Source organism: Tamandua tetradactyla, chromosome 6, assembly GCF_023851605.1.
Source record: "Tamandua tetradactyla isolate mTamTet1 chromosome 6, mTamTet1.pri, whole genome shotgun sequence".
NCBI classification, from domain to species: domain Eukaryota; kingdom Metazoa; phylum Chordata; class Mammalia; order Pilosa; family Myrmecophagidae; genus Tamandua; species Tamandua tetradactyla.
Genome location: NC_135332.1, coordinates 168,990,512 through 169,243,655, shown reverse-complemented (window position 1 = coordinate 169,243,655; position 253,144 = coordinate 168,990,512). Strand labels below are relative to the sequence as shown.

Below are 253,144 nucleotides of genomic sequence, written 5' to 3'. Positions count from 1 at the left end.
AAGGAGTTGCCAAACAGTTTTTTTAAAGAGGCTGCCCCATTTTACATTCCTACCAGTAATGTGTAGGAGTTTTAATTTCTGTACATCTTTGCCAGCACTTGTTATTGTTCATCTTTTTTATTCTAGCCATCTTTGTAGGTATTAAGCAAAGGTAAAAAAAAAAAAATTTTTTTTTGCTTTCTCAGCTATCCCAAGTGCCTAAAAATGTGCCTGGCACATAATAAACAATATGTCATTTTTATATAAACAAATAAGTAATTTTATCATCTCGATGTGACTATTTCCATTTTGCCTTCTTCTCATCTAATGTGTCTCCATTATACGTATTTCACACAATCATAATAATATCAGTATACCATTTTTATTCTAATTAACCACTTAACACTATATTTTAAACACCAATTTCCCCCAGCCTTCAAAATTAACATTATTGCTTGCCGCAAAACCCTCAGTGGTAGAAGAAATGACTTAACCACTGGATAATTAGCTTGATCTCAATTGTTCAAACCCAAACTCTGTCAGTTATTTGGAAAAATAAAACAAAATAACATTTATTTGGCAATTTATTTCAGAATTCCAGATGACAACATGACAGTTGAATAGGGGAGACAGGAAAATACCTGACTGGATTCCAGGGTCTTGTTTTGGTGTCTTATGTAATTGCATCTGGACAGATTACCTGAGATTCTGACCTGAGATTACATCGAGAACCACGCCTCTGAAGCTTCATTGCTTAAACAAGTGCAAAACCGAGCTCCAAGGAGTCAAAGTGACTGCCAAGGGAAGGAAGTCTGCTTCCTGCTTGGGTTCCACTAGGGCCATGAGTTCCAAGTAAGCCAGATTTCAGTGAGCATTTTCCCCTTCTTCATTTGGCTGTTATTTCTTTTTCTCAAGTTTTCCATCCCCTATCTGTAAGCCCCTTGGAAGCAACAACCCGGCTTGGATCCCCACTGTAGTTCTTGGGCCACTCGTTAAGTACCCAACACATTTTGACCCTTATTTTATTTACAAATAAATATTCATACTGTGCCTACTTGGTGTCTGCCCCGTGCTGAGCGCTTTACCTGCAGGACCTTTGTTATATCTCGCTACAAAATGTATGAGGCAGGTACTATTTAAATGGAATTTAAAAAAAATTTTTTTTAGGATGTCTTTTGAGTCCTGGATGCTTCTGTGTGTCAGTGCAAATCTTCTAGAAGCATCCTTTCTTTATTTTGGGACTAATCCCTTGGGTAGTACCTCTTAGTAGATACATGTAAGGAAGTAGTACCCATTGCTACAGGATGATCACCTGCCCCCAGCTTCCTCTTGTGTGAAGATAGGCAGAGATTGCATCCGAGTGGGCATTGCCGGCTGCTTGGGGGAAAGGGGGCTGCAGAGATAAGAGAAGGAAAGTTCTTCACAACTAAAAATAGATCTTGCTGGGAGCCTCGCTCCCTGGCGTGATGGCTTCTGGGCTGCCTCTCCTGCTTCTCTACCAACCTGGACCCCGGCCAACTCCCCCAGGTCTCTCCTTTCTCTCCTTTTCTATTTCTTGTCTGCTTCACACACACACCATGCTTAGCCTTTTGGTTCTCAATGCCTGCGGTGCACAACATAACACCTTATTCGTGTCTTTCTTTTAACACGAGAATACCTTTTGTCATTAAAATTTTTATCTTATTAAGAAACTAATGGGCCACCGTGGCTCAGCAGGCAGAGTTCTTGCCTGCTGTGTTGGAGACCTGGGTTCGTTTCCCAGTGCCTGCCCATGCAAAAGAAAAGAAAAGGAAAAAATGACTTAAAAACCTAATGCACTCTTATAAAAGTATTCAAATAATACAGAATATAATGTAAATCGTGAAACCCCTTATTACGCCACCTAACCTGGATTACCACCACTGATGACTGTTTTTGTGCATTCTTCTAGGTTTTCTATACATATGATAATAATGATAGAGTTTAGAGCTAGTATTACTACGAGCAAAGCACTGTGCTATGCACCTTACATTTTACCTACATTATCTAGTTTAATCCTTGCAACAACTCTTATGTAGGATTGTTGAATTCCATTTCACAGGTGAGAAAACTGAGGCATACAGAGCAGTCAAAAAACTTGCCCAAGGTCAAACAGTCAGCAAGTGGGAAGCTGGGTTCATACCCCAGGAATCCGACTCAGAGATGGTTTCCTTTTGCCACCACGATATCTATTATCATGTCTGTAAATTGGGATCATACTATACGTACTGTTCTGCAACTTGCTTTTATACTTGGTATTTTTTCAACCCAGTACTTATAGGTCCACTTCATTCTTTTTAATGCAGAGCGTATTCCATTATATAGCCTGCAGCCTCCTTTAAAAGTAAGGCAATTTCATAGACTTTTGTATCAATCAGGGTTCTCCCAGAGAAAACCGAACACATAGGATACGTCTATGTGTGTGTGAGTGTGTGTGCGGTTTATTATAAGGAATTGGCTCACGCTATGGTGGGGGCTGGCAAGTCTGAATATCACAGGGCAGGCTAGAGCCTGGAAATTCTGGTAAGAGGGATGTTGAAGTCTTGTGTCTAAATTCCCAGGAACTCAGGAAGGAGTGGACGTGTGGGCTTGAGGCAGAACTCCTTTCTTATTCCAGAGCCCTCAGTTCTTTGCATTTAAGGTCTCCGACTGTTTGGATGAGTCCCACCACTTAATCGAGAGCAGCCTGCTTGACCGAGATTCAACAGAAAGTTAACTTCCTCGCAGTTCTGGAGGTTAGAAGTCTGAAACCCTGGTGTCAGAGGGGCCAGGCTCCCTCTGAAGTCTGTGGGGTTTGGGCGGTGGCTCAGCAGCCGTGTGAGGCGTGACTCAATCTCTGCCTCTGTCACCTGGCTGTCTTCTCCCTGTCCATCTGGGTCCAGTTTCCTCTTCTAATGAGGACACCAGTCATGTTGGATCAGGGCCCACCCTAATCCAGTTTGGACTCATTTTAACTCATAACATCTTCAAAGATCCTGCTTCCAAACAGGCTCGCATTCATGAGAATGAGATGAGGACTTGAATATATATATATTTTTTGGGTGGGAAGGGGAAACACAATTTCAACCCATACAGGTCTGCATAATAGGCATGGAACATTCTAAGTGGATCTGTGCTTTGCACATCACAATAGCAGGTTCAAATATATATGTGTATGAATGAGCCATATTATTTTTCTGATATATACATGACTCGGTGGTTCATAAAGATGTATGGCTCTTTTGCAATAATTCTCTGGAAGTCCCTCTCTTCATGGCCCACAGAAAGGAATTCGGTGCTTTAAAATACAAGGAAATAGCATTGGTATGTATCTTGGGATTTAACCAGGCTTTGATGCCAGTAATCTGGCTTGAACTTCTGTGTCCCATAATTTCAGAAATTTCAATGGGCGGGGAGGAAAATGCTGAGTTGCTATGTACTTCTCCCCTGGGTAAAATGGAGTCACAAGGTGGTTTTAGCTGGGATCCGCTGGGAAGATACAGCAGTGTATTGTTAAAAGAGATCTGGAACTAGAAGTTCTGGGTTCAGGCACCATGGCCGCCACTCCCAGCCACGTGCCTCTGGAGGAGTCTGCAGGTGCAATCCCACTGCTGTAGCAGGAATCCAGTCCAGCTTTCTCCCAGCCGTCCCCCTGGGCCAGGTGAGATCTGGGGCAGTATTTGTGAAAACACTTCATAAACTGTGTTGAGCTATGCAAATGTGAATATTATCAGGGTTATAGAATTCTTATCGCCTGGAATCACGCTTCCAGCATTTTAAAGGATCCAATAATGGAATTCTGGTATTTTTTTTCACCTGGCACTGTTCTCCTCAGCCAGGCTAGGACTTAGAGTCTAACTTGGTCAGCAGTTAGGTTTTAAAGTGGCAAACAATTTTCAAGTGAGTTATTCAGTTAATCATTTCCGTCATAACCGCAATGTGCCTTTTCATTGTCTGCTTCTGGAAGAGTGGTCTCAACTCGCTGCGCTTCCTGTAAAATGATCAAATGGCCTCCAGGGGATGGCTTGATGAATGGCGAAAAGAAGTAGTAGCAAGTTGGGAAAAGAAGAGAGAGCCACATGGTTACCCAACTCGGAGTCTGCCTTGTTGTACACAATGAGGTGGTCTAGTCATGCATCTAAATGGGATTTCTAGAAATCGAGTCAAAATCGGGGAGATTGCTGTTTAAAAGAACCAAGGGGAATGATTTGGTGGAAGATCTTTCCATTTTCCTAAATAAGTCCCTTGACAAAACTGCTTTTCCTAAATCTGAATTGTTGTTTTTCAAATTACTATTGTTTATAACAGTTCCAATAATAATAATAATAGTTCTAGAGACTCAATGACTAAAATGTACATGAATTGTGTGACTATTTACATTTCTCTCCTAAGAGATAATGTTTAAATAAAGGCTGTGTCTTGATCATAGGCCCTTGCAATTCACTTCAACAAGGGAAAAAGGTCTCAACTGAGGCTAAGGAAAATATTTCAAATAAATAATTTAGAGCAACAAGGGATCAGGCTACCATTTGAAGTATTAAGTTCCCTGGTACAAAAATTCAGATTATGGGGAACAGCTTTGTGAACATTTGCTTCATTTTTTAACTTGAATTTTTTCTGGAAAATTGGTAGGCCTCTTCTCCTTCAATCTGTTTAGGTTAAAATAACTTTAGGGTAAAATAAGTATAAACAACAGGCTTGAGAGGAACAGGACATGTCCCAGTTGCAGTGGGGACCAGCCAAGGGGTGGAGCTCACTCTGCCGTGTCTAGAGAGAGGGAGAGGACTCCAGCAGTTTGTATTTATAGGCACAACAAAGTCATTTTGAGGGAGAGGAGGGATTAAGCATCATCTGAGAAGCCAGGATTTTCTTTCCCAGTAAATGCCTCCTGCATAGCTACCTGCATAACTACCTGGAGCACCCCTTTCCTAATTTTTTTCCAGCTGTTCCCAAAATACATACATATACACATACATACATACATAGACAGACATAAAAAGATCCGCAGCAGTCAGAGACTCAAGCAAGAGCCTCAAATCAGGTCTGGAGGTCGGCCATACTCATATGGAATGCACCTTGACATTCTCTGGGGGCGACCAGTCCTCTCAGTTTACAAATGAGGAAAGTGAGGCCCAGAGAAGTTATGCGATTCACTTGAGATCACACAGCAAGGTAAGTCATTTCTTCTCTCTCCCCGTCCTGATGTGCATCATTTGGGGTGATTACTGTTTATCATCATTCCTGCCTTGGGGCCCGGGAACCAGGGGGTGTGGTGTGGTGCTCACTAGTAGAGAAACAGTTGCCACCACCTTTGAAACTGCGGGAGAGGATCACAGTTAAATCTCATTACCCTCCGCAAATGAAATGTTTCCCTGCACACACCTGTTTTCACTTGTTTCCCTGGCTGCTGGCCACTTGTGGCTGCAATGATTGCTACTGAACTCCAGCTCACAAGCATCCATTTGCAATCAAGGTTCAGAAAACTGGAGGGCCAGGACTGGTTTTTCTTATTAAAAGCAAACAAACCCATTATTAAAAGTAAACAGGGAGAGCTATGTTGAAACAATTGATTAAAAGCCTCCTGGCTCAGAGACCTAAATTCTCCACTGTTCCCCCAAACAAAACCTCCCTTACTAAAAATTTAAAGCAGCAACACAGCAGGATCTTAGGAAGGATAGTGACCCCCTCCCGAGTGCCTGTTATAGGCTAGGCACAGTAAACATATTATCTCTATTCCTCAAAATTTAGAAGTGGGCATTATATTTAGTATTTTACCAATGATGACATGGACAGTTTAAGTAATTTGCCCACATACACGGCAAAAACTTGGGGAAAACAGGATTTGAACTCAGGTCCCATGACTCCAAAACTCATGCCCATTTCATCTTAGTACATTGTCCCCAATAAAGATAGTTCTCCCATCCCACTATTTCAATGCTGTTGATTTTAAAAATATCTCAAGACATAAGAGAAGGAAGCCTTCCATTTATCCTCTTGAAATTGTAGGCTTCCTGGTGGTTTGTTTAGAATAAGAAGCCCTGGGCCACCAGCTCCCTTAACTTTGTGAAGTAGCAAAGCAAAGACCATATGAGGCTGAGCTGCCTGTGCTGAGCATTTTGCCCTAATGCCTGCTTTATTCCAGAGCTGTTCCATATACTCTGTTTTAAGGGCTGAAGTGCATGCCCCCAAAAGTTATGTTGAAGTCCTAACCCCCAATACCTCAGAATGTGACACATTTCAAAATAGGGAATTAGGGTAGGCCTTAATCTAATATGACTGGTATCCTTATAAGAAAAGGAAAATTTGGACACAGAGACACACAAAAAAGAAGACAGCCATGTGATGATGTAGGTAGAGATTAAAGTACTGTTGCTGCAAGCCAAGGAACCCCAGGCTTGCCTTTTAAACCACCAGAAGTTAGGAAAAGGCAAAGAAGGATTCTCCCCCACAGGTTTCAGAGGGAGAATGACCCTTCCTGCTTGATTTTGGACTTCTAGCCTATAGAATTGTAAAACAATAAATTTCTGCGTGTGTGTTTGTTTTAGGCCACCCAGTTTGTGGTACTTTGTTACAGCAGCCCTAGGAAACTCATACCCTCTGCTCTCCAGACCAACCAGAATGCAGCTTTGCAGGAACTTGTTAGTGATCTAGAGTTCGTCTGACTCTCAGAGACAGACTCATGCTAAGCAAACCTAAAAGAGACTGATGTACAGACAGAATGTTAATCGTCTACAGTAGAATTTTGTTTACTTGAGATTCTTAATACTTTAAGCATCCAAACACTGGGCTTGTTCTAAAATGAACTTTAAAATCTCTAAAATCATGCCACTGGAAGAATTGATTAACAGTTTGCTATGGTGCAATGCAAGGTAGTGGGGAGATTTGCCATGCTTCCAATGACTGGCTGGGCCAACACAGCAGCCAAATCTCTCAAAGTGGATGAATAATGTCAACCGGTATGAATTGTTTGATAATGACTCCATCAGAGCTATTTCTAATGTAACAAATCTAATGCATCATATGGAATAACAATAATTACTGGGAATGTTCATGGCAGCATTCTTCACAATTGCCAAAAAATAGCAACAACCCAGATGTTCATCAGCTGATACATGGATAAACAAAAGGTGGTACATTCAAACAATGGAGTATTATTCAGCCCCGAAAAGGAGCAAAGTACTAATACATGCTACAACATAGGTGAACATGAAAACATGCTTAGTGAAAGAAATCAGTTACAAAAAACTACATGTTTTATGATTCCATTCATAGGAAATGTCCAGAAAAGACAATTAGACTAGGCAGTTTCTGGAGCTGCAGCCAGGGAGGTTGGAAGAAATGGGGAATGTCTGCTAGTGGGTAGGTGGCTTCTTTTGAGGATGATGAAAATGTTCTAAAATAGACTGTGGAAATTCATAGTTCCGTGAATATACTAAAAATCACTGAATTGTACACTTCATAAAGGTTGAATTGCATATGTGAATTATATCTCAATTAAAGCTGTTTTGAAAAAAACACAAACATTTACTACTGAGCAGAAGATGCACATGCTAAATAGCTTCCGTTTCTCCCTCTGTGTCCTGCCCCTAATGTACCCTCCATCCTTTTCTGCTTTGCTTTGTTCCCCAGGAAGCTGACCCACATGGACCGTACGTACCAGCTCCCTTGCGCAAGTGAGTAAATAATGTATTGTCCAAACTGGGACACTCTGGGGAGAGCACAACGGGAGTAAATGGGGTGCTCCCATCAGGTTGGGCCATGTGGGCTGGCCACGCCCATTCAGGAGGGCACCCCTCTGTCAGGGAGCCCTCTCCAAGCAACTGTCCTCCCAGGGGCTCGGAGTTCCCTCGCTGTGCGTCAGCCCCAGGGATGCTGATGCCTTCCTGCTCGGTTGCTCCTGGAACTGCACTGTCCCTCTGGTTTCCTTAACCCTTGCCCTTGTCCTTGTAAATAGTCTCATTCTTAAACTTCCTCCATTACTCTGTTTGAGTGGACCATCTGTTTCCTGCCAGCACCCTACCGACACAAAACTCCAGATAAACACCCTGAAAGAGAAATTTGTAAAGACAAGGCATGGTCTGAACCATGATGCTGCTAGATCTCTTCCAGAGAGTTCTTACGCTGGGCTCTCTCCTTCAGCATCTGCAGAGGTCTCTTACGCCAAAGCCTGAAAATAAGAAACAAACCTCTAGCAATATGGATGTCCCAGTAAATACAATTTTTATTTATTCTCATTGGAAAGGAATTTTTTGGGCCACTTTTAAGGAAATGAATATGTAGAGCAAATTACAATTTTCAGAATGAGAAGTTATAATAAAATGTATTCATTGGGTTTATCTTGTTCAGAATTTGCTGTGTTCCCTAAATCCGAGGATTTATGCATTGCATCAACTCTGGAAAATTCTCAGTCAATATCTCTTGGGATTTTCTTCCTACCCATTTCCATTCTCTCTTTTCGGAGCTGGCAATTTGCTGCATTCTCATTATTTCATCCTAGTCTCCTAACCTCTTTTTTCTAACTTATACTTCTTTATTTCTGTATGCGGATTTCTTCTGATCTCTCTGATCAAAATTCTCTTTTCAGCTCTGTGCCTACTCTGCTCCCTGGCCTGTATAAAGTTTGAATATATATGGTAATTTCATTGAGTATATTTTTCACTTCTAGACATTCTATTGGATTCTTTTTCATAATGTTTATTCTCTTTTTTAAAGGCCTTGTGCTTTTGTTTTCTTTTTGTATATTTTATTCATTTAAAATACAGCCTGTTCAGAGTATCTTAAGTTCCTATGGGTGAATCCTGCTGTTACTCGTGTCTGCTGACTATTGAGCTTGATGGGCGGACTCTTTCCTTGTATAATTTGTCATTTTGAATTGTGAGCTCATTTCAAGGGCTTTACCTGTGGGAATCCTATGATGACTTGACTGAGGGTGGGTCAGGGTGGGTCAGAGCCATTTCTCATTTCTCAGTTGCTTCTTCTAGGTTTTTCAGGGTTATTTTAGGCCAGGAACAATTTTTCCCATTAATTCTCAGTAAGGGCATTTCAGACCTATTCAAACCTAATCCCAGCTTGGTGCAATCTCTGGTTACAAATTGTCAGTGTATGCTTCTTATCACCAGCCAAAGCAAGACTAAGCAGCTTCTACATCAGTGCCCTGTCCTGGTGGGCAAATTGTTTCCTGGTCCACCTGTCATGGGAAGTTGTGCTGTGCTGGAAGCTGGCTCTGCAGGGAGGCTGTACAGCTCTGGGATGCTGGGTCTGCAGGGAGGCTGTGCAGCTCTGGAAGCTGACTCTGCAGGGAGGCTGTGCAGCTCTGGAAGCTGGCTCTGCAGGGAGGCTGTGCAGTTCTGGGATGCTGGCTCTGCAGGGAGGCTGTGCAGTTCTGGGATGCTGGCTCTGCAGGGAGGTTGTGCAGCTCTGGAAGCTGGCTCTGCAGGGAGTCCGTGCAGTTCTGGGATGCTGGCTCTGCAGGGAGGCTGTGCAGCTCTGGAAGTTGGCTCTGCAGGGAGGCTGTGCAGTTCTGGGATGCTGGCTCTGCAGGGAGTCTGTGCAGCTCTGGAAGCTGGCTCTGCAGGGAGGCTGTGCAGTTCTGGGATGATGGCTCTGCAGGGAGGCTGTGCAGCTCTGGAAGCTGGCTCTGCAGGGAGTCCGTGCAGTTCTGGGATGCTGGCTCTGCAGGGAGGCTGTGCAGTTCTGGGATGCTGGCTCTGCAGGGAGGTTGTGCAGCTCTGGAAGCTGGCTCTGCAGGGAGTCCGTGCAGTTCTGGGATGCTGGCTCTGCAGGGAGGCTGTGCAGCTCTGGAAGTTGGCTCTGCAGGGAGGCTGTGCAGTTCTGGGATGCTGGCTCTGCAGGGAGTCTGTGCAGCTCTGGAAGCTGGCTCTGCAGGGAGGCTGTGCAGTTCTGGGATGATGGCTCTGCAGGGAGGCTGTGCAGCTCTGGAAGCTGGCTCTGCAGGGAGGCTGTGCAGTTCTGGGATGCTGGCTCTGCAGGGAGTCTGTGCAGCTCTGGAAGCTGGCTCTGCAGGGAGTCCGTGCAGTTCTGGGATGCTGGCTCTGCAGGGAGGCTGTGCAGCTCTGGAAGCTGGCTCTGCAGGGAGGCTGTGCAGTTCTGGGATGCTGGCTCTGCAGGGAGGCTGTGCAGCTCTGGAAGCTGGCTCTGCAGGGAGTCTGTGCAGTTCTGAGATGATGGCTCTGCAGGGAGGTTATGCATCTCTGGAAGCTGGCTCTGCAAGGAGGTTGTACAGCTCTGGATGCTGGCTCTGCAGGGTCTAGGGACTCAGAGGGGCCAAGGGCCTCTTCTGATCTCACTTGGGAGGGAACACTAAAGGCCCTGATGACTGAAGCCACGGACCCCTCCCAGGACAATCAATTTTTTGCATTCTTTTCTGGTTTGGAGTTTCCTGTTTGTTTCTGGCCCCGGAGGATTTCCCTTCTTTCTTGCTCACTCTGACATGCATTTAAAAGGATTCTGACTACATTTTACCTAGCTTGTCTACATGGTCTGTAGCAGGAGCAGTTTTAGTTTATATAATCTGCTGCTTTGTGAAAACTGGAAGGCCCCCTTTAGTTCACTAACTGTTGGGTTTTGTGTAATGTGTAATAATTTCCACTTTTAGTTAAACTGAGATGTCTCTTAGTGATTAGAAACAACTAGATATATTTTTCAATTGCTTCACATGGCATGTTAAACATAAGATTTTCTAAAATAATATGCTTTTTCTGCTCTGCTATTGTCTCTCTAACCATATCTTGCAAAACATCCCTTTTTCTCATCATGCTCTTATAGAATGGAAAGAGGTAAACTCCAGAAATATGGTCAATGAGGAAGAGATTGGGTCTTGGACAATCTTCATCTGTAATCTGTAACAGGGATATCTGCTCCCCTGAGAGCCCCATTCTCAATATCAAGGGAATTCAGAAGTCCAATTAGTAGACAGTAGGCAATTGGGAGAATATAAACAAAGCAGAGGAAGTCGGATGCTCCTGGGAAGTCAGCGTGGCTTGACACATAGTAGGTGCTCAAGAAAAGTTGGAGGAACTGAACTGAACAATCTTTGATTCAAAGTGTGTTTGGACACACCTTCCTGGCAATCTAGAACCATCAGATATGGCCACAGTCCCAGTGAAACACAAATTCTTACAAACCCTTTCATATTTTCCCTATTCACTAACCCTCCCATGATCAGAAGATGCAAATTGGTCTGCAGGAGAGTTTTTCAAAATTGGGAAACGTCACATAAAGATCCAAATTTTCAGCTTCTCCAGAAGGAATGGAATAGGTAGCAAGGATAAGCCACATTCTCACATGATCTTGAACTGCGTAGCAGCTGGGCCTTGAAGGGAGAACTAGCCCTCTGGCTCTCCACAGCCCCCCACTGCCTACAAACTTACACCTGGCCTGCTTCACACAGGGACGTGGCTTCACCTTCGCAGGCATGGGACTGTGAGCGGCCGCTTCTGAGTTAGTACAGCCTAGCTACCCATAAACTCATATGGGCACATTTTCTTTCATTAGTTTCCAGTAGCAGTGACACATTCTGGTATGTGACGTTATATTTGGGAGTTTCCTAGGCCACAGTCTACAAAGCATATACAAAAGATTTCTGAGGGTGGATTGTTGTGGCAGATATTATTTGTTGTCTCTTGCTAGTTTCAGTTTCAAAAGGGGCCTCTCTATATATATTGAGATTCTTTTATATACTGACACCCTTTCTTCCTCCTCCCCCCACCCCCTGCATTTCTCTAAGGGAGTGAATGGCCCTAGGCTCATAAAGAATTCTGCTTGTAGGTCATCAAGGCAAACCTAAACCTCAATTTTATTTCATAGATGATGAGCTGTCATAATGTCCAATACATATCAACAGCTAACATTTATTGAGTACTTACTGAGTGCCAAGTACTAGTCTAAATAATCTCATTCAGTCACTACACAGCCTAATGAGCTAACCCTTCCAGTATCCCCATCTTACAGATGAATAAACTGAGGCACAAACAGCTGGGAAGTGATGGAGCCGGAACTGAAACCCAGGCAGCCTGACTCCTGGGCATACCATCTAAACCTTCTCATACAGCAGCCTCTACTGCAAAGATCACTCACTAGGGCCAGGCAGTTCACACACAGGCCTTAAATCCCACAGGAACTGCAGAGGGCACGTACGGTAGCTTAACCACGTATTAGACTCAACTAAGGCACTTTTTGAAAATACTGAAGTATGAAGCAAATGCCATTATAGGTTAACATTTGTGGGAACTAATCAAGGGTCAATGGGAAACCATTTCTGTAAGCCTGAAATGATGTCAAGATAAAAAGTTAAAAAAGAACGTATTAGAACAATATTAACTAATCTGGAGGGATTCCTACACCAATTGCTGGGTGTTAGTAACAAGACCCCAAAAAAGTGTGTATGATATGATCCCATTTTGTAAAACAAATGAGAACACACACACATGCATGCATGCACACATGCACCCATATAGCCTTACATGAGTACAGAATCAAATATATATGATACATTAGACAACCCCCAGAGAGCCTGGGTTAATTGTTTTGGGGTAGGGTCTAGACGTAAGAATCTTTTTAAAAAGTTCCCTAGGTCAGGGTTCTTAAATTTTGCTGCACGTTAAAATCACCTGGGGAGCTTTAAAAAATCCCGATGCCCACACCACAGGCCAGACCAATTAAATTAGATTCTCTGGGAGTGGAGCCCAGGCACTGGTAGTTAAAAAATCTTCCCCAGGGGATTCTAATGTGCAGCCAAATTTGAGGATCCGTGCAGCTAGGGTCGAGAAACACTACTGGAGGGAAAGGGAGGGGAAGGAAATGCTGTGGAGGAACACTACCAAGGGATGGGCATTTTACATCTGTTTTTTGTTTTTTTTCCCACATGGGCAGGCACAGGGAATTGAACCTGGGTCTCCAGCATGGCAGGCGAGAACTCTGCCACTAAGCCACCCCATTGCACTGCTCTACATCTGTTTTAATCCTCAGAAGAACCCAGGAGTTCGGTTGCCCCAAGGAAATAAAGACTGCTGTCTCCAGAGATCAAATAACCTATCAGAGGTCTCCCACAGCTAGGACACCGTGGCCTGTGCCCTGACCCTACTGCCTGCAGGCCAGTCCCGTAGGGAAGGAGGGTAGTACGACTTGCTTTGGGAGGACTTCGCTGTCTCCCAGTCTTTCCTCCCCAAGATCACAGCGGGTAAAATTCCTCTAACAGTCATTCCTTTGGGCTCCTCCTCCTAGGAGCTATTAAAAAAGCACATACCCCTGGGAGGAGGTGCTCGCTAATCAGATCCTGCTGTCTGCCCAGCAAGCGCCTGTTGTTGGCTACAGGGATATGCAGATGGGGAAAGAACATGAGAGAGGGTGCACCTCTGATCTGGTCATTCTCCAGCTCCAATCCCTCCATTAGCAGCCTCATCTGAGACCTTTTTAAAAATGCCCTGTGCCTCCCCACCTGAACACTTTCTCACACTGCCTTTGGAGGAGTTTCTGGATACTCCACCTTCTCATGAGAAAGGAAGGCCTGGTTCTCAGTCCCCAGGTCAGTATAGCTCCAAGGAAAAAGGAGGCCACAAGAGTCAGTGTACCTTGGCAAACACTTCCTAAGGTTAGGGATACTCTGGGCATTTAAATGCAGGCGTGTTGCAGGAGCCTAACTCAGTGCCCTGCAGGCTCAGGCAATTGCCCCTTATCCAAAAGGCCTGGAGGCTAGGTGGAGGGGAGACCTGGGGCGTGGGAGTCCAAACACCAGGGTTGGGGTCCTCCCCGCAGCTTTCAGCTATGAAATGTGGGCTAGTAGTCTGCCTGCGACCCAGGCTGCAGCGAGGATTAGGTATAGCAGGCATCAAGGTCCAGACTGGCACCCAGGAGCCCTCCATAATGGCCACTGGGACAATGTGCCAACATCACAGGCTGGCAACGTGCACTCTGGCTCCAGGGCTGGTCAGGACCCTTGACCTGGTCTCTGCTTCTCTTATTGATAAAATTTATTGAGCACTTAGTATGTAACAGACACTGCTTTCAATGCTTTATATAAATTAACTGTAATACTCGGAACAGTCCTCTAAAGGAAGTACCTCACTGTCCTCATTTTACAGAGGGTTCAAGGCCACACGGTTTGTAGGTTGTAAACCTGGAATTTGAACCCAGGCAATCAGGCTCACAAGCAGTGATTGTGATCATTATATCAGTACTATTAAAATCGTAATAATGGTAATGATTGAGAGCCAACTATGTGTCAAGGCACTGTTTCTGGCAAGGTGAATTGCAGGTCTATGCACCCGAGGGTCCTTGGGGGAAGAATCCAGCATGGTTGTCCAAGAGACCAGTTACTGCTGTAAGGTAACAGCCCTCTTTGTAATTTGGGGTGGAGAAGGGGGTTTGTGGTTAAGAGTCGAGCAGAGTGGCCCAGGAGAAAACAGGCACCGCTTCCATTCGTGGGTTTCCAAAGCCAGACCTTTCTCTCCTATTGCAGAGTGGATCTGACCTGAGTTACCAGGGCTTTGCACGTAGTTTTTGTGCCCACACATCCCCTCTCTCCACACCCCCTCTCCCCAGCATTGTCCTTCTAGTGTTTGTGTTTCTGCTTCCAATAGTCAGCTCAGGATCAAGGAAACAAGCCCAGAGTTGGGTGCTTATGTTTTAACGTCTTTCTGAAGGTTGCTCATTTGCTGTCCCTTTCCCTCCCCCGTCCGATACTAATGTGGCCGTGCATGCAGTTGGCTGCGGAGCTGAAAAAACAAACCACCAGTCCGCAAGTCAACCTAGGCCATTTGCGCTCTTTCCAAGGCGGGCCTCCCAACTGGGCTCCGGCAGTCATCCCGACACCGATGCCCTCCCCCAGGGGGCCTCAAACACATCAACCCTACAAGCCACGGGCAGTCACCAGTCGCCATCGGCTGAAGAAACAGTGCCGCTCCGCTAAGTGCCGTTTCCATTAATAAACAGCAAATGCATCCACTTCCCCAACATCCAGCAACTTTATCAAACTCAGCATTACACTGCAGGCTACCCCGTCTGCCCGCGCCCCCTCCAAACCACACCCCCCCACACACACACACCCTCCAAACTGTCCTCAATGACATTTTTGGCTATTTGCAATCGTGACTTGGCGTTGCAGTCCTGACATCACAGGACGGGCCTCTTCTCAGAAAGCTGCAAGGAGCAGCTTTCCCGCCCTACTGAGCGCGCTCCCTACAAGCCGGGCACTGCGCTAAGCGTGCCACTGCAAGTCCCCGGGGAGCAGCGGGAGCACCCTCCGTGCCAGGCGCTCGCAGCCATTGTGGGGTGGGTGCTCGCCACGTCGGGCTGACACGCCCTCTGCGCGCAACCACGGACGGCCAGGGGAGTGGGGGGTTGCGCTCGGTGCGCGCTGGGCTGGGGGAGGTTCCCGGGCGGAGGGTGGGGTGGGTGGGAATTCTCCCCACGCCGCTCGCCCGCTCTCCTGCGCAGCGGGCGACCCACGCACCTCTCGGGCGCGCGCTCCGGGGCCCCGCCCGCGGCCCGCGAGCGCGCGCCCTCCCCGCGCCCCCGCGACGGCCGCACGGCCGCGAGCGCGCGTGCGCCCCTCGGAACGTTCCCGGGAGCCGAGCCAGAGCGAGCGCCCGAGCCCCGCGCGCAGGAGTGAAAAGGAGGCGGCGGCCGGGGCTGCGAGCAACAGATCCGAGCGCAGCTAGCAGACCTGCTCTGCTATTTGGCGATTTTTTTTTTTTATTTCAAAAAATTTTATTGATTTTAAAAACCTTGCATTTTTCAATGGCGCTGGCCCCGGGTCAGCGGGTGGTTTTCTCTGCATCAAGATGGGCTTTGCCGTTCCCGTCGTGGGCACTGGTGGTGGCCTGATTGTCAGTTTTCTCCGGGCGTTTTTAAGGCCAGGAGCCGGGAGCTGTATGTAGGCGAATAACCCTACCGAGAGGTTTGGTTTCTTAAATTATTGTTATTATTATTTTTGGCATAGAACAGCCAACCTCGTGAACTCTGTCCTCTGCAGAGGAGGCTGCGAGCCGAAGGTGGGTCGCTCGGAGGCGAGTCGCTCGGAGGGTGAAATTCCTCCCGGGGTGAGCCAGCCCCGGCCCCGCGCGCAGTGCAGGCGGCCCCGATTGTGTGTCCTCTCCCTGCCGGCGCCGGGAAAATGGAGGCTGTGATTGAGAAGGAATGCAGCGCGCTCGGAGGCCTCTTCCAGACCATCATCAGCGACATGAAGGTAGGACGGCGGGGGCGCGGCGGCGGCGGCGGCGGCCACTGACCTCGCGGCGTGGCTTCGCCCCCATCCGGGGCAGCCGCGCGGCCCCTGCCTGAGCGGTGGCCGCCCGCCACCTGCGGGAGCATTCCGGCCCGGTGTCACCTGCTCACCAGGGGCGCTGCTCCGGGCTCTGCTGGATCACCGGGCGGGCGGCTTCTCTGGGGGTTTCCATGCCCCCTGCCATCTCCCTGCTCATTGTCCCAGGGGACGGCACCATTTTATTCTCCCGGGGTCTCAGGGCCCCGGCGTCAAGTTTTCTTTTGTCTGTCGCCGGACTGAGGCTTAATGCCCCGGACACCTGATTCCTCCCGGGACGGCGTGGGGCCCTCCGGGGCGGTGGGGGGAAAGGGGGATACTGCTCGGCCGCGGGAGGTAGCCCCTAGGCCTGGGAGATTGGGAGGGAGGCCTCTCTCTGTATATATACGGCCTTCAGGTCTACCTGTACGGCTTCTGAGCAAATTAGGCTGCTCCGAAGCTAGTGAGGCTGGGCATGCCTTCCCTCTGTCTTCCCAGGGGGCGCGCAGAAGTTCCCTGGGCAGCCTGGCAGGAACTCCCCCCCCATCTCCCCGTCCCCTCCCCCAGCCAAGGCTCCCAGCCTGAAGGCAGGATTGGGGACCCCCAGACCAATTATATCCCTCACCAAGAACACACACTCAAGCACACACTTTAGGTTTTCTCTTAGAAGGATTGTGAATTTTGTGTGTGTGTGTGCATGCGCGCGTGTGTGTATTGGGGGCGGAGGACAACACCCTGGCTTTTTCCTGCAAAGGGTGGGACTCAGGATAACCTGATCCTTAGATGTGGATTTTCTGGTGCATAGAGATAGACCAGAGCCCGTGTTACTCATCCAGAGGAATTATAACCAGCAGCAGGCTGGCTGGAGGAGGGAATTGGGGGCGGTGGGGGGTGGGGGGGGATTTTTTCATGTGTATTTAGGGAGCTTTCCTTGGCTCTAGCCCAGCCCCAGTTTGCCTCAGCAGATCCGGGGAGGTGGTGTTTAATTAAAAGCTGGGCTTCCAAAAGAGTGGGCAGGTTTGGAAAGCTCTGCCTCGTGTGGGTGTGGACAGCCCCTCTTCAGCCGCTGCCTGGGCGCCTGGAAGAGCTTTTGTCTGGTAGAGCGTAAGGTTTGGAGGGGGTCTGTGCCTCCAAGATGTCTTTGGAAAGGAATGCTCAGCTGTCACGGCCTGCTTCCCCCTTTTAGAACCAACTGTCACCTCCCCCAGGCTGAACTTTTTTGCCCTGGTCTTGTCCGTTTTGAAAACCTTCTACGAAGCTCATGCCTTTTGTCCAAAATTGACATTTGTATAGCATAATCTACAACGAGACTCTGCTTGCCCAGGAATGCCTCTAATCCTGCCATTTGGGATTAGGTGGATTATTCCCTGTTCACAGACAACCCTTTCATTCCTTTGCCCCCCAATCCATGTTGAATTATTGAAGTGCTCTTTTAAGACAAAGATTGCTGCCTCTCCTTAAAGCCTAGGGCCTTCTTTATTGTTAACTTAAACTCTACATGCCTTCTAATCAAACAAGATTTGATTTGAGGCACACACCGGGTATTATTCTAATTACCAGGAGAGGAATTTGAGATGTGTTGGGAAAGCTGCTTGTGTTTTTTGGGGAGATCAGTGGGTGATTTCATTGGCTGTGTAGTAACAAGGAGCCCAGTGACTCTAAACCATCTGCCCATTGCAGACCGGGAATGTTCACATCTGGAGTTTCTTCTCTCTCTTTGTTATTTCTATCCAGAATCCAGACTCACTTCTTCCCGTTTCACCAGTTTGAATGCAAAACCCTTCAGAGGGTACCCCTGGCCCAAAGGCAGGGCTGTTCTGCTTTCCACCTGCCACCCCATGGCCTCCCTGCATGATGCTGGGGCTGGAAACCCGTTGGTGATAAGATGGAGTTCATTTCCCTCTGAAACATTCCGATTAAAAATAACTCAGTGCCCCTGAGCTTTTTCCCCTGGAGTTTTCCTAGGGTTTTCCCTTCCTTGAGGGAAGGTGGCACTTATTTAAAAGAGATTTGGGGGGTTGTTTATTTTGGCAATAAAAGATTATAACAGCAATGTGAGGTGGAAGAGTCAAACAGCCTTGGGTTCTGCTGAACTGCAGACTTTTGAAGAGTAGAGATATAAGGAGAAGGTGGAAGGGGGTGTCTGGTTTCCAGGATTGTGTATGCATAAGACAGTTGCTGAATATGTTCATGGAGGTTTTTTTCCTTAAAGACTTCTTCATGGGTTGGATGATGGTGATATTTTAAAAGGAACTTCATAGATCTCAAGTACAGTACAGAGGATAAGAGCATATAGTATGCATATGTATGAAGTCACCAGTAATAAAAGTCAGTTTTTGAATATCTGAAATCAGCTAACTGTCCAAGGACCTGCTTGTCCTCTTTTTCTCTTCTCTGAACTCCTGTGATGATTCCCTTTCTCTTTGCTTCAATGGACAAGCGTCAATGTTGGAAATCCATTTGAAATGCCATCTTGATAAAATTTTTAGGCTATTTTCTTAGAAGTGATATTGAATTGGGGTGGGAAAAAGATAAGGAAAAATGTTTCATCAGTAGCATTTGTTTCTCCAAAAAGTAAGGCAGTGCTATTAACAGCACAGGAAGGGAGTAAATTTCCTCTCTGGAGGGGGAAATAAAAAAGGAGTAATTTCAAGGTCTAGCCCTATGTGTCTTCTAAAACCATAGACTCTCAGAGACACCTAAAAACTAGAGCAGATTGTTCCTACTTTCTTCTAATGAAACTTCATCTGTCCAATCCTCGGCTGTTATGGTGTATGTTTTACCCTTGAGGGGGGAGGTGGGCTGTGGTAGAAATCCTCACTTTTGTATCTCAGGACCTAGGCAACAGCTATTCAAATAACTTACTGATTCCTTGAGGAGGAAGGCTCGCGGTTTTTTCCCTCCACCGTGCTGAGGTGTGGGTCTCTAATGAATGGTGGTATGCAGAATCACTTACTAGCTTGCTTTCATCCCACTGGCGTCAATAACTGGTGCCCGGTGCCCTCGTTCTGCAAGCTGTCTAGTGAGTTGGTCGCGAAAGAAAGGGGCCACAGATGGTTAGTGTGGCTGAATAGAGGGCCCATAGCTGGTTCCTCTGGGGAACACTGGCCGGTAGCCTGCGAGTGAGTTTGCAAGGCCAGTTGTCTGACTTCTGATGTTTGGGTGGTGCTGACTGTGTTGAGGAGGTTCTGGAATCTCTTTGGAGCTTCCATCTAAGTCCTGGGAAAGATGGGAAATGCTGGAAACAGCAAATTTGGGCCTCAGCATTTAAGTCACTGAGCCAGCATGGAATGTGGTGATTGTTTGGGGAGCTTTTAAGACAGGGAGACTCTGCTTGCCACGCTCGGGGCAGCTCACCTTGTGAATGTCTTTCTTCTTTTAATAATTCACTTGGTTAAAAAAAGAGTTGGATGCTAAAATCAAATATTTTCCTCACTCTTGTTGCTCAAGAATCAGCATGTCAGGGGCTGAGTTGGGCCTGATGCAAGGACTTTGCACTGGCTTAGGAGAGTGTGTTTGGGGTTATACAATGTGACTGGGGGTGAAGAAAACACCAAACCACACCTTGAATCCTCCACCCCACGTCTCAGCTTAGAGACGGGTATCCTGTTACCAGCACCTGTGGCCGGCAGAATAGGGGCCTTGATCTCTCCCTCTCCACCACCCCTCACCTGTTAGCCACTGGTATCCTTTCTCCTGAGTTCCTGCTAAAATTAGAACCACTGAAGGGAATTCTTGAATTCCGTGGAAATCTTTTGTGGTTCCAAGACACGTCATGTTATTTTCCCTCACTTATCATAAGATTAAGAATGTGGGGCGTGGGCACATAATGATAATGATTTCAGAGTGGATTTTTTTTTTTCTCCCACTGCCTTGGTTTTGGATTTCCTTTCAGGTGAGAGATCCATTTCCTTGATACTTACTGAAGACCTACTATGTGGATGCCTTTGGTTGGGTTGGGAAGATCTAAAGTTACACAGTTCCTGCCCTTGGGGTGCTCCTTGGCTGGTGGCACAGGGAGTACAGTATGGCAGCCGCAAAGGAAGGAACTTGTGCTCCAACCCGGGAAAGGGCGTCTGTCCCTGCAGGACTTCCCTTTGACTCTTATAAAAAAGTTTTCTCTAAGAACATATGGGAGACCCAGCCAAGGCCTTAGCCCGTGGTGAGATGCTCTGAAGGAGGAAGGCTACTCTGTGTCAATAGGGGCAATCACACAAAGGCAGGACAGACAGAGTCCTTGTAAAAGTACAGCTGGACCCATGTTGGCTTTTCTCTTCACAAATGGCTATGTTTGTCCAGTGTTTTATAGCTTTCTAGGTTTGAGCCCTTGGGAGAAGGCACAGTAAAGATGTCATAAAATCCACAGTGGGAAACCATCTGTGGGGGGTGCCTGCTCACAGATTTAGGGCATCTTTTATTGTAGATCAATCTTTTTGGTTTTTTAAGTGCAGATCTTGTTTTCCTGGTTTAGAAAGAAGTTGTCTTTGGTCTTGGCTTGGCTTCCGTGTTTCTGTGGGCATACCCCTTACACATCCTGTATAACCAAATGGTTTAGAACCTGTGGCTTGAGTCTTTGAACCTTTAGGTTCTGAAATTTCAGTTAGTAATGCCCCAGCTGGAGAGAGAAAGTCATTCTTAGGTCATGGTTTGCATGGAAGGCAAGCTGAGTTTGAATTTAGCATGGTTCACCCGTTACCCAGCTCTTAAATTAGAGTAACACATACTCATTCAATAGTATTTATTGAGCATTAGCTATGTTGTAGGCATCAGGCAGGTGCTACCATTTCAGCAAGTAAAAATATAGGTTGCCCATCTGGGTTTGACTTACAGATAAACAATGAACAGTTTTTAGTATAAGTATATTCTATGCAGGCTGTGTCTTCACAGCTGCTCCCCTCTTGGTCTTTGAACTCTCCTTTGCATCTTGGCTGGAAGGAAAGGGAAAAAACCTAAAATGATATCTGTCGATTTGGCTCGCTCATTTGAGGTTGTTAAAATGCTTGGGGGAGAAAAGGTTGAAACTATTGATCCATTAGATGCTTTATCTATAATTTCCATCTAGATTTCTTCTGTCTTCCCGGGATGGGTGAGAGCTAGCAAAATTCCTTCTGTAGTGAGACCATTTAGATGTTTGAATTGTGTATGGAAAAATGAGATCATTTTGAGTTCCCTGCTACTTCTCGGAACTGCCTTCAGGTTACTTTTCTCCCCCAGATCTACACCTCTGCAAAAACAAAGAAATACCTCTCCCCCAAACCAAGCAAAAGCCAGAGGACACAGCAGCCTAGGACATCAGACAAGAGGTATATGAGGCCTCTTTGAGGGAACTGACTATTGCCTTAAGGAGTTTAACTCAGATTTGCAGATTGCACTGTTGATATGGCCTTATTAAGTAGCAAATCAGAGAGACACAGGGATAAATTAATTGGCCGAGCATTAAGGAAGCTTGTATTTGATTGCTGAGGTCCTCGAATTAGAGACTGCAGAAGGTTCCATCTGAGTGTGTGCCACTAAAACACACACACATACACTGTGCACACACACTCGCACACATACTGCAAAACAAACAGAAACCTGCTCAGTGCAGAATCTGTCCCAGAGCAGCCCATCCAGCTGGCCTGGGAAGGCTCGACCCAGGGGCTCTCTCACCTCTCCTGCTCCTGATTTGGGAGATGGCCATGGTTTTTACCTGCTGAGCTAATCTCAGGGTTTTGATTATTTAAAATGTTTGGCACATAGAAGGTGCTCAGTATTCACTGCATCCCGTGACAGGGACCAGGAAGGACCTTAGTGAGGAAATGCTGGTGTGAGTGATTCCTGTCTTCCTTGCATCAGCCCCCATTTTGCAGATGGGAAAACTGGGCCTTAGAGATTCAGTAACTTGTCTGATTCCACGGTGAGGTGGAACAGGTATTCCGACCATGGCGTGCTTGCCCCCAAAACGGAAGCCCTTTAGAACATGCCTAAGGTGGGGGCTGATGCGGGGGTCGTATTTCTAGAAGATGGCATTTCACCTGCCTGGGTCCTCCGAGAGCTACAGGATGGCCTAAGGGATGGCGTCAGGGCCTCTCACTCTGAGCTGGCATGGAGGCATGAGGTTGAACTGAGAAGCTGTAAGGACTGTTGTGGGCTAGGTGGGTCCAGCTCTCACTTTTGTGGAAGTAATTTAAATGACGCTCTGCTGGCATATTGGGACTACCGTTCTTCTTTGCACTCACCAGGCTTCTCCAGCAGACAACTCAGCATTCCCCTTTCCTTTTGTTGCGCTGGAGATCACACAGGGGAGAGAAGCCATGGCCCTGGGCCTTGGGTGCCCTTCCCCGTCCCCACACAAATACACCGAGTCTTCTCCGAGACAGGTCGGCCGGGGTGTTTATAGGTCCGGGGGTTCCATCGGTCCCTGAGACTGGGCTGCCGCGTGGGCCGGGCTTCCCCCATCCTCCCTCTCCAATTATATGAATTAAATAAGTTCACCCAAAGTTCAGATGACTCCTCAAAGAGAACTGCCTTACCTTGAACTCGTTTTGTGTCCAGACCTGGAATCTTCCTGTGAAAAAGCTTTCTGTCTTTAATTATGTTCTGGTGCCCCTCTGGTAGGGGTTGAGTCAGGAGACCCATTACAAGTCTGTGTTTTGAGAAGTTGATGGGATTGCCGAAAAAGCGCCTTCCTGGGCCAATTCTTGGCATAGCCAGCTTTGGTCATAGTTTCTAAGTGGTTTTTCTTTTCCTGTCTAGTTTAAGTGGTGAAAAAAAAAATCAATTGAGTGCCTTTGGAGCAGTGTGTCTCTTTCTATTTGCTTTCTTTCCCTCAAAGAATTTGGACAGCAGTAAAAGTTTTAGCTTGCACAGCATCAGCAGCCTCCTGCGTGCTGGAGGGGGTGGCAGGTTTTGTCTGGGGCCCCCCACCCCGCCCCCTCCACACGGCAGGAAGAGGGGATCTGGCCAGAGAACGAGGTTCTGGGCGGGTGTGCCTTTTTGGGCAGGTGGGGACCCCTCCCCAGAGGTTTTGATCCAGTGCTTCTTGGATGTTTCCTGGGTACTGGGATTTTTAAGAACCCCCCCAGGTGATTTTAGTGTGTGGCCAGGGTTGAGAACTACTGAGCTAGAAGGCTTCCCATCACATGATTTCAGCCCTTCTCAAAGTGTTTTCTCAGTCTTACCTAAGACTTGGCTGTTTTCATTGATCTGTACTAGAGTTGCCCAATAAGGTTTTCGGCAGTGATGCAAATTGCCTAATATGTTAGCCATTAGCCATTTTTGTGACTCTTAAGCCAAATTGTGGGTAGTGTGACTGATGAACTGAATTTTTAATTAAAATTTTTTTTTAATTTATTTAAATTTAAATAGCCACACATGGCTAATGGTTACCCTATCGCAGAGGGCAGATCTGTAGCATACTTTCCAAGTAAAAACAATGTACTTGCTTTGCAGCACAGCTTCCTGACCACCTCCCACTGCCCCTGAACTCTTCCTGTAGGAATTCTGGAGCCACTGCTGACCCTTGGGGTCAAACGGATCTGCTCTCAAAGCCTGTGGACAAAAGTTACTTAGCCTTTCCGAGCCTCAGTTCCCTTTTCTGTAAAATGGATCTAATGACATACCTCTCCTGTAAAATGGGTCTAAATAAAATAATAGGGTTTGTCATGAGGCTTCTGAAAAGAGGTAATGCTTGTGAAGGATTTCACGCAGAGCCTGGCGAACTTGCACCCAGATGTTAGCTGCTGTTATTATTGTGCTTTGTGGATTTGGAAATGAAATGTTTTGAAGTCTTAAAATCAGTGTAGCAATTATCTCCACCACTTCTTAGGGCGGACGCTGCCCCACCCCTTGCATAGCTGTATTTAGAGTTTGCCATGAAGTTGCAGAAAGTGGAGGAACTGAGTTTATAACCTCAGCTGGCCCGGCAGGGTCTATTTGCATTCACTTTCTCTATTTGCAAACCCACTTTCTGGATATAATGATGGGGGCAGGGGTGGGGTGGGGTAGGGTGGCGGGGGTGGGGTGGGGAGGTGAAGCCTGGGTGCATAGCCACGGTCAGCAGGGAATTTTTTTTTTTAATGCTAAGGGGGAAAAAGCCTTTTAGAGGTGTTGAGCCCAGAGAGAGGGATGAGGATTTGCTTTATCAGGGCCGTCTTTTCCAGCCTACATCATTGACTCTTCCTCTTTTTCTGGGGTGACCGCCAGGGAAGGTGAACCTCATTTGCCTCTAGTCTAGATGGCAGCAGCAGCTTTGTGCTGACTCTCTCTTCCTTCCCCACATGGCTGGGTTTGTGTTCTTGCTCCGGGCCTCCCTGCGTGTCCCCTGTGCTGTGGCCTCAGCCGGGTGGCCCACACCCTCCTCGCTGGATCCTGGCTTCCTCCGTGCAGCTCACGCTCTCTCTCTGCCAGGGCTGGTGAAATCGCCTTCCGGGCCCTTCCAGAAGGATTACTCCTTCTCAGGCGCCTCCTCCCTCCACCAGGGGAGATACCCTTAAGGCATTTTTCACATTCTATCTCAATTCTCCCTGGAATTTGTTAGCTTCGGTCCTACAAAATAGTTGCTTTGGGGCTTTAAAACCTGGCTCTGCTACTTCCTAACTCTGTTACCCTCTGAGCCTCGATTTTCTAATCTTTAAAGTGGGGGGAGTCATACTTGCCTCGTAAAGTTGTCCAGGATTAAATGAGAAAGTATATGTAAAGGGCAGAGTGTGAGTGCTAAGGAAGCTAAGTGCTACCAGCAAGTAGTTAAGGAAATGTATTTCTGTTGGCGCCATCCGAGTAATTCTTAGCACAGGCCCAGTTTCTGTGCTGGCCGATGTGCTAGGCAGTGGAGCTGCGCCTGTGAAGGAGGTGGGCACGGGCCTTGCCTTGAAGACGTTAGTGGAGAAGAGGGGCAGGTCATTAGAACTGGGTGTCGCTGATGCTGTGATGGAGGTCAGCACAAGACTTTGTGGGAGCCCTTGGGAGGCTCAGCTGTGGGAGGAACAGATCCAGGGAGGACCTTTGGTATAGCTGACACTGCGGCTGGGAGCTGAGTTTTATTTCCCTTACTAAACAAGCATTTCTATGGCCTACCTATGCACCAGGCACTATTCTAAGCACTTTATACATATTGACTCATTCACTATCATCACACCCATTTTACAATTAGGGAAACCGAGGTGCAGAGAAGTTAAGTCATTTCCCCATGGTATACAGCTCACAAGTAATTGGTAAAGTTGGGATTTGAACCCAGGCATTTGGCTCCCAAGCCTGTGCTCTTAGCCACTGTGCGGGGCCGACCTTCACAGCAATGCATCCTGGGGCTTCCTTCTTACATTCTGCAATGGGTGTATTTTATTGAGAGCTTTTCTGATTGTTCTAGGGCTACCTCTAGGACTCAGGATGAGCCGGATAAAATAGATAAAAATTCAAGGCTTGTTTCTGAACTCCTTGGAGAAGCTCAAGGGGTCTCACTGGGTACAAAGAGGAATATGATCCAGCCGAGGATGTGAAGCCATCGGGCACTGGACCCAGCCCCGGGTTCCTCTTACCTGTCAGCAGAGGGAAGCGGGGAGCAGGTGGGGTGCAAAGCCCTAGGGCCTCACGTGGTCAAGGGGGCAACCACATGACATGTCTCTTTTGCTGGAAGAGCCCCCCTGCATCAGGGGTTACCCCGGCAATAGTGGGTGCTCCATCACACACGACTGAGTGCAAAACAGAGAGCTGGAGGGGTGTCTGTGCAGTCAGGGGCTGGAAATGCTTTGGGACCAGTTCCCAGGGAGACCTCGCTCTGGCTCTGGAGGCCTGGCTTGCCTGAGCCGGGTCTCCTGCAGCTGAGCACGCAGCCATTCAGGAAGTCTTTGAGTCTGGTTTAATGGTCCCTCTTTGTTTTGAAGTGACTGTTTACTAACCTTCAAAGTGAACTCTCCTGCAGGTTGTGATCGGGGCCTGAGTAATTGGACGGGCACCCCGATAGGAAGCAGGGAGCAGAGCCAGGGGGCACTGAAGGCCAGGCCCGACAGCGTCTGAGCTCAGAGGCCCCGGCAACATTGGCAGAAGAAGGGAAGTTGTCTTGAAACCAGAAGTTGACCTGGAGCGAGGGTCCCCTGGAACCAGGCCTCTTTGATGTTGTGCTGGCCTTAATTAGGGACACCCCAATTAAGTTGCTGAGTAGGCAACTTCTTCCAAAAGAAAAAAGAAAAAGAAATATATATATATAGCAAATGTTTTGAGAGCATTTCACGAGGGATTACTTCTGAAAGATTATGCAAGTCATCGTATAAAGTTAATGAAAGAAAATGAGAAACTTCAGTGAAGGAAGAATCTGACCCATAACCAGTTGATCACAAAATAGGTTATGTACACTCATGGGAGCCTCACACATTTTTCCATAAAGGGTCAGGTGGCTTTGTGTGTCTGAAATTTGCTTTTTCACTTAGCAGTATAGTGTCCTTACTTCCCGTGTGTGTAATTGTAAGCACTGCGATTTTAATGGCTGGGCAGTGTTCTGTTTTTGGTTGTCTGTCGTTAATTCATTTGATAGACACATATTTGGGTGTCTACGATGTGCCAGGTTCTGTTTAAGTGCTGGGGAAATAGCAGTGAACAAAATGGACACAAATCCCTGCCCTCCTGGGACAGATTAACCAAAGAAATCAATTTTCTAGTATATTAGAAGGAATATGTACAATGGAGAAAAAGTGGGAGTGGTGTTACTGTTTTTAGGTAGGGTGGTTAGGCAATGTCTCATAGAGAAGATGGTATTTGAGCACAATTCATGAACCATGTGGGTACTGGGAAAGGGATATTCCAAGCAAGGGAAGAGCAAGTACAAAGGCCCTGAGGTAGGAGCCTGTTCCTTATGGTTGGCATTTAGGCTGCTTCCAATTTTTCACTAATTTTAAGCAATACTGCAATGACTTTATACTTTGTATAGCTATTGATATACGCCAGTGGTTTCCCAGAAAGGTTTATTCTGGGTCAAAGGTATGTGTTTTTTAAAGGCTTCTGAAACTCACTGCAGAATAGCTTCCAGAAAGTGTGCGTCAGTTCACATCCCCACCTGTGAGCGCCTGTCACCGGAGATTACTTCTGGAGGAGCCAGACATGGACGTCAGGCCTGAGAAGTTGCTGAGGTCACAGCCTCCAAGGCTCAGAGGGACCCGGATTCCAATCTAGTGCAGGGATTCTCAAATCTCATTGTGTGTGCTTTTTAGTGGGCATGTATGTCCTCTGGGGAGTGTGCTAAAATGCGAATTCCTGGGCTCCTTTTCCAGAGACTAGTGTAGGTCTCAGGTGGGGCCCAGGAATTGGCCGTTTTAAACAAACATCCCAGATGACTGTCTTGTAGGTCATGCTGGGATTGCAGCATGGCCAAGTGGAAGTGGGGGCTGTTCTTGGGCCACCCTGAGCTCCCACAACCTCCCTCTGCAGTTCATAAAACAAATAAGAAGGGCCACCTTGCTTTCTCGGCACCCACACTTCACAAATATGCCTGATATATGTTATGTATAAACAAAAGACTCCTATGCCTAGAATGCAGCCTGCTCCCCTGCACTTTTTTTCCCCTTTGCTAATTCTGTTTCTGTTGCAGGGAATGCTTCTTCCCTTGCTCCTTCCTTTCCTTCTTTTCCAGGAAAATTCCCACTTATCCTTTAAGAACTAAGGGAGACCATCCCCCTACTTTGGGATGCTTCCAGAACTTTGTAGGTAAATTTAGGGTATGCTGCTCTCCAGGGCTTTGAGAGCATCAGCTTTCCTTCTAGACCAAGTTCCCTGACACTTTGACCTCGGCTTATGTCTGTCTGGCCACCGCCTAGCTCAGTGCCTGCACATAGTAGGTGCTCATTAAATGACGGAATCGGCCTGACTGCTTTGAACACTGACTCGTTAAAGCAGTGGCTGCCAGCAATTACTGAGTTCTGTGTTTCACTTCATCTCTTAGCCACCCGCTGCGGTAGGGACTGTTATTAGCGTCATTTACCTTTGAAGACAGGGAGGCACCGGCTGATTAAGTAACTGGCCCAGAGTCACCCGGTGAGTAAGTCTGGCTGAACCTAGAGGTGCTCATTGAGGATCAAAACCTCAACTCACACACAGGGTCCACTCCAGGGTCGTGGGTGTTTGCCTTTCTGTTCAGGGTGTTGGAGAGATTGACCCCAAAAGGAACGGATCTCTGAGATGCAAAAGTGGCTTTGGAGTTGGGTGGAGCGGGGGAGAGAAGGCGCTTCCAGGGAGGTGCTGTGGGTGAGTACAGGCATACAGACGTGAAAGAATGGTTGTAATATTAATATTTTTATGGTCTGTGCAGTCCACCAAGCATTTTACTTCCATTCATTGTCTCACGTGGATGCAGTTATATAACCGGGATAAATAAATGGAGCAATAGCTTTGGAATCTACAGTGGGAGAAAGGTTAGAGGGGAAAATGTTTCCTATTCCGGAGGAACTTAAATCCACACAGACATTCTTACCAGCACTTAGATAAAAGCAGTTTACTGCCAGTTCTATGCGCTAGGTGGTTCACTTTTGAATATCCAGGTTTCCAGGTGTGGGGAATCAGTCAGGCTTAGGTGAAACCCTGGGACTGAGATTTTGTTTTAAACAAAGCCAAGCAGCTAATGAAATAAACTGGATGTGAGGGCAAACCCTTCCATGACCTTGGGCAAATTACTTCACCTTTCTGTGCCTTATTTTCTCCTTGGTAATAAGGGAAGTGTTGACGCCTTTTCTACCGGCTGCCTTCCCAGGGATATGGTGAAAGCTCTTTATATGCTGTTAAGGACCATGTAAATATGAGACGTGCTATTAATGGTGATAATGAAACAAATTTAGACTCCTAAAGGGGGGATTTACCTTCAAAAACTAGGTCATGCAAATGTAAGACAATTGGCAAATGAAGGCCGTGATTTTTCCATATCTCTCCCTATTCTTTTTCTTTAGGTGGGAGGGTCTATCTGAAATAATAATGGAAATGGGGCAGCAAAAATTGAGGAGGGGAATGACATGAGTTTGGAGAAAGGAGAAGGAGAGGGATTCTGTTTTCAGAGAAATGTAGAGCATGGTCCACACACAAATTTCCAGAAGTCGAGGGATAGAAGTAGAAGCGCAGTTGCGGTTGTAGTACACCCTGGCGATGCCCAGAGGAACCTTCAGCCAGTGCTGGGTGCTAGAAGTTTCTGTGATGAAGGAGATGTTTGGTATCTGCATTGTCTAAAGCCATAGCCTTTAGCCACATGTGGCAGTTGAGCACCTGAAATGTGGCCAGTGCCACTGAAGAAATGAATTTTCACTTTACTTTTAATTCATTTCCATCTAAAGAGCCACATGTGGCCAGTGGCCACCATATTGTATGGCTCGGGCTAGCCAAAAGCACGCTTCCCGGTAGAAAACTGAAAAAAATAAAAAACTACTTGAAAGAGATTGGTTGGCATATTTGTTTGGTTCTTCTTAATTTCAAGCGGAGACCTCCCCATATGGCAGAAAACAGACAGTCTGGGCATCGAACCTAGTGGTGCTGGAAGAAGAGAAATCTTGATGTCCTTGACTTAATTAGCATGCTATGGTTACAAATGGAGCAGTGTGTGTGTGTGTGTGTGTGTGTGTGTGTGTGTGTGTGTGTGTGAGTGAGCGTGTGGGGGGAGGTGGAGGGAGGGAGCACAGTTTGTGGTTAAATCATCCTTTTCACAGGCATATTTATTGCTGGTGAGCTTGAGCTAGTAGGTGGGGGTGGGCATGCAAGGAAGCAACCCCTGATTATCCCCAAGGCTGTCATCCACTTGATGGACAGGCATAATTAGTGGATTAGGCAAGCCCCGATCAGCGAATAAAAGCCCGGGAATGGTGTTTCTGATGGATGATGGGCCTATGCAGCGCCTTTCATCTGAGGATCTTAGGGGCCCTTCATCTTGCAGGATGGGGTGGGGATGGGTGGTTTGGGGACAGAGCTGTGACAGGCATTCATGAGCCTGCCCGTTACCCCCCACCCCCACTTCTCGAAGATGGGCAGATTCCTGCCTCGTGCACATAGAAGCCAAAAGTCCAGGAGATCTCGGGCTTAGGTCGGAAGGGGTCCAGACTCCTCCAGAAGCTTCTCTGCAGTTCATTTCCCTGACATCTGTGCTCGCTTCTAGAAGAAGAAGGCGAGGATGCTGTCGGTTGTGTTCTTCTTACTCACCCTGCTGAAGTTCCCGTAAACCTGGGTACCACAGGGAGGGGGCTTAGTGGCATCCCCAGCCTCGTTGCTCCAGGGAGGTTCTCCCATCTCCTGGTTAGAGCAGATGGGCTCCAGAGCCCCAGAAAACCTGAGGATAAGGTAACATGCCCACAGTCATACCACTGAATAACAGCAATTGTGACCATTTCTCCTGTTTCTCAGGCTTTTGTCTACATGAGGAGTTGTCCTTTGTTTTGATTTTCATTTCTTCTTTTCCACATGGGCAAGGATCCTGAAGAGGATCTAGGATCCCAGTTTCTAGGGTCACATTTACAGTTGTTACGTGTTTGGGGGAGCTCTGGCCCCCTTCTCAGCATTGTCTGAGCTCCTGCAGGACCCACGTAGCAAACAGGATCCAGCCTGCTTTCTGCTGCCCTGTGGCTGGGCTAGGATGGCCGGTGGGATCTGTCCATCTTGCTGCTTTCGCTTCCCAGAGTCAGGGTATCACTTGGAGTATAAACTCAGATGGATACAGGATCCCATTTCAGCCTTGATCACTTCAATATAAACCCTGGGCCTCAGTTTCCACAGCTGTAAAACAGCTGCACCTAACTCTTAGGGAGTCTGTGAGTGTGAAATAAGAATGTACCTGGAGCTGTGCTGCTCAGGGTGTGGCCCAGGCACCAGCAGGGTCACCAGCTCCCAGAAGCAGACTAGCTGTGCAGAATCTTAGGACCTCCTCCAGACTGACTGAACCAGAATATGCATTCCTACAATACCCCCAGGGGATGGATGTGTGAGTTAAAGTCCCAGAAGCATTGGTACATGTACTTGGCACACAGCGACCTATTTAGGAAGTAGCAGTACTAAATGATGCTGATGGTGATGCTTGTTCAGGTGAGAGGAGGGACTTGGGAAGTTATTCTTCCATTCTTATATCCAAGCTTGGGAATCCTCATTAGCCACAACCCACTGGTGAGCCAGCCTCTGTCTGGAGCCTTTGGCCTTTGAACTGGAACCCAATCCCCTGCAGCCTGCCCCCATGCAGCCCCACTGTATCCTCCAGTAAGTGGAATTTCTCCTCCTCACCGGAGTCCTCCCGAGCTCTCTGTCTGTTCTCAGGCTGCTCCTGCAGCCACAGCCCCTGGCCTCCTCCACGCCCTGCCCTTGCTGCCTCTGTGGCAGGGAGGTGTCGAATTCCTTCAGCTGTCCCTGGAGGTGGCACTGCCACAGTGGGGCCTAGGTGGAGAGAGGCAGTTGCTGCATTATTTATGGAGCACCGTTAACCAGCGAGCGACATAGAGTTTAGCCATCTGCCCCGTGTGTGGGATGCCATCCGGCGCCTCTGTTACTACAGAACAAAACAGAGACGAATCCAAGCCAGCACTGCTGCCAGCTCACTTCTGTACCTTGGGTTAGCAAATGGCCTGCCCTGGCCTCCGCTGGGGAAGGTGGAGGAAGTGGAGGCAGAAGAGGAGAGGGCAGTGGGTATTTCAGGCTAGGGATGAGGAAGCCAACTTACATCCACCAAATTCTTGAGAAGTTGAAATGCAGTGGCTTTTTTCCTAAGAAGGAAGAAAGTGACGACCTTCTCTCCCCTTCACCCAAAGGGAGCAGGACATCTCCAGGTAGGGGATGGACTCATTAGCCAAGTTTTCCCATCACGTGGCTGGCTTGGGCCTTATGTCAATGCCCTCTGAATGAAGGCCACCCTGGTCTCCCCACACTGTCCCTTTTGCGCTTGAACTCTGGATCTTGTCTCTGAATGCTGTCCACGGTCCCTTTGTCCTCCCTTCCCATTTCCTGCTTCTCCTCCACGTACGTGCATCATTCCACTGTCCCTGGGACACAGCTGTCTGCTTCCTCTCTTTTTCCGTCTCTTGCCAGAAATGCTTTTCCTTCCTCCCTGCATTTCTCCATCCTTGAGCCCACAGTTTAGTTGTGGGGTGGAGGGGACCTCAGGGTCATAGGCTGTGAATTACGTGATATGATAAACAGAGAGTGGCGCTCAGCTAATCCGGCGGGGGGTGGGGGAAGTGGGAAGGAGATGTGTCAGAGAAGAGATGACCTTTGAGCTGGGTTGTGATGGCTGAGTAGGAGTTTTTTGAGGTTGTTGAATCCCCCTGGAGATTTTAAGAGAATACAGCAAGCAGGGACTGTAGGCATGTTGTGTGCTGGGGGGTATGCTGGGAGCCCCATTTGGTGACTGCAAAGGTATAAATCAGAGCATATCTTTAGAGAAGCCCCAGCGCTCACAGACTTTCCCTTTCTCTCAGAACGGGGTGTGATGTTTGCATTCTGTTTACACCGCATCACTGAGGGTTCCCTAAACTGCCTGCCTTGCTCTCCAAAGAAATTCAAGTGATTCTGAAGGAGGATAATCTTCCTTCCGCCTTATGACTTTGGATGTGGCAGACCCAGGGCACTTAGGAGAGGTTTATTTTCTTTGATTTTGGTCTGTTTGGAAAATTGTGAAACCTTTATGTTTTCTCTGGTCACTCCACAGTGGGGTCTGTGTTGAAACTTTTTCACTGCTTTGGGAATGCATTCATAGGGATTTCCTCAAAAGTGAGTAGAGGGCCACGGTGGCTCAGCAGGCAAGAATGCTTGCCAGCCATCCAGCCATGCCAGAGGACCCAGGTTTGATTCCCGATGCCTGCCCATGTAAAATTAAAAAAAAAAAAAAAAAAAAAAGTGAGTGGAGAACGATCAGAAATAATCATTTTTTTGCAAAAGTGCCTGGTACTCTAAAAGATTGGTGGACACGTGCAGGTTAGAAAATTACAGACCATACTGGGCTTGCTCTCCAAAAGGGATCTAAGTGCATAAAATGTCTTAGTTTGCATGTTTCTTTTGAAATTTGAGTATGGCTTGCTGTACTAAAAGTGCCTTATTCCGGAAAATTCCAGGACTTTTTTTCTGTTACTTTTTAATCTTTCTACCATTACCTTCTCCCTCCTCTCACTTCCTCAGAACTTTTCACTGTTCATAGTAAAACTGCTTTTAGGTGGATTGAAACTTTTTTTTTCCCTTTGAAAGAAACTTTAAAAAAATCTGGAACAACCCAACATCACCTTAACTTCAAATTTTAATAACATCTACACGAAGTTTTTTTTTTTCACTTCTCAACACAAGGAGGTTTTTGTCTTTTGTTCTTAGAAGTTGATTTTTTTTTTAAGAATCCATTATATTATATATTGTCTAAAACAGGTGGGCCTGACATTCTTTGATAACTTGTCAAGTATGGTTAAGTCAGGAGTGTGCGGCTTTTGGCAGCCTTCTGGCTGAGTGGGCGTTCATGGGTGGAGAGCTGGGTACCCCCTGAGTAGAGGGGGGACCCTCCTTCCCTTGCTCATTTGGTAAAGACTGAAATGCAGCTCCTGGCGGGGGCAGATAAGTAGTTTTTAAAGTGGTTTGAGGAGCCGTTATTTTCAGGCACGTTTATCTCAGGGTTGGATACTCCACACCACCTTTTCCGTGGGAGTGGCAGACAGCTCGCCTGGTGCCGTACACCAGCTGCCACAGCCTGATTCTGCTTTAACTGTGATTAACTCATCCTGCATAGAAAGAAAAAGCTTCCCACCTAGTCTGGTTCTGTACTCAGGAGAAGAATGAGGAGTTCCAGGCTGGATGGATGCTTCCGAGTTAAAGGGTTTTTAAGATTTCTCCCAACATCCTGGGTGAGTCTTATTTGGAGTCTGTTAACAGACTTTGACTTATGACTCTGCTTAAGTCCTGTCAAGTGTTTATTGAGCACTTACTGTGTGCCAGGCCCTGCGCTGAGTGCTCTCCAGGTGTGTTCTCATTTATTCCCCATGCCAGCCCTGCAAAGGAGAGACTGACTCCCAATACAGGGACTGCTGTGGAGCTCAGATTCAACCCAGGCAACTGAATTTGTGCTCCTCGCCCCTTCCCTACAGTCTTCTGACGTTGGACAATCCTATCGCTGATGGAGTGGTTTATTATTCTTATAAGAAGGAAACAGGGCCTGAGAGGGTAAAATGATTTGCCCCAACACCCCCCAGTAAATTGCTGGGGCAGGGCTGTGACTAGAAATCAGGATGCAGCATTTCCTGCCCAGGCCTTTGCCTTTCCAGCATGTTCTTGTCTCTTTAGAGATATGGTTGATCCTCTCAGTGGCCTTCTTCCTGGATGGCAGGGCTGGGCTTGGGAGAAGGATGCCTAGCCGTCAGGTCCTTCTCCCTTCTGTAGGTGAGCAGTGATGGTACCTTAGGCTAGAGGTACATTATCATCTCTGAACAGCCATACACTTGTTCGAAAACTTGTCTCTGTCTTTGGAGCAGAAAGAGAAGGAATGTTTAAACGAAGCCCTGTTTCCTTGGGCGCCCCAAAGGATGGATGCCCACTGCTGTCCATGTGGACAGAGCTCTCTGCGGCCAGCCAGAGCACTCCATCGCTTTAAGAACCTGGAGGCAGATGTGGAAGGGTGCTCATAGCTGGACCTAACTAGAAAATGGTAAATAGATGGGGATTATAATAGGGATCCCCACAGTATCTTGGTGGGGCTGGAATGGCAGCCTGAGCTCTTGCAAGGTTGAAGAACCCCGGAGGGCACACACTCGGGGATGGAAGCCTGATGGCTTAGCGGTAGAGGTGACTAGGCCTGTGACAGGTATTGGTGGAAAGTAGCTCAGGTGCTGCTGCACAAGATATGCTGTGCCAGGATCCATTCGGACAGGATCCCTGCCCTGGTGCAAATTGCCGCCACAGGAGTAAATCCAGAGACCTTCCCTTGGGGCCAGCAGACCTCAAATGCAGAAATGCAGAGCCTGCAGGTGTGGTCCAGCAGCAGGTGTGAAACAGACTTTAGGATTCCAGTGTTATGTAAAGTACTTCTAATTTGATCCTACGTTTATTAAGGTAATGGCTTTATTGTTTTCATAAAAATGGTACATGATCCTCATAAAAATTCTAGCCATAGAGGAAAGTGCAAAGGAGAAAGCAACAGAAAAAGGTCCAAATCTTAGTTCCCAGAAATGACCCATTTTAATATTTGGTAGACAGTGTTCTAGAAAGCTCTGTGCACATTTTCCAATAGAATTGACAGTGAGAGAAATATATGAACAGGCAATTTTATGACATGTTCCTACCATGCATGCTATTTTCAAAATGCAAGCCTATTTAGTTTTACCTTAGTTTAACAGCAGGAAAGGAAACTGAGGTAAATACTGAAGAAATGGCTGAACTTCAGATAACTGTTTTCCAAAAGAAATTAAATTCTTCAACATCCCTCTAAGGCGGGGGTTCTCAGCAGGGTGATTTGGCCCCAGGGGACAATTGGTGATGTCTGGAGGAATTTTGGGTTGTCACAGCTGGTGTCTGGTGAATAGTAGCCAGGGCTGCTCCTAAACATCCACCTGTGCACAGGACAGACCCCACAACAGAGAATTACCCGGCACAAAACGTGAATAGTTTGAGGTTGAGCAACTAAGCTCTAAGGAAGAAAGATTGATTGTACACCAGTGTTCACAGCAGCATTATTCACAATAGCCAAAAGCAACCCAAGTGTCCGTCAGCAGATGACTGGGGAAAGAAGATGTGCTGCATGCGTGCAGGGGAAGGTTACTGAGCCGTAAAAAAGGGGTGCTACCTTGAAATCGTGATGTTGAGTGAAATAAACCAGACACAAAAGGACAAATGTCATATGATTCCACTAGTGAAATATCTGGAATGAGCGCATTCCTAGAGACAGAAAGTAGATTAGAAGCTATGGGGCCAGGAGAACGGGGTTATTGCTTAATGGGTACAGACCTTCGTTTGGGGGGATGAAAATGTTTTTGGTAATGGATGGACGCAATGGTAGCGCAACCGTATAAGTGCCATTACTACCCCTGAGTTTACATGTAAAAATGGTTAAAGTGGTACATTTTGTGTTTATGTATATGTTAACATAATGAAAATTTAAAAACAAAGAAAAGAAATTACTAAAATGATTAAGAGGGTAGAATCGTGTTTTAGCCCCATTATAGTTTTGACGACTGGACTTCTGTAATGACAGATAATATGATTAACCTCATTGTAATTTCTTCCTCCTCTCTTGAAAAACAAAATCAAGAGGAGGCATGTATTATTTTTTTACCTTGTTAAAGTTTGTAACATTTACATGCTATTCTAGAGCCAGAGTACCCCACGTGTGTAGTCTTAGTTCTGTATTTAAATGACTCCATGCCAAGCACCATTTCTCTAACCAGGGCTTCCCCTTTTCTGGGTTTATTTAGAGTCCCTTGATCTTAATATAAATTGGTTATATTGGTTGGCTGGGTCCTCGATCATCATATAAATTTAATATGTATGGGAGAAGGGAGAGGCCAGTTTTGAGTTTGGGTCTGGCACCGAGCTGAGAAGAGTAGAGCAGTGGACGGGGGGATGTAAAGCAGCGGCCTGAGTGAAAACGGAGCTGTGGTTGGGTAGCTGAAGGACGGAAGGCTGTGGACTATTGTGGTCGCTATCCTCAGTTCTCGGAGAAGAGCTCATGTGGAGCAGGGTTAGTTGTACTCTAACTATTATAATCCCCTATTATATTATAATCCCCATCTATTTACCGTTTTCTAGTTAGGTCCAGGTATGAACCCCCTTCCCAATCTGCCCCAGGTTCTTAAAGCGGTCCCTGAGAAGGTCGGGCCTGGGATCACGAGGCCTCACAGGACAGGCTGGCTGCTGCAGAGGCTGATGAGCTTCCAGCTGGCTTAAGTGTGCGGAGAGCCCGGGAGCCACCTGCTGCCATATTGTGGATGGATGGTGGGTTCCAGCCATCAGCCGAGGCGGCTATTTTTAGATAACTTTCCAACCTTGAGCTTCTGATGTTCTAATACTGCTTCGTGGTGGCCACCTGTCCTGGGGAGGAGCCCCCGTCACTCGGGTTCCCTGCTTGCTGCTGTTTGGAATAAGAAAAGAACAGCAGGACCATGTGGCGTGAGCAGGTGGATCAAGACAGAGCCTGAAATGTTCTGCACCCCCAAAATGTGGACTCACCTTTATTGAATCAAAAGGCGATGCCGCAATGCGTTATATGTTAGATTGTGCCGTGCAGTCCCAGTTGGTAATATTCGCAACATGGCAGAGGCTGAGCATATTCCAATCACATCCCTGAGCCAATAAACATATATGTAATGTGGATGACTTGTCATAGACGCTGCGAAGGAAGATGGTCACGCACAGATCAATCACTCTGTATACAGCTTGAATTGGGCAAGCTCATGCCTTAATCAGACGTCTATTACAGCGTAACTCATTGGTGACTTTGTTTTGTTGTAGGGGAGCTATCCGGTTTGGGAAGATTTCATAAACAAAGCAGGAAAGCTGCAGTCCCAGCTTCGGTAAGTAGAAGCCTGTCGTCTCCCAGAATGGGTACCATCCTTAGATGATGGATGAAGAGGGACGGACCCAAAAGGCAGGGTTGGGGTTAGGTTTGGAAGAGGTAGGAGGATAAATTGGGTTCTCATTTGAGCAGTACCACTCATTAGCCATAGGTCCTGTTCCTTGTCCCATTCGTCACATCAGGCTCACTCTGCCTGTCTCCTTATTTGGGGATTTTGAGTGAAATGATGTCCATATGGAAGGTAATAATATGGACACCATTTATGTCATACCCGCTATGTCCCTTTAACTTATTTAAATCTCCCAGCACTGCAGAGTGAGGATAGCTTTTATCCTCATTTCACTCATGAGGACACGGAGGCATGGATAAGCTAAGAAACTTACCCAAAGTCACACTGCTAGTAAAAGGCAGAGCGGGGATTTGAACACAGGCAGCCTGGCTCCAGAGTCCGTGTTCTTTTCCATTACTGTGTCCCTGTCTGAAGAGTTTAAAACCTAGCCCTGAATATTGTACAATTCCACTTATGTGAAATGTCTGGAAAAGGTATATCTGTAGAGACAGGTGTGGATTAGCAGTTACCGGGGCTAGGGGTGGAAAGAGGTAGAAATGGGCACAGGGAATCTTTTTGGGGTGATGGAAATGTTGTAAAATTGGATTGTGATGAGGATCATACAACTCTATAAATGTACTTTAAAAATCACTGAATTAGGCACTTACAATGGGTGAATTTTGTGGTATGAAAAGTATACCTCAATAAAGCTGTTTTGAACAAACAGATTTAGTGCTGATCTACTCCAAGGGGCTGTTATTATTGCTGAGTCTTGTGCTTCTTCATATATTATTTCATGTGAAATAGGCAATATTCAAGATCTTTGTGTTAAAACCATAGCTTTTTTTAAAAAAATATTTTATTGATAAATCTTGACACACCTACAGTCTATGCATACAGTGTATAATCAGTGCCTCACAATGTCATCACATAGTGTGTATTCGTCACCATGATCATTTTTATAACACTCGCATCACTCCAGAAAAAGAAATAAAAAGAAAAGAGAAAAACCTCTTACAACTCATACCCCTTACCTCTCCCTCTCGTTGACCAGTAGTATTTCAATCTACCCAGTTTATTTGACCCCTTATCCCTCCTATTATTTTTTATCCATATTTTTTTGCTCATCTGTCCATACTGTGGATAAAAGGAGCACCACACACAAAGTTTTCACAATCCCACAGTCACATTGCGAAAGCTTTATCATTATACAGTTGTTTTCAAGAATCAAGGCTACTGGAACACAGCTCAACAGTTTCAGGTACTTCCCTCCAGCCATTCCAATACACCATAAACTAAAGAGATATCTATATAATGCATAAGAATAACCTCCAGGATAACCTCTCGACTCTGAAATCTCTCAGCCACTGAACCTTTATCTTGACTCATTTCTCTGTTCCCCCTTTTGTTCAACAAGGCTTTCTCAATCCCATGATGCCAGGTCCCAGCTCATCCGGCATTTCTGTCCCACATTGCCAGGGAGATTTACACCTGGGAGTCATGCCCCATGTAGGGGGAGGGAGTGAGTTCATCTACCAAGTTGGCTTAGCGAGAGAAAAACCATAGCCTTCTAAATCCTTAGGGAGAAGGGATACCATTGTACTTAGTGGGTTGTCCACGAGGGATGGAACATTTAAAAAAGTGATTACCCTCATGACGTCTGTTCATAACACTGGGGAGTGGCATTGTTTGGTTTGGAAGGATGGAAAATGGTTTTTCTGAAGGCAGAAGCAGGTAGTGGTTTCCTGGATGAAAACCACGTGAATGACATAGAAGACACGGGAGCAATGGCCTGATGCTGTTCGCCTTTGCCCATGAACGCCTGGGGTTACTGCTCAGAGCGTTAGACGTAGGACTGGGGGCTCCTCACTCCCTTAGAGATGGGGAGAGAAGAACTCGGGAGGGTCAGTCTTCTCCCTTCCATTTCTCCAGCTTCTATCCATGAACCTGGGATTTCCAGAGCAGCGAGCGGGCCTCCAGATGGACAGTGGGCTCTGGAATACCGCTGCCTCTTCCACAGGTGGAGTCCTGTACCGTTTTCTTGCTTAAGAACTTGCAGTTACTTTCTGCTGGATCAGATCTAACCCCCTCTGCTCAGAATTCAAGACCCTTCATCTGAGGCCTCCCCAGCCTCCCCCAACCCACCTCTACCACCATTATCACCTATCCAAAGGAGGCTGGTCTCCAAAGTAGGAGAACCATCAAACATTTAAGTTTCTTCCCTCTACTGTATCTTATTCATCCTTATTTAATCGTCGTGGGGGCCTTTGGGGGTTGACTGAGAAAATAGTTCTTTCCCCCTTTTACGAACAGGGAAGCTAAAGCTCAGAGTTATTAACTGATGCACTCCCTTAATAAACATGCAAAATAAAACTCGAAGCAATCTTATCTTATTCCCACTGGTAACAGGTCCATTTTATCGTTTTTAACAACATTTCGGCCTCCTGAGGGTAGGAACCATTGCTTTATTATTTTGTCAAACTGCTAGTACATGGCTCACAATGTTGTAGGGGTTTGAGACATATGGTTTAATTTTTCATTTTCGAGAAAGAATAAAGATGAGACTATAGAGGAGGTAAACAAGTCTGGGCACATTTTACCCCTTTCTGCTGCCAGTGTCTTCTCTACCCCATCCAAGAGGATCAGGATATCTTGCGACTACACCAGACAGTGAAACAGGACTGGGATTGAAAGGCAGTGTTTAAAGGCTCTTCATTCCTCAAACTTGACTGCCCTCCTAAGTTTCTGTGGGTTTCTGATGACTGAGTGATCCACAAGGTACCTCTGCAGCTGGGTCCTTGTATTTGGATGATTGGCATTGGCATGAATGAAAATAAATCCAGCCATTGTGCCAGGAACTAATTAATCAAAATGAGCTCTTCATAAATCCTAGGATATATGATAAAGTTGACTTTTCATGGGCTTGCATTTGCTATCAACTCTTTCAAAAATATCCTTTTAAAAGTAATTATTGGGGGTTGCAAGGGTAGAATTCTCACCTGCCATGCAGGAGACCCTGGCTCAATTCTTCCCCAAGGCACTCCACCCCCCCGCACCCCCCCACCCCCAAGAAAAGAAAATTCAGCAAATGGTGCTGCAATAATGGGATAGTCATATCGAAAAAGAATGAAATGTGACTCCTACCATACAGCATACAAAAAAAAGTAATTATTGGTTGGTGATGCTTTTTGCTGTTGTTGATTTTTGTCTTTTAGCCTATGTGTATGCCATTAATTTTTTGTTTTTTAATTTGAGCAGAATGTTTTGTTGCCTGGCTGGAAAATATTAGGCCTCATTTTGAAGTTTGGCTCTAGGGGACTTTTGCCCGGGTTCCCATAGGGACCTCTCCCAGCACCTTTTTGGAACCTTCTATACGTTTGGGGGGGATTTCTTTTTCTCTTGTTTCATAGCCAGTGTTGGTTATGTTTAAACGGCATTTCTTTCCTCTGTCTTCATTTTGAACTCCTTCCTTTCTGGTCCTTATTTTCATCTTCTTCCTTCAGCAACTTCACATTCTTGGGACTGTTCAGTAAAGACTGGATTCGTATGGGACCTACTTGAAAATTAACATCACGCTGTAAGCGTGCTTGTGAGGTCTTTGCGTGCATGTTTTGGGGTTGGTTTGCTTGCATCTGTGGTCCTGGCACGGAGCCTGATCACTCTTCTCGGGATTTTAGCCATCCAAACTGGACCACAGAGTATTCAAGCCTCTTACAGTGCTCAAGGAGATGTGAAGAATTCAAAATAATTTATAGGACCTAAAACCAGGATGGTAACTTCTCCCCATTTTTAGTTTTTAGAGATTTGGGAAGTATAGTTGAAATGGCCTTCTAAAGTTGAAAAAGAAATAGTATCTCAGTTTCATTATAATTAGATTTGTGAGCGAGTGCTCCTTAGCTAGATCTTGTAGTGGGATGAGCACAGGAGGTGAGTCACGATGCTGGAATCCATTTGCAGCTCATGTGGACTGGTGATCTTGAAGGCCTCTGCATTTTGTGGTCTCAGTTTTCCCCTCTCTACAATGAATTGTTTGGACTAGATATCTTGATTCCCTTGCCCCAGTCTCTCTCTCTGTGTGTGTGTGTGTGTGTGTGTGTGTGTGTGTGTGTGTGTATAAATGCATATACATGTATATTATTCTCCTACTCTAGAATTGATTTCACCTGTACCACTTCTGATTTTCAGTGATGCTGTTCTTTTAGGTAGAAACAACTATCCTCTCTTCCTTTGCCAAAGTTTGTCCGGTAATAATTTTTAAGCCATGAGCTGAAATGGATTGGGGAGAACATCGCTGGACTAGCACTGAATAAGCTGGCCATTGTTGGGTAGAGAGTTAATAGGAGAGGGAGTAAAAATGCTTGCTGAGAAAATAGTGGGGCCGCAAAGCCACTGGTTGTTCATATCCAATTGAGCGGTATCTCCTGGGAGTTTACATTTCCTCCTTCACAGAGGTTTTAGCCCTTGAACTGTAATGAATTTGCTAGTATGAGACATTCCTCATGCTTTTGTTATCTGTTTGCATTTTAGGACAACAGTAGTAGCAGCAGCTGCCTTCTTGGACGCCTTTCAGAAAGTGGCTGACATGGCTACCAACACACGTGGTAAGCAGATGGGAGGAAGACTTCCAGCATTAAATGAATTCAGCATGTGTGCTCTTACCCTTGGGTGGCTTCAGAAGAAGATACAGCTTAAGTTATCACAGCTTAGCTGACTCATTTTAATTTTAATTTTTTTTTTTACTCTGTGGGATTCCACGTACTAGATGTTGCAGAGAGTTCTCTAGGTAATAAAAGCACATGTGAAGAATGACAAATAAAGAAAAGGAGCCATTGTTTTTCGTGGCTCGATGGGCTTTTTGACCACTTCTGATGACTTTTATGTTGGTTGAAGAGCCTTGCCATGTGCATTTGGTCACAATTTGTTTTTTCCTCCTCCCCTGGATTGGCCTGAGGTCTTCCTTTTTCCCTTGTGGAATGGGAAGTAGTGGGAATGATTGCAAAGACCATTTTTGCCAGGTTCTCATAAAATGAGGAGCCCTTTTATAGTAAGCCCAGTGTCCTATTGTGTTGCATCTGTTTATGTACTTAACTGCAGAGCCTTTGACGGGGAGACTGACTTATTCATGCCTAAACTCCCTAACAGGGTGCCTGGCACATGGTAGATGTCTAAAGTGTGTTTAGTAAATCAATAAATGAATGAAAATCTTCGGGATTTTTAAGAATGGTTTCAGCAAATATTGAATCGTAGATGAGAAGGTTCACAACTGTGAAAAGTTTAAAGAAGGTGATAGATACCCCGTTCTCACCGCCTCCGTCGCTGACATTACACCGGCTCCTTGCTCAGAGGGGATGCTTCCTTTCAGTCTGTGGTGGAAAGTGTCCCCTGCCTCTTACTTTGCCTTGTTTTCCTGAGTCTCCTCATTGCATTGACAGCTCATGCCTGTTCTCTTCATTGTCGTGATGACATTGGAACTTGTTAGGAAGTGTTAGGGGGTGTTGCTCCCGGTCCCATGAGAGTTTAGTTTCTTTGAAATAAGAATTTAGATATTACTCGGTTTTAGTTGGTGCTCATTTACCATAGCTACTCAATTAAATATCTGAGTGACTTTGCAGCCAGGCCACTTCTCATTCACTCAGGAAACTCAGTAACTGCTATTATTTCCGTCACTGTGATAGGACCACAAAAATGAATACATTACTTTCCTTGTTCTGGAGGGACTTGTAATTGAGTTGGGAAAGTGAGACGTGTAAATAGAGAATTTCAGTATATGTTTTATGCATAATAGTGGTAAAACAGAGTGCTGGGGGAATATAGCGAAGTGGGCAATTAACTTGGCTCTGGGAGTCGGGGAGGCCGTCCCAGGGGAAGTCCTCTTTCTCCACATTTCCAAGATGCCTGTGGTATTCCAGAAGGTTCTCTAGGAGAAAGTGATGGAAGCATTGAAGCAGTGTTTTTTCTTCATCTAGCCTGTCATGTTTATCTCTTTTTTTAGTCCCTTTTTTAAAATATCTTTTTTTAAAGTCCCTTTTTTTCTGATTATTACACAGCATGGATATGTTCGTTATAGAAATCCCAGAAAAATGCTAGGAGAAAGAAGAATTTGACATGTAAACCAGTGATCACCACTGTTAATTGTATTGGTCTCTTTTATAATATTTTCTTCTACTTTGGCCATATCTAGAAGTTATGTCTTTCTATAATAGCATCACAATATAGCTTTTAATAAATTTGTTTTACTATTTTAGGGAACTTAGATATCTGGTATTGCATTTTTGATGCTCTGAAATTCACAATTGATGTTTTTTTCTTTTTCAATGACCTTTGATTTTGGAATAATTATAGACTTACAGGAAAGTTACAAAAATAGGAAAAAAGAACTCCTGTATAACCATCCATATCTATTTCTATTTTAATCCCATTTGCTTTGTCATTTTCATTTTATCTATTATTTTTCTGAACTATTAAAAGTAAATTGCAGTCATGATGTCTCTTTATCCCTAAAATACTTCAATGTGTAGTTCTTAAGAACAAGGAAGTTAATTTATATAACAAGAAAATTGTTAAAATCAATATATGACATTATAATCTAACTTACGGACATTCACATTTCACAGATTTTCCCAATATTGTCCTTTATAACAAAATTCTTTTTCCTGTTCCAGGGATTCAATCCAGAATCCTACATTTCATTTAGTTCTCATGTCACTTTAGTCTTCTTTAATCTGGAACCGTTCCTCAGCTCTTCCTTTGTTTTTATATTTTAATGTTTGATTGTTGGATAGAGTAGAAAGGCATCCCCCGATTTCCGGCAGTCGGAACCTGGATTTTTGAAGTGGCTCCTTCCCACATGGTTCTCAGTGGGAAACTTGAGGGCCTGGAAGTTCTCATGGTTTGAAGGGAGGAAAAGCAGAGCAATTATTTGTGGGAGAAGAAACCAGAATTGCCCCTCTGCGGTGGAATGGAGAAAGGATAGGACTTGGAGGTGTTGTATTTGAGAAAAGACAAATAATGTCACAGTGAACTGATCCCTGCTCTGATATATTTTTAAACTATTTGGTGTTAGGTCATTTTTAGCAATGCCAGAATACTTCCTGTTAAGAATCCGGACGCACTTGGAGGAAATAACTTTCTTTTGATTCCATTGGTGTGAACACTCTCATGTGACCTAAAAACTGTGTAATAAATAGAAAGCAGGTTTATTTGATCATGATGATAAGATAGAGAAACTTGAATGCACTTTATGCTCAATATGTGTCAGGAGTGATTTTTCTTAAGTTAATTTTTACTTAACAACTGGAAAATTTAGAACATACTCCTTATTTTAAAAAATTCAAATAAAAAGTATATGAAGTAAAATCCACCCTTCCCCTTCCCAGTATCTCTTCCAGGAATTAGATTTAGTGTCGCTTTTAGATTTTTTTTGTGTTCACATACACGCACATCTGGAAGGAACAAATCTAGGCACAGAACAATATGTGGGATGATAGAATAAAATATATCCATGTGATCTCTTTTTAAAGGTAGGCCCATAAGGAACATTGTTTTTGTGCGTTTACTCCACAGTGTATTATAGTTATCTTCCCTTCTCAGAATCCATAGATCTTCCTCATTCTTTCTAGTGACCAAACTGAATCTCACTGTCTGGATACTGCATGATTTAATCATTCTCCTGTTGATGGATATTTAGATCATCTCCATTTATTCGCCATTACAAGTTACGCTACAATGAATTTTAGAGATCTCCAAGTAACCTATTTTTTTTGTATGCTATATGGTGGGGGTCACATTTCATTCTTTTTCCATGTGACTGTCCCGTTATTGCAGCACCATTTGTTGAATTTCTTTTGGGGGTGGGTGGGTGGGGAGTGCATGGACCAGGAATTGAACCCGGATTTCCCGCATGGCAGGTGAGAATTCTACCACTGAATTGCCCTTGCACCCCGCCCCCCCCGCCCAAGTAACCTATTTTTAATGGTGTTAAGTATTACCAAGGAAATGATGAATCCATAGAAAGTGCTTCAAGTTCTTTTGCTCATCAGCAAATATGTTTGAGCCTAAAGTAATCACAAGTCATAACTGTAATACAGTTTGAAATCTACCCTGTACAGAAAAAGGAACCTTAGCCCAGTCTTTTGCTTGAGCCCTTTGGGTATATTTTTCGAGTCCTTCTTGCTGCAAGTGATAGAAGGGAATTGCACTTATTCCTAAGTGCATCTCTTTTTGGGTAAGCATACTGATTTTCAAGCTAGCAGGTCTTTGACCTCCTAATATTAGCATTTGTTTCTGAAAGGAGACAGCTCTGAAAAGTCTTTATTTTTTTTAGCAAATATTTTGCACTAACTTTTAATAAAATCTAATTATTAAGAAAAAATTTTAATTAGTCACTTTAAGATCAAAATTACAATCATAATACACCTATTACATAGAATGTGAAAATATGTTAGAACTATATTTTTTCATTAAAAGTATTTTCTTTGAGATTAATGGAAAAAAGGTTTATTTCATCTGGAACTGAAATTTTCTGTAGTACATAATCTAATTCAACCTATCTATATAGCTCATTTGAACAATTGAAGCACAGGGAGCACAGAATAAGAAAGAGGTCCTTTAATCCTTAGAGATTATTGTAATGCCTGGATACACCCTAGAGTATATTAAATATACTTTATTTTACTGAGTATATTAAATATACTCAGATAATAAAAAAGTATTGGCAAAGTCCCTTGAGAGACGGGAGAAAAAATAGGTAAGTATTAAACCTTACGATCAGGGAATCCCCTGATACTATGTCATACTTTAGAGAAACCCAAATCAATAGGCCATGCCCTCAATCATGAGACTCATTCTTGTAAAGCTTATGTAGGTAGTGGAGAAGCTTAGGCTACCTATAGGCAGGCCTAAGAGTTACTTCTGGAGGACCTCTTTTGTTGCTCAGATGTGGCCTCACTCTCTCTAAGCCCAACTCTGCAAATGAAATCATTGCTCTCCCTACTACGTGAGACATGACATCCAGGGATGAAAGTCTTCCTGGCAACATGGGAGATGACTCCCAGGGATGAATCCAGACCTGGCACCGTGGGATCAACAATTCCATCCTGACCAAAAGGGGGAGGAGAATTGTAATTAATAAAGTATCAGTGGCAGAGAGAGTTCAAATAGAGTCGAGAGGTTGCTACTCTGAAGGTTGGTCTTAGGCAAGCTTCGGTTAGACATTGCTACCCATCATAACCTGCCAATTCCCAACCAGGACCATTCCAGCCAATCCTAAAGAACACCTAGGGCAATACATAGGATTCCACAAGGGTTTCGTGCACTAGAGTAAGTTTCCAGAAACCTACAACCTCCAGATGGGCCCTGGTCCAGATTAGTCCTGAAACCTAACCTAGCTTCTCCAGAACATCAGATAGTTCCATATCCCTGCCCTATATAAGTGACAGACCCTTCCAATATGAAAAATTTAGAATGGCCATAACCCAAACACCCCTAACGTGAGGGATGGAAAGATCAAAGGTGATGGTGGAGTTATACAGAGAAGACAGGATTTAACAAATGAATATGAATACTGAATTATTAAATTGATAGTGCTTTTAGTCGCCGGTATTTTAGCACAGCTAGAAGTAAAAACCTAAAATTGTGAAATTGAAACCCATGTTAAACTCTGAAATATGCTCTACAACTAATTGTGGTGCTGTGCTTTGAAATTTATAGCTTTTTTATATATATGTAATTTTTCACAAAAAAAAGAAGGAAAAGGAAAAATATGAGAGGATCGTATGGTAGCCCATGACAAACTCTGGGATCTGTCCTGTAACTACTTGTTGAAGAGTGCTTTGAAAACTATTGCTGTTTTTATTTCTTTGCTTTGTGTATATGTTATACTATACAATAAAAAAAAGTTTAAAAAGAAAAAAATATTTTGACATGTAAACAAAAGAATGTAAGTGGCTATAATATTGTATGTATTTGGATTAAGAATTAAACTCTAATGGAATTTAAAAGTTTACCAGCAGTAGGCACTGTTCCAGATTTGGGTGACTTTGCACTCTGGGTGAGTATAAAATGTGTTTTTCACATGAGAGCACACATTTTTCTCTATTATTGGCCATGGAAATCAGTGTGTATGCATTTGGTATACAAATAATCCAAGCCAAGGTGAACCAGGAACTTCTTGAGAGCAGGGTCTCCATTTTCTTCATATCCATTACAGATTGGCACGAGCTGTCGTGGGAGTTGACAAATATTTGAAGTGACTGCCATGCACCTGTCTCGGTGACTTAAAAAAAAAAGTGAAAAGAAAATGCGGCTTTCCCACCTTCCCCAGCAGGGGTGGCACCCACCTGTAATGGGGAATGCATCCTTAGACCTTTTAAGCTCCAGCTCTTACATACCAGGGATTTATTTGCTCCTCGCAAGGAGCAGGCTGATGAAATGCTCTCTCTCCGTCTGCGCTGACCCTGTGTGGCCACTGCCTTGCTTGCGTCAGCACGGGCCTTTGAAGAACAGAAGACTGTGGGACGTTCATTTTTGTCTGCCTCTGTGTGGCTCTGTAATTATTTTTATGGCTTTGTAAAGCCATCTTAGAGGAGATGATGATACACCAAACACACAGTGAGGAATGTAGAATTCTAAGAAGAAAGGAAATGGTTCCCAGGCAGACTCGATTTACTTTAATGTCCCCAGACCTTTATATGGCACTTTTTAAAAATGTGCATGGTTTTAATATTAAAATAATGATAGCTTACCTTTATTGAGTGCTGACCAGGGGCTCTGAGTGCTAGACAAACAGTATTTTTACTCTCATAACAGCCCTATGTGGTAGGTGCCCGTGGGCTCCATTTCAAGTGATGAAACCAGGGCAAAGCAAGGCTGCAGCCTCACCGGTTCCGTGGCTAGAGGATGGTGACACAGGAGTCTGGCCCTAGAGCCTGTAAGGAGTTACTAGATTTAGTATAACATATTTGCTTTTTGAAGTTCCTTCATTTTGAATGCATTAAAAAGAAAAAAGAAACAGTCTCTGTCATGCCTCTGAATAACAAGTACACTGGAAACTGGGATGCCTGGGTTTGAATTCTGGCTTTCCCAGCCATGTGACCTTGAGTAAGCCATATTTACCTTCTCTGGGCATCAGTTTCCCCACCTGTCAAAGGGGTTTTTTAGGCTGTAGGATGATCCTAGATGATTGCAAGTAACCCTTTTTAGCTCTGATATCTATGATTTTTAATGTTGCTTTGGCCCTATTAAATACCTAAAATATGAATGAAGTTGGGCAGTTTAAATTTTCTTTTCTGAATTCAGAGCTTTCCATGTTTTGCTCTGGGAATACAAAGAGAGTAGAGGCAACAAAGTTAAATTGAGAATGTGGAGGGAGAGGATTAGAAGAGAAAAAATGGAAATCACAGATGGACATTTGGGTTGGTTTGAATTATAAAAAATGGTCCCCCATTTTATGTGTGCATGAGGAGGGTGGAGTGGAAGCTGGAACTGTTAAGACAGCTGCCTGGGACCAGGTGATCAGGTGTGTAGTTGAATCAGCCAGCCTGGGTCTTCAGGGCTCTGTGTTGATGAAAAAAATCACTGCAGCTTATATTGGGTAAACAATCTTGGTTCATAAAAATGTCTTATGTTTCTGTCACATCTTACATGTTTTTAGTAGTGGTTCTGTTACGTCTGCAGATCTGTGTGTGTACATTATAGTCAGTCAGGGAGTTTGTTTAAAAGTACCCATTTCATTCCTGGACCATGCACCCAAAACAAAACAAACAAAAGTACCCATTACTAGGCCTTGCTTATAACATGGAATCAGAATAATTATGTGGCACTAGGGAACTTCTGGTTTTTAAATGCCTACGAGGAGGTTTTACTCTCTAGGAGGTTTGTGCTGCTACATAAAGCCTCTTGCCATCTTGCAGTGACCCACTTGTCCAGTAGCACCTCCGCATGTGACCAGCAGCTCCACCCACAAAGTACAGCTGTCTGCTTCCTGAACTCCAAAAACCTGCAATCACTCTCTGCTTGCACACATGCATTCCAGGCCTGCACTGTGCTCCTGAATGCACCCCCTTGGCCCCCCTTTATATACTTGAGGATATGCTGTAGTCTTTCACTACCTAGTTTAAAAGTCACATCACCTGTGAAACCCTTGACTCCCCAGGAGGGTCAAGCTGGTCCTTCCTCGGGACCTCCAAGGCATGTGCTGCTGTTGGAGCATTTGCCTCCCTGTGCCATCTAGGCTGCAGGTACCTCCAGGACAGGGCTCGTGCAGTACTTGTCTCTCAGGAAGCCAGGTCCCCAAATAACAGTAATCACCTGACTCTTGGCTGAACAAATGTATGCAGCAGCACCCCCCCACCCAGCCCCCCTCACACAGCCCTACCTGGCTGTGGAAAGAAGGTGCCATGTCTGGGGGCAGGACGCTATGCTGGGGTCTAGGCCAGATTCCACTCTGGAGTTCAGAATTCAAAACTTGGTGACCTCTCCCCAAGCTCGTGCCCCTGGTGCAGTGGGTGACTTCATACTTCATTTTGGCTAAAAGAGGGCTCTGCTCTTCTATGATGAAGTCCTGGGGATGGGGACAGCTGGGTGAAAGGCAGTGGTCCTGCTCCTAGCTGAGGTGGGGGAGAAAAAAGGAATCTTCTCCTTTAGGGGTAGAGGTTCCGGCAAGGAGAAAGTTTTATCTTAAGCAGAGTGTTTAATTGAGACTTCACTGGCCCTTCACTTCTGGGTTGACTTCAAGACCTGAACTCTCGTTAATGTAATTGCAGCCTCATCATTTCTACCTGGAAAGCTATTTAGCCTCAAAGTACAGGGGAAAAAATAAAAAAAAAAAAAAAAGAGTTCTACGAAAGGCCCTTTTTCTCATTTCTCCAACTCAGTGTTCTTTAAATGTTACCTTAAAGGAGTATGGCCACATTCATTCACTTGAGTCAAAATAAAAAGGCATAAACCTGCAATTCGCTAACCTGTGGCTATAGATCATAAGCTGGTTTTGTTCTGTATAGGCCAGTTCTGCTTCTTTAGTTATTTTTGGTTCTCATCCTTAGGATTCTCTTAGGAGAAGAGAGAACTTCTGAGTGTTGGGAGCAACACACTCAGCTGTAATTTTTGTCCAAGAGCTGAGCTTATCAGTTTAAAAGATTTGAGGCTAGTGTACTAATGTTCCAGATGATCTTATTACAGTTGGGACTCTGTGGCCAAAAGAGAAGAAGAAACTTAACATAAAGCATCTCCTGGACCTTGAGGAAGGAATTTTTATGTCATGTCATCGAAGCACCTCAGCTAGCTCTGATTTCCTGGAACCTGACACCTTGGGTACACAGGAAGCGATTGTATATTAGTTAAAAATGTCTAAAGTGAAGCGTTCACAGCTTGCTCACAGAGTGCCCGGGCGAGTCGCAGTTTTGTCTAATATTTTTAACGTGGCTCTGGACATGCTGGATTGAAGAGGACACAGAAACCCTATTGTCTTTCATTCCCAGGGCTTTGAACTTGACCTCTTGATTTTGATCGACATGAACTATGTTGAAGAAGCCTTCAGCAAACTTTGCCTTTGAAAAGTCCCACTGCTGTATCGTAGTGGGGTGTGGGGGTCTGCGGGCGGGGAAGTAAGGACGAAGCCCTAACGAATAAGAATGTTTGTAGTTGGGCTTGGGCATGTGGTCAGGATGGTCTGGGTGGAGAAGTACAGCTACACAGTAATTATAGGTCCAAGCAATAAATCCTGTCCCCCCCCCACAAGCCTTCTGGCACACTTATTTTGTGATTGTGCATTCTCACCAAAGGAGTTAGTGCATTCCAATGGGTCAAAAATGGGTTCTTGCCATCGCGTGGGGGTGGGGAAAGTTTTGCTCTTTTTATGCATAAGGCACAGATGTGCATGCAGTACAGGACATCTCTGGAATTAAAATTTCATGGGGTGAGAGGGCGAATAGGGGGAAAAATTACCCAGAGTAGTTTCTTATGGGAGCAATAATGAGGAAAACACCTGAGAAAGCTGTTTTGTGATGGGGGTCTATCTTTTAAGACAGGTGAGCCTTTTACCTGTTCTCTCCCTCAGTGGGCATTCAAGGAACCTCAAGGAGATGATTGCCGTTAGATATTATATTTGAAATGGTAAGGAGTTAGCAAGATGAATCCTTATTACCAAGCTCCGTAAACTTGCCCAAAAAGCCAGCTAGTGTTTTGCAATAACTGGGTTCAGAGGCATTCAGGATCGGCTTTCCTCCTCATTGTTTCCTTACTCCTTCTCCATTTATAAATATTTGCTCCCCCGCCCCGGCTGTGAAGAGAGACTTAGTGCTGGATCAACTTCAGTGTAGGCATGCCAAACAGTCCTTTATTGATTGGAGTTTATAGCTATAGTCTTTTTAATGCGATTTTTTTCCTATTTTTAGTTGTTAGGTGAAAGACCTAAAACATTGCACTTGGAGTTAGCAGATTCTTGCCTAAAATGACCAAGAAACAAATCCTGACTTCCAGGATGAATAGTTTCTGTGCAGAGCTGATCTTTTATATGTTTGCAACTTTGTGGTACCAAAACTTGGATAGCTGTAGTGTGCCCTTGTGCACTTCCAGCAGACCCTCAAACCACCCCAAATACATATATATGTGTGTGTGGATATACATATGTGCATGTAAATTTACCGTGGATAACTGTCATAACCTCAATCTTATGTGAGGTACTAATAATTGAAATTGTTGCTATTTATAATAACATGCCATCTAGGTAAAAACTGCAGGCCAATTGTGTGAACAGAGCTTCCAGATAAATTCCCCAGCTCCTAATCCCTCCTATACAGAAATTTTGGAGCTATCATTGGCCTTTACCAGGCTGACATAAAAGATATAATGCCTTTTTAAATGGGTTCATAGATGCAAATTCTTTGCATTTGGGTTTCATGATTTGGGTGCTTTTCCACTCTGGTATACTTAGGTCACTTTAGCTTGTCAGTACAATATATTTCGTCATACACATCCTGCTTAGGTTAAACCAATTTTCTTTTCTTTTTGATTCCATGCATGTGAACTTTATTTTAAAGGTTTCCATTTTTTAAAAAAAGTGTCTGTTTTCTGTTTTACTTTATGGGAAACTCAGACATGGTGTTGAGACCAGGACAATGGGGTAGCACATGTATTTTAAACATTTTCACAAATTTCAGTGTCAGCACAAGAAATAACAAGGGAATTCATATATTTATTGAATTGCTTTACACATTTAAATATCTTTTTGTCCCCTTTTTTCAGTTGATGGAGTTGGTAGACAGTTGCTAATATGTTTGCTTACATTGATGAGCCAATATGTGTATTTTCTGGGAAATTTGGGGTCACACTGAGCATTACAGGTGGTTAAATGAAATCCTTCCTTCACAGCACTCCTCCCTGCTCCACAAGTGGACTTTTTATTATTGATTTTTGGTTGGGCAGCAACAGTTGCCAGGGACAAACTGTTCCAGACTGTTCTTTTGTGGTTAACCACTGTTTCTGCCTGTGCCATCTTTCATTTTTAATGCCTTTTTCCTGAAATGACACTCGAAGGAGTGGTCACTGTGTGTTAGCCTGAGAGGACCTGCCCTGACACTTTTGTGAAAGCATACCCTGGGTGTCTGGAGTAGGATGACCCTAGAATTCCATAATCCTCAACCAGGGAGAGCCGGGGATTTCAGGACTCCACATCCAGGCAGCTGCAGCCTTTGAAGCCTTATCTTACCACCCCGGTGCCCACAGCCAAGGCAGGCATTTGCTCTTGCACAGTTCAGTGGTGTTTTCCCGTTTTACTTTTGGGTTTTTCCCCAGATGATGCTTGAAGTGTGTGTGCTGTTTTCTGTCCAACCTTGGCAGTCTTAATAAATGCTGGTAAATTATGCGGTGGTAGTAGCAGCAGCAGCGGGGAGGAAGGTCCAAGCAACGAGAGGATGTGTGTTTTTACGGGTGACTGAGCAGAGCTGTGTGCGGCGTGGTTATTTGTGTCATTAGGCAGTTTACATAATAAAGTGATTTACTCAGCAGTTCCATCCTTCCAGCTTAAAGGGCTGTCACGCATTCTGTACACAAGCAATGAGGAGTTCCATCCCCTCCCCCCCCAACTTCTCCCTCCTTCCTTTCATGTTGCTTCCCATATATTGGCTCTTTGTTTTGGCTTAATGACCACTACTCCCCCTCCTTACCTGCCATCTCTGTTGCAATATACACACATGTGACATAATCACTTTTGGTAATATATTGATCAGTTTTCATGAAAGAACACCGTTATACAGATGAGGGAAGATGATTTGGTTTTTGTAATGCTTTCTTGTAAAGGCTCATTTGCCATAGTACCGGGAACTTGGTTTGGCCTGCCAAGCTCAGATAAAAATAAACGTTTGGAATGTAAATATGAACTTGAAGACACTTGGAGTTGTCAAACTAGTATTTTCCTAGGATGGGCCAGACCACATAGCCGCCTCCTTTTTCTGCTCCCTCTGATTAAGTCCCAGTCTGAAAAATGTGTGAAACGTGAAAACCTCTTTGTACTAAAATCTTCATTTTGTGCACGGGTACTCTGCTGTAGGAAAAACATGACATTGGGAAATAATTCACAGAATGAAGGAAAGAATATTCAACCACATTTCATAAGCTCTCCATCACCAAAAAACCTGGCAATGAATTCTTCTAATACATTCAAGGAAATTGATTTCCGTATGTATTTTTAGAAGTCGATCTGTAGCCTAAACTAATGAGAATTATGTGGAGGGTATTTTGTTTGCTTGCTTGTTTTAACATATCTCTCTGGTCTTTCAGAGAAAGCAAGGATTTTTTCTTACAGGCCTTTTAATGCAGTTCATTTTTCGGAGGAAAAATGAAGTCACTTACCCCAGGCTACCAGCTAATCAGGGACTCTGTGTCCCATGTTTTCCCCTTAAAGTCCCAATGCTGAGCACAGTTCATTTTGCCTGTTGGTCTCATGGTGAGCAGTGAAGATGTTCAAGTAGGAAATGACATGGGCTGGGAAAAAAAAAATCTCTGATCTGTACTCTCAGTTGATAACTGTTTCTAAAGAGTGTGTTTGTTTGTTTATAAGAAGTCCTTGGTCATCTTGTTTTCCAGAGCAGTTTCCTGCTTCCATTCCAGTCCTTCCATTTTCTGTGGGAGATGTTTTGTTTCTTTTTTGCTCTGCAAAGGGGGAAAGGCTGTTTTGTTGTGTTTTAATCATTTGTTATATTTGATGTAAGTATATTTATTTGTAAGGATAATGAGGCTTCCATTCACCTATACTATCTTATTTATATATAATAAATATATTTTTTGATTTCCAAATGTTTATAATTGCCATGGAACTCTTATTTCTAGTTAAAAGATACTGCTATGGAAATCTGCAGCACTTCCTGCTGTGTGCCAGGGCCCAGGGACCCTGGTTGCCATGGAAACTAATATCCAGCCGCTGGGTGGTACTTTCTTTTTGAGCTACATTTGAGCGCAGTTCACAATTCAATACAATGCTGCTTCTTCCCCCTTTTTAAAATAAGGAAATGGGGGTAAAACTGATTGATTACAAATAAAATTGTAAAAATACTGTTTCTGCAAAGGTATCAAAGAGATCTTTAATACGCGCCCTTTAAATGTGATTGTCAGAAGTAGAGCAATACACAGTGTCCCAAAGATGGCAAAGGTCTCTGCTAACATACAGCCTTGTGGCGGAGCCAGTGGAGATGGGACCCCAACATCTTCTTCCTGTGTGCTTTTGGAATGACCAGAGCGGGGCTGACACAGACCCTTAGCCTGTTGACTCAGGTTGAATCCATTGGATTTGCCAGCAGGGCTTATGGGCAGACAAAAGACCTTCAGCCCCGCATGTGCCAGCCGTCATGTGTTTTTCTGACCCTTGTCTCTCAGAACCAAAGAAGCCCACCAGATCTGAGAGCCTGGGTAGCTTGCCCAAATTTCAGCCCTTGATTTGCCTTTTAAGTGCCATCTGGGCTTGTTTGAAATCTGATGCTGATTAGGACAGCCATACTTCATTTGTATAATGTGATGGAAACCCAAGTGCAAGAGCTGTTGCTTGTGCTGGAATTGGAAGGAAATAATGAGTCATGCAAACACACCACCTGACCTCCCAGTTGGCGGTGGTGCTCGTCTTGTTGGTCCCTGGGCACAGGTGGGCTTAAAATACATTTATGCAGAAGATGGCGGTGATGGAGCCCTCGGTTCCCCTACAGATGCACAAATTCCTGTTTGGTGAGATCGAAGGATAGTAAATCTGCCTTCAGCCTTGTTTAGATGGACACCTGTTGCTCTCATGTTTATTTTCCCAAATGCATTTGTGTAAAGCAAATGCTGGGAGCATATGTTGTCAGCAGTAAGGTCCCCTGGAGCCTCTACCTGACCCAGGCGGGGATCTTCTGCCAGCCCTGGTCTTGAGGTGCTGACCGAGGGCCCTCCACCTGTTGGGGTGCTCAGCTGGCCCTCGAGCTGCTTTATCTCACATTGGGGAAGGCGACAGGAACCCCACTTTACAAACAAGGCATCCAGCTTGGTGACCTGAAATGACTTTTAGGCCATCTAGTGCAATTCTCTTCATTTTCAGGGGAAACTGAGTCTCAGCAAGGTGAAGTCACTTACCCCGGGTCACCAGCTAATCAGGGACTCTGTCTCATGGTTTCCCCTTGTCCTGTTGCTGACCACAGTTCATTTTTACCTCTTGGTATGATGGTGAGGGGTGAGGGAGGGAATGCTGCAGATTTCCATAGCTATCTTTTACTAGAAAGGTACTGCTTGGTTAAAATACCACACAGCTTTGTAGCAGCAGAGCCTGGAGTGTGTGCCTCTGGACCCCTCAATCCTACATTTCTTCTGCCTCAGAGATCAGTTGTGTAAGATCACTTAGGAGTTTAGACAATTGTTGACCCTTTGGGCCACGTGGTTGTCCTCTTTGTTTTAGGGGACAGTCCTGAGCGTTGTAAGATATTTAGCAGCATCCCTGGCCTCTACCCACTAGATGCCAGTAACATTTTTGGTGATAACCAAAATAAGCCTAGACAGTACCCAGTTGGCTCCTGGGGGATGCAGAATCAGCCCTGGTTGAGAACCACTGAGCTAAACCTTTAGGGCGTTTTTTTTTGGTGATGTAATAGGACTGTGGCTCTGCCTCATTGGAGGCAGTATTGAACAACTTGATTAAGCTATGTTTTAAATTATTTATAACTGAATTATGATTTTAACAGCATGACAGAGATGACCACTGTGGTAAGTTGTGTGTATAAAATCCTGTAGAAGCCATGACTTGGCAGAGGGTCGCCTCCCCGTGTAAAAGTGTGCACAGCTTTCTGGGAAGTTGGTCCAGTGGGACCCGAGTGCCAGAGTCCCCTCGAGCTGGCTTCCTTCAGGTTGGGGCAGCTCAGCTGAGGTGGGGGTGATCTGTGGCTGGGTCAAGAGGTGGCCCCACACCTGGTCCTAGTCGCATGGCCATGGCGGGTCAGTGTGACCCGACGCAGCTCAGTTTCAAAGTCTGAAGTGACAGAGAGGCAGGTCTGCCAGCCCTGCCTGCCAGGGTGACGATGGGGCCCAAGCGCGGCCTTGGCCCTGAGCGTGCTCTGTAAATGTGAAGTCCTAATCTTGGTTAGGCGAGCTCATGGCCTGCGATGTCACATGGCTTCAGGAGGGGCTCCCTGCCCACAGTCAGATCATGTGGCCCTGTGGTCCCTTAGAGGTGCCAGCACTCACTTCTGCTTCCCTCTCCTCCTGCTGGCATTGCCTCCTCTACTTGTGTCTCCTGCTTCTTTCCCCAGCTCCAGATGCATCCAGGTCCCTCGTTTTTCCCTGAAGAATTTTGCTCGACAATTTCAAATCCCCCCTGATTCTGGGGCTCTGTTACTATTTTGCTTATTAGTGTTACAGTTTCTTTTATTGTAAATGAACATTACAAATTACAAATATTGTATATGATTAGCATTATTTTACCTTATTTATTATTTTACTTATTATGAGACCTGGAGTATTGTAGTGGCAGGCTGAATGAATTTTCAGTTTTTTAGCTGTCTCCCTGTGCCCCAGCTGTATTGAAAATGTCATCTTCCCCTGCCTCTGTGCATACTCGGAATGTTCTTTTCCTTTCTCTGTCCTGTAAACTTGGACTTATCCTTCAAGGTTTCCCTCAGTCTCTCCTCTAGAAACCTTCTTCTCATCCTTCTCATTCCTTTTCTCAGGGGAGTTGGGAGCCCCTGCTTTACTCCAAATCCAGAGCCTGCTACATCACCGTTCCATACGTCGTCCGTTCCCTCCCCACCCCGCGAGCTTCTTGCAGGCGAGGACTCGTTCATTTTTTTAACATGGGCAGGCACTGGGAATCGAACCCGGGTCCTCTGGCATGGCAGGCAAGCGTCCTTGCCTGCTGAGCCACCGTGGCCCGCCCTACTGTGTGCTTTTAACTGAGGTGAAATTCACGTTATATATTTAACCACTTTAGAGCAGACAGTTCAGTGGCATTTAGAATACATTCACAATGTTTTGCAACAATTGCCTCTCTCTAGCTCCAAAAAGGCATTTTTATTACCCCAAAATAACCCCCCGTACCCCAAACATAGTTATTTCCTGGGAAGCACCTGGCAGTGTTTTGTGGTGTCTTCATTAACACTCCTAGCAATGACGTGATGCCCAGTGTGCTCAGGAGTTACAAAATTCTATTATTTATCATTTAGTTTATCTAAATTTTGTTTAATAATTTAGCAGTTACCTTCATTTAGTTGAATGAATGAAACAAGCTTTTATTCTAATGCTGATTTGTCTTTGTCTAGCTAAGAGCTCTATAATGGGAAAACTTTCCCTTACGGAAGTTTCTTGGTGTCATTTCATTGTATTTATAAAAGGGTTTTCTGCATCTCCACTGATGTCTTCATAGGAAAGCACTTTAAATCAAAGCTCATCCTGTAGTTTACGCACCCACCTCTTGGTCATCCTTTCGGGCCAGCTGAAGGTTGTCCTGGTTGTGTAGCGGTGGGGTACACCTAGTACAGTCAGAAACAAAGAGCATATTGAATTTTTCGGATATACCTAGTAGTAATAGGCAAATAAACACCTTTTCTTAGTGTGTTAAAGTTTTTTATGGCAGTTCCTTTTTTGGGGAGCAGGAAAATCTGTCTGTCCTTTCAGAAATTAATGTTTCTAACCTGATTCTTCCTTGAAATATGGCCGCCTTGTTATCCTTTCCTTTATGCTTACAACTCACAAAATCCTGTTTTCTTCTGTTGCTCTGTAAATTATAAAATCATATTGCGGTTGGCTTGGGTAGAATTTACTGAAGCATAGTTGAGCCTTTAGATTTTCCTTTTGGCATGGACAAATGCATCATTAATTATGAATATGAATTCCTCTTTCAAAATGACAAGATTGAACATCTCCTCATGCCAATAGCCCAGCTGTCTCTTTCTTATGCTCAAAAAGGCTTTTTAGAGATTGTTTTTAATGCCCAGTGTATCAGACACTAAAAAATAAGAAGCTAAACAGAATACAAAGTAACTTACAATTCATTTGTTTAGAAAAGAAATCATGAAAGGTTTTTGCTTTGCTGTGGCCACGTCTACCCTTGTTATGGACTTGTGGTCTCAAAGTTTTGGCCCTGGCGGTAAACCAGATGACCTTTCCTTCTCTCTCAAGTGTTCTGCTGTTGCCAAATATGAAATCCCCCTTATGAGATATTCAAAACTTGTAAGGTCCAGGTCACTTTGTGCTCCCCAAGGAGCCCAAAGCTCACTCTAGGGCTGGTGACGGTGGTGGCTGTGATGTCAGTTCCCCTGTGGGCTGAGCCTCACGACAACCCAAGGGTCACTTTTGTCGTTACCCCTGGAGCATGATGAACCAGGGTCTGGTACCAGAGCCCCAAGGTTTTCCTTTGCACAGCATCGCACCTGGGCCCTGAGCATGGCTGCCTGCCCTCCGCTGACCAGCTCAGTGAGTGTCTATCTCCTGTTCTCACTGCCCTGCATCTTGTGGTATTTGCTGCCAGAGACGTTGGCGCAGCTGTGGCAACCAGTTCCTTCCTCTGGGAAAGGCTGTGTCCTTCATCCCTGTGGTGGCTCTTCCAAGGCTTTGTCCTGCCTCTTGCCTCCAGCTGGGTTTTCCAGTCTAGAGGTGGCCTGTGCAGCTGCATTCCTTCCTGGGCGTCGCAGAAGCCAGCGCTGTGGGGAATTCCCCACTAAGCTTCGTGCTCCAGGCTCACAGTGTGTGAGTGTATGTGTGTGTGTGTGTATGTGTGTGTTGCAGTAGTAGGAGTAGTAACAGCATTTAATGTGCTGCAGGCTGTTGTAAGGCTTTGTTTTTTTCTCACAATTCCTTGAGTGAGGATGTTTGGGGTCACTGTTTGCCTTCCAGTTATTTCGTGTTATTCCATTTGGATTTTGGACCACTTCCTTATTAAATCAAATGCATTCTTGCGTGAAAAACTTTTATTTTATTTTTGCCTGCCTTAAACAGGGATGCTGAAACATTAAACACCAACGTGTTAGGCTTAGATCACATGGAAATACGATGAGGCCAGATGGTTTAATGTGCTGTGAATACACTGCTTTAGAAAGCGTCAGGAGAGGGACCCATATGGCCTAAAAAGGCCACAGGTGGGGGGAGGGGGAGGTAAGGGGCCAGGATGGCTGTCAGAGTTCAGAAAACAAGACCGAATGGCTTTATTGATATTTCGGAGCCCATCTAATTCTTTCTCCCTCAGGAATATGATGTAGGGATATGATTTGTCTTTAGAAATCCCCTCGTTGTTTGCTTTGGTTATGGTGAGTCTAAATTCAGCTTGAAATGCTATATCAAATTACTATATCCAGTTATGTGTTCTGTTTTGTTGGTCATAAGGAAAATGTCTACCTTGCACTGAAGTGAACTATGCTCTTGGGGCACCGTGGCCCTTAGCCGGCCTTGTGGGTAGCCACTGGCCTGGCTGTGGCCCCGCCCCTGTGGCCCCACCCCCCGTGGCCTCGCCCCTCCCGGCTGTGGCCCCGCCTCCTCCCGGCTGTGACCCCGCCCCCACTGCCCGTGGCCCCGCCCGCCTCCCACCTGAGGCTTCCCTCGGTGCCCGGCCGATGCCTGCTGTCGTCTCACCGTGTGGGGACAGTGGCTGCTGCCAGGGCCTTCCCGTCGCAAACCAAAATGCTGGCCGTCCTGCGAGGGGCCTCCCCGCCCCCTGGGCTGCTCCGCAGAGGGTTTCTTTGCCCTGAGGGCAGACGAGGCGTGGGAGGGGACCCCTGTTAGTTCTGGGGAGCTCAGCAAGCAGGGCTGCGCGCGGGGAGGGAGGGAGGCCGCCGAAGAGGGTGGTGGGCAGCCGCCGCCTCAAAACCGTCTCTCCGCGCAGAAAAATGACCGCGAAAAAGACGGCCTCGCACCCTGAGTCACAGCCTTTGCGGTGGTTGGATCCCGACTCGGCAGACTTTTGGCCATGCGCCTTAGCCGCTCGGTGCCCCACTTTCACCTCAGCTGTGAACTGGCCGTGATCACCGGCGCCTCCGCAGGACTGAGGGCAGGAGCCCGCTGTGCCGGCCCCGCGCCGCGGCATGGTCGCCTCCGGGTGTCCCCACGCTCGCGGGGACGCGGCCCGTCGCCTACATCGCAGTGGCCCGGGCACCGACCTCAGCCCCCGGCACAGAGCTTCCGGTTATCCTCGCCATCATGAGCCAGGCGGCCAGGCTGTCCTTCTGTGCAAATAACTGGAGATATATTTAGGCTGGGTATATATTTTCATTGTGGACATTTAACAGATCCTATCTAAAATAACAGAAGCAAACAAGAAGCAATGAGAGTGGTGTCAGAGCAGGACCTTTCCTGCTTGAAGCAGCTCCTCCAGTATAAACCAAATGTGGGCATCCTGGGGTTGGTGTTTCTCCCTGCCATGAGTGGAAGATTTGTTACTTGAGGTCGGTTACATATATATTTTTTATTTTTATTTTTTTAGTAAAGAAGGCTGCAGCTTCCCTATGTTATTTTGGAGTTGGTAGCCATATCAGTATAGGGTTTCAAAAGTCCCAACTTTTCACTTGAAATGGAAGCTGAGCTCAGTAATCCCATTTTTTCCTCCTGGCACTGTAGCCATGGAGTCTGCTCCCTGGGAGAAGACCTTTGCTCTCTGTGCTGCCCTTTTAGCCCCCAGGGGTTGCCAGCAGAGCATGAACTCGCCAAAGTGATGCACTTCCTCAGGCCACCTGCAGAGACCACCTCCCTGGCTGCGAGGGTGCCTGTGGCCTCGCTTCGCCTCCCCTCCCCCAGACAGGAGGAGGTGACTGCCCAGTGGGGGCTAAGGGCAGTGAGGCCATGAGCACCCAGGAGCTGTGCCTGTCCCGCCGAGGGAGGGGGTCCTCCGCTCAGACCTGTGGCCGCGCTGAACTGGTGCCAGCGACCTCAGACACACCTGCTGGGCTGTTGAGTTTCTCTGTTAAGCATACATTGGTGGTCAGAGCCTGAGTGTTCATTCAAAGAGAGGAATAATATAATAGAAGGGTTATAATAATGTGCCGTGAGTGCCGTAGACAGGTTATATACCGTTAGTACAAGAGAAAGGCGTACAGTGGCTCCTGGGAGCTTCATACCCTAGCATGGCCCTAAATGGCCTTTGTTCTTTCCTTGAATCCTCCTCCTTACCTTTACCCGAGTGACACCCCCCTTCCCAGCATGCTCTCCCTTGTGGCCCAGCTGCCAGATGGCACCCTTCTTAGCCACTTGCAGTGGCCCTCCCAGAGCTTCGCTGTCTAGAGGGCCCTTTTCAGCTTGCTCATCCCTCTTCGTCCCTGGTTCCCGCGTCTTGTCCTTGCCTGGTAGTCTCTCCCCACACCCAAGCCCTGAACCCGTGCTCAGGGGAGGCCCTGCGTCCCTGATGTGGTTGTCTGATCTCATGATGGAGAAGTTGCCATTTAAAGTCTCTTCCTAGGAGGCCATTCAGTCTTTCAAACATGACGTATTGAAAATGAAACTCTGATAGGAGTCTCAGTTTCCAGCATGCTTCCCAGAGCTTCATGTATAAATAATGATTGCGAGAGCCTGATTTACTGTTTTGGTAACCCTCGATATTATAAAACAATAACAGTGTGTTCTAGAGAGGACAGGAAAAATTGAGTTTAAAGACTATCTTGGCGGTTGTTAGAGGAGATTTTAATTAAATCTCAAACTAGTGGGTACATGACGTTAATTCCTTTTTTGAGAGTGAGTGTTGGGTTTTAGTCCTGGTTAAATTCTGTAAAATGTATTATATGAATTTTCTCCCTTTGAAGACTTTGGCGGCTTTCCAAGCTGTTTCTCTTAGACCTTAAGGCAACTGTGTGGGGAAATTTGAGATTCCCATAAACTGTAAATCTTCTATTGTCATTCTCCACAGTTCATTTTCAAAGCACAAGACAGTCTCGAGCCTGGGTATGGAGGGGTTATGAGCAGAATGACGTTTTGTAGGTTTTGGCTCAGCATCCCGGTTTCCCCTTGTGGCCAAATGGCCGTTAGTTCCTTGGTTCAGCCAACACATAGAAGGCTTTGACAGGAGAGGAAAGGGCTCCCGAAGCAGATTAGGCCAGGTTTCTTGCCCCATAGGGCTAACTGTTCAGAAGGGAAGAGAACATGGTGCCCTAATACCTATGATGCCAAGGAGAAGGTAATCCCTTCTGTGGAAACTGAGACATTCTCGACTCTTCATTGGTGGGCTAGGCGTTGGATCTTTCAAAGCACAGGGAACCATTTAGTACAAGTATGCACTCACCATGCAGAGATTGATGCTGGAAGCTAGAGGTCATTTGCCAGGTAGAAGCTTGTCAGTCACTGGCTAATCCTGTCCTTCTGGCAAACGAGAGAAAGAGGGAGGCAGGGAAGGAAGGAACAAGGGAGAATGTGTGTACACACACAAACCATGCAATTAGCCTTTAAAGGTAAGGAATTTCAATCTACCTCTCCTCTGTCCGTTGGACAAGTTTTATTTACTGGATGTAGTGACTAGGCAGAGTTTGGCTATGGCACCTAAGGGGCTGGGCAGGTCATGTAAATGAATGGATGGAGCTAGGCTGCCAGTGGGAAAGTACTTGCCCTGTCTAAAGCACACAGATGATACCATGGCTCACTTTGCCTTGTGGGAATGTGGGTCTCATGTTGCCAAATCCTTGGATTTTTTAGAACAGCACTATACAGTGGAACTCGCTGTGGTGACGGGAATGTTCTCTATCTGCCTTGTTCGGTAAGGGAGCCACATGTGGCTATTGAGCACTAGAAATGTGGCTTGTGTGACTGAGGATCTGAATTTGTAGTTTTATTTCAACTTAATTTTAAATTTAATAGCCACATGTAGCCAGTGGCTACTGTATTGAGCAGCACAGTTTTAGAAGAATCCAGAAATCTGGCTATTATGTGGCCAGAAACCATTTTTAAATGAATTTCAGGCTAAATTTGGCTCTTGGACTTTGCAACCTTTGCCTAGACTAAGGCTCTGAGGATCCTTTAAAAGGTCCTGAAAGCTGGGCCTCACTCCCAGATATCCTGATGTAACTAATCCGAAGGAGGCCTTTTTGTAAAACTTCTAGATGGATTGTGAGGGCAGCCATGGCCTGGACCCTCATCTAGCCCCTGAAGGTTGGAGAAGCACAGATCCTTGTGAATTTTCAAATGCTAAAAAGCCCCACAGTGTGCAATTGCTTTCAGATTCTCTGCTTGTTAATGAGGGTAGTTATCCTAACCTCTTAGAGTAGCTATGATAATTAAACAAAACCTCTTGTTTTGTTTAAAAGAATAAATGTGAGTTGAGATGTAGGCACTAGAGTTGGCTTACTCACTGGTTGAAGGACCTGCCCTCACAAACTAACCTTGGCTTGTATGAAATTCAAACCTTGGCAAAACTATAAACTAGCACTTGCCACAGACTACAGAGTTTCTTAGAATCATCTCAATCAGAAGTTAAACTCTTCAAATGCGGGTCTCCTCCAGTCACATTCTGGAGCAGAAATGACAAGTAAGTAGCAGACTCAGGCCTTGAGCTGGGTCTGTGTGATCTTCCAAAGCCAGTGCCACCCCCAGACTTACAGGTGGAAGTAGAATTGATGTCAAGAAGCCCAAGGGGAACAGGCCTGTGATAGCTTCAGCAGTGCTGTAGGCATGCATGTGTGTTTTTAATGAAAAAAACCATAAGTGGCCTTTGGCCCATGAACTCCATGATGCTGGAGACTGGGTCTGTCCTTCCTTGTGCCCTGGCACCCAGTGCAGAGTCAGACTTTATGGGAGGGAAGATGAACTGAAGGCTGCCAGACCTTTCACTGGAGTGTCAGGGCTATTGGAGAAGGATGTTTTATGTTTGTTCTTATGTGATAAAGGATTTGGAGAGGTTAGGGATGTTAAAGCCTGAATTATTTCCTCAAGACTGTGTTAACTTCCTTGCAGTAGAAACGTGAACAAATCCCAAAGTCATCTCTAAAATGCATGCCTTGGATCAAAGGGGAATCAACTGGGATCACATTTTAGAAGGATCTCTCCCATATCTATCACCTACATACTGTGGCTATAATACCAAAAGCTCTTGGGGATCAAAGTAATAATAATAGTAATAACAACAGGATGTATTGGGATGTCCTTTATATCCAGCAGGTTGACCAAGTGTGAACACGCAGGAGGCATCTAGTGAGTACCTATTCCTTTATTCCTCTTTCTAAGGGAAGGGAGTTAAATATCTAAACTTCACAAGTAAGCAGACACATTGTAAAATTCGTAGCATTCAGCTAAGAGGTGATTAAAGGATTCTTCAAACTTGCTTGGGATTCATGTAACAGAGATAGGTGCTTTCTTTCTGAAATAAGCTGTTGTAATTTTTCCCTTGCCAGCTTGTGTTTTGGTTTAAGCAGACCACTAGCCTCCTTCCCCACTCTCCCCAAATAAAGAAAAAAAAAAACACACTTGTAATGCATCCCTAAAAGTTAGCATCAATAATTTAAAGTGGGGGCTGGCAAACTATAGCCTCAGATCCAGGCCAGGGCCTGTTTTTGTACACCCTGTGAGCTAAGGACGGTTTTTACATTTTTCAATAGTCAAAAAAGCGCAGAAGTAATGATTTGTGACATATAAAAAATTACATGAAGAAAATTAAAAAGAAAAAGATTACATGATATTCAAATTTAAGTGTCCATACATAAAGTTCTGTTGTCATACAGCCAGCCCATTTGTGTATAGGTTTTGTCTGTGAGGGGTTTTTTTGCTGCCACGGCAAGCTTGTATAGTTATGACAGAGATTGAATGGCCCACAAAGCCTAAAATATTTGCTAAAAGTTCCTTTACTGAAAAAAATGTGCTGATCCCTGATTAAAAGCAAAGCACCTTGAGCAGAGAGCGTGTGGATGGAACTGGGAGTGGCAAATAGGTTTTTCCCTTACCTTTTCCCTGAGTTTGATAAAATGTAAACGTTCTAAAAGAATCTTTCTTTTAAAACATTTGTTATTTCTTCCTGATTTGTATATCCCTGAATCGAGTCTTGATTGGGGAAGACAAAAGAAAAAAAATTAACAATTGACAATAATGGAGTCAACAAGAAGGCAGGTTTTGATAATGTTCAGCGCATGAATTCCTTATGCTCATCTGTCCTTCCCCTTCTTGTTCAACCCCGAATCACTTTAAAATTTTGAATGCTCTGTTTTTTTTTCCCTTGCATCCCATGGAGAACACAGTACGAGAATGTTCAGCTGGTTGACATTATTATGCATGCAGTAAAGCGTCCTTGACGTGACACCATGAGCGGGTCTGGGTTCGTGTAATCGGTGTGCATTATGTGCCTGGGTTGCAGTCGCTGTGAGTAGGTCAGTTGCAGGGTCCAAGTCTGGCAGGGGCATGTCCTAAGGTGAGATTGAATTCTGCCCTTCCAGTGAACCTGTTGTGATTGGGGTCACTTCACACTGAATCTGAAGCCCAAAACCTCAGATTAGAAAAGAGTTCGAGGTCGGTGCGATGGTGGCTCAGTGGCAGAGTTCTCACCTGCTGTGCCAGAGACCCAGGTTTGATTTTGCCCGGTGCCTGCGCATGCACCTGCCCGTGCAGAAAAAAAAAAAAAGAGAGTTCAAGAGAGCTGGGACATTTTTCTTAAGAGTCTTAAGACCCTTAACACCTAGAGGAAGTTAGGTCTCTTTATTTAGCTTTAAAATTATATTATAGTTTTATATAAAAAAAACCATTCAGGTATACAATTCAGTGGCATTAAGGACATTTACAATGTTGTGCTACCATCGCCACTATCCATTACCAAAACTTTTTTATCACTCCTATAGAAACTTTGTACCCATTAAGCAATAGCCCCCTTTTCCCCCTCACACAAGCCCCTGGTAACCTGCATTCTACTTTCTGTCTCCGTGAATCTGCCTGTTCTAGATATGTAAGTGGAATCATAAAGTATATTTCGTTTTGTGCCTGCTTCCTTTCACTTAGCATAATGTTTTCAAGGTTCATCCATGTTGTAGCATGTGTCAGAATGTCATTTCCTTTTTTAGCTAAATTATAGTCCATTGTCTGATGTGCCCATTTTGTTTATCCATTCATCTGTTAATGAACACTTGGATGAGTCTCTTTATGTTGATGAGAAATGGCCTCAAAAGCCAAAGGATGATGGTTTGCATGATGACATTAACCTTTCCATTGATGAATTTTAGATCTGAGCATATTGTTCTCCATTTGACCAGCACTGTAAAAGTGCCGTGTAAGACATGTGGGATTGCCTCTTGTTCCCATTTGCCCACTGAGGCTTCGTTGCTTACAGTTTTGAGCTGAACGTTTCTGGACAGAAGTTAATGTGTCAGCTTAATGAACTGATTCTATACAATGAAGGGTTTGGGTGTTCTGAAGTCACTGAATTAAATGGGGAAGAAGGAATGGACCAGAGATAGGAGCTTTTCTTTTCTTCTCCCCTGTAGCTCATTTTCCTCTCCATGCTCCTACAGTATCTTCTCTTTTTAATGAAATTAATCTTTAACATGGCCTTCAAGTATTCCAGGCATATTAGGAAAATGTCCAGTTTTCTGAAAATTCTGTTTCACATTCACAGCTATGATTAATTTTTAAAGCTTAAGTCATTAATAAATATCTGAATAGTTTCCATTTCTTTTTTCAAGTCTTCCTATGTCTAACTTAGTTTTGGGCATTCTTTGCCATTCTTTTTTTCATTAAAAAAAAATAGGGATTGAGTGGTACAATGGTGGTTCAGTGGCAGAATTCTTGCCTGCCATGCCGTAGATCTGGGTTCAATTCCTAGAGCCTGCCCATGCCAAAAAAATAAAAAATAAGGATTAAAGCATGATGAATTAATCCAGAAGGCAGCTCACCTCAAATATCATTCATGACACTGGAGTACATGGCATGTACTTATGAGAATAAAATGTAAAAAGACTTTCAAAGATCTCACCTGCATGAGTGCCACCACAAACAGTGAGCCAGCTGTGAGGCCGGTGGCTATCAGTCTTTGCTGTGCTTATTTATCCCCAATCCTGCAGAATGGAGACATCTAAACACATTTTACACCTGGGAACCCGAGGCTCATTGGGAATAGAACTTGCCCAAGGTCAAGTCTTTAAAAAGTGGCAGTTGTTGGATTATTCCTGCCTTTTCTTCTTTTCCATACATCTTTGTTATTTCCAAATGATGTTTGCTGGCAATGAGAAGGGGAAACTGATAACTTAGATAGACAAGTGAAGGATCTTTTTTCCTCGTGAAGCTTCACGTCTTCCTCTCTAAAGGAAAGAGCAGAGCTTCTTTTTGGCGATCACTTAGCAGAAGGGCACTTCTTGCCCTGATTCTTACTAGCTGTGTATTTTGGCCTGACTATTTACCCACCTCTCTGAGCTAGTTTCCTGTCTTTTTAAAGTATAAGTAATACGAATTATAAGGGTACTTCTTACCTCGTAGGATTGCTGGGAGTATTTAGTAAGATTGTGACGCACCTAGGAGAGGTTCAATAAATGGAATCTATTATATGTCTGCCCCTCACATAATCTGGTTCACTGAGTTTCTGGGAAAGATTCAAGGAAAAGCTTTATGTCCCCAGAGGTGTGCTTGCCTAATGAGATGTTGTGTGGAACCCTTGTCCTACTGTAACCATTTTCCAGCTTGACTCATTGGCAGTTTTCCTCTTCTGCTCTCCAACAGGGATGAGCTTTCCTGTATCTAGAGTGACTGGAACTGCTTTCGCAGTTGGGTTACACTGACAAAATCCACAAGGCTCAATTGCTTTACCAGAAATCTACCTTTTGCCAGTTTTCAGGTGGATCCAACATTTGGTTCCATGAAACGTGGCAGTGTCTGTGAAATGCTCTTAGACTTAAAAGAAAACAATAAAGGAATAGCACATTCAACTACCACGGTTCCAGATTTGTGATGTCCTAACACACGGCATGAGAAATGTGCTGCTTCGAAACCGGGTCTCCTTATCGTCCTGTAGTAATATAAATTGATGCAGCCCATCCGTACTGCTTCAGAACAAACAAGGATGAAGTCATGTTGCTGAAAATAGCACAGGATAGAGTAGCCAAAAAAACCTCTCACTTTAATCTCCCATGGGGACTTTCACACAAGATTGTGGAAACTCAGGCTGGCATTTGGTCACTTGGAGTGCCCACATCTGGTTCACCCATGTCCTTGTGACCCGCGCTCACGTGGAGCACTCTTCCACAGGTCTTTCTTCTAGATGAACATTTACCACGAAAATACGTGTGGTCTCCTTCTCTTTGGCTTATTATTTAATTCTATGTGGTTTCCTATTTTCATCTCTACTCTGCTAACTTTTTGTATTTCAGTACTACTTTAAAACACAGCTCTCCTTATTAACACAATACACCAGTCCAGTGTAGAACATATGGTAACTAACGTGCATTTTCCACTTGAGTGAATCCGAAGGAAACCCTCCTTAGTTCAGAATCAAGTGTTATGGCTTAGGTTCTTGAAGTTTAAAGAGGAAAGAAAGTAGAAGTCAGCTTGGCTCTCTTCCCTAGTCAGTAAATGTAAGGCCATATTTCTCCATGATGCCCTTCTTCCTTCTCCATATTTTTAAATGGAAGAAAATAATACTAAATTGTTAATACTTTGTGGGTGTAATTTATGAGTTCATGTATGCTGGAAAAAAATGCATCTTTTATTAGTGTTCCTTGAGATGATTATTAAACATGTATTCCGGTTGGCATTCCCAAAGATGTCATATGAATGTGGCTGCCCAACTTCCCATAAAACTTCTACAGAGTAGTGCTTACCATGCATGGAGACACGTACCACCGTTAGCGTGTGTTGCATTGGTTGGGAGTTTTCTTGTTCAGACATGGGAATTATAGCCAAAATAGAACTTTTGTTTGTCTTGTTGTCCTATACAAATAATATTTATTGTGATGTTTGATGAATGCACGGTCTCAGTCTCTTCTTCCTAAATTATGTTTACAAAGGAAATGGACATTGGTCATGGCAGGTTTTTCTTGGGACAAGATGCTGTGTTCTCAGTTAAGGTTGTGATTATATAAGAGATGTCTGCTTCTTGTCCTCCAAAAGCTGCTATGTGGAAGAAGCCTGGTGTCCACACCATTAAATCTGAAACATGTACCTGGGACATCACTAAGTAATTTGCCACTGAATCCTTCTCCAAAGTTTGCACTACCCAGTGGGAATGGGAATGTTTCGGAACCCTCTGCCTTCACTTTAGTCATCTTCTTAGAGACTTTGGGGAGGCCTGTGTTAGGCACGGTGGAGTTTTAGAAAGGAAGGCAGCCAGTGAGGCCAAGAGTAGTGATGGAAAGCTTCATGTTAAAAAGAAAAAAGTGACTTTTCTGATCCCTGAGGGCTGGGTGAGTTTAGAACATCAGTTTCTGAGGTGTGCTGTCCACCTTGGAACAGGTGAGGAGCTGTGTGGAGATGATTTGATCTTGAGAGTGGAGAACAGATGGGTTGGAAGTGATGAAGGGAAGGAGGTTGCTGCAGATCACAGAGGTGAGATGAGGATGTGAATCTGGAGGAGGGCTCTATGCAGGGTTTTGAATTCACAAGTGACGTTGGGAAGGAAGTGTTTAAAGATTGGCCTGATATGATGGACTAGGAGGGGAGTGAGTTTAGAAAGCTGGTGGCTGGAGCAATTTAGGCCTCATAAGCTTATTGATAGCAGGATGCCATGCACTTCAGAAAAATCCTGAAAAGACAAGTGTTCAGGAAGACCTCAGTCATGTCTCTTGATGGCTTCATCTGAACTGATCAAAGTAGAAAATTAGGGATGCCTGTGTCTTTTACTAGGGCAGCAGTGTTTTTTTGTTTTGGTGACCAGCCTTTTGGAACTCATGCATATGTATCTCAAGTCACTTTAAAGAGATGATTTGAAGTCTTCAGGGAAAGGAAAGCTCTGAAGCCACTTTCTTTCATTTATAGTCTCTGGATTTTTCTTCATTAGCTTCCTAGAGGTGGGATAAATTGGTTTCTTAATAATTAAGACCTAGGAGTTCTGTTTATTGCCTGTCCATAACCTCAGATGTTCACTGCCCCCAGTGCAGGCATCTGAAGAGATGATACAGTGAAAGAGCTCTTTGGAAGCCCTGTGGTCCTTTACAAATAGTGTTTATCATAAGCCAGGCTCCTTCCTTTTATCTTCTCACATGATCAGTTTTAAGTGTATTGTTCTTATTGAGCTTATACACACATTTGTATTTAAATTTGTAGCTTCTTGTTGACTTCTGAGACTGTTTTGCAGGTCAAGTAAAATCAAGAGTTCCATAGTATGGCATGCCCCCTGCCCAACTCTAACCAACTCTGCCACCACTCGTCACCTCCCTCTTTTGCTGTGCTCAACTGGACTGGCCAAATCTCTCTGTGCTTACTGTTTCTCCTGCCTGGAATGCTCTTCCTCATTTCTTCGCATGGTTTCAGCTCAAATATAACCTCAAAAGGGTCTTCTCTGGTCATCCCAGCTAAGAGTACCTGCTTCCTCCTCCTTCCACATCTCTCATCACTCCATATGCCATGACGCAGTCTTATCTTGTTCATGACACCTAGAATTAGTTGAAATTCTTATTTGTTTCCATGAGTTCTTTTGTCTCTTTACTTCCCATTAGAATGCAAGCTCTATGGAGGACAGAGTTTATTTTATATACCTCTGTATCCATAGAACCTGGAACTCAGTAAATATTTACAGAATTACTGAATGAATACAATTCAAAAAAATATTCTGTGCTTGCAAAACACATCCTTGTCTAGAGATGATATTTGAATACTATTAGTAGAGCCAGAGTGAGACACTGGTACCATCTGCCTTATGTCGCATAGAGAGAGTCTATTGTTATATACATGCATTTTCTTTTACCCGTACTAAACTAAAAAGAGTCAAAATGACTTCAAAATTGCTTCCTCACCAACAAGTTTTAGCACAGGAGCTATTACGGTCACTACTGTGCCTTGTGTCCCTGAGTGTGTGTGGACTGAGACATTGCAGGTTAGTAAAAACCAACCGAGTGGCTCGCTACCTTCGTGACTCTTCTGATTGGGTCCTTTTGCCGCACTTTAGCATCCTATAGAACAAACAAAAAACCCAGAACTACCTTGCATGTACTCCCTCACCGGCTCTCATTTCCCAGTCCAAGAAACCTGGCCTTCATCCAAAGGAACTATTCTTCTTTTAGAATAGCTATCATTCAAAGCATACACTTCATGTTTGGAGCTTGCTATCCTGTAAAAACTGGTGGCTATGTGGTCATCTCAGTGTGTATAAACACTGGAGCAAAATACGATTTATTCATCCCTTGGATAGCGTCACTTGTCACTGTATCTCCATGCAGTGAGATGGTAACACCTACGCAGTTTCTCAAGCTGTGCTTTCTACTAATTATTTGTTTAATTAGAAAATGAGTAAGTATTTATAGAGAAAATAGACTCCACAACTGTTGGGTTAAAACCCTCTCTAATTGTACCATGTTAGCACGCTCTCCTAAGTATTGTACTTTTTGGTGTGTGTAGGTGGTGGGGGTCTTATTTTGCTGCTGGTGTTTACTGAGAGTTTCATTTTTTGCTCAGCATTTCAAGTGGAGCAAAATGAAATCCAGTGGCAGTAAGCCCACTTTGGAATAAGGGTTTAAAAGCCAGACAGAATCAGGTCTGTCTAAACAATGAGGTTTGTGTTTATTCAGCAGCTCTGGTCGGGACCCTCCTACATGACAGACCTCATTGGAAGTGCATGGTTATATGGGAAAGGACCCCGAGTCTATCCACAGGAACAAAGTGAGGGAAACCTTGATAAGCTTTTTGGAATTTTCTATGTAAAAGCTTATATCAGGTGAGATGCTGTAGATATAACCAAGAATGGGGTTTGGGTTCTAGGTGTAGGGGTTATTTTTAAAATCATGATTGGCTTTGATAACCAAACAAACTGAGGTCTTAATGTCAATGTAACTGCTTTAAGCATCTTACACCTTCACGTTTCTGTTTTCTGGTCATATTCAGGGGTATAGATTTTTTTTACCCTCATAATTGAATTTGGCTTGCTGTTGAACAGCATCAAGTTAGGTGTTAAATTGACCTTGTGGGTCTGTTTGCCAACCTGAAAGAAAAATGGCTCCTGGAAACTTTTAGCTGGCCAGATTGTACAGAGTGAGGAATCAGCTTGCAGACATACTGGGGGTATGAAAGAGAAAGGAGAGTTGAAAAATGGAGAAGAAACAGGATGAATTCCTATTGTAGTTGTAAGCTGAGGTGTAGAGACCACAGCTTTGTGTCTTTTGGATCAAACAGATCTGGCAACACCTCCTGTCTACAGCGTCATTCTCCATGAAGACATTTGTAGGTTTAGGGCTAGAATAAAACATGCCCAATAAGATGCTGTGTGTGGAAACATCACCTTCCTCCAAGCCTGCTCAACAGCTTTGTGGGAACATGTGAAATGTTGCAGTGTGGCTGTCTCAGATGCTGTTCCACCCTGCCGCCATCTTGTTTGAGTAGGCAGCCAGTGGAGGGGAGAACTTTGGAGGCTCAGAATCTTGGCTCTGCAGCTTAGCAGTTGCATGACCTTGTACAAATTACTGGATCCTTGCAAGCCTCAGTTTCCTTAAAGTCTAAATATGATAATAATACCTCTTTTGCTGTGTTGTTTTGAGAATTGGAGACAATTATGAAAAGTCTGTGGCACATCATAAATGCTTGACAAATGGCATTTGTTGTTGTCCTGGGCCACATGACTTCCTGTCATGTAAGAAGGATCCCTTATTCCAAAGAAGAAGAAACTGATGCAGATGATCTTGTTTCTTTCCTAAAGCCTCTCAGTTTGTCAGTCAATGAGAGGTGAGAACTGTTTACACAGACAGCTCAAGTGGATTTTATTTTGTTTAATAAGATTATTTATGAGTATTATATGATGCATAAATAGCAGCAGAACATCTGTCAACTGGCTCCTTTTGGTTGGTTGTAAATTTTGGTAGCTTTTTATTTTGTTGAAAAAAGAGGGAGATCTTTCCTATAAGAAAACAAGCTAGGGGAATTTATTGAAAAAACAGATTTGTCTTTCCCTCCCTTCTTCTGGCTTGCTCCTGGCTTGCGGAACCTGACTTGCTGTCCATGCATAAGGAAAACAAGTACTCTAAAGGAATATGCCTCTGACAGTCTTCAGAATTTTTTACCAAAGAAAGATTAAATTGTGTTCACTTTACTGTAGGGATCTGTTTTCTTGCATTAGATTTTGGCCAAATTTTAATATGAGCCTAAAAACTCAGCCAGAACTTCTTGTCCCTAAAAGACTCTGGTTAGTAGAGGTTTTACTTTTTCTATATTTTTAATGGTATTAAAACATCTTCATATTATGACCAAATTCCAGAACTTTTAAGCATATGAACGTAGATTTCAAAATAAATGCTTATTTCCCTCCCAGGTTCTTTAAATGTTCATTTGGGTACGCTTAGTTACTTGTACAGAAAGTCTGTGGGAGTTTGAATTATCTGATGGGAAGTCTTGTCAGTGACTTCTGAATTACGAAATGAATTTTGAAATGAAATGTGACATTTCATTTCTTTTAAAAGCAAAATAACTTGGAACTGGGCTAAGTGTTGCCTAATTAAAGTATTTAGGAAATTTGTTGTTAGTAACTAGATAAAGAGCATTTATAGCTAACATGTCAACTGCTTTTATATTATCAGAGAGTTCTGGAATACTTAAATGGTTTTTAAACAAAAAGCATGGTGTTTACTGAGGGGGTGGTTTGTATGCTGAGCACAGAAATAAGGACTTACATAGATGCCGCTTGATTTAACTTGCCCCATTTTACCTAGAAATGTTAAACACGCTCCCTAAGGCTCAAACATGAAAGAAGCGGTGGAACTGAGATTGGAACCCAGGTTTTTAGGCTCCAGTTATCTACTGTTCTTTCTTCACTGTTGCATCTCCAGACGGTTTGTGGTCTTAAGTGTTTAGGACATCTCGTAAGGATCTGTTAAGTTCATTTGTACCAGCTCCAAAACTGGATTTTCTAAATAAACTTAGACCCTAGCCTGACCTATCACTAAGGCTGACTTAAGACTGAACGATGAGGTTTGCCCTTGGTTCTGCTATCATCCTCGCTGATGAGACTGCAGAGTCTGGTTGCCTCTTCTCATTCCTCACCTGGCTTGCGTGCTCTCTCCGCAGTGGGCAGTTGTGGACCACCCTTCCATCCCGGCCTTTTTCTCCCCTTTAGCCTCAAGGGAAGCACTTGTTCCTGGTTTCCCATCTATGTCTCTGACTGCTCCTTCTCAGTCTCCTCCACTGGGTCTTGCATTCTCTCCCCATTCTTGGCATTCTGGGCGTTCTGGTTTTGGCCTCCTTTCACACTTGTGTAACCCTTCAGCAGTTGCCCCAGAAGATGCTCAGGTGCGTGCACTTCTTCACTCCTCAGCTCAGTCCAAGGCTCGGTTCCCTTTGGAAAGCACCCCCTGATGTCATGTCCACACTGCAGCCTCACCGCTTAAAATCGGGCTTCAATTTCCCTTCCCCTCTCTTCCACCTGAATCCCAACCTGCTCCTTAAATCTGTTCTTTACTTTGTATTGTGCTGCAGGACAAACTTCTCTCTGGGGTTTGTCTGAACTTTTCCTTGGGAACCTTCATTTCTGTTTTTATTGTCACCATCTCCTTGACTCTCTCCCTCCTGTCCTCCAGCAGCAGCTCCTAACCACTCTGCTTCCTCCTTCCCCCCTAGCTGTCATCCTGTACAGATTTTCTTCCTGTACTTCAAACTGATCACCTCCTTCCCCATTTGAAAACCTTCACTGCCTCCCCATTGCCACATACTAAAGCCGAAGCTCTACTGACGGGCGTTCTGGCCCTCTGCCGGCTGGGTCCGCTCAGCACTTAGGACGCCTCTCCATTCTCCCTCTACTCTCCTTGTCCCTGACCAGACCCACGTTTCCGGTGCCCTTCACCGTTCTGGACCTCAGACCTCTTTGAAGAACTCGGGATATCAGCAGACCTTCTCTCTGAAAGGTGTGCATTCACCCATGAGGTTTTAGTCTGGACCTTGTACGAGCACCAACTGATGCCCATTCTAGACCATTCTTAGATGCATCAGAAACTTTAAGTTTCTTTACCTTTGCTTGTGCCATTTACTTGTATTGACATGTCTTTGCTCCTTCTGCTTCCATCAGTATTTTTCTTCTGCAAACCTTCCTGCCAGAATTAACCTTCCCTTCTTTTGTACTAGCACAGCCCATTACCAGACCACCTGTTGAGCATTTCTATTAGAGTTTATCATCTGCTTGGCTGCCTCACCCTTGTGTTCCAGGGTAGAATGCCTTGCATATATTATATGTGAAGGAAGGCCTGTGCCCAGTTTTGTATTCTTTTAACAGATGTTTTCTTGAGCTCTTTTGAGTGAGCCACAGTGCTAGGCCCTGGGGATATGCCAGGGAATAAGATCCATCGGCTCCAGTGAGATTGCTTTAGGGGAATATGATGCAGATAAACAGGTCATTATAATGTAGGGACCATCATACTAGCCTTTACAGTGTGCTGGGTGCTATTGAGCTCCTTCTATGTGCCAGCTTTCTAATTCTCATAACAACTCTGTGTGGCAGGTGCTGATATTTTCTGCATTTTCCAGATGAAGTAACTTGCACACGGACAGGCTAAGTAACTTGCCCTAAGTCTCAAAGTTCCTCAGTGGTGGGGTGAGGATATGTCTCCAGAGGCTAGGATTTTTTATTATTATTCCTAGGCTTTCTCTAATCATCCTTGCTAAGCCAGGATCCTGCAGAGCCTGGGAGAAAGGAGAGAAGGGAGAGAGTAAATAGGAGGAAATCAGTGGGGACTTCCTGGAGGAAGGTGAAGAATGGGCACAGAGACAGCTATTAAACACAGAGTAAGCAAAGACCTGAAGGAGATTGAGTGAGTGCTGGAAATGTGCATGAAATTTTATGAACTGAGGTTTGAAGAAATAGGAAAAGAGAAGAAGGTCATGTTCATTGACCAAATTGAAGGGGAAATTGATTTAGCCACTGAATAGATTACTGAACTGAACAGAGAACTATTTAAAGAATTCCAGAGATAAATGTTTCAGATGTTGCAGGTTTAATATATGTATTTTTTATGTTGGAAGGCAGTATTGCCTCTTGAATATATATGTGTTCCAAGAATTTAAGTGCCGAAAGATACCTAACAGCATACTGGTTCAAACATTTGCATAAGGGTAAGTTATTTACCCTCTCTGTGTTCAATTTCCTTATCAGTAAGATGGGAATCAAGACGTGTATGTCCTCAAGGCTAACATATTGTCAGTTAAGCTGCACCTTTATTTATGCACCAAACACCAAGAAAAATCCTACTGATTAAGTTATGTCATGCCACTTCAGAGATGTACAAATGCGCATGGGTGGGTTGATTCTAGAATTAATTCCAAGATTTTTCCTAAACAAAAATTTGTAGTCTTACATAATAGGGGTTATTATGAGGACTAAATGAAATAATATATATATCTGGTGCTGAGAACGGTGCCTGGTGCAAAGGAAATATATGCTGCTGCTACTGCTGTTGGTGCTAGTGATGATGCTGGTGGTGCTGGTGGTGCTGCTGATAGTGCTGGTGGTGGTGGTGCTGATGCTGATGGTGGTGCTGATGATGCTGATGGTGGTGCTAGATGCTGGTGTTGGTGTTGGTGGTGCTGGTGCTGGTGGTACTGGTGATGATGCTGGTGATGGTGTTGATGGTTCTGGTGGTGCTGGTGCTGGTGTTGGTGTTGGTAGTGCTGATGGTGCTGGTGGTGGTGCTACTGGTGGTGGTGTTGGATGCTAGTGTTGGTGTTAGTGGTGCTAGTGGTGCTGGTGCAGGTGGTGGTGGTGCTGGATGGTGATGGTGGTGATGGTGGTGATTGTGGTGCTGGGAGTGCTGGGAGTGGTGGTGCTAGTGGTGCTGGTGGTGCTGGTGGTGCTAGTAGTGCTGGTTATTTAGAGAAGGAAACAGGCCTGGAGGTGACTGATGACTGGATGAAGGCAAAAGCTACCAGTCGAGTATTCTAGCTGCAAATTTTGCAGATTTCAGACTGGATGGGTCTCCTGACCTTTAGTTCCCTTTTCTTTTACAAGTGAGAATTCTTGTCGCCTGTAATTCCATTTTACTATGCGCCATGAGCATGATGGCTTTTAGGTACAATACAGCCCTGGGTATATGCCTTTTCAGAACTGCAGGGGAAATGAAGGGCTCCATTTTTGAGTGTGGCCTCTAATCTTGTATGGCCCTAGACTCTGATCTGCATCCTCCTAACAATTAGGTAGATGTTTTGTAACCTTAAATGATTGGGTTCAGATGAGAATGCCTGGGTGCTACAAATGACAGGCCGGAGGAAGCTGCCTGACAGTCCCAGCCTCTGGTGCTTGTAGTAATGGAACATTTATCTAAAGACAGCCTTGCTGGGAGGAGATGCCACACCCGGGTCACAGGCGACTTTAATTAGGGCCATCGAATCGGCACCCTCTGATGACAGGGTGAACTTAGGTCTGAGGTTCAAGTCATGAAACCATTCCTGGGAAAGCCTTGCTGGACCATGGCTGGCATCCCATGGGCCTAAGAAGGGCACTCTACTGCTGCTGGCCTCGCCCAGCCTTCCCTAACTGTACTTTACCTGCTGGTCCCAGGGACATGTGTCCGCCACAGGCAGGGGGTTACTCCTGTGTTTTGCTCAGGTGGGCTCAAACGCCTTGGCCCACATCTGCTCGTCCTTGGTTTTAAAGGACTCAGGCCGTGTCCTGAGAAGTCCTCTTGTGGTCTTTACTCATTCCCTTGTGCTCCCATGATGCCCCAGGTTGAGTTGATCTCTTTCATTGCGTTTTCTGGCATCGTTCTCTGTGTACATCCTTGCTCTCCTCGAAGACTGGCAGTGTGTCTTATTCATCTTTGTATCTGCAGTGCTTTTGCACAGAGGCCACTTATGAGAGGGCATGCGGATGGATGAAGGGGTAAGATATCAAAGTATCTGAGGGCCCTTTGAGGAACAGGGATGGCCAAATCATGCTCGGTTTGAGATGGAGGAAGAGGAGGGAAAAGTATGTCGATGAGGAAGGGTCACTTATGCAGGACAGCTAAGAAAGGGCCCAATGGTGGGAGTTGCCTGTAGGTACAGGGAAGGGGGGCGCTTCGGTCCCCGCAGTAAGCTCGGGCCTGACGTTTGGGGTACAGTGGGAAGCGCTCCTACCAGGTGAGGGAGGGTCAGAGCTCCCACCTGAGTGCCTCCTTTTCTGTCAGAGGACTGGGTTGCTGGTCTCTCTGTCCTGTTGGAGGCCTTGCTGATTCCTTAGCTCCGTTTTACCTTCCCCCTGGTTTGAGGATGTGTGTGTACTTCTTTCTAAATACAAAGGATACCTTCTAATTATAACCTGTGTCCCCGGCCCCTTGCCCCCCGCCCCCTCACTTGCTGCCTTGCTCTCAGCCGAAATGCTGCTCTTTTCTGGAGCTGGCATTGCCAGAGCACAGCCTGTTTCCACATCGCTCCAATGATGGTTTGTGCTGGTTTGGAAACCTAACTGTAGGCTGTGGAGTGTTGGGTTGTCTCCTACAAGTGAGCCCGGAGCCGTGCAAGTGCTTGTCTCAGCTGTACACGTGTGCACTCTGTCGAAGCCCGAGGCCGTTCTGGGGACAGCTGTGTGGGTTTTTAGATTTTTCTGGGTAGAGGACCCACCCCACCCACCGGATTTTGGGGGGTGGCACCTCTGAGTATGTGAAAATAAGGCAGTTTCTCATGCCTGGTGGCTTCTGTTATTCAAATTCCACAGGAGCCAGGGGAATGAATCACAGGGTCTGGCTTTAACAGGGACACCCAGAAGAGAGACATGGAGGCAGCAGAGAGGTTATTCCTTGTGTGTGTGTGTGTGTGTGTGTGTGTGTGTGTGTGTGTGTTTGTGCACTGATTTCTCTTTGTTTTAACTGGACTCTGGTTTAATTCCATGCTTAGAACGCTCTCTGCCTGAAGCCAGTTTCATTGTTCTTCATAAAAGTGTCCTCTCCTTTCTTGAATGTGATCTTGCTATTTTAGTGCATTCTGTTTCTTTTGCATGTTTCATTATTTCCCCACAATTATGAGTTCTCCATCCACCCATGATTATGAGTTCTTCACCCAGCAGGCTTTTTTTTTCTTAAATTAGAGAAGTTGTAGGTTTATAGAAAAACTCCTGCAGAAAATAGAGTCCCTGTGTACCCCTCCCCCCATTATTAGCACCATGCATTAGTGGGGTACCTTCATTACGATTGATGAAAGAATATGATTATAATTGTACTATTAACTATAGTCCATGTTTTACATTCAGGTTCACCGTTTGTGTTGTATAGTCCTATGGTGTTGCTTTTTAAATATTTTTTCCTAATAATGTATACAACCTAAAATTTCCCCCTTTAACCATATTCAAATATATAATTCAGTGCTGTAAATTATGTTTGCAATGTTGCGCCACCATCGCTACCATCTGTTACCCAAACTTTCCATCATACCAAATAGAAACTCTATAATTTAACCCTCCATTCTCTACTCCTCCCTGGCCCCTGCTAACTTATATTCTAGTTTCTGACTTTATGAATTTGCTTATCCTATTTACTATTGGTGAGATCATACAGTATTTGTTCTTTTGCGTCTGGTTTATCTCACTCAAGAGGAGGTCTTCAAGGTTCGTCCACGTTGGTGCGTGTATCTGAACTTCCTGCCTTTTTACAGCTGAGTAATATTCTGCTGTGTGTCCCTACCACAGTTTGTTTAGCCATCCACCCTCTGGTGTGCATGCCAGCGCTGGGCCAGGCACTGTGTGTGACGCTGCTGATATGAAGATATGTCAGTCATAGTCCTTTCCTTGGGGAATTTAGTCTAGGCTCTCATGGACACAGTCCCTGGAAGGTATAGTCCAGGGCCTAGGAGAGGAATCTGTGTGGGGGTGGTGAGGGCACACAGGTGGGACGGCCCAGGTGCCGTCCCAGTACTGGGCCTAGGGAGAGAATCCAGGATGAGGGCACTTTTGCGTGGTCTCATTTGATACTGTGACAGTCATATGTACCTAGTCTGTTTCTTCCCAAGTATTTATATGAACTTTCAGTTTTAACCATTGGGACACCAGTGTGGCTTAAATATTTTGGCTCTTTGCTTCTGGAGTCAGTTCACAGTTTTCAGCCTTTAATCTCCTGAGAAATGAGCAGAGCAGCTCCATGTGATTTTTAGGTAGCTTTTCTGGAATACTGCGAGCCAAGTGCTTCACTGTATGTAAAGCGCAGCGCTCCTGACACTGGCTGGAGAAGGCCCGCTGTAGACTAGCTTGCTCCTGAGATGCAAGTCACTGAAATGGGTTGGGAGTCATAGGAGGAAATTAAAAAAACAACAACAATGTAACTTTCAGCTGCACAGAATTTGAGCTCTAATTTAAGTAGTGTGATAATCAAAACCCTTTCGCTATTATTATTTATTTAAAGCACCCAAAATGTCAGAGATATCTGTTCTTAATGCCGCAGAAAGGTAATGTTCATAGCAAATTGCTCATTTTGTCTCTGACCATCCATATAAGGCTCTGCACAGATTTTACTGATTCTAGTTATACCTCAGGTTCTTAACCAGTCTTAAGTTCTTGTGAAGGAATTGCTTATCAGAGTTAAGTTAATAGGTTATTAGAATCAGCTATCACACAAAATTAAAAATTTCAGGGGTTTGTTCAGATCCATTTGAATCTGAGAGAGACATGGACTCAGGGAGAGGCTCCGTTTCATAGTGTGTGCAGTCATCTGACACCTGAACTTGGGTCCATAGTGAGGTGCTTGGTGGGTTTCACCCCTCCTGACTGGTGGGCATGTTCTTATGCCAAGAACACCAGCAGCCAAGAAACCCTGATCCTAACCCAGCTCCCTCACCGCTACGAGGGCAACTGAGGCATCTGGGTAACTCTCTTAGCAAGGGGAGCAAGGGCAGCACTCTATGCATCACTACTGCACACGCCTATTCCCTGACCCGTGTAACTGTGATGTCCCTCTTAGCAAAGCAACTCTGAACAGCCCTTATCAACCCTACCTGGTTTCTTCTGCCTATTTTAGAAAAGAACATCCTGAGGCTCAGACAACTTTAGTAGTTTGTTCAAGGCCACCGATTCAGAAATGAAGAGAAGAGGGAGCTGGACTCTGGTTTTCCGATGCCAAAACCTCAAACAATGTAGTAATAATGCTTAAAGATCAACTAGGCACTCTAGTCATCTTCATAAGCCACTGCCCAAGTGAAGTGGTCCTTCACCCTCTCTCTTCTACTCTCTAGCCCCATAAACAACGGAGCAGGAGGAGGCCTGGACGTGCCTCAGCTGTGAGTGAAGTGTGAGCACCACAACTACCCAGGGACTGTGACTGGTGACAGGGCATAGCCCAGGCTTAGGAGCCTGCTGGGAGGGTCTGCTGAGCCCTGGCTGGGGAGCAAGCCAAGTCCACTGACCCTTCCCAGGAAGCTTTCGCTCCCAAAGTCACTGCAAATGGTTCTGAATGGCCACACGTCAGATGCCAGCTCTGCTGCGACAGCCAGCTGGGAAGGGGAATGGCACCTCTGGGAGCCCTGGGCTTTAGACTTTCCCTAGCTGGACCTGGTGGACCACAGAATTATCAAGCATTCAGAAGGAAACTCCAGCCTTCCTCACCTCAGAAGAACAGGGGTAAAAAGGTTAAAAATGAAGTGATCAACTTGAGAACAGAAAAATGTTCTTCCTTCTCAAAACACATGTCATAAAAAAAAAGAGAGCACAAGAGAGAGCTCTTGTTACTGAGACCCATACGGACTGGGTGTGAATAGAAGCGTTGAGCAAAATCAGAGGGCAGTGACTGAAGATTCAGCACCGATCCTGTGCCAGAGAGGGTTCCGCTGGTCAGCTCTGAGTCCACTGCATGTCCACCATGGACAAGGGCAGGGACACACAGCTCTTCCCCCAGTCCAGATTTAACCAGCAGACGAGGGTCTTCCGAGGGACCACAGGCCCTCTGGGACCTGCCTCCCTGCAGGAAGTGTGAGCCCCCCAGCTCACATGCCCTTTAAATATTTATGCTTTATGAAACTTCTTTTTCTTAAAATTCTCTAGAATTTTTATTTATTCTTTCTTTTCTTCTGTGGGAAGGGAAGAAGAATTTTTCAGCTCTGTAATTCATTAATGTACTTTATATTTTCAGGAAGTTTTTTTATAACTGATACGTATTTTATATTCATATACCATGTAATCATCCAAAGTATCAATCAGTGCTTCACAATATCATCATAATAGCTGTGCATTTATCATCAAATTTGACTTTTTCTCTCTTTTTGCGAAAAATGACATTAATACAAAAAAAGAAACAATAAATCGCAAAGCCCAGCACAACAGTTAGTTGTAGAACAGATTTCAGAGTTTGACATGGGCTACAATTCCACAATTTTAGGTTTCTATTTCTAGCTGCTCTAAGATACTGGAGACTAAAAGAAATATCAATATAATGATTCAGCAGTCATACTCGTTTGTTAAACCCGACCTTCTCTGTATAACTCCACCATCATCTTGATCTTTCTCCTACTCTTTAGTGGTTTTTTGGGCTATGCCCAGTCTAACTCTTTCATACGGAAGGGGCTGTCACTGATATGGAATAGGGGGATGGAACTATCTGATGCCCTGGAGAGGCTGGGCACTCTGTGTTTTAGGACTTACCTGGTCCAGGGACCCATCTGGAGGTTGTAGGTCTCTGGAAAGTTACCCTAGTGCATGGAACCTTTGTAGAATCTTACGTAACGCCCTCGGTGTCCTCTAGGATTGGCAGGAATGGTATTGGTTGGGGTTTGGCGAGCTATGATAGGAGCCATTTACAGGACGTCTTATCATCATGAAAAGTGGTGAGACTTGGAAGGCGCAGATGGGAACATTCCCTCTGTTTTCTTTCCAGAAGAGTGACTATTTTCTTTGCTAAGGGAGTGTTTCTTTAAAAGGAAAACTGGATAGGAGAAGAGGGCCAAACATTTAAAAGTAGGTTAATAATTCACTTGGCAAAGAGTCTCGTCCTCAAGATTTTGTTGGCAGCAGTGCCAGCTGTGCTTTGGGTCTGTCCCTCCTTCCTTCAGAGCTGGGACTTGAGGAACTTGCTCCTCTAGCAGCTGGCAGCTCAGTGACAGTGATGCACCCCAGTACCCTCCCATGGGGCAGCGGCAAGATATTTCCAGAAGCATCTGCCCAGCAGTAGGAGCTCTGGAATGTGAATAACCCAAGAAGCTGTTCCTCTGTCCAAGAATCTGTGATAAGAAAGAGCAGGCCACTGCCTGCTAATGGGAATTGAGGGGACGGTAAGTTAACGTCCTCTAAGTTTTCAGCATTCTTTAGTGCAAGCTGCTTCTAGTGGTTCTGTTGACTTATATACCTCCACCAACATAATCACAGAAAGTCACACATGTATATCTTAGGAGGAAAGCGGATCTTATGAATATCTGCTTTTTCCGATTTTAAAACAGCACATGTAACCTTTTCCCTGATAATCTACCAATTTCGTTGTAATGAATAAACACTTCTAGAAGACAGAGTGTATAAAAAGCAATGTCAAGATGGCAGACAAGATTTTTTTTTCAAGATTTTGTTTCCTGGTAGTGGAACAAGCCACACATTGCCTCGGGCATCACTTTAGCTGCTGCCTCTCTGCACTGTCCCTCACCATCTGCCATCCCACGGGAGCTGCTGGGGCTGCCGTCCTGTTGGCACAGGAATCTGTCCAGCCTCTCCTATGAGGTCCAGTTTTCTGAATCCTTACCTAGCCCAATGCCTCTCCCATCTGTCAGTCTCTGTGCCCCACTCAGGCTTTAGTAGGATCAAGGCCAGTTCCCACATGTCTGGGAACAGAATTGGATATGTTTGGGGTATAAATCAGTCAATTCCTTTCGAAAGTTATTACAAAATGCACAGAGAACTCAGAATGCCCTTGGTCAAGGTGAAGCCGAGAACTCACTGCCTTCAAGCCACGGTGTGAAATCAAGTCATGGGTAACCTGCCACAGGTGCCATACGTGCGGGAAGAACTTTAGGCCGTTTTAGGGACATAGTAATTAAAGCAGGCTCAATGGGATCACTCTTTAGAAGCACTGTTGATGGCTCTTATTACAAGTTACTAGCTTGAAAGGTACAGATTCACTGTCTTCAAGTGTGTCCATTGGGGATGGAAGGAGGGAGTCGTAGGTATGTCATAAAGGCCTCTGGAGCAGAGAAATATTGTGAATCTCATACTTTACTACTAAGAAGTATACTTTGGTATGTCCATGATTGTCTTTTTTCTTTTTGTGTTCTTGTGCAGTTCTTCATATCCCAGTTGGGAATGGGTAAAAGAACACTAGATTGAACTGGTGAGACTTCTCTGAATTTCTTAAATACCAGAAATGGGTCTTATTTGAAGGAAGCAGAGCTGTGCTATTGTCTAAAACAGTCTTTTCTGTCTTAGATTAGGCATTGGCTGCGGACAGTGGTGACCAAGCAGATGCGTATGTATGTGTCAGATGTGTAATATTTGAAATAGGTCCTAGACTGGACTTCTAGACTTAAGGCCTACCTCTGCTACTTCTTATTTCTGTGACCCCAGATAATTTGTATGAGGCTCAGTCTCAACTCTCAAGTTCTACCATGAAATCTATGACCTTCCTTCCTGGTCTCGTAAGTTAACAAGGACGTGCTGGGACTGCTGCATACCTCCATTGATTCCTAGCTGTGCCAGCCTTTGCTAACTGATGAACTTGAGCACTGTCCTTGTAGGCAGGAACTGGGTTTTTCCTATACATTACTTGAGGAACACTCTCCCTGCACTGTGGGAATTCCAGCAGTCAGTGACACATGACTGCCTTGTTCTTGGGTCACCACTGGCCATAGGTGGCTGTGAAAGCACTGAAAATGTGACTGGTCCGAATCGAAATGTGCCATTAAGTATCAGTTATACTCTGGATTTCAAAGACTTAGTATGGAAAAAAGAAACGTAAAATATTTCCAAAAATTTTTATGTTGCTTTCATGTTGAAATGATAATATCTTGGATATATCAGGTGTCTGAGTTTTCTGGGGGCTACCTTAAAAAAGTGCCACAACTAGGTGGTTTAAAACAACAGAAATTTATTGTCTCACAGCCTGGAGGCTACAAGTCTGAAATGAACTGTCAGTATGCCCACGCTTCCTCTGAAACCCATAGGGAGAAATCTTCCTTGCCTCTTCCTAACTTCTGGCAGTTTACTGACAATCCTTGGGTTTCCTTGGCTTGTAGCTGCAGCATTTGCAGCTTTTGCTGTTTTGCAAAACAATGCAGGTTTTGGCCTCTGTCACCAGTTGGTCATCTTCTGTCTTGTCTGTCTGTGTCCAGATTCCCCTCTTCTTATAAGGACACCAGTCATATTGGACCAGAGCCCACCCTACTGCAGTTTGGCCTCATCTTCACTCACCACATCTGCAAAGACCCTATTTCCAAATAAGGCCCCATTTCCGAGACCAGGGGTTAGGGCTTGAACATCTATCTTTCTGGGGGACGCAATTCAACTCATAACAGAGTTGAATAAAATAAACTACTGAAATCAGTTTCACCGGTTTCTTTTTTTACTTTAATGTGGTTAGTAGGAAATTTAAAATTATCATGGCTTGTGTTTGTGGCTTGCATAATATTTTTACTGGCAATCGCTGCTACAGTGTAGAAGAAACCCCAGTATCGGGTAGGAAGTTGGAATAAATGTTCCCTAGGTCCCAACCAATTATTAAAGCGTTTATGATTCTGAGCAGACAAGGAGGGAGTGATTAGGAGAAGGGGCGAGTGAAGTGGGGGAGGCTGGCCAGGAAATGGCTCCGAGGAAGGTGGCCCTGGAGCTGCATTTTGAAACTGGGGAGTGTCTGTCTTTTGAGGAAAAGAAAATAGCTAGCATCCGGGCCAGGGGCCAGGTGGCAGGCACGGCGGCGCGGGGCTTCCCTGCAGATGAAGAGCGCACACCTCTGCCCGGGAAGGCGGGGGGCCGGGAGAGAGTGGAGCTTTCCCACTCAGAGGCGAGGTGGCGGCTCCAGGGAGGAAGTGGAGCACCAGGAAGCTGCTGGGTGCCTCGGTCAGGGGCCCAGGCTCAGCCTCCTCCTGCGCCCCTCCAGGGTTTAGCAAGGCCTCCGGGAGGAAGGGGTTTCCTGTTGGAGCTGGAGGAGGCGCGCTTTCCAGAGCAGCTGAAATGGCTGCTCTCCATGCAGAGCCTTTCACATTTGTTCTTTATCTGGTCTCTGCTTTGGGGGAAGGGCCTTCTGCAGCCAGGAATGGTCAACAGGCTCTCGTTAGAGGGCAGATCTCTAGGGCAGTGTTTTTAGTGTAACATGTTCCTAACTGTGGTCATTTATGGCAAAAAAAAAATAAAATAAAATAGGTCACGTTGATTGTTTGGGGCAGGTAGAGGAGGTTCAGCAGTTCAGGGCCGTCCGAGTTACAGGAACGCTCTTTGAGCCGCGGCCATGGCAGGCTCAAGTTCTCACTGTGGGCTCCCACGTGTGACTGGCCGTGCTATCAGTTTACTTTGTGGCATGTTATCAGCCTAAGCCAGATGCCTTTTTGAAAAAAAGCTCTTGTTGCCTGGTTCTTTCATACTGACATCCTAGGAGGTGGCTATTCTTTGGTCATAACTTTAAAAATTGTTGTATGCGTGTTAGAGGCTGACTGAACAAATGAGAAGGCATGAGTGGGCCAAAGGTTGGGGTTTAAGTCAGGTACATTTGCTTCAGCAAATCTCAGTGGCCAGCGTTTAATGAATGCTTACGTTGTGCCAAGCACGATTCTAAGCGCTTTACATAAATTCATTCATGCAGGCCTCACAACAGCCCTTTGAAGCAGGTGACTGTTATTTCTCTTTATGGAAGAGTGAACTGGAGCACACAGGGTAAACTGATGCCTCCAAAGACAGCACCTAACTAAAGGAGTTGAACCAAGACAAATGCTAGCTGAGTGCCTCTATTAAGTACTAAGTACTTGCCGGGCCCTGGAGTCGGATAGGGCTGATGAATAATCAGATAGCGCCCACCCTTGCTGCCAGGCTGCCCTGAGCCTCATTTCCCCAGCAGTAAAACTGACACCCAAACTTTGTCCTGCCTACCTCATGAGATTTATTTTTCAGTAATGGTTGCCTTAGTGCAGGGGAATGTAATGTATGGGGAAGGCTCAGGGTAACTGAAGGGTCCTCATTGCTTTGGTTTGCCAATGTCAAAGAAGATGGAGTGAAAATGGGAGGAGAGGAGAGAGGGGGCGTGAAACCTGGCTGCCCCTGGCTTAGGACAGTTTGGTCATGTTGGGCCCCTGCCCTGTACCATGTCCGGGTAATTGGTTCCTTGTTATTGCCATGTGCTCTGTTGGAGTCACACCTACAGTGCCCTGGGTGCTGGATGGGCACAAATAACAGGTGTGTGGTTTCACAGCCCTTTCAGACGTCATCACCTCAAATCTTTGGCTGGTGTGTGGTGCAGTTGGGCCACTGTCTGGGGATACCCCATCCCAATTTCTGTCTGCTAATAGGGTTAAGCACGAAGCATTCGAAGGCAGACTTGGGGTGACTAAGCTGTGGACCTTTTCCCTACGCAGGAGGCCATCTTGAATTTGATACTGCAAGACTCCATCTTTAAACAGTTCCCGGTGTTTCCCTCCAGGCACGAGAACATAAAACCTTGACTACTTAACTTTTTGCAACTCTCACAGAGAAGGTGGCCTCCTGTCTTTCCACCATAGCACTCTGTCGGGGTTCCTGTCGATGCTGGGGAGATGGTGACTGAAGGGGAACACTGCAGTAATTCATACTGAGTTCTCCATTCTCCAGGACCTGGCATGTAAAGGGCGAATGGAAGGGCCATTAGCAATGCCAGACCTGACTCTAGGGACCTTTCGTATATGCCATCTTGCTTGGCCTCATGGCAACCTTGTGAGGTAGCAATGAATGCCCTAATTTTATAACACTGGGAGCTGAGGCTTAACAGGGTCCTGTGATTTGTCACGAAAGCTGGTAAGGAAGCCCAGCTCTGGTCTCAGAGTCCCCAAGTGTCTTCTGTCCACTGCACCCCACCAGGAGATTGCTTAGATAAGGGCAGGTTCCTGGTGATAATGTCAGATACTTCTTAGAGGTTCAAATGTCTTATATAGGCAGGGTCGGTAAACTTTGTAAAAGGCCAGAAAGTAAGTATTTTAGGCTGGGCCAGCCTTTGCATCTCTGTAAATAAGCAGCTGCTCTACTCCCCTTCTGTAGAACAGAAGCAATTATTACAACACACACATGGCCAGGCATGGTAGTGCTTCCGTACCACTTTATTTATAGAAATTGGTGGTGGGTGGGATTTGGCTGGTGGGCCATAGCTTGCTGACCTCTGATTTAGGGTTTGGTCTAAGTGGAAATGGCTATTATTATTACTTGAAACTTGATGAAGAAGGATCACACACAATAAGAAAGGATAACTTTTGTGGTGAAGATTAAACCGTCCTTGCCTGAGGGGCTTCTCACAGAGGCTGGCCATCGTAGCAGCTCCTTGAGGGCAGTGCTGCATGCCCTGCAGTTTGGGGTGCATGCAGTCTGGGCCCCATGGGTATTTGACAAATTTGGCACTTTCATCATGGCGTAAGCCTTGTGGCGCCACGTCTGGGTGGCTCCAGCTCTTCGTGGCCATCCTGGAGTCCCACTTTTCTCGCTTATCCCCAGAGGCGAGGGGGCTTTAGCTGCCTGTAGCCCACATTGAGGTGAGGGATGAGTTGCTGCTGGGGAGCCAGCTCTGATGCAGTGGCTGCAAGCCTTTCTGAAGTAATGCATCTCCTGGAAACGGGGCTCCCTCCTGCAGAAGCAGGTTCCCTCGCCCTGGCTGGGATCTACCAGGAGCTTCTGTGTGGACCTGAGAAGGAAGCCAAGGAAGGTTGGGGGTGGGAGGGGCTTCTTCCCTAGTATCTGATCATTTATTCCATTTATTTACAAAGAAATGCTGACTAGGTGTTAGTATTTCATTATTTCCTGTTCTCCAGATCATAAACTGTTTAATATGGAATTGACTAAAGATGAGATGACAGTGACCACTGAAATAAGGGCGGAATCTGTGAGCCCAGCCTTAACAATATGTCATTGAGAAGGGAAGAAAATTAAAAAGAAGTTGGTTTCCCCAAGGTGCCTAAACAAGTTGAGGTTTCAGCCAGCCCAGGACTGCCTTTAAAAAATAAGTTAAATACAATTCCTTAAAGCCCACAGCCCATTAAGTGTATTTTAAGTTTATTATCCCATTTTTTTCTAAATAGACATATTTATAGTAACCAGAAGGGGAGAAATTTGGCAGAAACTATTGGGAACTCATATGCATGAGTAGCTTCTGATGCCACCCAGTCTCTGAAGGTGTGTGTCATTGATCTTTGTGCCCCAGGAGTGTGAAGGTCATTGCTAGTAAGCACTTAGGCTGAGGACAGGCTGGGCAGGGCCTTTGGGAAACATGAACAGTGGTCTTCATTGAAAGCTTAGTAGAGTGTTCAAAACAGCAAGATGCTTATGGTCAATTTTGGTTCCTGGGTACTCAGGATAAAGACTTGAAGTCAAAAGTTTGGACTTAAGACTGAAGATGTCCTGCTGAGTTTCAACTGAGAAAATGAGATCTGGGGATAAAACTACTTAATTTTAAAAAGAACAACTTGATAAATGGGTGTGCTTTAAGCTTGTGAGATCATGCTTATCACACATTGGAGGACATACATTGCTGGATCAGTTCTCAGAGCAGTGTCATTTTCCTTCTCCAGGAGAACAGTTTCACTTCATCCCAAGATTTTTGCTATTTATAGCAGGCTTGTGTGTGTTGGAGCCCCCCTTCTGGAAAATTTGTGACCGATTGACCTCAGAGGGTCGCTGGGTCAGGTGTGTCCTCTTCACCTTTGGATCCCCAAGACCTATCACAATGCCAGGTTCCCAGGAAGCCCTCAATAAATACTCAGGTTTGGGTGGATCTGTGCATGACTCGCCTCATTTTATCCAGTTTATCTATCCAGGCATTCTCTTAGAAAAATGACTGAGGGAGTGAATGCAAACCCATGAACTGTTTTAAGACCACTTATAGTTCCTAAATAATAAATTGGTGACTTAGATCTCCCCTTCCTCCTTTGAAATTTATTCTGGCCTCTTCATAATAGTCTGCCTGTAGTATTACAGTGTCAGCGCCTTGCTCGGAGCCCCTGAAGTGTTGTTTTTCCAACTTGACATTCACCTGTTAGAATTAGATCTGGAAAATTCCCCATGTGCTGCTCAGGGAACCCAAAGTGGAAACAGCAAGTAAATATGTAGATATGGCACTGTTTAGCAAAATTAGAGACTTAAATGTAATTTCCTTTTTGCTTTTGCTTAGTGAGTGAACAGGTTAATTATGTTTATATGATTCTAAAATTAAACTTTTGGTAACCTGAAAATCAGATCGTTCAGGACTCAGATGATAAATGTATCAAAAGCCTGTTCTATCTTGGAATGAGGCTTGGTGTGGGCAAATTTGTGAGTTAAAACTGCCTTCTTGGCCAATGAGCATCTTACTGTGGTCTGCTTCTCCATACCCGGCACCTGATCTCATGGATGCTGGAGGAACAAGATTATTTCATCCGTTGGCTGAGGTCACAGAAGTCAGAGATAAGGTTGCCAAGGAAACCAAAATGCCACAAAGCATGCCCTGCTCACGCATTTAAATGTGGTTTGGGGTTTGGGAGGCCCAAGTCTTAAAGGAAATGGCCCCAGTTTGTTGTAGCTCAAACTGTGGCCCTAAAGGGCTGCTCGGCCCCTTGTTCCTGGGTGTTTGGTCATCGACTCATGTGTACTTCCAAGTTGGTTTTCATAGGAATGGGCTTGTGGGGGATCTGTTTTGTGGGCACACACTCGCTCTCTCACTCACTTTACAAACTGTTAATAGCTTTTTTCTAATTTTAAAGGTGAACCACTTCATTGTAGAAAATTTTGAAAACAGAACAATTATACCCTTGCAATATATAAAAATCACCTGGGATTGCCTCATCCAGAAATGCCTAATATTGTAATTTGCTGCACTTCAGCTGGCTATTTTTCCACTTATCTGTATGATTTAGTATGTGTGAATATATAATATTTAAAACATATTTCTGTACTATGTATTTGGCCCCCCAAGTTGCACTAAATACAGTTTTGGCTGTGGATTTTAAATCTTAAATGATCATATTGTAATCATTTTTCCATGGCTGCAGAAATAGCTCATATGAACATAAAACTGTTTAGTTAGCCATTTCCCCTACTGTTTGTCATTTACTTATTTCCTGTGTTCCAGTATTATAAATGATGATTCAGCAAGCATTTCTGTACATCTCTGTGCATATCTTATTTCCCTAGGATAAAGTCCTAACATGAATTTGCTAAGTCAGACATAAGCAATTTTAAGGCTCTGTGCCATATTACCAAATACTTCTTTGGAAAGACTTTGCTGCTTACCCTTTCATCAGCTAGTGAGGGTATCTCGGTAACATTAGATGTTACTTTTGTTTTCTTCTTCATTTTGCCAATTTTATTGATGAAATATACTTGTGGGGTTTTTGTGCAGTTTGGCTTATATAGAGAGAGCAAACTAATAATAATAGCAGCTGCCATGGATTGAGAAGTTGTACGTAGGGTGTACTAAATCTGTATGTTTAATCTCGCAGTAGCTGTCTGAAATAGTTTCTGCTGTCCCCATTTCACAGATGAGAAAGCTGAAGCCTAGAGAAGTGGAGGCCATTGGTTGTTACATTGTCTTTGAGAACATGGAAGAAAAGTAAAGCTGTCTTAAGAGACTAGTATTTCCAAATCAGGCAGGTCAATGCTTATGCAACTAGCTGAGGAAATGTCTGGGGACTTGATTGTTTTAAAACCCTGGTTGGACTCATCCAGGGTGGGTTGCTTGAAGAAAGATGGGGAGTAGCTGAAACTGTTTGAGAAGTAGGAGTTGACTTTGTGCTCCTTCTGTTTAAAATGGAGGTTTGTTTCATTTCAGAAAATGTCTCCTGAGGTTTTGGGTGTGCCGTTTTCACACTCTGAGTTTTTGTAAACAAAATAATCCACTTTGAGTGAAAGCTTTATCTGCTGGTTGATTCATAAAAAAAAAAAAAAGAAAACATTCTTTAAATGTGCTGAGCTCAGGAACTGCCTTTTCTGCCTGCTTTTCCATTCATCCCACACCCACTACTAAAAGCAGCTAATCTTCACCTGCTTCATTTCAAAGTTTAAATGTCTTTAGTTAACTGTGCTTTTTATGAAATGCTAAGCACTTGGAACAAAAACCACAAGACTCTCATTCTGGAACTGTTCCCTTTTTAAGTTTTGAAGACTTGCTGTTTATTAAAAACTAAAAGCAAATAATTTAACTGTTGGTCAGATTTTGTTGGTTTATAAATTTTTCTGTGTTTTGAAAAAAAAATCAGAGTCATTCTAATTTACCCTCTTTCCTCAATGACTTCTGTAAGGAAGAGGGAAAACATTTATCCATCGGTTTTCCAGTTCTTTTGTTTAACATCTGGGATAGACACTTAAAACTCTTCTGCTCACCTCTCTTCCTTTTATCCCTCCTCTGCTTTCCAGGTGTATTGGTAAAATTAGAATGCATTCATCTTTGGGTGTTGTTGGTTGAATCATACCCCCACAAAAGGCGTGTCCAGATCACAACCCCTGGTCCTGTGGCTGTGAACCCATTTGTTCATAGGACCTTTGAAGATATTATTAGTTAAGGGGTGTCCAAACTGCATGAGGCTGGCCTTTGTTCTATATGGCTGACGTCCTTATAAGCAAAGGGAATTGGACACACAAGAAAAACCACAGGGAGCTGCCAGAGTTGGGTGTCAACAGGATCCAGAAGAGAAAGAAGCTGGTACCCTGTGACAGAAAAGCCAGAGAACTCCCAAGAATGCGTGCCGGTCAGAAGACATGGGCCCTGGGAAGAAGCAGGCTTTCCAGCCTCTGAAGCTACGAGCCAGGGAATTCCTGCTGTTAAGTCAACCCAATGTGTGGAATTCGCTGTAGCAGCCAAGAAACTAAAACAGGTGTCGAAAACTGTGACTCAGATTACAGCTCCTTGATTCATTTATTTGGGCCATTTCAGCCAAGCAAGTAACTAAACTGAAGGATTTTTCAAGTTCTACCCCCACACCAGTTGTCCCTTCATCTGTCCGTACATCCATCCATCCATCCATCCATCCATCCATCCACCCACCCTTGCTTCCTTTGGAACTTTTCTGTTTTAAAGCGTGTTGCTATATGCTGTGAGAGAGAGGTATAATGATGAATAAATAAATCAGAGAAGGAACTTGTATTTATTGAACACTTTTTGTGTTCCAAGGCTTGGGCTGAGTGCTTTCTGTTCTTTCTTATTTAATTCTTGCAGTGATTCCTTGAGGAACACTCTTCTAACCGTGCTTTACAGATGAAGGAATTGAGGGTCAGGGTGGTCCTGTGACTAGCCAAGGTCACAGGTATTTGAACTGCAGCTGCTAGTCCTTGGTCCTTTTCCCTGCTCTAACACTGCTGTGTTCCCAGTGTCCAGCATGCTCGCCCAGGCACCGGGTGGCTGTGACCACTCTCGCCCCCTCCCCACCCCTTCTGCTTCTTCCAGTTGAATTGTGTGCTTACTCACTGGTTGTGTTTTCCCCCCCATAGTTGTTTTTACCACTTGTATTTGCTTTTGTAATTATGTAATTAAGTGAAGTATTATGTAAACTGATAAAAGAGAAATTGTTTTCTCTCAAAATGGAAGTATGTGTTTTGGAAAGACATGAAAATCAGCTTGTTTTAAGAATCCTTTTGTTTTAGGTGTGGATGAGACACAGCAATATAATAAAAAAGGCTGGTTTGGTTAAAATCTAGATGGAGTGTGCATTTTGATTATCATGTAAGTAGTGAAACTGTTTTGGAAGGAACCTGAAATTGAACATGGCTGGGAATGCAGTTGGGGTGTGGTTTTCTTCCAAGAAAGGCCACAGAGCTTTAATCAGCAGATCCGTACTCAAAAGAAAATGCCTTGGCCTTTCATCAAAAGATGGGCGAATGGATGTTTTAAGTTTAAGTAAATTGTTTAAGGTGTGTATATGTCATTTTGCAGTCCTTTCCTGCTCTAACTTCTTAAAATAATCGAATAACATCGCATTGGACAAACAACCACCACACCTACCGCATTTGAGTGCATTTCTCAGCATTGCCTCTGGTTGGTTTGGCAGAAAAAAAAAGGCAAGAGGGTGAAAGAACAGTGGGCAGGAGTCCGAAGAGCTGGGGTCTCACCCCAGCCTGGCCCACCTACCAGCTGTGAGCCTGAACGAAAGCCACTCAGTTTTCTCATCTGTAAAATGGACGCACAGCTTCTGTACAGCTCTGTGGCTGGGGAGGGTCCAGTGAGTAAATGGTGTGTATGAAAGTATCTCCCGCATGGTAAATACTCACTAAATGTCAGCGGAGCATGATAAGCTCTTTATATTGGCCTGTACTTACAATGTTTATCTTGTTTACTATATTATTATCATTATTAGTGTTATTATTTATTGGGACAAGAAGTTCAACAAAAATCACTTTGGGTTAGACTTCCCAGATTGCAGGTTTGTGAATGTTTAGACAATAATTATCCTAAAACTACACAGAAAAGAAACCTATGCCAATTAATACTATCGAAGAGATTGTATACTATTAGAACGTGTCCTGACAGTGCTGTAGAGAAGCCTGTTTACCGTCTTCCATTGTGATAATTTTACATCTTCATTAAAGCAGTTTTTCTAGGACTTCTAACACCTTCTTAATGTAGCATTCATTACTACATTTGAAAACTAGAAGTACTTGTGTACTTGTTGTGTTGTTGTTAAAATGCATACTTAATATTTGCCAGTTCAGCCTTCTGATGCATTCACACCAGCCTTCCTAGTTAATTAAAATTCTTTACTTTGTGGGAACTATTTCTTTATTTCTAAAATGATATTTATAGTTTGTTTGCTTTTAACATTACTGAAGTAACAATCACTAGAGATGAAGAAAAGCGTCCTCCCCTGCTGCCCATTCTGTGTGGCCTCAGGGTCTTGTTCCCTCCTGGGTCCTGGCTGGAGGGGTGGGGGCTAAGCTCAAAGCTCTTGGGTGCTTCACGGTGGGACACTAGGGTGTTTCAGCTTCATGCTGGATTGGCGGTGATGAGCTCTGTGGCCCTTTGCTGTTCTCTTGGCGCTCTGGGGAGACGGGAGCGGCTCTAAGAAGGCGAGGAGCAGGTGTCTGCTTATCCCAGCCCAGACCCTGCAGTTTCCTGACAGCTTACCAAAGGGCACAGATCTCCGCTGGGGAAGGACATTTAGAAATGGAATGTCCTAGTGTGAGCTCCTTCCTGTTTCAGTGGAGACTCTTGTCATTCCAAGCTTATTTTTAGCTGATTTGGGTTTCCTTTGAAGCCCCACTCTGGTGGGGCCAAGTTTGGGTGGTGAATTTGATTTAAAACAACCACAGCTACAATTATCTGTACTTTTTAAAAAGATATCTTCTCTGTTAGTTGAAGAGAGGCCCCTTACGACTGGGCAACTGCGCTCAGATGTCTTTTATAGTCAGGAAGTTTGAAATGTCCTTGGGTCTCTTTAAGGTGAAAGAGCTTTATTAAAATCTGTTTTAGAATTATTGCCAAAGGCTACATTCCTTGTCTTATTGGAAAACCCCATAAGCAAAGTCAGTGTCTTCTGCCCTAAAAAGACGCATGAATCATAGAATTTTCTGAGGAGGAAGAGACCTCATAGGGAATTTCTCAGGCGACTCTTTATGTTTAGGAAGCACTGCTGGACTCCAAACTGGAAGTAACCTACCTCCCCTGAACTCCCAAACCTTGTAACCTCCTTAATCTAATTTGTGTGTATCTCTTAACTCAGTTCTGAGATCCTGTCTTCTTTGAGGGCAAGTTCAGCTTGACTTATTTTCATGTCCCCACAGCAACTTTCACACCTAGACCGTTTTAATAAAATGAAGGATGAGCCAGTGCATGAGGCCAAAATGTAGCATAAACACCAGTCCTTCAGAACTTAGGGGCTGACCGCCCCCTCCCTTAAGGACCCATCAGAACAATGCTGTTCTGGGTGAAGAATCTGAGGCCCGAAGGTGACAGGGAAATTCCCTTCCTTCCAGGATGTGACTGATGATGACCACCTGTTTCCTACAGGCCCAGCGTTTGCAAACGACCTACCCCACACCCCCTGCTTTTCTGCAAGAGCTCAAGGTTTTCCCAGATCAGGCCCCTGAACATGGGAACTGCTCCGCTTCCCCTTTCCTGTGACAAAAGGGTGCCCCACCCTCCACTCTCCACCCAGATTGCTAGCCCTGTACCTATTCCTCAGTCCGGGTTGGCTGTGGGTGTTCATAGGCTGAATGCCACATCCTAAACCTGCCTTTATCTCCCTCTCCAGTCACCACCCCGTTCCTGGCTTCCGTTCATGGAATATGCCCTTGGGAGGGATGGAATGAATACCTGAATTCATTTAAAAATCCGGGGATCTTTAGTCTGAACTCTTTGTTTAGAGGGTCGAGGATGGCTCTTCCAAATAGAAAAACATGAACATATACACTTGCTCCGGAGACTGATAGGCCTGCAGTCTGGCTGATTTCTCTGGCCTCAGGCAGGACTGCAGTTTCCTGATCTTTGGGGATGAGTGTGTCTCTCATTAGGTAGTTGTGCTGTTAAGTGAGGGAGCCAGGAAGGTACAGGGCACATGGCAGGAGGTTAAAAATTATTCCCTCCTTAGCAGTTTCCATGGATGCCAGAGGAAAATCCCATCTTAGTTCAGAGTTTTACACTTCTGCATTTTAAACGATTTCAGTGATGCCTGTTAGGTGATGAAATCCTGAGAGTCCTTTCCATTCGGCTCCCCACACAGGGCCCATGCTGATGGATGGGGCCCCCAAGAGGATCTGAGGCCACCATGCAAGGTCACAGTTGGGCAGGGTCCCATGCGCCAAAATGTAAAGCAGGGACCATCCAAGGCTGCCCTCTCTGATGGAGATGGACTCCCTGGCCCTTTCCGTGAGCTGCAAAGGAGCCCCTTCAGCCTTTCTGGTCTGCAGCAGGCTTGGTTTACTGGTGTGAGGTCCCAAGCCCACAGCTGGGTGCGTTTCCTCAGCGGGGTTCACGAGGCCTGGGTGATCACAGCTAAACGAACAGGACACCTCTCAGGCAAATAAGGCCTCACTTGTCATAGCTGTCAGAAGGCTCACATCACCTCCTCCGCCCTTGGGAAAACTGAGGCAGTCCCCTTGGTTACTAACCTCTATTACTTTATCCTGCCTCCTAGTATTTGGATTCTCAAAACGACCATTTACAAAGAGGGAGGAAGGGAGGAAAGGAGGGAGGAAGGAAATAGAGAGCTCTGGCCTGAGCTGGGGTTAAGCCCCAGAAGCCTGTGGCCGCGGCTGGGGCGTGTGCCCTTTGGGCTATTGCTTAGGGCTGAGGCAGCACGACAAACAGCCCCTCCAACACAGACATGGCCTCACAGGGTTTGAACAAGACAAAAAGTTCCTTAGGACTTAGAACAAACCAACATTTCTCTCTGCTTTAGTTTTAGCATGGAACAGCGCTTCCCAAATTCTAATATGTGTGAACATCGCCTGGGATCTTGTTAAAATATAGGTTCTGAGTCATTGGGTCTGAGTGCAGCCTGGTCTGGTTCTAATCGGCCCCCAGGTGAAACTGATGCTGCAATTCCAGGGGCCCCCCCTTTGCCTAGCAAGGACACATAGACTGTCCCTTTGTGGTTTTTCACTATTAGAACAACAGGGGAAAAAATTTTAGATCAAGGAAATGTGGAGGTTTGCTGCTCTAATCAGCTGATGATGAACAGCACACTGGTAACTTTTATTGTTGTTGTTTTTATTTTGTTAGTGGTAACTGTTTCCCCCCAGTTGTCATAACTCCCCTTGTTGAAGGATGTGTCCTTGGTGACAGATCAAGATCTGTTTGCATTTGCAAATGCTTATACAGTGTGGTTTTAGAGGACAAAGATGTAAAACATGAAGAAACGTAGGGGGAATTGGGACTTTTCATGGTTCTCATTTTAAATAAGGACTGGTCTCTGTTTTATCCTTCTTATTGGTCTCAAAGAATCTACATAGAGAAGGCCATTGCTCTTTTGCCATTTAATTAATTTATAGTTTCATATATAAATTTGGATCTGGATCACAGCTTGAGACTGAGAGAAGTAATTGCATTGTCTTTGGAAGCTAATTCCACTTACTCCATTCTTGCAGCCATCGCTCAGTCTTTGAGGTAAATTCTGCTAGAACCACCAGCAGAACAAGCACATGTGATTCAAATTGGCAAAACATTGTTTTAAATGATACTTATTGTGGTAAATCTTTACCGGCTGAGACCTAATTTTTCCTTTTAGAAATAGGAGTTGGTTCAAGCCAAGTCCTGGGACTAAGGTGGGAGACAAAGTAGCCTTTTCAGTACTATCTGTGGCCAGAAAGGGTTTTGTCTGAAGTAGCAAGACTGGTTTTCTTGAGTAGCTTACCAGCCAGATTGTGAATGCTGTTCTTAATTAGGAGTCTCCAAAAGGTTTTGACTGACAGTAGCCTTTTGGGGTATGGACTTCTAAGGTGACAATAGCCATTTGGTAAAAGTGTCCAGTTTGCAGCAAAATCCATTTTATTTTTACTGACCTTTGTGTGTAGCTGTGTGTGTGCTAATAAAAGGCTGTGGAGCGAGGCCTGCCCCTTCCTTACCTTTTCCCCTTGGTCTCTGTGCCTCCCGCTAAAACCAGAGGAAGCTGAAACCACCACCAAGAGACCCCAGATCTGAGATCTGTCCTCCTGGGGCCTCCCGCAGAGGAGGGCGAGTGCGGGGCGGCAGTGGTGGGTGTCTGAGCTCTGCTGCCATCTGCTTTTGGAGGGCCATGGACTTGTTCTGTAAGCGGTACGGAGTCATCCGAGAGCACGATGGGGTCTGAGCTGTCCTAGGAGGCTGGCCAAGGGAGTGGCGCTCAGAACGGTCTGCGCTGTAGAGGAGCCGCGGGCCCAGAGGCCCTGCCCGCTGGCATTGGCAATGGAGAGCATGGTAAGGAGGCAGAGACGTTTTAGCCCTAGAGATGTTGAGCCTTGGGGTACAGCCAGAGGGAGGGAGGGAGGAAGGGGTGGGCTGAGCCTCGAGGCGGGTGCTGGGGAAACCAGTAGCCAAGCCTGGGAACACAAAGCAAAAGCAGGGTAAGGAGGAGAAGCGTATAGACGTGTTGGCCAGGACAGGATCTGACCTGCTGGGAAGAGTTGGAACCCTGTCTTTTTTGCCCCCTGTTGTGAAATCAGTTTGCTGTGTTTGCTGGCTTTGGAAATGAAGGACATTTTGTGCCACCAGGGAGATTCGTGGGTCAAGGGAATGAGTGACCTTTTGTTTGTGTTGTCTGTGGGACAGCTTGCCTGGAGTCCAGAGTCCAGAAGAGCTGCTCTCTCCTGTCCTCTTGCTTCCCAAAGCAGCTTATCCTTGGCTTTTCATCTCAGTGCTTAATGTGTGAGAAAATCTTTAAGCTCAAGGGAAGCCAAGGGATGCTGAATGACTAATTGAGTCACCATTAGTCATTATTTCTGTTTCTTATACAGGTATCTCTGGCTTCAAGTGTGGTCGGTAGCCTTATGTACATAAGAACCCATTGGCTGGTGGCCGAGTGTTGCAGCATGCAAACAGGTTCTGGAACACGGTGGTCACAGGTCCCCAGAATGACGAGAAGTGACTAGAGGTGGAATCTGGTGACCTGTGTTCTTAATTTCAACATTGATAGCAGAGTCAGCTGCTTTTAGCTCATTTCCTTCTTTGCCTTCCTTGCCCCATAGACTCCCTTAGTGAATAAAACTTCCCTATAGAGGGTCTAGGATTCCCTAAAATCTGTGCCTCTTGGTTTCAGAGTGTGCCGTGGTGGAAAGGGAGAAGCACAGACTTGGAGCCAGCCACCACCTGGGTTTCAATCCAGGGTCTACCCACATACTGGAAAAAAATCTCTCTTAGCCTCAGTTTCCCCACCTTTAAAAAAGATGATAGAGCTTGCCTAAGAGGGTTGCTGTGAGGATTAAATTAAATCCAAGAGCTCCTTGCGGTTTCTGGCTCCTTGAGGCATCCAGTCAGTGGATGCTTTTGGTCAGCTAATAAAATACCTAAAATTTGACTGTTTCCTAATTAATTCTCATTGGTGGGTTAAACAAACAAACAAATAAATAAAAACACCTTTTCTAGTCTCATGCGGTTGATTCCCAGAGCCTCATTGTACAGGGCAGTGGATTTGATGCTGAGCAAGCCCTGGCCCTGTGACTCCTGCCTTGACTGTCTTTTCACCCTGGAGGGGGTGGGGAGGGTCCTGCTAGGCTCCCTGAGGTGCCACGGAGAGCAGGAGACAGGACGATGCCTTCCTGCTAATAAGGCCCAGAAATGCCAGCCTTGGGCTGAGTAAACATCCTGCTGCTGGGTGCCATCTTTGGATTTAGTACCCTGTGGCGGTGGCTTAATTGGAAGAGATAATTGGTGCCCTGTTCTGGAAAATGATCTGTGGGTGAGAAGACCAGGTGAAGCTCGACTCCTGAGGTCTTAGTGTTCTGGTTTGCAGACCCCTCTTCCCCCACCAGGCTTTTAGCTGTAATTCCTTTGTCGACCTGCTCCGAACCTTGCGTCATAGCTAATTTTCTCTCGATGGCAGTTTTCTGGTACGAGATAGCTGTGTCATAGTTTTCTTTGTAAAGCATAGCTCATGCCACTTCCCTGGCCTCAACGACCTGGGGAAGCTCAAACACCTGAGGCTGCGTCCGGACCCTTCCCCTCCCCCACTACGGAACCCTCTGCTTTGCATCACCCCCTACTGGACGCATCTGGGGCACACACCCAATCCCACAGTCTCCAGTTGCACTTGTGAATTCTTCCTGGGGCCCTCCTTTATTATTGTCCTGGTACCATGTCCGCTCTCTCACTTCGTTGGGGTTCTTTGGTGTGGAGTGAGAGTTCAGAATAAGGGCTTTGGAATCTGATAACCTGGTTCAAATCGTGGTTCTCATGGGTCCTAGCTTTATGACTTTGGCTAAGTGACTGAGGCTCTGTGAACCTCAGAGTCCTCCTTCATGAGGAAGTGACACTGTCCTCCCGGCTTGTCGGGCAGCTGAAATGACCAGTGCCAAAGCATGCCATGGGGCTCGTGAGCCTTCGCGGTGACAGTGCTTCTGTTCAGCCTTCTCGCTGCTGCTGGGCTCTCTTCTACACTGTGACATGGCTCCAGGACGTCATGCAGCCAAAAGTCCCCATGAGAAAAAAACACAGGGGTGAGCAGTCAGAAGGCACTGGCAGGCCTGGGAGGATAGGCCCAGCCTCACCATTCTCTATGGGCACTCGGACTCAGGCCCTGGGCTGCTGCCTGTCCACGGGAGCGTGGGAAGGACTCAGGTGGCCTTTTGGGCTCTGTGGAGGCATGTGCAGGGTGAAGCAATACCGAGTGGTGGGTGGGGAAGGGCCCAGGAGCCAACTGCTGACTCCTCGGCCGCAGAGCCGGGGAGATACCTTGGGAGGCTTTCTCGGCACCAGGGTGGGCCGGCCCCGGGCACCGTGGGGATGCAAGTCCTCGCCGCCTGTCCCTCCTGTCTACTGCAGCAGAGGCTTTGGGGAGGTCCAGAGGAGAAATCTGCAGCCAGGGGTCAGAGACAGAACTTGCATGGGGCCCTCTGATCTGTCCCCACTGGGGCTGAATGTAAATGCCCCCCACCCCCATCCCCACAACTAGGGACCCTTTCAGCAAACGTCCTGTTGGATGGAGTATCACTAGATCTCTGCCTCCCCACCCCTGCCTGCTCCAAGGAATGAGCTAGTTCATTTCTGGGCTTAATGCTTCTCAAGCTCTTTTTGGCTGGGGCGGTGGGATCCTTTATGAGCTCAAGCATCCTGCATCCCCCCCCCCCTGCAAAAGGCAGCTGCAAAGCTCTCATCGATTCAGAAGATTGCCTGGAAAAGGTGTGGTGGAGCATTAGAACGGTTCAGTGTAGTGAGAAATAGTTCTACTTTTGGGGGACCCATGGACCTTCCTCTGCCCCAGCCCTTCAGATCCATGTCGTCTTGCTTTCGCCTTGGTCCTTCCTTCATTGCCATCGTCGTTGTTGTCCGTCGGGTGCTGTGGCTGAGCGACCTGGCTCTAGAGCCGTATTTGGGTTTGAATTGTAGCCCCTTCCTTCCTTTGCTCATGACACACTGCCCAGTATCCTATGGCTTATAATGGGTGCTCATTATATTTAAACTGAAATTACAGATGATGGAAAATTCCCCCCCGACACCAAATGGGAGCTGAGGCAGGGGAGCCCAGCTGGGTCGGTTACATGGCCAGAGTCCTGATGTCTGGGTTTCTTAAATGGAAAAGTTGCTGTGCATGAGGGTTTGCTCATGAAAATGGATGTGTAGCCTTCCTGTTTTGCAGCAGTGCCTGGGCGTCTGTTCATCAAGAAATAAAAGGAACTAGATGTGTTTAAAGAAGGCCCTTGCAGCTGGGACATTCAAGCCCCTTTCACAGCAGTTCTCAAAGCTGCAGATACTATATGTGTGTGTGTGTGGGGGGGGGGGAGGGGGGTGCCTTAACTGGCCTTCTCTCTCAGAGTCAGGGCTGGGAAAATGATTCTGGGGCTAGGGGAGCCTCACAAGCACATGGTCTGTCCCAGCTGAACTTGCCCATGAAAGCTAGCTGTGTTGGAGAACTGAAAGTCCATGCCCAAAAGTGCTGGTCGGCCCAAATTTTCAGCTTTTTTTATCCTGAAGTTCTCAATTGTGCCCTCACTCTTTTTTAATTGCAATTCTGCCTTCAAGGATGAGATAGTATTATTTTGGTAGGTTCAACCCCAAAATTATAAGGGTTTGACTGTTTACCCCGCAAAGGCTCCCTCTTGTGTAGGACTTTACATTTTCTAGTTTATTTTCCCTGAGATTTATGTCGTCTGTGTGTTGGTGGAATCTTATGAAGTGGATAGGGAGTCCCCCTTTGCAGCTGAACAGACTGAGTCTCAGACAGACAGGGCGTTCTCTCCAGGATCAGGTAATGAGCGAGAGGCAGAGTCTGAGTCCAGCACTGGCTCACGGCCTTCCCACTCACTCTGTCTTCTGGCTCCCAAGCCCGGAGCCCTGCCCAGGCAACCATTTCCCTGAACAGGGAAGATTTGCATTTTTGGGCCTGAAATCCAAAAGTGACAGATTTGGGACCATGTGCTAGTACAGCCTGCCAAGGTCTGTAGCTGGGGAAATGCGGGCATGTCGTTCAAAGCATTTATCTATTGAAAAAGTGCAGTGAGTGTCAGGAAATTTCCAGGCATTTGTCAGACATCTGCCATTTATAATGGAGAGGGCAGGAAGCGCGGTATGCCTTGCCCACATCTCCCTTCTCTGGGTCAGCCTCCAGACTCCTCTCAACTGGCTGCTGGTTCATTTCCGAGCTGTCAACCTGCCTGGCCCGGGGTCCCACTGGCTCCTCTGTCTCAGCCAAGCCAAACAGCCTCCTCTCAATGTTCATATCTACTAGAGGAACTCCCAACTGAAGTTCGCCTGGGCATAAAGTGTCGTACTTATCTCTGATTCCCCTTCCTGCCTCTTTCATCATTCTCGTGCTATCAAGCTGAATAGATACTGCTCGCTGCTGTTCCTTACACCCATCCCTGCTTTTCCTTTTTCTCCATCACATCACCGTGTAAGTCCAGACTGCACTAAGGCGCCAGCTCTCTGAGCCTCTGGCCCATGCTGCCCTTCAGTTCTCCTTTCCCAACCTGGGCAGAGTCTTCTCATAACACCTCTGTCCTGCTCAGAAAGTCTCCGGCCCTCTTTTGCCACCTGAACACCAGGCCATGTGGTTTAGGTCTCTTTCATGGTGCATAGTGAGTAGAAAGCGTATGACAGCTGCTGTGCACCTCTTCCCTCCCTCTGGTCCAATCACCTGTCTGGCTCTTTGCAGGTGGTGAACCTTCTTGAATGTGCACATGAGCGCTCGCTTGCCCATTGCATTGGGCATAGCAAGTACACACCTTTGTGTCCAGCTGCTCTAACCAGCACTTATCAATTCACTCACAGGAAGCAATCATCAATAGGTCTGAAGATCAGACAAGAATAGAGAAGGCAGTTTCCCTGTTTTCTGTGGGAAAGGGTGAGAACGCAAAACATCTTAGAAGATACTTCAGTGTTTTAGGTGCTCTTTGGTTCTTTTAAGCCAAGTAGGACTATTAATTTTAAAAATTAATCTCTCTTGGGCCAGTGTGTTAATCCAGTAAATGTTCGTTGTGCATATGAGCTGTTTCAGGGGAAACAAAAAACGGCGGTAGGACAACAAAACGGTGGACTGGATGTATTTATGTTTGGTAAAAGTCAAGTGATATGTGGCGGTCACTGTTTTGAGTCACATCAAGTTCCCCAATAGTTCTAGCTCCTGAGCGCTGCCACTTACGAGGGTGACCGGCCAGTACTTTAGTGGCAAATGCCAGGGAGGTACGACGAGTTCGATGTGCGCCCGCAAAGACGGACGCATGCAGTACAGTTGTTCCTGGTCTTTGCAGGAAGGCCGGCATTTGTGTCCATTCAGATGACAACCGAGTAGAAAGTAAACGTCTTCAAAGGGTCTCCACCTCTGAAACTGCCAAATCCAGGAGTTTGTGGAATCTTCTCTTATTGAATCCTTGAGAGGAAACACTTCTCTGAAGTAGATGTACTTGAATGTTTTACCCAAACTGATGATTTCACCTCTTGTAAGGACTGGCTAAGGCCAGTAGGTTGAATTGTTCCTCATTTCTATAGGACCATTGTTGTCTGGACTCCTTATTTTCTTGACCCTAGTCCTGGAGGGGCTTCTTAACTGAGAGGCTGACGCCAGCTCAGGTGGCACATCACCTGAGAGAAACAAAGCCAAGTTGAGCCCGGAAATGTTGAAATGTCGAGTTCAAATGCTGAGAACCCACTTGAGAAGTTTCCTGACTCCCTAAGGCTGAATGAGGGGCCCTCTGATGGAAGAAAAGGCCAGAGTCCATGAGAGTTGAAAGGTCAGGACCTCTGCTTCTCTCTGACCCCAAACCCCGCCTGGCCTGTTCCTGCCCCTGGGCCAGTTCTTCTGGCTCTGCTCCAGGAAGCCTGCCCTCCTCCAGGCTACCCTCCCTCCCAGGCTGACTCCTAGGTCCCTCCCAAGGTCACAGGTTCACCATAGACAACACTGCAACCAAGACCTGAGGCCATTAAACACTCAATCGAACTATTGCACTGTGGGATGTGCTGACTCACGTTGAAAACTAATCTGCCTTTTTATCTGGCCCTTAAAATATAGATCCCTGGTTAAACATTGAAGGGTCAGAGTTAGGGGAAGTGCAGGTGCGTCACTGTCTTTTGTGGATTTGGGTGGGGGACGGGCGAGAAAGGGGTGGGTGGGAAGGAAGAGGCTTATTAGAAGTTGCCTTCATGGCTGAAAGGATTCCAGGTGATCAGGGTGTTTGTGTGTGTGTGTGTGTGTGTGTGTGTGTGTGTGTGTGTGTGTGTGTGAAGGAAGAGGCTTATTAGAAGTTGCCTTCATGGCTGAAAGGATTCCAGGTGATCAGGGTGTTTGTGTGTGTGTGTGTGCGCGCGCGCACGTGTGTGTGTGTGTGTGTGTGTGTGTGTGTTTCCCCTTCTCCCTTCCCTCGTCTAGGTTCTCCAGAGCTGCTGAGATGGAGCTGAAAGAGTGGGAGAGGCTGGCCTTTGACTGCTCAGTAGGAGAAACTACTTTCAAGATACCTTCATTTGGGGTGGGCCCCGGTGGCTCAGCAGGCAAGAATGCTTGCCTGCCATGCCAGAGGACCCGGGTTTGATTCCCAGTGCCTGCCCATGTAAAAAAAAAAAGAAGATACCTTCATTTGTGCGGTCAGAGCTCAGTAAGGCCTTGAAGTCCCGTGGTTCTGTGTCTTCATTTGATTTTTTCATGCAGGAAGGAGGAAAAGTTGTTTTTACAGTCTCATGGTTTTTTCCTTCCTAGGAGTCTCAGAGCTGTGTTAACAAGACAGCCGCTTCCAAAACCCTGTGCTCACACAATGTGTGTGGGTGTGGGGGCAGGGGTCCTAACTTTTAGAGTAGTAAAAGTGTTTAACATAATCATAAGTTTTTAGGTGGCTTGAGTGCTGCCCTGCCCCATCTGGTAGGAATTTCAGGGGGAAGGAATTGAGGCCCTGGAAAGTGGAGGCGTGCGGCTGACACAGGGTTTATGTTAGCAGAAGACCAACGCTGAAATATTTCAAGCGTCCAGTGCAGGCCGTACTTTGCTAGACACTCTTGGGAGTTACCAAGTTAGCCCAGTGCCCTCCAAGAAATGCCTTATCTAGAGGGAGGAGCGCGTGCTCTCCATTTGGGAATCCTAGCATGTCCCATTTTCCCAAGGACAAAAATGCCCAACTTTGGCTATGAGGCCCTAACTCCTAAGTTCTTTTGTGTCTGTTGGAGATAACGAATGGGAGAAAGTTGAAGAGTAGAAAGAAAAATTCTGCTGTAATTTATGTCCTATTAGGTTCCGGCCAAAAATACAGGCCTGCAGCTTGTGACTCTGAAGGGACTAGCGTGTGCCAGGGTGACGGAGCCTCAGCGTGTGCTCGGCAAACGCAGACCTGTGTCCTGAGTTGTGTATAGGGCCAGCCACATGACCCTCCAGCTCCTGTGTCTGAATTCCGTGGCACTTCTGTCTAGCCAGCTGGAGATTTCACAGACCCCTTTCTGACAAGTCTGAAAAGATAAACCAACTCTATTTTTGTGAGCATTCATTTATATTCCCATTTTTTTTTAATTGGGGATGTTGTGGGATTACAGAAAATACAGAGTTCCCGTCTACCCCCAGTTCCCTCACACACAGTTTTCCCCATTATTAACACTTTGCATTAGCAGGGTGCCTTTGTCCATTATTATACTTTTAGCTAGTCTATAGTTTACATTAGGGTTCACTGCTTGTGTTACATAGTCAAATGTGCTTTTAAAATTTTATTTTTGTGGCATATACAACCCAAAATTTCCCCTTTTAACCACATCCAAATATATATCAGTGGCAATAATTGCATTCACGTTGTTATGCTTCCGTCAGTGCCATTCATTACTTTTCCGTCTCTTCAAACAGAAACTCAGTACTAACGAAGCAGTAATTCCCATTTCCTAACCCCACTCCAACCCCTGGTAACCTGTATTCAAGTTTCTGTGAATCTACTGATCTATTTCATATTAGTGAGATCATACAATATTTGTCCTTATGTCTGGTTTATTTCACTCTTCAAGGTTCTTACTTGTTACATGAATCACAACTTTGTTCCTTTTTATGGCTGAATAATGTTCCATTGTATGTGTATTCCACATTTTGTTTATCCATTCATCTGCTGAAGGACACTTGAGTTGCTTCCATATTTTGGCAATTGTGAAAATGCCATTATGAACATCGGTGTGAATATATCTGTTTGAGTCCCTGCTTATGATTCTTTTGGGTATATACCTACAAGTGGGGATTTCTGGGTCGTACAGTAGTTCTATATTTAACTTTTCAAGGAACTGCCAAACTGTTTCCTACAGCTGCTGCACCATTTGACATCCTCACCAACAGTGAGCCCGTGTTACTGTTTCTTCACATCCTCTCCAACACTTCTTCTCCCCTTTATTTTATATAGTAGCCATCCTACTGGGGGTGAAATGGTATCTCATTATGGTTTTGATTTGCATTTCCCTAATGGCTAATTATGTTGAGTAGCTTTTCATGTGCTTATAGACCATTTATTTATCTTCTTTGGAGAACTCTCTATTCAAGCCTTCACCCATTTTTCAGTTGGGTTGGTTTGTCTTTTTGTTGTTGAGGTCTAGCATTTCTTTATATATTTTAGACATTAAACTCTTGTCAGAAATGTGGTTTCCAAAGCCATTCTTTAGGCTTTCCATTGGGTTCAATGTCACCCCCTTCCACATCTCCCAGGGGTTTGTTCCTTCTCTTCTCCCATCATGAGCAGACAGTGTTTGGGTGACACTCTGTGCCACGTACTGGGCAAAGATAGGAACCCCACCCACACGAATCCTAGTCTTGGTGGAAGAGACAGAAAGGAAAGCAGCATGGCAGCCGAGTGTGGCAGGTGCCGTGATGGGGAGAAGAGGTCTTAGGTGAGCAAGGAGGGGCCCCTCTGTCATGCTCAGTGTGGGCGATGGCAAGGCATGGCCTTGAGGGGGGCATTGATGCCAGCGGAAAGGGCAGCATCCCAGGGCAGTGGAGGGAGCAGCCTTTGCAGAAGCCAAGAGGTCAGCTAAGCGGACAGCAGCACATCCTGGAGCTGCCAGGACTGCTGCTGTCTATAGTGTAGGTGTTGGCACCTCGGCAGCTTTGTTTTCCGGGAGGACTCTCAGGTGCCAGTTTTAAAGTCCACTCAGACCTCTGCCTTTTTGTCTGTTACCTCTTATAGTTGCCAATTACATGAAATCCTCTTTCCTGAATATTCATGACCTCCCATTAAACACGTACAAGAAAATCTGAGAAAACAAACTTAGTAAACATCTGCCCAGATCAGGTAGAGCAAAGCACTAATTCCTTACATTTTCCAGCCATCATGAGCTAAAATGTTATGACTGTTCATACTGACTGTGCAAAGTCATTGTGGAGTCTGAGATTGTGTCACATCTAAGCCCCTTTCTTTCCTTCTGTAGAACTGTATTTCAAGCATTAACTGATGCTTTTCGTATTTGCTGCTTTCTCCCTTCTTTTTCTCTGTGTCTGGGCAAGGTCCCTTTTCTTGCTCATGCTGTCACTGAGTGGGGCAGTTGCGTCCTGGGGAACTGAACTGTGGGGCCCACCATCCTTGCAGGGTGGGTCGAATGGAGACACATAAAGGAAACCTGGTGTCCTGGTGGCCTGTTGGAAGAAGCCTTGGGCTCCTGCTCCTTTTTGCCATCCTTTGACCTGGTCACAGTATGTAATTTGGCAACTGTGGTTTTCACAACAGGTTGACTAAGTCTGCCCTGGCAGCTACCTAACTGTTAGTTTGTCACTGCAGATTAAGTACTTTGAAACTGTCACAGAGACCCTGCCCTGGTGACAACATTTTTGGAAATCTGCCTTGTGAAAATGTGGAAAGATGCAACAATTGCTTGCTCTTTACCCGAATAAAGGTCAGAGATGTTGTGAAATAGCAGAGTGTGTGTCTTGGGGACTTTTCTATTCGCTTATGAAAAGTTGGTCCGTGGAGGGTGGTAGCTTGCTCTCCTCGGTTTCCACCAAGGCTCGGGTGAATGGATAGGACTGGGCAGTGGCCTAAAGAGATTTAGGTTAGAGAAGCAGTGGACTCTGATGGAAGGTGCCCAGGCTTTGGAGGCACACAGCCTGGTCTAAAGTTCAGCTCCCTCGCGTGCTAGCTGTGTGACTCAGGGCAGGTTACTTACCCTCTCTGTGCAGAGGCAGCTTGGGAATATTGTTGTAGGGAGTGTTTAGGTAGCAGTCTATCTGGAAAAAGTGCTTTTATATAATGCTTTATATATCACTGTAAAACTTGCATTGCCCGCACATAAAGAATCTCCTTCCCCAAAATCAAGCTGGGCGGGTTGAATGCTAAGCTACCCCTTGGAATTATTACAGTCCCTGGGTCCGGGTTTCCTCCTCCGTGATGGGATTATCTGTGTCCATCACATAGGGTTGTCGTGAATATTAAAAATATTTTACACTCCAAGGAAGGACTGTAAAACATTGTGGTAAGTGTTGCGGAGTGGCTCCCTTGCATCTCCAAGGTCACTCAGTTCGGTGCATGCTGCCTTTGAGTGGCTGGCTCAGGTGGGCAAGCTCTGGGGTAGCCTGGAGATGCTCCCTAGGGTGAGAGCCCAGCATGGGAGAAGGAAAGGCCCCGTCTCCCACCCCCGCCAGCCAGAGCTGGACCTCACCTCAGATCCAACAGGATTTGCTGTTTCTTTGGAAAAATCTCCAGTTTAAATGAAATCCCTTTTGAAGTACCAGATGATTTTTCAAGGGCTTTCCCAGCTCCCACGGTCCTCTCATAAGAATGTATGAGGTCTTTGAAAATTGATTTGCCTGGAAAATGAGGGTAAGTGGATTAAGGACTTAATGACCCTTGGGCCTAAACTCCTGGCGGGATCAGGGACCCCTGGGCCCAGCGGGCTCTTTGATCCGAACTTGATCTCCTGGAAGTGGAAGACAGAGGCAGAGGCCTGCTCCTTGGAGATGACGCCTGGCTCCCTGGTGGCCCAGGGCCGTCTGGTGGCCTCGTCTACTGCAGGAAGGAAGCCCTCATGGACAGCGAGGGACGACACGTCCTGCTTGCCTGGGAAGATCATTTGCTTGCTGCCAGGGTTCTGGGAAGGAATCCTAGGAAGGGCATCAGACTTGGATTTGGTTTGACACACTCGTAACCAGAGAACATTCCCAGCTGTGGGTTTAATGTTTACCCAGTCCTGATTGGAAAAGCATGAGGATCTGTTGCTGGCTGGACATCAGATGAAATGTTGTGCCTCAGATTTGGATGTCAGCTAGTTAATCTGATTGTTTACTGGTCAGTCTCTTTGTTGCTAAAAGAACCCAAATCTTGAAATGAAAAAGCAATCAAGATTTCAACAGCCAAGTGCCTCCTTGCTCAAGAGGCTAATTGAGAAGGGCTTAATTCTATCCTCGATGCCATCAGGGTTCTAGGTTGTAGCAGCAGAAATCACTTCAGCCTCAGAAAGGGAATTTGTAAAAGCCTATTAGGGAGGCCACAGGTCTCCAGGTGGGCCCAAGACCCGGGTTCAGAAGCTAAGCTGGAAAACTCCTGAGATGGCCTCAGGGCCTGCGCTGCCACCCGGCCCCCTCCAGAATGGCGTGTGGGCAGCCAGCTCCCTCTCAAGTCCCCTTCCAGAGCCCGGGCTCTGTGCTCATCTAGAAAGGGGCTGGGTCCCCGCTGCAAGGCAGGCTGGGAAAAGAAGTCTCTGCCATTTTCACCTCCCCTGGGGGTTCTGAGCTCTCCCTCTCATAAGCAGGGACGTTGTCTAATCATAGAATGGGGTTCAGATGGTGGTGGCAAGAGTGACAAGCACTGTCCCTTATGCAAAATATACCCAGAACTGCAGATCCGAGAGTCTCTCTGCGTGCTTTAAGTTCAGTGGTGTGGTTCCTTGTGAGTGATCCTTCTGTGTGCGACTGCTGACAAAATGATCACGGTCCGTGACCATTTTCCCATAGTGTGCCTCTTTTGAATAATGCGCCTGGTTTAGAATCCTCTTCACTTTACGTTTCCTTCTTATTGAGCATATAGCTTTCCCGCTGGAAAGTGAGCTCCTGCACGGTGCGTGCCAAGTCCTGCTCAGCCCTTGGTCGGTCCCCGAAACGCTTACCCATCTGTGAACTGGCACAGGCAGGCCGCGGCATTGGCAGTCAGTCCCTCCTTCGCTGCTCAACCCTGGTCCTGCAGCCAGTGGTGTGGCCATCACCTGGGAGCTTGTCCCGATACAGCCTCTCAGGCCTGCCCCAGACCTGCGGGGTCCCAGGGCCTGCATTCCACAGGAGTGATTCAGATGCCTCCTAAGGTGTGAGGAGCTTTATCCAGCCAGCCTCCCGTTTGATTCTTTACATGGTATATGCGTATGAACTTCAACCACGTGAACCCGGGAGCTGAAGCAAAGTCAGTTTTAGAATGAGCGTGGGTTTCTTTTTCTTTCCTTGTCTTTGTGTACTTCTCAGTTCTGCTTAGATCCATTCATTCAGTCATTTCAGAGCTACGAATCCCTGTTCTGGGCCAGGGGTGGTTGTTGCAAAAAAAAAAAAATCCCTTTGAGATTGTCCTAAGTGGCTGCCACCTCCTCTTGGATATCGGCCACTGGCCACCATACTTGGAGCCCTTCTGTATGACCCACAGCACCTGGGCCAAGCCCACAGTTGCTCTTGACAGATGCTCACTCGCCAATCTAGAGGACACCGCAGTCTTCATTATTTCCAGGAGCTGGCCCAGCCAGCGTGTGGAGTCCTGAAGCTGTGGTCCCCGGGCATTGCGGGTGTCCTCAGGCGAGGGGGTTCTCTTCAAGGTGGAGGACCCCTGGTGGCTTACCTAGAAATCAGGAGAGGGGGCTTGGATTAAGTTAGTAACCATTAGGATGCTGTCCTCACCCCACCCAAGATTAAACCAGCCCCTTGAAAGACTTCCTGTTCCTCTCCCTTCCTCCGTGTGTGTTCCCCTACTCTGTAGTGATACCTGTGACACTGGCTGGTGCCCATTTGCTTTGTCTGAGTCTCCCGGGAAACCGGAACCCTGCGAGCAGGAATGGTCTTACTTGTTTTTGTGCCTCCCGGGCCCAGCACTGGCAGGTGGGGTTGTGTCACATCACTGAGCCGTGGGCAGGAGTTCAGAACATACCCAGACATAGTGAGCCACAGTCCCTTAATAAAGGAACTCAGGTGCAGTGTTTGTACTTCCAGGCCTGGAGCGAGCAGGCTTCCCAACAACAAAAGTGGCAGCAACACAAAGGGAATGAGAACAGAACCAAGGGCCTTGCTTCTGGCAACTTCCCAGCTAATGGGGATGCAAATGGCCCTAGGCTCTCTTTTGCAATTCATTCCAGTAGAATATGCTTAGGTTTCCTGGAGCATTCTGACATCCTGGCAGGTCGTTTGCATGTCCTTGCCTGTGTTTGTATTTGGTCTGGTGTGTGTGTCGTGGGTTGGGAAACATGGTTGCGCTCCTGATTCGTCGAGGCAGAGGTGGCTCAGAGCCACGAGGAACTGTGGTGCTGTTGTCTCTGATGGGGGGGTGCAAGGAGAGCCGGGATGGGAGAGGGCCCTAAGCTTGACTGTGGTAGCTCCCAGGTGCTGGCTGGGAGAGGGTGCTCAATTCGGCAGTTTGTCCCATGATTCATTCTAAGGACTCCAGTCCGATCTGGTCTAGAGAAGTCACACTGTTATTCTGGCCTCAACATCTCCTCCATAACCAGCCCCAGAGTAGACACAGCAGCTGAGCTGAGATCTTTGCCATCACTTGAGTTTTATTTGTACTGCCCAGGACTTCCGCAGTCCTGGCTCCCACAATACCAAAAAGAGGTGTTAGGATTCATATAAACCAAGTACAGTGGTTGAATTTTCTTTGAAAGGACTTGGCAGTAGCTTGCTTTGGTCTGGAGGGCACAGATGCCAGTTTGCCAACTAGTTTTGAGGGAGCATCACTGCCAGAAAGAGCTCCTCACTGCGTGGTGGATAGTGTTGGGGATTCTGCAAATGGTGGCTTGGTGTTGGTGCTTTCTGTGGGCCTCGGTTAAGAGACACTGTCTTGCTGGATCCTCTCCACAGCCTTTTACTGCGCCCCTGGTGTTAGGGATGAAGGTACAGAGAGAGGGAGGTGAGGAATTTGCCCCGTTCACGCAGCTAGGTCCTGGGTGTGGAAGGGGGGTGCTTTGGTCCCATGTCTGCCTGCAGTGCCCGTGCGCTTACCTGGTAGGTTCTTGTGTGTGTCCTCTGAGGACAGGGCTTTCCTTCCGGAACCAGGAGTGGACAGTTGCTGGGTTTCACGGGCACAGACAGGAGGTGAGACAGTTCACTAAACTGCTGCATAGAGGGGTTGGGGTGTATTTATAGTAGGAACAAAGCAGGGGTGGGTCTGCTTCAGACATTGGGGGCAAGCATGAAGCAGGCAGTTCCAGGACGAGCACCTCATTCGCTCACCTCTCCCATCTCTGGGAAACTATCTCTGCTTGCAGACAGCTTACGAGGTATCTATAAGTGACCGTTATATTTGAGAAAAAAAGAACGAAAGAAAAAGCCTATAGCCAGAGACTGCCAGTTTCCCCTGGTACCTCTGCCACACATCCCCTACTTTTGACTTTTCCCAGGCTCCCCGTTTGCCTTGGGGTAAAGTCATGCTCCCCCCACCCTCGGGCTCAGCTCAGCCTTGTTGCCGAGGCCCTTTCAGGGTTGGCCTCAGCCTTTCTCCCGGCCTCATCCCACAGCCCCCACCCTCACATCCAAGATGCTCCGGCCACATCGGGCACCTTAGGGGTCCCCAGCGTGCTTTGTTCCCTCTCACCACCTGGCCTTTGTACGTGCTCTTCTCTCCACCTGTGGTGCTGCCCCTTCCTACTTCCACAGTGCAGGCTCTAAGCCTGGCCGGGCCTTTCCGTTGTCATCAGACAAGCCCTCCTTGAATTCATGGGCTCTTCCTTGATTCTCAATGTGGAATCTGATCATATTGAATTGTCTGTACCTATTTACCTGTTATTTTGTTCCACAGGCCTGTGGGCATTTTTAGGGTAAGGACTATCTTGCTGACCAACTCTAGTGTGTACGTATGGTAGAAATGGGATAAATATTTATTAAGCACATGAAGGATGCTGTCCTTTTGGATACAGGAGGCTCCTCCTTTTCTCCCTCTGCCCTTTTCTCTTTCCCACTAAAATTGATGTCCCAAGTTAAACTTGGGTACTTTTTTTGCCTACAGGCAAGCACACCTAAGTGATGTGGCCAGGTTCAGTGGTACCTGCTCGGTTGTATCTGTGGGCTAGCCTGGGGTCTTAGCTCACATTTCATGACATTGTTTCTTTGGGGGGGGAGTGGGGGAGGGGAGAAAACCATACCCATGTCTAAAGCAGCTGAAGTGCAAATAGTCTTCTGAAATGTGCATGTCCTTGCCAAATTAAGGATTGCTAGTCACCCTGCCGTTGTTTGGGAAATCGGAGATGCTTGTTTTCCATACTCATAATGAGGACAAAGGTAAGTGGCTCCCTCTCTCCACATCACAAAAAGAAATGTAAGCATTCACCAAGAAAGGAGAAGAAAATGGAGTCTTGCGCTCGTCCTCAGATGCGTAAAACCTCCTTAGAATTCCATGTGTGATTTTTTTTGGTAAATGTGGCAAGTTCTATGTGTGATTTTTTTGGTAAATGTGGTAAGCCAGCAACATTAGCACCTGGCCTCAAGTTAAACAAGGTTTCATTAGCAGGGCAGGGGCACATTCCTTCCTCCCGGGGTGGAGGGTGGGAGCCATCCTTTTGCTGAGTGAATTGGTCTATTTTAAAGTTTGCCAGCAGACAAAAAGGAGAGGAAAGAAAGGGCATGGAGACAGGGGAACTAGCAGTACCTGACTTAGTTACGCTCAGATCTCATTCTGGATGTGATTGGGGTAGAAACCAGACTTTAGAATGGCTGAGACGCAGCATCTATGGGAATGGTGCCCCCTGGAGTTGTGCAGTACGCAACCTGGGAATCTGTGCACAGCAGCCCTAAGAGGCTTGACAGATCTTTCTGTGACTGTCTTTGGAGGCAGTGACCCCTCCACCACATTAAGCATCACACACATTTCTGCTGTAGTGGAAGTATTAAAAACAAATCAAATGCACATTGGAATGAGGGGGGGTATAAATCCAGTACCAGATTTAGTTGAGTCTTTTGTTGCATGAAGCTGTGCATACAAAGACAGTGAAGAGGTCAGAAATCAGAAGACAGCAGAGGGTTTGAATGCTGATGGCAAGATAACAGCAAGTATCATTTGAGGGCTTAGTCTGTGTGCAGAGGGCCTGGTGCTGAGCGCCCTACTTGGATTATCTCCTCTCTGGAGGAGCTACTGTTGGTTGAGGAAACTGAGGCTCAGCGTGGATCCTGCTGAGATTGCATCTGTGGTTAGAGGGAGAGCTGGAGCGGTAGGCTAGGAGGACCAACTCAAAACCTCTGTGGTATACTGCTGCTTGGGTGGGCCACCAGGAGCAAGTTGTCCTGCTCTGTGAGTCATAGCTCCTTGTAAGACGGACCTCGTGGAATGAACAGGGAGATGGTGTAGGCATGGGTCTGCCTGCAGCTGCGTAAACCTTCAGAGTCTGTGACTGTGGCTCTCACACTCCAAAGACTCAGGCGCGAGGAACACCCCACCCCCCCCGCCCCGGGGCTCTGTTCTCCAGGTAATAACACAGCGCCCTGCTTCTGAGAAACCACATAGAGAAGACTGCTTCCTGGGGTTTGCTTGCTGGTTGGGGTGGGACGTCCATAGCCGAATGGTGGTTGGTCCCATGTTTACTTACTCCACTAGATGATTCTCAGTTTTTTGAACTTTAAAAATAAGAGAAGTGGGTTTCTTCAGCCTCCTTTTTGAACACAAGTTATTAATCTGCTTTGAATGCTTGATTGTGTGCTGGATAGAATTTGGTATTAATCCGGCAGCATAGTGTTGCCAGGTAGCTAAATCTGCCCCTACCCTTGGGATCACTTCTGTCTGTCTGTCTGTCTCTCTCTCATGCGTGCTCACAGACACCTTAAACTTGAGTTCATTCCATTAATATTGCTCTTTCTGTTTTCTTCCTTGGGACAAGAAGACCCCTGATGCCAAGATTTCTACCTGAATGGTTAGTTTCAGCTTTGTAATAACTGGGTAATCATCTCCTAAAATAAACCAGAATCTCAAGGACTGTAAATTGCCTTTTCAGCTATGTGAATGCAAAACATCTCTGCCTAATGACCGCTCTGCTCGTGCCATTTCCTGTGGGCACACGCAGTCACCTGGAAGCACAGCTAACAACCCCACGGCTGGGATCAGCCCCGGTTTCTTTTGCTATAACGAGAACTTGGCTCCTCCGCCCCTGCTTGTATTTGGGAGCTGTTTTTGTGCGTCCTTCCCCTCCCCAGTTATCACTGCTGGTCTGGGTAATGTAATGTCACCTCTGTGAACATGCTCACCAATAGAGAGCTGTTTCCTTGCAGGAGCTATTTCCTGCCTCAGACTTCAGTTTGCTTTATTTAGTTTTCTGGGTTCATCCCCAAATGAATGTGGGGAACCTTGGTAGGAAGCCACAGGGGCTGCCTTGCAGTGCCCTGCAAACCCCGTGGGCCACTGAGCCCTCCCTCCTGGGGTGAGCGTGTCGTCCAGGGAGACTCTTGCTCATTGGTGTTGCACTAACATCAGATCCGTGTCCTTGAAACTAAGCCCACTTGGCCTCTGATGTCAAGGAGAGGACCTTGGGTCCATGCAGCAGGGCCTTTCCATCGAAGCCATTGGTCTTCATCGGGGGTGGTAGAGATTGCAAAGCATCGAGTAAACTGGAGACTAAAAAGAACCAGATCATTTCTTTTAAATTTTTCTGACTCTTTCTCATGTGAAATCAGCCATAATGCTTCTCTGAGGGTGGTGGTAGCACATACCAGCGTGTCAGCCCGGAGTGACTACTGAAAGATGCAGATGGGATCCAGAGGACGTTTGAGAAATGGCAAGATGGGTGCAGATGAGGGTTGTAACATTGTTAAGGCAACTGAGGGTTGTAGATACAGTGGCGGGTCACAGATAAGTGGAAGTAGGTCCCAGTTCCCATTACCTTGGAATCCCACCATGTTTGGGTGGTGTCAAGAGACGATTGGGGGTTGAGGAATCTGGAAGATTCCTCTGCAAGCTGCCCTTCTTCCTAGCAGCACACAGGGGTAAGATGTGGCGTGCGCTTCAGGATGGCTTGCACCCACTTTTGTGGCACAAATTACTCACCCAACAATCCCCCAGCCCTTGTCTCCTCCTCATCCTCATCTACGCAAGTGTGTTTGTTCCCTTCTGGGTTACCTGGAATCCACGTGCGCTTGTCTCAGGGCTCTGCAAGGACCTGTTTTGGAGATGTGCTGCAGAGGAGACTGTTAGAGTCCTGTGCTGGCAGGGGCCTCTCCTGCAGGTTTGCATGCACATGCACGCACGCGTGTGCCTTCTTTATATAGCATGTGGACGCAAAGCTGGCAGTTGTGTATTGGCCATCTGTGGCCTTCCAGGTGGTCCACTGACTACCACCAGGGGCCTTGGTGCCGTTCAGTTGGAAGAAGTGACCACCGTGGCTTTCAGGAGACATTGAATGGGATTGGAAACCTGCTCTGCTCAGACCTGGAAGAAGCCACCTTACCATCTCTTTGTGTTTTGTTCTGCCTCATCAAACTAATGGCAGCTATTGCCAAAGGGCCAGCAGCTGAATCTCAAGTTTCTGCTTGGAAAGAGAAAGCTCTTCAAATAAGAATCCCCCCCTTTCCTCAGACCTACCCTCACTTCCCTCGAAGGATTACTCAGTCTCTTTGTCCAAGCATGGAGTAAGTTCTCTGACCCTGGGGATGTTTCGGCTGAGTCTAGATGAACATTTTGTAGGGAGGAAATTCTGATATCATGGAAAACTAGGTTATCCCTAAGGTCTCATTCGGCGTGTAGATTCTATAACTCCTAGATGCTGAAGGTTCTTTAGAAAGTGGTTTTAAGAAATCTCAGCGCTTACTGTTGAGAATACCATTTGGTAGGTCCCTTGTCCCTCTTTATATTCAGCCAGGCAGTTGTTGTCATGGCAACAGATCTGCTCCCAAAAAGGCTTTTCTAATAGCATATAAGGGGACCAGAGCTTCCTGAGATTGTCAGTAATTATCTTCTAAAAAAATATGTTCTGAATATTGCGAACATTTTAATGCTCCCTGTTCCATCCATATGGGGACTTTGAGGTCTGTATCAGCCCCATGTCTTAAAATAAAAGGACTTTATTCCTTGATTTGCTTCTCCTTTTTTCCTTTTATGCATATCCTTGCATGGAAGAAGAGTCACTATTCTCTAATGCCTCGCACTAATAGGTGCTCATTTAATGTTATTTGAAAGGCAGGCTGAATCACCAGGCATTGATCTAAACTTTACTAGATTAGCGTTTAGATATCTTCTTTCCCTAAATGATTCTGGAGTCTCAAACCAGGCAGGCTTCCCAGAGCACAGAGCCTTTGGGTCTAGAACCCCTTTGCTTTCATGCCACAAGGCAGAGACAATCCATTGGTGACCCTGATTCTTAAAAAGAACTTCTCGTGACCTTCTCCTAGGAGCTCAGATTTAGCTCAGCTACCCAAATATTATGAGTATCCGTTCTTCAAAATAGGACATTGTCTAATTTCTTAGTGGGGTTTTTGTTTTGCATTTGTGTGGTCTTGTTTTACTTTGGGTTTCTTAATCTGCAGCTGTCTATTGAACCTTTTTCTGGGTCACATATCTTGCCAGCACTGGGAATTCAGGGATGGCTCGGACACTGTCACTGTCCATAGGAGTCCACAGCTTAATAGAGGACACAAGCCCATGAAAAAGTAACCCCGGGACAAAACGATAAGAGCCGCAGTGCATGCACGCGATGTGGAAAGCTGAGTGAATGGTGAGGGTAGGAGAATGATGGTGACCATCAGTTTCTCCCTTGGTCTCATCTCTCTTCCCTCCATTCTCTCCTCCTTCTTTTCAAGTGCTGGCGGCCTCTGAGCTGCTTCTAAATCCTCTGCAAGACAGTAGAGAAAAGCTTACTCCAACCCCACTTTTTTACCCCAGGCTACTTGATCATCCCAGGTTCAGGAGCGATGGGGCCTCTTTGTGACCCACACTTGGTTTCCATTGCCCTCAAACATTGTCGCATACTTCCAGTGTCCTTTTTCTCTAGACTCAGTTGCAGTTTCGCTTGTTGGCAGGAACACATCTGGTTAGAGGGAGTGCCTGACCTTGGACAGGAGGCAAATGTGATGGATGGGGAAGCTTCACCAGCAGGAGTCTGTCCCAGCAGCAGACCCCAATATCTTATGGGGGTGCAGTGTGGTGAACAGTCACATTTCCCTAGTCTCTCCTCCAAGTCCAGGACATCTAGTCCTCCTTGAGTTTACCTGGCAAAGTCTCTGTACAGCGGTGGTGCTCCAGGGATTTGGGGAAAGGTGTACGGGATGATGAAATAGCCTGGCCCCTCCACTCGAAGTGTGGTTGGCATTCTAACAGCAAGTCAGCATCACCTGGTAGCCTGTTAGCAACGCAAACTCTCTAGGTCCTTACAGAACTTCTGAATCAGAAGTTTTAACATTACCCCCTGGTGATTCTTATGAACTGAAGTTTGAGAAGTTGCTGCTCTAGTTTTCTTCTGAGCCCTTAGGGCAAGGGTAGCAAGTACTGGGCTTATATACCTCCACTCATCCTGCATCCATAGCAGCATCGTGAGTTGACCTAGGCATCCTTTATTTTCTGCCTGGTCCAGATCCAGCTTCAGAATCCTTCTTAACACAGTGTTCCAGGCATCTGTTGCCATTTGATAGGAATTGGCCCAGGAGATGAAACCCATTTGTCGTCCCTGCCTTTATCTGCCCAGAATTCATCCTAAAACACAAGGACCGTTTTTTGCCTAGACCTTAGTGTTGACCACCTAAGCTCTGGGGCTCTTGGGGTAAGTGGCTTGTCCCCCCCTTGCTCCTGTGCCCACCTTTAGGACACAGGGCTGGAAGGTCATTCCCTCCACCCCACAATCCCATTGCTTCCTGACTGAGCAACTGTCGGGTGTGAGCCATTTTCCCTCAGAGAAAGTATTTGAGTGCTCTTGGAAGGATAGGTTAGTAAGGTGGATGTGGGGTGGGGGAAAGATGCATGAGAGGAGAACAGGGAAAGGAAAAAGAGTTGTTCTGGTGATCTAATAAAGCATTTTCATTGTGTTACGTGGCCGCTCTCTGGGCCAGTGAGTATAAGCCAGTTTAGTTGAAACTTGAAGGGTCATCAGGATGCTAGAGTTGTAGAAATTGAGCAGGACTGGGAAAATATTTTGGGGGCCATATGCCTATTTTACCTTCCACTTGGAGCAGTGGTTTCCAGCCACCGAGGGCTGCTCGTATTTCTCCCAAACTCAGTGGACCTTCCTTAAGCTTTGTAAGATTTTATTTACTGACTAAATTGCCTGTTTAAATAATTACCCTTCCCTCCCACTTTCCTTTAGAGATGTATAATAACTGCTAATATGGGATCATTTTGATGACATATGATAGAGTTCCAGCCCAAAGCAGAGGATGTGATGCTTTAGTTAGCCTGAGCAATAAAGAGACATACTGAGCATAGTTTTACATGCATGTCACCGCTGTGATCTGGAGACTCGATTTGAGCTCTGGAAACTAAGATCAGTTTATGCTCTTCTGTTAAACAGATGGAGGCTGGGAGGACAGGGCTCGCCTGGCTGATGGGGTTCCATGGACCTGGTCGCATTACTGTGTTGCTTTCTCACCTGCCTGCACCTAATACCTGCTTTCTCTGTTTGGTTATAAGAGCCAGCTTCTTGTTTGCTGTTCCAGGATTAGAGTCTCCATGGCTTTTTACCTCTGCTCAGATCAGATATCTGTCAAATTCATTCAGAAACCATTCAGGGAAGGTATGACTTGAGATAGAGATTGAAGAGGCGAAGAAGAGCAAAAGATAATATGTGGATGGGATGACATGATCTTAGATGAATTGGGCCAGGAAGTCAGCTGCAAGGTGGCACCTGTGTCCCTCTGATGGCAAACAGTAGAGTCTCGGCCTCACTGTGGCTACTTTTCCTTTAGAACCTCTCAGCTTCTATCTCTTGATCGGCTCCTGTTGCAGCGGTAGGGGGTGGGGGGTACAGCAGGGGTAGAAAAGAGCAATGGGCAGGAGGAAGAGGGGCTCAGCGAGTTGGAGAATGACAAGTATTACCAGCCTGGAAGACGAAGTTTGGCATGTGTGCCTGTTTTCCTGCACTAATGTTTGTGGGCACCTGCTATGTCCAGGAATGAGTGCGCATTCCACTTTGTGCTGCTGTTTCGATTTGCTAATGCTGCTGGAATGCAATATTCCAGAAATGGATTGGCTTTTACAAAGGAATTTATTAAGTTATAAGTTTACGGTTCTAAGGCCATGAATGTGTCCAAATTAAGGCATTAACAAGAGGATTCTTCACTCAGGAAAGGCTAGTCGTGCCCAGGGTTTCTGTGTCGCGAGGGAAGGCACATGGCCAAGTCTTCTGTCCTTCTCTCCTGGCTCTGGTTTCACACGGTGCTCCCGGCTCCTGTGGGCCTGCTGACATCTCCAAACGTCCATGTCTGGGTACCTGCTCTCTGTATCGGCTTTTATAAGGATTCCAGTAAACTAATTAATATTCACCTTGAATGGGCAGGTCACAACTCCATGGAAATAATCTAATCAAAATGTCCCACCCGCAATTAACATGCTTCATCTCCATGGAAAAATTAATCAAAGACCCACCTACAGTGAGTCTATATCCACAAGATTAGATTAAAAGAGCATGGCTTTACTGGGGTTTGGGAGTACATAATAGTTTCAAAGCAGCACAGCTGTTTTATAAGGCACGTGTGTTTCTAGAAAACAAAAGCATCTTGCATTCAGCTAAGCGTGAGCAGCCATTCCTGGGAAGCTGGAAAGCAGATACCCACTTCCGGAATGGGTGGCAGAGATGAGGCAGGAATGGAAATGGTGATTTCGAGAAAGATTCTCCTAGCGAGTAGGAAAGGGCCCTCTGTATGAAGATGGCAGGAGATGACTGGTGCCCAGGCCTGGTGGGACCTGTCCACCCTGAGCCCAGGTGGAGCCCCCACACCTCATCCAGGAAATGGTGACAGTGTGATTTGAATCTGGCAGATAAAACAGAAGTTTGGGTACCAGAGGTTTGTTTTTTCCTTCACAGTTATGAAATTGGGGGGTGGGGGAAAAACACCTAAATTCCTATCCAGCCAATGTTTCTTTCTCTAGGTGGTACATATTGGCCAACAGTGAGATGTCCCCAAGGATGGGGTGGTTAAGAGTTCTAGCTGTGGAGTGAGCCCTAAATACAAATTCTAAATTCAGCTGTGTGACCTGGGAAAAGTTACTTAACATCTCTGAACCCCCTTCTCATTATCTGTAAAACAAAGATAATGACACTCACCTTGTAGAGGCGTAGGAATAGAATGAGATTTTTGTTTTTTAATGAATGCAGTGTGCTTGGAAGTGCCCGTCACATTGTAAGCATTCAGTAAATGTTAGCTATTTCTAATAATTTGGAAAACAGCCAGATTGCTTCCTGAGAGATGATAAAGTCAACACATTCTGGCATAGTTCAGGGATGAGCAGAAACCGCTTATGAGTGTTCCTAGGCCAGTAGCAGGCGAGGGCAGCCTGGAGCTAGAGATTTTAAGGGTCAGCTGTGCATGGCAGGGAGGTCTGGTCACTGACAGAAGCTGAGCAAGAGGGGAGCCGGGGGGGCTTGCTCTCTGGGGTCCCCAAACAGGGTCAGACCCCTATGCTGATGCCCCAAAACGCATGGTGCTTTTTAGTAAACTCCCCTGTTCTGACTCCATACCCACCAAACTGCCTTCTAGATTCGGCGATCCTGCCACTGTGATTGTCTCACCTGTCCAATAGCTAAACCTTGTGAACTGAAATGGCAGCCTGGTGAGACAGCAGCCTGGTGTTCACATAGGCCAGCTTGAGCTGGTGTCCTCCAGTCGCTCCCGTCTGGCCAGCAGCCTGTCCTGCACCCCTGGGCCCCAGGCAGGCCCCGGCAGTGGGCGGTCCCGGCGGCAGATGTCGGGGAGCCAGTGGCATTTCCAGGTGACACCGCCCAAGGCTCTTTTCAGCCTCGAGCCGTTGGGCTGGAAATGAAGGCAGTGCAAGGCCCATCGGGGTGTGTCCGCTTGTGACGTGGGTTTGCCTGGCTCGCCACGTTTTGTGTCCCCGTGTCAGCGTTCTCGCTGTGCTTTTAAAACAGCCACAAAGGAAAGAGGGATATTGGTGTTGGTGGCCGCCAGTACCCCGTGTGCCAGAATCCCACGTATGCTGGTCTGAAGCTGCCAGATGGTGGTGGGACTGTGTGTGTTTTTGTTTCCTCTGCGTTTTGAAAAGTCGCGAAGTGGGAGAGGCTGAGAAGTGCGGTTGGCTGAGACATTGCCTCTGAGAGCAGTTTGCAGAATCCCCTGGCCCAGTGTGGGCCCGCTGGTGTTTCCCAAACTCTGCCGCCACCCCTACCTGGCATTTGCTGAACGCGTGTCCCGTAAACACCAGCTGGGCCGCCCGGATCTCCGCCCCCACGTACAGTAGCTTAGTAAAACAGTTTTGAACAGGAGGCTCCGCCGGTTTTTCTCTTCCTTGAAGACTAAAGCTGCTTGTCAGGATTACCATTGTCACCAAAGGGAAGCCACTCTTCCTTTGTTGGTAGCTTGATGGGTTCATTTTTTAACATCTTTGAAGTTTTTAAACTTTGTCCTAAGGATCCCTAGGAGGACAAAGGGACAGATCTTTCCTTCTGCTAAAAGTACTACTGGTGTTTCTGATCTGTGAGTTTCCTCAGCATTGTGGCAAGACTCTGTATGTGATCTAAATAACGCATAGGAAAATGTTTGGGCAGTTTTGAGACCATTTTCAACACTAACGTGAGGGGTCTGGACTCTGGGTGGGGTCTCTACTGAGTGGGGTGGGGATACGCAGCAGCTGTGAAAGGTCTGTGGGGTAGCGTCATGCGTGGGCGCGTCTTTGGCTCTCTCCCCCCACTTTCTCTTCTGCCCCTCCCCCACCCTGTAGTTATACAAATGTGGTGCACCCACCCTGCCACCTTCCCAAAAATGAAAATAAGATGCCGATGAGGCCAGAAGAAACACGGTTTGTTCATTTGGTGGCCTTCGTATCCTGAGAGCCTTCTTTGACCTTTAATGAAAACGACAGAGGCCTGAGGGAGCCCTGGCCTCAGGGATGGACACACGGACAGACACACAGCTGGGGAGTGTGGATGAGTTTAGTTTCCCTACGAGAGAAACGACAGCAGGAGTGGGCGGGGCTCACCCACTAGTGAAAGGTGAGGGTGCGATGCCAGAAAGCCAAGGACAGCTGGGTCTTCCTTCGTGAGTCCCCTAAGGCTCCTTCTGGCCTGAGACCATCACTGAAATCCTCCATTCCCAGTTTCAGGAGATGACATGATTTGTCTGGAAGCTCCGTGAGGGCAGGAGGCTGTCCCCTCACTTTGTGACACGGTAACAAGACCAGGTAGTGCTTCCTAAATGTTTGCTGATGCAGGAGTGGTGTCTTCTCTCTTCTCCAACATCCGGGATGGGATAAGCTCATTTCTCTTAGCGGGAAGAGGGATCATCTGGTCCACCTTGGAGGTCACCTTTATAGAGCCTCGGGGAGCCCTGCCCACTTCCCCCTCCCCCAGCTTCTACCTGAGGCCCACCTGGTCCCCTGGCCTGGGCTACCCACTTAACCATTAATTTATTAGTCTGGCCATTGTCCAGCTAACAGCCTTTTAGATTTTTGCCCATCAGGCTGACCATTTGGGTAAAGTGTCATCTTTGCTAGTGAGGGCTTCGAGGTTGAATATTTCTAAACCTAAGAATTGAGTTCCTCCTTTATTTTTAGAATTCAGGCTCATACTCAGATGCCACGTTGAAACGTTTAAACATTCCTTTTCAAAGAGCAGACCCCATTACTTAGTGTTATGAAAGAAAGGAAGAATGCTAGAGCTTGCTGGTGGGAGTGCAGAAGGAAGACACAGCTTCCCTGTCTCATCAGAGGCTCGTGCCTGTGCATTGGGTTGTGTGTGCTGAGCTGTGTGTGCCTGGCTGTATGTACTGAGTTGTGTACTGAGCTATATGTACCTGGCTGCGTGCACTGAGCTGTATGCGCTGGGCTGTGTGTGCCAGGCTGCTTGTGCACTGGGCCTCATGCACTGGGCTGTGTGCACAGGGCTTTGCGCTCCAGGCTGTGTGTACTGGGCTGTGTGCCCTTGGATGTGTGCACTGGGTCGTGCGTGCACTGGGCTGTATGCACCGGGCTGCATGTGCCTGGCTGCCGCTGACCTGCAGCGTCCCCCCGGGCGGCAGATGGTGCCCAGCCAGCGTGCAGCTGACGCCTGCTGAGGCAGCTTCTGGGACGCAGCGCCCTGGCAGTCCTCCAGCCTCCCGCCAAGGTGAAAAGACACCTGACATTGCAGGGTTTCTGGGCTCTCCGGGCTGGCGAGGAAGAACAGGAGAGACTGTTTCCTCCTTTAATGACGTGACAAGAGTACCACTCGCTGAGGGCCGTGCCATAAGTGGCCCCCAGTGTCCCAGGCCATCTCTGAGTGCTGAATTCAGTAGGAGCTTCATTTTTCATTCTTTGCTGAAAGAAGCTGGTGATACAACTGTTTGGCGATGTGAAAATAAACAACAAAGGGAGATGGAGGGCCAGGGACAGCTTGAGGAGCCCCTGCGCCCAGGGCGCCTGCTGGCTGGCTGTGAGGGGGAGCGGCGCCTGTTACCTACGTCTCAGCCTTGAGCACTGGGTCCCGTCCGGTAGCCACTCTGCGGATAAACGGCTGCTAACCTGTGGGAAAGGAGCCTTCCCAGGCAGGCCCCCTGCACTGCTCCTCCTCGGCCTTAGTCTTCTGAGCTGTTTGGGAAGAACGAACAACCCCAACTTCCGCAGAAGCCGCCTTGTTTGTGGTTGACTTAGCCTGCTCCGCAGAGACAGGTGATACCAGGCTCAGGCCGGCCGCGGGTTGTTGTATGGTGGCTGGTGCATGGTTACGGGCAGGTCCTCCCGCCCGGCCGAGCTCTGCCGTCCCGGGGACCTGGCCGTTTACGGCTACATGAGAGCTCTGTGTCATCCACCCGCCAGTTCAGCCAGTGCTCCTTGGTTTCTCCAGTAAGTGTCCAGCCGGGGCCTCCGGTAAGCTCGCCGCGTGCACCTTATCCCAGGTTGCCCACTCACCAGCAGCCGGGCGGGTGTGTGCCCAAACCTCCGCGTGCCCTGTGTATGTAATTTAACATACATAATTTAACGTGACATAAGTCTTTGAGATATGAGTGTGAAAATCAGGATGTGTAGCTTCTACAGAATACCTGGAAGGTTTAGAAAGATGTGATAAAAGCAAATTGCCTTTCCAAAAAAAAAAACCATCCACTTAAAGGTAGATGAAGCAGATGTAAAAGTTGGGGACAAAAATTGTTAAGGCTAGGAGACTCAGAATGTTTGGTGAGAACCTATGCTGGGCATGACAGATGATGCATTTGGGGTGTGCCTTATGCACCCGAGAGGAACAGAGCACCAGCCGAGTGCCCATCCTTGGCGGACCACCGGCGACGTCTGACCCGAAGCAGCTAAGAACCTTGCCAGGGCCCCATGGCCGGTGAACTTCAGGATTGGGCTTTGAATCACGTTATCTGCTTTCCGAGCTGAGCTCTGCCCTCTGATTCTGCTGCTTCTCCTCCTCATCCTCACTCTCTTCCGGGAGGCGGCGTGGAGTTGTGCCGAGATTCCCGATCAGCCACGGGGAGGATGTGGCTTCAAGGCCTTTGGGGACACAGACGCGAGTGTGGAGCTCCAGCTGCTACGGCCAACAAGGTGGGGGTAGGGACCGAACCTCAGCAGGTTTTGGGTACGGATAAAATGGACACGTTTTGGAAAAAGGTTCCTGATAAAACTTGTCACAGGGAAGACAGAGGTATAGTTTTAAAGCCTCGAGGGATGGACTCATTTGGTTGTCACATGCCCAGGAATCATATACCTTCCTCCGATCTTTTCAACTCAGAGCCAAGTGGGTGCAGTCACCAGTTTCTCCTGCGGCCAGAGTAGGCCACCCTTAGCCCACACCTGCCCTCTTGCACCACACGTGGCTGAGTGGGCTGAGGAGTGAGTGTAGGGGACCCAGATGGGCCGGGCACCTGTTTGGTGGCCAGATGCAGACCTCAGGAGGTTCTTTGGGGCTGACGGGTCACTGCTGGCCTGTGCCCGGATGGCTGACCCTGCCACTGAGTGGTTCAAGCCCGCGTGCTCATTGCCTGTCCCTTCCTCCTCCCAACCCAGGCTGGCCCTTGCCACGGGAGCCCCCACTCACCCCAGGATGGGGGCGCTCCAGCCGCCTCGGCACCCTCCTGGCCTGGGCCTCATGGCCCCACCTGCACGGTTGCTTGGTTAGTCCTGCTGCCTTGTACTTGGCTGTCAGCTGCCTGGAGCTGAATTTAATGCATCCCAAAGGCTGTGGGGCAGGAGTTACGACCTTGTGGGGATGCTGGTTGTGTGCTTTTGCATTAATGTGTCTTTAATGGCAGGTGGAATCTTGTCTCCATTAGGAGACTGTGCGTTGCACATAGGCTCTGGGCCTTTGCAGCTGGAGGGGTGGGGGTGGCAGCGAGCGGCGGGGCCTTCCTTGGCTGCTGGCTGTGGCTCGGCGAGCTCAGCCCAGTGCCAGGACGGGTGCCCCTCCTTAGGCAGAGGTGCCTAGGCCCCCAGACCGATGGATCTCAGCAGAGCAGCTACCTCCCACCCCCCAGGGGACATTTGGCAATATCTGGGACATCTTTGATTGTAACAAGAGTCCAGGATGCTACTGATATCCCGAGTATGAAGGGCAGCCCACCCCCCTGCCACAAAGGATTGCCCAGCCCCCCGTGTCCACAACGTTGGGGTTCACACAGCCACCTGGGAACCCTACACCTGCAGGGATTTCAGAGGGACTTTTCTCTACCATGGTTCAGGATCCTCTTAGCCTCCCAGCATCATAGACCCTCGGAGGGAAACTGAGGTACCCACTGGCTTACTGTGGCCATGCACTTCAGCCCAAGCTGCCTCGCCCCTACCCCCAAGCCTCGCGGTGGGGCTTTGCAGTCCTTATTGGCCACCTGCCAGGCCCTCAGGCCCCTGCTGTGCGGGAAGCAGGGGCGGCACAGGGAGCTGGGGAACGTGTGGGGAGAGGGGGGTGGGGGCCGGCAAACTCAGTGCTTAGAGGGAGTGGATGATGCCCCTTGGTGGGTTCCCGGCAAAGCCACCCTGGCAAGTGGCCGTCCGAAGGGTTTAGCCATGTCTGACTCTTTTTTTTGGCAGGGGGTGGGGGAGTGTGTAGGCAGTGAAGGGAGCAGTGGTTCTGTGGCTCTGCTTTCCTTATGCACCCCCCCAAAATTCCATTGAACACTTGGTAATCTGCTCCTGGCTGGTGTTCCACTCTGTCCCCAGGCAGGAGTTTTCCAGTTGGGCCCAGTGGGAAAGAGCTTTTGGTTCCGACAAGAGCAAAGTTTGGATGTTGGTCCTACCACTTCTGGCGGCGTGGCCCTCAGCCGGGGCGCTGAGCCGCGTGTCTTCATATACCACATGGGAACCATGCACCCACCTCGCAGGGCTGCTGGAGAGATTGTGTTCCCTGCACCCTGTTATGGGGAGCACTCTCCCACACCCCAACTAGTCTCAGCCCCCTTAAACTAGCCTGAGCCCCCCAAAACTAATCTAAAGCCCCCCAAACTAGTCTAAGCCCCCCTAAACTAATCTAAGCCCCCCCAAACTAATTTAATGCACCTCCCCCAACTAGTCTAAGCCCCTCGAGGGTCAGGGGCTTGTCTTCTTCATCTGTGGGATCGCTGAGTCCCTTGCTGCCTGGTAGATACATAATAAGCATTAGTGGAATTTAAATGTATATTCTTATGCAGAAGGCACAGTATTGTACCCCCATTGGTTCACAGTTTGATACTTCTGCCTCTGGGCCTTTTACTCCTTGCTTTCCACTGATTGACTCCTCCGTGGAGCATCCAGTTTAGTTCACCGGCTAGATGCTATGTTGTTACCTTTGCTTGTTTGTGGTAGGAAGTGCTTATGTGCCCGCATCGAAAATAAGCTTTCGGCCCAGAGGTGCTGTTTGCGCTTCCCAGAGCGAGATGGGTGGCGGCCTTACAGCTCTTTTAGCATCAGGCTGATTCCTGGCAGGAGGAGAGCCCACCATCCTTTCCCTTTCCTCCTTTCAATCACCACGTCCCAGGGGGTGGAGAGAAGGGAGCATAGGACAGCATCAGGGACACCCAGGGCCAGGGGAGGGCAGGCTCAGGGTATGTGGATTGACAGCTCAGTGAGGCCATCAGGAACTCAGGCTCTGTCTCTGCCCGCAGGAGGGGCCTCGCCTGAAGACTAGTGTCCCCGTGGTCATAAAGGTGCCAATCCACCTCCCTGCTGATGCCCTGAGGGCCCCTTTGGTGTGGTTCTCTTGAAATCAGAGAAACTTTGCCCAGAGGTGCTCCCTGCCTATGCACCGCCAGCCCCCAGCAGCCTTGTCTTTGGGTCTTTGTAGTACCAGCCATCGTCAAAGGGCCTGGAATTAGCTTTGTTTCCCAGATGAAACATATAAGGACGAGTGGATGCTGGAGAGTCACCTTCAGTGCCTCCTGCACTCTCCCAAAATTCATAACCCTGACCTGTCTGGGTCCCAGGGGGCTGTGAACATGTCACTTGCATATGGCAGAAGGGACTTTGTAGGTGTGATTAAGTGAAGGCTCTTGGATGGGGAGGTTGTCCTGGGATCTTCACGTGGACCCAGTGCCATCACGTGTGTCCTTATAAGAGGAGGCAGGAAGGACAGAGTCAGGGAAAGAAGAGAGAAGGATGGGAGGAGAGGTCAGAGAGAAGAGAAGGTTCTGCTCTGCTGGCTTTGAAGATGGAGGGAGGGGCCATGAGCCAAGGAATGCAGACAGCCCCTAGACGCTCAAAGAGATGAGAAACAGATTCTCCTCCAGAGCCTCCAAAAATGAACGCAGCCTGCCGGCGCATTGATCTTAGCCCAGTGAAACCCGCTCCAGACTTCCAACCGCCAGAACTGTGAGATAATAAATTCACATTGTTTTAAGCTGCTAAATAAGTGTGTCATATTTTATTTCAGCAGCGAGAGGAGACAAATACACCACTGTTTCTCTAGGCTGACCTTGAGTGAGTAGAGACCTTTTCTGAGATTATAAGCATCTGTATTTATTTTGAATCTTTCATAGTGAGCACAAAAAAGATGCACAGATATTTATGAATTAAACAAAAGAAAAACCCAGTACCAGATCCAGCATGGTGATTTACTCTCAAATTGTTAAATGATCCTTCGGCACCAGTGCTGGGTGCCAGGAATACAGAAGTAAGCATAATCTTGTCCTCACTCCCAAGCTGCTGCTGAGTATGCCTCAAACAGCCATTTGATTCCATAAATATTCTTATTGTCAAACCAGAGTTACTCCAGATGTCTGCTCTTTGTAGCTAAAACCCAGTTTCCTCTCAAGTTTATTCAAATCTGCTGAGTTTTGAGGGTTTTGTTTTGTTTTAAGTTTTGGCAAGGGTCAGGGAGAGCATAAGCACATTTACAGATAGGTGTGCCTGGTTCTCTGGGTCCATGCTGCTGAGATCAGCAGCAGTACTGATGGATGTGTCCTGTCCAGGTGCCACCGGGCACATCGTCTGCCTGTCTCCTGCATCAGTGGACAGACACTGCTGTTCGGAGCTTTCCTTGCGGTTCTTTGTTTCCTCTCATGTATAAGAAGTGGCAAAGCCCAGGGTGTATGATTAGAAACTGCTGGTTATCGTGCCCAGAGCTCAGCTGTTTCTGGGAAGCCTCGGGATGAGACATGCCCCTGGTCATCTATGGGGACACTCTGGGAAGGTAACAGAAATGCTGGAGCAGAGAAGGGAGGTGGGAGAACCAGACCTTCCTGGTGACCTTTCCAACTTTGCCTCATGAGGGAACTGAGGCAGAGTGTTCTAGGTTCTCCTGCCTGCCCCCTTCCCATCTCCCTTCATGTGTAAGTGCCGAATGCAGAGCGGTTAATTGAATGGACCCTGGAGCCTGACAACTTCGGGTTGAATCCGCTTACTAGCAGGATAACCTTGGACAAATTATTTGACATACTTTGCTGTCCATGAAACAGGGTTGATGATAGCACCAACCTCACAGAGGTGGTGTGAGGCTGAAATGGGTTGATTTGTGGCAAGTACCTAGACCAGTGCCTGGTACATCCCAAGAGCTATAAAAGTAGCGCATCCGCCCGTGCCCTTAGGCATGCTTACTTTATATGACTGCGTGCTATTTTCCATTGTGTGGCTGTGCTGTAGGATCTAGTTACACATCTCCCTCTAATGGGATTTTATTTCCAGATTTTATTATTGTAAACAACATTTTGATGGCAATCCTTGTGGGTAAGGATTTGTTCTCATCCTTAATGATTTCCTCGAGTTACATTTCTGGGAGTAAAATTTGCTGGGGTAAAAAGGGTGCATGTTGCTAGCTCTTCCTTGATAGATGTCACCAGATTTTCCCCCAGAAAAGAAATACCGGTTTGTGCTCCCACTCACAGTGAATGAGTGTGCCAGTTGCTTTGTGTGACCAGGTTATTAACTTTTAATCAAGTGAAGACCCAGGAGGAAAAAAATAGGAAATGTTTCCCCTGGAGAGAAGGCGTTCTTCATCCTTGCTCCTAAGTAGTAAAAGCTCAAGAGGACCCAGAGAGGGGCCCCAGGCCAGAAGCGCGTGTGAGAACAGCACCCTCTGCTGGCTTTCCGAGGTGGTGCCGAGACGGTCGCTGCCTCCTGGCAGCCGGTGCAGGTGCCGGGGGGCTCACGGGCCACACTTTTAAGAGGCTTCTGGGCATTTTAAGAGTCAGCCTCAAACAAAGTACAAAAAAAAAGCCAGCCTCAGGTGTCATTTAGTTCTCGCTCAGGTTCTTTGGAAGCAGTGGCTCTCCCTTGGGGGTGTGGAGGGAAGTGCAGGGAATTGGCTCCCCAGGGAAAACCTGGCACTGCTGGGAAGCATTCGGGGGTTATCACAAAAGAAGGGGGTGCTGCTGACTTCTAGTGGGTGGAGTCCAGGGGTGCTGCTGAGCATCCTGCGCTGCGCAGGGCAGCCCCCCACCTCCATAGAGAAGCACCCAACCCCAAATGCCAGTAGTGCCAAGGTTGGGAAGCTTTGATCTAGAGAAATAGATGAATGGCCTGAGAAGGCCTTTCCTTTTAGACTAAACAAAGAAATATATAAACGTTAATATATTTGTTGCTACTGCTTGGTTTGTTCATTTGATTCCTGAAGTCTTTTCGTTTTCCAGAATAAAGTGGGAAATAAGTGGAACCGAAACCGCAAATTGGCATATCTAGCAGAGAGGGCAGACGGGAAAACACACCATATGACATTGTCACGAGTTCTTAAAAGGAAGGAGCTTCTTTTTCTGTTAAACCTGCCATTGATTCCTGAGGGCTTTCCCCTTAAAGAGGCCTTGCCTGTTAAAAATAGTGCTTTCTTTGACACTTTTCCCCCTGATTTCACAAATTCCTGTGTTTTCATAACATGTATAATTGTGCCTGGCGTCCTCTTGTTCGGTGCAGAATTACCATCTGTGGTTGCAATTTACTCCCCCCTCGCCCCCCAGGCCCAAGCGAGTGCTGACTCAAGCATTGTTCAAGAGAGGGGAAGGAAGAGAAGAACTTTCAAAATAATCTCAGAAGAGGGTGAGAGGGTGCGCCTGGAGGGAAAAGTATGAGAAGCATTTCAGGAAAAGCAAACTATTGCAGCTTACTTTGAGCATTTGCTGAGCCTTGAGCACCTTTTTCAATGGTTTGGCCAAAGCCATTTAAAAAATAACCCTAGTATTTCATTTGCCTTAGTCTTCATTTTCTCTGAATTGTATGTATTCTAGGACATGTGTCTTGAAATAATTAGCTGAAGTGGCCTTATTAGCTGTGCTAAATAACATAAAAAGGATCATTGGGCCAGAAGTGAGGAAAAAATCTCTATCTTTTCCCTAAACATCAGATACTATTTTGATCGTCTTCCATGAGAAATATTTTTCAAACTACACGTCATGACCCAATAGTGGGCTTAAAAATTGTTTTCTGGATCACAATCAGCGTTAAAAAAAAATAAGAATTATACATAACAGCAGATAGACTAGGAACTATCAGAGTGTGGCCTATTCGTAAGAGTAATTTAATATATACTTGCTCGCGGAGTGTGAATTAGACATGTGTACTGAGTCCTGATGTGAAATATTTGTTTTTACTGATGACCATGGTCTCAAGGTTTGAAAGCCACCGGCTTAAGTTACACGACATGGTGAGATCTGGTTTGTTCTTAATTTCTTTCATTTTCTGTTTAAAGACCTCCGTGAATCCTGCTTGTTCCCACCCCTCAGTTTTTCCTCTGTTGCTTTTCCAGGCGGCACCAGGGAGATCGGCTCAGCTCTTACCAGGATGTGCATGCGGCACAGAAGCATAGAAGCCAAGCTGCGGCAGTTTTCAAGGTGAGGGGCATGCCGAGCTCAGAGCTGAAACCCCTCGCTGACTTCAGGTTAGGGAGGCGATGGCCCTCAGCACAGCTCCCCTGAAGCAGCACTAGCTTCCAACGGTATTTGAAACCCCAACTTTCCCTTTGACTCTGCTCATTCATGGGACAAATATTTATCAGGCCTGTCCATGCGCCAGGCACCAGTCTCAGCACTGGGGACAACGGCATAGACCAGACGGCTGGGCTCCCTCCCGTCATGTAACCTGCATCCCCCTCCAGGACCTCTCCTGTGGTGCCTCCTGCTGAGACCCACCAGGCCCCAGCACCCTGCAGGAGCCGCTTAAGAAAAGGAGCTTGAGGTTGGAAAGTGAGATGTGCAATGCTTTCCTGTCACCCCAGGACATCCCTGCTTCCTCCAGAGCTGCAGGGAGGGGATTGGCAGTGAACAGAGCCCTCCAGGCTTGCCAGGCTCTTGCTAACTGACAAGGGTCCAGAGTGGGTAGAAACGCCAGTGCTAGCACAGGGAGTTGGGGTCACCAACGTTCAAATGAAAATGAACTGAGTTCCCAAGCACAATCAGCAGAATTCAGCCGTTTTGTACAGTTCTGCTTTGTGGATAGCAGTTTGTGTAAGTGACTGCCAAAGGGAAATCACTGTGACCCTTTCAGCAGGGTCACCATGGGACACAGCCATTGGGCAGGCAGCTCTCTCTCCTGAGACAGCCAGGCCTTGCCACTTACATGCTTAGTGAGCTTGGCTTAAGATCTCAGCCCTTGTAAAATGGGGCTGATAATCGCTGAAGGGTTCTTATGAAAATTAATAAAATGTTCACCAACTGGAAAACACCTGGTATCACGGGTGATGAGATGTCAGCGTCTTCCCCTCGAGCTCACCTCTGTGTAATGCTGCAGAGCCTGTGAGGTGCTGCTTTACATGTCTCAGAGATGAGGTGACCCACCAGCTCAGCAGCCACTGTAAGCTGAGGGCCCGCTCTGTGCCGGCCACGGGTTTGGGTGTACAGCCGCAGCACTGAAAAGGACCAGCCCCTGCTCTCGGGAGCTGACCCTAAAGACACAGAAGAGTACTGATGACAACGTCAGACAAAGATAAATGACGTGAGGAGAGAGATAAGCAGTGGGGTGGGTGGCAGCTGTCTGACCCAGGGCGGTCAGGGGATGGCTCTGAAGAAGTGACATTCAAACGGAGCCCTGGAAAAGTGAGAGAGTGGACGTCTGTCCACAGATGAGTGGATAACCGAAATGGGGTATCTCCATTCAAGGGGATCTTATTGGGCCATAAAAAGCAGTGACGTTCTGACACATGCTACAACATGGATGGACCTTGAAAATGTTATGCTGAAGGAAGGAAGCCAGACACAGAAGGGCAGACATCGTATGATTCTTCTTAAATAGAATAAGCAAATCTATAGTGATTGCTTTGTGGGTACAAAGTTTCTGTTGGGGTGATGAAAAGGTTTTGGTTGGATGGTGGCGATGGGGGTATGATGCTATAAATGTTCTTAATGCCACTGAATTGTACACTGTAAAAATGGGAAATTTTATGTTGTCTATTTGTAACTACAATTAAAAGGGAAAAGTGAGAGAGCGAGCATGTTGCTGGCTGGAGGGAGAGGGTGCACGGGGATGAAAGGCCCTGCCAGAAAAGGGGGGAAGTCGTGCTAAGAACTTGAAGATTTTCAGGAGACTCAGGATCAAGAAAGCATCTGAGAACACTTTTAAAATAGTTCTTGCCAATGAAATCCAAGCAATTTATGGACGCTTTCTAATTTGTTTTTTCCCCGCAACATCTCTATAAGGTAGGAGAGGGCCAATTTTTCTTCCGTTGTGCAGCTGAAACACCATGGGTTTTTCACTTGCATGATTCCTGCGTGTGGGGGCCTCTTTCAGCGGGACTCCATGCGGTCTGTTGGGAGAGGGCACAGAATAAAGGCTTCCACCCGGAGGTACCTTTGCCCCTTGGAGATTCAGACGCTGACAGTCTGGCTTGAGAGTGACTTGGCCTCTTAATGCTTCTCTTTCCCAGGCTAGTCTGCAATTAGTGAATGCACATCAAATCCATCAAAATTGTGGGGGGTGGGGTCTTTAAAAAAATAGTAATGCTGGGGCCCCACCCTCAAAGTTTGTGTTAGTTATGGGGAGAGGCCCAAGCATTGTCACCATACTCTCCGGGTATAACTTTGCTTGCTGATCTGAGCGCTGGAATAAAAGCAGGGTAAAGGAGAAGAGGGGCTCCTCCAGCCAGTCCTGTCCACAGCTCCTTCATAGTCATTGCCAGTCATCCTGAGCATGAGGCTATTTGGAAGCTGAGGGGGTGGGAAGTTCCAGCCTATCCTGCCTTTTCCTGCTTCAGGCCATTTTGATTTAGGTATGTTTTGACAACCAAGTACAAACCTTGACAACAAGATGTGTCTATGTGCTCTTATTTCTCCTTTTCCTTCTGTTTTGGCTAAAGCGCACTGATTGACTGCCTGATAAATCCACTCCAAGAGCAGATGGAAGAGTGGAAGAAAGTGGCCAACCAGCTGGATAAAGACCATGCAAAAGGTACCGGGGCAAGACGCTAGTGCCCGAAGGAGGGGTGCTGCCCGCGGGTGTCTCTTCGGGGGTTACCGATGTCACCCACAACAGCCAAGGGCCTGCTCGGTCCCTGCATCTTCTGTAGGAATGTCAGTGCTGGAGGCGGAGGAGTCAGAGTGATCCCTTTGCCCAGGTCAGCACTGGGATTTTAGGCACAGAGCAGCTCTCGGCAGCCAGTAGCCCGCTGTCCCAGTGGCCGGCTGTCCCAGTGGCGTCGGTTGACATCAGCAGCAGGCTCTGTGTCCAGCTTGTGGTTGAGGTCCTCAGTGGCCTGAGAAGGAACGAGCTCTGACACTCTTTCAAGTGAAGGTGTTTTGGGGTTTTGGGGGTTCTCTTCTCACAGGCCGAAAGGACAATAAGTTGTCCTCCCCTGTCCAGATCATTCTGAAGCTTTTCCTTGCTGGGTGCTCTGGGGGCCCAGAAAGATGAATGGGGTATCTACTAATGCAGAAACTGGTTAATAGAAGGCAAAGTGAAGTAAAGGCTACAACAGAGACCTGGCCAGGTGTTCTAGGAATAAATTCTCTATCTTCATTGCTTTCAAGGCTCTAATATCGAAAATTATTCCACTTCTCTACAAGCTGCCAGCAGCCAATGGAAAATTGTGCATTCATTCAAATCATTCACTTCCTCCCGCATTCATTCATCCGCTGCAGTTGGCCTTACTATACTCTTTGCCCTTTGCACTCTCTGGAGCCACTAAAATGAAAAAGTTGGCCGTGCTTTTTGTGCTTGCCTTCTAAAATGTGTTACAGTCTTAAGCGGAACTTCAGAGCACTGCTTTGATGAAAGAATGAGGAATGGTGATGGCACATTTATTTTGAGATTCAGAAGTAGAGGCACAATATATCAGACATTTAGCCAATTATATAAAAAACTTTACTCTAAAAGCTTTTCCCCCATACTAAAAATTTTAAAAAGATATAATGTGCCCTTAACAAGAAAAAGTGTCACCCCAAATCACTTGTTTCTTTTAGCGATTATTTTTAAAAAGAATTTCTTTCTCTAACCTACCCCAGTCACATTTCCCATCTGGGGACTACCTTTTATATTTGAGACAATCCTGGAAAGTCTTTCTCTTTTCCCCCTGGGTTAGAGAGTGGGGCAAATTTCAAGGATTTGCCGTCCATTGTTTACTTCTTGGTCAAGACGCCTTCTCTAGATTCACTAGGTTTTGTCCATCTGTACTTTCCAGAAGGTAAAAGAAAATAGAGTGAAGCATTTGAAGCATTCCCCAATGGGGGAAGTGTTGATATTTTTTTCTTGGCCTGACTAACTTTATTCATGTTATTTCTTTATTGGACCCACCCATTTGATGATGCAACAAAGCCAATTTTATAACAAAGTTATCCGAAAATTTTCTTAAGAGCTGTAGTGCTAAGCCTGGAAGAAGAAGACAGCAGGTCTAGCACAGACCTTTGCCTGATCTCTGCTCATCCAATAGGTCCTCAGTTTTACCTGCACATCCCTGTCCCATCCCCACCTCAAGTGCACACAGAGAAGCACTCCTGGGTTTTTCTTAGGGGTTCCGAGACTGACACGCATTTAGGACCATTGTCAGGCCCTGTGCACCAGCTCGCTGGCTGCTCTGTAGACAGAGGCCAAGCTCATGGGGTGGTGGAGCCCCCACTGCCCAGCCTTTGTGACAGAGCACTTCTTTCATCGTTAAAATTCACCACAAACTCAATGAGCCTTTACCAAATGGCAGCACACAGGCCCCCCCTGCCAGCACCGCAAGATGTGCAGACAGGGCCAGGGCACTGCTCCTTCCTGCTGGGAACTTCTAACAGGCCCGCAGGTGGAACGGAGGAGAGTTCTACAAGGCAAGACGCAGTGTGGGGCAGAGACACAGGATGCTCCAGAAACCGGAGTGTTTGGGGTCGAGGAGCTAGGAAACGAGCTGGTATTGAGGGGGCTCCGGATGGATGGAAGTAGCTTTATCCCACTGAACATGGGGCAGTGGGGAGGGTCCCAGCCAGAGAGAAAGCCATGCGGAGCAGCAGGGGAAATGGGGAGCGACCAGGAGAGAGCGAAAGCCGCCAGTGCCAGGTCGGGTTTACCCTCTGAGGAAGGCGCGGGGCTGGCGGCCGGGACACTGGCGCATGGTGTGGAGCGGGGTCGGCGGCATCGTGCTTCTGGAAAACCCTTATAGCCAGGGTCGGTTTACACAGCCAACAGGCAGGCTCTGGGGAGAGCGTGGTCCAGACCCCCCTCTCCAGGGAGCCAGGGGCACGGGAGGGACGGGAGACGTGGACCCAGGGGTCACACAACCCGCAGCGGGGCGCTGAGAGGAGCAGGGGATAGATCTGAGGGGGGCAACTGGAGAGGAAGACTTGGCTCAGAGGCGATTCCAAGAGCATCAAAAGGAGAGCTCTAGTAGGCTTGGGTCAGTAGGAGGGAAAAGTCAGGGGCGGCTGGGAGGGAGCTGGACGAGGTGAAGGTCCCCAAGAGTTGGCAATTGATTGATTGAATATGCAGCAGGGCAGAGGAGAGAAGGGCGCCTGACAGTTCCAGTATCGTGTCTGGGTGATGCCAGCCTGGGGATGGGGCGTCCTACAGTGCGGGCGGGCTGTGGGGGTGGGTGGGGGGTCGGCCCTTGCCTCTGCCGTGGGCAGGCAGCTGGGCTTGCCCTGGGTGTCCCCACATGCTCTAGGGTCTCCTGCTCCATGTGCTCTTTTCTGGATTGTCACACTGCTCCAGCTTCTTTCTCCCATGACCTTCTGTTTGGAGCAGAGTGCCATGAGGTGGCCTGGGGAGAACCTGCGATTCTGACGTCTTTCCTAATACTTGAGCTGAGAATTGTGACTTTTTCATCTTTAAATATCCCCAAACGATGCCCTTCCTCTGAGCTGGTATTGGTGAATTTTATAAGGAAAGAACATTTTATGGGGTTTTATTTCCTTTTCTTTTCTTTGTATTAACAGCCCCTCTCCTGTAAAATGTCATCGTGAGATTTTTATCCTATCATGGCTGTGTCATGGCTTATGCTTTCCGGGGTGAAGTTAATGCCCGCTCTTAAAATGTTTTCGGTGGAGCAAAGTGGTAAAATTATTCAATACTCTCCTTTCTCTTAGAATATAAAAAAGCTCGCCAAGAGATAAAAAAGAAGTCCTCGGATACATTGAAACTGCAGAAGAAAGCAAAAAAAGGTAACTCTTAAAGTTCTGTTGGTATTGTAACTTTGAGAACAGGAATGTGCTCGACCTGCCTGTGACACTGAAGGTGTCCAGCTCGTCGCCTTCTTATTTGCGGCCCAGACAGCAGATGGGAGAGTGTAGAATCTATCTGAATTAAAGTTCTCAAAGTGCAGAATATGTATTAATTTGAGGCCCTTGCAAAACTGTGTTTGACTTGTCCCCTCCCCTCCCCTTTGTCTCCAAAATTTGACAGTTTCCGTGCCTATTGTGAGCGTGATTAAACCTATAAATTTCTTGGAAGCCTTGTAATAATGCTCAAAAGCCTCTATGCAGATGTTCTCTAGTAATTATTACAGAAATTATGTCATTTTCTCCTCCATCTTTCACAGCCTCTAATCTCCAAAACCCTTTATTAAGTCTTGTAAGACACTTAGAAATGGTTGCTGAGGGAGCGGGAGTCATTGCTGAGGGGATTTTTTAGGGCCCTTCCTGAGCGGGGCTCAGTATTGACAAGGGGGACAAACAGACCGGGGACACGCCCTTCCTCCAGCCAACCCCCACCCCATCATCATTCACAAGCCATTTAATTGTCCAAGCTGTGACCCACCTTGGCTTTGCTGGCAGGGGCTGAGTTTGAAGAGAAAAATTTGGCTGCATTCATTGTGCAAACATTCATAAGGTTTTACTAAAACCTAAAATGCGGGGAACGCCTGTTAAGCATGGGAAGATGACGTCAACTTCCAGATTATTATTCTTGATACCAAGTTTCCGATTCCGTGGCATCCCACCTAGTAAAATGGAGTTTTCCAGAGTGGTGGAAGGAGCTCGGCACTCTTCTATCCTCCAAGATTTGAAACAGTGGCCCCTTAGGTATAAATCCTCAAAATCACATTTCCCTTTTCTTCTTACCTAGACAAGCAGTTCTCATGTGGAACTGAAGAGCCATTAGGAGAGAGGCGGGGGCTAGGGGTAGAGAGGAGGGCAGGGCAAAGTGTGTTACGTTTTGACATTTCCCAAAAAGCGTTCCCCTAGCACTTATAGAAACTATAGAATGACTTCAAGATAAAAGTAGCAGAATTTTCACCCACTATCAGATTTCCTGTCAGTGTTAGTCCTGATAGTTTCTTTTGGATATGTTTTTTTTTTCGTCTGGGGCTCCTCCAGTTTACATTCTCTCTAACTCGGGCACCTGGGAGCTAGTTTGAGGCCAGTACCATTTTAGTGGATCCAGAAGTAAATGCTTATAAATGAAATGACTATCGTATTCTATCAGCACTGAAGCCCAGTGGAAGAGCAGCCTGGCAGAAACACTCCGGCTGATTGAGGGGCTTGGCAGCTCCGGGGTAGGAGGAGAAAGGGGCTTGGAGAGGTGGTCGAGGGAGGATGCTTACAGCTTGGAAAAGGTTTGGGAGTTAGGCGAAGAAGACGCCATGAGAAAAAATGATTTTCCCTTAGCTTTGCCATGGTTCTCTTTGCAGAGGTCTTAAGTTCTTGGCTGCAGTGATAATCCTTTTATCTGAATTCTGCAAGGAGGCTGAAACGGTCCTCATCAGTCACTCAGGTCCCTGGCATTGCCCAATTAGCAGCATTTGGGCCAACGGGTGGCGTCTGGGAGGTTGGTTACAGTGCGACTTTAAAGGAAGTTTCTGACAATTAGGCTCACCCAGCACTGGCTTGGCTGCTTACAGAGGAGAACGAGCTCCCCACTGAGGCACCAGACAGAAGAACTCAGGACCCACACGCTGTAGCATGAATAGATGCTTCGGCAGTAATTGGTGTTTCGTTGTGAGATTTCTTGGGGCGCCTGGGCCTGAAGGCTGAGAGAGTGCAGGCTGTGGTCCCTGCCTCCAGGAGCGTCCGTTCCCCCCACCCACAGCTGGTGATCCCCCACACCAGGCCCTCGGGAGGCGTGGTAGCCCAGTTGGCGTCCTTAGTTCTGCAAGCCAAGTCACATCAGTAGCTTGGGGTGTTCTGGATGATTTTCGCAGTTACTCCGAGGCACAACCAGAAAACGGTTTTTATTTCTTTCTTTTGTGAAAGAATTGCTCTAAAATATATGAGTACACTTTTTGATCATTTATATATTTCTAGGGTTAACTATAGCCTTCTAGAAAGTCCCAGAATCATCACTCTGAGTGGATTCTTGTTATGGAGTACTCTCTTACAAGGCACTCAGTCTGTGGGTGGACTGAAAACACTTCAAGTTAAGGGCTGGAGGAAATGTGATTATTTGAGGCCTCCAGTTACTTTGGTGAGCTGAGGTTTTCCTTTCTGCTAGAACATCTGGTTAAAGCATCTTTCATCTCCTGCAAGTGGGAGGTTCCTGGGCCCTTGGTCTGTAAAAATGTTACTACGTCCCTTCAAAATGTATGGCCGTACGTTAGGATGGACGAATGCCTTGGATCCCTTGTGTGTGTGTCTTGATAAGGTTACATCTGATTTATACAACCAGCCAGCCGTTTCCTTTTTAATATGTTTTCAGGAGATTATCAAGTGACCTGCCACGCCTTCATCAAAAACTCTAATCTTTGACCTAAAAGTGCTTCTGATTCCCCTTTGCAAAATTTCAGAAGCCTTTGTGCATCCAAGCTTGGGTTGGCAGTACCCTGACCTGGTCCAGCAAGCTGGGTTGGCACCACTGTATGCAGCTTATCTCCCTTGCTTCTTATTCCACAAATATCAACTTTTCACATCCTGCTTGTTTGATTCTACTATAAAATGTAGACCTGTCATTTGTTATCCAAAGGTATTTCTATATTTCCATTCAAACTAACTTTAATGGTTTGGGTTTTTTTGTTACGTTTTTATCCCAAAATCATTTTAAAACAGCATGGACTGTGTTGCAGTTAGGAATGAGTGAGGCTGTTTTTGTGGGGCGGCTACCAGAGTGGACAGAGCTGGGGCCAGGGAGGTGGCCCCTGTCTCAGGGAAGCTCTGGTCCAGGACAAGGCAGAGGGGAAGAAGGCAGCAGGAAGCCAGGGCTTTCTGTGGGGCCGACCCGAGGGACCTAAGCTCTGAGTGGCCTCTTTCAAGCCCCATCCTGATGTCAGATCATTTGCCTTTGGGGGTCCTGGAGGTGACCCTGTGGTCACAGAAGGAAGGACTGGAAGTAGGATAAACCTTGTCACAGTGTTTACCTGTCATGCCACCTTCCTTGCTAAGTCAGCAGCCTTATTTCTACATTATTATTAATCTTACCCGAATTTACTACTGCAAGTTTATCAGGGATTTTTTTTTTCCTTTTTGAGATAGAGAATTGGAATATTTTAATGTGTTAACCCATGAGCTGACAACTAAATAGTCGAGTCAATCATTTTTCCCTAGAGGCTGCAAAACTAATGTTACAAACTTAATAAGCAGACTCGTACAGTTCCATACTAGTAGTTTATTTGCTATTATACTAAACTTTTTGTTAACTTACTTTTTTTTTTTTTTTCATTTTTACCCAACCCTAATTTTTCTTACTAGGTTTCCCTAGATTCTTTTTAAGACATAAATAAATGTATACTTAAAAGGCTTTGCTGTCAAAGCATCTTAATTGGCGTCTTCTGGTTATATATATGTTCTTCACCTCTCTGCTGTATTCTCTAGAGGGGGCGGCTCCTAACTCAGAAGATTTCTGTTTAGATGAGAAGTGAAGAATATTATCAGCAAGGCAGGAAATGGGACCCTGGATGTGCAGCTCTAGTGAATCCTCCTTTGCCATAATATGAAATTCCTTAGACTATTTAAGACATGAAAGAAAGGTAAGCCTGCTGCTCGAATACTAGTTTGACTTTACTGTTTTCCTTTTTGTGTCGATTGTGTCTCCTGCACTTTCGCACCGTGCGCCCTGCCCCAGTAGACGCCCTGGGTAAGTCTGCCACCCCACACGCCTCGTGGCCGGTCCCGTGGGGTCCTTGCGTGGGTTTCCGTGGTTGTGCAGACCTGTGCTGGTCGCCTGACTTCTCCTCCCAGCTTAGAACAATCAGCTGTGCCTACTTCCTTTTCTATAACTTTAAGAAAATTGTGTGTGTGTGTTATAATCATTTTTTTTCTTGGGTGTTTCGCTGTGTGTAGTGTCAGCACAACTTTCTAAGAGCTTTTGCATCTTCATAATTCAGCATCATTAGACTCATGGAAAGAAGAAATACAGTGATTTAACCCTCCTTTCTACAGGAAAAAAAATGTATCTAAACATACATATGTGTGGGCATATATGTATGTGTATATTTATATCACAAATAAAACCTGTAGAGCTACACTAAATATCATCACAATAATTCCCAAATCAGATTTGTTTGTATTAAGCTTGCAAAATGCCCTTAATTTTGCCCCCAGACCTCCCCTTCCCCAAGGAGACAGTATTGTTCTTTTCAAAGCCAAATAATTCATTTAAAAAAAAAAAAAGTATTTCTTATTTCAGTGGAGTTTGTGAAATGTTTCATTTCAAATGTATCAGATCTTTAAATTCAATCCTGAGAATTACTTTCCTTGACTGAACGTGGGCTCTGATTCTACGGGTGATTCTGCTCCTGCAATTCAAAAGTCGCTTTCAGCGTCTCGTGGCTGTCCCTCTGTCTTGCGAAGGTCTGTCTGGGTGTCCTTGCCTGAGCATGCCCCGAGTGTCTCCTGGCCTTTGGCCTGTGGAGCTCCAAAGAGCGCTTTGAATTGGAATCTTGACCTACGAGAAAACCCACACCCACAGGTCTCCTTGGCCAGGCGGCTGGGTGGCGGGGGACACAGCTCTGTCTCTCCTTCTCCTCAGGGTGACGTTGGGCTCGTCACTCCCAACTCTAAAAGTGATGACACTTCCCCGTTCCCAAAGCTGTGCTTATGAAACAGCTGGAACAATTTTCCGTAGACCTTTGAAAGGAAGGTAAGATGCCCTCGCTCTCTCTTTTTATTGAGCCAAAACTCACCATTTTATGTATTTCGAAGTATGCGTTTCATTGGCTTATAGTGCATTCACAGTGCTGTGCAGCCATCACGACTGTGTAATTCCAGAACCTTCTCATCAACCCCAGCAGAAACCCCATAGCCATTCTCAGTCACTTCCCATGCTCTCCTGCCAGCTCCTGGCACCACGAATCGGCTTTCTGTCTGTTTGCCTCTCCTAGGTGGAATATAATGAGGTCACAGCACCCATGGGCTTTTGAGGACTCATTCCCTTGACTTGGACTTTAGAGTTCCCTTAGAATCTTCCCCGAGAGCCTGGCCTGAGTCGGTGGGTTAACAGGACGTGTTATTTGTTTGGACGTAGAGGTGGAGGGCGTGAGGACACCAAGTATCTGCTCATCTTGGTAAGGGAGGAGGCAGCCCTGCGAGAACAGAAAGACACAAGACACGAGAACAGCTGCATGGTTTGAAGTGCTGATAACTTTTTGTAAAAGTTTAAAATCATTTTTGAACCTAGAAATCTGTATTTTACGAAAGTTTCATGGAAGTTGAAATGTTCTGGTTTAACAAGAGAGAAATTTATATGTGTGCACACACACCCACACATGTACACACACACACACACACACACAGTCTTGAAACTAGTCCATCCTTTGGTCCAGTTAGAAATATTTGCCTTGAACTCCAGGTCCTGAATAAGCAATAACTAGAGCCTTCCATGGTGGCAGAAGTTTACAACTCAACAAAAATATTAAGAGCCAGGGACATAACTGCTTCCTTGAGGATCTTAGATTCTCTAGTGGAAGCAAATCCATTAATTTAAGCTAATGTGCCCAGTGCTGTGATGGATAGAAGCAGAGGTGCAGAGGGCAAAGAGCAAGGAACGTCCCTAAGCTTGGGGTCTGGGGGTGGTGATAATTAGGGTGCCGGTGCCCACGTGGACCCGAGAAAGAGGCCCAGGGCTCAGCCAGTGGGGATTGGCGAGAGAGCTGCTCCTGGCAGAGGGGACGGCATGAGTGAGGATGCGGCTGCCACCGTTTAGATGGAAGCACCGGGAGGGCAGCCGTGAAGGTGGACGATGTCACAAAGGGACCCCCGGGGGAGGGGTGTGTGCTGCCCCAGCGGGAGCCTTGAGGCTGGCCGCCCCCCTCCAGGGCCACCTCAGCAGCGCCCCTACCCCCACCTGCTTCCACTGTCCTCGCCCGGGTCTTCTCTCCCTGGGCCTCTTCTCCGATGAGAGCCCAAACTGGAGTCAGCTTCCGCCCACGCCCTCCTTTCTTGATTCCACGCCAAGGAAGGGAAAAGCCCAGGCAGCCAGAGCTCGCTGGTCCCAGGCCGCATCTGCTGCACCCAGCCACGCCAGCCTTCCTTCCACGCCCACCAAACCAACGGGAACCACCCAGAATGTCTCTCCAAACCTGTCATCTGTGGCTGCCCCTGCCTCAGCGGTCAAAACCACATGGGTGTGACCCCTCCAGCCAGTCCCCTTCGAATTTCGAAGAGGGAAAGTTCCAGGAGCCCTTCCCAGGAGAGAATTCCCACCTAGAAAATCCCACCGACTTTCTTACCCGGCACTGGATGGTGACCTCTGCCCGTGTGTGTTGTGCCCACAGCTGAGTAGAGAAGGCCCAGCAAGGCCGGGCGCCAGGAGACCTCACCCTGCAGCTGACCTCGTTGCTCACGGACCTGCCCCTCCGAACACCGGGTGCCTCCAGAAGGCCTCGGAATTGCCGCCCCCACAGGACAGGCAGCGCCTGGAGCTCAGACAGGCTGAGGCGTGTCCACCTTGCATTGCTTCTGGCGATCCAGGTTTTAAGACCCAGCCGGGGAAACAATGCAGCATGGCATCGAAATCCCATGTGAATCCTTTCTACAACCACCGCCCCACTCTCCAGTGCATGTCGGCTATCTAGAAAGTGAGAACTATTGTAACAGTCCATCCTAAAGTCCGGTTTAAGGGAGTGAAATGGGGCAGTCCATTGTTCCATGCCCTCTTCCCCGCGTGTGCAGGTAACTCCTGTGGGAAGGGAGTTCCTTGTGGGAGCTTGGTGGCCACACCTGTGCAAATGGGGACGTGCACTTTTGACCTCACCAATTGACTGTGTTCTGTGCAAATGTACGCTGGAAAAGTTCCTTCTCTATCAGGCCTGGCTCTAAATCCAGACCAATGATTGAATCAGCCTTGAGAAGTTGTTTGATTGCGTACGACCTGTCTGTCTTTCTGGGGATTTAGATGCAGCTGGGGATTTTAATGCGTCGGGGAAGGTGGTTGAGTCACTGTTCGTTGCAGGATTGCAAAGAGCATTGTAGGAGAGCACACAATTTAATGACGCAGGAAACAACTGAGTAATTACATGGAGTGCAAGTTACTTAATGGGGAAACTTGTGTGAGATAGATGGGATTTCTTCTTAGAAATTACGTGGTGTGAGAGAGCCGTAGCCTGACTCGTGTTCTGCCCTCTGGCGTTGGAAAATACCAGATTAAAGCAGTAGAGTAAGGAGGAAGAAGGAGGAGCAGACGGTGGGAGGATGCCCGCCAGTCCTGCAAGGTTGCGCTGCTGCTGGCAGGGGGCCGAGTCCCCGAGAGCAAGTCGGCAGCCAGCGTCGTTCCACCTGGGTGGAAGCCAGGGGTGGTAGAAGTTTGCCCTTTAGCTCAGTGTGGCATGCAGGAAGCTGCCCCTGATCTAAATCAGTAGAGACATTTGAATGTAATCCAATAAGCTCCTGCAAAGGATTGTTGCATTTCAGGTAAAAACAGGTAGTCCTCAGAGGCTGGGGCATTCCTGAGCTGTTATTTCACAAGTAAGGATTCTAGGTAAAAACAAACCAAAATGAGCCACCGGAGGCCCGGAGCTTCAAGCTCTCTCCCTTTGCAGCGCTGGCCTCCAGCATCACCTCATCCTGCCTGGCACAGCTCGGGGGTGAGTTGGCCTTGACCCTGGTTGGGAATGGCTGGCCGTGAGAGCTAAACAATTGCCCCAAGGTATCCTCATGCACAAGGAGACTGTTGTCAAGGTGCGGTGCACCTGGCTTCCCTGGGGCTGCCTTCAGATGCCAAGGGAGAGTTATCTGCAGCATGGAGACAGAGGCGGAGCTGAGGGCTTTTTTCAACGTTAGTTTTGACCAAATACAAAATAGCATAAAATTAAAAGGGCAACCCATTTGTAATATGGAATCCATGCACAATATGGGTTTTTTATCTCCCTAGAGCAGCATGCTAAAGGAAGCATGCAGGGCAAAGTGGAGTGGTAGGGGCAGGTGGTAGTTGCAGCCCCTTTTGAGTTGCAACCCATAACTGGTTCACGTTTTTCAGGGGGTTCATTGATTGACATCTGGCACCATCTCCTTCATCCGTAAACATTCCCCTTTGATGACCACAGGCGAGCCCAGCAAAGCAAGCAAGCCCTCATTCATTCATTCATTCATTCATTGGTTTATCCATTCAAGGACTAGGTGAACAGTGCCTCCTCTGTCAGACTCTATAGCCTACCAGGGATAGAGAACTCATCTCCACCAAGCTGGCCACAGGAGGGCAGAGGCATGCAGACCTCTCAGAAACAGCCACAATGCGAGGGAAATGCTGTGGGTGTACTAAGGAGGAGGAGCCCGGGGTTTCCTTGGGGGAGTCGGGGGTTTTCAAGAGAAGATAATGCTCACGCAGACTCTCGAAGACTGGAGAGTTTGTAGAGAAGGGGTTAGGGTGGGGAGAAGGGTGGTGTGAATTCCAGGAGGAGGAACAGCGTTGCAGAGGCTGGAAGCTGGAATTGTGGTTCATTTGTTTTATTCATTTAATGACTGGTGCCTGCTCAATGTCCAATCATGTGTTAGATGCTGGAGATACGGCAACGGATGATCCTGACAGGGCTCTCCCCTGTGCATTTGAGGATGACTGCAGACCATAGGCAGTTACTGCAACAGTCTGATGATTTCTTTCATCAGGAAGGTGTTGGATGCTCTGGAAGGATGCCCGCCCTAACCAGAAGCAGGGGTCACTAGGGAGAAGCATGTCCTTCCTGTGCGGAGGGAAGATGGCAGAGCATGGCGTAGTGCAAGCCCTTGCCTGGGTGCCAAGGGCTTTCCCGGCTGTCCTCGGGCGCAGGGTCGGGGAGCGGCCAGCTTGGAGAAGTGAGGAGGGGGCGTGTGTTAGTTAGATTGAGTTGTCAACTTGGCCAGGTGAGCATACCTAGTCTTGTTGCTGCAGACATAAGCCAATGGTGCGTGAACCTCATCTGTTGCCAATTACATCTGCAGTCAGCTAGGAGGCGTGTCTGCTGCAATGAGTGACGTTTGACTTAATTGGCTGGTGCTTAAATGGGAGATTGCAATGTAGCACTGCTAAGCAGCTCAGCACACCTCATCTCAGCACTAGCAGCTCAGCCCAGGCCTTTGGAGATGCAGAAGGAAGTCACCCCGGGGAAAGTTGTTGGAACCCAGGGGCCTGGAGAGAAGACCAGCAGAGACCATCTTGTGCCTTCCACGTAAGAAAGAACCTCAGTGGAAAGTTAGCTGCCTTTCCTCTGAAGAACCAACAAAATAAATCCCCTTTTATTAAAAGCCAATCCGTCTCTGGTGTGTTGCATGCCGGCAGCTAGCAAACTAGAACAGGGCGGATCCGGGCATCCTTGACCACGTTAATGACTAGACCCTCAGGACCATGCTGCAGCCCATGGAGGCTTCTTGTCTTCTAGAAATCCTGCTGTGGCATTATGAAAGGGTGGAGTAGAGGGCCCGGCTGGAGATCCTGTTAGCAGGTGGCTGTGGTTTCCGTGGCCGGGCTCAGGGAAGTGGCCGTGGGGATGGAGATGGGGAAATGGAGAACGTACGTGCACAGAAGAGGAGCCGAAGGTGGCTCAGGGTTCTGATTAGGCAAAGGGGTGGTAGACGGCAGAGCGTGCCTTAGCCGCAGAGGGGGACATGCCTTGTTAGTTGCTAAAGAATCTGAGGTGCTGCCTGCTGCCCGTGACGAGCCACAGGTCGGCCCCGGGTGTTCTCTGAGCTGTCTTTTCTTACCCTTAATCAGATGTACAGCTGATGGCTCAAGGAAGGACCAAATGACCCTTGATAAGGAAATCCCACCTTTCCTAAGAGGATTATGTGAGTTCGTGCATTTCCTTGCATCAAAGAGGATCTCAAACTGAAAACTCCCTTTGTAAACAACCCTCCCTAACCTGTGTAGGACCCCAGCTGAAGTGCTCAGTGTTGGGACAGCCGAGAGCCATGGCTGCTGCTGGAGCCCTGGGACACAGCGCGCGTGGTCGCTGTGTACAGAGCTAGGCTTTAGTTACCTCTTTCTGGTGAGGGGAAACTGAGGTACGGCTTGTTGAGAGAATATCAGAAGTTGAATGCATTTGAAAATTTTTAAGCGTATTGTCCTTCTTTTGATTTTGGTGTTTTTTTCTAGAAAGATCCATCATTATTCTTATGTTAGTGCTAAAAACGGAGACCTCATAGGACTACAAATTCTGACAGGCTCTTCTACTCTTTCTTCACAAATCTTCTTCCTTCACAAAAAGGATCAGAATCAAGTGTTCTTATTTGAGTCAGACACTGTATAGATATATATATACCCATCAATTTGGGAATCAATCAAACAGCTTTAGGGTATTAAAAGTAGAAGATTTATATAAGGATAATAAACGTAGCATCCTCTACTCTTTTGGTGGCAAAAGGGAATTTTTGATCTCCAGCAGTGCATGACCATTGTGTGTTTATAGCTCATGTTTCAATCACTCTGGGAAGCCCTCAGTTATAAGATGTGCCATTGTTTTACCGACACTAAAAAAGAGGGGGGAAAACAAGGGCCTGTTAACTATGACACAGCGTTGATTTGTAGGGCTCATCCTGCTTTGTGAGGTGAGAAAATGGCCTCTCAGAATGAAATACGGCATTTTGGTGTGTGTCAAGAGCAGATGGAAGTCATCTTGCGGGACCCTGATGGCTTCCCCATATGTCCATCTCACAGAGAGAAATGACTTTGGGTGTCTTGCTAACTCCCGACCGCCGGCCTGGCGCGGTGTGTCCTGGGTTTGTTTTGCCGGTTGGAAAGCCCTGACAGTGAGACCAGCCAGCAGGCTCAGCATGTGGGCTGCAGAGCGAGTAAAAAGAGGCTGGGAGGTTTCAGATAATGCCAGTCTCACTCTCTGTCTTTTTAATTGGGCTGTTAAGACTTAGAATCTTTAGTTCTGGTGCCCAGGATTTGTGCTTCGCGTGAGCGTGATGTACCAGGAACACAGGCTGCCGAGTGCAAAAGACCGGGGGTAGGCCTCCAGCAGTGCCTCTCTGCTAGCTCAGTGATCTCCTCCAAGCGATTTTATCTCCCTGAGACTCAGTTTCCCCATTTGTAGAAACATTAATTCCTTGCCTTGAGCAATTATGTGAAGCTTCAGGAAAATAAAGTGTAAATGCTAGGAAATTGATACAGATCTTTATTTCATTCCTACTTAATTAAAAAAAGAAAGAAACCAAGAAAGAAAGGACTCCTTCCTCCTCTGGGACTGCTGCTTTGACCCAGGACAGGGGGCTGCTGTTAGTGCTTTGCTCCAGGAGCATTTTCTTTAGAGAATGATCATATGGTTTCCCCTGGGGGAGCAAGGGGGTTGCTGGCTGGTTTTTATCACAACTCCCCAGCATGAATAGAAGCAAGACTTGCAAACTGGCAGTGGAAAAAAAAATCTCTAGACTGGGGATGACGAAGAGTTTACAGAGGAGGCCAGAAAGTCTCTTTGTTGAGGAATTTTGTCTGGAAAGCCCATCTAGATTCTCCCTCCCTTCTTTTGGCTGCGTGGCAGTCCTGGGATTTGCCAGTTCTGCAGCGTTAGGCCATTTAAGGGCATGCTGGTGGAGACTAGTGAACAAACTGGGAGTCAAGGTATTCTATCAAGGCTTCATTCGTTCCCCAAATATTTGAGTACCTTTATCTTCCAGGCAGAGGCACTGGGTGAGATGATTCAGCACTGAGCAAAAACCTTCCTGTTTTCTGCCCTTGCAGGGTTTACCCCCCTCCCCCCATAGGAAAGACCGGTGTCTATCAAGCAACTAGAAAAATAAAAATGAAATTCAAGCCAAGATGCATGCTGTGAAGGATAAATATAAGGAACTTCTTAGATCAAGTGAGAGTCTCCTGGTCTGGTCAAAGAGAATTTAAGAAGGAACCGGAATCAACCGAGACCTGCAGGATGGACAGGCGTTAGGCAGTAGGGAGAAGGGGGCATCTGTGAAGGTGGGATGGACCATGGAGGAGTGGCAGGAGCCTGGGCGGTAGAGGGAGGGAGGAGGAGCGCTTGGCCCCAGGACACTGAGACTTCGAGGTGACAGGTGACCCATGACCCATGCGTGCCTCCCAGAGGCCTTTCTTGCAAGCGGTGGGAGCTATTGAAAGGGCCGACAAGATAACATTTGCATTCCGAAGGTAACTCAGGGCTGTTCTGTGAGTGCCAGTTCGAGTGGAATCAGGGTGACACGTTAGGGGGCACTTGCGGCTGTCTGGGCGACAGATTGCAAGGCTGGCCAAGGGCAGGGGTGACTGATGTGAGACACAGCACGGAGTCAGGTCCCGGAGGGAGGAAGGATGGTTCACCTTGAGCTTGGGGCTCAGCGAGGCCTCACGGTGACACTCCCAGTGGGGGTGAAATGGACGAGCTTTTGTATATTAAATCCGCGCCAGGAAACTCTGAATTCGTGGACCTAAAAACCTGACTGTATTTTAGTGTAAGAGAGGCCTAATCTGGCGCGAGAGAATTTAAGGAGAGCTTCCCTCCCAGGGACAGGGAATAATTTCTACCACAGTTGTTTTTTTTAATAAATATAATTATATGCTGTGCTAGTGAATTTAAGGAATAAATATTCTGGTTTTTAGGTTATGATATATCCTGAATGGAAATGTACTCACTATCACTATAATTATAGCAATTTTAACAGATTCTGTTTATTTTAGAATACAATTTGCAAGCCCTCTAATTATAACATAATACATATTTAAATAACTTTGCTATGCCCATGGAATAATTAACACTTGTATTTACCCAATTAGGTAACACGTGGTTCTATACTCTGTTTTTCCATGGAGATAACATTTTGAAAAGTCGATGTTATTAATTACAGATAGACATGCACCTTACAACTTGTGAAAGAAAGTGAAAATGCCCTTTTTTCCAATTTCTTATAATACAGGCTTTAATAAAAGATAATTGCTGCTGTAGTCAAAGCCCATCCAGGCAGGGTTTGTCAAGCATTATGTGTTTTAATCGACTGTCCCCACTCCCCCAAAGTTAGGAGCACTAAAGTTGGTTAGCAGACTGCCATGTTTTGTGAACGAAGACAGCATGGAGGAGGTGGCCGCTGGCCAGCTGGGAGCCCCGTGTTCCCACCCAGCAAGGCCCACGATTAGCCAGGCAGGTTTGCAAGTTGAGTAGACAGAGGGGGCAGTTAGAGCATTCCAGAGCTTCACTACCACTGAGCTTGCATCATGTGTCCCCACAGCACATGTGGGTTCAGCTGCATGAAACTGCATTTTAAAACAGAGCCCAAGGGGAACTCCCGGTTTTAATAGCCCTGGCGATGCCCGCGTGAGCTGCAGGCTGGGGTGTCCTCCAGAGTGCAGAGGGTGGGAGAACAAATGTACAAGCTTCATGTAAAAAAACAAGTGTGCTACCTGTGGTTCAGATGTGCAGGTTAATGTATGGGCAAGCCTCTGCCTGTATCCTTGAGAAGACATTGAAGAAATGATGGAGAAACGAGAGGAAACAATGGAATGATCCCAAGGGGTAGATGATGACTAAATGGAGGAACCAGTGAGTGGGAAACCTTAAAAATATGCAGCAAATTTCTTAAATTATGTAATTGTTGAATAAAATCTCTCCACAGAATTAAATAGTGTATACTGTTGAACTCATTTGGCTATTGAGAATTATACATACACATACACACAATTTTATATACTGTGCTTTTCTGGGCATCTAAGGGATTTTCACGGTTGATCTTTGACCACCCATAATTTTCCCTTTATGTGCTAATTTAGAACCTAATCCCTGCCCAAGCAGTGACTTTTCCTTACTAAACTCCAACAACCTTTTCTCTTGGATGTTTTTGAAGTTTGAACACCTCTTGTTCCCCATTAAGCTTTCTCAGCTGCTTCTGAGAGAACATGTGGTCTAAATTCCTACGTTCAAATCCATTTTCCCTGAACCTTTCCTTCTTTGGACCAAATAGTGCCCTGCATTTAATGTCCTTGATATCATTCTTAGAGAGGCAGGTGGTAACTGGCCAGGCCCACGAGGTGTGGTGACACCCATTCATTGGCTTGAGGCGGTGTGGCAGAGGAGAATGAGTTCAGTACTGGAGGGAAATCAGACCCTGTGGGGTCTCTCCTGCTTCCATACCTTTTCCTATGTGACTGGGCAAGTCCCTCAACTTCTTGAGACCTCATCTGCCTCTGAGACACAAGTGGCTTGGTCTGGATAATCCCTGAGGCCACTTCCAGCTTGAACATTCTCTATTTAAAACTATCAGACAGACATCCTTTGAGCACATGCTACATACACACAGCATTGTACGGGGGCCTGGGCTGAGAAAGACCAAATCCCTACCCTCAGGGAGTTTAGAAATCCTCTCTTTGGTTCTGGTGTCCAGTGACGAGCCTGCAGTGGGAGGGCCAGTGTGGGCCGGTCTCCATGTGGTCACCTGTTATTCCCATCCACAGATGAGGCTTGGGCTGGCCGCTCCCTCTGATGACACAGGCCTTTGGTCTGTTTGCCCATATTTATCTTGTGGTGCAGCAGCAAGCCTTTTTATGCAGGGCCCAACTGAAAACACACTCAGTTTTGAGGCCTTTCTGTCTCTGTCACAGCTACTCAGCTCAGTTGCAGGAAAAACAGAGACCATACATAAATGGATGGGCGTGCTGTGTTCTAGTAAAACTTTATTTGCAAGCACAGTTTGCCAACCATGTTCTGGAATCGATTAAAGATGAACGCTGCATTTTAAACTGCAGTAGTGGTTGCTTCTTCTTAACCAGGCTCTGTGGACAGGGTGGGCAGTTACTGAATACGGGCCGGGCCAGGCCAGCACAGGCTCCATCTTGTTCTTCACCAGCCCAGACCTGACTGTTAGGTCTTTTTATTGCTGGGTTTGTGTTACAGGAAGAGCATTCAGGAAACTCCTCTGGGATACCCAGAGGTCCCAGAGCCAGGAGAGCTGACGCTTGCCACTTTTGTCTTCAGGGACAGCAACTTCTGCTCAAACAGAGACTCTTTGATTGAGGCTGACCCAACAAAGCCAGCTTGTACCTACTTTTGGAAACATCCACAGGCCCTTACCTTGTCTACCCATCCCTTGGCCTCTTTAGGATGTTCTAAAAGGAAAGAATATACTGTCTGGCTGCCATGCCCCCCGGGGTTTTGTTGGCAGGAGGCTCTGTGGGGTTGATATCAAGAGGTAGCAAGTCATGAGGAGGCACCCCAGGAAGTGTTCCTTGTCATAAATAAACCAGGATAAATGTGCCCTTTGGTGTTGGAAATTGGAAATAGCTGGTTCTAGAAAAACAGCCACCTTAAATCCTTTTTGGGTATAAGTAAACTTTTTCTTCTTTTTTAAGACCTGGAAAACTGTAGTTTCGACTCCACAAGGACCCCAGGGAGGGGCACTAGTTCCAAAAGCTGGTGTTTCAGCAAGCCACACATGGGGCTTTGTTTCACTTGCAGGGAGAGGGGATATCCAGCCTCAGTTGGACAGCGCCCTCCAAGATGTCAACGATAAGTATCTCTTGTTGGAAGAGACAGAGAAGCAGGCGGTGCGCAAGGCTTTGATTGAAGAGCGCGGACGGTTCTGCACCTTCGTTTCCATGCTGCGGCCAGTGATCGTAAGTTGGTGGAAAGCTCCAGAAGTCTTCAGCTGACAGTCCAGAGGAGGCTTTCCTTTGTCACTTATCCATCCACCATTTAGACGCTGCTGTGTGTCTGAGTCATAATACGGACTCATTTCTGTAGACCAGTGATCCCGCACTGGTGAGGAGAGCATGGCCTACCCTTGCTCACAGTTCTTAACATTGGCTATTCACTCACTTTTTCTCCCCAAGTCTAGAAGGCCTGGCAGGGTGATTCCCAAGGTCTGGTCCCCAGGCCAGCTGCCTCAGCCTCACCTGAGAGCTGGCCAGGCATGCGCATATTGGCCCTGCCCTAGACCACCTGAATCTGAATCTCTGATGCAGGGATCCAGCCATCTGGGCTTTCACAAGCCGGCCAGGCAACCCTGCGACCCTCAGGCCAAGCACAGCCCCAGGGAGGGACCACGCGATTCATATGGCAAGAGCCTCACCAACTCAATTCAGACTTATGTGGAAGTCAGTCATTTGCATGCCGTAACTGAGAACTATGCTATAGGCCTTCTTTAAGCTGATCAGAAGGCACAACAATACTTCCCACAGTAGCACAATGCCCAAATGTGGAGTTGTTCCCCTGAGAATAGAGGCCACCTGCAGATTGTCCTTGCTGGGCCTGTAGTCCCTGCAGGGCACCTTGGTACAATCGATTGAATATTTCTCCCATTGTCCCTTACTCCCTTCTCACCTACCATGTATTAGGTTGGTGCAGAAAATAAAAAAGAAGGGAACGGTTAACTACTATGGAACACATTTTTGTGCTGTCACAAAAATCTGCCGTTAGATCTGCACCAAAAACTCTCCAAAGTGCAGCATCCACTGAAGCCAAGTGGAAGGGTGCTGTGCTGCAGAAACTCTAAGAATACACAGTGAGACGCTGAGAGCAGGCCCAACACCCCCCACCCCCTGCCCCCAGGAGGAGAGGAAGGCACACATGTTTGCTTTGATGGGCTCACAACTGTCCCAGGAACCCAGGTCACTCCAGGATATGGCAAATTTCTCTTCCTTATGGTTCCCCAAAAGAGGAGTTTGCAGTACCTTCGGCAACGATACACCAGACCCAGTGCCTTTACTGAAAAGTTACGTGTTCTCCAATAACCTGAGTGCTAGTGAAAATAGAAGGTCTAAGATGATGGAACGAATCACTAATGGGGCCACCTTGTTATGAATTCCTTTCCCTCAGGAAGAAGAAATCTCAATGCTTGGGGAAATCACACACCTTCAGACCATATCAGAAGATCTGAAAAGCCTGACCATGGACCCCCACAAACTGCCCTCATCAAGTGAGCAGGTAGGAGCCGGGTGGGGAGCAAGTCAAGGGGATTGAGTTTCAAGGCCCTGAGGGTTCCTTGTGGCATTCTCACACTTAAATGATATCTTATCTTACCACATCCTTCAAACCTCCATACACAGCAACCACAATAGCTAATGTTACGTGGTATCTACCATGTGCTGGGTACTGTTCTAAGTTCTCAGTTCATCCTCATTCATCCCCATTTTATAAACGAGGACACTGAGATGCTGACAAGTTTGGTTACTCAACCAGGCTTACCCAGCCTAGTAAGTGGTAGAACTGGGATTTGAACCAAGTGGTCGAATTCCAGAGTCCATGCTCTTAACTATTCTCTGGGAATAAGCTGTCATAGGAACTGAACAGCAGGTGTGTTTTCATTGTCACTTTCAAACACTTCCCCTGAATTTTTCCATTCCAATTAAGTAATGCATGGGGAGCTCTCTAGATTTTTGAGAAAGATGACTTTTTTATGCCTTGTTCATTTGGTTCATGTGGCATTATCACTATGTCAAGTGGAAAGAGATGTGTTTGGGGAGCATCTAATGACAGGTTGCTGGCTCTGCCCTGCGTCTAAGTTGTTATTGCCTCCTTGGAGAGCTTACTCAGAAGACCAGTCTGGGAGCTCACATTTTCCATTCTGTGAAATTTCTTTCATTCGACCACAGCATCATGCACCCATTATCAAGCACATGTTTGGGGAATAAAAGGTGGACCTTATACTCACATAGCTCTTTGTCAAGCAAAAGAGACAGACATAGAATATTCCGTGAATAATTGTGAAAAAAATTGGTTAGCCCTTGATTCTGTCAGACTTTCAAGTTTTCTAGTCCTCAAGACTAGATGGCTACAAGTGGCCATTTACTACTGAGTGGTTAAAATGCAAGATCAACAAATCCTGAAACCATTATTGCCTTTGCAATCAGACAAAAATCCTATAAATTCTAGCATTGAGCATAAAGCTAATTTTTGACTCTTCTAAATTATACTGTAAATCTCTCTCACTCTCTCTCTCTCTTTTTGACTATTTCATGGTTTTCCTTTTCCTTCTCCCCATTGATGATATGTTTGCTTGTCTCAGACAAAGGATTATGACATTGATGGGTTGGTTGTGCAGTTCTTTAATTAAAAAAAAGAAAACTAACAACGTTTTTTTTCTTTAGCTCTCACCCCCAATACTGTAGCAGAATGTTGATTTTTTGGTAGGTGTTACGATTTGACAGATAATGTTTTCCTGAAGCAGGTGAAAAATATATTCTCTACCTCGGTGGCACTCAGTTGACCAGTTGACTCTCTGTCTCCCTAGGTAATTTTGGACTTGAAAGGTTCTGATTATAGTTGGTCTTATCAGACGCCACCATCTTCCCCCAGCACCACCATGTCCAGAAAGTCAAGTGTCTGCAGGTAAGCGGAGCAGTGACTCCACCCCTGCTTTCAGGACACCTTGTTTTTCTTTATGCTAATGTGAGCAATAGATCTTGTCCTGTATCTTTTTGAATGGCTACTTTTAACAGGAAACAGTGATATGTTCAGCCAAAAGAATTACATGATTTTGATCTTACTCTTTTGTCTCTAGGGTCATTTGCATCAGATAGAAAACCACATAAGCCTGTTACAGAGTGGCTGTAGCTTGTTCTCTCCCATTTGCTCATCATAGGGATTCTTCTACTTTATGAACTTGCATTTGATTTTCTTATATAGGGGCATAAAAACCACAAGGACTTAAAAAAGGATGAACCCAAGTTGATTGTATATGGGTGATCTCACCGTTGCCAGAGCAAAGGGAGAAAGTAATGGCCTGTACCTTCCTTTCACTTCCAATGTTCATCTCTGGCTTTCCCAAAGTAAAAGGCACTCACTGCTCTGTCCACCGCCATCTTCCCATAACTACTGCTGTTCCCTGGTGAGGATTGGCTGGAAGAGTCCTGCCACCTACAAAAGAGCTTTCTAGCACTTTTTCGTTAGGCCATTCTTTCTTACAGATTGAAAAATATACTCTCTTTTTGAAGGATGAAAACATTGTCATGTATCCCTTATCATTTTGGTACACTCAGCCTGCTCATCTTTTTATTTGAATTTTCAAAGCCAAATGAATTTCCACTTCCTGTGAATTCACATGGAGAGTAAAGAGCAGGGTGGATTTGCCAGATCCCGGAATGGCAGGTCCCCACATCTGTACGGGTATGTTTCATCTCCTACCTGTCCTTGTGGTGTAGACACTTGGCAGGAAGCTTAGACTTAAAAGGCTATATCCTGACATTCTGCTCCCTGAAAATGTTGGTTGTTTTCTTGCCTTCTTTCGGGAGCTTTGGGTATGTGAGACAAATCATCTCTCTCTCTCTCTCTTTTTTTTTTTTGGTAATCTAAAAAAAAGAAAAAATTCATTAGTGTAAAACAAAGCTGCATGGGTATCTTTTCTTTCTTACAGTCTAAGTTAAATAGAAAATTAGGTTGCACTGGCAACATCAGCTGTCAGCTCGCGGGAGTGGCATCTCAGTAAGCCTGCCTCCCAGTCCCCAAATGCCCTCTTCCGGCTCTTTGAGAAGAAAAGCAAAAATCATAATTATCCCCTCCAGCAGTGATTGCCTGCAGCTCCCTCCCCCACATCTGTCTGAAGATTAGCACCGAGTAACTCCAGTGTCGCCGTCACCTGGCTACCTTCTTAGGCGCAGAAACCACAAACTCTCTCCTACTGGGCTGGGTTGCTTTTTCATCCCTTCAGATGCTGCCACGACCATGGGGCTCTGTTCAGTTTTTTTCTTTTTCATAACCTGAGTTATGAGACACAGTGTAGGGCATACTTTTTATGACTGGAAATGGAGCACAGGGAGGACACCCAGGGGCTGCGGGTAATCTTGCCACATCCTTGTTGACTATTCCATCTTGGAGGCAAACGGTTCAGCCATGATTGCTTCAGTCAGTGTAAGGCAGTGTAAGGCACCTGCGTCTTGCCAGGTGTGTTGTTAGGCTAACTGTGGGACACCCTAACAGAGAAACACCTGTGATCACGGCAAAGCTGTTAATTAAATCATTAACTTTGTGAACGGTAAAACACAAACACAAACAGAGTTGCTTTGCTGATGTTCTTAGCCAGAATTTTTTTTTAACTAGACCCTCAGCCTCATTTTTAAAAAAATTTTTTTATATTTGTTGACAAAACAAAACGGCATACAAACACCAGCATTCTTAACATATGAATATTCCATACTTGGTGTACAATCAATGGCTCACAATATCATCACATAGTTGTGTATTCATCACCATGATCATTTCTTAGAGCATTTACATCACTCCAGAAAAAGAAAGAAAAAGAAAAAAGAACAAACTTATACATACCATACCCCTAACCCCTCCCTCTCATTGACCACTAGTGTTTCCATCTACCTAATTTATTTTAACCTTTACCCCCATTTTTTCCTATACCCCTTACCACTACCTTTCATTGATCACTAGTATTTTAATCTATTCAATTTTATTTTAACATTTGTTCTCCCTAGTATTTATTTTTAATCCATATTTTTTACTCACCTGTCCATACTGTAGATAAAAGGAACATCAGACACAAGGTTTAGCCAGAGTCTTGAACCACTCTCACCTAGGGTGTAATCGCCTTGAGATACCCACTGGAGTCCACTCCCCCAAAGCCATGCTTGGTTGCTTTGACCTTGATCTGTCCATCTAAGGGAGCCACTTGCACACACTCATCCAGTCACACTGAGCTTTAGTGGTTTTTCCTACTGAGTCATGGTTTCAGCAGGCAGATGAGGAAATACGATTACCCTGTCTCGTTTCATGCTGTGGACATCAGCTCCCTGAACTTGGGTGCTAGACAGCAGGGCAGAATGGGGCAGCCCTTGCCTCTTTAGAATTAGGGGCCTTGAACCTGAGAACATCTCACTGCGCCGTCAGAGAACTGAGTCCCTAGGGCTGTTTTTCTCCCCTTAGGCGCACATGAAATTGACTTTTGTTTCGTAGCTTCATTTGTTCATTTGTTTCCTAGCTTCATTATTTGGCGTGTTGAAAGCATGCCTTCATGTTGCTTCACCTATACCTGGGCAGAGAGTTGATTGCGTTGTGTTGTTCTCGTCCCTCCCCTGTCCCCTATGTCACTGCCCCCTCCTTTTCCCTCCCGCCCTCACTTTCCCCTCCACACCCACCCCTGTGCTTGCCCCTGGCAGTAGCCTCAACAGTGTCAACAGCAGTGACTCGCGCTCGAGCGGCTCTCACTCGCACTCGCCCAGCTCGCATTACCGTTACCGCAGCTCCAACCTGCCGCAGCAGGCGCCCGTCAGGCTGTCCAGCGTGTCCTCCCACGACTCAGGCTTCATATCGCAGGACGCCTTCCAGTCCAAGTCCCCGTCCCCCATGCCGCCGGAGACCCCCAACCAGGTAAGGGACCCTGCGCTCCAGGAGCAGCTGGCCACACCTGGGGCCCTGACCACTGCCGAGGGCTGGAACCCGAGAGGAGGACCTTGGCTCGGACACAGCTCTGCCTTCTCACCCAAGAAACCACTGGTTAATTTTGCACCCCTAACTACGGTGTTCCTCAAAAGGGAGAGAGACGGAAGTTGGGTTTGAAGCCTGCCTGCGTGGTGATGGTTGAGAACACCTTCATTTGGGGAGCTCACCGACTTAAGTAGACAGAACTCATTGGTTTGACCAATCTCTGGGATCACTGTAAGTGCCTGGTTTGGCTTTATGCCATAATGAATAGGCATTCGTCAGTGGGGACACCTCCTCCGCCCCCATCTTGGGTTCTTCTCCAGGTGGCTGTGATTCCGTGATTGAATATTGCCCTGACACCCTTTGTTGGCACTCTCAGGCTCCCTTCGTCTAGCTGAGAACTAGAATGGATCATCATTCTCTGCAGGTTATTCTGCTGGCACTTTGACTCTGGGAGAAGGAACCTCCTCCCCCAAAGTTGGGTTTATAGATGGCGCTAGGCCCAGCCTAGCCTAGTGTTCCTACTGGAGCAGAAAGGCGGGGGCAGAACATCAGAGCACCCTCCCATGCAGGATTGGTGCGTCCACCCCCCCTCTCATCCTCCCTCCCCTAGTGCCAGTGGGCTGGCACCTGGCTCAGTGCTTAGTAAGCAGCCCAGCATAGAGAATGCCGGGAAAGACAGCGCCATCCGCGGGCAGGAGCCGTGGCCTTGAGCCGTGGCCTTGAGCCTGTCACCCAGGTGGATATTTTAGGTTGACTGCCACCTTCAGTCCAAGAGCCTTTGGACTTGGGAGACCACGTGCTTGTCTAGTTTATCCAGGTTTGCAGTTTGCTAACCTGCGCTGTCTACCATGTGGCAGGCTCGTCCTAGGGGCTCCTGCATAAATTACCCATGGAGTCCCCCCTCCCGGCAGCCACCTGGCACATCATTTTTTCAGGAAGCAGAGGTTCCAAGATGTAACATGCCCAAGTTGCAGGATGGGACCCAGAGTAGGGATTTCTAGGTGCAGATCCAGAGCCCTCTCCACTCCACCTCAGCCAGGGAGCACATCCTCTGGGAGGAAGCTGTGGAGGTGTTTTAGGAACCTAGGCCATCGGGTTACTCATCTAACAGGTGAACCCAGAGCCTTCACAACTTGGTGCTCCCTTTTGTGTTTCAGCCATCCCGGGGGTGGCTGCCTCCCTATCATCCCCGCATAGAGACTCAATTTCGAACCGAAGCACCTGGAGCCTGGAGCCACAGCTCTAGGTTTAATATGCTCGTCCCAGGAGACTTGGTTTCTGAGGTGCTCCCCCGGGCCCCCCCTATGCAGCACTGAAGCAAAGCTGTGGGTCCCGCAAGCAGAGTGCGTGTGAATGATCGGAATGAGAGCAGACGTTTGCGTTTCCGCAGAGGCTGTTCTGACGTGCACCGTCATTCTGTGTTTGCGTTTGATCGACTGGCAGCTTAACATGATATTGTGCACTAACACTCCTTTCTGAAAAAAAGGGATTGTGTGCTTCAGCTTCGCTGGCAAAAAGCAGAGTATATGTGTGTCAGCCTGCAGCAGAGGGTTTCTGTCTCCAGTAATGTTGAGGGAAACAGAAGGCGGGCTGCCAGGATTTACTTAAATCTGAAAGCCTAAGACAGATATACTTGGCTAGCAACTCTAGGGTACTTTTAATAAGCTCAAAATTGCTGCAAAATTGAATAGAGAGGGCAGGCCACGGTGGCTCAGCAGGCAGAGTTCTCACCTGCTTTGCCGGAGACCCGGGTTCGATCCCTGGTACCTGTCCATGCAAAAAAAAAAAAAAAAAAAGCCTATTAAAAATTGTATAGAGAGTTCTATTTTTTTAAAAAGAAGAAAGATATTATGACTGCTTAAAAGGTAGAGGGGAAATTTAAGGAGATTGTACAAATGATGTGGGCTGGAGCGGACCATGTTCTGAAATCAGTAAGATTACCTTTATTTAGGGGTGGGAAGAAGGGAGCATAGCTGTATAAGGAGAAGGATCCCTTCATTTCCCCACTTGGTGATAAATGATGGCCAAGTGACCATTTTGGTTTAGAATTCTCCCATTTTCGTCCCCTCTGTGGAGCTGGGTCCCAGTGAGGGTCTGCTCTAGATCTGTTGATACCATCTGATGCAAGAGTTTCTTAAGAAAAAATGGTCAGGAGTCAAAAGAAATCTGAACATACATTCTTTGGGTGGGTGCCTGATTCTTTTTTTCCAAGCCAAGCATCCTTGAATTAGGTGAACCCAGGTAAGCAGTCCTGGTAAATTATGCTGATAACAATAGACTTCATTTACTGTCTAACCACTATCTGGGTATTTATCAGTTAATCTTCCTCTGTTAGTTAGACAGATATTAGCGGTCCCCAGTCTAAAGATGATAAAAAGGGAGGTGTAAGGAGTTTAAGGCCCCAGCCCCCCTACTGGAAGGTGGCAGAAGCAGGACCTACATTCGCACCCTCGACTTCGGGTCCTTGGCTGGGAACCAGGCTCTGACCTTGGAGGCAGCCGGAGCCCACTGAGAAGCCTCCCCTGGCTTCAGCTCCGCGGAGCACCGTGCTTTGCTGAGCGTCCTCTTGTTCCCTGGCCCTGGTTGGATGGGAAAGCTAAAACTGTCCCTTTGCAGAAATCTTTCTTTCTTCTGCCATGAAAGAAGCATGAATCTGGAACTCCTTGACAGGAATCATAGGGACACTTCCTGGGAAATACAGTCAAGCATTCAGTGGAGATGGCTTGGCTTTCTTAAACAAACTGGGGATGAGCCAGAGGTTGCAGTTAACTGAGAAAAACTTACAGCAAGTACTTGGGTGGGTCTTAGGCAATACCTAGGGGGACCCAGTTTACATGGAGGAGATGGCCACCACACTCCCCCATTCCTTATTTCTTGAGGCCCTGCCGTGTGCCAGCTCCAGGACTGGAGACTTGGAATGAACAAACAGACACAACCCCTGCCTTTGGCCAGGCCAGAGCTCAGGGGAATGTGAGGGAAGCCGGGCCAGAGCACTAGGCAGACATTAGGGGAGAGGTGGGTTTGATGAAGATCAGCATGAAAAGGTTTTTCCCCACTTCAGACACTCCCTCTGTGTCCCAGGGCTCTTAAGATTTTCATCCCACCCCGCGGCGGCCAGGGCACCTACGCCACTGCCCACAAGGCAGCTCTGCCCTGAACCCAGAGCGTGTCTGTGAAAATGAGGCTTCCTATCTGGCCCCTTCCCCCCCGTTAATCCAGCGGCCACATCGGGCAAAGGGAGTCCAAGCATTGGAGCAGCCTCAGGCAGCCGTGCAGCCAGCGCCCCACCTGGGGCCCGGGCTCGGGCAGTCAAAAGGCCTGTCCATGAGGGCAGCGGGAGACGTGGGGCCTGGGCTTGTGGCGGGCAAGGACACCCTGAGAGGACACAGGGACGCAGCCCTGCCAGGTTCTCCACTGCCTGGGCCAGGCGCTGGGGCGACAGCCGTGACTAAGACACAGCCAGACCCACCTGCCGTCAGGGGGAGCTGAGGGCCTAGTGTTCAGCGCTTTTCTAGCGTGCAGGGATTGAGTGCCTCTGTGCGGGTGCAGCTTTGGGGGAAAAAGTTGAGACCCTAACCCTCTGCTTCTCTCATCCTTCCCTGTCCCGTGTATCTGTCTGTGTCCCTCTCTCTGTGCGTGCCCTTCCCCACGCCTATCCCCGCTCCTTTATCTTTATTTATGCTGACTTGGTGGCGGCCGGCTGGTGGCTCGGTTTCTGCCGGGGCCTCCTGTGGTCCACCCCTCCCGCTGCAGAACTCGTCCAGCTCAGCCTCCTCGGAAGCCTCCGAAACCTGCCAGTCAGTGAGCGAGTGCAGCTCCCCCGCCTCCGTCAGCTCGGGCTCCACCATGGGGGCCTGGGTGCCCACGGAGAAGGTGACGCCCACCTCCGCACCCCACCCCCACCCCCACCCCCTGGCCCCTGACTTCTCACCATCCCGCTGCAGGGCCCGGGAAACGGGAAATGCACACCAAGAGCAGGTCTCTGGGGGGGGGCCAGGGGGGCCAGAGGGTGCAAAGAGACTGAGGGCTTTTTCGCCAACGGGTATGTGGCCGGTGAGCAAGCACTGGGCAGAGAGCAAGGGGTCTGGGGAATTCAGAGGTGTGAAGGCTTCTTTGCAGAGCGGGTGTTGCGTGGTCCCCCACCCCACTCCTTCCCCTCCTAAGCCTCCCACCCGCCTGGCCACCCCGTCACCACATCTTGGGCACGCCATCTTGCTGCGTCAGTGGCTCTGTGCTTTCCCGCCTTTCGGTTTGCATTCCTCCCCCACCTCCCCCGTTTTGGAATCTGATCCCGAATAGCATGCTGAATTTGGAAACCTAGAATGAACACATTTGTTTGAAAGCACTGCAAAACTTTTAAATTCAATTTGCATAATGAAACGCGCAAGTCCCAATCATCATGAAATTATGTCTCATTAGTTAAAAAAAAGAAAAAAAAACATGGAGAACACCAGAAGTTAAGCACATTGGTTCAATTCCAAAGTATTCTAAGATGTCGGTAAAGTATTGCCTTGAGTGAACACTCAACTCGGTGTCAAATAAGCGTGCAGCCTCTGCAGCCTGGCTCTTTTCTCTAGTCTCCTTGGTTGTGCACGAGCCACTGAGTCCCCAGGTTTGTTTTATCTCTAAATATTCAGGTTTCCCACCCCACCTCCCTCGAATGTCAATGCCATCTTGTACCTCCGTACTCATCCTGTTATATTAATTTTTTTTTCCTTTTTTTCCCCCTTTTTGTTTTGTTTCCAGTTGTCTAACGGGTTTTATCACTGTAGTTTATCGAGCGAGTCCCATGCGGGACCCGTGGGGGCAGGTCTTTCCCCTCATTGCCTGCCTGCCTCCCGCCTGCTCCCTCGGGCCACCTCTGCCCACCTTCCAGACTACGCTCATTATTACACCATTGGGCCCGGCATGTTCCCGTCATCTCAGATCCCTAGCTGGAAGGTTTGTGTCTCTCCTCCCTCCTCGGCCTCCCCTCTCATTGCTGCTGTGCTCCCCCTCTTCTGTCCCACCATCAGCCTCACCCTGATCCTCCCTCCCCCTCCCTTTCTCATTCTCCCCTCTCCATATAACACCTCTCCCTGAGGAAATTCCCATTGGGGGTGGGGTGCAGAGAGCCAGAAAGCAGCCAGCGAGGAGCTCAGAGGGAGCACTCTCCACACGGAGCCGGCTAGGCAAGCCTCCCTTCAGAGACCTTCTGTTAGCCCCTGTTGGACAGGAGACCCTGTGGGGCACTGCAGGGACCATCCACTCCAAGTTGAAAGGCCCCTGCCCTCCAAAATGGTCTCTCCTGGGCTCACCGGAAGGGCTGGAGGGCCTGTCCCCTCTGCCGTGCTCCTCAGCCTCTGCCCCCAACAAATCCTGGACTGGGCTGTGGGGACAGAACCACAACCCCAAACACGTCCTGGATTATCGTGTTTTATTCTTAAAAATACATGCAGATTTTAACATTAGTCTTGACTGTTTTATATTAAAACGTGGGTGTTTTAATATAAAAGCAAACATTGGTAGCCATTTCCTAGCAAGATCAGCTGGGGCATCAGGAAGCCACTGTCTGCGTTGTCCGATGAGGACCTGATGTGAGAAGCAGGCCCCTAGGCTGCAGCTGACTTCGTCCCTCACGAGTCGTGTGGACCCCTCAGCCTCCCCAAAGCCTTTCTAGTGCTCCCCTGAGCCTTGCCTTCCTATCTGAGGACTGTAGAGGTCGCAGACCCTGCAGAGCCCTTCGGGGCCATTTTCCCAGAAGGGAAGTTGGGGTTCAACCTGAGGGAGGAGGGCCAGGGTTCCTTTACTGGCCCCTGGTGGCCACTCCACTAACATGCTGTCATTTGGGCCACTAAAGGGGAGGTGGTCCCTCCAGACCACAGTGGGGAGGACCTGGCCCCTGGGGCCCTGCTCTCTACGGGTAGGGCCCTTAGGGTATGTTGGGGGCTTTTAAGGGACTGTGAACCTACAGTCAGGCTGCCTGCCTGGTTGCTGAGGGAAAAGACATGCCTAGGGGGTCCCAAAGGGTTTTCTAGCCCCTTGTCTCTTAGAGCTGGGTAAGGGCTTAGAAGAGGGGCTGTTGGCCCTTCCCAGCGTGAGCGTTCCCCTAAGGGACCAGCCATGCCTCTGCGGGCAGCTGTCCAGAGGGCAGCTGTGCCCCCTGCCATCACCCCTCCCCCCACCAGACGGGAGGGGAGGCCCGGGCTCCCCCTGCCTCCTTGACCACACTCTTTCTGCTTAGGACTGGGCTAAGCCGGGGCCCTACGACCAGCCTCTTGTGAACACCCTGCAGCGCCGCAAGGAGAAGCGCGAGCCGGACGCCAGCGGAGGGGGACCCACCACCACAGGCGGCACCCCTGCAGCCACCGAGGAGGCGCAGAGGCCCCGGAGCATGACCGTGTCAGCTGCCACCAGGGTGACGCTCTTGTTTTCTGTCTCTGGTTGAGCTGCTGGGTGGTGTAGGCGAGGGGCCGTGTGCTGGTCGGCAGCCGGGCGCTGGGCTAGCCCTGTGGCTGGTGGACCCAGGGCCCTGTCTCCCGCACTCCCTGCCGGACGGCATTTGGAAGGTGCCTGGGGGGAAATCAGACGCATAGGGCTTTCCAGAGCCTGCTGGAACCCAAGCAAATCATTAGCCGCCCCCCACTGGGTCTTCAGACATGGAAACAGAATGGTGCTGTTGAGGTCCCACCAGAGGAGGTGTGTGCAAACCCTCAGGGGACACCGGACGGGGGTCTCACGGCCCTGATGGCTTGTCTGTGTCTCTCTCTTCCCCCACCCTGCAGCCTGGCGAGGAGCTGGAGGCCTGTGAGGAACTGGCCCTGGCCCTGACGCGGGGCCTCCAGCTGGACACGCAGCGGAGCAGCCGGGACTCACTTCAGTGCTCCAGTGGCTACAGCACCCAGACAGCCACCCCGTGCTGTTCCGAGGACACCATTCCCTCTCAAGGTATGGGACAGCCCGGCGCCCACAGTTGGGCTTTTGGAGAAGCACCGTGCGAGGAGGAGGCAGTGAGATGGATCACAGTTAACCCCAGGCTACAGACAGGCCTCGGAATTGGTTCCTTCCTCTCGGAATGCTTCGGAGCATTGATCTGTAGTTGTCAGGCAGGGCAGCCTAAGAGAGTGACCTGCACTTGCACAACTTTTCTCACTTCCCACTGTCAGGGTAACAGTGATTTCAGATTTGAGCTGAGACAGATACTGTTAATAATAGTAGTTTTGTGTGTTTTTAGCACTTTGTGCTAAGCACGTTGTATTTATTATCCCATTTAATGTCTATAACCACTTAGGGAATGAGCATTTTTATCCCCATTTTACAGATGTGGAAACTGAGGCTCAGTAACTTTCCCAAATGCAGACAGCTAGTAGTCGCCGAGCTGGAGTTCAAACTTAAGGTCAATTAGGATCCAAAGTCCAAGTTCTTACCTGTTCCTTTGTTAAACCTGCCCGGCCTCCAGCACACACACATCAGGTAGTTGGAAATCAAGCCTCACGATTGATTTGACAGTTGACTAAAAGCTTCTGTGGTCCATTAGCCAAAGCCTCTAAGACTTCAGAGTGGTTCCCAACTGGGCAGTGGGGTGTAGGACATGGTGATTCTATGTCCCAGGGGATATCTGATAACATCTGAAAACAGTTTTGGTTGTTACAACTGGAGGGGGTGCTATAGGCATCTAGTGAGTTTAGAAGCAGCTAAACATCCTGTCATTCCTGGGACAGCCCCTGCACCCCCAAAGACGTAGCTGTCCTCAAAATGCCAGTGGTGCTGCTGTTGAGAAACTCTGCCCTAGGGGGTGTAAGGGGTATGCTTCCCCATTGTTTGAGAGCAAGTGGACTTGGACCACTGAAGGAACCTATATTTGTAGCTGGTTTTTAAGGAGCTACATTGCCAGTAGTAGCTCCATTTCTCTTTTTTCTGCCCTCGCCTAACCACTTAATTATTAGGGAGGTGTTAAGGCCTGGGATAGTCTGTGTTGGCTTCCCATGTCAAATTCTGGACTGGAGGTTTTATGGTCTCTTGCATCCCCCTCACTGTCACCTGCCAGAGATGCTCAGAGCTAGGTGTGCGGCCACCTGGCAGATTTAGGTCTTCATCACACAACAGTCTTGCGTGCCTGCTGTGCCCAGCCTCCTTCTAGGAGCGAGGGGCATGGCAGTGATCAAAGCAGAGCTCCCTGCAGGGAGTTCTTGGTGGGTGAGGGCTTACTGGGGTTCAGCAGTAGGTTTGAAATAAGGATGGACAAGTGAAGGTGCTGCTTGGGCTATTTCTGATCAAAGCCTGTTAACAGTTTCAGATTATGATTACTTCTCAGTAAGCGGTGATCAGGAGGCCGAGCAGCAGGAGTTTGACAAATCCTCCACCATTCCGAGGAACAGCGACATCAGCCAATCCTACCGCCGCATGTTCCAGGCCAAGCGCCCGGCCTCGACCGCGGGGCTGCCCACCACGCTCGGCCCTGTGGCCGCCACCCCAGGGGTGGCCACCATCCGGCGGACCCCTTCCACCAAGCCTTCCGGGCGCCGGGGGACCCTCGGAGCGGGGCCCATCCCCATCAAGACTCCCGTGATCCCCGTCAAGACCCCGACCGTCCCAGAGCTCCCTGGGGGCTTGCCGGCGCCCCCAGATGGGCTGGAGGAGCGGGGCGAGTCCGGCCCCGAGGCGCCGGCGGCAGGGGAGGGTGCCCCGGGGCTCACCAGCACGCCCCCCTCCCTGTGGAGCGGCCAAGCCTCGGTGAACCCCCCGTTTCCAGGCCCGAAGGCGAACCTCCCGGAGGAGCACAGACAGGCGATTCCGGAGAGTGAGGCCGAAGAGCAGGAAGGGGAGGCCCCGGGCGCCACCACGTCCCCCGGCCCGGCCCCTGTGCGCGCGCCCGCGGGCCTGAGCGCCGCCGCGGCTCCGCAGGGAGAAGACATGCTGAACGCCATCCGCAGGGGCGTGAAGCTGAAGCGGACCACCACCAACGACCGCTCGGCCCCGCGCCTCTGCTAGGCGCCCGCAGCGCCGGCCGCCCAGCGAAGCCCGCTGCGTCGCCGTCCATTCCCGCCGCCGTGAGCGAACGGGAGACCCGTGGGCAACTCAAAGCCCGACTCTTTTGAAAGGCCTCCACACCTTGAGATGAGAATTAAAGGCAACAAGTATAACTGATAAGAATCTTGATCTTTTCATTTGTAAATATTGAGTTTTCTTTCTGCACATTTTAATCTTAGTTTTCCTTTTGATTTTTCTGAAGGTGCCAAATTCCATTTAACTTTTTTATAAGTCTTTGTAAAATTTTAAATGCGTAAGGGGAGGGGGGTCGGGGCCGGGGAAACCACAAAGTAGTTTACTTCAGCAAAAGGATTACTATACCTTTTTTTTTTTTCTCTTTCTCTCCCTTTCCTCCCCGCCCCCCATTTCTCCTGCCCCTCTCCTCTTTCCGCCCTCTATTTCTCTTTCCTTCTCTCTCCTCTTCCTCCCTCCTTTTTTCTGCAAGCTTTTGTAGATGCATTGTAGTAGTCTGGCTTAGAAGCAAATTCAAGCTATTTTAATGTACAAACAAGATGGATAAGGGGTAATATCCTTATTTAAATATACTATGTTCTGGAAGAAAAAAGGCAGGAGTACGAATTGATGAGCAATATTTAGAATGAAGTATATCTGGAGATGGTGAAGTGCATTGGGATGGGGGGAGGGCCTTGGGAGGGGCACACTGTCAGCATAGCCGATCCTGTTACATTTAAGAGTAGCCTTGTAGGTTGAATTTCTAGTAACTTCATGGTAAATGCATCCGAATAAGCCATACTGGATTGCAGTGTTTTGTTTCTGTAGGATGTTTAAGGACTTCCTTTCTCCCACGATTCCTCTTGACTGCACAGCACCCACCTCCAGGCCCGAGCATGCTGCTGCCACTGGGTAGACCTAGAATTCCCCCACTTTAGTTTGTCTATTGTACTCACTTTCATTGAATCCAAATACATCCAGAAGGGTAAGGCAGTTTTAAAAATGTGAAAACATTTTAATTGATAGCAGGGAATTCTTAGATATAGCAAATGCCTTTTACTTAACTGTGCCCAGCAGGCTGGGCACGTTGAAAAGCCCAAATATTTTAAAGAAAACTCGAGCGGATTTAACAAGGGTAACCAGCTTGGAGTCTAGCAACTTGCCAATGTGTTTAACAATCTGGGGGCTTGTTTTTCTTTTCTTTTAAATAAATGGCAGTTAATTGGCATCATACTAAACATTGAAGAGAGGAGGATTTATTTATTGTCACTGGGAATCTGACCACTATACTATACTCTTCCTTTTTTTCCCCTCACATTCTAGGTAATAAGGTTTTTTTGGAATGGATTTATATCTTTTCTTTTTTTAAGTGAAAGTTAAATTTGTTATAATACCCATCCCCTAAAGCCAACAGAGATTTGTAGACTTAAAGGGATCACAATTTGGAGACAACAATTCTTTTAAAAAGAAACCCACTTGGCATAGTAGGGTCAGGTCGAAGTACATGTTTGTGTCTGTACCACTCCAGATGGGTCCCTCACACCCTGCAGATTTCCTGTTGGCTTGAATCTTCAATGACAGTCTTATGCTTTAACACATAACTGTTGGATGTGAGTAATGTCCCTGTATAGTCATTGTTCTGTATATTAACCTTTAACACTGCTGTGATTGCTCAAGGACATTTTATGTTATGGCTCTAAAGCAAAGGCATGATTATTAGAAATAAGCTTTTTTTTTTCTTTGAAAAACAAGCTCCTCTTACAGAATATAAGCAACAGTAGTGCCTGTGGTTTAGCCCACCAATCTTGATGACTAAAAGTAGCTGATGCATTGTGCATATGATGCTTGAGATGGTTTGTGCAGAAGCAGAAACCACTGCAAGGTAATTACAATAGATTAAAGTGGTATTTTAAATGTTTGAAATAAATGGATGTAACTGTACCTTGGTACAGCTTTTCACTTGTTTAGTTTTTAAACATTAGTATAATCTGAATAAATTTAATATAAAATGTTGCCAAATTCAATGTAGAAAGAATGTGACAAAATATCTTGGGTAGTTCTGTTTGTGTTTTGCATATTGTAAAAGCGTGTCACAGCTAAAAATAATCATTTCTAAAGGTAAATTATTGTGGTTTAGTTGCTAGTTTGTACCGAGAGTTGACCTCTCCCTGTGCAGTTTTTTGTTCTAAACTTGTATAAAATAACAATTGTGTAATGTGTCTCCCTTCTACATTGTAACAGTTGCTTCAGCCTACATTATAAATAAAGAACCACTAGAAAAAGCCTGTATTTCAAGTCTTATTCTCCCTTAGAGGTCTTATCCAAATGTTACAAGATGACTGAGACCTAAATTGAGCTTAAAATTCCATACTGGAAAACCCACGGAACACTATTTTTTGATGGTTATGAGCACTAAGGCCTGCAGTTGCCTGAAATGGTTCTTTAACAATTCCAATGAATTATCAAGAACTAAAAGCAGTAGCTTTACCTTTTAAAGATGCTTCTTTAAACTCTAAATTTAGAGTTCTGCTATGCCCTTACCTTTGAGTCTGCAACAATCCAAGCTACAGTAGAGAAAACAGAGCTGGAAAACCACCTCCAAAACATATGCCACCAAACTCCATCCCATCCCGGACTGGATCTTTTAACCTGATTACCATATACTCAGTTCCTGAAAAAACTTCATAAGTACCAGGCTTATTTATTGCATTTGTGCACTGAGGGAAAGTTGTCCTTTTAGTAAAAACTAAAATTTCCTAAAAGGAATCTTTAGAAAATCAAAAAGCTATTTTAAGTCCTCAGTATTAACAAATTATCCTCTCAACTATCCCCACCAGTCACCAGAGCTAATTCAGGATTCAACTTCAACTCAATCTTCAGAGCAAATCAGTCTGCTTCCCTTATTGCTAACGTGCTAAAGATATGATTTAGTGAGGAAGAAAAGCATACATTATTTGACATTTCACAATTTTCTTTGCAAGTAGAATGGATAAGAAAACAATGACAAGTAACACAGGAACTTGGCTACATTATGTTAATCCCCAGACAAAAGAAACCAGTCAGAGCAGACCATGTTTAGTTATTTTTATTTGGGCAAGTGTGTATACTCTGTGACTTATCTCACTTGCAAATGTGAAGAGTGAGGTGTCTTCCTCTCTCTACATGGGCCGCTCCCGAGGCCTGGTCACAATGTGCCACCACAATGGGGGCAAATCACCTGCCTTCCGGGCAGGGGGCAAAGCTTCAGTCTTGGGACCACCAGGCGGGGTTTCCTCCTGCAGCTGCTTAACCTGGAAGCAGGCAAAGAAACAATTAAAAAGGACCCTTTGTGAAATCTGTCTACAGCAGGAAAAGGTATCAGTTCTGTTTCTAATGTGGTATATCATCTTACGTATTATCTGACCCTCACTATCAAAAAGTTTTTTTTATATACAGAACACCTGTTTTTATATGCCTGCATTTTTATCATAAAAGCTTTTCTCCTTAAAGACTTCTCCCAAACTTATGACAGCAAAGCTAAGAAACCTACCCATCCCTCCTTTCATTCATTATGTACAACCATGGCAATTACCATCCAGTTCCCCTTGTTATGGCTCTGACCTATCCCCCTACCAGAAAAACATTTATTTTTGTGTCTCAGCCAAGTGCTTTCCTTAAGCACCATTAACTTCAGTTCATATATATTAGGGATAATCATTTTAAAGCCCCCTCTCCCCCCATAAGTAGCAACCAGGATAAGAAATCACATGATAACCTGTAAACTATGTGCTTAGTTCCTTAGTGTTGCCCAGGCCAGTTAACCCCAGTCCTAGAAATTTCCAAGATCAGTGTGAAGCTATTAGAAGAACAGCCCTAAGAGACCTGTTTCCAAGATCAATCATTTCTGAAATTATCTCCAGAAAAATCAATTCTCTATTGGGGCTGACCTGGACTCCAAACACATGTGCTGTATTATCATGAGTGATCAGTTACAGAATGAACCAACCTCTCAATGAAAAAATACCTCAAAGCTTCTAACTGCTGAGACATTTCTTACAGGACATTGCCGTACTTGAGTGTAGTGTAGCCACTCCACCTTGGCCAAGGACTTCCAAAAGTCAACACCATGGACCTTATCACCAGAACAAGCACAACACTCAAAATTATGAATTCAGATGCCTCACTGTCCAACTGCTGTGCATCTTTTTCTGGTTCACTTGCTTAAATGTTCCCTTGAAAATAATTCTTGAGACTCATAGAGATTGCCAATCCACTCAACTGACCATGAACCTCTAACCTCTACTTCCCTTCTTTATCCAGTTTACATCCCATCATGGCAATCACTTCCTTTGGAATAAACTCAAATCCTTTGCCACCTCTACAATGGCCAAACCACACTATCCACCTTCAGGCCTGCACCCATGCAGCTTAGTACTGCTTAAAAACAGAATTCCAGAACAGACTGGTTTCATATTTCAGTAATTATTCCCAACTTCAAATGGGCCTTGACTACCACTTGGCAATCCTACTACTTTTCTCCAGCAAGTTCATCTTCTCCCCACTGATCACATCTCATCCAAGTTCACCAAACACGCCACACCACTTCTTCTTGGCTTTTCTAACTTGACTAAGAAAACAGAAGAAACAAAACTTCACACAGAAGTCTGACTTTCCCAACACAACTTCTAATCCAAATGGACTTACATACAGCTCTTGTCTGATCACAATGGAGAAAGAACCCCTTTTTCCAAAGGCCCATACCTCCACACGTGATCAGGATCCCATCCCCTCTTCTTCTCATAAACCTTCCTCCTTGACTAAGTCCATCTCTCTTCAACTATCAATTTCTCCCTCTGCTCAAAATTTCTAATCAGCTTACATATACTAGCGTATCTCATCTTAAAAGTAAATACACCCTTAGCCTCCATCTACTGCCCCATTTCTCTGTTCTTCACAAATCTTCTCGGAAGGAGTCATCGGCTCTCCTGTCTCCCCCTCTCCCTCCCAGTCACTCTTCAACTTGGTGTGACAAACACTGCAGGAAAGGGTCTAGTCAAGGCCACTAATGCCCTCTTTGTTACAAAGTCTGTGGATATTATTTCCAGTCCTCATCCTACTCCACCTCTTAACGACTTTCAGTAAAGATATATTTTACTCCCGACGTTCTTGAAACACATTGTTGGCTCTCTGACACACTGTTCTGATTTTCCCTCTACCTCCCTGGACACGCCTCAATCTTTTCTTCCTGACCTCTATGAGCAGGAGTTCCTCAAGAGTTGGTCCTTTACCTCTTCTTTCCCTACATACTCTCCCTAAGGGTCTCATACATTTCCATGGTTTTAAAAACCACAACTCACAAATTTCTATTTCTAACCAAACCTCTTCCCTGAGTTCCAGATTCCAATAGCCAATGTTGCCCTCTTAAAGCTATATTTGATGTCTCACAGGATTCTCAAGCTTGACACTTCCAAAATGGAACTCTTGACTGTCATCCTGACAACTGATCTTTCCCCAGTCTTCCCCATTTCAATGAACACCACCATCAAACTCCTAATGTTAAAACTTAAATCTGGGAATCATTCTTGATTCCTCCCACTCTCTCACCCATTCCCCATTCCAATCAATCTTCATATCCCTCCAAAAGATATCCTGAATCTGTTTCAGTTTCCTAAGGTTTCACTGAAGAAAAGCCGATTATGCCCAAGTTCCTGTCACATAGGAAAGCACATTATGACATCTGCTGGCCCTTCTCCCCTGAATTGGTTTCAAAAATGGCTCTCTCAGCTCCTGTGGGTCTTTCTGGCTTCTGCTAGAGCGTTTATTTCTTCAAGCAACTGTGCTTTTCTCCAAAATATCTCTCTAAGGACTCCAGTAAGTGGATTAAGACCCACCTTGAATGGGCGGAGTCACATCTCAATGGAAACAACCTAATCAAAATGTCCCACCCAACAATGGGTCTGTGCTCAGGAGATTGGATTAAAAGAATGTGGCTTTTCTGGAGGACATAATGGTTTCAAACCAGCACATTGTCCATTTCCGTATCCAAAATCCACCCTAATGCTGTTCAGCATAATCTTTTGACTGAATTACTGCAATAGCCCTAAACTAATCTCTCCACTTCTCTTTTTGCCCTCTCTAATATATTCTTTATACTGCAAGATTGTGTTTTTAAAAGTGTAAATTAGACCATCATAAGATTATTGAAAGATGCCTAAAGTTCTGGTGAAGAGGAAAGTTAAGGGAGCTTAGGGGATAGCAAGAAAGTAAGGCTAAAGATGGAGTAGGAGAAGCAAAATTAGAGAACAGAAAAGCCTAAGAGACCAGGGTATACATTTACCTATTTGAAAGATGGTTGTGAATGTGAAAATTACCACACTTAGAAACTACAGTGTATGTGAGAAGCAAAGGGCCAGGACAATAGTTGAGGCTGGAATCTGGCCCTCTGCACATGGGGAACAAAAGCCGAGCGCCTTTCCTGAACTGACTCTGGGCCAAGCTACATGACGAAATGCAAGTAAGCCTTACCTCTCGCTCCCAGCTTTCCATCCGCAGTTTTTTCCACTGCTCTCTCTTGGCAAAGTAATCAGGGTACATCGCTTTCTCAGAAGGATGCCAGTCATCTAAGCACCATTCAGGAACCTGTTATGAGAGGAAACCATAGATAGGCTCTGCTTAGGAAAAAGAAGACAAAACTCAAGGTGCAATTTTATAATTATTAAGTATCAGACTGTTTCTAATTAATCAATTAACAACAGAAGACAAGCATGGAACAAAGTTATAGAATGCCTTACCTCAGAGCGAAACAGCCTATGGTTGAAAAATAGCATCAATCAAAACTGGCATCATTCCTTCCCTATCTGCATTCTCTAAATATCCAAAGAGGCTTTATTTTATTTGGAAGTGTTACTGAGAATTTCTCAGAAATACTATGCAGTAATCCAAATTGGTTAACTTCAAGGTCCAAAAATGAGTTATTTACCAAGTAACTTATCACTCTTAGCACTTTCAAGATTCTGGAGCTAAATTTGGTGGTGGGTTTAATGACATATGGGAGAGAAGTAAACTGTAAAACAGATATCTACAGCTGTCAGGAAAGAAATTGCCTAGCTGCCCCAAAAAGGGCAAGTAATTTATTAGGCTGAGTTTTAGGAATGGAGAAACAAAGGCTGCCTCTCAGAAGGCATCACACTGTAATTCTCACCTACCTTGTAACACTCATACCTCTCATAAGAGGTACCCCCAGGAGACTCTGGGAATATATACGGCTGTGGATGCTGATTGTGCCAGAATTCCTCCTCTGCCTCCTTCAACAGCTGGGTGGCTTTCACCATATCCTTTTCATTCTTATGTTCTTCAAACCGGGCTCTCATCAAACAAGCAAAGTATCGGTATTTATCCCTTAAACCAAAATGATTTTGGAAATCATTTATCTATTCAATTGCCATTTATCTATTCAGTTGTATGACAGAGGCTGTACTCCCACCAATGCCATCTGGATGAGTAGCGTAACTTCCCAGCACTTTCCCCAGCTCTGCCAATGGAGGTTAGACATCATTATAACTGCTTCCTCTCTGGCGCCCGAAAGTCACCAGAGGCACCTGACCAAAAATCACTGTATTAAACCTAAACTTTCTTCTCCAACAAAGGAATGATGATCTAAACTAAAAGGGGAAAAGAGAATTAGCAAGAGAAAAGTTACAGCCTCTGAAGGACCATTCAATGTTCATTAAATAACAAGTTATTGAATTTTCTCCTACCTTGTACAAAGTACTGTGCTAACTTCTGGAGCTACAAAGGCAAGTAAGGAGGTAGGTCTTACATGATGGAAACAGTATTGCTCAAATCAGACAGACCTGGGTTGGAATCCTTACTCTGACACTAGCTGCATGACCTTAAGCAAATTATGGTCAGGTTCAGGAAGAAACTGCAGACATAAGTTAGAGGGGAGGGTGTGAAGTGGGCAGCCATGATGGTGATGGATGGGCAATGGGAGAGACATTCAGATTACCACAATTTGAGAAGGGGCTCTTGAGTTAGAATACCTGGGCCTGTACCTCAGCTCTGCTGCTTACTGGCCACAAAATCTGGGGCAAGTTCCTGAATGTCTTTAGGCCATGGGTTTCTCCTCTGAAACAGTGTTAATAATAGTACGTATTATCTTAAGGTTGTTATGAAGAGTTGATGAGTTAAAAACACATGAACACACTTCAGACAGTGCCTGGCACATCACATGCAATAAACGTCAGCTACTAATGTTACTCTGAAGAGAGAATTTGCAAAAAATCAGTATCTAAACATACTTGGTGTAAAAGTATGTGTGTTATTGGCAGACAGGTAAATAGCGAGTACCTGAGAACAATTCTGAGGCTTTAGTTTAGTGACTGACTTGTTTAGTAATGCAGTAAGCAGAGACAGGGAATTTGAGAAGAGAAACAGAACAGAGGTGATGGAAATAAAATGAGTTTAGTTTTAAAGAATTTACAAAGTTGAGTTTCAGAGATCTATAGACGGTCTAAAAAACATTTGGAAAGAGCTCTAGAAACAGACAAATGAGCATAGGTGTACTCAAATCCCGAGATCACTAAAGCTGCTCAAAGTACATACAGCAACAACAGAGAACTGGAATCATAGAGAACAAATACCAATGTGAGGACAAACAGAGGAAGAAAATCAGGTGAGAGCTGAGAAAAGATGTCAGTGAGATTAAAAAGCCACGAGTCCTTGTTGTCATAGTAGCTACCATTTCTACCATGATTCTAATACTATAATTCTATGTATTCTAATACAGTTCTCTAATATTCCCAGCAGTTCAGCATTGCCAGAATTCTTGATGACTCGACTTCCTTCATTTTTGTAAGACTGATAATTCTCTGTTATCTATTTGTGTATATGTCCATCTTCTCCATGAAAGATGAGCTGCTGCACCTTCAAAACTTATTAACCTTTCCAGCTTAGAACCTGAATAGCAAATTCTTTAAAAGAACGAATGAGGGAAAACTCAGGGAAGAAACTAACAATCCTACAGCACTGCACCTGGCAATCTTTCTGCTTAACAAAAAAGAATTATGTAGATTATTTCCAATAATCACAAATATGCAGTTTGAGCTTCGTGGAAAGATATCGTCTGCATTTTTTTCCAGGTCTCCCCAGTTTTCCATCTTTTAGAGATTTTTCCAGAAGCCCCTCTTCAGGGGCTAGGTTTTAGGATTCTGACAAAGGACTGGAAGCCTAGCATTCACATATCTTGGGATGTCACGCCACCTTGCACTGTACTTAACAACGAAAACTTCTGTTCTAAGACTAGTCTCAGATGAAGAGAAAAACGGAAGAAAAGATATGTGGGAGGTCAAGTCGTCCAAGGTCTCGCAACTACGGACGGCGAAGCCTCGATTCCAACTCGGGGGCCCCTTCCTATACCACCCCAATGTCCTTGGACTGCCCGTTCACCCGGGACCTCTCAGTCTCCGCGGGGCCCCCGGAGCCACCTCTCTTACCTGTGGACGCACCAGGATTCGAGGTGGCGCAGCGCCCGCTTATAAAGCCGTAAGACCTTCTGCTGATGAGTCAGGTAGGCCGCCGGCGCCGAGAACGCCATGACAGACCCCTAACCTTCAGCGGCCGCGGGCACTCCCGGGAAACGGAAGGCAGCTGACGTAGGGAGCGGGCGACCGGAAGGGCGGGCCGACGCACGGCCACTTCCGCTTCCGCCGGGAAAGAGTGGGGTTTACTGTCATGAGTCGCTTCAAGTTCATCGGTAAGAGGTCGTTTTTTCTGGCCTTTGTCTTTCTGACCCCCTGTGGACATGGCTCACCGCGGCCAGAAGGGCCAGGGTTTGAGCTCCCGGTCATTTTGAGGGTCGAAAGGACCATTCAGTGATAGGGGGTGCGGGGGAGGCTTCTGGGTGCTGATATTCTGGTTCTTGATCTAGGTGTTGATTTCACCGTCATTCGTGAAAATTTACGGGCTGTACAGTTATGATTTGTGCTCTTCTTTGCATGTATGATATTCAATTAAAAGGAAAACAGACCTACCAAAAATATAAAAAACGGCCAGATTCTATATTCTCTTTTTCCCCTGTTCCCTTTCCCTTCTCCTTGGCCTGGGTTTATGTCTCCGAGGGACCTGCTGACACCATTTGTATGTTCATATCACAGTTACTGAGCGCCTCTGGTGGACATGGCACCGGCCTGGAAACACTGGGCCCAAAGACTCCCTCCCTACTTTTTTATATCATCTTGGGGAGAAACTGGAGAAAACTATGGAAAAAACAGATTCAGTTACTTAGCAAGTTTAGTAATCATTCAGCATCGGCAGAACGAAAAGGGGAGAGTGTGATAGGGAAACAAAGGGGAATGCTTATTCCCAGGCACTTCGGAAAACCTAGGGGACATCACAAAAGGAGTAGAAGAATAAATTGGGATGAGAAGTCTCACTGAGGAGTTTAGTTTTACTCTGTAAGGAGAGGAGCTTCCAGAAGGTCTTTGAGAGAGGCATTCATCAGTAAGTCCCTGATTGCTAATTATGTGGCAGGGAACCGCACTGGGGTCTTGGGATATATCTGTGGACATATGAGGCATGATCCTTCTGTTTGTGGAGTTTCAGTCTCTTGAAGGTGGGAAATGGCAACGATCCCATCTCTCCTTTAGTAAGGTAATTCTGGAAGCTATTGTGTAGGCTTAGTGGTTGTTGGGAAGAGACAGAGAGGTATTTCAGAGCTTGAACGAGGACAGTGGAAAAGGAAGAGAGAAATGGAAGAAATGTCACAGGCAGCATTTAGCTGCTGAGGATTTATGAGAGATGAAAGATACTGAGCAGTCAAAGGTGACTCAGATTCGGGAGCGTGGTATGGTAAACGTAAATACAAAATGGAAGCGGAGCTGATTTGGCAGTGAGTGGGAAACGTGAGGTCCATTTGTATTAGGTTAAGGTTTAGAGCTTTATAGGACTTCCAGGTGGAGACAATTCTCAAGCAATTGGTCTGGCACTCAGGAAAGGGGTTAGGGCTATAGCTTTAGAAATGAGTTATTTTAAGTAGTATTTTTTTTTTCCAAATACATTGTACTAAGTACTGTGGTCTGGTGCACTTAGTTTTCAGACTGGAAAGGTGAGACGTACAATCAAAAGCAAAAGTGAACATATCAAGTGCTCTACATTGTTTTAAACACTACAGAGATCCTCAAAGAAATTGTCAGACTGTCCAAGGTGTGGTGATGTCTCAGTCTTCACACTCCAATTCATGATATAATTAACTGGGAAGTAGAATTACATTGACATAAAAATATGCACAAATATGAGATTTTTTTCTTTTTATATCAAAGATGGGATCATATCATATACATTCTACCTTTTCTATGTGATTTACTCTGAAGCAGTCTTTTATTCTATGTCATCTTAAAATTTCTGGCTGTGACCCTGTGTGTTGATTTCTTGTGGGGCGCACCAAAAGAGAGAACACACAAGTCAAAGCAATTTGCAAGCCAATTAGGAGTCTTTATTAGCCAGCCGGCACTGCCTCAGAAACTCAAGAAGGAGGAATCAGAGAGCAGCCCAGAGGAGTTCTCAAGGGGGGCTTATAAAGGTAAAAACCACAAGCATATCCACAGAAGCAGGAAAAAGGACATTATCCTTTTGAGCCACATCTTGGTTTGCAGCTGTAAGCAAGCAATCTTATCTACAGAAGCAGAGAAATGCCATTTACTCTTGCACAATACATCCCATTCTTTTAGTTTCTTAACAATGATTATTGTTCAGTTTTTAACTCTTGGGAACTTCCCGCCCTGGATCTTGTGACTCGGATACCTTCTTCTTGCTAGGGCCTGATTTATTGTCTGATTTATTGCTCCTGACCCCCCACACTTGGCCTACTGATGAATCATGTACAATATTTGGGAAAACACCATATTAGTCCCAAGGAGGATTGGTTCATGCACAAGCTTTATATGGAACATGTAAAACCAAATTTGTAAAAAGCAGCCTCAGATTTTGTTTTTAGAACAGGTGGTATCCCTTTATTCCTGTATTATTTTCTACCTTTTACATTTCTTTCTTCTCTAATTGCATAACATGATGTCTTGCCCTTAAAATTACACCCAAACAAGCATCCTAGTGCTTCTAATATGGGGAAGGGGGTTGGGGAGCAGAACTATTGTGTATTGTAAGAATGGAAAACTTTGGCTGCACCCTCCTGGGGGGCACTTTTACAACATTGTGTTCTATGTTATGCCTGAGACAAATTTCTGTGACTTGATTTTTTTCCAACCATTTAAAAATGTATAAACCATTTTGAGCTCAGGGTCAAAGAACAAGCAATGGGTTGGATTTGGCTTGCAGTCATAGTTTGTCAGTCCTTTGATCTAGCGCATTCTCTTTTTCATGTCATTGACTTGCTGAAGCAACTGGGCTGCTTGTCCCAAAGAACATCCTGTCCTCTGGATTAGTCTGTTTGCTACACAGTGGTGTCATTTAACTTGTTCCTCAATCCTGGATATTTCCTGGAAACTTGAAATTATATCTGAAGGCTAAGAGGCTTAAAACAATTTTGAATGCTGTATTTACTATCCTTTTGTATTCATAATCACAGGTTATAGTGCTAGGACATGGATGTTGAGCCCAAACAGTGAGGCTTTAGTTTGGAGATGTATCTTTCTTTTGGACTCAAGCAGTAGGCACAATTTTCCACTCTTATTTTATCTTGAAAAGTAAAGCTCAATTAATACTTGAAGTTTTTTTTTTAATATATTCATGACTTAAAATATACATTTTATATATATTATTTTTCAGCATCTATTTGTTGTGTTATACAATCTTAAAAAATTGCTGATTCAAAAGTTTATAAAACAAAAATGTTACAGAACTCACATACTCATGGGAAAAGTTTTTTGGAAGACTAGAAAAAAATATTTTATTGTCTTAAATTGAACAAACAAAATCTTTAGTTACACCATAAAGTTAAACACATCTGAAAAAATAAAACAGGGTTAACTACTCCAAGCAGCACATCTCTGTATCCTGATTCAACTATTTTTGTGTCCTATTTGTAGTGCAAATAGAATGGTTCTAACATAATAAAAGCCAGGAAAGCAAATAAGCCAGCTATTTAAAGGAAAGAAATTAATGGGGAAAAATTACTGATCTCTACAGGGTGATATGCCACTTGATGTTCGAGTTCCCTGATTTCTCCCCTAATCAGAAATAGTAATTTTCCACTTAGCCTTTTTTTCCCCTCTTTTTATCATTCTCTCCCACCCCCATCTCCCACTTTATTCATTTCCAGGCTATATACTGTCTTTGGCTGACATTGCATACACCTTGGTTTTCATACAGTATTTGCTTACTTTATGAGTTTATTGCTGATAGAGATACTTCTAATAAGAACTGTTTTAAAAGATATGATCCCTTGTCACAGATCAGAACATTTTGAACAAGTTAAATATGTAGGATTTTTTCCATGCATATCTTTATTACTTATCAACCCATACACTGGATAAAGGGGTTGTCATTCACAAGAGTTTTTATAATTACACGGTCATAAGATGAAAGCTGTATAGTTATACAATCATTTTTCAAAGATCAAAGCTACTGGATGATAGTTCAACAATTTCAGTTATTTTCCCTGGCTATTCTAATACACAAGGAACTGAAAAGAAATATCTATATAATGAGTTAGTAGTCATCATCGTTTATTAAATCCTAACTTCTCAGTTACAGGTCTTCTCTCTTATTTGATCATTCTCTCAATCCTCAGGGATATCTGGGCAATGACCGTTCTAATGTCTTTGTGCTGAGAAGGGGTGTCAACATTATGGGGTAGAGGAGTGAAATTGGGTGATGTTCTTGGAGAGACTGGTACTTTTGGGTTTCAGGTCTTATCTGGCATAGGAGCCATCTGGAGGCTTAAAGCTTCTGAAAAAATAAACTTAAAAGGGCAGTGCAACAGTGGCTCAGTGGCAGAATTCTTACCTGCCGTGCTAGAGACCCAGGTTTGATTCCTGGTCCCTGCCCATGCAAAAAATTAAAAAATAATAATAATAAACTCAATAGGTTAAACTTTTATAGAGTCTTGGCTAGAACCCAGGGTATTCCTTAGGGTTTTTAGGAATATTGGTTGGGGCTTGGCATACTGTGGCAATTTGCTCTCTCTGGCTGAAGCTTGCAATGACCTCTCAACTCTATTTTGAAATCTCTTAGCCGCTGCAACTTTGTTTAGTTTCATTTCACTTTCCCCTTTTGGTTAAGAAGGCATTGTCAATCCCACCAAGACAGAGTCAGGCTCCTCTCTGGGATCATGTCCCACATTGCCAGAAAACTTAAACCCCTGAGAGTCAAGTCCCAAGTATCAGGGGAGAGTAGTGAATTTATTTGTAGAGTTTGGCTTAGAGAGAGGAGGGGCCGCATCTGAAAAGCAAAAGAGGTTCTCTGGAAGTGGCTCTTAGGCATAATTATAAATAGGTTTAGCTTCGTCATTACAGAAATAAGTTTTATAGGGCATGCATCAAGATTGAGTGTTGGCTTAATAAATTGGGAGTCCCTAATGCTTGAGAGAAATCAGGAATTCCCCAGATAGAGAAGTTTAATAGTTCCATATTTTTTTCAATCCCTCAAAGGATTTGCAAAGACTCTTTTATTTTCTGCCCCAAATACAGGAATGAATCAGAGTATTACAGTAACCTGTTTAGAAGAACAAGATTTCATTCCCTATTCTAGGTTCCATATAATTAGGCAGTTTAAAAAAATAAATAGGATCTTAACTGATTTTATTTTTGTAATGCCATAATGAGTCTTCTATACAAAATAAATTGACTCACATTTGGCTAGTCAATAATGCAGTCTTGGATTGGGATAACTAGCCACTTAAGGTGGCATGACAGTATAACTAATGTTCGCTAAAATTCCATTTATTGTTGGCATGTTACAGTATTTGTACTGTACTCAGTAATAATTCTTGCTATTATGTTTTACAGGGCTTTTGTGCAGTGAAAAGGCAAATCCTTGGGAGGACAAAATCCTACCAATGAGGGGACAGGCTCTGAAAGGCCTAGTGATTTACCCAAGACCATTTAGCTAATAAGTAGGAGAGCAAGGAATTCTGACAACAAAGCCCATTCTTTTTTTATTCTATTGTCCATTTTAGTGTATTTCTTGAATACTCTTATTTGATCAACTTGGATTTTTCTTTTGACCCTCTATTGTCTTTATTAGCTTCATCACTCTGTAAATATTAGCTGGTGAGTGGATGGGTAATCAATTGCAGTGGTTTATATCCCAGAGGCCTTCCAATAGAGGAGAGAGAACATCTTAGAAGATTTGGATCTGAATCACATTGGCTTCATGTAAAGAAGGTATTTGTCACCAAATTTCATGGCTCAGGTGAAGTAGCCTATTTATCAAAGACAGAAGCAACTTTTGGTAACCGCCTGAAAAATACACTTCAGACAAATCATAATGCCAGAAGAAAAAGGGCCAAGGGCAGTTAAGTCACCATTCTTGAAGAAAAGGAAGACGTTGGTGACAGGGACTAGTGCAGGGTATCCTAAAGCCTGGGATGTCAGAAGCTGAATGTGAAACATTGAGTACACTGACATAGAAAATGAAGGACTGAATCAAGAAGAGTTCTGAGAGGAAGTGGCATTACCTGGAGTTGGTCTCAACCAGTATCTGCTTTAAGGAGTGTCTATTCTAATTAAGATTCAGGCAAGGACAAGGAATAGCTTCATAAACTAAGCCTCTAAGCTAATCTTCAGTTGGCTTTTAAAATTAGGATCAGAAATGTATACCTGGTAAATATACCTGTCTTTAAGTTTCATTTGTTTTTCACTTTGTTTTCTAGTAAAAGATTGCTTTGAGAAAATTCTGATCTCTGGTGAACAAAGGGGAAATGGGCTAGAAGAGATAGAGGTGATTACTGTGTTCCTAATGATCAACCATGATGGGTGACAGTAGACTGAACCCCCATGAAGGATTATTTTAGATAGAATGGCCTCTCCCCATGCCCTAAGTTCCATTTCTCAATTCACCTCCTTCCCTTTGTAATTTAATTCCCTTACTTGGAAAGATTCCTTCTGATCTGGGCCATTCCACTGCACATCTATATTATATTTATAGTGTTAGATGATGTTTGTATGTTAATAGTGACTGTTAAAAACAAAAACAAACAAAAACAAGGTTTCCAATAGTTGGGCCCCACCTGATCCTGCACTAAACTGAGAAAAAAGTCTCTTGGTGAGAAGGTGAGTTTTATTGTCAGTGCACACACAAGGAACTGGAGGAAATCTTTCCATAACCAGTTTCCTATGATAAAGGGGGTCAGCCTTTTATCACTCAAGGAGACAAAGAAATGACAGGAGTCCAAAGAAAAACAAAATGAGAGAACAAAAAAAGTAATAGTCACAGGATTCATTAAAATTGAGTAATAGTTGCCTGCTTTATTCTTTTTTTTTTAAACCTTCTTATTATATAGTATAACATATACAAAGCAAAGAAATAAAAAGCAATAGTTTTCAAAGCACTCTTCAAGTAGTTACAGGACAGATCCCAGAGTTTGTCATAGGTTACTATACGATCCTCTCAGATTTTTCCTTCTAGCTGCTCCAGAACATAGGAGGCTGGAAGACTTAAAACTTTTTTTTTATCATCACAATCGACCTTTTTTCCTTCTCTCTTTTTTTTTTTTTTGCATGTAAAAAATAACATATATACAAAAAAGCAATAAATTTCAAAGCACAGCACCAAAATTACTTTGGGACATTTCAGAGTTTAACATGGGTTACACTTCCACAATTTTAGGTTTTTGCTTCTAGCCGCTTTAAGATACTGGAGACTAAATCAGTTTAATGATTGCGCATTCATGTTTGTTAAATCCTCTCTTCACTGTATAACTCCACCCATCACCTTTGATCTTTCCATCCCTCTCCTTAGGGGTGTTTGGGCTATGGCCAATCTAAATTTTTCATATTGGAAGGATCTGTCAGTAATATGGGATAGGGAGATGGAACTATCTGATGTTCTGGAGAGGCTGGGCCCTCTAAGTTTCAGGACTTATCTGGACCAGGAACCCATCTGGAGGTTGTAGGTTTCTGGAAAGTTACTCTAGTGCATGGAACCTTTGTGGAATCTTATATATTGCCCTAGGTATTCTTTAGGATTGGCTGGAATGGTCCTGGTTGGTGTTTGCAGATTATCATAGGTAACAGTGACTAACAGAAGCTTGCGTAAGAACAACCTCCAGAGTAGCCTCTTGACTCTATTTAAACTCTCTCTGCCACTGATACTTTATTAGTTACACTTCTTTTCCCCCTTTTGGTCAGGATGGAATTGTTGATCCCATGGTGCCAGGGCCAGATGCATCCCTGGGAATCATCTCCCATGTCACCAGGGAGACTTTCGCCCCTGGATGTCATGTCCCACACAGAGGGGTGGGCAATAATTTCACTTGCAGTGTTGGGCTTAGAGAGACAGCCCACATCTGAGCAACAAAAGAGGTCCTCCAGAAGTAACTTTTAGGCATGCCTATAGGTAGTCTAAACTTCTCTGCTACCTACATAAGCTTCACAAGAGTAAGCCTCAGGATTGAGGGCATGGCCTGTTGATTTGGGTGTCTCTAAAGTTTGACACAGTATCAGGGGATTCCCTGATGGTAAATTTAATAGTTCCATATTCTTTCTCCCATCCCTCAAGGCACTTTGCCAGTACCTCTTGATTATCTGCTTAATACACTCTAGGATGTATCCAAGCATTACAATAGCCTATACAGGATTAAAAATTCTTCTTATTATGAGCTCCCTGTGTTTAAATTGTTCAAATGAGCTATACAGATAGGTTGAGTTGGATTATGTGCCACAGAAAATTTCAGTTCCAGACCAAATAAACCTTTCTTCCTTTGGTCTCAAAGAGTATGTGTGGTTCTAAAATATAGACACTGTCTTCCTTATCCCAGAGTTCTGAATTACTTTAACCCCAACCTGGTCAGCTTTGCTTTTATGCATAAATGTCAGGATATATATATATATAACAACCTCTTGAAATCCGGAAGTAATAATCATCACTCCGGACTTAATGTGTCTGCTCTAAAAGCTTACAATCTAGGCCCCTGTTTCCCTATAAGCATTTTCTAAAAGTGACCATACCATTGTTCTTTTGTTTCTGGCTTATTTTGCCTCACCACATGTCCCACGTGTTCATTCACATCATTGCATGCCTCAAGACTTTGTTCCTTTTTGTAGCAGCACAACCTTTGTTCATAAGTATAAAGTATTTACACCAGTATACCCAGTTGTAGCTGAAATTTGACAGAAAGAAAACATAGGTGAAAAGGTCTGTTAATAGGCAAATCCAGCCCTCCATCCCCCCTCCCCCAGGAATTTAGGGAGTTTCCTTCTAATGTTAAAGGCTCGCTAACAAGTGTGTCTTTTATGGGAGGCATTGTTACTGCCAGTGGCCACCATAATCTGACTTTGGGTCTTGTTATTTCTCTTGTTCCCTTGTACTCTACAACAGAATTTATCAAGAGCCCACTTGATTTAGGGGACAGGATAATTTTTTCTTCTGGGAGATTGTCCATCGTAGGAAGTTGGGCAGCATCCATGGTCTCCATCCACTAGATGCAGTTGAAACCCCTCCCCACCCCATGCACATTCCCACTTGAGGCAATCTAATCTCCATGGCCAAATGTCTGGGGGAAGGTTGCTACAAAATCACTTTCAATTGAGAACTACTCTATAGGCACAGCAAATCTCTTGTAATCATCAAGATACAAAATATACTTATATGTGTTTATGGGGTGTCCTCCCCCTTCTTCAGCTTGTAAAGCTTTATGCTTTCTTCAAAATCCAGTTCTTCTATCAAGCTTTCCTCATCACCCCTGCCAAAACAGTTGTAACTAAGTTAGGATTTAAGGGATAATTATGGTTGATGAATCATTATTTAGATAATCCTTTTTGGCTTTCTGGTATGGGGTAGACAGAGGGAAATACCTGAAATCTTTGAACTGTAATCCAGCTGCCTTGACCTCTGATTGTATAGCCTTTATCATGTGCCCTTGTGATTGTAAAAACCTTGTGACTGACCCTCAGTTGTACCCATTTTACCCACTTTTAGACTTTGGAGTCTTGTGATCACTGAAGACACACCCTAATTTTTATTAGGGGCCTTGGGTCAGCCCAGAAATAATCCACCCCAATTCCAAAGTTATCTTGATAACTGAAACTGGATCGAACCAAAGTGGGCCCCACCTGCCATGCACAGTAGCTTAGACTTTAACTGATGAGTTGCCTATACCTCATTATAATACTAAAAATCATGCCCATCTTATTAAGGCCTCCATTTCCTTACATATATTTTGTGACTAAGCATGTAATCAGTCTGTGCATGCTTAATAATGAGATCACCTCTAATACATCATCTGGAGCCATTATGTTCATTATCCTACATTATCCTAAAACCTGCCCATCTTTTTTTTTTTTATTAATTAACGGAAAAAAGAAATTAACCCAACATTTAGAAATCATACCATTCTACATATGCAATCAGTAATTCTTAACATCATCACATAGATGCATGATCGTTTCTTATACATTTGCATCGGTTTAGAAGAACTAGCAACACAACAGAAAAAGATATAGAATGTTAATATAGAGAAAAAAAATAAAAGTAATAATAATAGTAAAAAAAAAAAACCTATATCTCAGATGCAGCTTCATTCAGTGTTTTAACATGCTTACTTTACAATTAGGTATTATTGTGCTGTCCATACTGCCCATCTTTTGATACTATGAAACTAGCAGAATTACTGCAGTTCAGGGAAACAGATTTTGGGGGCCAATAGGCAATCTATTCTCCTGCTTCGTGCCTAGCAATAAGTTGTTTCTCTCTTTGAAACCCCAGTGTCTCAGGAATTGGTCCTTATGCACATCAGGCAAAGAATCCATCTTTTTGTCCTGTTATTGTTCCTGTGCACCCATGTACTTAATTATTTACAGATTAAATATTTAGAAAGCTCCTACTATGTGCTAATCATTATGCTGGGTTCTCGGAAAACACCAATGAAGCAGACATGATTTCTTCTCTTGTGGTTCTTACGTTCTAGCTTATTGTAATATGACCATTTGTAGTGCCCATATGGACTCTATAAACTCTTGAAGGGCGGGGACCAGGTATTGGATATTATTCATTTCTGTGTCCCTTAACTCCTTACATCATATTTGGCAGAATTGGTCTTCATACATGAAATAATTTATTCCCTTCTCTGAATATTCTCTCCTTTTACCTATTCATTGCAAATCTGGGTCCTTGCCAGTTTCCAAAGAGACATCTTGTCTCCAGATGTCCCCCTCAAATCCCACCTTTCACAAAGATGCCAGAATGAGAGTCCAGAATGCAAATCTTACTCCCCTGCTTAAAAACTATCAGTGACTCTTGTTCCCTCTGGTATTTTAAAGGTAAATATCTATAACCTAGCTGGGTCTGGCCTCTTCTGGCCAGCCCCCTTCCTACACTTCTTTCCAGCATTATGTAGCTCTCCACTAGGCATTTTGTACCCCTGAGGCTTTGCTCGTGCAGCCTCCTCTGACAGGAATCTCCCTTCTAACTTATCCTTTAAGATTTAGTTCAGGGGTCATTTCTGGAAGCCTCTTCTACATCAGTTACCAGACTAGGTAGGATATTCTCATTTTGTGTCCCACACTACTAGTGCTTGCTTCTCATATTTCATTACTGTCTGTACTTGTATATATGTTTTATTTAACAATAAAAATGATTACCAATTCTGCCTTGAGTTTCTTGAGGGCAGGAATGATACCTTACTCATCTTTGTATTCCAGGTGTCTAGCACAGTAACTGACAAGTGACTGTGTTTGAGTCAGTAAGTAAGTGTATCATGAAAAATTTATTAACAGATTTTATTTCAAGTAGAAGTTTCAAATAGAGATTCATAATGATTAATCACTTATTTTTGCTTTCCATAGATATTGGTATCAACTTGACAGATCCTATGTTCAGAGGAATTTATAGAGGAGTTCAAAAGCATCAAGGTAAATGTTTCTTATATTAAGGTAAATAGCATCTCTGTGTAAACAAATTTTCTATCTTAAAAAGATCTTGAAAAGTTCTTCCCTCTGAAATATTAAAGGACTCATGCATCCTTGTCAAAATGCAAGCTGTTGGTAAACCATGATTGTGAATGTTTATAAAGAAACTATTAACAAAGTGTTAATCAAGCCCTTATTACATGTAGAATGTATAATTTTGAATATGGAACTTTAATCATATGTACAAAGCAAACAACAGTTGGCTTTAGTCATTCTAAAGCAATGGAACAGGGCACATAATCTAAAAATCACTTAGAGTTGAATATTAGTGTATCTAGCTTTTTGAAAAACATTTTCAACAGGTGACAAAGTAGGAATATGATTCAGGAGGAAGCACATTACTGTCTGACTTCCCTATTTCGCCTTCCCCCTTTCTGTCCAAACCTCTTCCTAGATACCGACCATATATACAAGTGGAAATAGATAGTAATACTTCAGAAATTGATGGGAAACTCACCCAAAAGGAAAATGGCTAACTTATATCCAGTTCATTCAAAAGGGCTTTTTTGTCAGCTGAGATGAAAATAAGAAGGAAATGATGACAACAATAAGTTCTTGAAAGCAGAATTTCTCCAATAATCTGTGGATATTGCCTCAGAAAATTAACTGTACTTATTATTATGTAAATGCAAACAGGAAATTTAGTTTGTGGTTATGGATGACATGGAACTGCACACTTCAGCAAACTAAATCAGGACTTAATCTGGCTTCTAGGTGGTACTAAGCAAAGGCTTCACTAAATACAGAGGATGTTGGATGCCACTTAAGAAGAAAGTTAAATGTTAGCTTTCATAAGCCTTACTTCAAAAAGTAATGAAATGAAACTTTTCTATTTCATTTAGAATTTTAGATGATATTTTTATATGTAACTTATATAGTATAGTTTTGACTATTAAATAAATTACATGCTGTTTTGCAACTTTGAATATGTATGTTTGTATTTGTGTGTTCAGTATTAGTATTATTACACTTTATAGTATCTGGCAAAACTGGGTACTCAACTTTGTATAAACTAATTAAAGGTGATTTTTTTTGTTTAGAAGAAAACATTTTTTAACTTTTTTAATGTTAAATATTACATATATACAAAGAAAAGAAAGAAAATGCAATGATTTTCAAAGAACACTTCAACAAGCAGATACAGAACAGATTTCAGAGTTTGTTATGGGTTACCATTCCACTATTTCAGATTTTTTCTTCTAGCTGCTCCAAAGCACTGGAGGCTAGTAAAAGTATTTTTTTTCTTTTTTGTGAAAAATAACATCCATACAAAACAATAAATTTCAAAGTACATTACAACAATTAGCTGTAGAACAGATTTCAGAGTTTGGTATGGATTATAATTCCGCAATTTTAGGTTTTTACTTCTAGTTGCTCTAAGGTCCTGGAGACTAAAAGAAATATCAATATAATGATTCAGCAGTCATACTTGTTTGTTAAACCCTATCTTCTCTGTATAACTCCACCATCATCTTCGATCTTTCTCCCACTCTTTTAGGGGTATATGGGCTATGGCCATTCTAACTTTTTCATGTTGGAAGGGGCTGTCGGTAATATGGGATAGGGGGATGGAACTGTCTGATGTTCTGGAGAGGCTGGCCCCTCTGCATTTCAGGATTTATCTGGTCCAGGGACCATCTGGAGGTTGTAGGTTTCTGGAAAGTTACTCTAGTGCATGGAACCTTTGTAGAATCTTTTTTTTTTTTTTTTTTATATGGGCAGGCACCGGGAAACGAACCCGGGTCCTCTGGCATGCCAGGCACGCGTTCTTGCCTGCTGAGCCATCGTGGCCCGCCCCCTTTGTAGAATCTTATATAACACCCTAGGGTGTTCTTTAGGATTGGCTAGAATGGTTTTGGTTGGGGTTTGGCATGTTATGGTAGGTAGCAGTGTCTAACTGAAGCTTGCAGAGTAACCTTTCGATTTAACTCTCTCAGCCACTGATACCTATTTGTTATACTTCTTTTCCCCTGTTTGGTCAGAATGGCATTGTTGATCCCTCAGTGCCAGGGCCAGATTCATCCCTGGGAGTCATCTCCCACGCTGCCAGGGAGACTCATCCCTGGATCTCGTCCCACATAAGAGGGAGGGCAGTGATTTCACTTGCAGAGTTGGGCTTAGAGAGAGTGAGACCACATCTGAGTAACAAAAGAGGTCCTTCATAAGTAACTCTTAGGCATAGCTATAGGTAAGCTAAGCTCCACTAACATACATAAGCTGGTCTAGAAGAAATTTTTTAGCTACTTTAGAAGTAATAGTAGGTGAATTCCAATTACAATGGCTGTGATATTTAAATATGAAATCAATAAGTAGATTTTTATTATATAATTACAATTATATAATTGAGTTTTGCTGTCTATTTATTTTATGTCTCTCTATGCTTAGTAATTACTGTTGATCTCCCCCAGAAAAGTTTGGGCTAATGAATTTGGGAAAAAAGCAAAAAAAAAAAGTCAGGGAAAATAAAAATTATGTTTCCTTAATAGAAATACAGCATTAACTGAGATTTACAAAGAAATGTTACATCAGATCTTGGGAGGCATTGCATGTTACTCAGAAAAGCCTTTGTAAAAATAAACATAAAATTTATTAAAAAATTCAATACCAGTAAGATTCAAATTTAAGGCAAGTGACTTAAATTATAGAGAACTAACTCATCTTTAGTTTGAACCTCCTGATTTTTGTCACTTTCTCCCATTTTGTTCAACAGAATAAAATATGCAATTAAATGGACAATTACTCATCTAGTTGGCTTTATATTGGGTCTTTTTTTTAAAGATTATTGCTAGCTGTATTATTATATAAATACTCATCAAATAATATTGATAGATTTTGATTTAGTAAATGTGATTGTTTCTGTGTGTTTTTATGTGATTGTTTCTGTGTGTTTTTATTTCAAGAAGGGATAACTAAATTATAGGTAAGTGAATTTTTATTTACTAGGTTTTCTTAATGTGAAGTTCATCTTTTACAGATGACTTACAGGATATTATAGAGAGAGCTGTCCAGATTGGTGTTAGAAAGGTAACATCTGTTTATTGTTGTTGTTTTGTTACTCTTGAGGGTTTTTTTAAAAACTAAATTAAACTAAATTTTAGTTAAAATTCTGCAGAATAGAGGGAAAGAACCAACACCACACTTGGCACTTTTGGGTATCAAGTTCCTACATGCAATATTAGTAAGTTAATGGAAATGAAATATCAAAATATTCTGTTTATAGGCGTTTAAGATACACAAACCTCATGGGTTTCTTCCATATGATCCAAAATGGAGTAAATGGCAAAGTCTCTGAAATTTCTTTTAAAACCTATGTGGATCACCAGACTTCTTAAAAGGCTTCTACTAGTAAAATATGTAACATAATTTAGCTGTGTTAGAATTAAACAATTACCAAAACAGCATTATCTGCCACCAAGATTAGCTTTTTATAGTGTGTGTATTCAGTTTCAATAACTTTGAGGACACTCTAATTGTTACAGTAATAATCTGATCATCAGGAAAATTGCTGCTACTTTTGAGTCCCTAAGCAAATGAATATTAGCTCAGTGTCAAATTCTTGAATGGATGTTTTTTTAAATTAGTATTTTTTAAGATAACAAGCTAGTCCACAAATGCACACACAAAAATAAGCTTTAGTTCATAGTGTGCTAACAGAACCCCTAATTCTAGTGCTTCTAAGTTGAAAAAACCTGTTTTAAAAAGTAATGCTGCAGAGTAAATGAGTCATAGAGTCTCCAACTCTAAAATTGCACTGGTTGTTGACAGTAATGAACATCACTGTTTCAACATTCCTCGTTATGTAGTCATTCCCTTCCCGCTTGGTAAATCACTTTACAAAATGTTTTTCTGTAAACTCTGAAATATTGAGCTCCTCTGTCAGCCATGAATAATTTAATGTTAATATTTCTAATTGTAGACATATATTTAAACTGCTGACTTAGGAATGAGAGAAATGAAGTGACATTTACTTGGACATAGCTCTAAATTGAAATTTAACTCAACATTGCTACTTCGCAGTTACATTGTAATGGTTAAAAGGATAGTTATGGCATTGTAAACCCAGGTTCCAGTCTCAGCTCCTTTCTTCACATCTTTATAATAACATGGCATTTCATCTCTAGACATGTTTGCTTATCTTTAAAATGGGAATGATGATTGTACCCAATGGGTTCTCTAGAGAAACAGACTCTACAGGGAACACTCACAAATATAAAATTTATAAAAGTGTCTCACGTGACCGTGGGAACGCAGAGTCCAAAATCCGCAGGGCAGGCTGTGAAGCCCACAGTTTTGATGGAGGGTCTGGACGAACTCCAGAGGAGAGGCTCACCAGCCGAAGCAGGAATAGAGCCTGTCTTTCCTGAATCCTCCTTAAAAGGCTTCCAGTAATTAGATTAAGCTTCACTCATTGCAGAAGACTGACTCCCCTTTGGCTGATTACACATGGAATCAGCTGTGGATGCAGCTGACATGATCATGAAATGTCCTCATCACAACAGACAGGCCAGCACTTGCCCAACCAGACAAATAGGTACCACCACTTGGCCAAGTTGACACATGAACCTGACCATGACGCCAACTTAGAGAGTTGTTGTGAGGGATAATTAAAATATTGAATGTGAAGCAGTTGGTATTGTACTTGGCATAAAGCAAACAACTTTCATTATATATATCATCCTCTAAACTGGAGGAAAATATGCCCTCTAGTCTTGTTAAAGTTATTATAGATAAAATAAAAAGTAGACTTAATTAAAAACTATTTTACATGATTGCAATACTAGATGCAAACAGCTGGTCTAGTATTAATGAATTAATGTTATTAAGCAAGAAAGTTTTTCCAATATTTTTGTTAATATAGCCTATGTTTTATAGGCGTTGAAAATTTAAGTATGACTGTAGAATCTCTGAATACTCAGTACTCAGTGTCTAATCACATTAGAAGGTTAAGCCCATATATGGAATCGCCTGTCATTTGTACTTGCCCCTGTGTTTTGTACATTTTCTCTTTAGATGTTATATTAGGATTCTCTAGGGAAACAGAACTGATGGGAAATACATACATATACATATAAAATGTAAATATTATGAGATTTTTATAAGAATTATCTCACGTAGCTGTGGGTATGGTCACGTCCAAATTCTGCAGGGGAGGCCACAAGCTGGGAATGCCGATCAGAGTTTTCAGTGAAGTCCTCAGGAGAAGCTGGCCTGCTGAATAGATGGAAATTCTCTCTTCTGACTGCTCAGAGCTTACTTTTCCCTTTAAAAGCTTCAGCTGATTGGATGAGACTTCTCTCATTGCTGGAGGCAATCTCCTTAGTTGATTGTAGATGTAATTAGCCATAGATACCATCAAGTTACTGATTTGTCCACAAAATATCCTCACAGTAACAATCAGGCCAGTGCTTGCTTGACCAAACAACTGAACACCATAAGCTGGCCAAGTGGACACGTGAACGTAACCATTACAGGTGTGTACCTAGAACAGAAACTCCCAAAGTATGCTTTGAAAAATATACATCAGTATGCTTAAATTACTTTTAAACAGACTGTATAATCCATCCAAATAAATTACTTCTTTATAAGAATGTGCCCTTTAGGTAGCACTGCCTCAGTAATCACCAACATGTAGCTCAGTGGCATTTTCAGTTTAACAGATTAGCAAAGATGGCTTTCTGATCATTGGGTAGACTCTAATGGCCGTCTATATAGAAGCATGCTTATTGCCAGGAGCCACAAATTTCTCTTCAAAGAATTCATCAGTATATATTTACCCAGTGATTCTCAAACTTTTTTGGTCTTAGAACCCCTTTACATTCTCTAAAATTGAGGACACCAAAGAGCTTTTGCTCATATGGGTTATTGTCTGTTGATATGTGTACTGTATTAGAAATTGAAACTGGGTAAATTAAAAAATATTTATTGATTGATTCATTTGAAAATAATAATAAACCACTATGTGTTAATATTTTTATGAAAAATAAGTATTTTCAGAAGGAAAGGAAGAAAGAGGGGGTAAGAAGTATTTTCCAAAACAAAAAAATTAGTGTTATAAATGAAATTATTTTCTATTTTTTTAGATTGCTGAATTTTCATACAGTCTATAGCCATATAGTTCTTGTTGTCAATTTGTTGTAATATCATCTGTCATATAGTCCCTGGAAAACCTCATTGTACATGGGTGACAGAATGAAAGTGGAAAAGGCAAATAATATCTTTGTATTATGATGAAAATAGTTTTGATCTCACATATCCCTGAACCATAGTTGGAGAACTGTTGAATTAATCACAGCTATTGAGATACTAATTTAGACTAACCAAGATTCTAAATTCTGGGGTCTTATTCATTTTTTCTTAGCGTATATGGTCTCTACCACAAGGAAATTGTTGTCTAATAGGAAAGATGGCTATGTAAATATATTTTAACAGGACTGTGATTAATTCTACTGTGTATTATTGGGGGGGTAATCTTTGGGCTGAGTTTTTTTTTTTCCCCCTGCAAATTTTATTGAGGTATGTTCATATACCATATAATCCATCCAAAGTATACAGTCAGTATCTCAGTGTCACCACCTAGTTGTGCAATCATCACCACTTTTTTTTTTCAAAGTACATTTTAACGAGTAGCTATACAACATATTTCAAAATTTGATGTGGGTTATAGTTCCATAATTTCAGGTTTGTCCTTCTAGCTGCTCCAAGACACCAGAGACTAAAAGAAATATCAGTATAATGATTCAGGAGTTATACTCATTCATCACATTCAATTTTAAACCATTTTCACTGCTCCGAAAAGAAACATAACAGACATAAAAAAGAAAACATAAAACACCCCGTACCCCTTCTTCCTTCCTTTTACTGACCCCTAGTATTGGTATAGTGCACTTGTTAATGTTAATGAAAGGATATTAAGATATTACTGTTAACTGTGGTCCATGGCTTGCAATATGTACTTTTTCCCCATATACCAATCTATTATTAACTTTTTGTACAAGTGTCGTACATTTGTACTAGTTCGTGAAAGAACTTATTTATATCTGTTGTGTTAATCTTAAACAGCGTCCACTTGAGGTCCTCCGTTATACAATTCTGTATTTATTTAAATCCTGTATTTAAACCTCAGCTTTCTTTCTGATGACATACATGACTCTAAACAGCCCCTTTCAACCAAATTCACCTACAAATTCAGCACTATTACTTATAATCCTAATAATGAGCTGGGCTGAATTTTAAAGGAAGAGTAGATGTGTGACAGAGGAAAAGGCATTCTAGAAAAAAAAGCAGAAAGCCATGTTTGAGAAACTTATTTATGCCATCTTAAAGTCAGATTTATTTTGTTTCTTTCTATTTCAGTTTATGATTACAGGTGGAAATCTTCAAGACAGCAAAGATGCACTGCATTTGGCACAAACAAATGGTATCTTCTTATTACTTTTACCAAAAAAAAAAAAAAGTGAACTGTGATTTTGAAGAAGTCTTTTGAGGACTGCTTCAGTTACAATACATTGGATGTTGACTGTGGAAACAAAGGAAAAAGGACTGATTTCAATGGGACATGATTCAGATGAAAAATTAAAAGTACCAACTGCTATATCAGATGCTTGATAAAACCTGCTCCTAGTTCTTATTAAAGATTATTTTAAGATTTCGGTTCATGGGAATTAAGTTCACCAGGTACATAATTTAACCTCAGGTATTCCAAATGTAGAATTTTTGTGCATCTGTTATATGTTTAAGATATGAGTTGCTTTTTATTTACTCTCTTTTAACTTAAGTTTTAAAAGATCATTTATTAAGTATTTATTATATGGGTCAGATACTAGACAAAGCTGCAGAAATACAAATAGAATATAATATATAACATTATATGCTCACATTGTGTTCATGCATTTTGTGTTTACTTAAAATCTAAAAAGTTTCTGGAATTGATTCTTGAAGGAAATCTTAGTTACATAAAATAGCTCCTATATCTGGTACTCATTTAGTCTAACTTCTATTTTTGCATGCCTCATATGCTAGACACTGAGGAATCATGCATTCTACATAATTTTTCATATTACTGATGTATTCCTTTATAGATAAACACTTAAGCTACTTTTGATAAAATCTGAAATGCATCTTTCTCTTAAGATCCATTGTCATTTTTCTTAGTAATGAAGATCATAGAAATAATCACCTCAGGAGCTATTGAGGTGTCTAAAAATATTTTCTTCCATACTTCCTACCTCCAAATAACTATGGTTTAAAAGTTCTCCCATCTCCATCATCAGCTTTCATCTACTCCTGCCCCTGTACATTGTTCACTCCTTGCTTTAAGTGTGCTGCCTTCTTTGACATGTAAATGCCTTCAGAGGAGAGGATAGCTCTGCACCTCACTTGTGGGCTAAGATGCATGCACTTAGTGACCACTAAGCCACTGAACACTCACTTTTTCTTTACCTCTGACTTCTCATTTGTATTCTATATGATTAAAGCTGTCAAGATCTTGCCTTCAAATAAAAGAGTTTTCTTTTTTATTAGAAAACCTAAGCCCTCTTCCACCTCTTTAAAACACTGTGCCATAACCATTTTTAAGAGGAAAACATTTTAACTGTTAATTTATATTAAACACTTGAATCAAAGACAGTCACATAAACAGTGAATATAAAAGAAAATTGGGTGATGACATTTCAAGAAATTATTTAATTTTCCATTCTGCAAGGCTCAGTAAATGTCAAGCTTTGGGAAGAGTTGAGTTAATTATTTTATTCAGTACATTAAGGCAGTTTTCATCTTCATGTCGTACTTCGTTAAGCTATTCCAGAAGTTCCTTTACAATTAATATAATCAGTTCTAGTACTAATTTAAATCAGGTTTGTGTAGTTTTATGGCAATTGTTAAAAATTAACCGGTTGGAATTGTTATTCTCTCACATTTGTATATTAGATATAAAATATGAAAAAAATATTTTTAAAATAACCCTGATATTATTTTGTGTTAGATATGTTTTTCAGTACAGTTGGATGTCATCCTACAAGATGTGATGAATTTGAAAAGAATAACCCTGATCTTTACTTAATGGAGTTGCTAAATCTCGCTGAAAACAATAAAGGGAAAGTTGTAGCAATAGGGGAATGTGGACTTGGTAAGTGCCCATCCAGCCATCTAAGAGGGACTTTGTTCAAAAGTAATTGATTTGTTCTGCACAAGTCATGAGTAACTAATGACTCCTTTGTCTTTCTCAAAGATTTTGACCGACTACAGTTTTGCTCCAAAGATACTCAACTCAAGTAAGGAAATTACTGTAAAATCTTAAGAGTGATTTTTAAAAATATTTTTATTGATAAACAACGTACAACACAAACATTCTTAACATACAAACATTCTATACATGGTGTACAATCAGTGGCTCATAGTCATATATTCATCACCATGATCAATTTTTAGAACATTAGCATCAATCCAAAAATAAAAAAAAACCCTCATATATACCATACCCCTTACCCCTTCCCCCTTCCTCTCATTGACCACTAGGATTTCCATCTACCCAATATATCTTAACCTTTGTTCCCCCTATTTTTTTTCTGTACCCCTTACCACTCCCTTTATTGATCACTAGTGTTTCAATCTACTTAATTTGTTTTAACATTTGTTCCCCCTTTTATTTATTTTTATTCCGTATTTTTTTACTCATCTGTCTATACCGTAGATAGAAGTGTCAGACACAAGGTTTTCATAATCACATAGTCACAGTGCAAAAGCTATATCATTATACATTCATCTTCAAGAAACATGGCTACTGGAACACAGCTCTAGTTTCAGGCATTTCCCTCTAGCCTCTCTAATACACCTTATATATCTATATAATGCATAAGAATAACCTCCAGGATAACCTGTTGACTCTCTTTGAGATCTCCCAGTCATTGACACTTTATTTAGTTTTATTTCTCTCTTCCCCCTTTTGGTCAAGAAAGTTTTCTCAGTCCCTTGATGCTGAGTCCCAGCTCATTCCAGGATTTCTGTCCCACACTGCCAGGGAGGTTTATACCCCTGTGAGTCATGTCCCAGGTAGAGAGGGGGAGGGCAGTGAGTTTGCTTGCCGTGTTGGTTGAGAGAGATAGGCCACATCTGAGCAACAAAAGAGGCTCTCTGGGGGTGACTCTTAGACCTAATTTTAAGTAGGCCTAGGCTATCCTTTGCGGGGTTAAGTTTCATATGAACAAACCCCAAGATTGAGGGCTCAGCTTATTGATTTGGTTGTCCCACTTCTTGTGAGAATATCAGGAATTAAGAGTGATTTTTAATAGCTTTTATCAGTTGACAATGTAGTTGTATTAAGCATCAGGATATTTCATTTTCTCCCATTGTTTATCAAAAGTTAAATGAAACAAACAAACAAAAAAGTTAAATGAAACAAATTCCATTCATAAGGGATCGAAGTATATAGTTGATTATCTAATTTGTAATGATAGAAATAAGAAATGTGCTGCACGTGATACTTTTGTTTTTCATTAAACAAATGCATTCACACATAAACCACTGCAATGGAAAAAATTAAATACAGTTGTGGGGTGATATGATTTAGAGCAAGGGATATTAAAAATGGATTCAGTTTCAGTCACTAAAGCTAAAAAAGCATATTTTACTCATGCTGGGCATTGGATATTTGTCCGTTTGGAACCTGAGAATCCTTTAATAGCTGTCATGTTGAAAATGATGGCTTCTGATCAAACTTCAAAGCTTAAAAAATCTCAGGACCCCCTACAGTCCATCACCTATAGCATTTAGTTGGAGCTCCTAGCATCACACCAGTGGGTCAGTGTTAGGCTGAAAAGAAAAATCAGGTCACAGGTCTAATTTAAGACATGAGCATTTTACTGAATTTCACAGTGTCTTAAATACCAAGATGATAAAACATTCAAATTAGCTGCTAAAGGAGGTTAGTTATTCACTCATTCAACAAATATTTCTTGATTATTCCATGCAAGAAATTGCTGGGAATCGAGTACAAAAATATGACTAAGGTATAATATCTTTCCCTAGAGATCTTTAAGAATCAACAACTCTTTGTCCTGCTTGGTGTCTTAGATAAGTCTGGACCAGGTTATCTCATAAAAGTCTGTCCAGCTTTATGGTAATATTAAATAATTATTTTATGTGAGATGATCTTAACTAAACCTGAGACTTGATGGCCTGAAGGGATTTTTCAAATTATAAATGCGAAAAAAAAAACATACTTCCTTCCCACCTCCTTCCCCTGCCTTGCCACAAACTGGATTCTTATTTGTCCATCCCAGCTGACAATCACCGTAGCGAGGAGCATGGTTACTAGTGGAACGTGTCATACTCAAGACTTCGTGTGAAGGTCCATAATCAAGTTAAACAGGATGAGTCAAAGTAATATTTTGGGGACATTACTCTTCCTTTCGGGACTATGTCATTTATATAACACTTTCAGAACTGATAAGTTTGTGGTAGATCATTTGCTGTGTTTCTCAGGGACATACATGTGATTGCTAAATCCCTGAGCCTCTTTTGAATATCATGTAGGTCAAGTAACTTAAGCTTCAAAGTCCACATATTCACATTTAAATAGAAAAACAATGGTCTTTCATAGAGTTTTCTTATTATGGTTAAGCGCATGGGTCTTGATTCCTCAACTTCAGTATTTGTTATCTGACAGGATAAACCTGATGAGTCAAACATACTGCATCATAAAGGGCAGTTGTAGAGTACTCTTGAGATTTCTTGCCCATCTGAGTTTTCATCCAGAATGAGTTAAAGCTTATAGCCTAAATATTTAACGATTTGTGTGTTAATTGAAAACATTGAGTGTATCAGGTTTTTTTTTTAACTGCTCTATGAATACTTCATCATCAGAGCAAAATCAGAATTTAAAACAATATTTGTAGCAGAATATAGTTTGTTTTAAGAGACATGCCAGTTATCTAAGTGTTAATCTATAATAAAAGAATCCTAACGCTATTCCGTAAATGATTATTGAGTGCCTCCTCAGTATGGCACAAAGAAGAACAAAATTTGGTTTTTATGCCTTCACAGACAAAAGACATTAATAATAAAAATAGTTTGAAAAATTATATCAAAAAGGTATGTGGATAGCAGAGGGAAGGAATAACTCTGGAGGAGTCAGGGAGCTTTTGCTAAAGAGAGGACATGTGAGCTAGGCCTCTTCCAGAGTGGCTAAAGCTAAGGACAAACTAAAGTAGGGTAGAGATTTGGAAAAGATGGGCAGTTCAACTGGAGATTTTTTTTTAATGAGATAACATTCAATGTAAGGAAGCAAGTATCCCTCCCCCCTTCCTTTCTTCCCTACATGTACAAATAGCCTGCAGCCTCTGTTGTATGTACTCACAGCACTCTGTACTTGTTTCAGCATTTCTCACGTTGTACTGAAATAAGGTTTTATGTTACCCCTCCCTCTCCCATAACATACTAGTCTTGAAGTCCTTCAAAGGCACATACCAATTCTTAGTCATGTGGTAGTTCCCAAAGCACCTAGCATAGTACTCTCGCATATAGTAGGTACTCCATAAATGGTTGATTTTTATGAGTGAACAGTCTTTGATTCCTGTAGAGCAGCATCAGCAAAAAGGCTATAATTCAGCTTTTGCTGTTGGGTCTATTTGTAGTTTGATTTGTAGTTTGAGGAGATTTTTTTTTTCTTTTTAAGTAAAAACATAGAGGTAAATTAGGAGGCAAGACAAAAAAAAAACTAATGTGTAATAGACATAGTATCTGAAAATGTTGAGTAAAGACAATATATAACACAGGGTTAAAAGGATGATCTTTAGAATCTGCCATTAGTGGCTGTATATCCCCCCCCCTTTGTAAACCTTAATCCTTAGCTTTAAAATGGGGATAGGGCAGGCCACGGTGGCTCAGCAGGTAAGAGTGCTTGCCTGCCATGCCCAAGGACCCAGGTTCGATTCCCAGTGCATGCCCATGTAAAAAAAAAAAAAATGGGGATAATACTACCGGCTTTCTTAATATATTGTATGTAAAGCCCATAGGGCCTTGCCTGGCACATAGTAAGTGTTCAGTAAATTGTGACCATTGTTATGATTCTTATTAGAAATATTGCCATCCTAAAAGAAAACACTGGCTATAGTTTTGATTGGGGCTTTTGAAAACCATCTTAAAATAACAAGAAAGGAAAGAAAAGCATGTGTATAAGGAAAAGGTTTATTCTTTCAGCCATACCCTTTTATTTTCAGATTCTTTACCCTATGCTACACTCCTTTTCTTGCTGCAAGTTAGAGCTCTGCTCTTTTAGGAAGGAGGCATTTGCTTTGGCAATTTTTCCTTTGGGCTTTAAATGTCAGACACCTTAAAAAAAAAAACAGGAGAGTTTGAGGCTGTCCCTGCTGTTAGCCGGCTCAGAGGTGGAGTTGCCACTCTGGACTAAGGTATACAAACCAGTGTGATTCATCGTGCTTTTTGGATTCAGCCTGTCAGGATGTAGGTGCCACCAAGCAGGTAAGGAGCCAAAAGTTACAGTGGACCTAGGGGACTGTTATGTGAATGGAGCTGTAGCAGTTGGTCAAGCAGCAGTGGGGATTGGGGACTTTGTATTTGACTTTTACAGGAGCATGAACCCAGGCAGGAGTCTAGGAGAAAAGGAAGAAGCTGTTTATTTTGTATAAGCACATGTCAGGGGTGGTCACAGAGGGGCCTAATGATAGAGTCTAAGATGCTGAGGCAGCATGACAATGCAGAGCCCCATGTTTCTACTGCTAACCTTAGAGATGCTGAGGCGGCATGATGGTGTGAAAAAAGTCCCTGCTTTATTTTAATTCACTACATCCTTTAAAGGCATTTGTCATTTGATGTTAGGCATCAGTTATCCTCATTCTGTATCAAGAATAATTTTTTTAACCATGTAGCTTCCTTATAACACTTAGCAGACTTGAGCTCATGGACCTTTCTTTTATCAAATTATGAAAATTCTTTAGGCACATGCTTGGGTATATTTTTTTTTCATAAATTGTACTTTTTTCCAGCCTGCAACAGGAAGTTTAACTTCCAGTTGACCATTAGTTTCAGTACATCTGTGGCTTCTTCCATGGAATTGTGCATGGGAAAAAAATCAGCAGAGGGCGCTGAGCTCATAGTGGAGAGTACTGCCTGCAGTCAGTAGACAGAAGCCAAATGTATAGACAGGTTTACACGATGAACAGAGCACAGTTAATTGCTGATGTTTGAATTACTTTGGAGGCTGTGGAGCACCCTTAATTGCTAACATCTGAATTACTTTAGAGGCTGTGGAAAGACTAGCTAGCAATAGTTATTAGAATTTCCAAGTATTCATTGAAATATTCTACACTGCTAAATTACAGCAGTTTAAAACAAAATATTTTTGCTTAGTCTAACCCAGCAGAATCTGAAAAGAAGGCTATTTATTTAAAAACTGAAACGATCTCACTAGAATAGTAAAGACATAGAGTCTTTCTAAAATTGCTGGTCTGTTTCTTTAAGAAATACAATTCTAATTCATGTAAGTATAAAAATTATGCATCTGGAAGATAGTTGTCCTGCATTTAAGGAGATAATAAGATACAGACATAAATAGCAAAAGAGGTTTAGATTAAATACAGGGAAATTATTTCCCCAAATTAAAGGACCTAGAAAAGATAAGCTAATTTAAGTAAGCCATCTATCATAATTTCTGGTTTCAGGTGTCATTATATCCTGGAATAAGGAAGAGTTTTCTTTTACAGTTTTTTGGTTGTTTGGGCTGGGACTTGGAACTAGAGCAATTACGTTCTGGTTTCAAATTTGGCATTTCATGTATTATGATCTTGCATAAGGTTGCTTAACCTCTGACACTAGTTATTGTCCTAGCCTAGGGCTATGAGGATCAAATGAGATAATGGCATGAAATGCTTGAAAAACTACAAAATATCTAAAAATATTAAGGGCTGCCATTTTATCATGTAATTTTTATCTTTCTGAAAAATACTATAATTCATACTGGAGCTAACAAATATTTATTTGCATTTATTTTTAAGAGAATCCTTATTTTTTCCCAATGTCAATATATATATTTTTAATAACTACATAGAAAACTGGCTGCAAAATGGTTTCTCACTTCAGTGAACTGAATCCCACTCAGCTAGCTACTGTGACAAGGGGCCATCTGCATGCATTGTGCCATCAACACATGCTGCAGGGATGGGATGTTGCAGGATATGGAATGGACTTCCACTTCTTTTGCTGAGATTCGATAGGAAAACCAGTTGAAAGTATTATAGGGGGAACATCCCCAATCACTCTAAACATAAGCCTAGTACCTCTTTACTTTAGATCAGTAGTGAAGTGCTACCTATTTATCCAGCTGTCATAATGAAAAAATTTTCTCCCTAGAAAATGAAATATCCTTTTCCAGCAGTTGTGTTATTTAAAAGCCTTCTGCTAAGCATGATGTTTTTTAAGTGTCTGAATTTACTATTTCTGTCCTGTAATTTCAAAAGAATACAATTCCTTTAATTAAAAAAATCATTTGACAACATTTTTCTCATGCTAAAATTAAGAAAAAATTTTTGCATTATGCAGATATTTTGAAAAACAGTTTGAACTTTCAGAAGAAACAAAATTACCAATGTTTCTTCATTGTCGAAACTCACATGCTGAATTTATCGGTGAGTTTAAATTAATATCTCATTTAGAGTTTAACATTTTCCAGTAATCAAGCTATTTGCTAAAACTCCTTTCTGTTTTTAATTCATAGACATAATGAAAAAAAATAGAGATCGTTGTGTAGGTGGAGTGGTGAGTATAAAATCCGTTTTTAGTATGTGCTGCACAAAACCATCTCAGTTGTTAAGGTTATGCTCTAAAGTGGTGCTGCGCTCAGCGATAAAGTTAAGATTCTTCTCCCATTATTTGGAAGACAAGTAAATCTGTCTTTTGAATCTGTGGGCCAGATATGATACAAATACAAGTCAGTTTTAATTTCAAACAGCTCCTTTGTTCAAGATATAAAAATGAGTACAGAATTCTGTTTTGTTCACAAGGAAACTCCGAGTTTACACCTACACATTTTAACAGTATGTGTAATTTTCTTTCTTTTGCCTCTTCCATGAGCCGTTCTTTAATGTTCTCCAATTTACATTTTGAGCAAACTATAAACTGTAATATTTTAAAGTATTTTAACATTTATTTCAAGCTTGCCTTCTGAATTTCTTGATCACCTGTTTCATTTACTGTTAATTATGTTACTGTTTCTAGAGACTCATTATCTTCTCTGCAATTTCAACAGCTCTCCTACTTGGTCGTTTCAATCATTAGTCTTGAGGTGTTTCCCATAAATATTATCCACCCATCACTTTATTCTGAATCCATGATAGTGATTTTTTAAGCTTTTTTGAATCCTGGACTCTTCAAAAATCTGCCTCAGAAAATGCTTATATACATTTGTATATACAATTTCAGGAGACTCACTGGTCTTCAGTGAACAAGCTGTTATCCGGGTATATAAAATCACATAGTTATGTGGTGCCAACTAAGGAGAAAGGAAATGGCATTGAGCACTTATTGCATACCCACACTGTGTAGCTTTGACAGTTTCATATGTATGTTTTCTGCATTGCTATGGTATTCATATTATTGTGCATTTTAATCTGAAGTTTATCAACCTTGTAGTTGGAAATGAGAGAGTCTTTAATGCCCTTGGGATTACTGATGGCACTCACTTCAACCTTCAGACTCTACCTCTTAGCCCATTTGATTTCTAAATAAGGATTTACTTGGATGATTCCGTAATAGTTATAAAAAAATTAACAACAGCAACAATAAATCCAGTTTAAATGTTTTACTTTTATCATTAATTTCCAAATTAAAAACTGATAACTAATTTTCTGAAATGGTTTTTAAGAAGTCACATTTAAAATTATTTTGTGATATTAATGGAGGCTATATTTTCTAGTCAGCTGGAAATGCTAAGGGAAAGACTAAACCCTTTATGAGCAGCTGTGTAACAGTTTTCCTTATTGATTCAGCTGACCTTACTTTTTAAAAAAAGTTTTCATTTTAATTGTCTATTTTTGATTACCTAAATGCATCCAAAGTATGAAAACTGTGCTTTAACCCTTATGTCTTTGAAGGAAAGAAACACCATCCTCAGTCCTTTTTTGTCTGTTCATATTGACTATATAACAATTTACATTTTTCTAGCAGCATTCTCACCTTTCGTAGTTGCAAATCTTAAAACTTGCCTCTTAAAAGACTCTGTTCTGAAAAAAAAGTCCTATAAAAGAAAAATGAACGACATTTTAAAATAAATATAAAATCATTTTATAATATTTCAAACCTTTCTTCATGCTACTGCGTAAGAACACAGTCCTGTACTTCCTGTCCTCCCCCTTCCTGGAAGTATTAGCAATAATGTATTGCAGAGACATAAACACAGCCACCACAAAGAGAATTTCTAGACAGCTAACTCCTTCTCACCTTATGTCAGTGTACATTATGATGGTTATAACTGAAATTTGATTTGAAAATAAAAACTGTAGGGCCACCACATTTTAAACCTTATGTCCTAAAACCCTTACATGCATCTACATTTTTAGTTTAGTAAGTCCAATGAATGTTATTTAGAATTTTGAAGAAAGTAATTATTTTAATAATATACTTTTCCTGTTCTTAGGTGCACTCATTTGATGGTACCAAGGAAGCAGCAGCTGCTTTGATTGACTTGGATCTTTACATAGGGTTTAATGGTTGGTACGTTCTTAGCGCTTCTTTAATTTTTATAGTAAGCAAACTTCTTAAATTGTTTTACAGTGAATTGATGATAAAGATTTCAGTTTATTTTTAGTAAAATTTTTACATGTTTTGCATTGATCTTTGCTTGGGAATTTCAGTAATTATTTATGCAAGTAATTTAACAGTACATTACTATTAAAAGTTAAAGCTTCAAAGTTACACACTACTACCCTATATTCCAATAATGGAAAACAATTTGGGGTTGCTATCAATAGCTAGCTTTCTTTAGCAGCCCAGTTCATGCTCTTAAGTCATTTTATCCCTTTAACATGTGTTTATAGCATCAGATACAAATATACACAAATGATGTCTAGCTGGGGGAAAGGTTATACTGTGACATACTCATCTTATATATCTGTATCAGCCAAGAAATTGAAACTCAGAGAAGTTAAGAAACAGGTATAAGGTTATTCATGAGTGTGAGAACCAGTACTGAAACCCATGTCCTCTGACTTCTTCCTCTGTGACCTTTCCACTAAAATGCCAGCCAAACCTCATGGACTCAGTAGTCAGCTAGCACAGCTAGGTACCTGGGCTCATTTTCTTCCAAATGCATAAGAATTCCCACCAGTGTCTTTTCACAGGACGTTAATGTAGCTCACCAAATGAATTGCAAAACAGTATGAGAATTGGTTCCCATCTTCAATGTTTCATTCCCTTAAAATTACTATTTTTCTGATGATATTTTCTTTTCTAAAATCTCCTTAGTAATAAATAAGATTTACTTATTTTCTCTAAAGTTCAAGCTTATTGAAATGTCCAGATGCTTTCATTTCTTTAAAATAGTTATTAATTATATTTACAATTAATGCAAAGGGATACATATATATGGATTGAAAAATCAATAACACTAAAAAGACTTACCAAAAAATAACAGTCCTCACAGCCTTTCCACCCCCCAACTCTAAGTCTACCTTCCAGAGGCAACAACTTTGTTATGTACCTCCATATTTCAAAATAAAATGCACATTTTATTATATCTTGATTATTCTCAGTAAGGTATTTGAGGATTTTAGTTCTTGTATCCAGTACTATCCCTGACCTCCAATATTTCCTCCATATCCCACTAAGTGTAGTCATTGAGAATAATGACTTAGTAACAATGTGTTATTGAGAGTGCTTTTTGGTTCTGTGAACATTCAATGTTTTAATTATTATGTCTGTGAATATTTTTAATTCTTAAGCCATGTGGTGTAACAAGCTTGCATTTCTTTTCTTGTACTATTTTTATTTGCAAAGTATCTTGCTTTGTGTTTTCATTTATTTGGCTTTCTTCAAAATACAACGCTCTCTTGCACTTTCCACCAGTTCTGTAAAATGCCTTTATTTTTCCACATAAGGAAAACTAAGTAATTGGACAGTTCTATTAGTTCCAAACCCTTCCATCTTTCTTCATTAATTTGGATTAGTGTCTCTTTTGTGATCAGATCCATGTTTTTAAATTCCATCTATTCCTTTTTCTTCTTTTGGTAGAACACATCCTCCAATAGCTTCCTGCAAAGATATTTATGGAAGTAAAATTTTTTTAAACTTTGCATGTTTGAAAAATGAATTTATTCACTCTTCCTCTTGAAATTTATCTGGATAACAACAAAAAAAAACACTTCCAACTTAATAGTTTTTCTGGGTATAAAATTTTAGGTTGGAAATCATTTTCACTGCAGATTTACACTATTCCTTTTTCAGGTTCCAGTGTTGATAAGAAATTGGTTGCTATTCTGATGTGACCTATTTTTTTTTCCTGTGGAAGCTTTTAGTTCTTTATCTTTGGTATTAAGAAATTTCACAAAGATATGTTTTTCTTTGTTTTATTTATTTATTTTTTTTTGGTCATTAGATATTCTGCTTTCTACTGGCCCCATCTAGCTGGAGGCTCATGTTCATCAGTCCTGAACTTAATTTTTGTCTGTTCAATCTTTGAACCTCCCAAGGCTGATATTTGATATCTTTTTTCCCCTATACTTTCCATATTTATTTTGTTTTATGCTTCAAAAAAAAGTGTTTTATCTTTCTACCTCTTTTATGAAACTTACTTCAACTTTTGTTTTTAATCTCTAATAGTTCCCTTGTCCTGTCTTTTTTCATGCCATAATCTTAAAAAAGGCTGGTTCTGATTAAAGATGGCAATCTAGACAGACATTTCTTTCCTACCACTCCCCTAAATTCTATTAACATATAATTATATATATATACTGAAAAAGGAAGGAACTTACTCAGGTAAATGAAAAAAGGTAGAGTTTTGCCAATGGATAATGTACTGTAGATATCTGGAAGATAGGTGAAACTGGTAGAGAAAGCTTAGACTATACCAGCAAAGGGCTTTAGAGCAGATAGAAACAAGTCTACCGGACAGAAATCCCAGAGAGGCTTTGGGTTTAGAATTAGTAAGAAATTGGGCCAAAACAGGGTAATTAATTGAAGGACTCTGTATAAGACAGATATTGTTCCATATAACACTTTCATCCATAGAGTACAAAAGCAGGTAGCATTTAAGCCTAGAGGAAAATAAAGATTTTTTTTCTTCAAGAAAACTAGATAAATCCCCAGAGGAAAGTATTTAGAGAATTAACATCCTAGCAATCCCTACCCTGTCACCCTAAAATGAACTTACAAGTCAGTATGCCCAGTCCTAGCCCATCTCAATAAAATCCCAGTTAGAATCCCTACTCAGAAGAAAAAACAGTCCTACTTACACAGGTGCAAAGGAAACCCAATACTGGAAGCCCAAGCTCCTTAATATAAATGAGTGACCAAGGACCACCTAACCGATGAGGGTGAAAAGAGAAAGACCAAGATAAATTTTAAAAAACCAACTCCAGAAGAAACATAATTTGGGGGGAAAAAACTCTATAAAAGACCTAATATAGTCAGATCTAATATAGTGAGAGATCTTACATCTATAAAATATGAACAGAATGCTATGAGAAAATAACAAAAGAATAAGCGCACCTTCAAGATTAGAAATTAAGGTGGTGGTAGTCACCATTTAAATAAGCTAGGGAATCAACACATTCAACAGAAACATTTTTCCTATAAAACTACCACAGGGTACCAAATAGCAGACATGGAGAATTATCTCTATGTAGAAGTTTCCTAGCTAATAAATGAAGGATTTATAGAATTATAACGTTTTACATAGGCATTGAGCATCCGTGGCCATTTCACATCACAACAAAACAATCTCACATTATGTCTAGATGGAATATCACACTACCACTTATAGTTTTGCCAAAAAGAAATCTAACAGGGTGCACGGGTGGTTCAGTGGTAGAATGCCTGCCTTCCATGTGGGAGACCCACGTTTGATTCCGGGACCACGTACCCCCCCCAAAAAAAAGAAAAAAAGAAAAGAAACTCTGACAATCTGATCCAGCATCTAGACGAAACTACCAATGTTAGAAGATACAGAGGACGGAGGAACCTACTTAAACTGTAACACAGAGTTGAAATCAACAAAATCAAGAATGTAGGAAATTCTCAAAAAATAACTTATATGGGAGAAAAAAGAGATACAAGAGAACTTAATAGGCCAAAAGACTTAAAGGACGTCAACCAATCACAAGGTGTAAACCCCACTTGGATCCTAATTCGAACACACTTGAAAAGAATGTAAGCCATTGAGATAATGGGAAATTTGAATACTGGATATTTTATGATTAAGGAATTAGAGATTTTTAAGACCTAATACTATTGCAGATTTTTTTTTAAGAATCCTTATGGGGTATTGTAGGAAGCTGGTGAACTAGGCCAGGATTGAATTCCTCCAGCAGAACAACCGTGAAACAGGCAAGAACTGTCTGAAGCAACTATTTTGAAACTCTGGAGTCCAGTAGAACATTATACAGCATCAACATCCAGGCAAGATGGGAGGAAGAGTCTGATAAATTAGAATAGAGATCAGTAAATTGCTCCCTTCCTGCAGCTGTTACTGGTGCCCATTCTCCCACTCTCTGGGTGTCTACACAGCCCCTGGCTAGCTCCCTGGTGACAAAAGGGACATAAAAAAAATTCACTTCCCCACGATCAGTGGTAGGGCATGGGCCAATTGCTGATCATAGCTTTAGATTAGCAACATTAGCTAGTAGCTGGGGGTTCAAAGCAGCCATTGTTCCAACTTGCCCTGGACAAATGCAGTTGAAGAGACTTAAAGGCTATGGTTCCTCAGAACTTCAGGGGACAATTCAATGACAGCATCCTCTGGCAAGTCAAGAAAGGGCAGCTTTGGGGAGCATTAGAAGAACCTGACACCCTTTCCTGATCCCTTCCCTAGGACAGTTTAGAGCCAGTCTGTGCTCCCATCTTGGGGCCCTGGCCTTATTCCAGATCTGGGAAAAACTGATTTGTGAAATTCTTCTCCAGAATTGGCCTCCAGGCAAAAGCAGTTTGAGACTAAAAGAAAAACAGTGTAAGAAACCATGGAGACAAATGGTCTAGGGCAAAGGATTACCCCTTTTAGTTCCTGGGAAACAAAGGGGTCATTCAAATTACTGTAAACAGGCAAACTCCAAAATAACTAACAAGCTTTGTTAGTTTCTGGGCCAGAATAAGACACAGGCCCAGAAAAGACAAGGAGAACCCTGTACTATGCATTCTCCTTTGGCAAACTTTCCTGATAGGACGGCTGGTAACAAAATAAGAGACATCTCAGGAAATAAATCTGGAGTTAACATATATGTACAGTGTGCAAGAACTGTACAAAGCAAACAAACAGGAAATGATGGCCCATCAAAACGAAGAGTTTTTTAGAAATCCAGAAAACACCAACAAAGAAGACCAGACTCTGGGCATAACAAACAAAAACTTTTAAATAAGTAATTTTAAAAATGGACAAAGAAAAAAAATTAAACTAACAAAATGCTCAAAGACATGAAGGATAATACAGAGAACTAAAGGCTATCAGGAAAATAGTGAATTTACAATGTGAGAGTGTTAAAAAGATAGGAATTTTAAAAAAGAACCAAATGGAACTACTGGAGTTGAAGATCACAATAATTGAAATAAAAAATTCCCAGGACAGAAAAAATTCCCAGCAGATTGGAACTGGAAAAAAAAAAACACCTCAAAGACAATATAAATGAGCCAAGCTGTGAAACAGAAAGAAAAAAATTATAAAAAGCGAAAATAACCTAAGGGACCTCTGGGATTCCATCAAACATAATAATATATGCATTTCGGGAGCCCCAGAAGGAGAAGAAGAAAGGGACAGGATATTCAAAGAAATAATGACAGGGAACTTACCATACTTAGCAAAAGACAGGGATATGTACATCCAAGAAGTCCAGAGAATGCCAAATAGGATAAACATGAAGAAAAACACAGCCCTTCATTGACTGATGAAACTATTGAACTCAAAGGATAACAAGAGAGTTCTGAAAGCTGCAAGAGAAAAACAAATTTGTTAGGTACAAGGGAATCCTAAAACAGATTGAGTGCTGATTTCTCATGAGACACCACAGAGGCAAGAAGACAGTGAGTTTTAAAGTGCTGGAAGAAATCAACTGCTATCTAGAATTTAATATCTGGCAAAACTGTTTCAAAAATGAGCAACACATTAAGACAGTCCCAGATAAGCAAAAGCTAAGGGTGTTAATCACTACTAGATCTATACTACAAGCAATACTAAAGGAATTTCTTAAGACTTACAGGAAAGGACACTAGACATAAAGAAATAAAAACCTCCCCAGTAAGGTAATTATTTCATAATTATAAATACCAATACAATTGTACTGTATTTTTGGTATATAATTCTGCTTTACTTCCTACAGTTGCAAAAATGAAAATACATAAAAAGTAATGATATATCTATGGTTATAATGTACAAGAAATAATTCATAACAAGTTAAAAAAGGTTACAGTGTACAGGATATAATTGATAACAAGTTGAAAAAAACATGGGGAGACAGTGAGGTATAGGAAATGTATATGTATGCTATTGAAGTCAAGTTGGTATCAAACTATGATTCTCATATATTCAGGATGTTAAATTTTAACCTCATGGTAACCACAAGAAAATATGAAAAATATATCCAGACAGAAAAGAAAAGGTACTCAATATGGTATAACACATAAACATAAAAGTAGGCATTAATGGAAGAATTGAGGGTCAAAAAAAGGCTTAAGACTTACAGAGACAAATTACAGAATCTTACATTGTCAGTACTAACTCTGAATGTAAATGGATTAAACTCTCCAAACAACAAAGATTGACAAAATGAGTAAAAAGAGAATGACCCAACTATGTACTGTCTGCAAGAGACTCAGATTCAAAGACTAAGTAGATCGAAAAGTGAAAAGATGAAATAAAACATAATACAGAAGTAGTAACCAAAAGAAAGCTGGAGTACCTATAACTAATATCAGCTACAATAGACTTTAAGGCAAAAGCAATTTTGAGGACAAACATGATCATTATATACTGATAAAAGGGCCAATTCAACAAGAAGACATGACAATTATAAGTTTATATGACCTAACAGCATAGCCCCAAAAGAAAGGAAGCATAAATTGACAGATTTGATGGGAGAAATTGACAGTTCTGCATTAATAGTAGGAGACTTTAATATACCATATTCAGTACTGGACATGACATCTAGATGGAAGAAATACAAGATTTGAATGATAGCTACATCAACTAGACCTAACAAGCAAATACAAAACACTTTCACCCAATAACATTCTCCAGGAGAAATCATATGCTGGGGCACAAAACAGGTCTTTATAAATTTAAAAACAATGAAATTATTCAAAGCATTTTCTCTGACCAAAATGGAATGCAGCTGGATCTCAATAACCACCAAAGAACGAGAACATTCACAAATACATGGAGATTAAGTAACATACTCTTAAACAACCGATGGGTCAAAGAAGAAATTACTAGAGAAATCAGTAACTATCTGGAGAAAAATGAGAACACAACTTATCAGAACCTATGAGATGTGGCAAAGGCTGTGCTGAGAGGGAAAATTATTGCTCTAAATGCCTAAATTAAAAACAAGAAAGAGCAAAAATCGAAGACTTAATAGGAGGTAAAGCTTCCTAAACTATACACCCAAAGCACAAGCACCAAAAGAAATCATAGATAAATGGGGACTCCTCAAAATCAAATGCTTCTGCACCTCAAAAGACTTTGTCAAAAAGGTGAAGAGGCAGCCAACTCAATGGGAGAAAATATTTGGCAGACAAAGGTTTGATTTCCTGTATATACAAAGAAATCATACAACTCAACAAAAGAACAAACAACCCAATTATAAAATGGGCTAAAAATATGAATAGGCATTTTTCCAAAGAGCAAATACAGATGGCTCAAAAGCACATGAAGAGATGCTCATTTTCATTGGCTATCAAGACTATAATGAGATACGACCTCACACCTATAAGGCTGCTATTAAACAAACAGGAAACTATAAATGTTGGAGAGGATGTGGAGAAACTGGGACACTTAGACACGGCTGGTGGGAATGTATAATGGTGCAGCCACTATGGAAGTCTGTTTGGCAGTTTCTTAGGGAACTAAATATTGAGTTGCCCTATGATCCAGCAATAGCACTACTTGGTATATACCCAGAAGAGCTGAAAGCAACAAAACAGACATTTGCACACTGATGTTCATAGCAGCATTATTCACAATCGCAAAAAGATGGAAACAAACCAAATACCCATCAATAGACAAGTGGATCAACAAAATGTGGTATATACATATGATGGAATATCATGCAACAGTAAGATAAAATGACATCCTGAAGCACAAGATGGATGAGCCTTAAGGACATAATGCTGAGTGAAGTTAGCCAGACACAAAAGGATAGACACTGTATTAGTGAGTCTTACTTTTATGACCATCATAAAGGTATAATCAGAGGCTTATAATACAGAAGATAGGGGATTTAGAGATACATAGAAGCTACAGATGGGTGAACCATTAGCTAATGAGGTTGAACTCCAATGTAAGGAAATAGAAGTGAAGGTTATTCTCTAGTGGGTCTAGAAGTAATACTACCATATTGACGATGAACAAGAAAGAAAGGGGATGTATAGACCTATGTGTCCCACTGATTCACACTAGAAATATAAATTAGTTCTTGCAATAAATACTTCAAAGATACAATTCTTGTACAAAGAGTGTTTAAGTCCAGGGTGCAGGAGGAAAACTGTATTGCATGCTATGAGTTATGTTCAAAAGGAAACCATCAGCACTACCACAGCAACAACAGAGGTAAATAATGGAGGGAGGGACAAGAGTTAAGAGGCGGTTTAGATTTCCTATTTGGCAAGGGTGTGTTCACTGGTTTTCTTTATCTTAGAAACAAATTATCTAAAATTGAGAATCTTGGTGGACTGTGGACTTCGGGCCCTAAACATGATGCCCAATGAATGCAGGTGGCTGAAGGATGCACTGGTGGAGAAGTAGGTTGGCGAACGATGGTGTATACTTATGAACAAAGGTTGTGCTGCTACAAAAAAGGAACAAAGTTGTGAGGCATGCAACGATGTGAATGAATATGTGGGATGTTTGGTGAGGCAAAATAAGCCAAAAACAAAAAACAAACAACAATGGTATGATCACCTTTAAAAAATGCTTATAAGAAAACAGGGGCCTATATTGTAAGCTTTTAGAGCAGACACATTAAGTCCAGAGTGGTGATTATTTCTGGATTTTGAGAGGCTGTTTTATATATATAACCTGATATTTAGAAGATAAGAATGAAGCTGAACAGGTTGGGGTTAAAGTAATTCAGAACATAGGGGTAAGAAAGACAGTGTCTATATTTTAAAACCACACATGCTCTTGGAGATGAATGGAAGAAAGTTTTATTTGGTCTGAAACAAAATTTTCTGTAGTGCATAATCTAATTCAACCTATCTGCGTAGCTCATTTGAACAATTGAAACCCAGGGAGCACAGAATAAGAAAGAGGTCCTTTAATCCTGTAGAGATTATTGTAATGCCTGAATATAAGCTAGAATACATTAAGCAGATAATCAAAAAGTATTGGCAAAGTCCCCTGAGGGAGGGGAGAAAGAATATGGAACTATTAATCCTTACCATCAGGGAATCCCCTGATACTGTGTCAAATTTTCGGAACATGAAAATCAATAGGCCACGCCCTCAGTCTTGAGGCTTACTCTTGTGAAGCTTATGTAGGTAGTGGAAAAGCTTAGACTACCTGTAGTCATGCCTAGGAGTTATGTCTGGAGGACCTCTGTTGTTGCTCAGATGTGGCCTTTTAGTCTCTCTAAGCCCAATTCTGCAAGTGAAATAATTGCCCTCCCCCTTACATGGGACATGGCACCCAGGGGTGAAAGTCTCCATGGTGACGTGGGAGATGACTCCCACGTGGGTTATTGAGATCCACCAGGGATGAATCCAGACCTGGTACTGTGGAATCAACAATTCCATCCTGACCAAAAGGGGGAAAAGAAATGTAATTAATAAAATATCAGTGGCAGAGAGAGTTCAAATAGAGTCGAGAGGCTGCTCTAGAGGTTGCTCTTCAGTTAGACCTTGCTACCTATCCTAACCTGCCAACCCCCAACTAGGACCATTCCAGCCAATCCTAAAGAACACCTAGGACAATATATAAGATTCCACAAGGGTTCCATGCACTAGAGTAACTTTCCAGAAACCTGCAACCTCCAGATGGGTCCCTGGTCCAGATGAGTCCTGAAACCTAGCCCAGCCTCTCCAGAACATCAGGTAGTTCTATCTCCCTACCCCATATTAGTGACAGACCCTTCCATTATGAAAAATTTAGAATGGCCATAGCCCTAACACCCCTAAAGAGAGGGATGGAAAGATCAAAGGAGATGGTGGAGTTATACAGAGAAGGTAGGATTTAACAAACGAATATGAATACTGAATCATCAAATTGGTATCTCTTTTAATCTCCAGTATTTTAGATCAGCTAGAAGTAAAAACCTAAAATTGTGGCATTGTAACCCATGTCAAAGTCTGAAATATGTTCTACAACTAATTGTGGTGGTGTGCTTTAAGATTTATTGCTTTTTTGTATATTTGTTATTTTCCACAAAAAGGGGAAAAAAGACTTCAAATCAGAGACCTAATCCCTCAAAACTGGAATAACTAGAAAAAGAACAAACTAAACCCAAAGCAAGCAGAAGGAAGGATATAAAGATTACAGTGGGGGTAAATGGAATAAAGAACATGAGAACAATAGAGAAAATCAACAAAATCAAAAGCTGATGTTTTGAAAAGATCAATAAAATTCACAAAACTTTAGACTGATGAAGAATAAAAGAGGGCGCAACTAAAATCAGAAATGAAAAGAGGAATATTACTACAGATCCCACTGAAAGAAAAAGGACTATAAGAGGATACTATGAACAACTAACTATATGCCAATAAATTAGATAACCTGGATCAAATGGATAAACTCTTAGGAACACACAGACTACCTACACCACTCAAGAGGAGCTAGCAGATCTCGACAAACCAATAACAGTAATCAAAAACTTCCCAACAAAAACTCCAGAACTGGATGGCTTCACAAGGGAATCTTACCAAGTATTCCAAGAATAGTTAACAACAATCCTGCTCAAACACTTCCAAAAAATTGAAGAGGAGGGAACATTCCTTAGTTCATTGTTTGAGGCTAACATACCCTCATATTAAAGCCAGATACATAAACCACAAGGAAAGAAAATTAGAAGTCAGTATCTCTCATGAATATAGATGAAAATCAGCAAACTGAACCCAAGAACACAATAAAACAATTATACACCATGACCAGTGGGATTTATTGCTGTTATATGAGGGTGGTTCAAAATAAGAAAACTAATGTAATACACTACATTAACAGAATGAAGGGGGAAAAACTCAATTGATGGAGAAAAAGCATTTGAAAAATTCCAGCACCCCTACTTAATAATAATAAAAAAAAGTACAACACTAGAAATTGAAGGAAACTTTCTCAACGTGATAAAGGGCATATATGAAAAGCCCACAGCTAACATCCTACTTAATAGTAAAAGAGTGAATGCTTCCCCTCTAAGATCAGGAACAAGAAAAGGATGCCCATCGTCACCACTATATTAGAAGTTCTTGCCAGAGCAATTAGGCAAGAAAAAGAAATGAAAGGCATCTAAATTGGAAAGGATAAAGTAAAACTTGCCTTATTTAAAAATGACATTATCCTATTTACAGAAAATCCTGAAAATCCCCAACAAAACTAAGAAAATTTCAGAAAAGGCAAGGTACAAGATCAACACCCCAAAATCAGTAGTTTCTATATGCAATGAACAATTGACAGAAGAAATCAAGAAAAAATATCCATTCACTATAGCAACTAAAAGAATCAAATATCTAATCACCTGTTTAGTTAAGGTGTAATGGAGAGGCTAGAGGGAACTGCCTGAAAACGTGGAGCTGTGCTCCAGTGGCCATGTTTCTTGAAGATAACTGTATGATGATATGGCTGTCGCAGTGTGACTGTGTGGTTGTAAGAGCCTTGTGTCTGACACTCCTTTTGCCTACCTTATCGACGGACAAGTAAAACATGTGGATTAGACTTCCGGAGAAGATGGCGGCTTAGTAAGACGCGCGGGTCTTAGTTCCTCCTCCAGAAAAGCAACTAAAGAAACAGAAACAATACGAAACAGCTCCCGGAGTCACGACAGAGACCAAAAAGACAGCATACCCCACTCTGGAACAGCTGAACAGGCAGGGAGAATTCGCTGCGGTGAGATACTCGAGGGGCGCGCGTTTTCCCGGCCGGGGCGGCTGGCGACAGGGGTCCCCTCCACGCACGTGGCTCCCCGGTCTGACTGGGAACGTTGGATAGCGGGGCCCTCCCGTCACGCTTGGCGTTTCGGGCCAGCTGGGCAATTAGGACCGGCACTCTCCCAAGCCGCGGCGGCCAGCGACCCCCGCCTCCACGCGCGGTTTCCCGGGCCGACTGCCGTGCAGACAGACGAGCACCACGAGCGCCACCTACTGGGCAGGAAAAGAAAAACAGAGCCCAGAGATTTCACAGAAAAACCTTTCAACCAGCTGGGTCCCAGACCCAGGGAAATCTGATCAAATGCCCAGACACCAGCAGAAAATAATGGATGACGCTCGGAAAATTGAAGATATGGCCCAGTCAAAGGAACAAACCAATAGTTCAAATGAGATACAGGAGCTGAGACAACTAATGCTGAATATACGAACAGAAATGGAAGAAGTCTTCAAAAACCAAATCAATAAATTGAGGGAGGACATGAAGAAGACATGGGCTGAACAAAAAGAAGGAATAGAAAATCTGAAAAAACAAATCACAGAACTTATGGGAGTGAAGGACAAAGAAGAAAAAATGGAAAAAACAATGGATACCTACAATGGTAGATCTAAAGAGACAGAAGCTACAATTAGTGAACTGGAGGATGGAACATCTGAATTCCAAAAAGAAACAGAAACTATAGGGAAAAGAATGGAAAAACTTGAGCAGGGGATCAGGGAGCTGAAGGACAATATGAAGCGCACAAATATACGTGTTGTGGGTATCCCAGAAGGAGAAGAGAAGGGAAAAGGAGGAGAAAAACTAATGGAAGAAATTATCACTGAAAATTTCCCAACTCTTATGAAAGACCTAAAATTACAGATCCAAGAAGTGCAGCGCACCCCAAAGAGATTAGACCCAAATAGGCATTCTCCAAGACACTTACTAGTTAGAATGTCAGAGGTCAAAGAGAAAGAGAGGATCTTGAAAGCAGCAAGAGAAAAACAATCTGTCACATACAAGGGAAACCCAATAAGACTATGTGTAGATTTCTCAGCAGAAACCATGGAAGCTAGAAGACAGTGGGATGATATATTTAAATTACTAAAAGAGAAAAACTGCCAACCAAGACTCCTATATCCAGCAAAATTGTCCTTCAAAAATGAAGGAGAAATTAAAACATTTATAAACAAAAAGTCACTGAGAGAATTTGTGACCAAGAGACCAGCTCTGCAAGAAATACTAAAGGGAGCACTAGAGTCAGATACAAAAAGACAGAAGAGAGAGGTATGGACTAAAGTGTAGAAAGAAGGAAAATCAGATATGATATATATAATACAAAAGCCAAAATGGTAGAGGAAAATATTATCCAAACAGTAATAACACTAAAAATTAATGGACTGAATTTCCCAATCAAAAGACATAGAATGGCAGAATGGATTACGACCCAGCAATACCACTGCTAGGTATCTACTCAAAGGACTTAAGGGCAAAGACACAGACGGACATTTGCACACCAGTGTTTATAGCAGCATTATCTACAATTGCAAAGAGATGGAAACAGCCAAAATGTCCATCAACAGACGAGTGGCTAAACAAACTGTGGCATATACCTACAATGGAATATTATGCAGCTTTAAGACAGACTAAACTTATGAAGCATGTAGTAACATGGATGGACCTAGAGAACATTATGCTGAGTGAGTCTAGCCCAAAACTAAAGGACAAATACTGTATGGTCCCACTGATGTGAACTGACATTCAAGAATCAGCTTGGAATATATCATTGGTAACAGAGACCAGCAGGAGTTAGAAACAGGGTAAGATAATGGGTAATTGGAGCTGAAGGGATACAGACTGTGCAGCAGGACTAGATACAAAAACTCAAAAATGGACAGCACAATAATACCTAAGTGTAATGTAACTAGGGTGGAACACTGAATGAAGCTGCACCTGAAATATGGTTTTTTGTTTGTTTGTTTGTGTGTTTGTGTCTTGTTTTTGTTTTTTTTTCCTTTTTATATATATATATATATTTTATTAGTATTATTATTTTAATTCTCTTCTCTATATTAACATTCTATATCTTTTTCTGCTGTTTTGCTAGTTCTTTTCCTAAATCGATGCAAATGTACTAAGAAATGATGATCATTCATCTATGTGATGATACTAAGAATTACTGAGTACATGTGTAGAATGGAATGATTTCTAAATGTTGTGTTAATTTCTTTTCTTTTTTTTGATTAATAAAAAAAATTAAAAAAAGTGGATTAAAAATAAATAAATAATAGGGGGAACAAATGTTAAAATAAATTTAGTAGATTGAAATGCTGATAATCGGTGAAGGGGAGGGGTAAGGGGTATGGTATGTATGAATTTTTTTGTTTTCTTTTTATTGCTTTTTTCTGAATTGATGCAGATGTTCTAAGAAATGATCATGATGAATATATAACTATGTGATGATATTATATAACAAGAACAGAATGATCATATGATAATGTTTGTGTTTGTATGTGGTTATGCATCATAAATAAAAATAAATAAATTTTTAAAACTTTTAAAAAATCAAATATCTAGAAATAAATCTAACCAAGGATATAAAAGGTTTGTATACAAAAAAACTCCAGCACATCACTAAAAGAAATCAAAGGCCTAAATAAATGGAAGGATGTTCCGTGGTCATGAATTGGAAGATTAAATATAGTTAAGATGTTGATAACAGCCAAAGTGATTTACATATTCAACACAATCCCAATCAAAATTCCAACAATTTTCTTTGCAAAAGTGGAAAAGGCAATCATGAAATGTATATGGAAGAGTAAGGAGCCCCCAGCAGACAAAGCCAGCTTGAAAAAGAAGAGTGAATTTGGAGGACTCGCTCTTTTTGATCTTAAAACTTATTAGAAAGTGACAGTAATCAAACAGCATGATACTGGCACAAGGACAGACATACAGACCAATGGAATAGAAATGAGAGCTGAAAAACAATTCCTCACATTTATGGCCAACTGATTTTTGACAAGAGGGCAAAGACCACTCAATTGGGAAAATAGTCTCTTCAACAAGTGCTGGGAAATTTTGATCTACATTTGCAAAAAGAATGGAGGAATTTTACCTCACATCTTGTAGAAAAGTCAACTGAAAATGGATCAAAGACCTTAATATAATAGCCAGAACTTTCAAATCCCTAGAAGAAAATGTAGGGAAGCATCTTCAGGACTTTGTGTTCAGCAGTGGTTTCTTAGACTTTATACCCATAACACAAGCAAAAAAAAAAAGTAGATAAATGGGACCACTTCAAAATTAAAAACTTTTGTTCCTCAAAGAACTTGCTCATTAAAAAAAAAAACCACTTACACAATGGGAGAAAATATTTGGAAACTACATATTATGAAGGTTCAATGTCCACAATATATAAAGAAATCCTTCAATTTGAAAAAAGACAAACCCAATTTAAAAATGGGGAAAAAAGGGAGGCAGAGTTGAATAGACATCTCATCAAAGAAGATATATCAATGGCCAAAAGACACATGAAATGAAACTCAGCATCATTAGCTATCAGGGAAATGCAAACCAAAAACCACAGTGTGATACCATTGCTGACTTACTAGAATGGCTACTATAAAAAAAAAAAACCAGAAAATTACAAGTGTTGGAGAGGTGTGGAGAAATAGGAACATTACTTCACTGCTGGTGGCAATGTGAAATAGTACAGCCACTGTGAAATTCAGTTTAGCAGTTTCTCATTAAATTAAGAATAGAATTACCATATGACCTGGCAGTCCCTCTATTAGATAGACACCAAAAAGAATTGAAAGCAAGTACTCAAAAAATATTTGGTCACTGATGTTCATAGCAGCATTATTCACAATTGCCAAAAGATGGAAGGACCCCAAGTGGCCATGATGAATGGATAAAATGTGGTATTTACATGCACTCAACTACTATTCAGCCATAAAAAGGAATGCAGTTCTGATGTGTGCAACATGGATGAACCTTGAAATAAGCCAGACACAAAAGAACAAATATTGTATGATCTTGCCAATATGAAATAATTAGAATACGCAAACTCCTAGAGTCAGAAATCTAAAATATAGTTTACTAGGGTACAGCATGTGGATAGGGAATAGGGAGTTATGGCTTCCAGTGTTCAGAGTTCATATTTGGAATAATGAAAGTTTTCATAATGGATGGTGGTGATGGTGGCACAATGTTGTGAACATGATTAACAGCACTGAAATATATATCTGAATGAGGTTAAAAGGGAAAATAATTCAGTTGTATGTATGGTAATTGTTCTTGTTTGCTAGCTGCTGGAATGCAATATACCAGAAATGGAATGGCTTTTAAAAGGGGTGATTTAATGAGTTGCTAGTTTACAGTTCTAAGGCCAAGAAAATGTCCCAATTAAAAACAAGTCTAAAGAAATGTCCAATCAAAGGCATCCAGGGAAAGATACCTTGGTTCAAGAAGGCCGACAGAGTTCAGGGTTTCTCTCTCAAGTAAGAAGACACATGGCGAACACAGTCAGGGCTTCTCTCTCTCGGCTGGAAGGGCACATGGCGAATACGGCATCATCTGCTAGCTTACTCTCCTGGCTTCTGGTTTCATGAAGCTCCCAGGGAGGCGTTTTCCTTCTTCATCTCCAATGGACTCTCCGCTTCGTGGTGCTGCAGCATTCTGTGTTCTCTGAATCTCTCTCCTCTTTTATAGGACTTCAGAAACTAATCAAGACCCACTCAAATGGGTGGAGACATGTCATCCCCTAATCCAGTTTAACAACCACTCTTGACTAAATCACATCATCCGGGGAGATAATCTCACTACAGTTTCAAACATACAGTATTGAATAGAGATTATTCTACCTTTATGAAATGGGATTTATATTAAAACATGGCTTTTCTTAGGGGGCATAATTCCTTTCAAACCAGCACAGTAATAGAAAAAAAAATTTTTTTTAATCCAGCCCCCCTTTGTTAAACCATGGACTATAAGTAATAGTACAATTATAAAATTGTGCTTTCATGAATTATAAAAAATGTACCACCCCAGTGCAAGGTGATAATAGGGTAGTTTATGGGAATCCTGTATTTTATGCGTGACTGTTCTGTAAACCCACAACTTCTCTAATAAAAATACTTTAAGAATTTTTATGTTTAGAGGTATATGCTTAAGTATTTTAAGAAATGACAATATTTTGGAATTTCCTTCAAGATAATAGAGAAATTGGGTGGGTGAGTATATAGGACAGGATTGGCATGTGTTGATGATTGATAGTGCTGGGTAATGAGTACGTTTGGGTTTTATATTTCTTTTATGTATAATTGAAATTCTCTATAAAAATGTGATCAGAAACAAATACTAAAATTGAAAAATGGAACATGAGAACAGTATTAGTAATTATCACAGTGGTGTTTTATAACGATCCATCTCCAAACTCACTGGTTTACAGTAAGCATTTCTTTTCATATTTGGGATGCTGATAAAGGCCACAAGCTACATGGTGGATTCAGGTTTGTGCTACATGTTTTTATTCTGGGCACCAAAGCTGAAGAGAGAGCTACTCAGTGAATGCTGCTCTCAGCAGATCACCAGAATGCAAGCCACATCACATTTTGAGCTTATGGGCTTTGCCATCCCATTGGTCAAACTCCTTGGGTGGAATTCATTGCTCTGACCAAAAGACCATGCAATGGTGTAAATACGTAATTTTATTAAATAAAAGTGAAGAATTCAGACTAATAATCCAATCTCTCTCAGACTGAAAATGAAAAGTCAAAGGTAACAGGGTCTACCAGGTCAAGAGGCTTAATATTTGATTAAAAGTCCCAGAATGAAAGGCAGAAAAAAATGAAAGACAAAAATAACTGTTCCCCATATTTTCCAAGACTTTGAAGAGAATAACATCTAAAACAGAAGGGTCCAACTGCCCAAATGGATGAAAAAAGACATACCTGTACACATCATGAAGTTTCATGACATTAATAATAGAAGATCCTAAAAGCTCCCAGTTAGCCATAAAAAGGACACCTATAAAGGAAGGGTCAAAATGGCATTTCCTTACTAATTTTTTCATTTTCATACCTTCTTAAAGACACAATTCTAACAGTAATTATGATTTCCATCCTTTGGGAAAATTTTGTTTCAGATAAGATTTTTGAGAGGCTAATATGGACTCCTTCACACCAGTGAATCTCTTGTGTTTTGGTCCGTAAAGGAATTGATGTACCTTCAAACTTTGCTCTATGAACATCTCTAAATTATCCAAATAACACAGAGGAACAAATGAATTTTTTAAAGCTAAATATTACTTACACTGATAGAGAAAAGCTATTGGAGAAATCAGCTGATAAGTATGAAAAATTGCATCCTAAAGGCAGGCTCTGTTTGGACTAGATCTTAACTTTCACTCTGAAAGGTAAGAATGTGCAGTTTCTAATGGGAAAAGGAAGTATAATGCCATGTGCCAACCAAAGTTTTGACATGTGGTTTTAGATTAATTTTGCAATTTGTTTTAGGGATTGATATGTAAAAAGCTATTCTTCATTAAATGTCATCTTTATATATATATATATTTTTTTAATTTTTTTAAGCTCACTGAAAACTGAAGCAAATTTGGAAGTTTTGAAGTCAATACCTAGCGAAAAATTAATGATTGAGACCGGTAAGTTTGTTTTTAAATTTAGTTTTCTTATTTATGCAAAAGGTAGAGAAAAAGATCTTTACTTCACGTTTACTGTTAAACAATTGTTTCTTTTGATAATTGATTAGAAAACAAAATTTTAAAATTAAACCCCTTTAGAGACACTTCCCTTTGCTTAACTGTAGATGCACCTTGGTGTGGAGTCAAAAGTACACACGCTGGATCAAAATATATAAAAACTTCATTTCCTACCAAAAAGAAGTGGGAAAATGGGCATTGTATGAAAGATAGGAACGAACCCTGCCATATAATGTAAGTATGTTGTTTTCGTGGTCTTCAAAAACATTAAAATCACCTCCCAAATGCTACTTACAAAGTGAACTCAAGGGACAGAATTAGTAAGATAGTAAAGTTTGGTGAAATCCCTATGAAGTTCAGGTCTAAAACCACTCTTAGAGTGATATGGGGGAATATACACTTTAACTGCTCTCTTCACTCCTCTATTAGATCTTCTCAATCCAAGTGATTTTATTGCAGCAGTGAGAAATTTATATGATTTTGGTCATTTGTCATTTTGTAGGAGAGGGAGAAGATCTTAAAGCTATCCACATAATCATCCCTTTTCCTGGTTTAAGTTCTATTCTCATACACCTGCCCTGGTGATGTTTATAAAAATGCAGTCTTAACTGACATTTCTGTTAACAGTGTCTGTATTTTAAATGGCTTGACAAACTGAATAAATCTAAGAAATAGATTATTTCCTTAAGCCTCTGAACAAAAAGAAAAGTGGTAGAGAAGATTTTCTTTTCCAACCAAATAAAAGCAGAACCTTTTAGAATTTTATTTTAACGGGTTCATCATCCAATTTCTTGTTTGCAGAAACAGGTAATTTAAATATAGACTGCATCAATCTAATATAGTTTGTCAGTTCAAACAATTGAGCATATTTGTAACACATTCTTAAAACTAAATACTGAATTGTTACTAATTCCTTCCATATGCTTACCATCTTTTAGTATTTTTTTTTTTTTTTTTTTAAAGGAAAGACAGAGAGAAGGAAGGAAGGATAGAAGGAAGGAAGGAAGGAAGAAAGGGAAACATTTTTAAACATTTTCTTGTTTTATTGTATTCTGTTTCTCCGTTTTTGTTACATGGGCTGGGGCCGGGAATCGAACCGAGGTCCTCCGGCATAGCAGGCAAGCACTTTGCCCGCTGAGCCACCGCGGCCCGCCCTTTTAGTATTTTTAACAGTTAAAGAGTATTAGGAAAGCCAAAACCCATCAGGCAGAAAATGAAGAATTGTCCTATTAAATGTATTTGCAAGTTTTTCCTTTACTAACATGCTGGCATGGCACTGGCACGAACTTTAAAACCAAATGTTTTAAAACTCACACTGAGGAATAATGTCAAATTTCGCTTGGTAAAGAATCATTTGTAATTTTTATAAAATGTAGATAACTTGCAAATTCAGTCAGGAGACAATATTTCTGAATAATTCTTTGGCAACTTAAAAGGACACAGGATAAGAAACTGGTATTTTGCCAGCACCCAATTTAGAAGAAATAGTTGCCATCAGCAAATCTAAGTCAATTTTCTAAATTACCTCAATCTTAGGTAAAATTATAACTGTTGACTTAACTGTACATTTTCAAGACCAAATTTCAAGACGTTTTTAAATGTAGCCTATTAAAAGAACCATAAAGGTGGAGAGTATCAACTGCAATCACATTTCAAAAACTACATTTGCCCTTAGTCTAGTGTTAATTCCTAATCAGCAATTAAATTCCTACTTACCAAAGTCATTTTTATCACCCTTCCCATTAAGTTTTATGTTATTTGTATAGAGGTCTTTTCTCTCTTTTAGATTATGAATTCCTTAAAACAGACATTTTGTAGCTTCCATCATGACAGGAAAGGTGCACATTACTAAGGCTACACAAAAGAATCAATACAGCCCCTGCCCTCACTCATCCACCAGATGAGTAGTACACTGTTGCCAGGCACTGTAGATAAAGTATTAAACAGGTCAGAAAGGATTGCTGCCTTCCTGGAGCAAACAAGCAGATGAATTATAGTCTGCGAATCTTGTAGTAGTTACAGAAGTATATACGACCACCTGCCTTCAGGGGAAATAGAACTTTACTGAGATACTTCAGTGTTCTTTACACATGACTGGGAGTTAGGCCAGAAAAAGACAAACACCTTGAGCAAAGGCAGACTGTAAAAGGGTCTTCCTGATCCAGGGAATCAATGAACTGTTGCAGAAAGTAGGATGGCAAGGGGTTAGCGGAACAAAGTACTACAAGGTAGTAAAATGGAGCCAGACTGTGGGGGCTCTTGTGTGCCAACCTTAGTTTAGATTTTATCAGAAGCCAGAGGATTTTAAGCAGAAAAAAGTGGCAGATTTTTTTTAAAAAGCTGTAACTGCATCAGTGTGGGGGAAGGACTGGAATGGCAAGAAGGGTGGAAAGAATCACATAGATCTCATATGTACAGTACTATGTGTGTAGTAAGCACTTGAATTTGAATTTGGTTACTGTTTGCATGACTAAAAAGCTGTGTGTAGTGTAAACATGCCACTTTAAACAAAAGGAGCCATTGATTCTCAGGGACACTAAACTGAAAGCAACTGTAGCTTTCAGCTATGTAAGATACAATGAAATAGCCGGAATGCAAAAAGTTTTAAGAGCCATAAATTTTGTATTGTCAGACTTTCTACTTAGCACCAATGGACTTCTCATTTCATAGTTTCAAATAACCAATTTCTACATCTGAAAAAGGTGATTCTGCTGTACAATACGATCTTAGCAAACCTTTGGTGAACTTCCAAATTTTATACCATTAGCAGTACTACTTATAGGTTCCAATTCTAAGAAAAACTTAGAGGAAAACTTGTCTAAAAATCCAATTCTCTTAGTAGTATCCTAATTGAAGTGGTCATAGTTTTAAATTATCATATTTTGACAAGCAGATAACAAAACTTTAATATAGTGAATTCATTTAGTATATTTAAATGAGCCTTTTTATGCAAATATTACAGAACCAAAAAAATTCCAGTTAACTTTTTTTGGGAGGGGGAATATTGTATGGGTCGGGGTCACATTTCATTCTCTTTCCATTACTGCAGCACCATTTGTTGAATTTTTCTCTTTTTTTTCGGCAGGGTTGGGGCGGGGAGTACATAGCCCAGAATTAAACCCAGGTCTCTTCCATGGCAGGCAAGAATTCTACCACTGAACTACCACTGCACCCCTAAAATTCCAGTTAACTCTTAAGTCTCCTTTACTAATTCCTTTAGGTGTTCACACTTAAGATACCCATTGAGAAAATAAAAGCTTAAGAAAGGGCGGGCCACGGTGGCTCAGCAGGCAAGAATGCTTGCCTGCCATGCCAGAGGACCTGGGTTCAATTCCCGATGGCTGCCCATGTAAAAAAAAAACAAAATTCAACAAATGGTGCTACAATAGCAGGATATTCACATGGAAAATAATGAAATGTGACCCCGCCATACAGCATACAAAAAAAAAAGCTTAAGAAAGGAAATTTTTACTTCAGAATTTTCTAATGTATTTAAAAAAAATACCCACATGAAATTGCTAGGAAATTATTACTGCTAATATCATCATTCTAGGCAGAGAAACAAAGATGGACACATAGGCTATTCTCTTCCTTGCAGAGAAAAAAAAAATACAAGGACAGAAAGCTCTATCCCATTTCTCTCTCATATCCTACCCCAATCCACCCCCAAAATAACAATAAATTATGCCACAGCTTCCTTTGCTGTCATTGTACTAGTGATCAATCAGCAATTTCCTGCTGTCTCTAAAAGACTCGTTCTCTTAGCAATGGCTTTCAAACTTGGATTGCTACCCCCACAAGACAAATTATGACTCAGGGCCTACTTACATATATAAAACAAAAACGAAAAAGTACTTACCTTTCTGAAATCAGTGTACTTACTGTTTTATTTTTTTAAATGCTTATAACCCGCTAATGAATATATTGTGACCTACAGTTTAAAATTACATCATTTCCACTGGTTTTCCATAATCTTGGCACACAAAATATTGAAGACTGGTTTTATAATTTACTTGAATCTGGTGTTTGGCTCTAGTTGTTACAAGATAGCTCCAGAAATTTCCCTCTAATTACTCTATATTAAATATAAAATAAAGTTGCTGAAAATTTTATTATCTGCTAAACTTTGCTTATTGTGTTAAAAGCACTAGTACATTTTCTTCCTTTCTGTAAAAAAAAAAACGATAATTATACCTTTAAAACCATATGTACTTGGAGATTTAACCATCTGTTTTTTTTGTTGTTTTAGTCAAATACTAGAGATAATGTCAGCAGTAAGAGATGAGGATCCACTGGAATTAGCCAACACGCTGTATAACAACACCATTAAAATATTTTTTCCTGATATGTAATTGGTATGTGTCTTCCATTTTCCATGTATGTAAAATTTCATGGTAAACTTATTGAGAGTTTCAATAAAGTAATTGTCTGAAAGTTGTCTACAGAGGTATTATAAATATCACTATACACTATATTCCGTTTTTTATCCATAAAGTCAGACCAGGATTTTTTTATATCCTTAATACCCTAGTTTAAAACAATGAAAACCCCAAATATTTTCATTCTATCTCTTCAAAAGGCTGAAAGGAAAATTTATCTCAATACTGCAAGCATAAACTAAAAAATATATTGCTTTTATATCAAATAAACAATTAGCACATTCTAGTTTATACCAAAGATTAGTTAATATAAGCCTTCAATTCTTAGTCTTTGAGTCATGACTTTTGAAACAAGCACAACTACATTGCTACTCTCAATGATTCTAGTATGTTAAATTTTTCCCTAGTTTTAAAATACTACATAGATAGCCTTTATCCTGTGGTCCAAATTATTTCCTTGACTTTAAATGTGGTTTCCTCTGACATGCATTTTCACTCTCTCACCCAAAAGAAAAAAATAGGGTTCAGAGTTAGAGATGTTACATACTTTTCATTGAGGAATCTTTGGCACAGTTGACGCACTATATTATCAATACATCTATTAAAAAGCTGTTTGTTCCAATTTTGTCAAAAACATGTGAAAACATTTTATTCTATGTACAATAATGTACACAAATTTAAATAGGTCACCAAAGAGACCAGAAGTAATTAAAGAGGTATATTTACAGTAGCACATCACAGTAAACGGAAAACCATTCACAGATTCAACATTGATACTGTTTTTGTGCTTGGTTACACACTGAAGTGAAGCATATTACTTCATTTTGGATGAACTGAATTTTAAACAAATACCTCAATGATTAGTAAATGCTATTTTAATCAGTCAGTATCATCATTAAATTCTTCAGCTGCTGTGCCTGTGTGCTGGATCACTCCATTTCTTTCTCTTTGAACATCATCATCACAATCTGTACTGTCATCTTCATTCAATTCTCTGTCAGATTCAGCAGCAGCTTCTCTGATAGCTTCCTCTGGATTTTCATTGGGTGCAATAAATCCATTGTTGTTAGATGTATTTGAGTTATCCTTGATATCATCTTCGATGTATACTTTTTGATGGCACATAGGACAAGTATCTTGAATGTATAGCCATTTCCGAAGGCAAAGTGCATGGAAATAATGATTACATGGTGTAATACGAGCAGATGTTGTAAACTCATGATAGCAGATTGCACATACATCATCTATTTCTTGTAATCTGTTCCCTTTTATTTCAGGAAGTGAATTAATTTTTTTAACAGCAGTCCTACGATTCATGAATGTCTTCCAGCCATTTTTTGCTTGTAAGTAGATGTTAAAATATGCATGTAGGCACATCATACAAGCCCGAATTTTACTTCCTGACTCAAACATCATAGTATAAGCCCCATTTCCAAACATTACGACTCCAAAAATAAATTCAATAATATTGCCTGTTGAGCGAACATAGTAGACATAATCATCAAGCTTTTCCCAGAGGACATTATAGTAGCCATCAATCATGAATAATGTATAAACAGTAAGAGAAACAATTACTTTTAAACAGAGTTCCACACAAAAAGCTGTAACTGCAAACAACCATGTATTTAGTGCATAATGATGCCAAAGAACATAACTGAGTAAAACAGGAAGAATAAACAGGCAAGCAGAGACAAATAGCACAGGAAAATGTCTACGAAAAGATGACACATGAGAGGCACTGAGAGACATTAACACAGGGTCTGTCATTCCATGGATGAAATGCAGGACTGCAGTTAATAAAAGGCACATGTTTCTACTTAAACGAATGAGTCTCTCTTCTGGTCTTAACCCACTTAAACCAGTCTGAAGAGCCAAAATAAAAAATAAAACAGGTGCTACAAAGCCAAGCCTCCTGTCATCTTCTTCAGTTGATCCAATAAAGGCCAATATTCCAAGCCCCAAATAATGGGCTATTGAAGAAATTACAGCACTCATGCCCAGAACAGTTAGTGTAGAATCACATCCACTAATTATAAGATTACAAATGAGGTCCCAGAAATCATCCCAAGAAATAAAGAAGGAATCAGTTTCATTTGCCATCCTTAAAATGTATGTTAACACTGTAGCCTGTGCTGTAATTCTTGTTAGCCAAAAGACTCGCAGTATATCTGGGAAACGAATTCTCTTCCATGTGTCCTCCATTAATAACTGTAATCCATAAATCCGATACATGTGCCTCACTAAAAGATAGACATATCGTGTGGAATAATAAAACCACCTAAGTTTCACAGCCAGTACAAGTAGTGTCGTTAATGTGAGAATCAAGGAAGAAATAAAAACTAAAGCCTCTCTGATGTGTAGTGGTAGTTCTGTGATTAAGCCTATTATAGGAACCAAGAGATCCAAAATAATTAATTGTGAATAAATGGAATGAATTTGGAGTAGTGTAATATATCCAATTCCAAATGTTAGCTGTAGAACGATGAGTGCCATCCATAGTGAGGGCCCTTTTCGAGGAAGCAGCTCAATTCCGAAAGCTGATGTGTTGTAGGCACCATAGAAGTCAATGTGCAAAGAAGCATAATTCACCAACACTGAGGTTGCAGCTAATAGAAAGGCTGAGCAGTACAAGTAAAACTTGAAAAGTGATCGCTGTGACAAGATGAGAACAATACTGGATACAAATATACCTAGAAGAAAAAAAAATAATGTGAATGAAACATTTTTTAAAATGTCTTTCTACTATGTTCATCCTCATCTGATAAGGAAATAAGAATATTTTCAGTTATAAATAGAAATACAATTGATGCTTAAGACATTGTATGTTTAAAGGCTGATAAAAGTTTTATAAAATTGGAGTTCAACAAGACACCATGCATTTTAAATTAGTTTTTAAATATCATCCTTTATTTTCTAATTTCCTAAGTAATTCAAGTAGTAAGTACTACATGTCTGAACACCAAATTACTAACTTCTGTTCAAGCTAGATGCCCTTGTAGTTTTTGAAAAGTTAGAAAAAAACAAAACTTAAAAGAAACGTGTTCTTTTAAATGATAATTTCAAAATCATTAAAAATATTTAGATTAATTCCATCAATAAAACAGGAAGAATTAAAAATAACCAAAACAAAATGGAAAACATTTCCTATTAAACCTTAAAGTACATTTTTTTGTTAATGAAAATAAATTTCATTACATCAAGTAATAAATACATACAAAGATGCAAACAGTTTTAGTCATTTTTTCCCAGACATTTTGATCAACTTACAGCAAACACAAAACTGAAATCTATATAGTCTCAGTATGAAAAATTTTGAGGATTCTTTTAGGTATGATAGGTTGCTCTTTCTTCTATATTTATAACTTGTGCACTTTTTAATCGACCACAAAGCACTAATAGTCATGCAAATGCTTAAGCAAAAAAGAAGTTATATTAAGTAGTATCTACACTGTATTGCCAAACTTGGGACCGGATACTAAGTAAAGCATGCTGTCAGTATTTACTAAGAACACAATCCTTAAAGTTGTATTACCTTATGAAAAGGAACAAAAAACAATTTAGGTAACATAAGTGTATTCAAAAAAGATGATGATACTGGTATCTTGAAGTCATACTACAGATTGATGATAGGTAACTTTTTCAATTTTTCAATAATTTTTTTTAAATCAATGCTTAAGGGAAAAAAAAACCTGAGTACTTTCTAACTATTTAAAACACAAATCCTAATCAATTGCAAAATCTCTTCTTAACGCTTAGTCTAGGTCAGAGCCTAGGGAACCACTGGAGGGAAAAAGGGAGAAATAAAAACAAGCTTAACACTGTGACAAGAGTTTCATCTGAACAGGAGAGATTAACTGTAACTTCACATCTTGTAAAAAGATGGAAAGCCTTCAAAGCTACAGAGGCGGCTAGGACCTGGCATTCGTTCTGTTTCAGCCAAGCACTCCCAAACCAGTCCTCTAGCTTGAATGATACCTCGTTTTAGCCTCTCCATGGCACTCTTGCTCCCCACGTAGGTGGCTCTGATCTCTTTTCCCAACTCTTCCATGATGGCCAACAACTCCGCATATTTGCTTTGGGGTACCTGGCTATTCCCAGTTCCCTGGGTGTAGCCAGGGAGGGTGGCCCATAGTCACTCAGCAGCTGGCGGTACTGCACGTTGCCACGCTGGGGGAAGGAGAGTGGACGCTTCCAGCCATGCTGAGGGAGGTGGCGGGACGTAAGCGTTCAAGTTGGCCTTGTAAGACATCCCCGCCAGCAGCCGCGCGGTGCCAGCGTCCCTGCGTCCGTCTGTACGCCCTCTGTGCTCTTTTTGTTGTTTAAAGTACATTTTTTCAAGTGTTCTTTAGGAAATAAAGTTTAACTTACATTTTCTACTCCCAGGTATAATTCCAACTTTCCCTCAATATGTGAACACTCCTTAAATCAAGGCATTTCCCAAGAGTCCAAATACAGTCTTTTTTTTTCTCGATTCTTTACTTCAGAATTATAAAATGCCTAAGTTCCTTTTTTCCTGTAAAATACTGAATCTTTTATCAATCAATCCTTTTTATTATTTTTCAGATTACAAAAGTAAATTCAGAAAACTAAAACATACAAAGAAAATGGTAATAAATCTTCCCCTCCTCCACTCTTGTAAGTAACCAATGTAAACAGTCTGAGGTACACCATCTTTCTTTGGCTCTTACTCTAAGATTACAATAAAAATATCAAAGGTCTCAACTATGAGAATGACATCCAAAATTCACTTAGTTCCAGGTTTACAGTACAACTGCACAAGTCAAAATTTCTAAAATCTAACTCACCTGCAACTAGAACCTGCTCTTCCTTTAGTGGCACCCCTACCCTGCCCTCTCAAACTCTGCCAATCAGTTGCCAAATTCTACTGACATTCATGTCTCCCCTTTCTGGGTAACAAACCAATTAGTTTGCCAGTCTCTAAAAACTCAATTTATCAGAATCCATCACCACTTTCTTCATTCCTCTGCTCAAAAATTCTTCAACCACGCTGACATTACTATCAACCAAAATCTATATTCCTTATCCTGGCATTCTAGGATCCAACTTGCTTTAGAGTGATATTCTTCCGGACAAGTCAGTGCTCCAGACACTATGGCTTTTCTCTAATGTAACTGCAGCTATGTTTATACTCTTCTTTGTTTGGAATGATGGCCACACCAACTTCTCAAATCCCTTTTCAAATCTGACCCATCCTATTGACCAGCTTTCTGAGAATGACTACTCCTTTAGCATACCCATGGATCTTACCAAAACCCCTGCACTTATACTGATACTGTAGCTATCTGAATAGGTATCATCTGCCCTATTATACAATGTTCCCTCTATAGCAAGCAAGGACCCCCTCTTTTACACCTATGGATCTGCAAATATTTTGTACAAAATAAGTATAATTAGTATTCATTGGGGATATAGATGTTGCATTTCAAATTACATTTTTAAAGGAAACCACAAAACACAAACTGCTTGGAAAATGAAACCTATGAAAAGGTTAAGACAAAGCTGAGAAACAAACAAAAAAAAGTGAAAGACTCTAAGGTCAAATTAAATATCCACCTACTATCCAGTTTACTGCAGCATGTAATCAAGAAAGACTTGCATATCACAGTGGAGGCATTTCACAACCTATTGCACGTAAAAGCAAATACTTCCTCTAAATGCAGACTTTAGCCAAAAGCTTAAAATGTATCTGGTGCCAAGGTGTCAGGTCACTTGTGAAAAGGAAAATTAAAGGGCGCAATCAACCGGAAGATCCACAAATCTGAATAAGAAGCACCTGATACCCTGAGCAACTGAGCCACTAATAATCTTCCAAAGAACTGAAAGCCCAAGTTGGGTCCTCCCTTTCAATAGAAAATGGACTTTTCAAGGAGAATTAGAAAAAGTTTCCATGGAAGGTAATTTTAAGAAAATGGAATTAACTCAGCTTACTGTATATCATATATAATCATTCTTTCCCTACATGGTTAAAAAAATGGTATTTTTATGATGACAAAACAAATTAATCTCATAAGATAAAACCAAAGTAACTTTAGTTCTCTATATTATGCCTGCTAAAGGGGAGAAAGACAAACAGGGATTGTAATTTATTTTTGTCAACTTGCTGTTCACAAAGTGGTAAATTACCCTTCACATTGACTATTCATGACCTCTGCTCTGCTATAATTTATAACCGCCATTTTTATTCTAAGAGGTTTTCCTCCTGAAGGTTACTTTTTAAACAAAAGTTTAACACAAAAATGAAGGAATAATTTAAAAATACTTCTGAAGAAAAAATGACATTTTGTTTTATGAAAATTTACCATGAGAAGAGAAGATGTGACAAAGAAATACAATCCCAAAGTTTGGATATGTCCTAGCAAATAACAATATGATAGTACTCATTTCTGATTAAAATTGCCATCCCACCCCCACCCCCAAGATATAAAAATGAGTAAATCTTTCAAGAACAGTATACAAGTGTTCTAAACCCTATATGAAAGTTTGCATGTATATGGGATTCTTGAAATTGTCTTTTATACTCATGTTCCTATCTATGAAAAAATGCATCCTACTTCTAACTTTCAGAATGTGGGAAGAATTAACTTTAATTTTACAAGAAAAAAGTCAACTTCCCAAGCAACATTTTCCCAAGTAACATTCCCACCTCATATTGTCAATAATATCAACTCTTCATTGCATCTTCACAATTTCAGACATAAAACTCTCAGTATTTACCCTAAGAGACTTAAAGAAGAAACGAGTTTCTCAGCAGGATTTAAGAGAGACTTATGTAAGTAACCAAGACTATATATAGATGTTGTTTATATATAACTGAATTATACATAAACAGAATTAACTGAAATCACACCTGAATGATCCTGGCCCAGTTCTCCAGAGATGAGAAAGGTTCACTAATGGATCTCAAGATAAGAAAAGAAGCAGGTATCAAAATCACTTTAAGAGCTTTGAAACTATATATGAACTCAATGGATAAAAGACTTTGGGGCCTTTTCCATTTGGATTACCAAAGCAAACAAACAAGCATAATTAACCAACCACGCAAGTTACACAAAAAGGGTTTAACTCTTTTATGTGTAAAGTCCATTCATAACCTTAACTTTTTACTGAAACGTAATACAAAAAAAAAAAAAACCTAGCACAGATTTACAACTCTTAGGTAACTTAAACGTCTTTAAAACATAATTAAAGCAACTGTGGGAAAACATTTCCATACCCAATAGAATAAAAAGGGAGAAGCATAGAAATAAATGTTACTACCTTACGCCCAAGGGAAATCTAAGCAATAAAACTTGGGACAAAGTTAATAAAATACCTTGAAACGTTCATCTGTAACTATAATTAACAAACTATAGCATAAGGAAAATGTTTCTATCAACCCCTCATTCTAAGTTAAAAAACTGGTACCCCAAACTTTTTATTAGTAGGATAAGATGATTTTGCTTTTACACTAAAAGCTGCAAGTTCTTGTTTTTATTAAAAAGTAATATGTTCAATTCCCGGTGCCTGCCCATGCAAAAAAAAAAAAAAAAAAAGTAATATGTGAGTATGGCTTTTTTTTTTTTTTAAGTCAAATGCTTTAGAAATATTAAAGCATAAACCAAGCTTTTCTAGTCTGCATCACCCATCTTAACTGGCACCACAAAGGCCACCCCTTTTAACATCCTGACAAATTCTTTTTACATAAACAACTTGATTTTGGACTTCTAGCCTCCAAAAGCATAAGAATAAGTACACTTACACTTCCTCCCCAAAAGGAATCTCACTATAATAGGGTTTTGTGGGTTTTTTGCCTTTTGTAAAAAACTTGTATTTCTCTGATTAGTTATGAGAGCATCTTTCCATTCTTATAGATCATGTAGGTTTCCTCCTCTGTTGGAAGAGTCCAATTCATGTACCCTATAAAGACAAGTTCAAATTTCCTAATTCCTGGCCCTGTGGATGTGAATTCATTTGTAAAAGATCTTCAAAGATACTATTAAAATTAGGGCTAAGTTAATCAAGATGATCCTTGATCCAGAACGAGTGGAGTCCTTATAAGCAAAGGATATATGGACAGGAAAGTACAAGCCACTAGAGAAGGCAGAGACCAGAGCAGACACAAAGAAATAGGTGGCAACTTGGGAGAGGGAGAGAGATTGTCAGCAAGCCTCCACTACAATGCTATAGCCAGAAAGCATAGCCTTGCCAAACATCTTGAGTTTGGACTTTTAGCCTCTAAAACTTCGAGCCAGTAAGTTCCTGTTATTTAAGCCAACCAATATGTGCCCATTAATCTGTGGAGTTGTTTTTTTTTCCTTATTGAACTGTAGAAGTTTTTAAAACAGTCTGAATACAAATTCTTTGTCAGTTTTATGTAGAGCAAATATTTTCTGGTTTGTGGCTAGTCTTTTCAACTTTTTGGATGCTGCCTATAAATTAACAGAGGATTTCAATTTTAATATTGTTGAATTTACCAATCTTTATTTTATACATTTGCTTTTTTTTAAAGAAAGATTACTCTGAGGTTTAAAAAAATGTTTCTATATTTTCCTCTGAAATGTTTAAGGTTCTGCTTTTCACATTTAGGTATAAATCCACTTGGAACTGACTGTTTATATGTTGACAGAAGGTAGGGCTCTACTATAGTTTTTTCCCTATGAATAAACTAAATGACTACTAATTGAATAGCCCATATTCACCTCACAGACTACAGTTCAACCTCTGGAACATGGGTGGCCTCCTGACGGGCTCTGTATTCCTTCTGCTGGTCTACCCGTCTCTAGTGGTTCGCAACTTGAAACAGTTTTGCCCACTAGTAGAAATTTTTGGCTGTCAGAACCCGGGCAGGAGGGGACCCGCAATGAAGGGGATGCTACTGTCATCTAGTGGGTAAAGGTCATGGATCCTACAATGCACAGGACAGCCCACCCACAACAAAGGAATTATATTGATCAAAACAATAGTGTCACTGTTAAGAAATCCTGGTCTATTACTATACCAGTCATAATTACTACTGCTTCATTTTATTTTTTTCACTTTACAGTTTTTTTCATATCTTTCTTTGGTACACGAATACAATCATTCTTTTCAACAACTTTATTGCATGACCAGACCAAAATACAAGAATCAATTTGCTTTTAATAGACATTTATATGAACAGTGTATTGTTGTTTTTACTATAACCTATAATGAATATCCTTGCTCAAAGGAGCTTCAAGACCAGATTCCTAGGACCAGAATTGTGAATCAAAGGTATATAGCAAATTTTGGATGTCTGCGCCAACTGACTTAACAAAGAAGTTACATCCTACCAAATGGTATAATTTACCTATAACCCCATACCTTTGCCAAACTAATTTTTAATCAAATTCTGAACTCTATACCAACCTGATAAGTGAAATTTCGGTTTGACTGCATTTCTTTAAATTATGAGGTTAACTATTTTTTCTTTTGCTTATTTACTTTTTTTGCATTTCATTTGGTGTGAACTGGTTGTCCCAGCCCATTCATCTACTGCCTTAGGAAAACTCACTAGATCGCGAATCTCCTATGAAGCAAATATTTTTCCTGGGTTAATTTTCTTGGGAGGAGTGGGGGGTGGGAGTGTACAGTCTGGGAATCGAACCCAGGTCTCTGGCATAGAAGGTGAGCATTCTACCACTGAACTGCCTGTGCACCCATTCTTCAGTTAATTTTTAAGGATTTTTTTAATGTTTGCCGTATATAAACTTTTTCTTTTTTGTACTCAAATTTGCAATTTTGTCCCTTATTAAGTTCTGGCTTTTCTTTGATGTTTAGAAAGGCTTTTCCCACTTCAATGAAGTATCATAATATGGGGTGATACTACTAAACAAACTCCTATGTTTGCTTTTTTGCCTTACATTTAAATTTGCTAGTTCAGCATGAAGCTGCTCTAGACTTAGTTTCATTGAGCATTTAACATCTCCTAAGAAATAGCTAAATATTAAAATTCTTAAATATTCTATATATTGTGACATGACTTTATTTGGATCTCCAAAATGAGATATTTCTGGAATTCTAAAATTTAGTTGGATACCAAGTGAAAGTATAGTCATACCTCTTTTTTGTAGGGGGAAGAAAGAATAAATTCTTCAAACACTACTTATCAAATTGGTAATGCTTATTAGAGAACAAATTTCCATTTCTACAATTTAAGGGAAAAAGTGAGGTAAACAAGTATCAGGATTTGTACTTTAGTAGTACTGAGAATGAGAAGTCTATAATTATTACATAAAAAACTAAGGATTAAAAAAAACCAAAAAACAAGAAAACTAACCAGGCAGAACAATCAATTTCTATAATCCATTGGTATCTCTAACACACAAACCTCTGGCTTTTAAGTAATAATGTAAGATGCCTCATTAAGTGGCTCTCAAATTTAAGATATCTGTTTCTATTCAGAGTGAATTTTTTTGGCACCAAAACAAGAATTTTAAAATTATTATTCTTGCAAATGTGAAAATTTGCATTATTATATTGGTATAATGTAAGCAGTCAGCTTGGAAAATATTTCACATTTCTCATAAAGACTGGCCCAGAAAATATTTTGGGAAAACAATTTTCAAATAAGCAGCACTAATTATGTATTTACATTTTGCTGATATCTTCAAAAGACCTATATCTATAACAAAGTATGGCCTTAATTGAGGTATTAAAATAATTTAAAAAAAAAAAGCTACCAAGCATATTAGTAGGCTAACACTTCAGTAGCCCGTACTAGGTTCCAGATGCTGTTCTCAGAGTTCCTTTACTGCCCTTAACAACCCTAGGAGAAACCGTCACAGTCCATCTTTTAAAAAGTTTAGATGAGAAAATATAGGCACAGACCAATTAAGTAACAAACTAAAGTCACTTTCTTCTTTAAGCTGCCAAATATTAGCTCTTACTACTTATTACAAAAATAAGAATCATGGATAGAGTACAAGGAAAATTACTGGATTACTTTGTTCAATGTTCTTAATTAAGGAAAATACTCCCCTTAAAGCTCACTAGCCTGAAGCTCAACTCCAAGAGCACTTAAGCACTTGGTCCCAAAGGGATTCTTAGAGGATCTGTCGTTATCATGTAGTTTCCCAGAATGAACATAACAGAGTCCTCTCAAATGCAGTCCTATTTTTGCCAAAAATAATGGTGGTAGTATAATTTCCAGTGGCAAGCAGGACTGGCTGGGATAAAGTACCCAGTGGATTACTGAGAAGTCTTGTGCTAAAGAACATAACCCTCACATCTTTCAGTTTAAAAATACAGCATCTGGGTATTACTATACCATCTGTATCTGGATTGCAGCTCTACTGAGAAGGAAAGTGAACCATACTTTAAGATTTTTAAGCCCAGTCTCTGGCAATCACTTACTGGCTGTGTACCAAGAGCACAAAACGACCTCTATGACCCTCAGTTTGTCATATGTAAACTGAGAATAAAACTCATCTCTGCCCGTATTTGACAGTTAGCTTAAAGAATACCACTGAAAATGATTTTGCAAAAGCAGGATACCACACAAAGGTAAAATAATGTAACTGCTAAGAACAAAGTTCAGCATTTATTATTGCCCCATTTTGGTAGGAATAAAGCAACGGATGGCTCCTAATTCAAAGACTTCAGAAGGATCTTACAAATAGCCTGCCGTCAGCAACACTTTAATAGAACTAGTCTACGAAAAACTGATCACAGAATTATCTCATCAACAAAATTTGTCAAGTTTCAATTACTTAAAAAAATATCTTTTATGCATAAACGTTTCTCACTCTCGTGATGTAAGTGAAGATGGAGACGGGAGGTGGAATATAAGACGCTGTTAGCATTCCCTCCTTTCACATGTGATAAAGACTGCTTTCAGAAGTCTTTTTTGAAAGGTCTCATCATGTTCTAGCCACGTTTTAAAAATCGATTTCAGTCGCCTGTAGTTTATTCGTGCAAAATTTTAGGAGTTATCTCCTTCTTCATGAGGATATTTGGTAGTGGTTTCAAGGTCTAACATTCAAAACCCTGTGTCTCCTTCGCTTGAAATGTCATTTACCACAATCACGTGGACCCCAAAGATGCAAGAGAAATGACAACATACGAGTACTCCGCGTTTTGGAAAGGGGGAAACTGAGGCCCACCCCTTGGCACAACCAGTCCAAGGTCACAACCGCGAGACCGGGGCAAGCAGATTTGCTGTTTTTCCAAGGCTGTCGCATAGGACGCAGCAAACCAGAAATCATTCCCCAAGAGAAATGGCAGGCAAAGAACCGCATGCTCACACATCCATCCTTCCTCCCCGCCTCACTCAGGTGCCAGTACAAACAGGGGACTGACTTGCTAGGAGGACTGCTCCGCCGTCAACTCCGAGAAAAGTATCATCTCACCCTTCCCACTCCGCAAAGAAGCCCCTCTGGGGAATTAAACTGAGATTCTCAAACGCACACATACACACACACCCGACCCACGGCCTGTGCGCCCCTGCCAGAATCCCTAGGGCACGTCTCGGCCCACAGAGCCATTCCGGGTGGCAAGCTACCCAGTACCCCTTACCAAGGAGCCGGAGGAAGATCTGGAGTCCGATGCAGAACCGGCTTTGGCTGGAATCGTAGTAGGAGTTGAAAATGGCGTCGATGATGTAGAGGCAGGGCACCCGGAGCGCCACTTCGAGCGCCGCCCAGACCTGCTGATGGGCCATCCGCACCTGCTGCTGCGGGGGCCCCACCGCCGCCATGAGCCGCTGCCACACCGGGCCTGGGCCGGGCCGGGCCGGGCCGGGCCTCGAGGGGCAGGGCCGGGGACAGAGGCCGGGGGCGGGAGCTAGAGCGGGCGACTCCACCCCCGCCCGCCCTCCTCTTCTGACTCCCTCACGGCCAGCCCCGCCGCCCGCTCGCGTCTCTCGAGCTGGAGCAGGCGGCGGAGACGGCGGCGGCGGCGGCTCCCTGGGAGGCCTCTCGGTGTCGGTGTTTCCGGCTGGCTAAGGTCTGGCTCCTCCTCCCTCCACCGCCTCCCCCGCCCGCGGAGCCACCATCTTGACCTCGCCCGCCGGCCTCTGCCGTTGCTGCTCTTGCGAGGCCCCGAGGCTGTCCCCGTGGTCACGCGAGACCGCGAAGCCCGCGCCGCTATTGAGTCATAATCCGGCGCAGGGGGCGCTCCCGTTCCGTCATCACGCACGGTCGTATCAGGCAACTCAGAGCGTTGCCATGGTTCTCGCCCACCACCTCAGGCCGCGCCGTTCGCCAGTAGTCCCTTCCCGCCTCAGGGTAGCCGCCTCATCCGCCGCGGCGTCGGGCTTAGTGGCGGGCTCCGTTCTCACGCGGGCGGAATTTATTAGCTGTTTATTAGACTCTATTGAACGCCCCATAAACGTGGTTCTAAGTTGTTTAGGAGGAGAAAAGCAAAAGGACGCCTCCCTTTATCCCTCGCCCAGCGACCAGGGGGCGGCTCTGACAGTTGGCAGGCTTGCCTAGAGGCCGCCGGGACCTGCTGGAGCACCGCGGCCTGCGCTCGTGGAGCAGCTGCCGTTCCTGACACCGGGTTAGAAGTGGTAGTAACCACCAGGAAAAACATCCCTCTGCCCGTCACCCTCCTCACTTCCTACCCTATTGGACAGAACCGAGAGGACATTGGTTAAGGCCACATTTAACTAATGGCAAGAGTCACAGCAAGAATCCAAGCCTCTGGTTTTGATTTTTATTGTGTCTTCTATGAGATATGCACACCGTCCTCCTCAGGACAGATGAGGCCAGGCCATTCTTTCCTCAGGCTTGCTTGCCCAACCATACAATTTATATGACCTGACCAACCTTATCTTTTTCTGTACCTTCACCAGAAAATGAGTGCAAGTTAGGTCCGAGTCTGCACAGCAGACTTGGCCATCTTAGATTCAGAAGAAACTCCCAGAGAAAGGAAGGATCATTGGCAAAATTAACCCCTCCCAAACTCCTTTCTCAGGGAGGAGGTATCTACAATAGAATTATTGAACCCCCATTTACACACCCTTCTCCAATCTCATGTTTTGAGCCTTTTAATGATATCCCCAGTTGGTAGTGACTGTCATCTATCTAGAACTTGCCTTATGCTAGACACTCGGGGTTATGTTTTACTTAGCCCTGTTTGGTAGGTACTCAGTTTCACTGAGGAGGAAACTGAGGCTGAGATAAATTATCAAGATCACATGCTAGTATGTATGTCCGGAGTTAGCAAGGGTCAATATCAGAATTTGAACCCAGGGCTCCTGAAGCTCAAAAGTAGACACCCTTGATTCCTTCCTCTTTTCATACTCAATTTACAGCCAAATCCTACCTGTTAACTCTCGTTTCTGTTATCACTATTGCTATCCTAACTCCAGATCCTACTGTCATTTTTCTCGTTTATTGCACTCTCCTCACCTTTTCTAGCCCAGTTTGCTTACCACTGCTAGGCTAATTTTCCTAAACTGCACATCTGGGAAATAACCTTGTGGTTATTACAAAACTCCCAAAGGAAAGCAAATTTGGTTAAGGGAAAAGACTATGAAGACATATGGAACCTCAGAGAAATAAATTAAGTACTCAATTCATCTGTTATTCTGCCCTGATTTAAGCCAAAAAAAAAAAAAGGTCATTATGGAGAAGAGTAATCTAAAGCAGGAGCTTGGTATGAGAGGTGTTTACTATTATGTTGTGATCATTCAAAATAGAGAATGAAATTATTCATGGGTTTCCTTCCATTTTTATTTAAAAATTCAATGTAATAAATATTAAATAAGCTTTTAAAAATAAATGTGTCAATCCTTATTTTTAAACACCCTGTGTTACTACTTTGAAGTGACTCCATTTATGACTCAGTACTGTGAAGATATAGTTTAAGTTAGATGGTTATATGCAATAATTATAAAGTAGGACTTTATTTGTATTAGAATATAAATTCAAATATGTAAATCATCTAGAGCTGAGATACAATACCTGAAGGCTGGAAGAATAAATTTAAAAACATCTGTTCAGGCAGGGAGCCCAAAGAAGATGGTTATAGTATACCAGTTGACCTTGGGCAAGATCCTATAGTCCAGGCTTCAGCTAATCACTTCCTATTTCACAACTATACCCAATTGAGTAGATTAAAAGCTTCAAATGGAAGAATCAACTGTTATAAAAATGTCCATTTTACCCAAAAGATTGAACGTAATTCCAATAAAAAAAATTTCAGCTAGGTTCCTTTTCCCAAAAAAATTGACAAGCTGATTTAAAAATTCATAAAGAAATGCAAAAAGTCAAGGATAAGCAAGTCATTCTTTAAAAAAAAAGAAAGAAAATGAAGGGGGGCAGGTTGCGAGGGTAGCTCAGTGGTAGAATTCTTGCCTGCCATGTGAGAGACCTGGGTTTGATTCCTGGCCCATGCAGTTCCCCAGAAAACAAAGAAGCAAACAAAAAACCAAACAAGCAAAAAGAAGAGAAAAAAAGAATTCAACAAATGATGCTGCAATAAAAGAATACTCACATGGAAAAAGAATGAAATGTGACTCCATCATACAGTATACAGAAAAAAAAAAAAGGATTTACACCTCAGAGTTCAGGACCTATTCTACAGCTATAGTAATGAAGACAAGACAGTATTATTGAAAAGATAGAAAACCTGGCGAATGGAACAGAAAAGAAAGTTTAGAAATAGTCCTACACATAAATCACCTGATTTATAAGAAAACGGACTCCGAATTGCACTGTGGGAAGAAAACAGCAATAAAATAGGACTCCTATGGATACTGCCTAATAAGGACAGTATATCACATAATGGTGACACACATTGGAGGCATTCTTCTTAAAGTTAGGAACAAGACAAGGATGCTCACTGTCACCATTGTCATTTAACATTAAATAATGTATTAGAGGTTTTAACCAGCACAGATTAGAGAAAGTTGGTAGAGGTATAATATTTAGAAAAGAATAGGCAAAAAAGTATCACTATTTGCAGGTGATATGATAGTACACCTGAAATTTAAGATTGTCAATAGAAAAAAACTACTATAATCTCCAGAGAATTCAGAGTCGTAGGATATACTATTAACTTACAAAAATGAATAGCTTTATCTATACAAACAGTAATGGATTAAAATATATAATAGCAACAAAGATATTAAATACCATATATAAACCTAACAAAAAAAGTGCAAAACCTATTTAATAAATTCCCCTTTTTAAAAGCCATTCTGTTTCTGGTATGTTGCATTCCGTCAGCTAGCAAACTAGAACAACAGTTATTTGAAAAACATAAAATTGGATTGATATCTCTTACCAGATACCAAGATCAGAGGTGCAAACATAAAAAGCAAAGATGTAAGCAATAATTCCTTTATAATCTGGGAGTAGAAAGAATTTCTATCACTCAAATTCCAGAATCAATAAAGAAAAAGATTGATAAAGGTGGTGCATAAAAAATTAGTATTACTTAATGAGTAAAGTATTCTTGCCTGCCATGTGAGAGACCTGGGTTTGATCAAAGAGTTTCTGCTTTAGGTGATAAAAAGTTTTAGTAATGATAGCATAACATTGTGAAATTAATGCCACTGAATGGTGCACTTTAAAATGGCAAATTTTATGATATACACACACATGTTACCATAATATAAAACAAACAACCCAATAAAAAAAACGGCAAAATATTTGAACAGACTCTTCACCAAAGAAGATAGACAGATGGCAAAATAAGCACATGAAAAGATAGTATCATTAGTCATTAGGGAAATTAAAATGAAAACCACAATGAGGATGCGCCACCAGTACATACCCCATCATTTCAAAAGAAAAGAAGAGTGGACATCAAATGTTGCACTTTCGAGGTACAGTGGGGTGTGGATTTATCTTTCCATCTAACTAGATAGCAAAACATTGTATTTATTATGCAATAACACTACAGCTGTGCTAAAGGAATACAATCATCAACTTTATCAGACTAAGCACTCATCACATTATTCCAAACTCACAAGAAAGCAATGGTGAAAAAATTAGAAAATTTAAAAACAACTCTCATGAAATCAGATTTTCTTCATAAAAATAAAAACCAAAAATGAGGACGCAACAAAGTTAATCTTTTGAGTCACTTGTTAGCTGAACAAGGAAAACTGTTTACTGATGGCAAGCTAATTGTCTTATTAAATTGCAGCAGCTGAGAAAATGTGTCCAGAGAAAATAAAATTAAGGCGATTACACCTTTGGCAAGAAGAGTTTCTCAAAGAGATGAGAACACTGGGAACAAGATCAATAATCATTTACGAAACAAGGCAAGTGGTTTTGAATGTTTTTTCTCAGCTCTTAGTGAGCCCACAGTTGTTACTAGGACTGCTCAGTTGTTTATTGAAAAAGTGAATGCCATGTTTGAAATGACTGAAGAATTTGCCTCTATGAATAGTCTGTGTGGAATAATTATAATCAAAGACATTTTAAAAGAAATTGATAAATGTAACTGACAACGAAAAAAATAAAATGAGGAAGGCTGCATGTGATTTAGAAATCACAAGCTAATGTTTTGTTCATACCATTTAGCTGTGTATGCAGAAATAAATTACATCACCGAATAACGTGCAAGTAATGAGACATAAGCAAAAAGTTAATGGCCCCATTCTTCAGCTAGAGCAAACTAAAGATTTTGGAACCTTCCTTGTTGTATAGATTTACAGGATATTTAAATAGAATAGAATAGCAGCCATTACAAACTAAAAGCCTCTTGAAAACAAGAAAGTCTGAATACCTTACCTAGCAGAAAACAACACCAACAAAACAGGATTTACTAACAACAATGGTTGTCTGTTGATTAAGGAATTTATTTCCTAAAATATGCCAAAAGGGCAACCACATTGACAAAGACACCGTTAGGTTTTTTCATATAATACTGCTATAAAGATCTTCCTCTCATTTTAGTCCAGGCAAGATGTTCCCATCGATGTGTATGATAAGGATGGGATGAGATGGAAATCAAGAGATAATTCTATTACCTTAAAAGCTACCTGTGTGGTTTCCTGGCTGCCAAAGCAAATACCATGAAATTGTTTGGCTTAAATAATGGATATATTTTGGCTCAGGTTTTGAAGTTAGGAGAAATTCAACTCATGGTGTGATCAAAGGGTTGCTTTCTCCCAGAAGCCTGCAGCATTCTGGAACTGTCTTGGTCCTTGGCTTTTCTGTCACTTAGCTATGCACATGGTGGCCTATCCTGGTTTCTTCCTTCTCTTTTGGGTTCTGTTGACTTTCAGCTTCTGGAGATTCCCTCTGGATTGTTTTTTTCTACTATGACCTTCCCTATAAGGCTTTCCGTAATAGAATCAAGACCCCTCCTGATTCAGCTGGGCCACATCTTAACGAAGTAACCTCATCGGACGGTCCTTTATGCAAGGGTTTATACCCACCGGAATGGAAAAAGTTTAAGCACATGTTTTTCTCGGGTGCATAGCTGCAAACCTCCACACTAAGATCAGATATTCTAGAAGCAGAGCTTGAGATGGACATTCTTATGAAAGTGCTTTATCCTTCTCAGGAAGAGACTGAGAGAACTAGGATAGGGCAGAGGAAGAAAGCAAAGCAAGATGTGGCTCAGCTGGGATGTAGCTTCTGCCTGACCCCATGGAGAGCTCTGGAACAGCCACAGAGTTTGTTGTCACCTTGAGGCAAAGAACAGATATTTATACCCCTGTGTCAGCCCGACATTAGCCTAAGCTAGGCCCAGGTTAAGGATGCAGGGGGTACAACCTTCTGGACAAGGAAAGTGCTTCAAATAAAGGGGCAGCTGTGAGCCCTTAGCAGCCAAAACTCCCAGCAGCTTGAGGAGTTGTACCTGCCAAGTGAGGGTGACCTGGGCAGGGCATCCATAGCTGCAGTGGCTGCATTCATAGATCCAAGTTTTCAGGGCAGTTTTTTCTTGTGATTTTGTGAAGATGATACATATAAAAAATATTAGGGAAAAAACTATGCATGTGTGCTTGGAGGAGAGGGCCAGATTTGTGAAAGTTATCTAAATACTCATCTTCGTTGTAAGGAATGTCAAACTGAAAAAAGAAAATCAAGAAGTAATAATACAAGCATGCTATGTAGGAAAATACATATAAAAATCAGAAGAATAATTTGAAATTGTTGAAAGTAGACATGTGGAATGAGGGGAAAGGGGTCACAGAACACAGCTTCCTCACAATGTTGTGTGACTTTTTCAGCCAAGTTTTACCTTTATTTGATTTTTTATACTATGTTTATAATTTAGATTTTTTAAGGTAAAAGCTCAATTACTAAAAAAAAAATCACAGAGAATCTAGAACAGTTTATCCATATCTATTATCTACCCAACCAGCTAACTATAGCCATTGTGTGTTATGCACATGTATGTGTTAGGGATATACCAAAATTTAACTCTAGCTTCTTATTCATTCAACATCTATTTATCTTAGATTTCAGCCTTGCCCTTTAAAATGTCAAAGACCCAAATACCTATTTTGGCTCAGTTTCTAGCCACCGTGAAATTGTGTAATTAATGCTCAAGCAATCATGCAGGTTATTATCATATCTAATCAAAAAATATCATTGTACTTATTAATATCTTAATATTCACTTTTTAGTATAAACATTCTAAACATGAGTAGCAAGAAATTTTGATGTCCTTTACATGCTGACATTTTGTCAGCTGAAGTCTATATGTATATTATTGTTAGAGTGAAGTTCTAATATGATTTGAAAGCTAGTAAAATTTATGTTCAAAGCAGTAATTATAGGGCAGGCCACAGTGGCTCAGTGGCAAAGTTCTCGCCTGCCATGCTGAGACCCTGGTTTGATTCCCGGAGCCTGCCCATGCAAAACAAAACAAGGCAGTAATTACAGCTTCTAAGTATTTAAATAAAAAGGAATATTCGCTTTACGTGTGTATAATAAAGAGTATATTTTAAGATGGTATTAGAACACTAGGAATTTGATTAAATGCAAATTAAGCCCCCCCCACAAACACATATTTAATTACGTCTCATCTTTCTTTGCTTAAGATCCTTTGATGATGTCCCATGGCACTTGGGCTAATGTTAATAGAGCCCGCACTATACTGAAAGGTCTGGCCAACACTCATCTCTGCCGTGCTACCTGATTAACACTCTTTCCTCTCTGGTCTCCCCAAAGTCCTCCACAGGGACCTTGCACACCCTGTCCTCACAATGTGGAATGTTTTCACTGGTCTTGAGCACTCAATTCCTGCTCACCTTTCAGCTCTCAGCTCAGTCATCATGTCCTCAGGGAACCCTTCCCTGAACTCCCTAACTTGGTCAACCCATTATAGGTTCCTATTGCTTCAGAACCTCTGCTTCTAGCATTTATTACGGCTGAAATGTTATATGTGGTTTGTCACCATTTGATAGTCTGGGATTGAGTCTGTTTTTACTCGTTATTTGATTCCCAGTGGCTACCACAGTGTCTGGCACACCTTAGAGGCTCGAAAACATTTCATTTGTGAAAAGGAGAGAGAGAAGGGGCTAGAAAGGAGGGGAAAAAATATAGACAGATCTT

General features: G+C 43.7%; 4 protein-coding genes, 2 long non-coding RNA genes and 1 pseudogene across 29 annotated transcripts; 2 read left to right on the top strand and 5 right to left on the bottom strand.

The window, feature by feature from the left end:
• The first annotated feature begins 15,130 nt into the window (after positions 1-15,130).
• On the top strand, positions 15,131-173,305 carry MTSS1 (MTSS I-BAR domain containing 1). 11 transcript variants are annotated; one of them, XM_077167608.1, is made up of 17 exons: positions 15,131-15,264; positions 15,935-16,180; positions 37,625-37,686; positions 42,265-42,338; positions 134,772-134,856; positions 137,313-137,404; positions 140,512-140,586; positions 144,419-144,427; positions 156,150-156,307; positions 157,509-157,616; positions 158,923-159,020; positions 161,795-162,005; positions 165,816-165,935; positions 166,809-167,003; positions 168,286-168,459; positions 168,827-168,989; positions 170,332-173,305. In XM_077167608.1, the coding sequence occupies exons 2-17, from the start codon at positions 16,109-16,111 to the stop codon at positions 171,030-171,032; spliced, it is 2,397 nt and encodes a 798-aa protein (XP_077023723.1). In that variant the 5' UTR covers positions 15,131-15,264; positions 15,935-16,108; the 3' UTR covers positions 171,033-173,305. The 11 variants fall into 11 exon arrangements, with proteins under 11 accessions (XP_077023723.1, XP_077023722.1, XP_077023728.1 ...); XM_077167607.1 differs by lacking the exon at positions 15,131-15,264 and having other exon boundaries at positions 15,532-16,180; XM_077167609.1 differs by lacking the exons at positions 15,131-15,264; positions 144,419-144,427 and having other exon boundaries at positions 15,533-16,180.
• On the bottom strand, positions 105,354-113,355 carry LOC143689032 (uncharacterized). Of its 2 annotated transcripts, none has more exons than XR_013178476.1 (3): positions 113,300-113,355; positions 106,976-107,837; positions 105,354-105,992 (listed from the first exon to the last, which is right to left on the bottom strand). It is a non-coding gene; the product is annotated as an uncharacterized LOC143689032 (long non-coding RNA). The 2 variants fall into 2 exon arrangements; XR_013178477.1 differs by lacking the exon at positions 113,300-113,355 and adding an exon at positions 113,156-113,288.
• Positions 173,306-174,092: 787 nt separating the features above from the next.
• NDUFB9 (NADH:ubiquinone oxidoreductase subunit B9) lies at positions 174,093-180,664 on the bottom strand. 2 transcript variants are annotated; one of them, XM_077167635.1, is made up of 4 exons: positions 180,509-180,664; positions 178,208-178,400; positions 177,528-177,641; positions 174,093-174,313 (listed from the first exon to the last, which is right to left on the bottom strand). In XM_077167635.1, exons 1-4 carry the CDS (start codon positions 180,595-180,597, stop codon positions 174,182-174,184), a joined length of 528 nt encoding a protein of 175 aa, XP_077023750.1. In that variant the 5' UTR covers positions 180,598-180,664; the 3' UTR covers positions 174,093-174,181. The 2 variants fall into 2 exon arrangements, with proteins under 2 accessions (XP_077023750.1, XP_077023748.1); XM_077167633.1 differs by having other exon boundaries at positions 180,497-180,662.
• Positions 180,665-180,671: 7 nt separating this feature from the next.
• On the top strand, positions 180,672-232,735 carry TATDN1 (TatD DNase domain containing 1). 12 transcript variants are annotated; one of them, XM_077167621.1, is made up of 13 exons: positions 180,692-180,756; positions 191,816-191,860; positions 191,960-192,025; positions 195,057-195,106; positions 199,436-199,499; positions 201,063-201,206; positions 201,309-201,351; positions 207,635-207,720; positions 207,810-207,850; positions 209,727-209,803; positions 228,152-228,222; positions 228,387-228,513; positions 232,529-232,734. In XM_077167621.1, exons 3-13 carry the CDS (start codon positions 191,986-191,988, stop codon positions 232,629-232,631), a joined length of 846 nt encoding a protein of 281 aa, XP_077023736.1. In that variant the 5' UTR covers positions 180,692-180,756; positions 191,816-191,860; positions 191,960-191,985; the 3' UTR covers positions 232,632-232,734. The 12 variants fall into 12 exon arrangements, with proteins under 12 accessions (XP_077023735.1, XP_077023743.1, XP_077023736.1 ...); XM_077167620.1 differs by lacking the exon at positions 191,816-191,860 and having other exon boundaries at positions 180,672-180,756; XM_077167625.1 differs by lacking the exon at positions 191,816-191,860 and having other exon boundaries at positions 180,709-180,756; positions 195,043-195,106.
• Positions 199,515-229,218, bottom strand: LOC143689033 (uncharacterized). Its single transcript, XR_013178478.1, has 3 exons — positions 227,513-229,218; positions 209,267-209,327; positions 199,515-199,598 (listed from the first exon to the last, which is right to left on the bottom strand). It is a non-coding gene; the product is annotated as an uncharacterized LOC143689033 (long non-coding RNA).
• A 628-nt stretch (positions 232,736-233,363) lies between the features above and the next one.
• On the bottom strand, positions 233,364-245,916 carry RNF139 (ring finger protein 139). The gene is made up of 2 exons (XM_077167619.1): positions 245,193-245,916; positions 233,364-235,348 (listed from the first exon to the last, which is right to left on the bottom strand). Exons 1-2 carry the CDS (start codon positions 245,371-245,373, stop codon positions 233,538-233,540), a joined length of 1,992 nt encoding a protein of 663 aa, XP_077023734.1. The 5' UTR covers positions 245,374-245,916; the 3' UTR covers positions 233,364-233,537.
• On the bottom strand, positions 235,359-236,907 carry LOC143689031 (cyclin-dependent kinase 2-associated protein 1 pseudogene; annotated as a pseudogene).
• Positions 245,917-253,144: the final 7,228 nt, after the last annotated feature.

Bases quoted from the DNA above. Each gene is read 5' to 3' on its own strand.
- MTSS1 (XM_077167608.1), top strand. From the start codon at position 16,109: ATGGAGGCTGTGATTGAGAAGGAATGCAGCGCGCTCGGAGGCCTCTTC. The intron at 16,181-37,624 runs GTAGGACGGCGG...GTTTTGTTGTAG, and splicing joins CCATCATCAGCGACATGAAG to GGGAGCTATCCGGTTTGGGA. The intron at 134,857-137,312 runs GTGAGGGGCATG...TTTTGGCTAAAG, and splicing joins AAGCTGCGGCAGTTTTCAAG to CGCACTGATTGACTGCCTGA.
- TATDN1 (XM_077167620.1), top strand. From the start codon at position 180,735: ATGAGTCGCTTCAAGTTCATCG. The intron at 199,500-201,062 runs GTATCTTCTTAT...ATTTTGTGTTAG, and splicing joins GCATTTGGCACAAACAAATG to ATATGTTTTTCAGTACAGTT. The intron at 201,207-201,308 runs GTAAGTGCCCAT...TCTTTCTCAAAG, and splicing joins AATAGGGGAATGTGGACTTG to ATTTTGACCGACTACAGTTT.
- NDUFB9 (XM_077167633.1), bottom strand. From the start codon at position 180,597: ATGGCGTTCTCGGCGCCGGCGGCCTACCTGACTCATCAGCAGAAGGTC. The intron at 178,401-180,496 runs GTAAGAGAGGTG...TTTTGGTTTAAG, and splicing joins GAATCCTGGTGCGTCCACAG to GGATAAATACCGATACTTTG. The intron at 174,314-177,527 runs GTAAGGCTTACT...GCCTGCTTCCAG, and splicing joins TGGAAAGCTGGGAGCGAGAG to GTTAAGCAGCTGCAGGAGGA.
- RNF139 (XM_077167619.1), bottom strand. From the start codon at position 245,373: ATGGCGGCGGTGGGGCCCCCGCAGCAGCAGGTGCGGATGGCCCATCAG. The intron at 235,349-245,192 runs GTAAGGGGTACT...TTTTTCTTCTAG, and splicing joins GATCTTCCTCCGGCTCCTTG to GTATATTTGTATCCAGTATT.